Raw genomic sequence first — 213833 nt, 5'->3', positions numbered from 1 at the left:
ATAAAACTGTGAATGAGCATCTCCATCTCAGAACGGGACACAACTGGACTCAATTTTGCAATGTTTTTTAGATGATAAAAACAAGAGCGAACGAGTGACCCGACATGGGAGTCCAGGGATAAAACCGGGTCTAAAGTTACACCCAGGTTCCTGACAGAGGGCTTGATAAAAGAAGCAAGTGAGCCGAGCTCATGGATTATCTTGGGGAGACAACTGTCAGGAGCACAAACTAGGACCTCAGTTTTGGCTTCATTGAGTTGGAGAAAGTTGTGATTCATCCAGCTCTTAACTGAATCCAGACACTTTTGCAAAGTCTGTATTTTAAAAACATCCTGGGGTTTAAAAGACACATAAAGCTGAATATCGTCAGCATAAAAGTGATAGGAAATGTCATTAAAAGAACTTAAAATATGCTGTAAAGGCAGCAGATATAAAATAAACAATAAAGGTCCCAAAACTGAGCCTTGGGGCACACCAGAAGTGAGAGGAGCAGAGGAAGACTTAAACTTGGAGAAGACAACAGAGAAAGATCTGCCAGTCAAATATGATGAAAACCAGTTTAAGGCTGATCCGGAGACCCCAACCCAGTTTTTCAGCCTGTCCAAGAGGGTGTAATGGTCCACAGTGTCAAAGGCTGCGGTCAGGTCTAATAACAGTAACACAGAGCATTTTCCTGCATCACCCTGCATCAGGATGTCATTAGTGACTCTGAGAAGGGCTGTTTCAGTGGAGTGAGCTCTGCCAAAACCTGACTGAAAATGATCAAGTATCCCATGACTGTCGAGAGCAGCTGTAAGTTGTTTGGCAACAACCTTTTCTAAAATTTTAGACATGAAAGGAAGGTTAGAAATGGGTCTAAAACTGCTCAAGAGGGAGGGGTCAAGCCCAGGTTTTTTAAGGAGAGGAAGTACAACAGCTTCCTTAAAGTGCTCAGGGACTTGACCAGACAGCAGAGACGAGTTCATTATTGACAGGACACAGGGACCAATGGACTGGAAGACATCTTTGAGCAGAGAAGTTGGCAATGTGTCGAGGGAGCAAGAGGATGACTTCATTGTGCCAACTAATCTGACTAGCTCAGGGAAGGAAACAGGCGAGAAAGTGTCTAAAATCACAGGACGAGGCGGACCAGGAAAAGAACCAGAGCCAGGACCAGCTGTGTGACACAGAGAGCTTCTCACAGATCTGACCTTTTCAATAAAAAAATGATAAAAACTTTTCACAGTCATCATTGGAATGGATGGGAACGGCAGGTGGACTGGGCATAACAATATCACTAATAGTGTTGAACAGCACTTTAGGATTACCTCTGCTTTTGGAAATGAGATTAGTGAAATATGCAGCCCTCGCATCTCTAACAGCATTGTTAAAAGAAACTAAAAGATCCTTAAGATGAAGGAGATGAACATTTAGGTGAGTTCTTTTCCATAAACGTTCAACTTTTCTGCATAATTGTTTCAGACGGCGAATACTATTGTTAATCCAAGGGGAAACCTTAGTGACAGGAGCCAGTCTAGTTTTAACAGGACAGACTTCATCCAAGATGGAAAGACAATAACGGTTAAAGTTACATAATAAAGTATTAACATCAGTACACGGAGAAAGGACCAGGTTAAAAGCATTAGAAAAGACCTCAGCTGTGGAGGAGTTAAGGATGCGAGAGCTGACTTCTCTGCGTACAGGCGAAAGTGATACAGAAAAAGATAAGTTAAAAAAAATGCAATGATGGTCAGAAATAAAAATGTCCTCAGAAAAAATAAAATCAATATGCACACCCAAGCTAAAAACAAGATCGAGTGTGCCACCTTTAACATGTGTGGGCCCAGACACATGCTGAGTAAAGTTAAAAGAGTCCATTAGGCTGATAAAACCACTGGCAAATAGATCAGAGTCATCATTAATATGCATGTTAAAATCACCAACTATGATCAGGTTAGACAGCTTCATAGTGGAAGAAAGAAAGTCGCTGAACTCCTGTAAAAACACACCATTTGATCCAGGTGGACGGTAGACAACGGCACAGTGAAGAGGGTACTTATTCCCGACTTTGATCACCTGGAGCTCGAATGAAGAAAATTGAACAGCGCTCACCGAGCGGCATAGGAGGCGATTCCGAAAGACCGCGGCGACTCCCCCTCCACGACCCGATGGCCGAGGCCGTCCGATGAAGGAGTAACCGGCCGGGCAGTTCAATGAGGGACGAATGGTCGGAATTCCGCTGCCAAGTTTCAGTCAGAAACATAAGATCCACGTTCCTGGAGTCGATAAGATCGTTTAGCAGAAACGATTTGTTAGCCACGGATCGGGCGTTGAGGAGCGCCATGCTCAGAGGGGAGGGAGCCCGGCGCAAGTTGTCAGCGACCCGCGTCAGGGGCCGCAGGAGCTGAGGGTTAGAACAATGACAGCACTGTGTGGATGTGGAGACAGAAACTAAGCACTTTTGGTAAAGTCTGAGCTTCTTATCTGCTGGGTTTCAAATAATACTATGTCTGATAAAAAAAAAAAGGTCTGCAGCCACTTAGTTTGCTAAGGTGACAGAATTCAGACCATCTTTGTTTTGCCATTCAATTAGTTTAATCTGCTCAACATGTGTGAATGCAAATATTGTTGTGAGTAAATAGAATATTCTTAAATAAAACTCTAAAAGCTGAAGATAAAATCAGTTTCTGTGTCTGTGTGAAAACAAAAATGTTTAAAAGTTTTGCATCTTCGTGGTGGATTGTTCTGGTGGGTCAACTCTTTTGTTCCTCAGAGGATCATGCTGTAACCCTTGTGTTATCCTAGGCACTTTATCATTGGGAGTTGGGTCATCTAGACCCACTAGACAGTGCACTGAACCTTTTTTCTTCAATGATTTGTGCTCTTCACTGGTGTCCATGGATGACATGAAATCTTTCCACCTTTATTCACCTTTGACATGGTAGGGAGAACACGTCCATGTAAGGGTGGGGTCATCTAAGATAGCACAAGGGTTAAAAAAAAAGTTTGCTTTTTCTCAAAAAATATTTAGTCAGCCACCAACTGTGCAAGTTCTCCCACTTAAAAAGACGAGAGAGGCCTGTAATTTTCTTCATAGGTATAACTCAACTATGAGACAAAATGAGAAGAAAGAAATCCCCAAAAATGTTGTTCACCACAAAAAAGCAAGATTTTTAGTTCTCACAGACCTGGATCTTCTTCTGTAAGAGGATCCTCTGTCCTCCACTTGTTACCTGTATTAATGCCACCTGTTTGAACTGCTTATTAATATGAAAGACACCTGTCCACAACCTCAAACAGTCACACTCCAAACTCCACTATGGCCAAGACCAAAGATCTAAGGCTGACTAAATACTTTTCGTCCCACTGTAAAAGTTCCAGATCTTGAGTGAAAATCGAAAACCTGCTTTTCAGTACTCTGTAGAGTGTGCCTTTGGGTAGAGTTAAATAAAAATAACAGCTTTATAAGATTAGAGTTAAACAAACTTGCAAAGAATTAAAAATAACAGGCCATTTGGAAAATGTTCAAAGTGTTTAGAAACGTTGTAGAATAAATTTAAAACAGTACAACGTCTCTGTTGCATTAGTGAGCGTGTGTTTCCCCTAAAGGGGTCTGCTGCACTGCAAAAGCATATTCTAAATTTTACAGTAAAAAATTAGATCTGGGTTTGACAGAATTTCACCGTAACAAATAAGGTGTAACTTTTAATGATGCTTCAGAAAATACATATTTTTTCCAGCTCTTCTCTAGCACACTTTCTAAACTTTACTGAAAAATAAACTTATTTGCCCTTAAAAATACAATCTAACACTATGAAATCAGCAGAGATACAAAATTAATTTTACTGATCCTGAAGGAAAGTACTGGAAAAAAAACTAAGATGTGTGGAAAAATGTCAGTTTTCAGTACACAGTGAAAAAGGGACAGTGGTTTTGGCTCACATTTCTTGTCCATGCTACAGATTCAACCCCCCACCACCATCTCTCCGGCTTTAGATCTTGTTTGTGATCACTGAAGCCACCATTTTCACTCCATCTGTCTCCAGCAAGGCTGCAGCAGTATATGCTACCCAGCAATCAGGAGGGAAGTCCAGCTGCAGCAGATGGCAGCCGTGAGGCAGGCGATGTGAGTCATATCATTATCTTCATTTATTTACCAACATCTAAAACACAAACTAAAAAAAAAAAACACAACAGTATTATGCCCTCAAACACAGCAGTAAATGTCAAATCTTGTTTCAACTAGTTGTTATGTAAAAACGTCATAGTAGTTATTAGTAGAAGCATTCCTAAATTAGTCAGGAAAATATTAAATTGTTATTAAGTTACTGAAATGATTTCGTCGTTGATTAACGTGGTCCACAGTAGGGGTCCCAACCCCCTGGGCCACAGACCGCCACCGGGCTGCAGAGAAAAAAAAATGTACACGCTGACTTTGATTATTTTCATTTTGTTTATTTTCTGATACTGAAGTAAGTTTTATTTTGAAAAACTACTGGATTCATTTCACCACATCCTTCTGTCTTGATGCAACACGTGACTTTAAGCAGCTGCTAAGTTAAAAGCCTAAAGCTAAATAGAAAAAAAAAAAAAAAACTTAACTTATTTGGAAAGTTTTTGGGGGAGAAAAGAGTCAGTGAAGAAACTGAAGAAGAGCCTTATTTACAGACAGAACCAGGAGTATTATGGATTTATTGAGACAGTTGTCCGCTCATACCAGAACAGAAGCCGTTCTCTGCTCTGCCTAATGAGCAGCGTCTGACTCCTGAATGTTTTACGTATGCAGATAATAAAGTTGCAGACATGGTGGATTCACGTTTATTATGTTTAGAAAATACCAGTTTTACGATGGTTGCGTTGTTTCATTTTGCTTTATTTATCCGTCAGACCTTATCCGGTTGTTAGAGGATCTGAGCTCAAAGTGTTATTATGGAAAATAAAATCGCGTCCTTTTTCTTTTATTGAATTTTTTACAAGTCTTCTACCAAATCTCCTACTTCAACAATCAACAACTTTGTTTCATTGAATCTTTGTCATAATTTAAAAAGAAAATGTTTTTAAACTAAATTTCTTGTACTAACATTTTCATTTGAAAAAAATTGTTAAATATTAAATGTAAACTTCAGCCCCGTTCGGACCGGTCAGTAAAAATGTTGTCTGACATTAAACCGGTAAAAGGTTGGAGACCACTGGTGTAGAGAAAAACTACGATTTGCTCTTATTTCCTCTCTGTTTTGGCTCTTGAAGGAGCCTTTGATCTTTGGGGCATGGTTGGACATTTGTGATGACTCCACCCCTGGACTTTAGTTTACCCTTTGCAGGTCTGGAGTTCTGACTCTGGAACAGCTGGTGACTGCAACAGGACCTGATCTGACGGATGCCCCGGTCTGAAAGATCCCCCCTCTCTCCTGGACCGCTGGAGAGACTGGCTAGATGCAGGGGAGAAGAGGCTCCTGGCTGATTACTGCAGCGGGACCACTCCTCTTGTCTGTGATGAACTTTATCCTGAGGTGTAGTTGAGGCCTGATGTGGGTGGTCTTGCTGGACAGCTGCTTTGTCCCTTCAGTCCCAACGGGCTGATTCTTCACTGTGCGGACTAGAGGATCTTGTACATAAACTGTTTGAAGGCTTTAAACAGGACTAAGTTGCAGAACCGCCATCCCAGTGCGTGGAGGGGAAGATGGACCACATTGGAGAGTTCTTTACAAAGCTCCCATACGGAACAGAACTGGAGACCTTCAATGGCGGATCTTACATGGTGCTGTTGCTTAGAACTCTTTTATCTCTGTTCTCAACCCCACTGTCTCTGACCACTGCCCTTTTTGTGATCCGAGGGAGACAATTTTTCATGTTTTTAGTGAGTGCGAGAGGCTTTCAGGCCTTTTCACGCTTCTAACACGTGTTTGCTGTTTTTAATGTGACTTTGTCAATTTGTTGTGTTATATATGGAACAGGGTACAAGAAGATAGACAAAGAGAAGTGACACCTGCTTAACTTCATTGTTGGTCAAGATAAACTTGCAGTTCATGTTGGCAAGAAGCACAAAATAGCAGCTGAACCTTTTGCTGATGCGGTCTCAGTCTGGCTCTGCAATGTTCTTCCTTCAGACTGTCAAACCGTTTGTCCTGTTTTAAGAAATTGTGGTGCTTTAATGATGTTCTCTGTTCTGTCTGTCGGGGAACTATGTTACGCTGCTATTTAATGTGACTGTTTGTATTCTTGTTATCTTTGATCCTTGATTACATGGGTGTTTAAAAAAATATTCTTCTTCTTCTAATAGTTTCCGGCAGGCTGTACAATAGTGTGTGCAATGCTGCCCCCCACAGGTGTTCATTAGAACTTATTTGTCATTGTCATTAAAGCATGAACAACGAAATTGCGTTTGGAGCATTGACAATCACCCTATTTGTTTTAAAGTGGGAAAAAAATCAGATTCACCACATAAATACCCAATAAATAAATAACTAAAGTGCAACTTATTCTTTCTCTTTCGGGGTCGCCACAGCGAATCATCCTTTTCCACCTCACTCTATCATGAACATCTTCTACCCTAACATTAGCCAACTTCATGTCCTCTGTTAAGACATCCATATATCTCCTCTTTGACCGTCCTCTTGCCCTCCTGCCGGGCAGCTCCATCTCCAACATCCTTCTACCAATATATCCACTATCCCTCCTCTGAACATGTCCAAACCATCTCAGTCTGGCTTCTCTGACTTTGTCGCCAACACAGGCAACATGAGCCGTCCCTCTGATGTACTCGTTCCTTATCCTGTCTAACCTGGTCACTCCTAAGGAGAACCTCAACATCTTCATCTCCGCTACCTCCATCTCAGCCTCTTGTCTCTGTCTCACTGCTACCGTCTCTAGCCCATAGAGCAGAGCTGGTCTCACCACTGTCTTGTACACCTTTCCTTTGAGTCTTGCTGACACTCTTCTGTCACACAACACTCCTGACACTTTCTTCCACCCGCTCCAACCTGCCTAAACTCGCCTCCTCACCTCTTTTCCACCCCCCCCCATCACACTGAACTGTTGACCCCAAGTACTTAAACTCCTGCACCTTCTTCACCTCAGCCCCCTGTAACCTAACGCTTCTACTTTGATCCCTCTCGTTCAGACACATGTATTCTGTCTTACTACGACTGACCTTCATACCTCTTCTTTCCAGAGCAAACCTCCACCTCTCTAGCTGTTCCTCCACCTGCTCTCTACTCTCACTGCAAATTACAATGTCATCCGCAAACATCATTGTCCAGGGAGATTCCTGTCTTACCTCGTCTGTCAGCCTGTCCATCAGCATAGCAAACAAAAAGGGACTCAAAGCTGATCCTTGGTGTAGTCCCACCTCCACCTTGAACTCCTCTGTCTGACCTACAGCACATCTCACCACTGTCATACTTCTCTCATACATGTCCTGAATTACTCTGACATACTTCTCTGCCACTCCAGACGACCTCATACAGTACCACAGCTCCTCCGTCGGCACCCTGTCATACGCCTTCTTTATATCTACGAACAGACGATGCAGCTCCTTCTGACCATCTCTGTACTTTTCAATCAACATTCTCAAATCAAAAATGGCATCAGTGGTGCTCTTACGGGGCATGAAACCATACTGCTGCTCACAAATCTCCAGCTTCTTCCTAAGCCTGGCTTCCACTACTCTTTCCCACAGCTTCATTGTGTGGCTCATCAACTTTATTCCTCTATAGTTGCTGCAGTTCTGCGTGTCACCCTTGTTCTTAAAGATCGGGACCAGAACGCTTCTCCTCCATTCCTCAGGCATCTTATCCCTCTTTAGAATCCTATTGAACAAACTCGTTAGAAATTCCACTGCTGTCTCTCCTAAGCACTTCCATACCTCCACAGGTAGGTCATCAGGACCAACGGCCTTTCCGCTCTTCATCCTTTTCAGAGCCTTCCTAACCTCATCCTTCCAATCTCTGCTACTTCCTGCTCCACAACAACCACAACAGCGCTTCCTTGTACTCCTGTCTACCTTCCTCAGTCCTTTCTACATCCCACTTCCTTTTAGCCAACCTCTTCCTCTGGATGCATTCCTGTACTTCCTCATTCCACCACCAAATGTCTTTACCGTCTTTCCTCTTTCCAGATGACACATCTAGCACCTTCCTACCTGTTTCCCTGATAATCTCTGCTGTAGTTTCCCAGTCATCTGGAAGCTCATCCTGACCACCCAGGACCTGTCTCAACTTCTGCCTAAATTCCTCACAAGTTTCTTCATTCTGTAGCTTCCACCACTTGGTATTCTTTTCTGTTTTCCCTCTCTTCTTCTTCCTGACCTCCAGAGTCATCTTACACACCACCATGCGGTGCTGTCTGGCTACACTCTCTTCTACCACCACTTTGCAGTCATTAACCTCTCTCAAATGACCTCGTCTACATAGGATGTAGTCCACCTGAGTACTCCTACCTCCACTTCTGTATGTCACTCTATGTTCCTCTCTCTTCTGGAAGTAAGTGTTGACTACAGCCATTTCCATCCTCTTCGCAAAGTCCAACACCATCTGTCCCTCCAGATTCCTTTCTTTCACACCAAACCTGCCCATCACCTCCTCATCACCTCTGTTGCCCTCACCAACATGCCCATTAAAGTCTGCTCCAATAACAACTCTCTCTCCTCTGGGGATACTCTCTATGACCTCATCCAACTCACTCCAGAATCTCTCCTTCACTTCTAACTCACAGCCAACCTGTGGCGCATACCCACTGACTACATTCACCATCACCCCTTCAATTTCTAACTTTAGGCTCATCATTCTGTCTGAGACTCTTTTCACCTCTAGAACACTGTTTACAAACTCCCCCTTCAGAATCACTCCTACCCCGTTTCTCTTCCTATCAACACCATGATGGAACAATTTTTATCCTCCTCCAATACTACGTGCCTTGCTGCCCTTCCACCTTGTCTCCTGCACACACAGTACATCTACCTTCCTTCTCTCCATCATGTCTGCCAGCTCTCTGCCTTTCCCTGTCATTGTGCCAACGTTAAGAGTCCCTATTCTCAAACCTATGTTCCTGCCTTTTCCCTTCTCTCTCTAGCAACGGACCATTCGGCCTCCCCTCTTTCTTCGACCAACAGTAGTCAAATTTCCACCGACACCCTGTAGGTTAACAGCATCGGTGGCGGTCGTTGTTAACCCGGGCCTCGACCCCTCGACCGATCCGGTATTTCTAAAGTGTTGTGCATGGTTATTCTGGCAATTTTTACACCGGATGCCCTTCCTGACGCAACCCTCTCTATTTATCCGGGCTTGGGACCGGCACAGAAGTAACTGGCTTGCAACCCCTGTGGCTAGATTAACTAAAATAACTAAAAAATGACTAAAGTGAAACATCAGTACAAAAAACCACAACAAGCACTAAACAAAAATAAGACATTCAGTGTACACAGGTGTTGAGTCAATAGCAGCTTGATGTTAACGTGCAGCAAAGCAAAGTCCAGTTCACAGTTATTTCGAGGTGGATATAGTTATGGTGGAGAAGTTGTGGGGTACAGTATATACAGTCTGTTGGGATATGAAGCGGGGCATATGTTCATAGTGTACTCAGATGAGAAGGTTGGAGAGGGGTGAGGGCGGTTGGTACCCACTGTTCAGCAGCCGTACAGCCTGTGGAAAAATGCCGTTACTCAGTCTGGTTGTTCTGGTCTGGATGGACCTTTACCTCCTTCCTGAGGGCAGCATGTGGAAGAGATGGTGGGCTGGATGGTGCTCGTCACACAGGATGTTGTGGACTCTCTTTAGACAGCGGGTAGTGCAGATGCTACTCATCTCTGGGAGAGTGGTCACAATGATTTCCATCAAATAATATGATACAGACCAGTTTGACGGGGAAAACGAATGACTGCTGGTCTCACTGTTTCATTAGAAACACATACTGATATAAATAATAATAATGGTATTAGATTTATCTGCGCCTTTCCAGACGCTCAAAGCACTTACAATGTATGTCCATTATTCGTTCTCTCCTCATTCATACTTTTTGGCATATGGACTGACATAAAAAAGTGGAAATATTCAAATCACTGAGGCATTCATACAAATGTTTCCTTTCTTCCCTATACTTATTCCAATTGAAAATGGCATGAGTAATGGACTCCTGCTCCCCACAATCACAAAGCCCACTGTCATGCTTGTTTATTGTAAACAAGCAGTCAGCCAGACCAGTGTCCCAGTCTTGTTCTGCTGATTACAACCTCATTTTTACGGCAGGAGGTTTCCGGTCGGCTCGTTTTTACAGACTTCTGACATGAATAGAACATCCTCCCCCTCTTCTCCTTGTCCTATTCCATCTGCCACTGACTGTCTAGATGTTTTTTCATATACTAAAGCATTAATGTATACCCAAAGGCATTAGCACATCAACACTATCTTTAGAAATTCTCAATCTCTTTTATCCCAACCTGTGCTGGAACCCAAATAAACATAACACTGCACACCAACCTCTTCACCTCGTAAAGACATGGCAAAATTATAAAAATCAGGTTGGGATGGGCCTCTGGTTCCCTGTGACGAATGGTCAACAATTCAAAAGATGAGACAGAGCATGCAGGGGTTTGGTCTTCCATGCAGTACAAAGCCCACAAAATAACCAGAGAACACAGACAGTTTGTCACTCTGACACACATACTATCTTGCATCCCATCAACAAACACCCAAAACTCAGTGTTTTGTGACCCACTCTCCTTTGACCCATCAATAAAAGAAATTACCGCCTCTCCTTGTTTACTAAGATACAAGCCCAACTGCTGACATCCAATCCATTTATCTATTCCAAGCAGATCCATATTCACATCCGGTTCTGGTAGGCACTACAGGGGCACTGGAGGCCACATAAACCCAATCAGAGAGTCTCTCCTTACTCCCTTAGGGTCCAATACTCGCATAATGTCTGTAATAAAATTAACTTTCTTATGGATGATCCCAAAGTCCCAGCAGTCAACAAGAAGACATTTCGCAGTCAAATCACCACTATATCCCGCCACCCTAGCCCAGTAATGTAAACCGAAGTTTCAAATGTTGCAGTTGCAATTGTGAATCTTCCATCTCAACCAACAAAGCTGGAAGTGACAGCAGATTTTTAAAGCTTTTGCTTGAATTCTTTCCAAATAAAAAAGACTGGTCTTTGCAGCAGCCCCAAAAAACTTGACAGCCATAGTCCAAGACAGACCTGACCATGGCTCTATAAAATTAACAGCAAAGTAGATCTTTCTGCTCCCCATTTGCTACCTGACTGGTTCCTCATAATATTAATGACTTTTTCACATTTAATCACAACTTTTTCAGTGTGTGTTCTCCATGTAAACCTCACAACAAACCACGGTCCAGCAAATTTGATTACTTACAGTTTCGTATTCATACATGTTAAGAGTCAAAGGAGGAACCTTTTTTGAGATTTATAAAATATGTACGTTCTTTCCAAAACTTGATTGTAATATTAAAGTTCCTATAAGGTGACTAATAGCAATCTGTTTTTTTGACAGTCAGTTAACAAGGGCTATTTCGTATTCAAAACAAAGAAAATGGTATTAAAAATACCTGGTAAACATAAAACTAAATGTTGTATTCTTATTTTTCTGCACTTAATGTAGCCCACTTAACATTCGATTTGCTCTTATTCTTCGGATTCACTTCAGGACTGCGTACAGGGGGGCGGGGCCAGGCCGAATGTTACGTTCGAGAGCAGTCTTGGATATGTAAACTGTTAAAAATCCGAACACGCGCAAAAGTGGGAAAAAATGATCTCTGCTGTATTGATTCTAATTTAATTACTAGTGAGTAACGAAATTAACATGTCGGCTGATCTAACTATCTCGCCACTTGTTTATTCAAAGAAAATATTCGCTTAATTTCTAAATAAATTCATAAATTCAAGACCCGTTTCCTCCCTTGTGGATGGACAAACGTTCCGAGGAAGTCAAATGTTAAAAGTTGACCCCCCGCCCCCCCCCCCCCCTCCATGAAGTTTTGTTAAAAATGAATGATCAGGCAAACTGAGACTGTTAAATTTGATCGTATTTTAAGGACCGAATTTCATAGTCATTTAATTGACATAACTTAAAAATGCTCGCTTCGTGTCTGTTTACACTCAAATCTTCAGATTTAATAAAATAGAGAAAATTTAAAAGAAACTCAATAAAACCAAAAAAAGAGTAATATCCTATATTTATGTATTTATTGACTTTTTAATGAATTCTTGAAGCTCAAATGTTGTAATTCTTATTTGACATGTTGTTTTAGAGACAGTTCTTCCGGATGTGACGTGGGCCAAGGCGTAACATCCGGGTGTTCCAACACACTGTTCTCGTATGTTCGTAGTGTTTTTGGAGTCTTTTCGTTCTTTTGGAGCAGTTTTCCTTCATGATAAACTCAAACGTTGCTGATTGCGCTTACTCTGCTTGGTTGGTGTCACGCATGGGTCGGTTGTTTGTTAAAGAATGCGATTCATTTGCTGATGTTAGCAGTCTGGCTAAACTAGCAAGCTAGAAGAAGCGCTTGTTGTTTTGATGAATCGTTTCGTCAAAATTATCTGTATTTACAAAAAGCCTCTGGGATCTTTTGCCAATTTTGATCAATAAGGCGCTTGTTCATGCTTCTAGAGACAACAAAACCCTAGTCGGTAATTAACTCCAAAGCGGCGTCTAGCCAAATTTGTCCTCCGACACCGGCGGTCTCGGAGCCTTCGCTGCCCCCGCGGGGATCTCCTATTGTTGTCCCGCCGCCTCGATCAACACGTTCGTGTCGAGCTGAAGAAGCTCTCTGGGAACCGGACCCAATGCGTGGAATGATGGGAGCTCAGAGCAGTCCCGTGAAGAGCTATGATTACCTCCTGAAGTTCCTTCTTGTGGGAGACAGCGATGTTGGAAAAGGGGAAATCCTGGACAGCGTTCAGGACGGATCCGCTGAGTCTCCATACGCCTACAGCAGCGGTGAATAACTGTCTACGATCACCTGAGAGCAGGTAAAAAAGCAAGGCCAAAGAAAAGTAATATGTGCGATTTTCTGTGCTTTCAGGGATTGATTACAAGACCACAACAATTCTTCTAGACGGTAGAAGAGTGAAGCTAGAGCTGTGGTAAGCTCTGATTACTGCATGGATGATAACTAAGCCAGCTGTTGGGACACTTCATTCTGTCTTTTTTTTTTAACAGGGACACATCGGGGCAGGGAAGATTTTGCACCATCTTCAGGTCGTATTCCCGTGGAGCACAGGTGATTTTTAATAACTTTTTTTTTTCTGGTTTATTGCACAAACTGGATTGCAGCAGAGCCATGTTTGAATGAAACTCTTTGTAGAAGTTTGTAAATGTGACCATCTTATAATGTATGATCTAAATTTTCTGTACAAACAGTCAATATGTTTAAAAAACAAACAAACAAACAAACAAGCTTAAAGGCTGAGTTTCTGTAAACTTAACATTGTTACCACATTGAGGATTGAAATTGTACCACCTGATCAAGTTCTCAGCCTTATTGCATGATGGGAAATGTCTGTTCTAACAGCTGATTGGTTAAAATGTTTTCTCAACTGTCAGGTAGAGGAGAAATGTAAGAGTGATTGGGAGTTTTTTTGTTTCCAGTGGTTTTTGTCTTTATGGATCACGTGTGTAAATGCATTTTCAGTAACAATGAAGGCATCATTCTGATAGATCACAAACTAATGCTCAACTTCATCAAACTGTTGCTTACACAAACCCACAGGAGATAGTTAGTCAATCAGAATGATTGTTGTTGGGACATTCACTTCTGCAGAAGTTGAACCATTGGGCCCTTTTTTATTTTAAACAACACAGCTCCGACTGCCTTCATTTCTCTGCCCTCTGTCAATAAAGGTCATTTATGTGATATTCTGATTCATAATCAGAATTGTTGTTGCAATCCTGTGACATTAGGCTACTTAAAATTGTTTTCAGATGACTACAACTACGTCTTGCAAAGTCTTCAGTTTTTAGAAAAGTTTTTGAGTGGTCAGTTTAAATATAAACAGTTTAAATATATGTTGAGTTATCTGTTTGCCAGACTCTTGGCTACTTCTGGACTAGGCCTCAGTCAGAAAGGCCAGTTTTGGGTCGTTCCATCTGTATTATCGTGTTACTGTTTCTCCGAATCTGCATTTTCGTTTTCTACGACTCGGACTGTTTGAAAAGAGCTCAAGTGAAGGTGTCTGTTTCCTCCACAGGGCATCCTGCTTGTTTATGACATCACCAACAGCTGGTCGTTTGATGGGATTGATCGTTGGATCCGGGAAATCGATGAGGTGATTCTCTATCAGCTTCTGTCAGATATTCAGGTGTGCTGATGCAGTGTGTGACAGCAGAACCTCATTTCCTCCATCAGCATGCTCCAGGTGTGCCCAAGATCCTTGTGGGGAACCGCCTCCACCTGGCCTACAAGAGGCAGGTGCCAACAGAGCAGGCTAGAGCCTACGCAGAGAAGAACAGCATGACGTTCTTCGAGGTCAGTCCTCTCTGCAACTTCAACATAGTCGAGTCCTTCACCGAGCTTTCCCGCATTGTGCTGATGAGGCACGGCATGGAGAAGTTCTGGAGGCCCAACAGAGGTGAGGCTGGTCTTTTTTTGCTCTTTTTATCAGTTCAGTTTTTACGACGGAACAAATGTGGGTTTAAAATGGATTTCTGGAAGATTAAAGGGTCTTGTGTTGAACTAAACAGAGCTGTGACAGGTATGGATTCAGCGTTTGGGCAGCAAACTCTGCTCCAGTCATAGAGGGATGAGACTGATCAGGCTCTTCTATTCATTTGAGTTGAACTGACAATTAGCAAAGATAATGAATAACCTGTGTGAAATAATCGTAAAAGAGAGACGGTCACTGCAAAGCCTCTTTAAAGAAAAGGGATCCCTTTAGTTCTTTTCTGCTGTTTTCATTACAATGTTCCAGTTTAACACAGATATCATGAATGACAGACATTCATTTTTGAGGTTTTGATTATAACATTTTACTACTTTAGTCACAGTTACAAAATGTAAAAAAAGAAAAAGAAAATGAAGACAAGAAGGAAACAAGGACCCAGATGTGCAATAGTCCCAGGGTCACAGGGGCCATTTTTGGGTAAAGGCAATTTTCAGGACCATACAGTCACACACTTCTAGAGGTGATTCCCAAGTAACCCATACAGGATGTTCTTGGACTGAGGGAGAAAAGCTGGAGCGCCCGGAGGAATCCCAGGCATCCACGGGGAGACCGTGCCAACCAGAGCATTCCCGCTGTGAGGCGAGAGCGCTAACCACTGTTAGGCCTTCCATGTGGTTGTTTTCAAAGACTCACTCCAATGGAAATTGTGTTTTGGGTGTTTTTAGCATGTTCTTGTAGCATTTATCTCAAGGTGGAGGACAATATATGATATAATTTCAGATCAACCCTAGAACACTTTCACTGTAAAAAGTTATGCCATCACTTTTGCCGGGTGATTTTTACCTGATATAATAGCAACAAAAAAGTACTTGTCATGAAAAATAGATCAAAACATGACGACACATGATCAGTTAGTGGTTTTCTTTTATTCAACTGTGGGATGTGTGACAAAATGAAAAATAAGTTCCTAAAAACATGCTCAAAAATGACTGAAAAATTAGGAATTTTGAGAACAAAAAACAAAAAATCCTAAAAAATAATGAAATAATACGAAAAACTTTGTCTTTGGTCCACCCATTCCTGGGACATGAGACTTCCCTGGTGAAGGAACAGACTCCTCGACACGCCACATTGAAATTCATGTAATGAGTTTTGCTCGAGTGAAAATCACGCAGCGATAGAGCTCAAGGGTTAAGATTTCGTCTTCAAGTTGTTTTTTTTTTTAATATGATGAATCCAGATGAAAGCAGATGGAAAAAGTGTTATTTGGAAAAGCTCTCAAGTGTGAAGTAGAAACTGCAACGGGCGAGCCAAAGTCTCCCTGCTCCTCTGCATCCATTTGTGGACGAATAGCTCCATTTGCGTCTTTGTTTTCCTCGTCTGAGCTGGAATCTGGCTCCAAACTGCGTGGCTGCATGGCCCCAATATCGCTCGCCTTTTTTTTTTGCACAGCTAATGTCAGCTGGGGGTTGTGAGGGTCGGTAAGCTATCATGAGAGAATGTAAACAAAGGGATGATGGGATATCAGCGGAGGATTAGTCCCGCCCACAGCTCAATGGAGAGTTTCTGATGAACTGCTGCACAAACAATGACCTAGAAAACGACACAAGTTTTTGAATTTTGCCTAAAAATGGCAAAATCCTATTTCAGAGACCAGTTGGACAATAGATCAAGAGATGATGGGAGTGGCTAATAACCAGCATGCTTTTCTGTTTGCTCTGCAGTTTTCAGCCTCCAGGATCTGTGCTGCCGCTCCATCGTTTCCTGCACGCCGGTTCACCTGATTGACAAGCTGCCACTACCCCACACCATCAAGTCCCACCTCAAGTCCTTCTCCATGGCCAATGGCATGAACGCCGTCATGATGCACGGACGCTCTTACTCTGTGACCAACAGCGCCACCTCTGGTGTGAACAGCGCTGGAAGCAAAGCTAACAGTCTGAAACGCTCAAAGTCCTTTCGGCCCCCCCAGAGTCCTCCCAAGTACTCGTCCTCCAAGGGGAACTGTAAGATCTCGTAGTGGAGCGTAAAGCTGGTGCTGCCCTCGTGGTCAGTATTCTGCTGTTCTTGCTGGAGGGATGGCACAGCTGGAGGAGAGCGCAGAAGACTTCCCGCCATCTTCATCAGTTACAAAGAACTTTTTTGGAAAGCTGCAGTTCCCTTGGTTCTGCGCTTGCTGGTGCCGTCCTGTGGATGTTGTTCTCCTGTACCCTTCCCTGCAGAGGCTCGCTCAGATCAAGTAGAAGTCCTTGGGATGGCAGGATTAACCCCCCCTCCAGCTCTGAAGACACTACATGTGACTCCACCCAACGTGGAGCAGGATTGTGTGTTGTAAAGTTGTGACTGTGTGTGGAGGATTGTCTGTGTGGAGGATTGTCTGTGTCCAGAATGTTCCGATGTCTCTCTATTCTGCAGCTAATATTTCCTTTGTGAGTAGACTTGGTTTGATGGGGCTTTGGGTCAGTGGGATGGGATTGTTTTGCACACAAATTCAGTTTGTAAAAACAAAAAAATGTTAGCATGTGTGTGGGGGGGCTTTGACCTTTTTCCCTCTGGGGGGGGTTCAAACCCACACGATCCGTTGTAGTTCTGGTGGAGTTCAATGTCACACTTTTGTACAGATCCATTTCAGTGTTTTAGAAGGTTCTCGATATTCTCAGGATGTTTGTCATGGTCGCGTTTTCTGAATGCGAGGCGCCTGGAGCTCCTGGACGTGAACCGCTGAGTTTTTCCTCCTGCTGCTGTCGCTCCTGCAGCTCCGGAGGTCACATCCATGGCACCTCCTTCGTGTTATGCATTGAGACCAGGACAATGGGCTACAAGTGTTTGGTGAACGTTCAAAGCACCACAGGTCTGTGAACCTTTGATCGGCTTGTCTGGCAGAGGGCCGGGAGAACCGTCCTCCATCTGAATAAAGAGCAAAACTCCAGAAATGCGTTTGTGTTCCATCTTTCCTCTTAGCGCAGACTTTGTGGGAACTGTGGGGGTGTTTGTCTTCTGCTCTTTGTCCTGCCCTGCGCTGCTTAAGTGCATTAAAGGGGGAAGGGAGCTGAATTGATTAGCTGCTCTGTCGGTATTGGCCGGTCTGGGATGGATGAATGGCGCCCGGTCAGAAGTCACGGAGGGGTTGCGGGGTCACCGCCGATGAAAGGATGGGGGGCGGGGGCTCCAGCCTGGAGACCGGCTGCTGGTGTAAGGTGACGTCACGGTGCGATCACTGCGCTTTCCCACCTGAGCGCGGCAGCGAGAGCTGCGCGTGCACGATTCCGCGCGGTAAAGTGACCCACGTCTAGACACGAAGGGCGCAAACAGCCGTGTTTTCTAGAGACGCGAAGCGACACGCCCCCTGCGACGTTTGCGCCCTCCGAACTGCTTTTCGCAGTTTCACTCTAATTGGCGCAAAGAGAAACACATGGGAGCATAAATGTGCTTAGAATAGACCCCTCAAGGGTTTGTTGAGTAGGATAATTGATAAAAAGCAACAACTCGTCAAAAAGCGCCAGTTTCTCGGAATGCCTGGCTCCGCGCGGATGTTGGAACAGCTTGCAGCCACTGCCGTGTCGTTTTCTTTGATGTTTTTACGATGTTTGTCCAGTTGCGCCTTGCATGGTGCGCCTTCATAAAGTCTCAGACACTGTTCGTCCGGGGGGGCGGTCAGAGGACCCTCTCCACCTCCTCTCACCCTGAAAGGCTGCGTCTGCATCCACCCCGCTCTTTGTGCGCCTCCGCTCGCTCATGTCTCTCCTTCGCCGCCTGTAGATTTTCTGGTTCTCCAACGGAAAATCTTTGCAATCATTTGACGTAAAACAACAACCAAACAACAAACATTTGTTTCGCTAAAAGAGCAGCGCGCGTGGACTTCCCTTGGTTGCGTGGAACTCCGCTCTGCGTAAAAGCGACTGGATTTACGCACGAGACGGCCGAAGATCCGGTTCGTCTTTTGGATTTGTCTCCTGATGACTTACAGGAAGGGATGGACTCACTTAAAGGGCACCTAGAGGAAAAACGCAACCATGTGTGAAATCCCGCTTCAGCTCCAGGATCAGAGAAACTCTGGCAGCACAACAGGATGGGGTTACGCGCACAGCCCCAGGAATCTGTGGGGATGGACACGTGCCTGCTTGTTGGTTCTCCTGGTAGGGGATTTTCTGGAATTTTCTTCGTGCTCGAGCGAGGCAGGAGCCCAAGCTGCACACGAAGGATTTTGTCCCAACAAGCTGAACTCCAACCTGTGGGTAGATGCTCAGAGCACCTGCGAGAGGGAGTGCGGCACGGATGAGGTGAGATCCTGGAGGACTTTAGAGCAGATTAAAGGCTGCATGCTTCTGGGAGCATAAAAAGATGACTAAACTCAGCTTCAGACTTTCTTAAAATCACATCTGATCAACAGCCTAATCTGCTCATTTGAGAATGGGTCATGACTTATGACCCCCCAGATCTTTAACTTGTGTTCATGGATCTTTAACTTTCATGTGTTTTCAGTAGGTTGGTAAATTTTGATCCAGTGTTTGGTGTTTCAGGACTGTACTGACTTTGAGAAATGCTGCACCAACGTGTGCGGCCTCAACAGTTGTGTTGCTGCTCGTTTCTCTGACGGCACCCCTGCTCAGCCCGACGGGAAGGATGGTGGGACGGCGGCCCCCAACTCCTCAGCCACCTGTGAGGGCTTCATTTGCAGCCAGCAGGGTGCAACCTGTGACATCTGGGATGGACAGCCCATCTGCAAGTGCCAGGACCGCTGCGAGAAGGAGCCCAACTTTACCTGCGCATCAGACGGTCTCACCTATTTCAACCGCTGCTACATGGACGCTGAGGCCTGCATCCGGGGAGTGACCCTGACCGTCATCCCCTGCCGATTCTACCTGCCCGGCCCCCACACCAGCCCACTGCCCCAGGGCACTACAGCCTACCCAACCCCAACATCCTCCCTAGAGGATCCCATGCCCCCCACGCTGTACACCAATCCCCACCACCAGTCCATCTACGTTGGAGGCACGGTCAGCTTCCACTGTGACGTGGTTGGAGTGCCCAGGCCTGACGTGACCTGGGAGAAGCAGAGTGAGCGACGTGAGCGTCTTGTCATGAGGCCTGACCAAATGTACGGCAACGTGGTCATCACCAACATCGGACAGCTGGTCATTTACAATGCCCAGGTGTGGGACACGGGCATCTACACCTGCATTGCCCGGAACTCTGTTGGAGCACTTCGTGCAGACTATCCACTGTCTGTCATCCGCCGGGCTGAGGATGATTTTTCTGAGGATCCAGAGATGCCCATGGGCCGGCCCTTTTCCCCGGCAGACTGCTTGGCTGAAGTGGACCTGAGGGTGTGCAGCGCGGAGCGTCACGTGGACTGGTACTACGATAGCAAGCTGGGCTCCTGCGTGACCTTCAGCAACGGGGGCTGCGATGACAGCCGCAACCGGTTTGAGACCTACGAAGAGTGCAAAGCGTCCTGCCAGAGGGAGGGGATGGGAATATGCTCCCTGCCCGCTGTTCAGGGTCCCTGCAAAGCCTGGGAGGCCCGGTGGGCCTGGAATTCCATGTTGAAGGAATGTCAGCCGTTTGCATTTGGTGGCTGCCAAGGGAACGCCAACAACTTCCACACCAAGAAAGAATGCGAAGCAAACTGTCCCCAGCCCAAGAGGAGACCCTGCAGGACATGTCGGATGAAGGGGAAAATTATCTCCAGCTTGTGCCGCAGCGACTTCGCCATTGTGGGCCGGCTGACAGAGCTGGTGGAGGACCTGAACTCTGGGCTGGCTCGCTTCAGCTTGGATGAAGTCCTGAAAGATGAGAAGATGGGCTTGACCTTCTTCAACACTAAAAATCTGGAGGTGACCATCACCACGATGGACTGGAGTTGTCCCTGCCCCAACATCACGGTGGAGGAGAACCCTCTGCTGGTGATGGGCCTGGTGCATGACGGCATGGCCATCATTCAGACGGACAGCTACGTCAAAGCCATAACAGAACGCAGGCTGCGACGGCTGCGCGCTGCTCTGCACAAGAAGCCATGCGAGCCTGTCCAAAGCCTGGGAAAGACCAGCGGTCCCACAGAACACTAAAATATTACATTTATTTGTTTTTGTTTAGCAAAACCCACTTGAAAGTCGATCATCTGGTACATTTATTCATCGCAATTTCAACAATAACAGTTACAAATGGCTGCACGGTGGAGCAGTGGTTAGCGCTCTTGCCTCACAGCATGAAGGCCCCGGTTCAAGTCCTGGCTGGGGGAGCTGAACCAGAACACCAATGGGGGACCTTTGTGTGTGGAGTTTGCATGTTCTCCCCGTGCATGCGTGGGTTCTCTCCGGCTTCCTCCCACGTCCAAAACATGCTTCATAGGTTAATTGGTCAACTAGGTGAGAGTGCGTGGGTGTGTGCGTGCGGACACTCTAGCCTGCGACAGACTGGCGACCTGTCCAGGGCGTCACCTGCCTTCGCCCAGAAGTGGCCAGGATAGGCTCCAGCAGCCCCGTGACCCCCAAAGAGAATAAACGGTAGAAGATGAACCGTTACAATTTTAAAACTACGTTATTTAGCCTAAAAAGTAAAGAAAAATAATGTAAAAATGCTTAAAGTCCCACTCAGATTATCTTTTGAATCTGATTGCAAAGGGTTCACAGCGGTCTTTTGATTATTACGCCAACGCCTGTGTTTTTTTGGGAGAAATGTCTGCAGAGCGGCAGGAGTTTATCAGAAGTTGTGGGGGGGACTTTTGGTGAAGAGTTCTCTTTTTCTCCCACAATTTTCCCTGGAGTGGGTCTTTAACATCTTTAGGTTAATGAGCCACAGACTAATAAATGGTAATTTAATGTTTTTAACCCTGCTTGATTAAAGAAGCCCCTCTTTTATCCACCGTCTCAAATTTAATACTTTGTAACTTCTCAATGCAGCAAGGAGTCATTTAAAATCTAATAGAAAAGTTTTTCTCACCATTAGGTTTTGAAAATTAGCAAAACCTTTCCCGCCAAAAGTGTTTTTTCATGGAAATTTTCATGGTCATTTTTAAGAGAAGCCCTTCTACTGCCCCTAGTGGAATCATGATGCAGTACAGGGCCAAGGTTAGACGATGGGTTCTTGAGAAAGGTTTTGATCTTGCTAATGAGATAGGAGTCTCCGAAATGCATTTATCAAATACAAATAGTTATATAGGATTAACAAATATAGATTATAAATCACTTTAGTCAAACTTTAATTCATTACTAACAAATTAATATGCATTTCTTTTTATTAGATACCCTGATTTAAGATACCCATCAGAATTCTCAAGTTTTTTTTTATGGAACTTTAAACAAATTATTCAGTTAAACCAAAGTATTGGCTAATAACCATTTGTCTTAAATTCTTGTAAATGTCTGAGAAAGATGGAACATTTAACAAAAAAAAAAAAAGATTTTATATCTAATCTCTGAAAGAACAAAGGAAACAAATGTTTAAAACAGAGAAATGTTATCCTTTTTTTTCAACAGAATGAGCTGTCTTCAAAAGGGAACTATTGTTGGACAGGATCATGGTTACCATGGTTATTGTGAGCCCAGATTACCACTCGTGACTTGAACATGTAGTTTTCATTTGACTTAATGGAAAAAAATAACCCCCCCCCGCCAAACTTTTCCACATTTGTTTTGTCACGTGGCTCGATTTATACCTGTGATAGAAACTGCTTTAAATGTACTTTTACATGGTGATCTAAATGTGTTTGCACTGTAAAAAGGAAAGAAGCAGCCCAGCAGTAGCTTTATGTTACATTTAGTCTTTGCTCTTCACTTAAGTTCTTGCTTTACAAAAGAGATTTTAAACGAAATTTCTTGATTTCATGCGTTTGTTTTCTAAATTCTCTCTGCAAAGCACTTCTGCCAAATAATCTACTGTAATCCATTAAACCAGACAGTGTTGTTGTGACCTTAGTTCTCTCATTGGCACAGTCAGACCAAATAACTGCAGCCTTTCTGTCCAAAGCAGGTCATCAGAGCAGAACCACACAGGCTGATGTGATAGAGGAGAAGAAGGAAGCTCCAGCAGAGACCTAAACACGCTCACACCACGCTCTCCTTCCTGAAGAGTAGACATTTGTTGTTTGCTGGCATGTCCACCTGAAGGAGAAGCATTTTTCTGTCAGGAAAATTCCACAACTTCACTCATTGATTTCATATTGGGACTGTTTCCGTCAGCTGAATGCTCACCGTCTTCTCCAGGAACAAACCGTTTTTCTGCGCCAAAGAGCGGAGCAGGGAGATGTCCCTGAGTCCCCATTCTGGATTCCTGTGGGACAAAATGATGCAAAGGACAGATCTGGTTTCTCAAAGGTGAACATGAAATCCTGGGTTTTGGCTTGGACTGACGGTCAGGAGCGCCTCACCTCTGCCGCAGACTGCGGTCAAACTCTATGTTGCTTTGGGGGCTGATCTGCCCGTTCACTGCGTACGGCTGAGAAAAGCAGCAGTGAGTTATTGTGCGAGGTCCCTGAAACGCTGTCATGTGACCATGGCGTGCTTTTGGGCCTCACCCCGTACGTCAACAGCAGACCCTGCAGCTTCAGCACGGCTCCGGCGCCTCTGAATAAACCCTGAAAGAGAGAAAGTGACTCTGGTGCTTCAGTCACTCTTTCAGACGGCGTGGTGGGGGATGGCGGTGGCGTTTTTCCACTCGATGTGGCGTGAAGAGCAGGGTCGCTCAGTGCAGAGATAGAAGGCATCTCCTGTAGCCACTCCTACTAAGGTTGTGGAAACTGCTGTCTATGCCAAGTTAAGCTTTGGTTACATGAACAAATGCTGCAGGTTCTTGGGTTGTCCAGGCTAGCGGAGGTCATAGGGAGGAGCAGCTGCATCTAATGGGGGCCACGGGTGTGTCTTGCAGTTCTCTCGAGGCTCGTGCGGCCACAGAGCGGGGCCACCAACCTTAAAAATGGAGCGTACGATTGGTAGGTGCATCGTGGAGCATTTGAAAGGCTAACGTAAGCTGCACGCAGTTATGGGTGATGCAGTCAAACAGCTAGTGATGTGGGTCCGGCAGCTCATAAAGTGAAACCGTGTCGGTGCGCGCATCACTTCACGAGAAGTCACGTGACCAATGCAGCCACTGTGTCACAGAAGAGTCACATAAAGAAGTGCATCTACCAGCAGCGCTGCCAGATCCTGCGGGTTTTTGCCCAGTTGGGTGGTTTTGGTTCTAATATTGATAATTGGGTGTGTTTCGGGTCAATCTAAAACTTTAGTTAGTTTTATTAAGAGTCTAAGCTAACTTTTATTTTGAAAAATATTCTAAAAAAAATTACCAGATTTTCTCTTGTTACATTTCTGTCACTTGGGTACTAAATCAGTCCAGCAGCGAGTTTAACAGAGTTGGACAAAAACAAACAAAAACGTTTTTCATGCCCCGGATCCGCGCCCAGCTTCCAGCTGCTGAACATTCCTCGCACTCACGCACCCCCGTTTTCCCCGCCCACCTGTGTTTGGCGTTTAGTTTTACTGAATCTTTCCTTAAAGTGTTGAATTGGGTGTTTTAATGATGTTTGTGGAATTATTTAATAGTGTTTTTGTCCCCCCGTTCATTTCCTATTTGAAATTTATCATTTTACATTTTGGAGGTTAAAAGTGGCATTTTCTTCAGCAGAACTGTCAAACTTAAAAGCCCCTTCTTAATGCCGGGGGGAGACATGGGAATGAGGAACTACAATGACAAATATTGTGTTTACACTAGTTTATTCAGTCAGTGTATCAGTGATCTTGGTTGCCTGCAATGATGTTTCGGTCCAGCAGGAGTCAGTGTGGAGTGACACAGTATCAACACAGCATCTATAAAGTTTTGCCGAAACGCTTCACGAGGCCTCATCTACCCATCACTACATGCGGCGCCCGTACAACTTTTTTTTTCTCTCTGTGGTGAAATGAAGATAAAGAATCCTTACACCACACTGTAGTCCAGGGCTGATCAATCCTGGTCCTCATGAGCCTCAACCCTGCCTGGTTTCCAGATCTCCCGGGACTGCTTGCTGCCGACTACCTAAACCAGGTGTGTTCAGTCAATTAGGATGTGGAATTACTCGAGTCAGCCAATCAGTAGAAAGATGGTGAAGGAGGGCTGGAAACCTGGCAGGATTGAGGCTCTTGTGGACCAGGGCTGGCCAGTCCTGCTCTAGTTGTTTGTAAGGTGCGAGTACTGGTCCTTCCCGACCGCCTGCGAATGCCGCACGCACAAGGTGATATGCAACTACCTGTAGGATGCCCACATGAACTACTCTTATTGTCCAATTTCCTCATTTTTAACAGTCAGGCTACTACTGAGCTCCTGTCACATGAACAGCCCCAATGGGCTGCAGGATTTGTACGTCAAGCCTGCGTCTCACCCATTTCACCCTTGAATGCTGTATAAATGTTTGCTACAACTTGTCGGCCGCAGAATCCCTGTAGAAGAAAATGTTCATGAACAGTTGGACTTTATGGGCTCACCGAACGCTCTACAACCTTGATATTTTGGGCAGGCCACGTGTGTTTGCCCATTTTTTTGCGCCACAGACGGCCCCTATAAAGCCATAGGGGCAGTTGTGACTAACGTCCAACCGCTTCACTGACGGGGGTTTGTCCGGGGGGTTTAAGGAGGAAGCTGGGATGTGGTCGACCTTCCTTCGTGGCAGGTGATTCTAATAGGCGATTAAGAGGTTAGAAAAGGCATCAATGCAGCCAAATCCGAATTGAATTAAAAATAAAAAAGATCTGAGTTTGTTGGCATTTTGGTTTAGATTCAAAATGAATTTTTAAAACTTTTACAGAAAAATTCCAAACTTTATGTAATTGGAAGAATTAACTGTGAGATGAAATATTTTTTTAAAAGTGTAACATGGGCTTCTCACGAGAGTGACAAGTTGTTTCAACCGCACAGACTTCCAAACTCACCTTCAACCTTGGAGTGAAATTCCGGTCGGATCAGAGCCGGGCCAAAGCAGACCCGTGGTCAAAAATCTCCCCAAATACTGTTTGGATTCATTTAGGGAGTTGGATGAGAAAACTGAATTTTAGGGAAAATATTATTTCTACATGTCGTCAAGGAAATAAAAGGTCTCAAAAACTGGATTTAATTCGGTGTTGGGAAAATCCAGGATTGCACGTGATGATCTTGTTTAAACCGTTTTTAGAAGGTCTGGCCTGCTGGACCCCGCTCTGTGCGAATGTTAGGAAAGTGCCAGCAGCTTGGAGAGGAAACGTTTAACCTCCATAGAAACCTCAAGCTGTGACAGGAGGAAAACTCTACGATTTACCTTTACTGAACTGAAATCTGAGAAAAACTTTAACAAACTTCTTTCTGGTGGTTCAATGTGACACATTCTTCCGTCTAATTTGGACTTCGGTAAGGTAGCAACTTACATTTATGGCTGATGCTCATCCAGGGACAAAGACGCAGTTAAGAATATTTTGCAGATTCTGTTTGAACTCTCGCAGTGATTGGTGGGTTTTGGGGGCGTGGCCTCGACATCAGTGCTTTGGTGAAACCCTCATGATCAGATGTGAAGGTCAGCAGACCCACCTCAGTACAGGCCAGGGGAGAGATGTGCATCATGTTGATGTTGAGAATCAGATCCAGGCTTTCCGGCCGGATCCCGGCCCAGCTCTGATGGGGAAGAGATGCATCCAGGAAGACGGCCGGCATCACATTGTCCAGCTGGTAGTGAGCTCTGTACGCTTCGATGCTGAGAATGGAAGGAAAAAACAGTTTTTACAGACAGAAACACAAGCCAGAGGATGAATGTGCTCCACACATTCTCCTCTGTAGCTCTGATGGCTGCAGCACCAGAGGCTCAAAGATGGAGAAGGCTGGTTCGGGTTCTGGTTCTGCTCTGGAGCCTCAGAAGCCAAAGAATGCTTTGAAAGACGAGCAGGATCATGTAAAACCTTCATCCTCTTCATCAGAATCTCTTCAGTAAGAGGCTCCTTCAGATCCACAGGTGGAACCTCAAACAAACGGCAGCTGAAGAACCTGACGGGTTCTGGTCTCGGGAATAAAACGAGTTACACCTGAATTATTGTAGAGATAAGTAACTCCCTTCTTTTCACCCCATCTATCCATGTTTGGTGGTTGTTAAGGGACGGGAGCAGCCCGCTCAGACAGTCACGCGGGCCCAGATGCGTTACCTGCTCAGGGACTCGCGCTCGTACTCGGTGGGCTGCCAGATGATGTTCCGCAAAGCTCGTGCGAAGTGGGTCACGTGCTGTCCGGTACCGGAGGAGATTTCCAGCGCGTGCAGCGGTCGGTCGGAGGGCACGCTGTGCCGCAGAACCTCCAGGATGGGCTCCTTGTTCCGGTCTGCCGCGGGGGCGCTCAACATCGCGTCCACGGACGAAGACACGCGGCTGCACGGGCCGAACAGTTTCCGGAACCTCTCCAGGTGGGTCAGGACAGGTGAGGTCCTAACACGCCAAATTTACGTCACAAAAGTTCGACTTTTCCCTGAAAATCGACTTCTTCCGCGATTCTTCACGTGACTCCTCTTTCATCCAATGAGAACAGTGGGCGGGCACAAAAGCATGAGACGTAATATCACGCAAGCGCAGTTTGAATATAATACCCCCCCCCCCCAAATTTATTTGAGAAAATACTCGTTTTTGTCACAGTTCATTCTTAGAAGAAATATAACAAAAAAATACAGTATTAAAGAAAGAACGGGAAAAAAACAACAGATTTAAACATTCAGAACACAAACACGGTGGGAGGAGAACGTCCAGAAGTGAGGAAATAAAGTTTTCTGAATTTGTACAGAATTAGAAACGACTTTTCTTAACATCAAAGCACTTTCCACCTTCTTAAATAAATAAATAAAAGTCATAATACATAAAAATCAAAGCCATAGGTTTACATTTAGGTACTCACTAAATCAAGGAGAACAGATTCAGTGTGTGACTGCAGTGATGTGAGGGAAGCTGTGATGCTACAGCTGCGCTCATGCGTCCTTCTGAGCCGCTGCATTCTCACTCTGCTGCCTCTCAGAACCAAGCAGCGTCTGTGACCCGCTTTCAGAAGACGTCTGGCTCTCAGGAGGACAAGTCTGAGTCGGGTTTGGGCTGAGGAAGATTTGATCAGCGCTGAGCCCGTCCAGGCAGTTTGTGTTCGCCACTGCATCGCTGAAGATCGTGTTTGAAAAGACAGATGTGAAAGTGAACGGAGAGCCAAGTGACTCCTGCACGGGAGCTTTGTGCTGTTCAGATGGAAGAAGAACAGCGGGATCCCTGGGTGGTTTGAGTGGAGGAACGGGTCCAGGTGGCGTCTGCGGCTCCTCTGTTGAAACCTGCTGAGGCCCGGTCCTGCATGTGCCCCTGCTGCTGAGGCTGGAGCGGCGGGACGAGCCCTCTGCTGTGGAGATGACGTTGCTGGCGCGTGGGAGACTGCCAGGGGCCCCGGGCCCCTTGAGCGGTCTTTCCTTAACCAGAGGCGCAGAGAAGCAGTTGAGGCAGCCAGACATTGAAGATGACTTTCCCTGAACATACAGCACTGTGATTGGAGAACAGGCAGAAGACTGGGCAGTTTCAGATTTTGAGCCCACCCTTTTAAGCCCAGAGTTAGTTTTGGCCCCTAAATCTGATGACCGACGTGGAAATTTCCCTCTGGATCCCCTCCGGATGGTTTTTGTGCCTCTGCTGAGCCAGAAATCCTGAGGCGGCACAGGATCCAGCTGAGTTTGAACAGACTGGTTATCTGTGTTCTGAGAGTGGTGATTGGACACAGGAGAGGCCCTTTGGCTGCAGCCCTGCAGCTTCATGTCCCATTGGTGGGTGGAGGTGTCACTGGGTGGTTGGTTGGAGGAGGAGGAGCGGCGAGAAGGAGGTTGCTGGATGGGACTGCTGCCATTCGACCACGGCTCATTTTCCAGGCTCAGGCTGAACTCACCACTGCTCTCACTTTGGGCTCGACTTTGGACTCCTGGAAGGAAACAATCACCTCATTATGAACACATAATCTAGTGTTAAAAAGAATGTCATCAGTACACAATGTGGACCAGTAGAGGGCAGCAGAACAGGATTTCCAGCAGCAGATGTTGGCTTTAGTCATCAGCTCGCAGATTAATATGAAACAAGGTCAGGCTCCGGTTTGGTGGCTTTACTCTAATTCTTGAGCTGGTTAAACATTTGCCTGCTGGCCGAGTTCTCTAAATGAGAGTCCAGAGGTTTTACCGTGATTCTGCGCCATGTCGTTGTCCTCACATCCAGATGGTAAGCTGCTGGCATTGGAATCTTTGCCTGTGGAGCAGCAAATCACAACTTTACTCTGTTTTTATACAGAAATTGACTTTCCTTCATTCTAAGATACAGCAAAGAGGAAAATGAAAGATAGCATTAACTTCTGGATGTTTCTATCTGCCTTTCCGCAGGTCAGAAACATCTGGAAGAGGGCTGAAACGGCAGGAAGGGGTGAAGGGATGATGAAGGATGTAGGAAGGATGTAATGCTCTGCAGCGGCATTCTGGCAAGCTTATGGAGCACCTTCCTGCAAGGCTGCGTCCTGGAATACTACTTCCTGCAAGGCTACTGAAACCTTAACTTTAATATCCAATGAAACCTTAGACTGAAAACACCAGATGTTACAAAGTGTGTATGTTGTATATTTTAGTTTAAATTAATTTGTTTTAAGACAACAACCCAATAGTCAACATTTCACTGAAAGAGAAACACTTGTTTGTAGAAAAAAACTAAATGCAATCCATTTTTCGCTTGGTCTGTGGACACATTTATTTGCTTATGTTGTTGTTCATTTTCAGCATATCTCTTCAGTGATCACCACATCAGTTTCACAGATTTGCTGTGGTGGTTTTGGCAGAGATTTTTTACGCCGGATGCCCTTCCTTATACAACCCTGTATTTTATCCGGGCTGGGGACAGGCACAGGGGGACCTAGACTTGGGCTCCCTTGTGGCCACAGTTAGGCTCACCCAAGGACCCATTCCTTAGCTTTGGTGTATTTTCTGAAGACAAGTCATCGTAATTTGATTTGAAATGAATCAAGCAAAGAGTAATTTTGCCACAAAGCCTTGGAGTTAGGAGGAGTGAGCCACTGACTTAAGCTCCAGTTAAAGCAGAAGCATGAGGCACACATGCAACTGAATTGCTACTGCATGATCAGAGAAGGGGAGGCGACTTCAGAACTTTCTTACACGTGGAGCGACGGAAGAGGAACTTGACTCTGTCTCTGTCCTTCAGCCTGCTCTTCAAACGGGGAAACTTTTTCAGAGGAGCTATTTTAGCATCGGGTGAGGAATGAGGGACAAACGGGAGGGGTGGGGAGGGCAAGGGAGGAAGGAGGGGAGGACGACAAGGAACAGAAGGGGAGCCAAAAGGTGAGATGTCGGTTGAAGGAGGAGCTGACACAGCTCATGCGTGAGGGAGGATGATGGTCGGCACATTTCTGAAAAAACCAGAATATTCTTTACTTCGGCTCCGGTTTAAGATTTTGGACAGGAACTGAACCCTTCACTGCAAAAACTCAAAATCTGACCCAGAAGTACACCTGTCTTCTTTCTAGTCAGATAAACCTTTGTAAAAGACCACAGCAGAAACAGGTAACATTTGACTTAAGCACAGTTTTCAATTATGGTAGGAATTATTTTTATTTTTATGGAACAAGTGACAAATTCTTAAAAACAATCTAAAAACAATTCATCCTCCTAATTAAACGTTACCTGTGGACCCTATGTCTCTTATAGATTCATAAAATAATTTACAGGAGATGAGACAAATATACGGACAGGTGGACGTGAGATGGCTCCCTTAATGAAGCTTAACCGGAACAAGTTCACATTAAAACACGTTTAGTCAAGTATTTCAGGTGTCTGAAGCCCATCCTCATCTGGGAATCTGATTGGGATGGAGCCGCTCCTGCAGGGTCTGCAGGGGTCGTACTCACTGCTGTGCTGGGGCAGGGCGGCGGAGGCGGAGCCTCCAGAGCCGTCAGAGCTGATGAAGGAGCCGCTCTCCTGAGAGCAGACGTGTGGCTCAGCCAGGCCTGCAGGTTCCAGCTCGCGGCTGCCGGATCTCATCAACTTCCTAAGCTTTAGGGTTATCCAGTTCCCCCGTCTGTGATGGAGATGTGGAGAAATGTAAAAATCTGTAAAATGTTAAGATAACTACACGTGGTGCATTATGGGATTTTTGTTGAGAGGACATATCTCCCTTTGTTTAGCTCGCCTGTCCAAGTCATGTACAGCATTTTCTGATTTTTCTCAGCTTTTGCTCTGCTGCATCTGTTTCAAATGCAACTTCTTCACTTTCTTCTTGCTGCTTTTGTTTAACTGTGAAGCTCAGATTCAAAGCTGCTGAAGTTTTAGCTTCCAGAGCTGATTCTGTGTACAGGAAAGCACATCTTCTGGCTGCCAACTGGGGATCACATTAAAAAAGAAAAGATCCAGTCATGTTTCAAGTCCAAGTGTTGACTTGCCTGCGAGGAGGTGACGGCTCGTACAACTTGTACTGGTCCATTATCTTTTCCTCCAGCTTCTCCTTCTGCCTCCGTAAATCATTCAGCTTATCTCTGAATGGAGAAAGAAAACTATTATCAGCTCCTTGGTCTGTCTGAAGATCATGAAGGAGAATCTCATCCCGTCTCTGGTGGAGTTCAGCTCATCCTGAACACACAAACAAACCAAATCCTCATTCTGTAGGATCAAGTAAACATCACAACTTCATGTCCTTCATCAGGTCGGATAGTACCTGAGGATCCCACAAAGGTATACCTTCTTTATTTTAGTTCATAGTTTGTTTCTGCATAAATAAAAAGTTATGTTTTACCTGCAGATCAATAAGCTCTTCAGGAAAACTCACTTTTTTTTTTAACTTCATGGTCACATTTGAAAGAGAAAGTAAATAAAGTTTAAGTGGAAAATCTGTATGAACACCCCCTCTCAAAGGAAAAATCACCCTTGTTTTGGACTAAACCACGTAAACCGGGCTTTTGAGTCAGATCTGATGATTGCAGTTATTTTTTACTCCTAGTAGTACTCCGGGTCGGCTGATGCTTGGACCCGAATCCCACATTTCATTCCTGAAACTAAAGCCAACCAGGAAATTCCAAATGTTGCAGTTCCTCAAATCACCACAAGAGGCAGATTTCCAAACGGAAACATTTTTCCTTCTTTTTAAATCAATTTTGATAGTAAAAAGTAGGGAGCCGGTTTAGCTCGTGCTGGTTTGCGGCGCCTTCCGTCCGTGAAACCAGGGTTCGACTCCGGGCTGCTCCCTGTTCCCTTCTCTACCCCTGTGCCGGTTCCAAGCCCGGTTTGAGAAGGTTGCGTCAGGAAGGGCATCCGGCGTAAAACATTGCCAAGTTTTCCATGCGACTTGTTCGCTGTGGTGACCCCTGATGGGAGAAGCCGAAAGAGGAAGTAAGTTTGATAGTAAAAAGTCCAAGTTTATATGGAAAATTTCACTAGTTTGATGTTTATTGCTTTATTTTCTATTCCTAACAATAATGGCCAAAAAGAACCAAAGTTCTAAAAAAATTTCTTGTAGCTCAACTTTGTAATGGGTTTGTCCGGAAAAGTTGGTGGACCAACAAAACTCTCACTTTCCTCTGCCTACTCAAATGCCTAATTTTGGAACATTATTGACATGGGCAGAGCAAATTTGGGTCAATATGAGCGATCCACTTCAGGTTTAATCGAAACCATTTAGAATCATCTAGGTGACATCAGATAGTATTTATGTATTTCTATGGTTTGGACCAGTGGGAACCTGGAAGTCCTGCTCAACCTTGACACAGATTCAGACCAGCATTCTCTCCTTTTGCAGCAGATTTTCAGAATACTTCAGAAAATTTGAGGAAACCTCCAAAGTAAAGTCTGCACTAAAGAGCTTTATTTTGAAATTGTCTTTTGGGATGATCTCTATTAGATTTCTTTACATGATAAAAGGATTTTTTGTAAAATATTTCAAGAAAATGAAGGTCGGGTGTCAAGAAAAAAGGTTTTGCATCTTTTAAAAGATTTTCTGCATTAATTTATCATAGTATTTACTCTAATATTGATTAAAAATATTAAAAATTATACATAAAAATATTAAAAATTATACATATGAAATGTGTATTATTTCAATGTATATTTTAGGAACTAAAACCTGGAAGTACCATTGGAAACCCTTCAGTTAGTGACTTAGAATCCCCTTGAGTCAAATGTTAGCTTTCTGAATATGACAGTGAACCTTTTATGTTTCTTCCACACAAAAGTAAACACAATATGCTCTGCCTGAGGCTGGAAAGACTTTCAATGGCTTTACAAATTCAATGGTTCACAGTTAGACACATGGACACTGTGGTCACTCCACCAAAAGTGCAGGCAGAAGACCTCAAGAGCACAAGGAGGACAAAATCTACCCTGGGAGGCAGGCAAGTATTTGATATTTGTAACTCTGCAGCATTTAAAGCTTTAAACAAGCAGAGTGTGTAGCAGCACGATGCAGTTTAAACCAACATTCTTGAATGTCAGAAATTCATGAAATTCATAAAATATTTGGAAAGAACATTTGGCCTAAAAATGCAATAAATATCATGATAAAACATCTTCCTAACTACAAAGCACGGTGGAGTAAAGATCATGATTTGAGCGAGCTTTTCTGATTTTTGGGCCTAAACTTGTGATCATGTAATAAAAGTAAATCAGCAGCATGGTGTTGTAAGGACATCAGCTGAAAGCCGGTGGAGACTTTGAACATCATTGGAGCAGGTCCACAGCAGAAAAAAAGCCAAGTCTAGACAAAGTGATGCTTTGAAGAAACTTCAGCGGACCCTTAAAAAAAAACATTCAATGAATTATGATAGAAATAAAAGATCTCTGTTCGGAAGAATCCATCAAATGTTCTTCACAACGTTGCAGAGGTCTGATGAACAGCTGTGAACTTCTGTTCTGTAACAGTCAGGGTTTTGAGTTTGTCTACACATGTTCTCGTTTTGTGGCAATTTCTAACTTAACTTTTTTGTCTTATCTTTTGACCTTGACTTTGTCTGTTCTCTGATCCCTAACTTCTCCATTGTGAAACTTCTTTTTTTTGTTTTAGGATTTTGATTTTTTCCATCTGCTTTCATTACTGCAGTTACTACTCTACACGTCTGACTACAGATGTTCCAGTATTTTTCTATGTTTGTCTATCTTCAGTTGTGGAGTCTGGTTCCACAGGAAGGTTTTTCCTGATTCTCCTTTTAGAGGACTTTTCCTTCTCACTGCTGCCCTTCTGTGTGCCGGTCCCTAGTCCAGAGGGTTATGTCAGGATATAAAACCACTGACTGTAAAAACAACGGACAGCCCAACCCCTCCCTTCTCGTCTTCCCAAACAGGGAGGTATCATTGATAACCAGTCGACAGGGATTGGTCTGAGTCATCGTATCTATGGCAATGGCGACAGTCGATGCCATAGATTTGATGACTCGGAGCGACTCGGACCAATCACTGTCGCGTGATTTCAACATGGCGGCACTTGTATCAGGAAGAGGGATTTTGCCTCATTTCATGAGAGACGGCCGTACGGCATTTTCTATGAGAGACATCACACTTCAATTCGTCCGTTGTTTTTACTTTCAATCCATGAAACCAAAGACAAATCAAACATGGAAATAATCAACATAGACGATTATGACTGTAGAGAGCAGGCACAGAGGAGGATAAAAAATGAAGCTTTTTGATGTTCTGCACTTTGACACAAAATCTGGTGGTTAACTTTCTACTTTTAACTCCACCTTTCTATTATTAAATAAACTGAATTGATTTCTACTGAAATCACTTTTTTTTTTACTTGTCCTGTCCAACAGCTAAGCAGACAGATGAGAGCTGAAAGCCTCTTGTGTTGGACATATTTTACTGTTACAATAGGGGTTATGAAACATTTGATACACCAGGTGTGTATTTAAATAAACCCCTTTTGTAATAAAGGCTAAACTTCATTGATCTTACTCATATCTGTAACAGTCTTTTGTTGGACCGGACGGAAAAGAAAAGAAGGGAAGAAGAGAGAGGGATGCCCGGGGGAGGGGAGGGGGGGGGGGGGGGTTAGGAGGGTGATTAAAGAGGAGGAGGGGGGGTATTTCATTTAATCACTCAAACTATTTGTGCAAAGGTGAGATAGCACATGTGCTCGAGTGGGTGTTTATGTTCTTCTAAAGTGGGTGATGGAATGGAAAAAGAAGGAGGGAGAGTGCCGAGCCTTCCCCACACCGAGACCCCCGCCGCGGCAGTCCTGAAATCACTTCTGAATTTCATTCCTTTTCTATTATTAAAATGTTGGTTTAATTCTTAAAGGTCAATTTTTGTTTTTATCAATATTTAAACACAATGTTTTTGTTTATTTTATTGAAGATCAAACCACATGTTGTAGAAAACTCTGAACAGGTGGTGTGATCCTTCACAAATCAGATCAGTTCAGAAAAAAGTCCTTTGACTGTTGGAGAAAGAATGGTTACATCCATGACAACATTAAAGAGAAAAGCCAGCAGGTGTTTGTCTCACATACATGTACTGCCGCTCCTCAACATGAAACAGATCTTTGCTCTCCATGTTCTGCTCCAACAAGGTCCGGTTCTGCAGCATCAGGGTCTTGATTTGGCTCAGCAGGTGCCGGTTCTCTTCATCGAGGTTTTCCTTTAGCTGACTCAGAAGCTAAAATGGCAAGTGGAGCAAGAGCATGGACATCTGCGACATTCATTGATGAGCATTTGGGTAGAAAAACTGCTGACTAGGACCTGTCAAATATTTCTGTCTAGCCATCAGACACAACAAAAGCGAAATGAACTACTCTGCGACCACACTGTATGGTCACATGACTTTGCTAAAGTGTTTCCGCACATTGGACTGTAATGATGGTTTGATCATTTTTTGCTGCCATCACGTGTGGGTTGTCCACTGTGATGTCACTTGTTTCTGAATGATAGTTCATTAAACCCAACGTGCCACAATCCAAATGGTATTTTCCAATATCGAATATCGATTTACTTCTCTGTGAAACGATTTTAGAATGGTATAGGTAGATTTGATAACCAACTCGCCTCAGACAGATCTATCTGGTTGGATCGCCGGAATAGAAATCGATTCATCTATTAATGGTTACCCCTCTACTCTGCGTTCATACCTCACACTGGTTGGAGAGCTTCATGGAGGTGATGTCCAGCTGCTGCAGCTCCGTCTTCAGCTTGGAGAAGTCTGCCTCCAGCCAAGTCTTCTCCAGCTTGATCTCGTTCATCTGGGTCTTAAGCTGCTTATGGTCTGCTGTCAGAGCCTCGTTGTCCTTCACGAGCTGACAGTAAACTTGGTTGAGCCTAAAAAAACAACAACACTCATTGGAATTCATGTTTGCCTCAAAGCATGCCTTCGTGCACGTCAGAGCCTCCTCACCAGTCCTTCTCATCGCGCAGCCTGCTGCACTCAGCAGCCGTGCTCTGGTGCTGCTCCTTCTCCAGACCTATCCTCATCTGCTCTTCCTTTAAGGCTCTCTCCAGGTCCTCCAGCTTTGTACGCTGCTGCAGCAGGCTATTACATCTATATGCACCCAACACATATGCAGCAGCATCAGCACATGTTGCATTCTAGGATTCAAAGGACTCTGGTTATCTTCTCTCCCCCACCTGTCCTGCAGTGTGCGATGCTCTAGCTCCAGCGTCCGATGGGTGTTCTTCAGACACTTGTGTTTGCCCATCAGGGCCTCGTACTCCATGGCCTGCCGTTCATGCAGAACCACCAGACGCTCGTGGTCCCGCAGCAGCTGCTCATGAGAGCTGCGCAGCTCGTCGCGCTCTCGCACCACACCGTCCCGCTCACTCTCAGTCCTGGACTGCTGCTGCTGGAGCTGAGCGTTTTGGGCCGTAAGGGCCGCACTCTGGGAATTTAGAGTGGACATCTCCACCTGGGGAGGGGAACCAGTTAGAATGAGTACTCACAGGGAGTGAGCAGTGGTGAAGCTCAGAGAGGGCGGGGGCACCTGTAGGCTAGCATTGTGTGTCTGCAGGGCGGTGTTGTTCTCCTGCAGGGAGGCCGCCTGCCTCTGCAGGGCTAATATCTGCACCTGCTGGATGTGACTCTGACCTTCCAGCTGCTTCAGCTGCACCTGCACAGCCTGCTGCTCCGCCTCCAGCGTTGCATTCTGCCCAGGGGACAAGGAGGACAAAGATAAGGGATGATGGACACCAACAAACTGTGGACTTTTAACCCCCAGAATCTAGAGGGATGCTGCCTTCCGGTACCAGAAGCAAACTGCTTACATTTCTCTCGACCTTTATCAGGTGGTCTTTGACCCTGAGCAGCTCCTTAGTGGCCTCCTGGCTTTCTTGCAGCCATTTGCTCACAGCTTTGCAGCTCTCAGCCTCAGAGCTGGAGCTGGACCACTCCTCTTGTGTCTGCTGCAAGGCGTCGCAGCTCAGCTTCACCTGTGTGACAAAGAAAGGTTCACACTTGGTGACTGAAAACTTGCTGGTCTCCAAATAGGAACCTGCAAAGACTGACAGTCTTCAGCTCGTGGCACAGTTGCTGATTGAAGGAGGAAGCTTCCCTCAGACGTGCTTCCAGCATCTGGTCATCTGTATCTTGCAGAGACTTCTTGAGAGAAGACTCCAGCTCCAGCATTTTGACCCTACAGCATCAGTGAAATTAAGATAAATGAATCATAAACCCTACATTAATGTGTTGTTGGTGGAGACTTCTATCTCCGAGTGTCACAAAGGTACCTGCCATCCGATGTGTGTGCTTCTGGCTGCTCTGCGCTCTCCTGGTTCAGGACTCTCATCTCCAGCTCATGTGTCCGCCTCCGCAGCTCCGCATCTCTCTGCTGGGTGCTCATCTTCTCATTCACCAGCTCCTGAGGACGAGCAGCACAGTTCAGTGTGCTTTCCCTGTCCCCGATGGTCAGATGGACCTCAATGGAGCTGTCATGTTTCTTTTTCTAATGTTTGCATCCAGTTCTCTTTTCCATGCAGAGTTTTTGTATCAAAATGATGTCACATTTAGCGTGGCGTACTCCCCAGAGGGCAGAACGCCTTTTTTGTTAAATGCTAGAGGGTTGTTGTGGCATCAGATGGAATAATCACAGATGAGACCTTTAGCCAGAGAGGGGGGCGGCTTCAGGCTAACATTATAGACCCGCTAGTGTCTCCAAGCAGAGCAGACCAACAGAACTTTGTTCAAAACACAAACAAAACATGTGTGTGTGGCCTTGGACTGCTGACTGAAACCATTAAGTGTCACTGCAGACACAGGTGAACTCACCTGCCTGAGCGTTGCCAACGTTTTCTGGTCGATGGCAGCTTGCTTGGCCAGCTGTCTGTTATCTACCTCCAGGTTTTTGACCCTCTCAGCTGTTTCCCTTAGCCCCTCCACCTCCTTCACCACACCACGCATCTCTCTCTCCAAGCTGCTCATGCACACATTGCTGTTGTCTAAGTTCGCCTCCAGAATTTCCACCTGAAAAGACGGAAGTATGTAACTGCAGGCCGTGTCAGTTTTGCGGAGAGCTCCATGTTTCCTCCTACCTGCTGCCGGAGCCGCCGGTTCTCCTTCTCCAGGTGGCGCTTGTTCTTTTCCAAGGAGGCCGTTTCCTGCTCCAGACTCTGCTTTTCAGATTCTAGCTGCTCCAGGCGTCTCACAGAGATCTGAAGTTCCTCTAAGGAAGTCTGCAGGGTCTGGTTCTCTGCTTCCAGCTCCTGAACCTCCTCCTCCAAAAGTGCAACCTTTCGATCTTAAAATGAGAGCAAAAAGCTTAACAACCTTGCAATGTTTCAGTGCACATTTTGAAGTTCTGCAGAACCCACCTGAGCTGTCCAGAGACGTCTGTAGCTGCAGATTAACTGCATCCAAAGCCCTGACCTTGGCCTCCAGCCGCTGTGTGTGCTTGTTGGCATAGGAGGAGCGAGCTGGCAGACCCGTGAAGATGCCGTCATGATGAAGCCTGCTGCCATTTGGGGTCTCTGATCCATCCAAAGCATGCAGACCATTGTGAACATTTTCCAAGGCTTCCAGATCCGACATGGTTTCTTGTAAATCCTTCCCAGCACCTGCATCCTCCAGCTGTCTGCTCTCCAGCCGACAACAGTCTGCAGTGTTAAAAGGGTGGGTCCGTGTTTCTGCATAGAGGTCCTGATGGCAGTTTGACCCTCCGTTCACGAGCAGCTCTGAGTTTTCTGTGACAGAGCAGCAGGCTTGCTTTGATCCGTTGAAGTCAGTGAAGCTGCACATCTGGTGAGAACTTTCTTTGCTTTTGGTGCTGAGCTCCTCTATGGTCCTAAGGAGACTTTGGTTCTCCTTCTCCAGCTTCAGCAGCTGACTGCGAGTCCTCTCAGTGACCTCTTCGCTGAAAGTCTGCTGCCCTTTAGAAGAACACAACAGCTGGTGACTTGTGTGATTAAATGTCTCCATTGGCTCTTACCAATGGTGGCTCTTACCCTGCGAGCTTTCCGATGTCTTGGACAGCTGCTCCAGCTCCCAGCCCAAGAGTTGAGACTCGTCCATGCTTCTCCTCTGAGCCAAACACAGAGCCAGGTTCTCCTCCTGAAGCTCCTTGATGCACTTCCTGTCTACCTCCCTCTCCTGGAGAGAACAAGGAGTTGACAGAAGATTCCGCTGGTTCCCAGACTGTTTAGTGCTGTCATTATTTCAGACATGACCCGTTTATAGTTCCATCTCCACAAATATTTATACGTTCAGTGTTTCTACTGAATACTAATGGAATGTTAAAATTGAGTGACAACAGCACTTTGATACATCTTTGCGTCTGCCGGTTTCCTTTCATGCATGTCTAAATGGCTTTGAAAGAAAAGTTTGACCTTATCAGATTTTTTGGTTGCTTATTTGTGATTAAAAATGATCTCTGTTCATTAAATAGTTTAACGTTGTCAAAGTAAAGATTTTAAACTCAATCATTTTGGGTTAATTTGTGCTGATTTTCTCCTGTAAGTCAAGGAAGCACAGAAACCTGCAAGCCTGTCGTTTCAGCCTCAAACATCCCATGGTGTGACTTTATGCGATGTTTAACCCTTGTGCTATCCTAGGCACTTTAACATTGGGAGTGGGGTCATCTAGACCCCACAAGACAGTGCGCTGAACCTTCAATGGTTTGTGATCTTCACTGGTGTCCTTGGATTACATGAAATCTTCACCTTTATCCACCTTTGTCATGGTAGGGAGAGCATGTCAATAGTCATCTTGACCTCATGGGATAGCACAAGGGTTAAGGCACTTTCTGTAAAGAACTGTCCAAATAATGAGAAAAAAAACATGAAAATCGGCCACATTGTTCTTTTGTAATAAAAAAACTAGATGGCATCAAGGAGTATTATCCCAACAGGTGGCATGATAGAAACAGGAGGCTCTCTCTTCTGGTGTCATCCAATTTTTTTTTTGAATTAAAATTAATGCAATATAAAGAAAATGAATAACAAAAATATCTGCAGGAACACACATATCTGCTGTTTCATGTTTGATAAGTTTGTATGACAGGTGGGGGTTTGTCTGATTTGAAAAACTGATGTTTTAAAAAAGAAAAAATTAGGAATGAAATGCTTTGAGTCTGTAACACCTGCCTGTCCAGAGATTGTAGGTGGAAATTTGCTTAAATCCCCAAAACAAGGTTTTGTTGTGTGCAGGAATGCAGGAGGGGACCCCCCTCTATGTGGGGGGGAGTCATAATGAGCTTTGCATCAAACCTAAATGTTGATTATTAACTAATTAACAAAGTGTGGCAGAAAGGAATCAACTGAATACGTTTCAATCCTCTGCATATGTTGGAGGTTAACATTTAAATATTTAAAAGTCAAATTAACTGCCTTTAAACACAATTAAAACTCATCATCTTAATGATCAACTATTAGTTCAGGGAGCCATCTTCCCTGAAGATTTTTGTTTTTCATACAGTCGGAGATCCAGCTGTGGTAACGATTTTTCTTCCACCTGCAAACCTGCCTTCTTGCCCGACCCGCCCCCCTACTGAGTCTGGCTCTGCGTCTGACCTGCTCCATGTCCTGGACCTGGGCCTTCAGCAGCAGGATGTGCTTCTCCAGCTGGTGGATTTTGTCTGTGCGAGCCCTCCAGCTTTCCAGCTGATCCTCCAACACGTCCTTGGTCTCCACCAGAACCCTGTTGTCCTCCTTTAGCTCCTGATTTATAAAACACACTTCAGGAGTTGAGGTAAAACATTATTCACATTACATCTGCTAAAAAAACTGAACACACGTCTTTAACTCTTAACCACGACTACAACCAAGCACTCATCAGTTTGTTGTTTTTGTCAGAAACCAGTAGCTGTATTTTGAACCCACAGCAGACAGTGTAAAGACAAATCAGGCAGAGTCTTTGAATGAGTCCCACCTCCACTTTGGCCTTGTACAGCTCCATCTTGTGCAGCTGCTCCCGGTATCTCGCCACTTCGCTCTCCAGCTTGTCCGCCTTCATGGCCCTCTCCCTCAGGGCATCCAGCTCGTCGCGGTACGTCCGGGCAGAGCGAGCGTCCACGAGCAGCCGGGAATTCTGTTCACAGACAAAAACCATACCGGTACCTGAACTCTTCCGTTTGACCATTTTAGCCAACGTGTCGCTGTTCGCCAGCAGGCTTAGACTTAAATTTACAATAATTATCTGTCATTGATTTTTCCACCAGGCTGCAGTCTGTTCAGGACCGCTGGAGACCCGCCCCATCCGCTGAGAGACCCCAGGCAGTTTTCCAAACCACCACAGAGACTCAACTAGATTCCGATGCCGACCATACAGTGTGTGCATGTGTTTGGACTTGGAGGGGCAGGATCTGTGTTCCACTGAGCGCTAAAGAACGAGCTAATTAAACCCAGAAAGACTTTAACCTGGCAAAAAACACGAAATGAACATAAATTTACTCAATGATGAGAAAAAAAAGAATCTCCTGTCACAGTTTCTGCTCCGACTTGCTGTAATATTTTTACTTTAAGATTGTTCTGCTGTAGTTCTCTGACAATTCGTTTCCAGAGGTTTTAAATTATCTAAAGAAAGAAGATTTTAGGTACAGAAGCCTTGACTCAACTTCAAGACAATGTTACCCGGATGAATGAGAACCTTTGCTGGCCTTGTGAAAAAAACATTCATCATTCATTCGTCTTCTAAACCCGTTTTGTCCCTTTCGGGGTCCCGGGGCTGCTGGAGCCTATCCTGGCCACTCGTAGGCGAAGGCAGGGGACACCCTGGACAGGTCGTCAGTCTGTTGCAGGGCCACAATCGCACACCCATACACTCTCACATTCACACCTAGGGGCAATTTAGAGTAACCAATTAACCTATGAAGCATGTTTGAAAAAAACAAACAGTGAAAATAAAAATGGACTGGACTCAGTTAGGCTTGGTACCTCCTGCTGGATCCTCTTCAGCTGGGCTTCCATGTTCTCTAGCTCATGTCTGCAGTCGAGCATCTGCTCTCTCCTCTCCTCTCTGTGGTCACAGGGTTAAGTAAGGGGTTAGGGTTTGTGCAGCCACACAGGCAGGAGATGGTCACTCTAGCCGTTTTGAAGAAAAGGTGTTCTGTCAAGCTAAAATATGTCCTGCGGTCAGACGGATTCTCTGTGTTTGGCGAGAAGCAACTATGTGTGAGAGTGAGGGCATCCTAACGACGAGCACAGAGAAGCAGCAGCAGCAGAGAAGGGCAGAGGCGAGATCGGATCAGGGCTACTGCTTGTGTGTGAGGCTGCAGCACAAATGTGGGTCAGCTGGGATCCACAGCCATACAACCTGCCAAGCAAGCAGCAATGTGGGCCAACCTCCGCAGGGCGTTTCTTATCCTGAACCTCGTCTGCCGCCGCTCTCCACATGACTACAATGTATTCATATTTCATCTTAGATTTAAAAAAAATGAATTTTTAGGATTTCTTTTTGGTGAAACTTAAAAAATTAAGTTCAGTGAAAGACAATGTGTAGCAGTTAGAATGAGTCAGGTTTGTTTCTGTCATGACTTTAAATCACACAATGATATTTAGTCTCATATCAAGTACATAACTAAATCTCAGCAGAGTTTCATTTTGCTTACAGTTCTTGTCTAAGTCGTCTGATCTTTGCCTTTGAGTCTGCCAGATCCACCACCAGGTGCTGCTGGGTTCCAACCTGCTGCTGTTGCATGCTGGGAGAGTAGCCGGCAGGCAGGGGCCTGGAGGGGCCGCAGAGCGAACCTCCAGCCGCCTCCTTTTCCTGCATGAGCTCTGCTATAGCCTGCGGAGAAGAAGGGAGCGAAAATATTCTCTCAAAGTTTTTAACGTTTTTATTTGAAAGCAAAGCTGAAACGTAAAAAGGGGCTGAACATGCAAAGTTGATCATGGACCTCCAGATGAGCATCCCTCTGCTCCAGCAAATGTCGGAGACATGTGGCCACGGTCCTCACTGCTGCCTCCATCTCCTCTGGGTGCATGTCACCAGACTCCAGCTGCTGCAGGTCCAGCACATTGTCCTGACTGTGAGTCAACTGGAAAACAATTTTGGAAAAAGACTGTTACACCATGAAACCGGCATGGACACTGAAGCCTAGAAGCTCATTTCATTCTGCCCATACCTCTTGAATATGTGCAGCAATTGCAGCTTTCGTATCAAAATCAAGCGTCTGAATCTTCTCTATGTATTCCTCTTTTTCGTCACACTGAAATTCGAAAAAAAACAAACCAAAACAAAAAGAAATACGACAAGAAATCCTTTAAAAAAATAACCAAACATGAGAGTGGAGAAACTGGAGGACACTGATCACCTGGACGGCACATCCCAGCAACAGCAGCAGAAGCTTCTTCATTTCATCCAGACTTTGTTCTAGAGGAAGACAGAGTAGAACATGTGGGTTCTCCTTCACACACATGCCATGAGCGAAGAAGAGCCGCTCTGGGAGATTTTTCTGCTGACCTCTTTCAAAACCAAAGTAGTTTTTTTTCAGTCTGATGCTTTTATCTAAAAACTGTTTCAAAATATTGTAATCTCATTTCCTTTAATCAAACAAGACAAGGCAGCAGAACTGTCTTAATGCCAGCTGGACTTCCAGCAGTAAACACGTTGAAGTCCTGAAAGATGATGAAGATGAAGAGCGTACCACAGTATGGCGTCCTGCCGAGCAGCAGCACGTCCGGCAGAGGGATTGCGATTAACTGTCTCAGATTGTCCTACAGAAAGCAGACAGAGGAGGGGATGAGTCACAGAATGCCGCCTTTTTGTGTCGAACTGAAACAGAAGAATAAAACACCCATTGAGGCGCAGACAAAGTGCTTGGAAGGCCGCGGATTCATAGATGCGTCGCGCTTTGATAAAACTCCTGCACGGAAGCGCATCCGGATAAAGTGCGGCTGCTCTGAAAGGGTAGATGAGGGCGCCGGTTTCCCTGGAGCAGAGCTGTACCCCTCCAAAACTGCGTGCTCTGGCCTTATGTGCTGTTACAGCTCAGACACAGGAGTGTGTGCAAAGCATGCGTGAGTGCTGGTGAGCATGCACGGCTGACAACAACACAGCAAACACCAAAAAAAAAAGAAAAAATGATCAAAAGACACCAGATCCAGCTTGGACGTACATTCAGTTTTAGGAGCATTGTCCTGGTTGCGTATCAGTCTGAAAACAGTTGAGTGTTTTGCAGAAAGAAGCAGTTTTCCCAAGTGACATGAAAATGCACAGATGATCTGAAGCAGCTGTTTAGAAAGATCTTCTGTATCATGTGACCACAACCACAATTAATGCTTCATCAAACCAAATTGGAGCAAATCAGAACACTTCTGGAACAAGGTTCAGAGGTCAGATGAGAAGACATGTTTGTCAAAACCCAAATGCAGCTATCCAGGTAAAAGACCCCATGAATCTCTGTGATGGAACCTTAAGAGGTAAACCTCAAAGAAATAAGACTCAGGACTCCTCCTTAACAAGCATGGATCTGCACTCTGCTCTTCTTAAAGATTTATTAACTTGTTTAAAAAAGATGCCTGTTGCTGTCGGCAACAACAACCTCCATCATTAGTAGATTTATATTTCCTCTGATGACTTTGGTGGTGGTGGCATCTCCAACAGATCCTCAACTATCAATGGGCCACGATGTCATCAGCAACAGCCGCTCTTTGTGAAGTTCCTATGTTGACATGCAGCTTTTTTAAATGTGGAAATCTGTGACCCCCCAAGTGCTGGGGGGCCTCCGTCAAATCAACAACTGTTTCCATTCCACATCACAAAGCTGAGATTGAATGTATGATCAGTATCAAAGATGTTTCCAGTTTTTGGCCGAACTCAGTTTTGGTTTGCTATGAAAAAGAATTTTCACAGAACTGTTTGCGTAGACTTATATAAAAACCAACAGGACGGTTGCTGTGAGGCACAGGTAAAGAAACGGCATTAAAGAAAATCTAAGGACCTGATATGGTTCCAGCCCTGCACACCACGCTGCAGTTCTCGAGCCAACCCCCTCTCCCCCCAGCCTGACACAATCGATACATCCGTCATGAACGCTGCTGCGAACCTGCAGCCAAAGTGCACTTTTCACTGAAGTCCCAGACCGGAGCCCCAACACAAGCAGACTCAGATCATCGAAATGTCTTTTTGTTGTTTTTCGGGCAGCAGAAGAGCGAAAGGATCAGTAAAACCTGAACTCCATGTTGGTTTCTGGCCCACTTGCAGAATGTAGGGCAGCGGTGACCAATCATTTCAAAGCAGGCTAAAGCTCACAGACACAGATTCTGAGGAACCTAGAACAAATGCTTCAAGGTAGCATTACATACTGGAATGAAAACCTATAATGAGAACATTTCAAATAAAGGTCAGGAAGTTCAGAACCTGTGTGTTCTGTCGTAGCTGCTGGTCTGGATCAATAAAGCCTATGGATTTTGACTGAAAATGCCCCCTGGAAGTGTTTTTAATTTCTTTGACAGACAGTTCTGGACTTCAGCATCTCTGGCACAAGCTCAGCCGGGTTATGTGTTTGTGTGGTTGCACTGCTCTGGCCTCTGGCTGCGCTGCCACCCGGCATCTGTGCCGATTACACAGATGTTCACACGGCTCATATTTAGGACAAACATCATGAGGAGAACAAGTTAATCTGTTGCTGCACAACAGCATGCACATCTGAACAATCCCAACTGGATCATAATCAGATTTAAAGTGCGATGGAAAGCTCCGATGCCTAATATAAAACAGGAGCACTGACTCAGAGAAGCATAGCGGAGCCTCCCAACACTTACCAGATAATACGTCTTGATTTGCTGCACAAGGAAGTTCAGGTTCTGAATCCTTTGACTCGGATCCCTGCAGACTTTGCTCACAACTCGAGGTGCAGCAGGAGGATTTCTGGGACAGGGAAAAAAGAAATGATTTCAGGCAAACTTTTAAAAACGAAAAAAAAAAAACGTAGCTTTTTGTCGTTACTGTAAAATATATTTGTTTTAATTTAATTTCTGAACCAGCAGAAAACGGCTTGTGAATTAAAAAAGAGAGTGAGCTAATCTCTTGCTTTATCATCAATTTTTTTTCAGAGTTGCCGGACCTTCCCAGCTGGGAAACATGGGGTGGCAGTATCATGCTGTGGGAGCAGCTAATGCACTTGACAAATGTACATAACTGTGATCAGATAAAATCATAGGGATGAACGAAAGACGTCCCTGAGAAGTGAAAAGATGGACTTAGATGAGAGAAATTCCAAAAACAGGATCCCAAACATGGCCCCATGCAGCTCTGTCCGATAAATCAAAGGGACCCAAAGAGTTTCAGTCGAACTCGTCTGTAAATTTACAGACGAGTTTGAGAAATTAAGAAATGTGGGGGACAGACTTGACTACAAATCCTGAGGCTTAACTTTAGCCAGCATGACACCCCTCCTCCCAACCTGCAGCTCCAGGGCCAAATGTTCACCAGGATCTGGAGTCAAGTCCTGCTGTACACATCAGAGTTTTTTGCCTGGAACCTGTACAAATATTTATGTGGAAAAATGCAGGCAGAGTGATTTAGATGTTCTGATGCAATCTAGGACCCCCCCCCCCCCCTTTCCATCTGTGTCCCACAGGCACTAAAGGCCCTAATCTCAGAGGGTCTCCCAATCCAGGAGATTATCCCGCCTCTTCCCCTCCCTTCACTGCAGCATTGTTAAAGCACTTGGACATGCTCATGATGGGGTGATGGGGTAAGTGGGATGACTGACGCCTGTCTGGGCTGCATTTTTGACATGTGTGCTGACGTGTCATCACTTTTTACTCCTAACCTTCAGATGGAACTCGGCTGCTCCGGTGTGTGTTCCCGTGTACCAGATGACAGTCACAGCATCACACCGTCAATCATAATCTCTTTAGCAGCATCCTGATGGCTATGATGCCGCTCTGCTTCCCCTGAGCCTCTGCAGCCAGTGCAGCCTCTAACCTTTCCTGTTTATTCTGGGATGTCTACCCTGTAAGGTTTTTTGTAGCTGCTGTTGTTAAACGTCTGCAGCTGACTACAGAGATTCCCTGCAGCAGCAGCAGCATGTGGCTGCAGCAGTGGAGGGACTTACAGCTGAGCCATGATGTTGTTCAGGAAGACTCCATCCAGCAGGTCCGAGAAGTCCAAATGCTCGCCCCCATCATCAGGCGCAAGTGTCTTCACCTGGACAAAAAGGTGCACCAATGAGGATGACATCCTATTCCCTGTCAGCCCACAAAGCCCTGCAGCACTCACCCAAGTGACAAGTGGACTGAGCATGAACTGATCCAGACAGTTCAGGAAAACTCCGCTCTCCATTCTCTCTATCATGCAGGAGTCCAGAGCATCCGATCCGCAGCAGGGAGGAGCGCAGCTCTCACGCCATCTCACGCTGCCAAACACCCGCGTTCGGTCCCGCAGCAGCAGCTCACCCGCATCCTCTCCGCCGGTCCTCTGCGGCAGCGGCAGCCGCCGCCAATCCCAACAACCCGGCCTCTTTCTGCTCCTCCTCTGGCTCCTCCCCCTCCTCGTCACAGATCCCGTTTCCGCCAACAAATCAATACATGTTGGTCCAAGTGCGGTCAAAATAACGTCAAAGATTTTACAGCAAATTATTCTGTTTCCATGATGATGACGGCATCATTATCGTCCTTAAAACTAAAGAAAATAAAACGTTAAAATTTCCCGGTGTGAACACGTCCACCTGTCGTCTGTCTTTTCCCCCCAATAAACTTTATTGCACATTTTTCAATTTACAGGAATTCACATTTAGTTGCACAATTAAACAATTGTTAATATCAAACACACATATAAGACCACCTGCCGTCTCAGCTGAGTCACGTGGAGCTTTGCCACGTGGGGTTTAGGTAAGATGAAGGGGTCTGACGTCTTGACAGAAAATCTACAAACTCTCTAAATTAAATCATGAGAAACAAACAAACAAACAAAGGACGAATTAAATACTCAAGCAAGCTCACGAGAACAGCAGAAAAGTCTTTTAGCCAGGGAAGACACAACAAAACCATTTCTGCCAATCAACGATGGGATTGAAGTCATGTGATCATTTTTGTGGTTTCCTGATTTTCACCTGTGGCACGCGGGAATATTCATGTCTTTAAAACCATTTTTTTCTCTTTTTCCAGAGGGGGGAAAAAAAGTTTTGAGGTAAGAAACTAAACTTGTACTTCAATCATCTGGAAAATTTTAAACTTAGGTTTTTGGGCAAAATGTGAAACTTTTTCCACCTTATCAATTCAACCCTCTTAGCTTATGCAACTGGCTGAACAGTAACTGACATTAACGGGTGACGTTTGATTTATTTTTATGATTATTTTAAGTGTCTTAAATGCATTTTAAACAAAAGAAACTACTGTAATTTATCAAAATATTTCACAACTATTTTTTATTTTAAGCAGTCAAAATCTGTGCTCCACTTTTCTGTTTTAGAAATGGCAGAATTAAGATCCTTCTGCTAATCTGATCCAATTTTTAAAATCATGTACATTTTCAAATGAAAAGAGATGCTTTTGGCCACATTTCAAACATTTAATCTTCTTATATCAGCAGTTGCTTCTGCTGGAATCTGAAGGACCTCCACATTGATGTTGGGTCCTATGTTGCAAATTGATTCAAGTTAAAGTAGAAACTAAACAGTCACCCATCTCAGTTTAAACTAAAAACGAAACTATGTCCTTGACTTATAAAAGACGAGTTTGTTATAATTGCATTATGGTTTATGTTCTGGGGTGTGCTAATCTTAAAATGGACAGACACAGCAGGCAGGGAATTAAAAAAGATTTAAAGAAAAGAAATTTTTTTAAATAAATAGGTTTGTCAGTTTTAACCAGTGTTTTCTCTGTAGATAAAGACTGATTTATTTTTGAAATCATTGTACTTGCAGGACCGTGTCTCTGAATCTGCAACGATGAATGAGCCTCAGAACAAATACGTTTAAAGCTGCAGTTTCTGGTGTGAAGCTGCTCAAATCAGCATGACCAAACAGAATTGGTTCATGTTCATTACTCATCTTGGCAACCCCATTTCCTTTCATTTGTAGACAGTAAGTTTGAGAGAAAGATGGTGCCAAACAGAGACTCTGGGATCCAATGGAGGCCAAAGCAGGAGTCCAGGTGAAAGCATGGCAGGAAGGGAAACAGGGAGGAGAATGGGGTCATAGGGACTTTGTGGGAGTGGACTGTCAGAGTGAAACATTAGGGAGCATAGACTGGTAGGAGGAGGTTGAGGGAAAGATGACCTGGTCTTTAAACTGGATAGCAGGGCTTCACCACACCCACCTCTTTATTCAGGCACTTTATGTGCTCCCTGCATGCATGGGGCATTTCCAGTCCCCTTTATGTTGAAGGTTAGGAACCTTTGACCACATCTTCAGCAGCTGCTCTGTGGTGCTTGGTGAAAGATGGAGGCACAATTGTTTTTTTTACATAAACTCTGAAGCTGTCGGCAGAACACAAAAATGTCCTCAAAAAAAGATCACCCTCGTAAGATCAACTCCTGCTGTCAGGTGAACATCTCCGGGCATCCTGACCATTGCAAGAGACTGACAGCTGGGGGTGGACGCGAGCTGCAGCTGAAAGTCTCAGCTCACACTGCTGCTACCATCCTGGATCTAGACGTCGTGCTTGTGTCTGAGACCTGAGCACTAAAGCAGACGTGGTGCTGAAGCTGACAACCGCATTGGAAGAACAGATGATTGATCTTTAATAACTGAAACTTTTGACATACGCAGGACAGTTTTGCAGCTGTCATCTTACTGAATGGCGATTGTGGTGTTTCCAGTGGAGGGGTGGTGCAGAGGTTTTGTGGCTTGATTTTTAAGTTTTGCCTTCCAGAGATTTGATCATAGAGGAAGAGAGGAGACATTCTAGAGTTTATCAAAACAGCAGGAAGGGCCTCCAGATGAAGGTACCTCAGAAGAGGAGATCCTTGAAGTCATGTCAGTAACTGTAATCCACCTAGAAAAAAGCAAGATCTGATGATTCCTGACTGGATCTTCCAGAGGAGGATGTACGATGATGAAAGACCCCAAACACCAGGAACATCCCCGACAAAGTATCCAGAGACATCTCTTGATGGAGATATAAGATATCTCTAATAAGACTTGACTGACACCATGTGGCCGAACACAGTTATGATCAAATGCTCCAAGCTTCAAACTAATGCTCACTGTCACCAGAAATGCTGCTCCATCTGCCTAACAGTAAACATCTTGTTGAACACCTAATACAGACAATCAGACAATTAATGTTTTAAAAACTCACACCGGTAACTTTTTGACCTAAATTATTAATTAATTTTATCTGGTAAAAAGAAATTGACATAAATTCAAGAAATGTTTAAACACAGAAGAGAGAGACTCAGGCTTCAAGTATCCATCCATCCATCCATTGCAGTGCAATTCCATTCAATTCAATTCATATAGCCCAATATTACTACACAGTTGTCTCAACGGGCTTCACACCGGTAATTGTACAACACATAAAATCAGTAATAAAATACAATGGCTGATTACTAAACGAAACAGACTAAGCTAAACTGGGCATTCTTGCCCTTAGACCCTCCTTCTCGGTAAGAGGATTCGGGGGAAAAAAAGAAGAAACCTCAGGGATGTCCACATGATGGAGGGATCCTCTTCCAGGATGGACAGGCGATGTATCAGAACTGTGAAAAAAGAATTAGCTTATCTAACATCTACAACTACATGTTTGAATAGTGTATGTAGCAGATGGGCATCATCCAGATAGAACTGGGGAACGACTGGGAACTGCAAGATGAGCCAGAGCCGCGGTCCACGGCCAATGACAGGAGCTGAGACGAGCCAACTGGAATCTTGAATCTCTCCAAAGAGGAACAACACATGAATCGCACAGTGCCAAACACAGGCATGGAGAACTAAATGATAAATAAGTGATCAAGGACAGAGGAGAAGTAAATGAGAATTTAGGACAGAAGCAATATGGATCCTACTTTCCTCAGCTTTTAAATTCTAGCAGTCTACTAGTAACTAATTGTTGTTGTTATTGAAATTTCATTCAAACATGTTAATAGTAAGTTGCATGCACTATGGTATGGAAGCGATTGTGTAGCATAAATAAAATACTAGAAAACGACAAAGGTTTTATATTGACTTGGGACGGGACCTTGAGATTTTGAAAAATCTTGCTCACAATTTTAGTGACAAAGCCCTTTATTTTAAACTTATGATGCAAACCAACTGCTCTGACCTCTATTTCCTCCTAAACTTCTCTGGCGTTCATGTCTATCTGATGTGAGGAGCAAATGGACTCCCTCCATCCAAAATCCTCCTGACTGAACAGAAATTTCTCACTCAGCGTTAATGTGGGATTAAATCAAGAACAGCCTTCAGAGGTCCCACTTTGCATGTCCGGTAGAAGCTAAGTTCTTGTCCAGGCTTGTAAGTGTTCATGTTGGTAACCTTACAAAAAATAATGCAATCAAAACATCCTTTAGGGAACAGCTTGTTGTAGACGAATGAAAAACGAATCTAACAAGTGCAGGTTAGATACCACAGAATTCAAAATACAGAGTTTACACAACCAACTGACAGCATTCATATTATCAGTTGTATATTGGTTGTAACAGAAGATTGATGTCAGTGTTCATGCAGCAGAACATGCTCTTACCATTAAGGTGATTAAGGTGCAATCACTGAAACCTGAAGCTGTCAAGCCTTTGACAAACTGAATGACTCAAATTAAGGCACAAATCACGTCTACTAGTGTAAGTTTACATTCTCTTTGTGCGTGTACATGTTTGTAAGATCTACTCAGGCATATGAGGCTTTGACATAAACATTCAAAAAGGTTCGTTCCACTTCTTTTCTTCCTGTCCTTCCCAGAAACCCTTTGGTGTCTGAAGGTGTCTGCGTTTCTCCTGTTGACTGCTGCCCCCTTGAAGGTTTTTTGCATATTTTGACCTCCAGTCCCGTTCAAATGCAGCTTTAATGTGTTCTAGGACTGTAACTCCCTTAGGATTTTCTGCCATCTTCACCACCAGCCCAACTCCTGCATTGATTGCAAAGTCACTCCCGACCCAGTTGTGGTTTCCTGTGGATAAAAGAACACCAGGTCCAGTAAGCAAATCAGCGTAAATGATTTAGATCATATTAATGAAACATTACAGGAATCAAATGTTTCAACAGTTTGACTGTATCTAAAAAAGAAGTTTCCCCTGGATATAAATGACTCCCACTGAGCATCTGTGGAGTATCTGTGCTCATGGTGGCTTTGCATTGGTTTTGCTGTTCAAAACAGAAAAACGTTGGGACCCCCTGAAGTCAGGAAAACCCAGACTTCCAAAGCGTGACTCGTTATCAGTCACTTTACATCCAAAGGCTAGTACAAAGGCTAGATACATGTTACGTATCCCATCACGCATCACGACCAGCCTATCATTTGTCTTGTTGTTACACTACAGTTATAGGGAGACAGTGCATTATGTCGAGATGCACGATGGGACACGTAGCATGTAGCCTTCTAGCCTTCGGATGTAAAGTGACTGCTAACGAGTATGATGCTTTTGTAGACCTTTTTAAAACAAATAAATCTGATCTCTAAACATCCTCCGTGTCTTCAATGCAATGTAATGAGACACACACAGACAGGAATGTGAAGGTATCCGCGGTAAATTCAATTATTGTTCACATCCGTGTTTATGAAGTAGCAGGGATAACAACATAAAGTGATATTTATTCCACCACGTTGCAAACAAAACTTTAGTAGCAAATAGGAATATTAAATATTTGCTTTCAAAAGCTTTTTTTTTTGTTTTCAACTTTTTTTTTTTGCATATGTTGTGTCTCATCTTGCTTTTTCCCCCATCTATGATTTTGCGTTCATAAGGTTGAGTTTAGCGTGACATATCTGCCATCAAACATCCTGCTGATTGGTCTAGATCAGGGGTCACCAACACGGTGCCCGCGGGCACCAGGTCGCCCCCAAGGGCCACACAAGTCGCCCACAGGCCTGTTCTAAAAATAGCACAACTCACAAGTGAGCTCCGTCTAAAGTTTACTTGCTTATGCTTATTTGCATTTCAATATTTGTAGTTTCACATCCACTGATTGAGGTGCTGCACAAATTTCTGAGGAAGGGGTGAGGAGATGAAGAGCACGCCGGCCTGTCAGCTTCCAACAGCTGGTTCCATCGGTTCCTGAAATGCTATAAGTGAAGTTGTCCCTGCATGGAGAAATTGCATCCACTGACTCAGAAGCGCCCAGAAAATATCCTGATACGATGAAGAAGAAAATCGCGCAGAATAATTATCATCCGGATGAATGAATGATGAATGAAACTGGCCTTTTCTGGAAGAAGCGAAGCTCAGAACACGCTGCTGCTGCTGGACTGACGCGCCGTTGCAGGTACCATAACCATCCGGCTTGCAACGACCGTTCGGGGTCCTTCGACTAGTGCTGACCTCACATTATGTGAATGGCTGTCCGTTGGTCAGATGATGTGTCAGATAGTGATTGGTCTGGACAAATTATGATACTACCATAGAAGAAGATATTATGCAGTCCGTTGTAAACAAACAGAGCTCCGACATAGAGCGAGAATATCTCCTAAATATATATCTCCTGCTTTTATTATTATGATTAAGTGCATTGCAGCCGAACGGACTACCCTAGCAGCAGGTTCTTTCTAACAGCCACAGATCTTTTTACAAAGTGGGTTGTGGCAAAATCTCTCTATAAACACTACAAAGAATGTCAGACACAACTTATCAAGGAAAGGAACTTTAGATTACAAAAGGAAACGTGAAATGAAAATGTGTAGAGCCCGAGCAGATCTCCACGCTACCTAATTTGTCCAAGTGGGGTTACCGTAGTGTGACGTTATCCTCAGTCGAAAAGACCCCGAACAGTTATTGCAGGCCGAATGGTTATGGTACCTACACCATGCCCAACGCTTAAATAGCGCTGCAGGACCTCTGGTTCTCAAGTGATGAAAGAGGAAACATGGGCTCCTGGTTTTCAGGTACAGAGTGACACTCCTACTACTGTTAAATCAATTGCACTGAACTTTTGATAAGGATGGATGACGGACATTCTTCAGCGGCGGGGTGGTTCTCTGTGTTCTGCGTATTTGTTGGAGGCTTTGGTCCCTAATCCCTGCGAATAAGGGGAACTTGGATGCTGGACAGGCTGAAATTGAAATAATAACATTGCAAAATGACCTCCAGCTCAAAGCCTACCAGGCTGCACCAAACTTTTGGTGCCTTGTTGACACCAACAAGTATAGTGTTGTATGCACAGCAGCTATGAAGATTGTCAGCCTGTTTGGTTCAACCTACCGCTGTGAATCAGTGTTTTCTAACATGAACTTAATCAAAATCAGACACCGAACACGCCTCACCGATGCACATCTGAAAGACTTACAGTTGCAATATCAGGTTACACACTTGATTACAACACACTGGTGAAAAGCATGCAATGTCAGTCCTCCCCCTAACAAAGAAAATAATACCAGCCGTCGTCAGTGGAAACATGGCAGTGACATGGCAAAGTTAAATTGAAATGTTGAACAATTGTGATCAAAAGTATGTTCATGACATGTAATAGTCATAATTTTGTTAAAAACGCTGCAGATTTGGTAATTAGTTAAAAATATGACAAGATTTAAGAAAATATGTAAGTTGGCTTTGCTGCTCCTTGTGGGTTTTACTCTGAGAGAAATGGGCCAGAATGGTTGAATACTTCAGAATCCCATTCTAACAGAACCAATACAAAGTCCATGTCTGCCTCCAATCACTGGCAATACAAGACAGAGACACCTGATTGGTTAGAATCTTGACCCACCTGCAGATATGATGGCAGATATGTCACGCTAAATTGAAACTTATGAACGCAAAATCAAAGATGGGGAGAGAGCGGGATGAGACACAATGTCTGGGCAAACATTTGTGTTGCAAATGCAAAAATTATTTTCAAAGCAAAAAAAAAAAGTTTTTAAAAGCCAAAAAAAAAAAATTGAAAGCAAAGAAAAAGTATTTGAAGGCAAACCTTTAATATTTTCATGTGCAACTTAGAACGTTTTTTTTGCAATGTGCTGGCGTAAATATCGCTTCATATACCAATGGCTTCATCAGCGGGCTGCAGAGATCCTGCAAGCCTCCCATTAATGGATAAAACGTGACTGCTGTCCTAATTTCGTACATTTATGAGATTTGACGTCGTAAATCTTCAAGTTTTTTGTCAAACTTTTTTTTTCAGTGGCTCAAATCTTAAAAATGCGTCATGATTCATCAAAACAGCTAAATGGAAAAAGATCAACTCACCGAGGTAGACAGCGTTGTCTGTCACTACATACTTGTTGTGGTTGAGTCTAAGTTGAAAGTCGTCCTTATGTTCCTTGTGACTGAAAAACCTCTGGAAAAAAACCCATCCCAGCAGTTCAGTTTAACAGCTCAAATGCAGAAAATGTGAAGTTTCTGGTACGCACCACCTCCAGGGAGCAGTTGAGAAGCTGCAGACACAGAGACTTGAGCGAGGTCACAAAATTAAATGTAAGGGGGTGAGTTTTCTTCCAGAAGCTTATGAGCAGGCGAACTCTGACTCCCCTCAGCACCACAGCTTCTCTGATCACCTCATCAATTGTTGACCAGTACCTGTGGATGCAGCCATCACTCAGAGGAAGATCCTGTGCAGCGTGAAGGGAGTCAGCTAACACAGGCTTCCCGTTATTCCAAACTTCTTGAAGCAAATTTCTTTAAAACGTTTCTTTTCTGAACCTACCACAAAACTCTTGCAGGCACTTACCTGGTAATTGAAGCTCCTCTGAAACTTTTGTTGACCAGGGGAAGGTAGTCGGTCACAGATATGAAGACAAATGTCTTTGCACTCTGGATCACCTGATAGATGGCATCAACATCTCTGGTTCGATCTTTAGAACAGAAGATCTCAGGGGAAGTCTGCAGAGAGGACAAGCTTCATCATGCTACTGTCTCAGAAGATTGTCTTTAGCTTTAGCATGTCAGTTGCACCCTAACACTACTCCTTTAATGGCCTTGAAATCAAATATCAACCCTCCCAGAACTCTCTCAACTACAGGAGGGGAGGAGGCTTTAGGAGCCGCCAGCAGCCTGCACCAGCATGGCGCTGTCACCTCCTGGGTGATGATTGATGCTGGAGCAGAGCTTCAGAGGTCCTGTTGTTTTAGGTCAGTCTGAAGATGCTAGTTTGTGGAATTAATGACTTAGAAAAATTCCAAACTGAAAAACCTAAAAAAGGTGCTAAAAGAGCAAAATGATCTGCAGACTATAGACAGAGGTTTGTGACTTTTTTTTTTTAAACACTGAACTACGAAGATCATGCATTATCTTCCTGAAGCAGCACAAACTCACAGAGACGTAGGCCGAGGCTGGCGTGGCGTTCAGCTTCAGGTCCAGAGCCTCATGCTTCCCATAGAGGGCTGTTACTCTCTTCGACCAGATGGAGGGAATGTAGTCTCGATCATGGAGCTGCCAGTAAAAGGAGAAGACCCTGTGGAGATCCAGGGCCAGGCAGCTGCAGTTATACACCACCACACCCAGCTCCTTCCTCTGCAGGGGGGGGGGTCACAAAGGAGACAACAGGGTTCGGCAGGATTCCTTGACATCTTCAGCATTGTATTACATTCACCTCATGATGATTGCCAGAAAATGTTAATAAAATGCTCCCAAAGGTATTTAAGTCACCTACTTGCAGGAAAGTCTCAACCATTCAATACCTTCTGAACGTGAACAAGTGTTAGCTTAGTATGCACATTCCCTCACTTCACTAGTGATTGTAGCCTGATAACAAAAGCAACCTTTGTCTGCATTCACAAAGGAGTCTGACAGCAGATGTTTTTTCATATTAGAGAGAAAGATAGAGGCATTGTTAGATCTGGCCGTGGACCTCGCCTCTGGCTCGTCTCCATTACTGCTCCTGTATTTAGCTGTCGATCCTGCCTCTGGCTCATCCCCCCCCAGCCATCCCCTAATTCCATCTGGAAGAAGACTATCCGCTACACTATTCAAACGTGTAGTTGTAGAGCTAGATAGGCGAAATCTTCTCTAGGAGTTCTGGTACGTCGCCTGTCCATCCTGGGAGAGGATGCCTCCTTCATGTGGACATCCCTGAGGTTTCTTCCTTTTTCCCGGAGTTTTTCCTTACCAAGAAGGAGGGTCTAAAGACAGGGATACCCAGTTTAGCCTTGTCTGTTCAGTTTAGCTTAGCAATTACTTATTGTATTTTATAACTGATTTCTTGTTTTTATGCAATTACCGATATGAAGCCCATTGAGACAACTACTGTTGTAATATTGGGCTATATAAATAAAATTACATTTAATTGAATCTGGATCATTTAAACATTTTCCGAAACAAAGACTTATAAGTAGGAAAAAGTAGGAATTAAAGAATATTTTTGTTTAGAACTCAAGGTCCAAACTCAAGATTTAGTTTTAAAAGTGATGTGACAGAATAGAGGTGTGCATTTTTACAGACTTTGTTTATTTTATTGTTTCTAAGTTGGAATAAACAAAAAAGTCTAAGAAACAAACATCAAAAGTCTCTTAGGACCAAACACAATAAGGCTACTTTCACACTGCAGGGCTTAATGCTCAATCTCGACTTTTTGAAAAAATTAGATTTTTTTGCAAGGCCGTTCACATTTCCAATTGAATGCGAACTTTTGTGATCTCCTTTGTGAACGTGAAATGATCCAGAAGTGACCCACATGCGCAGAAGAGTACTCAATGGTGAACGTCACTCGTTGTTCGCGGAAGTAGCTAACGTTAACAATGGTTGTCAACCACGCCGGGCTTATCCCCCAAAATGCGGTCCAGCTCTTCGTAAAATGGACAAGAGATGCGTTGACGGCCACTTCGTTTGTTCCAGTCTTTAACCTCTTTGTATTTGACTCTGAGGCTTTTTATTTTCGCTGGCATTGGAGCCAGGATCGTCTGTACCTACGCTCTGCCATTTCGCTGGAAATTTTTTCAAAAACCACCCGGTTGCGATAAGAGCCCTTGAGTTTGGCCTGAATAGAGCTGTCATCCCAAATATTAATCAAATCGGTGACATCCCTTCCCTTCCAGTGACTGGTCTCAGCAGCATCATCTGCCATGGTTGATGTGCTCGTTCCCGCCTACTTCAACGCAGAATTATGTAGTTTGTAGCGTATCAATGACGTACAGGTCGGATAAATGTGGCCTGGCCGTTCAGACGGAGGTCGCCTTTCAAAAGATCGGATACGTATCGGATTCAGGACCACATACCCTAATGGCCAGGGTTGCATTTGAAAGGATCAGATCTGTGTCGTTCAGACTGTAAAGAAAAGATCCGATACAGGTCGCAAAGGGGCAAAAAAATCAGAATTGGGTTATTTCAGCCTGCAGTGTGAACGTAGCCTTAGATAAAAAAAAAAAGACAGCGGTTCTAAATATATTCCTGCATGGTCATTAGCCGCACAGCTTATCTTTGTTCTGCATTGCTTCTATTTCTGAGTTCATCACAGCAGGAACAACAGAAGCTTCGGTCTGTCACAAGAAAAGAAGGAATTTAGATTTTCCTTCTTCTGAGGACATACAAAAAACAGAACCGGTGGATCTTTGTGCTGTAAAAGCCTCTTTAGATTCTAGAGGTCACATTCAGATGAACAGGCAACTACAATTAACAGTACAATTCATACATACATACATACATACATTAACATTTTTCCAAAACGTCCAGGTTGTTCTTTTGGGAGTTGTAGGCTGCCTCATGATATTCCAGTTATGGTTCTGGGGCCAAAACCATCACTTCCTTTTATTTCTTTCAAATTAGTTATGAAGACCAGGTGGTTGTCACCACCTGAATGTGGTGGCATGATGTCCCAGTCAACGATTTTGGATCCAGTTGTGCAATTGAACCAAAACTCCTCAAAAGTGTTGCCCTTCTGGGCCACAGAACATATAGGATCTGTGTCAGAGACCCAACACAGATGATAGGAACATTAACCTAGACATATTAAAAAAAAACTAAACATAATCTAAACAATGACTAACTACATAAACCTACTCATAGTGTGACCAAAGGGTGAGGACAAGAAGATCTGGCTTTGAGCACCAGAAACCAAATAGGTTTATTGACATGTTTACACTCAAGAGTGTTTACAGGTCATGAATAATTGATGCAGTCAATCCCAAACTCAAAGAATCTTTGTCCCAAAGCAGCAATGATATAGGTATATCTGGAATCTATAGACCATTGTTTTGTAAATTGAACGTGATCTAGTTTACTACCTTGATGTTTCAACATGTAAAGAAGCACCGAAGCATGTTCTCTGTTTACTCTGTTTGTGTACACGTCTACTTATTGCTAGGGATTTAAAAATGATTCTGTTTGGGTGGCTTGGACTCTTAAAGCTCAGTTTTGCTACATCATTTTGGAGTCTGGGATAACAGGGTTAGATTAAGATAACCTGCATAAAGTCATTTTAAAGTAACTAGACTAAAGCACAAAGGGGGCCCTTGTGAAGAAGAGGATGATTTACAAACAGAAAGCTGCTTAGTTCATAAAGAACTGAAACCCAGTGTGAGTGAGGAGGCAAAAGACAAGCCACTATACTACTCACAGTGAGGGATGTTACTTACACAGGTGTTTTTGCTATTTGGTCTGAATTTTAATACAATTTGTAAAAGTTTCCTTTGATATTGCCAATAATGAATAAGAAAAACCCTATTTAATTAGTTTTTTTATCACCCCAAAAAATCAAGACAATAGTAAAGATAGCCCCAAATAACAAAAACTGACCATGTCTAAAGTGGACATTTCCACAATTTGCTGCAATGACAGCTTGACATCAATGTTTTATGCTCCTCACTAAACTCATGATGTTGTTCTGAGGCATCCAGTCTCTGTTTGAACTGCCCAGACGTGCTCTGTGGGGTTCAGGTCAGTGGACATTGCTGGCAATATGAGGCACTCCCAAATCCTGAACTTGAGCTGCGACAATTCTGTTGTGAAACATTATCATTCATGAACAGAAAGTTGGAGGTGTGCTGATGGAATTTGGAGGAGATGATGGGTTCTATGATGTCTCTGGGGTAAGAATGTGCTGTAACTGGGCCGTACACATTAACCAAATCAGATTTGCGCTGACTGGTGATACCTGCCCAGACTGGTCAAAGCAAGCCATATTGACCCGAGGGCATGTCTCACCTAGTCTTCTCTGACGATCACCTGACACTCATCAGTGAACAGGACAGTAGGCCTTTGCTGAATTATTCAGGTCACAGGGTCTTGTGCCCATTGCAAAGGTTCATGGCGGTGTCTTGGTGTCATTGGAGTTATCTGCAGCTGTCGTTTGTTATTCAAGTCAAAGCGGTGGAGTTCGTTGTGAATGCTTTGTCTGGTAACCCATAGCGCCTCTCACATCTGGTTAACATGCGTGCAGCTGTGCGGCATTTGATAAACCACATCTGAGTGCAGAGGTATTTGGGTAGTCTACTGGTTGTTGGGGTCTGTCACTAGTGGGGCTCCCCACCTGGGTCTGTCACAAACTCAGCCAGTAGTTTTGTGTCTTGATGAGAGCCTGCTGATGATACTTTGAGACTCACCAAGTTCACCTTCTTCATGTGACTGCCTACTACCAACCCAAAGTTGCACTATGGCCAGGTGGTGCTGTTCATCCGTTAACCAACATTGTGTGTTCTTGGCTGTTCCAATGATCAACTTTGAATGACTTACTGGCAAAACCAACAGAATGTTGAAATTGATGGTACGTTAAAAAGGTTTTTCTTTAATTTTGGAATTTTGGGCCCAATAAGTAAGACACATTGTACACAGAGAGACCTTTATGTGGTAAACACAGGATGTGGCTTTTCTATCACCCCAAACCTCCATATCTCCACAGTGATGTCCACTGAGTTTTCATAATATCCCTTACTTATTGTAAGGAGTGTAAGATTGATTAAGAAAAGCACCAATCCTCATGAACTGGAGCTTTGTGTTCTGACTTTCCTTTTTCTTTTCTATTGCTGCAGAATTAAGCTTGGCCTAATCTTCATCACATTAACAGAAATTCTGCTTTAAACATGCAGGAACCTCCACTGTGCTTCACTGCTGTTCTCACACTTACGGAATTGTTTAGACCCGTTGGTGAACAAACTGCAGTGGAATATTTCACATTTGACTCATCAGTCTGGAGCTGCTGTTGACTGAAAGGTCACAAGCTGAGCTGAATTTTGCTTAAACAAAAAGCTCATTGCAAGTTTTTTTGCTTAGGTAACCCAATGCAACCTACGATCATCAGAGTTTTTGGTGCTTCTTTAAAATGTTTGAAGAAATTATGTCAAAACACCACAGAAGTCTATCACAGCTTTTACACAACCCAAACATGAAACCTCCACAAATAAGTTGATGTTTGATTTTGACTGCAGATTAAATTTGGCGTCTAATTGCTTTGATTAGTTTATCTTCAAATATATTGAGCTCCAACTGAAAAAGGCAACGAGTGTAGAGGATCACTTTTTTAACGTCTGCTTTGACTTGGATTTTCTGTTGTTCTGTTTAATTAAAAGAAAGCATTCATTCTTAAAAGTATTTGTGTTTCGTAGCATTTTATCAAACTCAGAAGTCTCTGCTGAGTTCTGAGCATAAAGAGCCCCCCCCCCCCCCCCCTCTCCTCCTCCCTTCACCTGTGCTGGTGATTTGTATTGTTACCTTGGAGAGTGACCTCCAGTCCATATCAGCACTGCCGATGTAAATATGCTGCCGGTCCACGATCCAGAAGGATGAATGCAGCCCACCCCGGGTGAAAGCGGTCATGTTCACAAAATGAACCTCTGCTTCTAGATGTGTGAAATAAAGACAGAAATCTCTGAGAGATGGAAAAAATCTGCCAGAGCAGAAAGCACTAGCAGGAATCCCACATTTATCGTTAACCTTGGTTGTGAAGTTGCATGCATGAGCAGTTTGACATGTGGTTTTATATGCAGGATGCTGCATGTGTATATGCATTCATCTTCTCTGGTGTAAACCAAAGCTCTTGAATGCAACATGGAGCACAGGAAAAGAGTTAAAGGAGACCGAGTCTCTGGAGTCTTCTTTTTTTCTGTATGTACAGTGAGACAAAATCTATGAAGTAGAAAACATGACCTCCACTCACGGTGAGCTGCCAGAGCTCTCAGCTCTGAGGAGTTTGTCAAACTGCTGGCAATCTTCAGTTTGACTCTGCGAGACTTCAGGTTGAGCAGTCGCTGGAACAACAGTTGTCCCTGAAGCAGAGAATCCTCAGTGAAACTGCAGCGGAGCATTGGTACAGCCTGTCCAGTGGTTCCCCACAGCTTTCTGCAGCAGCTCCAGCAGACCACATGCGGAATGCGGTGCATTTACATGCGCTGCAGGCAGGAGCATCACCTGTTTGGCAGTGTTGGGAGGGGGCTCCATGTCCCAGGAGGTTAGGTCCCACACAGAGGACACTACCTCAATGGAGTATTTTGCTTGGTCCAGCAGAGAGTGAAAGGCGACAGAGAGAGGGAGGTGCAGCCTGCCGTCCGAGTGGAGAGAGAGGTCATCTGGAATATTCTCCACGAGCACGATGCTGAAAGTCAGAGTCGTTTTAGTTCATAGTACCTAAAAAATAACTTTTTTGTGTTTTTTTATGTGTAAGTTTTTTAAAAGTTCCCTTAAACAGAATGAGATAAAAAACACATTCTGAGTATCCTTAAGGACATTAAGATGAAGTACATGGGGATGAATTGTTTTAATCATCACAGAGTCAGCATCAAAGATCCCCTATAATAGAGTTGTGTCATGTGTCCTAAGTCAACCTCTTCTTTGTTTTCTCAAAAGCTTAACCTTATGTTCTGACCCACTTCACAATAAAGATTTTATTGTTGTTGTTGGTTTTTGTCGGTGTTGTCGGTTTGTTGTTGTCAGTATCGATAGCTTGACAAATGTTCTTGGCTATTATCTTACTACAAGACCAAAACCACAAAGCTGGAGTTCCATTATTTGGCAAATGGTGTACAGTGCCCAAGGACGCTTGAACACAAGATCCTCCGCTCAGTTTGTTATCATTTGTTGACTTTTAGTAAGAGTATTATTATAGTTGTAGTTTGTGTTTCTTTTTTGCTCTTCTTCTTCTTTTTTGCATTTACAAGTATGTATTACATTAATAAACCATTAAAAAAGATCTAAACTGGCTTTGTTGCAGACAATAAAGTAATCTCATTTTGTAGTCATCAAATTACTAAACCAACATGCTGTTGCAGCAGAAACACTTGATTCCTGTTGAAAAATTGTGAAAAATCCATGGATGAGCAAATCTTTAGTGATAATGTGATGTTCAGCAACATGTAATAAGTTACTCTTGTTAGGATACAAACAAAGTCACCTTCCCAGTGCTCAGTGGAATAATACAGGTGTCAATGTTTTTACAAGGAGTTGTTTGGTTTTTTTTTTAATACATTTCATTTAGCATGGAAAACATGATTTTTCTTATTCATATGAACATCTTTTTAAAAACAACTAAAACTAAAAAACAGGGGTTTATTAGACTCTGCACTTTCTCAACTAACAAACACTCCAACTTCCCAAAAGCTCCAGTAGAGACGGCAGTTTACACTTTATTTGTGATTTTTAAGATGTTCACATGAATAGAAAATAATCATGTTTTTCATGCCTAGTGAAATGTTACTATGCACAAAAAAAATTAACTGGGAGTGGAACCCCAGCAACTCCGACAGCGAAGAACTCTAATGCAAATATGTGACAACAAAATGGAGCTCTAGGTGCCCGGTTTTGAACGCGCTAGAATGGCGTTTTGAAGGTGCTGTTTGTACATGATAAAACGTCGCATTTAACACCCGTCTTTGGGTACACAAAATGGCATAAATTACGTGTTACTTTTAGAATTGGGGTAAAAGCTGCATTTTTGATGGCCAGAACACAGTTTTTTTCACTGCTTTAATGACCATTTTTGCTTGCCCTACACATGGGACGTTCATGTGATTCCAACGAGGCTGTGAAATGACCATGGGATGTCCAAACAACCACACTCTGATTTTCATATTTTCTCATTTCTAACAGCCAGCCAACACAAACAGAGAACATGCAAACTACACACAGAGGGTTCTTAGCTGGGGGCTTGAACCAGGGCCTTCTTAGTGTGAGGCAAGAGTGTTAACCACTGGGCCACTGTGCCATGTATGTTAGAACTAAGTCATGCAATTTACCCATGACACTCTTATGTCGTGACTGTACTATCGACTGCTCCCCCACTAACTCCCCCATCTTTAACATCCCATTCTCTCCCTCACTTCTTTTTTTCCCGCCCCTCTAAAAAATAATGCATATAAACATAATTATTATAGGTAAATCTTAGCCTCAAATACAGAAGGACTTTATAAAAATATACACTTCATTTGTCTGAAGATCCATAAACCCTAAACAGTAAAATCTGTCCGACACAAGAGGCCTTCAGCTCTTATCTGCTTGCTGAGGTGTTGGACAGGAGAATATTCATAGTCAGCTAAACCAGTTATGATTACTAAAATACACAGATTAAAAAGAATAATTGAAAAAAGTGTCCTGGACAGTTGGTCTTGCGACAGGTTTTGATTCCCTCCCTCTGAGTACTGAGGCAGAGTGTGGATCTATATTGTGTGTCAGCTGTGGTTTTACTGTTTATGTTTAACAGGTTTGTTTGCAGTTTGTGACTTAATAAAAAGTGCAATTTAAAGGCAGCGCCTCTGTGAACTTATGATTGTAAAAAGGACAAACATGCAACATTTTTTATTGAAAGAAACCAAAAGTTTTGGTGGAATACTGACAGCATTGAGTTTTAAGTTCATAAAGCCATGAAGTCAATCAGTCCAGTGAGTTCTTTTGAAAGACTGGATCTAAATGTGATCAGACTTAAATATTTAGCCTAAACAGTAACAGAAGTCTGTTTGCACGACAGATATTTTTGTGGCCACAAGGGGCCCAAGTCCAGATAAAATAGATAATTGTGTTAGGAAGGGCATCTCTGCCAAACCATCTGTGTGATTCAGTGCAAGCTGATTTGCTGTGGCGTCCCCTGACGGGGTATTCCGAAAGGTGAACAGCAACAAATTAATAAACTTACCTCAGACTTTGTTTCTACAGCCTGAACAATCATGGTTTCCATGAAGGAGAAGCTTTTCCTCTCACTGCTATTGTTAACTTAAGAATCAAACATGTTGATTATAGTTTGGCTGAAAATGCTTCACCTTTTTCCCAGAACACTAAATGCATCAAAAATCTATTTTATCATAAAAATATTGACTTTTAGTAAAACATGAATACACTAAAAGGTTCCATTGAAGAATATTTGAGCTGTGATTTAATGTAATTTCGGTGATGTTTACCTCTAACAGGACTGTGTCTGCTGTTCTGGTACAAGACCATTAAGGTCTAGTTGGGGTTTCAATATTGAGATAAACTGCAGCTTATCCCCTTATTTTTTACTCGCAAACTGCTTTTAAAATAACAATTTTGCATTCAAATATGTTCAAATACTGATCTGCTTTCTGCATAAATGGAAAAAGTGTGTTTTCAGGTCCTACTGGCAGTTTCGACTGCAGTTTTCCTCTGTGATTCCATCCTCATCGTCCCCCCAGATGTCCACCGAGGAGAAGATCAGCACCAGCAGCACAGCAAAGCAGCAGAGAAGCGCAAAGATGGCAACACACTTCTGCTGCGTCTGGAAGACAATGGCAGACAACAAAAGTCAGAGCAGACAGTAGTTTTGGGATGGAGAGCGAATGAAAATGAGTGCTGCTTAAATGCTTCTGCTCTCAGTCAATGACATCGATTGGAGGTTAGGATTCATGATCAATACAACTGCTGTGCCACAGAAGAGGGGTCTGAGCTGAGGACCGGCCCGCTGCAGGGTTCAGTGCTCTATAGTGCAAATAAACTCCCCCACATCTTGTAGTCATGTGAACTGCGCTTCCACACAGAAGGTTCTGCAGAACTGAGCCTTCTGCTGCTCTGTTTTCAGCCTCACGCTGACAGGCAGCTCCCAGCTGACAGGGTTTTTATGAGCTCTGCGTCAGAGTAGGAACAACCACTGTGGCTTAAATGAAAAGACATATTATAGACCATATTTGTGGACATGCTGTGTGTGTGCACAGTCTATGCCATACAGAGTCGATGCTAATAATGCTGCCCTGCCCGAGGACTCTAATTCTTAGTTTTAAAAGTGCAGAGAAGCACTTCTGTTTTGCTTACGGCTGCAGATCCAGCTCCTTTGCTGTTGGGCTTTGTGGCCTGGGGAGCTGTCAACTTCACATTAAATATTCTCTTTTGTGTGTTTGATCAATCAAGCCAATTGCATCCGAGTGATGAGTTTACTGCTTAAGATGGATTTTCTCCAAAGAAGTGGCTTCCAGCGACAGCTTCTGTTAGTGCTGAAATAAAATGAAAAAGAATATTGAGCATCGGGTCAATTAGGTGTGACGCTCTGGGCTGTCTGTGGACCCTGCCTTCTCCCCTGTCCTCTCTGTACTGTCTCGCTTAGGCGGAGGCTGTCTGCTGGACATTGCTTCATTATGGGTAGCAGAGTTCAAGGACCGGACTCAACTGCGCGAACACGACTGCGAGGAAATAAAGCAGCCTGACAGAGAAGGAGCCTGACTGGTTTAGACAGGGCAATCCATCAGGGAGCTGCCTAAATCCTCAGGAGCACCGGCTGCAGCCACATTCATCTAACTAAGTCACTCGTTCACAGAAAGCTCCTAATCCGTAACTCTTTAACACAGTCCCAATCTTTTTAGGTTACTGTCCGATTTTTCTAAGAAATAATTTTTTTGTAGTTTTCAATCTTTAAAGGTTACGAACAGAGTAATTTAAACACTTTTTGGAATAAATATGTGACTAAAAACTGATTCCCGAGTCTTTTATTGTGAACTTCGAATGCACTGCACTACTTTTTGGGTTGAGATTAGAAAATATAGTGAGTCAGCTAGGATTTCTGCAGTTAATTTATGTATTAGTGAATAAACTAAAGCATCTGAAAAATGGAATCCCCTTTGCAAATGTACGCTCCTGCTGCAGTCACAATAAATGGTGATTCCATTCACAAGCCTGAAGAGAAAATGGATTTTACATAAAGCCTGTGAAGATAATGGAGCCCAGGCTGAACTGTTGCAAAAAAGGGAATTCAGTTAAGATTTTTTCCTTTAAAAATACATAAAAATCTCTATTCAGAGTGAGACTCTGGATGAAATATGAACACACCTTCAGAGGCTCCTGCACAGCCGGTCCTGCCATGACGGCAACACTTGCTCAAACTTCTGATGGGAATCAGTCACGAGTTGTCCACCTGCCTTCAGTCTGTCTGCTGTTTGCTCTTCATCTCTGCCTGCATCAGGCTAGTTTCTCGTCCTCACACGTTTCTAACCTCAGCTCCTGTTCTCTGATGCCTCCTGACATGCTTCGCTTACACTTGAGCGCCGCTCACTCTGCATCTCAGTGGAGGTGGGGAGAAACACAGAGCCTAAAATACCAGCCCCCTTGTTCAGACAGCCAATGCGGGGCTGTGGCTCTGATCTTCATCCCTCCTCTTCCTTCTCACTGGGGATCTGGCTCTTTATTCACCTTGTGTGAACAAAACTTGTGGCGCAGAGAGCAGCTGGTTTCCGCTAAGAGAGGAAAGACACAAAGACCTGTCTTTAGTGCTTAAGACAGCCTCATCATTAGATCAGAAGGACCTGTGTAAAGTTTCTGAACCAGTCAGTTTCCACTAATTCCATAGGATCCACAAAGCTCCAAAAAGAAAATGCAGGGCAGTCAGTGTCAGAAATGCTCAAATTTTCCAAAAATGTTCCAGCTTGTAAGGCTTTCCTTTTAGAGTGGTTTGTGAAGCAAACAGGAACTTTGAAAGCAGTAAAATGAAAAAAAAAAAACTCTCAAAGGCTGTCCCAACCTTTTTTCGCAGATGAATGCACCTTACTCCAGCTCTGTCAGTACAGAGGTGGAAATCACAGCAGGTGAGACTTCCTAGACTCCTTTCCCGAGTCAAACAGACTCCTTAAACAGGTTCAACTTACTTCCGACTGCAATAAATAAGCTCCTTGTCCAAGTTGGCCAATCGAGTGATACAGTCCCCAACTGCCACACATTGCTGTAGAGATGTGCTAGGCGAGACAGTCTCACAGCTTTTAGAGATTTTAGGTATTTGGGGTGGACTTTATTCACAACTAGACACAAAAGAGGTGGAGAACATGTCCTGAGCCTCCCTCCGTACCCGTTTTAAGTGATTCCAGATATGAGTGCGGACGACTTCCCTGAGGGCTCAGCCAAACATCCCCACCACGCTCACATGTGTTTGTTTCTGCCAAGTCCTTCTGGTTTCCCCATCGCCAGAGGATTGAACTTACCACCAGGTTGTTCAAGACACGTGGCTGAGGGTTACCTGACACAACTACAATATTTTTCCTCAACCTCCTGCCTTGGGTGTCTTGGTGCCACAAGCATTAATGGAAACCCTTGTGTTCAAACATGGTGTTTTCTAGGGACAAACTGTCATGAGAAACAAACTGTCGTAAACAGAACATCGCTCAGGTTCAGATCAGGGAGGCCATTCCTTCCAACCATGCCCTTCCAAGTGTCACTGTTACTGCTCTGGATGTTGAAGCCCTCCAGGAGGACAATGGAGTACCCCGTCGGGGTGCTTTCCTGTACCATTCTGAAAGACACCACGATGGCCAAGTACTTTGTACTGCTGTTTGGCCCATTGGCCAAAACCGCTGTCACAGACCTTTTGGTTGCACAACCTTATTGTGCACTTGGGTGATCTCCAACACATGGAGACCAAGCTGCGGGCTTACGAGTAAGTCCACACAAGCCCCCTGTCTCTCACCATGAGCTGCTCCACTGTTGGCAGAGAATCCAACCCCTTTCAAGGGATTTAGTTCCATAACCCAGGCCAAGCATGGAAGTAAGCCCAACTATATCTAGCCAATACACCTGAATATTTCTTGGTGGACATAGAATGTTTTGTGCTGCATGCCATGTCAGCCTTTGTGATGGACAGTTTCCACAGTGGCTGGTTTGACTATGAGGGGCTAAAGTGTTTGAGCCACTTTCCAACTGAACTCAAAGTTCCTAACACTGCAGACTCGGGGCAGAACAAAAACAAAGACAGAAAGAGAGAGAAATGATTTGCCTCCAATCTGAACAGACTGTTAGGAACACTTCAACATCCATTGCATCAGGTCACAGCCCAGACTGATGAGACTGGCACACTCTTGACAAGGAAAAAGACACTGCAATGACACATGAATACCATCAGATGTTCTTTTCAGATCCAGCTGCAGAGCATAGAAGCTGCTCAGTTCAGAGATCACAGCTTGGATGATTCCTGCACAGCATTTCCGACAGGAAAGATGAATTTAAGGTCCTCCTTAGAATGTTAACCTCCCAACTTAAAGCAAAATAAGTCTTTGCCATTTCTGTGCTGATATATATTAATGATTGCATCCTAGTGTGCAGCTCCATCCTTCCTTCAAGCTGAGAAACAGATCAGACAAACAATCTCCTGTATGTTCTTTAGAGTTTTAACCAGGGCATTAGGTTATGCTTTTTACTCAGTTTTAGTTTACAAAGAGCTCTGATAAAGCACACAATTCAAAGCTATAACTAAACCTCCTCAGTCAGAGCGGTCTTCTATGTTTCCCGTGCCTCCTAAAATATCTCTCTAATACTGTTTTTATTAGTTGAGCACATGAGCTTTAAATAACTTGCAGGTCTGCCTCCCTCTGCTGACACGCCTACATTTGATGCTCAGAATTAGATTTTCTGTTTGGTTCTTCTAGTGCCCAGCCAAGCTCCCATGAAGGTTCACCTTCACACCAAAGGTGAATTTCCGCATGTGGTTGGGGTGTGACATTCCCATGACGCCATAGTCAGGGTCATGTGAGTGAAAGGTGATGGGAAAGGAGCTGAGCAACAAATGGTAAATGGTAAATGGCGTATACTTATATAGCGCCTTTCTTCCTACAAGGACAAAGCGCTTTACAGTCACAGACCCATTCACCCAGTCACACACACATTCACTCACACATTCACACACTGGTGGTCGCTCCGCTGCCAAACACAGGCGCCCGCCTACCACCAGAGGCAAGGTGGGGTTCAGTGTCTTGCCCAAGGACACTTCGACTCATGGGCGTGCAAGGCGGGAATCGAACCTGCAACCTTACGATCATGGGACGACCGCCCTACCGCTGCACCACGGCCGCCCCACGAACAAGCCAGAGAGGCTGAGGTGGGAGATCCAGCTGTTGGGTGATCCTAAGCCTCAGTAAGCCTCAGTAAATAAGAAAAAGTACTTTCCATTTACAACATTGAAGAAGAAATAGGACAAAGTGGATGTGCAGGATTCTTTGCTCTGAGTGTGATGGAGGTGAATGCATCCATGAGTCTCTGCTCGCAGAAGCAGTTTTACTGTTGGTTCAATTTATCAAGTCTTAATCGGTGTGTAGGATCTATTCTTTCTGTTTCATTTAAAACATTGTCATAAACTGCCCATCGACAGTATATTCATGGTCATTTCTTTTGGGTTTGCAGATGCATGTCGGAGCAGCGAGTTCTGCAGGAAGGTCAGACTCTATCTGCTTTTTCTTTTTTTCACCACACAACACCCAGTTCAGCTCTTTTACAGCACCAGATGAAAAGTTGTAAAATATATGAATTATACAGCTCATTCCATGTTTACTGACAGTATGAAAATTAAATAATGCATTCAGAAAAAAACCCAAACTCCAGTTTCTCCTGCTTTTGAAGATTGATCATTTTTACCAATATTTTGGCATCATTATCCTGGATTGTTGAGTAATTTTTATGTTTTTTATGAATAACTACGCTGTTTTCAGTAGTGTCCAAATGTTGGTAATTAGCAGGAGGTAATTTTTTCTGAAAGCAGTTTCTAAGCGTACAGATGCCATTAAGAATATTATCTTAAATTATTAAACGGTTAATAAAGATCATAACTAATGTTGTAAATCTTCAGCAGGGGAGAGCAGGGAGGGTTTTTGTCAAGAGTAGAGTTGGAACTCCATTTTCTTCATGTAGGATATGGTTAAATGATTTGCTGGTAATTATTTAAGTAATTAAAAACTAAATAAAATCTTTAAAAAATGACAAATGATTACTTATTATCTGTTCTCTTCATGCTGTATTACACTTGCTTCAGCTGCTACAAGTGTTGTTTATGGTGGAGAAGTTCTTATCCAATCACATTTCAGCCAGCTTGTGTTGTCAGGGTATATGAAAGTCTGCTCAAGGCCTTCAGAATCCCTCTCTGTAAACCACCACCTGGTTGGACTCACCACCTGGAGGAGAGTTCAAAAGGTCCTGGTGCAATGTGGTTGGGTGGCGGTGCCTCGTTGGCTCAATCCCCGGTCAATGAATCTAGCTTTGTGAACTTAGAACATCATCTCTCTGGAAGGCTCAGGCTCAGGCTCTAGGCCTAGGCTTTGAAACTATTACTTAAGAGGTTTGACTCTTTACCATTCTGGATTTGATGCCACCAAATGTTGAACTTTACACCGGTGGATGAGAGAGTCGTGTCGCTGCACCTTTCAATGCATCTGATGGCAGTTTTGGCCTACAGGCAGTTTGGAGTACCCGCTCTTCAGCGTTCTTTACATTAAAACTCCCACCAAGTTGAACCAGAAGAACCAAAATAGCTAGCAGAAATAGCTTAGGAACACCACACTCTGTGCCTTCTCCTTTTAAAGTGTCAGTTGTCCTAATGTTTTTGTACTTTGGTTTGTAAGGCAGGCTGAGTAGCTGATGCTGGTGTAAGATGGTACAGCCCTACACAAAACCCACAAACGCACTCTATTCTGACGTCTGCACACGTTCCTGAACACCCCCAATAGGGGGTTTCATCAGCTGTTGGTCTCAGTGCAATCAGGAAACAAAACCACAGTACCCCAGAGATGTTGGAGTGACTTTTGAAAAGAGCCCAACATTTCAGAAGCAGAGAAGCCAGAGAACATTGACCTGGAGAAAGCTATTCATGCTTTCAGCTCCTATCACTGTGACAGCTTTTATGACAAAACCACTTCAGCCTCCATTGTCTCCAACTTGTTTAGAAATACTGCTGCTGGGTTAGACGCATTTGAATGAACACATTCCTCCTGATGGCTCCACAAACATTTCTGGAAGGGCTTCAACTAATTTGTTTTATTGAAATATTTGGCCTTGGTTCTTCTCACCCTAAATGAGCTTTTAGGTGGAAACCAACCTGGCTGAACTCTGTGTTCTGCTGCGGTTCTTGGTCCAATCAGTGGATTGACCTATCTTACACGGAGGCTGGTCCAAAATATTAGAGAACTATGACTGTTGATTTTTGACACATCACTGTTCTGCTCTGTTATTGGCCAAAGCTAGAACAGTTTTAAAATGAGTATTGTGTTCAAGTGGAAACTTTAATTTTTTAATTACTGTTTTCCATGTTATTAGTCTTGGTTAGTATAGGCTCTGCCAAAGTGCTATGAAATAGTCTTTGATTAACTGATCATGATGCTTGAGGTCCCATTGTGAAGAAAATAGTTTCTACACTCTCAGACAAAGAAACTTTTACCCAAAAATTAGTAACTGCTTCATCAGTCATGTTACAAAGAAAGTGCCAGCATCTGAATGCATCCTACTCTTGTTTGTACCAAATATACTTGGAACAGACGGACTCATTGTTTTAATAGCTGTATATAATCTATCACTAATGGCTTCTGAGGATGCTGCTTGGTTTTTCTTTGTTTGCAGTGCAGGACAAGGCAAACAAAATGAGAAAACAAGCATTGTCTGCATGGCTTTGGGTCAGGGAGGAAACCGAGGGAGAACTACAGACTGGAGCTCCAGACAGAGGTCATCCTATTGCAGGATGAAAACTTTGGAAATTGCTGCACTTTTAAGTTTCTGGCTGACAGATGGCTGGTACAAATGGATGACCCCCAACAAATCTAATTTAAGCAATAGTTTTTAAAGAGCTGCAGGTAATAACAAAAAGTGTCCCCTATTTTTTCTGCACTCTCACAGCATAAGGATTAACACAAAAATCCCTACATGAAGCAGCTTCAGCATCAGTTTCACAAGAGTAAAAAATAAACAGCTTTGTCTTTTTAGTGTTTACTTGTGTGAGATTCCAGGTGTTTTGTTGCATCTCCTGGTGTTTGTATAAATGAACTTAGTGGGAGTCAGCAGTGATGAAGCGGTCATCAGTTCTCATTGGAGGCAGCAGTGCTCAGCTGTGCAGCAGCAACTGTCTGGAGTTAATGCTGAGATACAGCAAGCTCACACAAGAAATGGATTCCTGGAGGCTGAAACTACTGTGGACTCAAAACAAGCCCACATGCATGATGCTTTACTTTGTCTTTTTAGGTATGGCTTTGAATTTGCACAAGCAAATGTCTGTATTTTCTTGCACATAAATGTAGGATCAAACTACATCTTTACAGCCATACCACAGTAAACTTTCTAGATTAGCATCAGGGCTTAACAGCTTCACTTGTATATGCTCCACAGGGACAGTAAAGTTGCTGAGGAGGCTCACAATCTGATGAAGATGCCTGACAGTTGGCTCACCCGCTCCAGCTTGTCTTTGCGTCGCAGGAAGATGGATGCAGAGTAACCCTGCTGCTGGACGGTGCTGTAGCTGCTGCCGCTGCTTTTCATCTGAGACGGGAAGGCAGACGGAGCTGGGGGAGCCTCATCCTGCTCCTCAAACCGTGGATTAGCTGACAGTTCCATTGACAGCCCGAGTACTGATGCAGTCCCCTGGGATGAAGACGCACTGTCAGTCCTGTATCCCCTCTTTACTTTTTACATTTCTCTCTCTGAAGCTGAATCAGCTGCTGTCGGTCTCTGTGCTGTCTGAGCTACATTCAGCCTGCACTCTGCCGTTTGTGGCCAGAGCAACACAACCTCTTCACGCTCTCTCTGGGGAGGATGAGTGTGGGTGTAGCTGGTAAAGTACGGTCTCCTGTGGGAGGGGGATGGGAAGAGTGGGCTTTAGTTGGTCTCTGGACAGGATGAGGATGCAACAGGAGCTGCTACGAGCTGACACTGGCGGTGTTGCTGGGGCGATATGATAAAAGAAATTGTAGACAATCTGGCAAAAAGACTGGCTGTCTCAAACTTCCAGTCTGATTTCCCGCTTGGTGTCTGCAGCACTAACACCTGCAGAGGCAGATGATCCCAATGCAGCCAATAGGACACGTTCTCTGCGTGCAAGAAACAAAGTCAACCTTTACTATTGTTGTTTACTCAGCCTCATTTTTTACTGGATCCAAAAACACACATCAATTGTACTACCAGAAAAAAAGAATTTTATTTAGGCAAAGTTACACTAAATAGTCAGAAATTTGTAGATCAATGCAGGCTTTAAGTAAAATAATAAGAGTAAAAGTCTGCCTTATAGTCGGTTGAAAGATGTGAAATAAATTTGCTAAAAGTTTGTGCCTTCACACATAAAGGAAAGAGGTTTCCACGTTCCTGAACAGGTACCATTTCTTCATTTTGAAGCTTGTTCAGATAGCTTTTACACCACGATGCACCAGAATTTCCTGTGTGGGACGGTACCTCATCAACTAAAGTTAGCACCAAAACGCTTTGGCGGCTTTTGGTTCAGGACAGCCGTAATAAATGAGGATCAGGGGTTACACTGCGATAAGACTACTATCAGACCAAGAAAACCCTACAGTGGACAGCTATGAGAAAATTACATTTGTTTACCTTCTTTCCCATTAGCTTACAGCCCCTCACCTATTTGTCTTGGCATCTCATGATCATTTAACCCCCAAGTGGAGAGATATTTGTAAGAGACTTACTAGTGGTCCTGTACTTGTAAAATTATGTTTATTTTAATGTTTAAAAGGAGGTCAATTTATAACTTTAAAATGTTTTTGTCAGAGGACAAACAGTGAATCAGATCACTGAAATCTAGTTGCAGAAATCTCTGTAGAAACTTGTTTTTTCTTTCAAAAGTCCCAGAAAGATCTAAATTGTTTTTTAAAAAAAGTCAAGCTACAGGTGTTGTTTAAAAAAAAAATCTTTCTAATGTTTAGGGAGTTCATGCTTTTCAAAGAGTTTGCTTTTTTTTTGCAAATGCAGCAGTGCAAATGCTTCTTATCATACTTTAGATGTAAAAGAAAACCCGCTGGAGAAACAGTTTCTGATTGAAAAATAGGTGAGAAAATGAGAAGAAACACTAACAGTGGCACTAATGCCCACCTGCAGAAAGTGGTTCGACGGGAATAAAAACTCTGACACAGCTTTGATGGATTAAGGAAGTGGAGCAGAATATCCGGAGACATACAATTAGCAGTGTGCTACCTCTGGCTGCCTGGCCTCTAAAATCTAATTTGCTGTGTGTACTTGCTGTGCAAAAGGTGGGAGGTAAGCCATTTGGGTTGTTTGTGGTGGAGAGATGGAGACCCAGGCGGAGGGAGAAGGAGGAACTTAACCATTGTAATTAGCTTTTCTCTAAACCTGCACAAAGACAGTTTGACCTTAAATCTGACATCATTACGCACTATATAATTAGAATCGAAATTAAGACATGATAAAAGTATTTAAAGACTTTTTGGCTTTAAAAGCCTCTCAAAATGGAGTTGCTGTCCTTGTAGATCAGTGATGTTGGGAGGAGCTTCAGGAATCTGTTCTGAAACATCTTAGTTACTCTGAAAAAAGACAAATTTAAGAGGTTTTGAAGGGAAATTCTTTGGAAGATGATCTGATGGTGACTTTGGCACATGTGCGCCTCTTGAGGTTCCTTAAGCACCAAACTATACATCTTGATGAATGTCTATTTCACTGTGTGTGACAAAGCAGCTGCTGCTGGAAGAACCCAGACTGCAGGGAATCAGGAGGCGGATGGATGGAGAATCAGCTGAACAGATGGTGCTGCAACTCTGAAACTCAAACTACTTAAATTTGATCTAAAGTTACACAAAAATATTTTAGTGATCAGCAAATAAGATTGACTTCAACAAACTAGAAGTAACAAACCTTGAATTTTTTGTCAACTTGTGAGAAAATGAAAGCTGGTTGCAGATGGTTGCTCTGTTGTCACCAAAGTCAGTGCTGGGGGAAAATAGAGTAAAAATGGTTTGACTTTATTTTATTTTATTTTTTTCTAACTCAGAGTGGTCATTGCTAAACCAATCGTTTGTCAGCAGCAGTTTTGCTGTGGTGCTCTACTCCGTGCTATGTTCTCCTCTGTCAGTTGGTTGTAGAATTATGCTTTAAGCGGACGCTGTCTTTACACATTCAGATCTGCATTTCTCCTATCTATTTGGTGCGCTGCTCGCTGCCCCATGTATTCAAACTTCATCAAACTTTTTAATACTGATCTGTTCTGGGGTTTTTTCCACCAGGGAAATCCATTTTCCAGGAAATGTTGAGTCATTTACCTTGTTTTGTGCTCTGATCATCTACAGATACACCTAGTTTAGCGGAGCCCCATAGCAAATAAATAATGTTGATCAGTACATGCATCTTTAGAGCCAGTGGATGCTGTGGTGTCTTCTGAGTGATGTTGGAAACCTGCCGCTGACACATCTGTGGAGAAGTGATGGTGGTGATGGGGGGGGGGGGTGACAGACGATAAAGCAAGAACAGAAAAGTGTTTCACAGCACCCATCCATGAAAAATACAAGACAAGCTGAACTCGTCTTGAAAAAAAGGGATTTTTGTCTTTGGTGGATGTCTGTTACATCTAAGTCTAACCTTGATTTGGTTTAAAACAGAATGATTGACATACTGGTAAGAGCACAGTTTTTACAAAGTTTCTAGATGAAGCAGAAAAAGAATATAATACCAGAAGAAACTGCTAAATTACTGGGATTTTCACCCACAACTATCTCTAGAATTGACAGAGAATGCTCTGAAAAAAGAGAAAATATCCAGTGAGTGGCAGGTCTTTGAGCATGGATCCATCCTGCCTAGTATCAACAGTTCATACCGGTGGTGGTGTGATGGTTCAGGGGATATTTTCTTGGCATATTTTGGCCCCTTTAGTAACAACTGAGCATGGATACAATGCCATAGCCTACCTGAGTCTTGTTGCTGATCATGTCCATCCCTTTATGACCACGGTGTACCATCTGCTGTTAGCTACTTCCAGTAGGATAAGGCACCATGCCATAAAGCTGGATCCGGTGCATTTTTTTTAAGTAAAAAACTAATTAATAATGAATGAATAATGAATGAGAAAATGAAAACACAATAGCATTACTCAAACATAATAATTAAAAAGGCCAGCCTGGTGCATTAAGATGTTTTAGCTGCCTACACTGAAAAAAAAAAACTTAAGCAAGAGAGCAGAGAAGCAGGAAATCTCTAGTAAGTCAACCAACCTCAGAGGTCAAGGAGCAGCAGATGTTCAGCAGCTCTCAAGGATTCTCGCATCAGTCACCTTTAGAGTTCTGACAGTGCAAGTGAAAGTGACAGCACTGAAACCTGAGGAAACATTAGGAACGTCTTTTCTACAAAGGTCACTTTATGTGGCTCTAAGTACACTAAGCACAATGTCCAAAGAACTGACATGGAGATGCCGAAAGTCTTATTCTAAAACAAAACTACAATCTGAGAAGCCACAGAGTTTGTTGGCTGATGCTGGCATTGTTTCTTAGAATAACTATGGCTGCAACATGTGCATTTTAGCATTAGTATGCGCGTTTATTTGTCTTGGCAAACAGACAGTTTGAGGTCTGTGACTACACCACCCTCACAGCTGACTTTTTCTTCTGTTTGTGATACTTTCAGAAGTGAATCTTCTGCTGTGTTTAGATCGTTGTTCTGCTGCAAAGCCCAGGGCTCTTGAGCTGGTGGTCTCTCGAGAACAATCTCCTTCAGGAGGACATGCACTAATTGTTCAATTATTTATATGATGTTAAATGAGGAAATATTAATTCTTTTTTTGAGTTATTGAAAATATAGTTCGACCAACTATATTTTGAATATCGACAAACTGAAAAATATATGTAGGTGATGCTTTTTAATATGAAAGCAGCAGCAAACACAGCTCATCATGCATTTTATTGAAAATGAGACAAACAAGGACATATTGCAAGGTCAACATTTAACCCAACAACAATTAAAAAAGAGTTATACAAAACAAACCGATCCCCATATGCCGACACAAAGTACAGTTCCAGTCATATTAAAGCTCTTTTTGGTGAAAATGTTGTCAGCAGTTCTGGTTACATTCGAGTGTAAACTCCAACTGGAGGAACTCTGCCGATCACAAATGATCTGTTGCATTTGAATGGAACACATGCAGCGGAGGGCGTGAGGTCCCCGTCTGACACTGCTGCAACACGACGTCTGTCATCAGAAGCACTTTTCTGAAGCATTTGTGTTGGAACAGCTGCTCTCAAACTCTGCTTTTGTGTAAAGAAAGTGTTGAGCTCTGCGTCAGAAATGGGGAGATTCCTCTGTGAAAGTGCAAACACTAGAATTGATCCTTTTTCTTCCACTCTCTGTGATTGTTTGGGTCAGGCCACTTGTGACAGTCTATATATGGGAAAAAAAATACTTTTCTGAGGCTACACTTGGGTTTCTGTCTGAAGCATTGGATTTCATCTCACATTTACATTTACGTTTTTAAAGGGTTGTTTCTGAAAGAATTGTAAGGATAAAAATATATGTATGCTTTTAATATTATGTGGCAGCGCACACAGACATTTCTTTAGACTTTTTCTAATGCAAGTTTCTGACTTTTGTCACAAACAAGGATTCAAAGGTGCACATCAGCATTTAAAATAGATTTAAAACATTTGAGGATGACATATATTCTAAACGTGACAATTTAACTTTATCAAATATTTGTGGGAAAATGGATATTAAGAATGAGCTGCAGTACAAAAACACCAAAGGCTTGATAAAAGCCGCTCCTTTCAAAGCTCAGCAGTTGACACTATAAGCGGACTTTCAGCAATCTGTGAATCCAAAAAGGATCTTCCTGCTTTCATGAAGTCCAGCTGGAGAAAGGGCATTGCTGACCTTTCAGTCTCAAACTTACTATGAAAAAACAGACCCTTTTGACTTCACATCACAAAATGGTTCAGAGGTTTCAGAACCGTTCTTACATGCAGGGGTGGTTTCCTTCCCTCTGTTTGTAGGATCAAGAGATGACTGTGGCTGTGTGTCTCGGTCTGTCGCCTCTGATGATCTCTGGGCTTTAAACAGTCCTTTGAGCGCTGTGTTGGAGGACGCTGCTTCAGGCTCCAATGTCGACGCCCCCATCTGAGCTCCTGGGCCGGCCCTCTGGTCAGCAAGGGGACTGGTCAGCCCCAGATTTGATAAGGCATCCAGTGTTCCATCGGGGTCCACCATCATGTCAATTACTGCCAGTTTGAAGCGAAAACAAACAAGTAAAGTGAATGTTAGTATAGTTTGATGTCACTGCTGGCGGTTGGCTGTCACAGTTGCAAAATGCAGTCATTGCAAGTACATTAAGTCCCCCAAGCCATGTTAAAAATGTATTAATAAATAAAATTGGCAGCAGAGATAAACTCTTCATTAAGGCATAAAGAAATCAAAATGGTTGGAATGTCGAATAGAAATCTGTGGCGCACTTGCTGTGAAAAGGCTCTGGTGTGTTTTTATCACGCTGCAGTGGATGCTTCAGCTGTTTTTAAAACCAGATTTTCTCTGCGAATTACTGTAGTACTGCCAACTGTATAGGCCGTACCCCAGCTTCAGCCTAAAGTATCCGGGATTGGCTCCAGCAACCCCAGTGACCCCTGTGACAGTACAAGAATGTTTAAAATAATGTGGAGCACTGTGTCAGAACAATGAAAATGGAATATAGTTTCCATTATTGCCATTATTAGAAACAAATTTATGGGCATTTTAATAAGGAACAACAGTTCAGTTAGGTTTCTAGATGGACCTTGAAGAATGGAGTCCCCCCCCCCCCCCCCCCCACCAAGCTTTAGAAAAAGTTTACCACAGTGAAAAAAATACTGACGTGACTCCAGCATCCCACAGGGATCATCACTGTTTGTTTTTGAGGAACAGTTGTGGGTGTATTTGTATTGTTGTACTCTTGCATCTTAGATTTCAAAGTATTTCATTCTATAAAACCAGTTTGATTGATTTCTGTTCATCACCTGCAACGGCCAAACAGATGTGACAACCTTCTAAGGTTTTGTTGCATAAACACTGGCAAAGATGGTGACTCATTGTGTTTTTCACTTTAGGCGTCAGTCTTATTGGCTGATCTTCAGTTTGGCTGAGCTCTGTCATTCAGATTGTTCTCCAGTTGTTGTTTTTTCCAGTTGTGTTTTTGGTTTTAAAGTTTGAAAAGTGGACACATTATTGAGGTGTTGAACTTTGTTTTTATTTGTTCAAACGACCTTAAGAAGCCTGGATCACTTATTTTTGTTATTTTACTTGATAACAGAAGGATGTCAAGACTGTGGCTTGGGCCCACAGAAACCCCCCTGTTAGCAGCTGATCTGATCTGGAAGGATCCATACCTGCCAGCTGTGTCTCCACCCTCCGCAGGTCTTCAACAATGGATGAAACTTCCTGTTAGGAACATCAATAAAAAGTTTGGTCTCATGGGGCAAAGTTCACTCTGACATTAAATCGGTTTGATTAAATCTGTCCTGGCAGTAAAGAAGTGCAGTTCACCCTCAAATAAGGTTTATGAGCTCTGCAGTCGCTGCCAGAGCAAGGCACACTTCCACGGGGTTCACTTAAGGACAGCCTGGTTCAAGGAAGGATTTATGTGTTTGCATGGAAGCGACTTTATTAAACAATTTTTCTTTCTTCATAAAAAACGTCTCATCTCGTTGTTTTTCTTGAGCAGCAGTCTGCTGTTTGCTCTCATACAGTGTATTTCTCTGTTCCTAACAGCTGTCATGCATCACCTTGCTGGAGCTCTTGAGCAGCAGGGATTCATGTTCTTCCTGAAGCTTCGACTCAATGTCCTCCCATTTGCGGTCTTTGTCTTTAAAGAGGATCCTTAAGGACAGGTTGTGGAAAAATTGCACAAATCATGATTATTTTAGTTAACAGTCTGCACTAGTCTGTCACAGTAAAACACAGATGAAAATCTTGATGCTTTACATCTTAGTCTCCAGCTGTGAGTTTTTTTTAATAATAGAAAATCCAAACATGCTAAAAATGAGGAATTTGGTTAAAAATGCTGAGTACAGGAGCACTCACCTGATTTTGCATGTAGTTTTGTCCACAGACTGACGTATTCTGGAGGAGAGCTGAGTCACAGAAGCCAGCAGAAGGCCATCGAGGAGAGCCTGAAAAAACGCATGAAAACCTTTTGCACTGATTTGTACTCAAGGGATTCCTACATTGTCCAGAATAAAGACAGTCTATGAAAAAAATAGGAAAAACGTTCAAACTCTAGGCCCGCTCTGATGCTGTTGACATATTTCTGCAGGTTTTAAAAGGCAAAGTTAAAAGCAGCCTGATGCTGCCAAGCAGAACACCTCATTCAACATCTGTGCATTTGAAAAGTAACCGCCTCAACAAAAATGAAAGTCATCAAAATTACCTGAAGTGACGTATCTACGGTGGCCGAGAAGTGCAAGATTCGTTCGCATTTAAGATACAACAACAACAAATCCCAGTACAAATGAACAAAAACTGAAACAAAACACCAAATCACGGAACAAATTACAGAGTCCTGAAACCAAAAGCAAATCCGGGAGCAAATGACCAAATACTGAATCACAAAACGCAACCCAGTTACAAGTGACCAGTGGAGACACAGAAAAGGGATTATAAATACATGTAAAAGCATTTTTTTTTAAAAACCACTACAGTAAAAATTACAACAATGTATAACAAAGTAATGTTTTTGCGTCACTTCCGGTAATAAGGGTTTCCCTTACTGTTAAACGGCTGACCGGCAAGTGCAAAATACGACAGCAGAAGATGGAGAAAAATTATCAAATGTGAGCAGCTGCTGGGGAAGGGAATACCCCTAATACCAGAAGTGACGAAAAACTTTACCTTGCTAAACATTGTTGTAAATTGCATTGTAGTAATACAATTAAAAAAATGCTGTTGGACAATTTTGTGTATTTATAATGTCCACATGAAGAAAACAGTAATAAATAATTTTTAACCCATGACAAAGGTGGACAAAAGTGGAAAGATTTCATGTAATCCATGGACACCTGTAAAGATCACAAATCATTGAAGAAAAAAGGTTTAGCGCACTGTCTAGTGGGTCTAGATGACCCACCTCCCAATGTTAAAGTGTCTAGGATAGCATAAGGGTTAAAGACTACACACAATTGGTTTTATATCACGTCCCTTTCTGTTAGAAGCCATGTCTTCGCTTTCGTGTTGTGTTTCTGGATTTGGTCATTTGTAACGGGGTTTCTTTTTGTGGTTCGGCATTTGGTAATTTGCACCTGGATTTGCTGTGGTGTTACAGGACTCGGTAATTTGTTCTGTGATTTGCTGTAGTGTTTCAGTATTTGTTCATTTGTCCAGGGCTTTGTGGTTGTATCTTAAATGTAAACTTTTGTTGCACCTTTCGGCCACCGTACATATCAAATGAGTTTCAATCAGATGCAGATGCATCCCCTGATTCATTTTCATGCTTTGAATCCAAATAACAATTTGGAGACAGCTTCATTACCACTTCCTTTTAGTGGTAGACTTTTGTAAATGCTTAAGCTAAAATGAAGCTTTTTTTTTGACACAACTCCTTCAGTGTCGACTTACATCATCTCTGTTCCACGTTTGTCTGCGGATGGAGCGGGAGCGTGGCGCGCCCAAGCCTCGCTGGCGAAGCTCCACAGACTGACCGTTGGTTCCCATGATGCCACAGGATTCCGTCAAGACACCACCCCCATCCAAGCTGTCTTCAAATAAAGCCTCTTCCACCTTAAAATGCACAAAAAAGATGAGTCAGTCAACAAAGTAATGAAGCATTCACAACAAACATAATAATTCAGGGTCAGGCAGAATGATTAAAGATTCTGCAGCAAACAGGAAAGCTGTGCAAGGATTTACCCGAGCTGCAGGGTCAGTGGCTGCAGGGCTGACCGAGTCGATCTCTCCGGCTACGTCATGGATTTCTCGGGCCAACATGGCCAAGTCTTTGGCTAAATCTTGACTAATCCTAATGATGAAACACAAATTCCTCTGTGACACGTGCAAGCGGCATTTTCTGCTGTTGACTAGGTGATCTTCAAACTTTAAACACAACGTTAGAGCACAAACCACAGCATCAAGAACATCCCACACCCAGAATCTGATGGATGGGATCAGCATCTGATCCAGTCTGCTAATTATACCTCAAAGAACTGTGGGGTGTTTTAAATATGCTGCATGTCTAGGAAAACATTAATAGGGCTGCAGTAACTGGTGCAACCCTGCACTGTACTCTGCACTGCAGCAGCTTTCAGGTGTAGGTCTTTTTTTTTTTAACCATTTCTCACTGCCATTCCTGTGACTCAGTGGTTTTTGTTGCCTCCAGCAGGAATTCTTGATAATAATTAAACATCTGAGCAATCAGACATGTCACTCACTCCTCATAAAAAGGAGAAAATGGAAAAGTTCCCTGCATATAAAAAACTGTTTTTGAGGTGGAAATACTACAGGCAGATAAGGCTGACAACTACCACAGGTGGTGGGGAGAGCCTGCTTGTGCTAAAAGCTACCAAAAGGCAGCAGATTTATGTATTCTTGTTCTCTGGATCACAGTTTAACATCTCCTTTATTTTCTCAACATCTGAGCGATCATGTACAGTACGTCCTAAAGAAATGCCACCTGTGGCCCACCTTACCTGGCAATTTCCTCGCTGTGTGTGGTCCAGTCTCTCATGTACTCATCCTGATCTCTGGAATTTTGCCTTAAGGCAGCCATGCCTGCAGGGTTTGGGGTTGCTGGCGCAGACCCGCTTGACTGGGCCACCCTGGTGGAAGGGATTGGCCCCTGCTTGGATGTGTGGCGGTTGGATCCATACTCATCCTCAGAAGTTGAGGCGTAATCCATGGGAAGACGGCGCCATCGGGTTCCAGCTGAGGACAAAGGTTTGAGATGCAGAATGATACAGGGTGCTGACACAAATTTTGAAAGTGGAAGTTTGGATGTTAATACTGGGATTTTTTCACTTACATGGATGTGTGACGGGTGCAAAAGAGGAGCCTCCTTTGCTTTTATCTGGAAGCTTGGAGACGCTGTTGGCTCTGGCTCTGGGTCCAGACACTGAGCTCAAACTGGACCCCCTCGGCCCATGTTTGAAGGCATATTCACTAGCTAAGCCGCGGGTCCCCAAACCCCGGCCCCTCGTCACTGTGGCCTCAGAGTCGCTCTGAGCAGATGGGGAGCCCACTCTTGGCCTTCTCGGCTGTGCTAGAGCCTCGATTCTGGACATGCCTCTTTTAGCCATCCCTGTCCTGGAGGTGGAGCTGGCCGTGGACGCCTCAGAGGCCACTGACATTCGGTCCAGATCAGCTGGCTCAGTGTCTGAGGAGTCCCCTAACCGGTTTCGTCTTAACAGGGACGTCCTGGTGGGCCTGGGCTTGGGGGCATTGGTGGCTTTGTTGGTTCCAGAAGAAGGTGGGGGCTGCATCATCTTAGCCCGGCTGGACTTGGTGCTGGCTGTTGAGGTCCCAGTTTGGGCTCGAGGAACCAAACCTCTAGGCTGCTGTGTGGAGGTGGGCTGTGGATCTGACAGCAGAGAGTTTGAGTTCACGTCATCATCAGTGAGGTCCAGGGATGTCCATGGGCGACCTGCCTGTTGGGGGGCAGGAGCTTTGCTCTTGATCTTGCGGTCTTGAGCCTCCCTGCCCCCAGAAGAACCCTTGTTAGATGAGCAGACAACTGTCCTCTCTTTCTGCTGTCCTGTCAGTGGGCGCCGTTTCTGGACCACCTTCCTGGCTCCCTCAGCCTGGCTGACTGTGCTCGTGGTGTCCACATCAGACTCTGGTGACATGGAGCCCTCAATGGACTGACTTGGGGGGTCGCCCTGGTCTGACACGATGGTCTCCAAAAAGGCTGCCACAGCCTCCGAGTCTTTCTGCAGCGCAGTGCAGTCGATGCCCGGCTCTTTGCTCTGAGTTCTGTAGGCCGAGGAGCCATCGATGCGCGGTATGAGCTCAATGGGAATGTTGGAGGTCTGTCTCTCCACAGTAAAACTCTCCTGCCTCAGTAAAGACTTCCCACTGCTTTCCCTCGCCTTGTCTTCTTCCTTTCTCCTTCTCAGAGCTTCTTCCATTCTCTTCTCCCCGCTGGTCAGAGGGCGAGGGGGCAGATTGGCCAACATGCCTGAATGAGCAGATCTGCCCCCCCCACTATCCTGAGATTTTGCCGGCGAGGATCGACTGGGGCTGCTGCTGTGACTTCCCACGGCGCCACTGCCACGGCCAGGCTGGCCCTTCCCTCTGGCCACCCGCTCCTCCTGGCTCTCCTTTTCCTGCAGCTCTGTGTCCTGTTTCTCTCCCAACTCTGTAAGCGGACCCCCTCCCAGGGTCCTCCTTCCCAGCAGGAGATGCTCACCAGGTGGCTGAGGTAAGGTTCTTCTCTTACGCTCTGCATGCCCAGAGGATGAGCGGCTGGATTCACCAATTTCAGCTGAAAGAGAAAATATTCACAGTGAAACATTGTTTTTGGAAGCTTGGACATTTGACCAATCATGGCCAAACCAAGACAGAGTACAACAGCGTAGAGAAGAAGCTCAGGAGCAAAAATCTGCACTTCATGCGAGAGGTTTTGTCATGTTGCCTAAAATGTTTTTCACATGTGAAGCCAGCAAGCTGAACCAAGTGAAGCACATGTTCAAGAGCTGAAGAGCAGCTTTTCTTATGGCAAACCCTAACTGGGCTCCACAAATGAGGAGAAATGACGTTCAATTGCATGGAAACAGCAACTTCCACCTTTGAAGTCAACTTGAGTTTCAATATTTCACTGGTGTTGCCAGATAAAAAAGGCAGAAATAAAGCAGAGTCACATGTTTGTCAAGATATGAACGCTCAGATTGAAAATTCATTTGAACATTTTGAAAGTGTGTAACTCCACTCTAGATTGAGTTAAAACAACACTTTTGAAAGTGTTACATATAAAACACAAGGATAGAGTTGGAACAACACTCTTTGTAGTTGCATTTTAAAACACAGAGTATTGGATGTTTATAGCACAAGTGTTAAGTTTCTAAATTTGACACTAAAAGAGATTTTTTAACACTGAATAAAGTTTAAAAATCCCCCCATAGGGTGGTTAAGTTTAGGAATACTGGTTAAAGTTAAGTTGCGTTCACACCGAATGCGAGTCGTGGCAGAAGCGGCCGGTTTTAATGTTAAGTCAATGATACAAATTGTGGATCTGAGGACCTGTGGCGCGATTTGAGCGACAGGTGTGGCAAGGAGGTCTGGCAGCTGCGCGATTTCAGCGGTGCAGCACAATTTGGTACCTGTCTGTACCGTCTGAACCAAATCGCCAGTACGGGTACACCCTGGACAGTCTGTCACAGGGCCGATGGAACTGCAGCGATCTTGATCCCTATGTAGGCTCCCGGGGGGCGAGCTGGCGGCCAGACAGAAAACCGCTGCAGGATGGGGAGCCAGCCTGCTCAGGCCTCCAGAACTTTCTGATGTTTTTCTTATTTTCATTGAGGCCATCCATCCATCCATCTTCCTCTGCTTATCCGGAGCCGGGTCGCAGGGGCAGCAGACTGAGCAGAGATGCCCAGACTTCCCTCGTCCCAGCCACTTCCTCCTGCTCCTCTGGGGAGACCCCAAGGCGTTCCCAGGCCAGCCGAGAGATGTAGTCTCTCCAGCATGTCCTGGGTCTTCCCCGGGGCCTCCGCCCAGTGGGACATGCCCGGAACACCTCTCCAGGGAGGCGTCCAGGAGGCATCCAGACTAGATGCCCGAGCCACTTCAACTGGCGTCTTTCGATGTGGAGGAGAAGCGGTTCTACTCCGAGCTCTCCGCGGGTGGCCAAGCTTCTCACCCTATCTCTAAGGGAGGGCCCCGCCACCCTACGGAGGAAGCTCATTTCAGCCGCTTGTATTCGGGACCTCGTTCTTTCGGTCATGACCCATAGCTCATGACCATAGGTGAGTATTGGAACGAAGATCGACCGGTAAATTGAGAGCTTTGCTTTTCGGCTCAGCTCTCTCTTCACCACAACGGACCGATACAGCGACCGCATAACTACGGACGCCGCTCCGATCCGCCTGTCGATCTCGCGCTCCGATCTTCCCTCACTCGTGAACAAGACCCCCAGATAGTTAAACTCCTCCACCTGGGGCAGGGAGACTCCACCCACCGAGAGATGGCAGACTACCCTTCTCCGGTCAAGAACCATGGCCTCAGATTTAGCGGTGCTGACCCTCATCCCAGCCGCTTCACACTCGGCTGCAAACCGCCCCAATGCACGCTGGAGGTCCTGGCTCGATTAAGCCAACAGGACAACCTCATCTGCAAAAAGCAGAGAGGAAATCCTGTGGTCCCCAAACCAGATCCCCTCCGGCCCCTGGCTGCGCCTAGAAATTCTGTCCATAAAAACTGTGAACAGAACTGGTGATAAAGGGCAGCCCTGCCGGAGTCCAACGTGGACCGGGAACAGGTCTGACTTACTGCCGGCTATGCAAACCAAACTCTTACTCCGGTCATACAGAGACCGGACAGCCCTCAGTAAGGCTCCCCGGACCCCATACTCCCAGAGCACCCTCCACAGGATACCACGGGGGACGTGGTCAAACGCCTTCTCCAAATCCACAAAACACATATGGACTGGGTAAGCGTTCTCCCACAATCCCCCCAGCACCCTAGATAGGGTATAGAGCTGGTCCACTGTTCCACGACCAGGACGGAAACCGGACTGTTGTTCCTGAATCCGAGGTTCAACTATCGGACGGACTCTCCTCTCCAGTACCCTGGCATAGACTTTCCCACCTAGGCTGAGGAGTATAATTCACTGTAGTTGGAACACACCCTCCGGTGCCCCTTCTTAAAGAGGGGAACCACCACCCCGTCTGCCAGTCCAGTGGTACAGTTCTCGACTGCCACGCGACGCTGCAGAGACATGTCAGCCGAGACACTCCGACAGCATCCAGAGAGACTTGAGGTACTCAGGGCGGACTTCATCCACTCCTGGGGCCTTGCAACAGAGGAGCTTGTTGACTACCGTAATGCACCCGATGACAAGCCGCACCCACCCATTTCCAGATGTTTAAGTTCTTTTGTACATACACAAACCGCATCAGTGTACAAGCCGCATGCATGGTCAGCCTGACAAATCTCGTCCTGACTCCCAGACCAAGTGCAATTCATTAGCACACTGTGGGAGGAGACAGCCTTGCCTCAGGCTCATGTATTTGAATACACCCACATCTGCCAAACAGCATGCACCTCTATTCTGTTCACAAGTTCCTCAGTTATGGTTTTTTTTATTTTCATTTTTTTATCTTTTTTTACTTATTGACAATCTAGGTATCATACATAAAATTACAAACAGTAACCATATAATCAACATTACATTCCTCAGTTATGATGAGGAAATTTACATCCGCGATACCCCATTTCCAATGAGTCTTGGGGGCTAAAGGCGGGTCTAACCTGGCTCGCCACACTGTTGTACATGTTTATGAATGAGCAAGGAACAGCAGTGGATGGAGGGGCGAACGGAAGAACAGCTCTCCTTCCGCTTGTGTCGCGGCAGCATTATGGGAGTAACAGAGCTGGTTAAAAAAACACACCAGTAAAATAAAGCAGCGGCGACTGAAAAGCGCGCTCCTCAGCACGATACGCGCGCCTCAGCGCGGCGCGTGCGTCAGAAGTTTCCTTCCACAACAAACGCCTCTGCGCTCCGCGCTCGCCAAGCGGGCTCTTTGTCTCCCATTCCTATGTTCTCCGACACCCCTGGCCAGGGCGGCTCCAAGGAGGAGCGCTTCGTCCCCATTGCGCCGGTGGACGGAGCAAATCGTGTCTGTGCAGAGCAATCGGACTTAATACTGAACGTTTTGTGAATGAGGGGCTGATGCGTTGTTACGTGTGGGAGCCATCAGACTGCCATCGGCAGTGTCTCCAGCTCACACGGAGGCTGTGAGCTTTTCAAAGCAAAATTCCGCTCAGTCCTTAGAAACAGTTAAAACGACCACGTCAATTTGTGTTTTCAGTCGTGTCCCGACAAAATAAAGGCTGTTGTTATTCCCACATATTTACGTGCAGCCCAGCTGCAGATTGCAGCTTTTCCGTCAGCAGCTGACCGGCTTTTCCAAACCCGTTGGTGATGGTGGATTTTTTCACGCTGCTTTTAACGATTGCTTTTAACTTGAAAGCTGCATCATATTATAGCGGTGATCACGTGCATGTTGGGTCTAATGGCACCAAAGGATACTGGGATGCGGCTGGGCATGCGTGTTTCTTTTTGTTGAACCATGACTGAAATGTCTAAGACCTGAAGTGAGCTGCATGCTGTTTGGCTGCTAAGCGGTGTGTTGAAAAATAAATGACTTGTTGCTTGGAGTTGGATAGAGAATTCAAACCATACACTGAGTCCAGAAGTACGTACATGGCGGCCGCCAATTAAATCCATAAATTAGCCGCGTCACTGAATAAGCCGCAGGACTGTAAGCACAGGAAAAAAGTAGCGGCTTATAGTCCGGATATTACGGTACCTCAGAGATTCAGCCCGGGTAATAGACAGCCCCACCCCAAAGTCCTCGCTCTCTGCTTCTTCAAAAGAAGGCGTGTCATTGAGGCAATAATAAAAAAAGTCCCCTGATTTCTTTCTTGTTTTAATTTTTTTTACCCTCTCCGGTTAATGCAGGACAGTAAGCCTTCAAACTCGGTCAGAGAGGTAACACAAATGCGGAGAACATATTGGGGGCTTTAATTTTAAGATTAATTTCAAAATATGTGTGGCCAACAACAAAATCCAGCCTTAGACACACATAAAATGCGTGCGGTAAAGGAACAATGTGCCATCTTCTCTTCTCCCACACCTGAGCTTGTGCACAATGGAAGGTGCAGATCAGGGAGCTTGTCTAATATGTAATGCGCATGTGCTTCTGGGTTGTTGTGACATCACAACGGATGTTTAAAAGGAGAAATACTTCTAGTTTTAGTTTATAATTCTCCTGCTATTTTCCTGTCTGCGTGTCTTGCATCAAAGTACATGCTTGAGCTGTGATTAAACACAGTCCTGAAACCTCCAAAGTGCATGAGGGTGGATTCGCAAAAAAGCATTATGTGACAGAAGTTCAAGCCTTACCTCTATCATCTGTGAGCAGGACTTGGTTCTCCCCCCCTGATCCCTCCGGGTCAGTCCTGACATGACTGGCAGCCAGAGTCGCCCACTGAGACACCCAGCGAGGACCACCCACCACCAACTCTTCAGACAAGGCCTGAACTCACAAAGACAAAGAAAACAGTCATTAGTTGGATAAAACAACCAGCAAAAGCTGACCTCAAAAGGAGTTGTTCATTGTCTCAATTTGAATTTGTTTTCAATCAAATAATGCAATTAAATGAAAAAAATAATGTCACATAATGTGTAGGAAAACTGACACAAAACACTGGAACACCCGAGATCAGACATCATCTTGTTTGTTGCTGTTTGTTCAACTCAAGATGAAACAAAGAGGTCAGAAAGGGAAAGTATCAAGTCCATGAGGAGATATAGGGGGTAGATGTGCAACTGTTCGATAATGGTAGTCAATGCTGGCCCAATGTACCGTACATAGACCTACAAACTAACAATATCCCTTTCCACCACACACTAGACAAGTGTTTGTGCTAAAAAAAGAAAACTCAGCAATTGCATTAAATGGTCAGGGGTGTCAAAGTAAAACACACAGGGGGCCAAAATAAAAATAAAAACTGTGGTTTAGTGTAATATTAATAGGCAAAATTGGAACCATGGCAACCACCACAAAGAGGTTTATGGTAATCACGGCCATCTTGAACAAACTTTTTGTCTTTAAAAAACACAACAAGCTTTGTTCATCCTGAAAGTAAAAAGAAGGTTTCTATGTTTTCTGCTCCCCAAAAGCCAACAGAACCAAGCTGAACAGTTGGAAAGGGTGTCACTGAAAACGCCATCTTTCTAGCACCAAAAACACAATCAAAAAGCCTATCAGAAAACTTTCAACCCCTCCATCCAAAAGAAGAAAGTTACCGTAATTTTGAGTGACACTTCACCTTAAAATTCAGTCTAGCTTCATTCCACAAACCACAAACGGAAGGAGAAAAAGTAATGGGAGGGAGTGAAAACCCAAAATGTTTGGAGAAGAAGTCAAGTGTGCTCAAGAGAGGGACTAATCTCTCGTCCCAGGATTATTGCTGCCTGGCGCTAAAACGTCCATACATGGAGGAAGATCCCGAAACCAATCTCCTTAGCCTCAGATTTGGCCAAACATCAAAAACCATGTCTTTTTTTTTTTGGCCTCGATTACAAAAGGGGTTTATTCAGACATACCTCTGGTTTGTCAGAAGATTTATAACCCCTGTTGTTAAAGTAAAATATGTCCAACACAAGAGGCCTTCAGCTCTCATCTGTCTGCCATGCTGTTGGACAGGACAAGTTAAAAAACAAACAAAAGAAAAACATGTCTTTGTGCGTTTAAAAATGGCTCTCCGTAGTGTTGATGTCATTTTGTAGTGTTGTCTGGACACAGTTGGATGTTACCTAATTGGATCAGGTAACATCCCTCAAGAAAAGACAAAATCGGAGTTTGCTGAGGAAATCCATGTAGGGACCATTGGAGCAAAGAGCTGGACAGAGAATACTTTTGGTTGTTTTTCACTTCAGAGTAAACATGTGCACCTCAGTCTTCAAGGATGCAGGCTGTCCTCTGTTCTTGGCAGCAGATCTGTGGGAGGAGGGTCTCTCTTTTTGGACGTTGCTCGCTAACCTGGAAACACTGTGATCGTCCACACCAAACACCTGAAACACACACGTGTGTGTAAAAACTGACAGTCATTAGCAAAAGACAAGTTTGTTCTACACAAATCTTTACTTTGTCAATGAGTCTCCTAGCCTCGTCGTCTTCACGGTCTCCATTCTCCAGCTCAACCGTGTACGTTCCTCTGTCGCTGTAATCGTCTCTGCGGTTCTGCTGAACAGGAGCCGAGCCTCGCCGCCTCTCCACCAACTCTTTGGCCACTTTGGAAGAGGAAGGTTTGCGACGGCGAGCGGGACTGTCCTCCTCTGCAAAGAGGCCCTCTGGTACGTTTGCGCGCCCCTCTCTTATTTTCGTCCTGGCGTCACCCCAGAGCCCCCATGAGCGCTCATCCAGAGCTGCAGCTCTGCGCTGCTCCCCAAGAGCATTTTCAGAATCACTCTGAGTGCCGTCCTCATGTTTGCTTCCTGTCAGCAAAACGGAAAACGTCATGCGTATTTAGAGAACATTTTCACTTTTTCATTAGTTATGTTGTATGTCAGATACCTTTAAGGCTTCTCAGCTGCACAGGAACATCGCTCTTCACACTTTCCCCATCATCCTCTGCAGATGCCTCTTTTAGGGTTAACGGCAGCTCATTCTGGGCCAGCCAGTCCGCCACTTTAACTTCTGCTGCTACCATGGCGGTCTGAAGTGGACTCAGCTCTTCGCCAACTGACCTCTTGGGCCGTGGCCGAGTCTCTGTTCCTGCTTTTGCCACTCGATCTTTAACAGTCACTTTGCCTGAAGCTCCAGGGTCAAACTCAATGGTAAAGGAGGCGTGGCCGTGCAAAGGCTCTGCGGCTGCACAAGGCCCATCATCTTGGTCTCGAGAAGAAGGTTCTCCACACACTTTTGGTGCTGAAGAAGAGTCCTTAGATGGGATTTCAAAGTAACTGGCCTCTTGGTTGGTATTGTGTTTTGTGATTTCTGTTCTTTTCTTGGTGTCTGTAAAAATAAATGCAAAGAAATTATTGTAGGTGTCCTGCTTACAAACACTGGATTGGAGCATGTTTGCAGAACTTTGGACTTTGAAACAGTCAGATGTGGTTAAAACAAATGTGGGGACTTTGAAGTAAGACTCAGACTTTAGGCAGGTACTTGAAACTTGAGACCTGAGTTATGAGGAGAACTCTTAATACAAGACTAGACAGTCTTTCACATGAGCGCTGGATTGCAAAATAATGAACACTAAAACAAAATGAGTCTTTCTCAGGATGGCTGGAGTTTCCTGAAGAGATATATGGCTCACCCACCCAGCAGAAACTCAAAGTGGAGCTGCTCTTTACAGCATCTCAGGCTAAAAATAAAAGACGAAAGTCATATTTTTTCCGGAAGAAAAAACACTGCCAAAAGGTTAGACCAGTGTTGCAAATTGTAAAGTTTAAAGAAAACATTGGAGTCATGATCACATTGTTTACATGCTGTCTTCCTCATACCAGCTTCAGCTTTTTCTCTCTTCCGTTCTGAGTTTTTCTCTTCGGATCTTCCCTGCTGCTGCTGCTGCTGCTGCTGCTGCCCCTCGGCTTCTTCGTCTCCCCACCAGGCGGGCTGACCATACAGAGGTGTTCCTCTGTGCAAAACCGCAGTGTCTCCTAGCAGAACCTCTCAGTTAGTCACAATCCATGCCTGCAGGTCACTTTAGAGCACAGATTCTTGAGAGCTGGGACAATCACCTCACAGAATAACTCTAAAAAACATTTTCACTGTATTGATTAGGGTTACATAATTATGCATTTTAGGCTGTGTGTTTATTTTGTTTATTTTTTGACAACTCTGTGAGACAAAATATGAAATTACGTATCTAAAATTGCCCAACAAGAATCTTAAACTCAGATTTATGTTGTAAAAGCCTTTAGATACTCTGACATGAAATAAAATGTAATATATTTAAGGCTTCATTCACCTCTTTATTGAAAACAGAATTAAAATAATGGTGGTTTCAATTTTTATGTTTTATTGCGCCACCGTAGAAAAAACTCCTAAATGAATTAAACAAAAAATGCCTTGGATCTGATGGTCCTTTATTGCGTAAACAACAAAAACAGAAAAAACATTTTTATAAACCTCCCAAAAAACCAAAGTCATTCATCCAACAGTGCTGATAATGATCTGGCGGAGCTGAAGGGAAACTGATAGATTTGACAAAATGGTATTTGCATTTCTAATTTATGAAAAAATGTATTTTTTTAAACAAATGCAGAACCAATAGATTGAAAAATAACTTTTTTGTCTTATTTTTAACACATACTGTTATTTATCTGCATTAAACCTAAAAAGTACAACTTCACAAACCTTCTCTTCTTCCTGGGTCCTCTCTGGTCCTCTCTCCAACACCTGTGTTTCTCTGTGCCCTTTCTCCCATTTCATCTATCTGTATTATTTTATTTTAATCTTGAACTCTCCTCTTCCACCTCTGTCTTTCCTCACCTTGCAAAGCATACGTCTTGTCTGGAATCACTATTTATACTCTCTCGTTCGTCTCCTTTGCTCCCAAACTGACAGTTTCTTCCTAGACATGCTTTCCTTTAATACAAACCTGTAAAGTAATTTTAATTGCATAAGACATTTGGGCACAGTCTCTGCAGGTTTGACTTATGGATCTTACAAGTGTTTTTCGAGCCTCTACAGATTCGTAAAAAATAAAAAAAATCAACAGGAAAAAAGTAACTGTAAGAGCATTTTGGTATGAGAAATGAAGTGTGGTATGAGAGCATGAGAACTCAATCGCATTTTAGAAGCTGATTTCGATGGTAAACAGGTTTTTTTTCACCATAGCATTGACGTTTTTCAATGCTGGTGACTATTGTGACCTCTTGACGAGGACAAGAGAAACAATTTGGGGCTTCTAATAGCTGGTCACACATTTAATCAAAAATACCGCCAAAAAATAATTATCAGCACAAGTCCTCACAATTCCTTAAGATCTCACTTAGTGAGTATCTTAATCATTTTAAATCTATTTATTTTTAATATAAATAAGACTTTTTTTGTAGGACATGTTTTGTCCCGACTCCCAAAAATCCAAAGACCCAAAACCGCATGTTCACTGAAAGTGGTCTGCACACCTTTAGCAGAGTGGCCCCCAGGCCCCATGTCATGATGACATTTAGCATTTTGGATTCATTTCAGAAGCTGGAAAACTGCTCAATAAGTTAAGTGATTTGTCTGGTTTAAGGTTTTCTGACTGACATTTAAATAATCTACATCTTAAACCAACAAACCTTCAAAGAGTCTCAATCTTTGGGACAAAATTCACAGCGGCTGCTCTATAAAATAGCTGTGAATACACTCATGAACCCTAATGTTTTAGACTTCTGTATTATTTTTGAATGGACTTTAAACTTAAATCAATATTGTTTGCCATTCAATATTTATGTTTCTAAATTAACTTTAGGAGTTGGAGCTTCTTGAAGGTTTCTTTTCTTCTTTAACAGTTTCTTTTTATTTTTAACATAATTAATCGTACAGTTAAGGATGATAGCTTTAGGTGTGTCTTTGGAAAGCACTCAAACATCTTCACCTTATAGTATCTGTCACACCTCTCAAAGAGTTTGGAATCCCCTGAACTAAACAAAAAGCTGAAAACTTTTAGAAATATATAAACTAAGAAAAAAGTCAATTCTTCTGAATGATCAGAATTCTTTTGTTGACTTTTGAGCACCTGTCTACTATTTCTCACCTTTATTGTATCAATACTATTTAATACAGATTTTTTGATTCACTATTTATTTAATTAAACAATAACTATCACATGTACAGTGGGGGGAATAAGTATAAAATCAGCCACCAATTGTGCATGTTCTCTCATTTAAAAAGATGAGAGGCCAGTAATTTTATTCATGGTTAAACCTCAACTATGAGAGACAAAATGAGAAAAATAAATTGCGTGGAGCACATTGTCTGATTTAATTGTATGTAAAAATCAAACATGAGTATTTGAGCCTACATCTTACTGGGTTTTAAGCTTACCCAGAGTCTTCTCGTCGGACCTGCTGGACTCAGACGGTTTGGCCGTGGCTGCATCACATGTCGATGCTGCTGCCGTTTGACTCGGCCTCGCCTCAGGTCTGCAGGATTCAGCCTCTGTGGTTTTCTTCTGGTTCAGCTGAAGCTGGCTGCTCAACTTTTCGTGCTGGAGTTAGACAGAGACCCAGAGAAGAGAAGAGGAGAACAGGTTTCATTAAGTGTTTGAACAGATGAATGAGTTTGCCAGGATGTGCACTTGTGACCACAGAGATTTTCCTGCATGGTTCATAACATGGAAGATGAAAAGTTGAACAGCCTCAGCAGCAGCCTGATCTGGCAAAAAATTTTTTTTTTTCAAAAAAAAGGAATCTAAGCCAACTTCAGTACTAAGGATTCTTCCATCCATTCAGCTACAAAGTCTTGAGAATGTTGTGGTGTTTTAAGAACTGAAGGATGAGCTGGAACCTTTCATTTCCCTCCACTGGGCCGCAGACATCTCACCTTGAGGGCCTCCTCAGGAATGAGCAGCTCTCCTCGAACCACCGTAAACAGGTTGGTATGTGAGGCAGGTTAAGGTAAAAGCAGGAAACGTGACTGAAAACCTCTTCTATTATGCATCAGGGGAGAATACAATAAACAGACGTTCCAGCTTGGATTGTGCTACAGTACAGACCACATGCACCTCTGGGTTCAGACTGGAAGGATATCGTATCCAAACCTCAGCTTGTCTTCTATTTTCAGCGTGACGTAGACTTGTTCCTGAATTCTGATGTCGTTGACAAATGTCTACAAAGAATCCAAAGAAGTTTGAATTGAAAAGCATCATGAAAAATGATTGAAACATGTGAGAATCATGCAGATGCCAAGAGGCCACCAGAGAGATGGCCTGAACATATGCTGGTAAAAACATCAGATTTATTTCTTCCCCCAAGGCTTTTTCTTATTTCAACCCAAGTCCCAGAAAAGTTTGGATGCTTTTTTTTTTATTTGAATAAAATGTAAACAAACTTGGCTACCAATCGCCCAGCGGTAGCTTGGATAGGCTTCACTAACCCCATGACCACGAGGGGGATTAACCCATGGCTATCCTATGACCCCACCCTTACATTGACGTGTTATCCCTACCATGACAAAGGTGGATAATGGTGAAGAGGATTTCATGTAATCCATGGACACATGAAGATCATGAAGATCACAAATCATTGAAAAAAAAAAACTGCGCACTGTCTAGTGGGGTCTAGATGACCCCACTCTCAATGTTAAAGTGCCTAGGATAGCACTAGGGTTACAAGGGTTCAGAAGATGGGTTTAAGAATGGATGGATGGAAAGATGGACAACTCAAACTTACAAACAGTAAGAAACATGAGCCAATGTTTCATTTGCATCCAAACACTCATGACATACATATTTAATCTGACAAATTGACATTTATTTTCCTCTAGGGGATGTCATTTCAAACATAGTCCTACTGCAGGTCTCAGAATACTTAAGACCAATACAGAATCTCTTCATCTCCTAAAACAGTCTGAAGATAGCTTCATGGTTCTGACTTTCAGAAGTGTGATTGTTGATTTGGTTCCATTCTTGCCTTTTTTTTAAATTTGTGGCCATTTTTGATGTATTTTTCTTTGAATGAAGCTCCAGATGTTCTCTGTAGGACAGCTGGAAGATCTGGACTGTAGCAATTGTCAGTTCAGACTCTTCCAGGATGAAGCCATGCTGTTGTAACTCTACAGTTGTGGTTCTTCATCATCCTGCAGAAACTCACAAGGCTTCCCTGAAACAGACATCGTCTGGAGGGGGGCAAGTGTCCCTCTGAGATCTTTAAAGATCTGTCAGCATTTATAGTTCTTTCCAAAGCTGGTGTGGTGTATGTACTGATGCCCCTTGCCCTAACACCAGAGATGCTGCTTTGAGCTCTTAAGCCTGGAGAAAAACAATGCCTCCATAACAACCAATAAAAATGTCACATTCAAACTCATCTGACACAGAACAATGTCCAACTTTAGACAGTTCATCATAAAGGAGTCTGGTTCCACAGGACACCACAGCTCTTCAAGAGCATGTTCACAGATGGCTTCCTCTCTAACGATGGAGCTTTAGCTAAAACTACAGAGGGCGAGGGCGGAGTCGACCCACACAAGTTTTTTAAATCATTTAGTAATGTCACTGATATGATTGTGTCCCTGAGGGATGGAGAGTCTCTGAAGGACAAAAGATTATGGCCTTGTTCCTTATCCACAGAGATTTTTAAAAATAATTTACTTTGTAGATAACAAGATTGCCAAAAACTTTGATGCTTTGTGTTTCTTTTTCACTCTTTCCGGGATTGGAGACCCTTTGTTAATTACTGCCTCTAAAAGATTCCACCTCACCACATCCTTCTACGATTAACCAGATTACAGACTTGAAGTCAGTACTCACAAAAATTTGTATCATACTGGCAGCTAAATCTTTTTTTTTTTTGTATATTTGTCTTTTCTTCCCCCTGTTTAACTATTTCAGACATTCAGTAGCAGCCTCAGAGTCAAAATTTGATGCATTAAAGTGTCATGGTTCTCGGTTTTAACATCCATCTATTTAACCTGCTTTACCCCTTTCAGGGTCACTGGATTGTCGGAGCCTGTCCCAATGACTGCTGGGCAAAGGCGGGTTACATCCTGGACAGGTAGCCAGTCTGTCAAACAATCACACCTAAGGACACTTAAAGTATATAATCAACCTATGAAGCATGTTTTTGGACTGCAACCAGTTTTAACATTTTACATTTTTCACATTCAACTGTAAATAAAATACTGGCTTTTAGGATCTCTGATCCTTTTTTTCCTCCCTAGCTTTACTGAAATTTAGGTTGTATTTTTTTTAACAGCAATTAATCATCTGCATATGTGATTATGCCAGCAAGTGAGATAATGTGTGTGTGTGTGTTTATGAACATGTGTGTTTGTGAGTTGAAAACATCATTTTATAAATGATCTTGTAGTTTTTCATCTTGGAAATTAGGCCTGCGCGACATGAGAAAAAACTCGCAATTTGTGAAACTAGTGATCGATATTGCGATTACAATATAACTGGCAATACATGAACAAATAGCAAAACAACCAAAAAACACAATTTCTTTTTCACGGCCAACAGCTTAATTTAAATAAGAGTCAACATACAGTACAGACCAAAAGTTTGGACACACCTTCTCATTCAAATGAATGAGAAGGTGTGTTGGTGTAAACAAACAAGCCAATTATGGTCAATTATTAGAAAATTAGAGTCTTATAGTGCACGTGCGAGTGACACCTCATGCAGTTCAGTGACTTTAGAAGACTATCCAGAGGACCACTGAGAAAATGAATCAAATAGCGCAAATGAATAAAACCCATGTTGTGGATTCAAGTCCCTGTGATGATCATATGTGGAAGGTCCAAGTTCAATATGATTTTTAAATTGATCTTCATTGTATGTTTGCAACCAAGGGGAGGGTCCAAAGCTGACGCAGGGGACAAACAACTCGCTTGGGTTTGCCAATGTAACTGTAGGAAGAACTGGAAGAGGAGGTCAGTGGGAGGGAGGTCTGGACATCTTTACTGAGACTGCTGCCCCCCACCATCTGAACTCCAGACAATCCGGAATGTCATGAATGAACGGGGACCACAAACTGCCACTGTGGATGTTCAGGAGAGTGAAGCAAGCAGGTGTAAAAGAACCAAAGTCTCAGAAGGGCTTTGAAGCTCAAAGGCTGATCACCTGAAAAGCTGTAGTGTGACTTTAAGAGGCCTTTTATTGTAGCAGGGACAGGCTTCATTCAGCACCCCATATGAATTTGAAGGGGACTCAGCGGGTTCCGAAGATGGATGGATCAATGGATGATGGACTATAAGAAAGCTGTGATAAGTGAATGACGAACAACAATGAACTGAAATAAAATCCTGAAGGAAGAGTCTGAATTTCTCAATGAGGTGAAACACTGCTAATGACAACTGCTGCCAAAAGTGCATACAAGTTCCTGAAGCTCAGGAGTACAAAACAACATCTCTGTGTGTGCTCTATACATTGTTGCTTCACAATCTACAGGACAAACAGGGATGCATATTGTTGGTTAGATGTTGTGTTTACCTCAAAGAAAGTTTCACAATGAGACACATTTGTACATGGGGTTTGAGAGGTGGGCTTAAATTTCAAACCCAAGTTTCAAACAGTATGAGTGACTTTCGAAATAGGAGTTTGTGTTAAAAACACCGTAAATCAGTGACAAACTCACTCCATTCAGGCTGCCAAGGTCCTTCACTTTATGCTCATCTGTGTTTGGCTCATAGTTGATGACGGCATGCTGTTTGTCCACACTGCGAGACTGGATCAGACAAAGCCACCGTAAACTCCTCTGTGTCCATACTGGCAGCACGACAGCAAAGTTTACAGAAAAACATTTACCTGCAGCATCAGCTCACAGTCGTCCCTCCCCACAAAGATCATCTCCCTGGGAAGGCGGTGACGTGTCCCCCCGCTGCTCACCAGGAACCAGGAAGTCAGACTCATTTCTGCCTAACTAGTTCACCTCGGACCCTTAACACATCATGCTGACAAAGTAGACATAGACACAGTTATCCGTGAGTCTTTTTACGGGACTTTGGTCAACAAGGACTTTCTCTCCAAAGTGGAAAAAGAGCATAAAAAGAACATTTCAGCATCCTAACTTCTGTTCAGGATAACATGTGACACCTGCTGTTTTGGAATAATATATTTGTCCTCATCTTGTAAAAATTTGGAAATAAACAAGGTATGTAAAGCTGTCTTTGTTGATGCTAAAATAGTATATATTTGCAGTATATATATATATAAGTATATATGTGCAGTGCTACTGAAAAATACAAGTTTTAAGAAAACTTGAAGAAAATTGCTTTAGTCTAAACTTTCAGCTGCTCAGCAGAGTCACACAGAGGAGCTGCCTGAGGAAGAGGAGGAGAGGATGATGTGGGTCATCATGTGAGACACATCCAGAGGAGAAACTGCTAATTTAATCACCCCCCACCCACCACCACCACCACCATTTCTCCCATGATTCTCTCTGTCCGTGCTCACACAACAGCTCGTTTCACGCTACCCCCCCGCAGAGGGCAGTCCAGGCTGTGCTGACTCACGCTCTCAGGTGGGATTTAATTACAGTCAGCTCCAGTGGGGGCAGACTGCTGGCTCCCAGGAGGAGAGCGCCGGGGCCCCCAGCCGCCCAGATGTGACGCGCGGGCAGGCGGCTGGAAGCTCTCAGAAGTCTACGCTGACGGCAGCGCCCCCCTCCCCCCACGCGCTCAGGATGCAGCTGATGCTCGAATCGACCAATGGCAGCGCCCGAAAATTAGCCCGTTAGGCCGAATCCCGGCCCAGCAGCAGCGCGGAGCCCCGCGCACCGGACGGAGGACTCGGGCTGAATCATCACATCGCCGATCACGCACACTGACGTCTCTGTCTGTGCAGCTCAGATGGAGAGCAGGGACCCTTCACAGCCCCCCCGCAGGCGCCTCTCAGCAGGTTGTAAGCCGATCCGGACCGACCGAGCCCAGAGATCCGGACCAGATTCCCGATCGGATCTCTGCTGTTTTCAAAGCGAACAAATAACAGTGCGGCTGTCTGCTGACGAACAACATCCCATGATCTCTATCGTGCTGATGATCGTCGCGCAGCTCCGGTACACAGCAGAGCCGCTCTCCATCCTTAAAACGAGGAGGCAGCACAGTGTTCGAACCCCCACACGCCCCCCGCAGAAAACCACACAAACACGCAGAGGTATCTCACCGGAGCGCAGCCTGCATCCGACACCGAGCGCCGCGGCCGCTCTGCCAGCCCGCTGCCCAGCCCCGCTGCAGTACCGAGTCTTGGCCTGACGGTGGCGCTGCGCTCCTAATTAGGAAGGTTATGTCATATAAAACGTCAATTTGACTGTTCTAGTAAGTATATATTTGGTTTGTTATGCATTGGATTATTAACACCAAATCAGTTTCTCTTTTATTGCGTCTTAACATGACCATACATTCAAACTCAAATATTAAAACAGAGATTAAGAGGGTAAAAGAAGTAACAGTAGACCTCGGTATCTGCAGGAGAAACTGATCAGATGACCTTAGGCACGGGTTGGGGTGTAGGGAGAGAGACACTGAGAGAGGGGAAGATCATTTAAAGATCTAAAAACAAGTCAAAGAGTGACGAAGCCACTTGGATAAGTGGTAAAACATTTCAAGAAAGAAGACTTTAAAGTCCTAACCCATGACTCAACATCAAGACAAATAGAACTCATAAATCCATCAGCAGCCTATAAAGAGTAGCCAGGATTGGGGTGATCTGGTCCCTCTTTCATGCACTGATCAAATCCCAAGCAGCAGCGCTCTGGACCAGCTGGAAACACAAGAGGGACGACTGACTAACTTTGGAAAAAGGACTGCGATGAAAGCATGGATTACTGTTTTGGAAAAACAGCTTCACCTTCATTAACTGCCTCCAATAAAAGAAGCTAAACTTTAACACACAGCTCATTCTGCATTCAAGTTTAAAATCACAGTCCGTTTTAAAGCCCAGGTTTGAAACAGAGAGTTTTAAATGTGGAGCAAGGGGATCCAGAAGTACTGTGGAGGGGTCTCAGGAGCTGCTCAGCCCAAACACCATCACTTCTGTTTTTGTGTCATTAAACTTAAAACGCTCAGTGGTGTGACGCAGCAACCTTTCTTAACTGGTAGGCAGTGTTGGAAAAAAGTAAATTAGTTATAGTTACTAGATACAACGCCCAAAAAAGAACTGAGTAAGTTACTGCCTCTTAAAAGTAATTAGTTACTTAGCACGGTAACTACAGTTACTTTTCCAGTTAAAATACAGCAATACATTTCATAATCTTCCTCTGCTGCCCAGAAAAATAACAAATATCTTAAGTGCAATTATTAAATAAAAGGGACAGTTTAGTATTCTGTTAAAGTTCTACCAATGACATTTTGTTGTTTAATAATAATAGAGAGAAACTGAAGTGTAGACATTTTAATATTTGTTTATCAGAATTATCACACTGCAATAAGAGATACATAAATGTTTATATTAACTTCACATAAAAATAAACTTTCCATATAAGTTAACATAAAGGTTTCAAATATCAACATATTTCAAGTACCCTCATTTTAGTGTAAATTTAACTGCAAAACCACAAGCAAGAATAATTAGAAATAATAAAGTAACACTATGTCTCTGCTGCACTCAAATACTTCAATCTTCTATTGCGCTTGAACCTGAACTTTAACATTGTCATTCAGAATTGCCTCACTACAAAACTGCAACAGGAACCATAGAAATATAAATATAATATGAACTTTAAATACAAAACAAAAACAAACTTTAATAATAAATAAAAGTAAAAGATTTTAGGTATCAACACATTTCAAGGATCCTATACAATAATGTATACAACATCTCATCAATTATGTGTACACCAGTATACAATAATAGCTGTGCATTCCTTTTTGTCCTCTCGTCATCAACGTACTTGGTGAAAGTTTTACTTCATGGAGGGAAAAATCCAGCTTTGCTGGATCTTTGATTGACTCACTACACAGTTTAGGAAAATTGTCTTCAGCTCTGTATGAGTTACACGTTTCTGAACTGTAAAACCGAGTTGTGCTTGTTTTAATGTTGTTCCCTTGTCACAGGAGCAAGCTAGCTGCAGCAGTTTCAGGACTTGGGTGGCTCGTGAAGTATTGAGGCTCTGTGCCGCATTAGATTTGAATAGCTTCAGACAGACCTCAGTAAAGCCTTTGTACCAGGACACAACGTGAATTTGAGGTAAACATTTTTTGGTTTCAGTTGAAGAAAAATAGTGTCGATGTTTCCATTCTGAACATGCTATTTGCATGATTCCCCGTTTCTGCTATGTCCTGTTGTTTTGATCCAGCATGGAGCAAGCGTCAGCATTTACCCACCTACTTGACTCCATAACTAATCATGATCTTGTGTTTGACTGTTTGTCTCCATTAGTCACTCTATTATACTGTAACAGCATTAGTCCATGCACTATTGGTAAGCATAGCTGACTATCATCTGCAAAGCAATGCTAGAAATCCCCTGTGTTTTCTCAGGATGGAAGCCAGAGAAATGATGTACAAGGAGGGCAAGAGAGGTCCTAAAATGGAGCCCTGCTGAACCTCAAACAACTTTAAGCTGCTGGAGAATAAGATCCAGAAATGCCCACATCTACTAGTAACCAAATGAGAACCAGTTGAGTGCTGCCAGGGAAAGTGAGATTTTCATCTACACTATCAATGAAAGCAGTAATTTAGCAGAATAAGGACAACATTGTCAGTCACACACACTATTTTGTTATAAGCCTCAACAGAGCAGAGTCTGTACTTTACAGGGTTTTAAAGGTGGACCGAATCATCTCAAACATCTTCAAGAAAATGTTCCTCTCCAGAATGGATTTGAACTGCAGGCAGACCACTTTCTTCGAAATGTGGGCTTAAAATTAGCCAATTTAAACATTTCAGGATTTGGTCTTTTAGTCTGGGGTTTAACAACATCATCTTTAAAACTTATAGCTGTTGTTCCAGAGGACAGACTTGTGCTGATAATAGCAAGAATTAACCCTATGCTGGAACAGATCTGTTAGAAAGCAAAGGGTGGCAGCATCCATTGGAGATCTTGATGGCTTCGTGTGTTTGACAATGTCATGGGCTCAAACATGTGGAACAAAGATAGAGGAGTGACAGATGCAGGCACCTCATAGACTATTACTAAGATATCTGCTCTTCAGACTAAAGGAATTAAGAGGTCATCATATATTTCTAAAGATGTTTCCTGAAAGAATGTGGGACAATTGGAACAGAGTTGTTAGTTTTAAAAAAACGAGTACAAAATACAAAAATTCACCCTGGTTATCCGAAGATCCATAACCTCTTTTTGTAACAGTTATTTAATTTTAATTTAATTACATTTTTTAATTTTTAATTTAATTTAATTTTAATTTAATTTTTAAACTTTATTTTATTTATAAAACACCTTTCAGGTCAAACAGACAGCTCAAGGTGCTTCCCATAAAAAAACAAAACAAAAATACAATAAAACCAATCCCCACACGTGTAATAAAATAATTATATAAGCCCTTCATAATAAAATACACAAAAACAAGCACAAATAAAAGAGCAATGACAGAGCTAAAGAAAAGAGAACCCAGAAGGCGCCGTCCCCCCTGTCCTCCTGTTGGCCGGGGTGTCAGCATCTATGCAGCACAAGCACAACTCATCCCCAGCACCTCCCGCCCCAGAGACCCCCAACCCCCAGGCCCAGTGCACCCAACATGGGCACACCAGGCCCGGCAGCCTGGAGGAGCCGGAACAGTAGCTGCCAGAGGACAAGCAGGGCCAAAATCTCTTGGAGCCCGAACACTAACACCCCGGCCAAGGGTGAGAAAACACTCGTAAACAGTCTAAAATGTAAAAGTAATAAAATAAGAAAGTTAAAATATAAATACAGGTAAAATATGAAAATATTAATTAAAATAAAATAAGACAAGATGAGTTAGTGCAAAAAAAAGTCTAAAATATAAACTACAATAAGTTAAAACACAAAAGGACGAAAAGGCATTAAACAAATAAATATGTGAAAAAATAGCATATAGAATATAAGAGTAAAGATACCACATATGAGATCTAATTAAAAGCTGAGTTAAATAGATGAGTCTTTAGTTTCTTTTTAAAAAGCTCAACAGTGGATGAGGTCCTCACATCCTCAGTCAGGCTGTTCCACAGACGAGGTCCGTAGTGTCTGAAGTGGCCTCGCCGTGGATTTTCGTCTTGACTCTAGGGACCCTCAGCAGGCCGAGCCTGAGGATCTAAGGGCTCTGGGAGGTTCATAAGCTAAAAGCAAGTCTGATATGAAAGAAGGACCAAGGCCATGGACACTCTTAAAAACTATTAAAAGAATCTTAAAATCAATCGTGAAGCTGATGGAGCCAGTGCAGAGATTTTAAGATCGGTGTAATGTGCTCCGTCTTCCTAGTCAAATCTGATCAGCACAAAAGAGCTTCAGCTCTCATCAGTTTGCTCAGTTGTTGGACAGAACAAGTTAAAAAACCAAAACATGTATGGATTATATGAGTTTGTCCCGATAATACCTCTCAGACACTTCAAGATTATTAAACTATGATCTGGTACTGATGACAACAGTCCTTCAGAATCTGCAGGAAAGCTGGAGTTTGTTCTTCTTTCACCTGGGTTCTGCTCTGGGACACTCCCTTTTTGCTGCTTGGGCTCTCTCATTAAACCAGAGATCAGGTGTGATCCTAGGTTGCATTGTTTCAGAAGGAGCCACAGAGTCTAGTCTGTTCAGTCACAAGGAGTGAAACCAAAAGCTGAGCTTATCCATCAGGATCCATCAGTCAGAAATGAGGAAAAGACCTCACAGAGATGGCTGTGGAGTTAAACATCTGACAGCATGGAGCTTCGGGTTTAACAGGAGTGCAGGTAAAACCAGCATCAAATAATATAAAAATTATCTGAAATCACACTACCACAGATCACCATATTAAAAACAGACAACCCATGAAAAAGAACCATGTCTAATATATGTCCCTGTTCATATAAGTCAAATCTGTGCCACTAAAAAGAAAAGAAAAGTTACGCAAAGCTGAAAAAGACACTATTTAATTCAGACACCATTTAATTTGCACTTATTTTTTACCATTATGGGTCCTGGGTTCAGTTATTTATCTTCAAAAGAAATACAAACCCTTAAAAACACTAGCCAAGGCAATGGGAGGTGCCGTCTGCCCAATGTTTTCAGGGGATGAACAACAGACTGATTTTAATCATGTTTATCTACTTTGGTTCTGTTGGGTTTTCATGCATTTGTGTTAATTATATTTATGCACATTTTTCTTTCCATTAAAAAATTAAGTCTTGCGTTTAATCTTATCTGTTGTCTTTTATTAAATGTTTTTTAGTTACCTCCATGTTTGCAGTGGTTGATCAACCACATATGTTTTCTTCCTGGTGGATATTCTTGGCAGTTTAGTTAATTTCTGTTGGTCTGTCTAATCCGTTGTTTGGGTAAAGTTTAGTTTATTGCCTGAGTTGCTTCAGTTGGCCTGTTTGAGGGATTAATTTGCATATTTTCTGCTTCTTTTGTCAAGAGCAGTGTCCTTTCAGCTTCCCAACTGCACTGTTACCTTCTTTTCCACAGTTTTTCTTATAAAAGCCTGCTTTTTCCTCCCAGAAAGATATGCAGAAACAGCAGCTAAGAAATAGTTAATACAGAAGAACACTTAATCTGGTTCCATCAGTGAAGATTCAGCTAATGAGAAAAACCTTTCCTCCTGTTCTGAGCTAACAAGTTAGGATGTACACTGTTTCTGAATTAACAACAAAAACACACACAAAAAAATATTTGCAATAAAAGTTCCCCTTTTGCAACTGCTGCCGACCATCTGCTGGTCTTTGTACTGAAAATGTTTTACTATTTTTGATTGATAATTCAAATTTCATGTATAGAAATAAGTTTGATTTAAAACTAGGACAATCAAAGACGTAAAATAGAGACCTGAGGACGATCATCTAAAAACAATGAGGTGAACTTTAATTGTGTCCTCCATTTGCAGGTTTAGGTTCCATAAGTCGCCAAAGGAGGGCGACAAAGTTCTGTAATGACTATGAACAGGTAACACAGATAATCTGAGGAATCTTCTTTTTTCTTTCATTGAATGATACAAACTGATGAAACGGAGAATTTTGTAGATTAGAATTTATTTGACAGTAAGCAAAAACCCTTAAAAGATGGTTTAATACAGTAACTGAAGTATTTCAAACTTGTTTCTCCAACCAGGAACATGGAGCATCTTCCACCTGACTGTTTAATCCCTGGAGCAGGCCACGGAAAATGTGCCCCATGTCTTTGTGGCAGATGACATCTTCCCCCTGAGAAACGGAGGCTGACACTTCCTGGGAGCATCCGTCCTTTAGAGAGACATTTCTTCAATAATCGTTTCTCCTGAGCCTGGCTGGTTTTGGCCAATGCCTTTACACAGTGGTTCTGTATCTGTGCCCATCCTGCAGATGCAGAGCAGTGTGTGAAGAAAACATGCTTCTCCAAAACTTTAGCAGGTCTTCTACACGACAAACACCTGCAGGGAAGGAGGTTGTGGGCACTGTAGAGGATTCGCTGCATGGACTGGAATGGGTTTCAGAGAAAGCCTTGAGCTGAGAGACTCCTTTGTGATCCTCTTTTCTGCAGAGGGAGCAAAGCCATGGCAGCTTCAGAATAATGTTCTCTGTCCTCCAAGGACCAACCCACAACGGCTCTTAAGAGCTTGATACTCTCTATTTCAGAGTTTTTAGTTTTTAAGGTTTTTCATCAGTTAAGTAGTTGATAAGGTAAGTGATCAAAAAATGTTAAATTGTTTTTTTTTTAAATTAAAGTCAGAACTAACCACACTTGACTGAGGAATGGTGGAAGAGTGAGGGACGCAGATGAAGTTCAGGAGAAGGCAGAAAAGGTCTGCTTCATTCCCTGCTTCATTTGGTTAAAAAAGACCATTATTCTGTGTTTTCCAAATGTTCTAGATGAAGCAAAGCAGTGCTGCTTTCATTAATTCATGAAATTTGACTAATTCTTCTTTTGTCTGAAGAGGCTACTTGTGCAGAGACGGAAGCAGGCTGAGGGGAAAATGCTCGGCCTCGGAGCAGCGAGGACGTGGAGGCCGGGACTGGAGCTCCACCAGCAGCTGCTTCACGGGGTTTGAAGACTTCTCCCGGGCTCTTCTCCTCTCACCCCTTGTTGGAGAAACACGTTTTTTATCAGGATTGTTAACTTTTGTCAATTATGGTTTTTGGTCAAGTTCTGCTGTGAATCGTCCCTCAGTCACACCATTTTCAGGTTTGTCATGATCCACAGCCGTCTTTATTTCACTCAATTACCCTCAGTCTGTCTATAAAGACTCTTTTATCCAGGTTGATTCCATCATAGGTTTAGGGGCTGTCATCAGGACTTTAAAAACTAAGTCCAGATGACAGCCCCTAAAGATACTGCTATGATACCCTCAGTCTATTTCAGTGTCTGGTTTTTCGGTTGTTCCTTGTCACGTCATCTGCTCTTCTCTGCTATCTTTTTATTTCTCCATGGGTTTTTGTCATGTTTCAGTTTGCTTATTAAATGTTTTAAGTTTCTGTCACTAAGCCTGGTCCTCCACCTCTTGTTCCTGACAATTTGAAACCCCTCAGTTACTGTATTAAATCAGCTTTTAAGTCTATAAATTATTGCTATCAAATAAATTCATTTTAATAAAATATCAAACAAATCAATGTTTCTCCTTCATTTACATCGATCAATAAAAAGAGGTTCCTTAGATTTTTTTTAATGTTACGTGTTGGTCATAGATCGAGATGTCACCCTCTTATGGTGATTTATAGAACCTAAGCTTACAAATGGAGGACATGATTAAAGTTCCATTCATTGTTTTTAGATAATTATGTTCGGGTCTCTATGTAATGCTTTTGGTTATCCTCTTTTTAAATTATAATTGTTGTTTTTAGGTTTTTTTTTTACCTCAAATTTAAATTACCAACCACAAATATTGGTGTATATAATATGAATTTCCCCATTGTGGGATAAATAAATTATCAACGATTATTTATCATTATTACTATTGTTACTATTATGTCCAGATCATTGATTCCACCTGATGTGGGAGAAATAAAAGTTTACAACAGACCCGTAAACAAAAAACAAGAAAAATGATGTTTATGTTTTTTGACTGAAAATGTTAACAGTTTAATTCTAATATTTGTCAGTTTGGAGTATTTAATCCTGATTGAACCAAAACACAACATAAAAAGAAAATCAGAGTTTTGTTCAAAACGGTCATTCCTGATTTCTTTGATGTTTTTCGTTTTCATCCACTTTCAGGAAATTGGATCAAAGTTTAATATAAAAACGTCAATTTATGTTTTCAAACCTTCAAGTTTTCTTTGTTTTGTTTTTGAAGCCAGAAGAACCCATGGTGACATCAGTGTAACAGAAAAATAACATAAATGGATTCTGTGATCCACTTGGTTTGTGGTCAAATATACATAACTTCATTTTTAAGAAAAGAATGGGTCTGAGTTCTTATGGGTTAAACTTGTAAAAACTACTTCTGATTTTTTGTAAAGATGTTTAATTAGATTTTCTTGACAAAGTTATCAATTTTTTTCAAACTTTAGGACGTTATAAAACATACTGTACTTTGGAGCAAATTATACCTCGGAGTATCACATTTAAAGAGTTTGTTTCTTCCCTTTTGTAGTCATTTTTTTCATCTTCTTTCTTCCCTTTTGGGGTCAGGGGGCTGCCAGAGCCCATCCCAGCCACTGGCAGGCAAAGGCAGGGAACACCCTGGACAGGGTCGCCAGTCTGTCACAGGGCCACACCTAGGGACACTTTAGAGTAACTAATTAACCTATGAAGCATGCTTTTGGACAGTGGGAGGAGAAAACCCATGCAAGCACGTGGAGAACCGGGACTTGAACCAGGGGCCTTATTGCTGTAAGGCAAGAGCGCTAACCACTGCCCCACCATGCATATGAATCACTCTTTTTAATCACCTATTTGGTAAACTGCAGGACAAAGTTCCACAGAAAACCTCAGAGTAGAGCTCTAGATAACATGTGTAAAAGTTAAATAAGCAAAACTATGCTCTAAAAATTGTAAGAATGAAAGTTTCAAATGAGAACGATCAGCCACAACAAGCTTTTGAAGTGTTGCTGAGTGTGGAAAGGGTTTTTACATGCAGCATTTTTGAAAATGCACATAATCTTTGAAGGCTGCTGGACGGCTGTAAGCAGGACTGGTGCACGGGAAACCAGGGTTCAATTCCCAGGGGGTGTGATGAGCTTCATCCAGTGAGGCTCTTGAGTCAAGACCCTTTGCACTACTGGTCCCCCTGTGTCAGGAAAGGCATCCGGCATAAAAAACTGTGCGCCAAACCAAGTGTGTGAATTGGTGAAAGCAGAATCGCTGTGGCGACCCTGGATGGGATGTGCTGAAAGATGAACAACAATAACGCATAATCTTTGACGGTCTTTATCATAATAAATGATGTCCATGAGCCTCAGATTCTGGAGAAGAGTTTCCCAAACTTTAAAAAAACGAGGAGGAACTTCCCAGTTCATGTAATCCTGGGGAAGAACAAGGAGAGGCCGGTTCCCATGGAAACAGCCAGATGAGATGTCTGCAAGTCTGACCTAAAAAATAAATGTTGTCGACTGCCTTTGATTTAAATGACACAGCAGATTCGAGTTATTCAAATTAATTTTAGTAGTTTAGGAAATTATTTATGGATTGAAGCACAGCTTTTCTATGCTGATGAAACTCACATTTGCAGCCTAAAAGAGACAGAAGACAATGTCCAGAAAAACCATTCGTTCATGAAGGCAGAGTGGCACAAACAATACGCCACACTGAGCTGAGTTCGGTGCAGTATGCTGTGGTTGATTGAATAAACTAGAGTCAGGTGTGCAGCACCCAGGAAGTGTGTTAGAATTCTGGAGATGGTTCCCACTGGTGACCAAAGGGGGAGACAGAGTTCTGACTTCTGACAGGACCAATGACGCATTCACATTTAATGACATAACAGTTTTTCCCTGAACATTTTCTGTATTTTTTTTTAAGTGAAGCTTTGTCTTTATTGAAAGTCTGTGTGTTAACATCCTTGGTGTTTGGAACAATACTGAACTGCTATACATGTGGCATCCCCTAAAATGACCCTGCCATGTGTTTGGAAAAAATGCAGTCTAGAGCAACAGTGTGTGGGAAAGAGGTGTGTCCGAGCAGGTTTGAGCATGGTGGAGGAAGGTTTCAGGTGTGATGTGTGACTAAAGAGTGTCAGTAAGTGTCAGTAGTTACTCTACTCATGAAAAGATTACATTTCTTTTTCTTTTACTTCTATTTACAGTGCAATATGAAAAGAGAAAGTTGTTTTCTTATTTTAGGATGATATATAATCTTTATATTGTTACAATCCTGAGCCTTGTGGGTGTGTTCCTGCTGCCTGCCCTCTTTTCTTCTCCTCCTGCACAGGTGTTTAGAAATCAGAGGACGGAAATCAAAAATCCACCTTGGGAGCTCTTTTGTTGCGTCCAAATTCCCACCCTAACCACTAAAAAACTTTATAGTGTGGGACTATCTAGTGCCCTGAATTTTAAAAGCAATTAGGACACCATGCTCACTACTTTATTATTTTTATATGTGACGTCATCGATTTAACGAAGTTAAAATCTAATTGATATGAGCGTTTTGTGATGATTATTTATCAGTCCACTGTTTTCTGAAGATAAAAACGTTGATGGTTTATTTAAAAAATACTTTAAAAAAAGATTTTGGGAAAAAATTGTTCGGATGCAATGCATTGTGGTCTATATTCGCCGATTTAGAGAGCATTTATGCACCCTGTTTTTTCGCAGAGACTTCTGGGAAATTTCTAGGGCACTTGATTTTGGAATTGTCGATTCGGACAGCACAACAAAATGGCAAATGCACTATATAGGGGTTACGGTGGGAAATCGGACATAGCTTTTCCTGTTTCCTCTCCCTCTGGTTATTCCTGTCATGCTCAGATCTATCGCTGCAGCTCTGCGTCTTGTCTACTCTCCAGCAAGCACATATCTGTTTGGGTTCTGTTCGCTTTGCTCCATTTACAAATACACATGTACGTCCCCAGACACTCATGCAAAAACACACATTAATGCTTTCTGTTATTTGGGTTGTTTATTTTTCTTTATACATTTTAAAAGTACTTTGAGTGCTAACACCAGCTTCGTCTCCCCTCTTAATTGTTAAGGTCCAGAGCCCATTGTAACAATATTTATGCTTATAACTTTAGTAGTGGTTTATTATTAGTTTAGGGCAGGGGTGTCAAACATACATGCCAGGTGGTTAAGTCTGGCCCACACATGAAGAGCAAAAAGCATAAGGATGTTTAAAAAAGGAAGCAAGTTTCTAGTCCATTCCTGTGGCGAGTTATGATTTTTTAAAGAAATAAACAAAATGCGCAATTCCGCCATTAGGGGGAGCAAAGGAAAGGCAAAACAGGTGAAACAGCATATCTCTGCATGTGGTTCCCTATGAGCCTTACCGCTGTTATATTGTTATAAGGATGATCAGTAGTGACACACTAATGACCAAAATGTTGTCAAAGTGAAGTGGAGTGAAGAGCTTTCCAGGAAAAATGGACAGTTTTTTTCCTTTCACGGAGCTGAATGCAAACCCCCATGCTTGGTACGTCATCAACAGGTTGCAGTGTTCAAAGAATATAACGTTCAACACCACTAAGAGACTTACCATAAAGAAAAGTTTCTGGATTGCTTCAGTGTCAGATGTAAAATATTCAGTCTGTATAAAATTAAATAGACCAACTCTTTTTTTATTGAAATTAATTTTATTCAAGATCCATTGGCCCCAAGTGATTAGGCTACTATGTTGGTTGAGGCATTTTTTCAAATTGAGTAAAAAAACTAAAACAAAGCTGTTATTTTGCTTTTACGTTACTGGTCCGGCCCACTTGAGATCAGACGGGCTGAATGTGGCCCCCGAACCAAAATGAGTTTGACACCCTAAACTTTAAGGTATCATGGTTTAGTAAACAATACAAATTAACAATTTGAATGATTACGGTATTCCATTTATTATGTTTATTATTAGGTATCACTTTTTTTAAACAATGATATGCAGTCAAATTCTTTAAACATATTTCAAGATCTAAGCTCTGTTCTTGCTGACGGCCTTTTGTTTCTTCCCTTGGGTCACTAGGGGGCGCTAAAGCATCACATTATAAACATCCATCCCGCCTTTCTCCATGTTTAGCCTGGTGAACGTTGACGTGTATTGGACATTTTCAGCAGTCTCCAGGTGTTTCTCCCAAGTGCAGTTCGGGTTATCAGGCTCTGTGAGGACCCTCAACTTAGAGAAGACGCTTTCTCTCCTCGTTTTTCCCTCAAACTTCATCTGTTCTCACAGTTTCCCCTCCAGCCTGATGCAGCAGAATGCACACCACAGCTCAGTGTGTGCCCTTGAGCAAAGCTCTGGGGATCTAATGGTAGCCGAGGGTGGCATGGTGTGGGTGTGAAGATGGCATCCTAAAAACCCCAAAATAAGTGAATTCTGACTCCGAACTTTCAAACTTTTGCTGCTGTGCTCACCAGTAAATTGGAGTTTTGGCATCAGACTGTGAATCCTGTCGATGACAGGTTTCAAACAGAACCCTGAGTGAAACTTCCTGGCTGCCATACATTAAGTTATGGTAAGAAAGAAGGAGCTGTACTTAAAACATAACTTACATACTTTAACATAACTTAAAACATATAAACATAAACTCAGGAAATAACGAAAAACGTGATAAAAACAGCCTGAGAGTAAAACATCAGGTTTGTTGTTAAGAAAACATTTAATCAGGTTAGCAAAACTGATAGTGAACATTAATAAATAAAATGATATTTGCTTTCTGGTGTCTGGAGGGTCATCCAGGAATAAAAGAAAGAAAAGAAAAAGTCCAGCCTGTTTGAGTCCGTGACCACAAATGAAAATCTAAAAGTATAAATTTAAGAGAGTACTTTCTTTGATGGCACTATTGGAAAAGTATCTCGTGTTTCCTCCTCTCATTGGAAGCATCAGTTTTTCATTCTGTATTGTTTTTTTCTTGTTCTCCAAGACTCGCTTTCATGATGTACACACAGAACATCCTTCATACGGAAGAACCTTCTAAATGGATCCATCAGATGATGGTTTTTTCTCCATGGTGCCTCCATCCATCGTAGATCTCCTGCTGCTGTCTTCACTGGTTCCAGCTTGTAAGTGGAGCCTTAGGAGTATGACCAACCTTCACCATGCGACTCTGACAGCTCATCTTCTTCAACCCAAACCAGCGTTAAGAGTTTGAACTCCGCAAATGTCAAACAATCACTTTTTTCCCCTTTCACTACATCATCAGCTCATGTTGCAGAATCTTTCTAATTTAAAGCATTGTGTGAATATTCAAACGTGAGCTACATGAGCGTTGCACATTTACATACACGCTGCATATTTACATGAGCTCTCTCTCTCTCTCTCTCTCTCGTGGGCCAGCCCCCCCGCTTCCCTTCGTCCATTGGTGTCTTCGGGGCGTCTCTCTCTGGCCCCAGCCCACCCCCTACCAGTCCATAGGTAGTCCGTAATGAGTGTCCATTGGTTTTTATTAGGACTTGCCCCCCTCCCACTGGCCAGCTCGCCCTGCCCATGTTTTGTGTCTCGGAGCGTCCACAGCCTGTCGTTCAAGTTCGCAGGGACGTCACGTCCGCACTTGAACTTGCAGATCAGGGGGGCTCCACTGTACCCCCATCAGTCCCTCTTTGCGAAAGTCATGAAGCCGGCAGCGCGTTACGCATCCCGCTCGGCGTGATCCTCCGTCTCTCCTCTCTGGATGACAGAGATCATATCAATGAAGAGATTTCCTCTGGACTCTACCTTTTAGGGACGGATTTCCCGATGTGAAGCCGGCCGCGCCGCCGCCACCAAGACGACCAGCATGTCTCGCCGCAAGCAAGGCAAACCCCAGCACCTGAGCAAACGGGAGTTTTCGCGTAAGTGGACTTCAATCTCCCCTCCGGTAACTGCTCTGGTTTCCCCCTCTCCGTCCTTCTGCCCTCCCCACCCACCCCCTGCGCCCTCGCTTGGGAATGCTGATCCACGGAGTGCGGACGGAGCCTCCAGTGAAACCCGAAACGCCGGAGCTGCCAAGCGGCGACGCTCTTTTAAACGGACGCGGGATCTCCCGGTGGAGTTTCCAACGGGCTGGCGGCGCTTCGCCGCGGCCCGTGTTGTATAACGCAGCCTTGGAGGTTCCTTTCGCCATTAAAGGGCATGCATGAGCTTTATGATCAGAGACCTTTGCCTACATGTGAAGGCAGCACAGCCGCGGCCGTTCACCTCCAACTTTCCTTCTGTTGCCGTGGACCCCCCCCCTTAATTTATTAAGCCTCGTTTGAAACTAGTGTTCACAAAGACGCGCGCCCGTTAGGACTCAAGAGTTTTCACGTGCCTGAAACCTTCACTATATGCCAAGTTTTTAGTTCATGTTTGGTGCGTGTATCTAAACACCAGAAGCGGCGGCACTCTCGTATATGTCCACCTTTTACGAGACTTCAGAGGAAGAGGAAACATGTTTTACGCACGAGACCAAAACAAACCCAGCGACTGTGCCCTTTACGCACGACGGAGACCCGTTTGTTTACGCAGCCGAGAATTCCTGCAACACTGTGGGTGACAACAGCAGAGCGAGCTTTATCAATTATAAATGGCCCGTCCGCGCGGCGGTCGGCGCGCGCGTCCTCATGCGCTGTTTTTGCGTCAGAAGCTGGAGAACAGCGCCACTGCTAGGCTCCTCCTGCAGAGCGCGTCTCAGCGGCTGTTTAGATTTCGGTTAAATGATGATGATCAGGCCCGCCGGAGGCTCCCTTGAAGGGTACAGCTGCCAGTGGGGGGCGCGCCGTGATTGTAGTCCACGGATGAACTTGATCAATTCATCCTGGATGCTGCTTCTCCAGAATCAGCTTAACTGTCAATGTTGGCAGTCATGCGCTTTTGCTCCTTGTCTTCCTTGGAGAGGAAGACAAAAGTTGATCAAAATCAATGTTTCAGGTGAATTTAAGGCTTATTTAGCAAATATATTTTGTTATGCCACAATTACATCACTAATTTGAAAAAGAAAAACCTTAGGGACTCTTTGCTTTATTATGTTTAAGTGAAGTAATGCACTCTAGTTTTCAGTAATTTGTGCTGAGAGATGGCTTGATCGAGGGACCGTTTTTCAACTATTTATTGGACAAACGAAGTCCCCGTGGCAGTCCTCAGGTAAAGAGCAGTATGAATTCATCAACCTTCTGTTCTCCCAGAGACTAGCTCTATTCAAAAATGGCAAATGAAGAGGAAGATTTACTGATGGTAAGGCAGGTGTGCCTGCTGGGACCTGCTGGCCTAAACTGCTTTGAATTCTGCCAGAGCCAGGCGCCAAAAAAGGAACCATACTTGCAAAGTTCTTTATGTCACTTTTCTCTGCTCCAGATGAGATTATTTTGTCTGAAGAGATTCCTTAAAACTGACCCAGTGTTCCGTGAGCTGCTTAACAATTCTTCATCTTGGATGCAGCTGAACATACAGGTAACAAGGTCTGTCTTGCATAGTCCCTCACCACCTTCTCAATTGACCTTATGGAGAATTAAAGGCCAAAGCGGCGAGAAGAATTCATCAAATCTTATCTCAGCGTCCCAGTCGGGCGCCCACTGTCGTTTACTGTGTGGCTAGATTACTTCTTTCAATGCTGCCTTTCTCTCCCAGCTCTCTTCTCCCCTTCTCTCACTCTGCCGGCACGTCAGGGACCTACTCCACATCCAACCCTCACTGTCTAACCTTGGTTCACAAGATCCCAGCACTTTTAACGAAATGGGGTGCAATCATCTTGAACTCAAATTAGAATCTATTTTTTGATTCTCAGAGGTGTTAGGTTCATTAAAAAAGTGAGATTGGCAGCACAATAAAGAGGGTCAAGCAACTTAATCGTCTGACTGGCGCCTGCCAGCTTCACATGTCAGTCCTTATCGAAGTCTGTCCTTAAAGTGTTTGTAATCTGACCTTGTTGTCACAGACATCTGTTGGAACACCTTTGTTTACAGCATCCACACAGGCCCCCAGCAGTCTCTCATGTCCCTGTTCTCTCTCTTGTCTGCTCGTCCAGCTGAGCCGCTCTCCGGTGTTTTACCAGACGAAGACTCCCAAGACTCCCTGAGGCTGGGAGCGGGCGAGCCCCTGAAGGGAGACCAGGACCTGCTCACCTGCGGCCAGTGCCACTCCCGCTTCCCTCTGTCGGACATCCTGCTGTTCATCGAGCACAAGAGGAGGCAGTGCCATGGCGGCCCCTGTGTGGACAAGGCTCTGGACAGACCGCCGTCCCCCTCGCTGGCCTCGCCCCTCTCCACGTCCTCTTCGCACTCTCAAATCCAGCACCCACGGAGGCCGCGTCAGCCCGTGGAGGTGGCTGTTCAGGTGTCACCGCAGGATGAGGATTGTTTATCTGCACCCTTGCAAGGAATAATCCCCAAGCAGGAGAATATCTCAGGTAAAAGCAGAGGAAGAAGAACACGTGACAAAAGCAGGGAGGTGGCTGTTCTAAAGTTCGCAGAGTTTATTTGGGCTGTCGCGGTGTAAAATATCTGCCGCAGCAGTCAGGAGCTGTTAACATTTGAGTTCTGAACTCAGATGAAGAGCAGCAACCTTGAAGGAGATAGTGAGAAGAGGAAACATTTGCGTGAAAAGCGTGAAATTTGTTCTGCATCCCAGATGCGCTCAGATCCACAGATTCCCTCTCATGTGGCGCAGAGAGCTGCATCGCTGTCCCTTTACTGCCTTATTACACTGTCATACTGCGTCTGTCCTGCCCTCAAATATGCGCCTGTGAGGGTTTGCTCTGATGCTAAAATTAAAAAGCGATACAGAGGAAAGTAATTATCTGTCAACAAAGAAGTGTTTATTTGAGGATCTCTGCAGCCACTAATTGTCAGTGTTTTCCCTGATTTGAGTAATTAGGGACTCCTTAAGTTGGCTAGTTGGCTTGTTGCTCGTCCACCAGGACTAAAACAAGGCTGCTGTGCGAACGGGCATGGCTCGCTCACAGCTGCTGGATTCTGACCAGCCCCTTTAAAAGTTTGCCCCTCTCCTTGCGCCAGATTGCGCTTGTTGTCTGGGCCGTGGCGGTTTCTTCCGAAGCCAGTTCGGGTCTAATGCGCTCATAGCGCCCGCCCTCTCCTCTACAGAGGGCATCATGCCGTACTGCCTTTTTTTTCTCGTTAGCCTCCCGTGGTACAGAATGGCTGCCGTTCATTAGTGTACAGTTTGTTCAGCATCTGTGTACACACATGAACTTGTACACACCCCCATCTCACGCACACATCTGACATGCCTCTTGGCCTTGTCAGCTGTTCAAACATGCTTTTCTTTGCTCATTTAGACCATCATGCAGTGGAGTTCACATGATATCATAAGGTCAGTGGCATTGTGAGCTGAGCTTTATTTATAGGCCCGTGTCTCTGGACTTTCTGGAACAGTGAGGATCTGCCTGAGCTGCAGCACCTCATCTGCTTCTGTTTTAGCTCCATTAAAACATCTGAGGTCAACAGTTTGGCGAGCGGCACATAAACAAGCCTGCAAGAGATTGTAGGCTCACATCAGGGGCGAGTCGTGTGAGCATGACAGCCTACACTTCTACTGTAAACCTGCCGCTCAGAGCCACTCAGGTAAGGGGAGACACCGCCACACATGCTCATGCCCATTCCAAGGATTCACCCCCCCCCCCCAATAAAAAAAAGCATCATTTTCCAAATGAACGGCTGAGACAGAAGCTGACACTCAGGATGGTTGAACTTGACAGTGGAGGGGGAGGGGGGAGATTCCATCTGTAGGGGACCCTGGTCTGAACCAGAGGCCGTTCCTTTCTGTCTAGGGGACAGCTGAGGCCGTCTGGGAGTCTCCCGACTGCAGCTGGGGTCAGGGTCTGCTGTCTGGGGCGTTGGGCCGTTAGGGGAGAGAGGGCAGCGCAGCCGAGCGCCGTCATTTGCATGATAAACAATTTAAGATATGCAAAGGGATCCAAGCTTGTCTACAGATTAAGGGCAGCCCAGAAAGACAGCAGATGATGGTTTCTCAACCCATCAGTGACAGGATCATATGCAGTCAATGTTAAAAACGCTAAGTGTTTTTTATTTTGTCAACTAGACATTTTTGTCGTTGGTGTTTGAAACGATCGTTTGACTCCTCGGGCACAACTTCCATGTGTTTGTTCCTGTTTTTTTGTGCTGTAGCATTCATAGAACTGGTTTGTTGTGTGGTGCCACATTTTCCCGTTTTGTCTCTGTACTCGGGCCAGCATTAGCACCTCTCACATTCCCGCAAGCAGAACCACATGTGTTAATGAGGCCATTGTTGCTGTGCAAATCCACCACCATCTCACACTTCTGGCCTATTTCCTAGTCGCCGCCTGCGCTCTAACCCCATGTCTGAATCGATACTGAGTCAATCATGGTGGGCACCTTTCCCCTTTTTTCTCTGGGAGGAGAAAAACATCCTAACAGCTCCGTATTTCTTTGTAGCGCTTCTCTGCGGCTGTGGCATGCGTTCCAGCAGGAGCTTGCCTGTCCTGCACTCTCCTCCCCCTCGTGTGCGTTGTGGAGACAAAGGTGTTTAGCAGGCTTTGTGTTGGCACTTTGCCACCTTTCTCCACCCAGTCCCCTGCTGAGAGAGAGGGGGGAGGGGGGGCTGGGGGGCTCCTTGGTGGTGATATCTTGCCTCATGTCCAGTGTATGCGTGTTCGAGTGCAGGCATATGGGCCATTGTGCAAGTTTTTGTCCAGCGCCTTTGTTGCCGTGATCACTTTAATTTATACTGAAAAGACACAGATGCACGCTGCTGTAATTATTTGACACCAGTTATTTCTAATTCTTTGACATAAGCACTCCATTGTCTGAGAAAACTGACTCTAATTTGATGGTACAGTCGCTCCGGGCTTTGATAAAACCACTCTTATTTTAATAGGCAGGGAACTGCACTAAGTTTTAATGAACGGAAATGGGGTTTAAGGAGGAATTTTTCACATTCAGAAGCTTCAAACACCCACAAATGTTGTCGGTGGAGATTTGTCACCCTTTGTTGTTGCATTTAATGCTTCGACTCTATTCAAGAGCTAAATAATGTTTACATCTGCTGTGTGGATGTGGTGTTAATGCATGTGCACGTGCGTGTACACTTATGTGTGCAAGTCAGTGTGGTTTCCACCGCTAAAATCGTTTACAGCTTTTTTTTTCCCCGTGGTGTAAGTGTGTGGGAGCCAGAGAAGTGTGTGCACGTTGCTGTTTGTTAAAGCTTTACTACCCTGGGTGTGCAGGCTGAACATGAAAGAGTCTTTGACTTGGCAAGCCTCGCCCGAGGACACCCCTCTGTGGACCATGCCAGGCCAGACTTGGCGCGGAGCAGGGCTTGAAAGGCAGACGTGTGTTTATATGTGTGTGTGTGTGCGTGTGCAGCAGCGAGTGTGTGTGACGAGGCAAACGGAAAGGTGGCAGCTCGTGCGTGAGGCTGACAGCGGTGGTGTGTGTGCGTGGCGTCCTCGGGGGCTCAGCTTCCTGTGTCTGTGTTTGTCTTCTAACAACCTCAACACCACAGCCTCAGGCCATCCAGGTGGAGGCTGGTTGGAACATGCACACAAACCTGCATGCTGCTGCACAAAAAGAGGTTCACATAAACGCTCTCGCAAAAGACACAAAGCGTTTATTGTGACCCCACCCCCCACAAACCCCGTTAAGGGTGTAAACTCCTTCCTCTGTGGCTATGCAGGGTCTGGAATAAACATGTTGTGGTTGAGGCTCCATGATGTGTTGTTAGTTGATGAGATCTGTCAGGAACATATGATCCTTACCCCCCCCCCCTCCTCTATCTCTGGCTGCTTTTCTCCTCCTCCAGCATGGCTGCAGTGGTGTGCCTCAAGGCTCATTCCAGCTCTTATAGATCAGGCTGCAGAAAGCTGGCGCCTTTTCCGGCAAAGCGTGCATCAGATGAAACAGCCTCGTCGAAAAATGAACACGTCCTGCTGATGTCCCGTCACAAGCTTGGCAGGTAGTTCAGTCCCTGGGTCAGGGGTCGTTTGACAGCGTCAGCACCTGTCACGCCAGCCGCCAGCCCCACCGCCTGCAGGTTAATGACTTTATTTTTAGACAGAACAGAAACAGAGAAAAAAATGTGGCTTTGATGCAGCTGTAGTTCAGGAAGTGACAGATCAGAGCAAAAACTAAAGATGCGGTGTTTCAGAAAGCTGCTGTGTTTGGTCTGGAGTGAGTGTGATCAGAATTTAACAAGGTAATTTCCCTTTGATGCCGTCTTTAACCAACCTACTTTATTTGGCTCAGTTTGAGAGTGAGTGTTGATTCAGGACAGTGAAACCAGACCAGCACAGCTTGCCTCCTCACCTCTCCTGTTTCTGTTGTGACTGTTTTGTTGCCGTCTGCTGTGCTGCGGGGCAGTTGCTTTGTCTTTCCCACATGTACGGTGATAGTGCTGGGGCCATGCCAGAGTGACAAGGGCCCCGTGTTGGTCTGAACCTGCATATTATCGGATTCTCCGCGTCAGACAGGTGGTGGATATCTGCAGTGACAACTTTTACACTTCAGTCTGCTGCACTGTTTTATGGCTTAACATGCAGACGGCTGCTCCGCCTGCTGACACTGCACTTGTGGAAATAACTTTTTTTTTTCTTTGCAAAATTCAAAACTGAATTTAACCAAGCGGGGTATTTGCTTCCAAATTCAGATGCCATCAGATTTCTACTGTCATGCTTTACAATAGGCAAGATAAAGCAGAAAGAATTAAAACAATCTGTGTTTGGACTGCTTGCCTTGTCTGAGGTCAGACTCTATTTTTACTTTCTGCGTTGAGAGGACGTTTCTCCAAAAGGGCTGCTCTTCATGTGGCCTCTGGCTAATTACGGCTGAAAGCATGTGAAATTTGTTACCAGGTGAACTTGACCCCAACTAGAAGTTTTGTTATGTGAACGCCACGTCCATCAGGCTACATTTAAAGCCGTCTTTGAAACAGCCTTTTGACGACTGAACGTATAAATCTGACGGAAATAACTGAGTCATTAGTATAAGTGATGTCACTGAAAGCTGAAGTACTCGGGCATGTTCTGTCAGTTGGACCCATTCTAGCCTATAGACTTTTAAACAGGCTGTGCAGTTCCTCTGCAGTTGGAGGGAACCAGAAAAACCGAACAACCCTAAGGAACAGCATGCACCCACCTTCTGTTCCTCCTTCACAGGGAGCTGTGGCTAAAGGACTGATGTCTGAGCTCCTCTCATCTAACCCCAGTGACAGCTGGAATAGGCTCCAGCACCCAGTGACCCTGAACGGAATGAAGTGTGGGCACCAAATGGGTGTGAATGTTGTGTGTGAATGTGTTTCACCAGCTTAAGGTGCTTCTTCGGCTTTTAATAGGCGTGCACTAACATAGAGCTTTATTCCTCAAGGGTGTTACCAAACATCATTGCATCCTAATAGCTGAAGCTGAGAGCATATTTGATCTTTTATTCAAACCCCTCCTCCTTAAATGTTGATCAGAAAATAACTGTTTTCCTCTCTTCATGTTTTAAAGATCATAAACGTTATAATGTTTGCATGCATTTAGCAGCTGGCCCAGCTAAGCTGGCATGTGCAGTGGCAAATGCACACACCAAACTGACCCTCAGCCCTCATTCCACGCAGACACACATGTCTGAATGCACACTCCTGTCCCAGGCACCCTTTACTTTTGCAGGCTGAATCTCACTGATAACATGCTGGCACCCTCATTTAAATTTGAAGCGCTTCTTTAATCTTCAAAGGCCTGATTGCTTTATGAATATGCATGGACTGAGCTGACTCTCAGTTCATTACCTTGTTGTAAATTCTAATGACCATTAGGGCCCCGTGCGGTAATTGCCAATTGTTTTGCATTTTTGATTAGTCCATTACCGGAGCACATTCCAAACATGTCTGCCCAGCCAGGCCTGGGCAGGAAGCGACAGAGAACTAGAACGCTGCACAGGAAGTGTTCGCTTTAAGGATATACTTTTGAGGGGGGGGGTGATTCATCCAAATATAGTTGAGCTGCATAAACAAGCAGTTTTTCTTTTTACTGCTCTCAGAGTGCAGGAGCATGTACCTGGCTGCATTCATGTCAGCATGTATAACTGTTGACGGCACACAGGGACTGACTGCGGGTACATGTCCAGGTTTACGTACACTTCTGTTTGCTGGATGGGCTCGGCGGCGTTCCGGCAGTACAGAGATTCTGGCAGTGCATCCCAATGAATGCTGCGTCTTGGACCCATGAAAGATTGATGATTCCTAGCAGAATGGCATTACCCTGCTACAACTTGATAACATCTAATGGATAATTTAGTGCTCTAAAACCTGCTGGCCAGTGCCCCTCTCGGCAGCCTGGAGAGGACAGCAGCTGCAAAGCTTTAGGGAGGCACGGCGTGGCTGCCTGTCCGAGGGACATAGGAGGACAGGAGGAGGACTAAAAGCTGGAGGGACTGTAAATAGAAAACTTGTTAGTGTTGTATGAGTTCCAACCTTTAGATCTGGAAAGCAGAGATTTAAAGGCATCGTGGCAACAAGAAATGAGTTTATTTTTTGCTGCAGTTCATGGCAAAAATGAATTACAAAAATAACCTTTCATTATTCACCTTGTTTTATTCTGTGCACTTGTTTGTTTGCTGCACTTCTCTTATTACCTGCTGCTTTATTGACTCTCACAGGAAAGAACGTTTAAATAAAGTCGAATTTTTGAGACTAAATTCAGTTCATTCAGATTCGTTGGAATAAATATTTTCTTTTGGTTCGAACATGAATTAATCCGTTCTGAGCTCCAACAGACAAAAACAAGTGTTATTGATTCTTTCAATGATGGCATGAATGAGTGTGAAAACCTTATGCAGATTAAGCCAGATTTATCATATTGGTCTTTATTTTAATTATCATGCTGAACTATTAAAATCTCCACAGCTCCAAGATTTTTAAAGTATCACTTCTCTTAATTAATTTATCAAAATAAAAGCAGATTTGGTAGCTCTAAAGGTTAATCTTAGACTGGTGGTGATAAGAGTAATAAATAATTAATAACTTTGCTTTTAGTTATAACTTTTGTTACTACTTAATTTTAATTACAGTTACCTTAAGGAAACCATGTAAACAAGCACCAAGCAGCTAACCAGCATCCAAATGGTCTGCTTAATGGGTTTGCATGCATCTTAATTTGACTTTCTGTCCCCAAAACAATAACAACAGGTTCTTAAAGGTAAATTAATTCCTTTGCCGTCGATCAGTTTTTGAAGGTCATATGGATTCATATCGACATTGAAGTCTATGTCAAAACACCGCTTTGTTTTTTTTATTTTTGCAGCCTCCTACATCCATTTCCCCTCATCAGCCATCAATCCAGAAACCACCCTGTTGATTTGATAAATGAACTAAAAATGGTTTAGTTTAACTGGAGGACAGTTTCCCCGTCACTGGGCTCCCTTCCAGAATCAGGGGAATTGGTTTCTTTCTGTGATTCACGCAAGCTGAAGGTGATTCTGTCAACACTTTTGCACATCTTCATGTTAAACTTTAGTGCAACAGCTTTAATTAGTTGGGTTTCCTACAACATGTTTCTGCCGTCTCTGCTTAAAGCTGTGAAGTCTAAAAGGCTGCATGATTTACTAATGATTTCCAAACTCTTGTAGATAAATTTGGAGGGAAAGAGTTTCTGAGCAGCTGTGATGTTTCAGGTTATCGGGCTCTGACTCTCTCAACAGGTAAAAACAAAGAACCAAAGTTAAGCTGTGGGTGTTAACAGCAGGATGCTGCAGCTCCAGCTACAGCGAAAGGAAACAAGCTGCCATGTAGCGTTTAGCAGTGCTGTTAGAGAGGCCGTCAGTACTGCACTCACATAAATGTCATAAATGCGCTGGCGGAGGTCTGGCTCAAAGCAGAACCAAGAAACTGTTAAGCCCCTTACAGTTTTGTTCCACAGATGGACTGCAGGGGACTCAGTGGGGGCTTTTTTGATGAACAAGTTGGAGAAAATTGTACTGCTTGAGTCAGACATCACTGTCCAGCCCTGGCGGTGGGGCGGTGGGGCGAGGGTGGCGGCGATGGCGGTGTTGGCGGCGGTGGTGGGGCATTCAGACAAGCGGCAAACTCGGATCCATTGGAAGCAGAGTCCAAAGGAGTCTCAGGCAGGGAGCATGATAGATGGTTTGGTTAAAGGGTCCCTGGGTGTCCCCTGAACTTGAAGCCCAGTGTTTATCTTGAATAGAAGAAGCTGGGGGCGCTATGGGGGCCCGAGGGGGGAGGAGAAGATGGTGAGGAGGAAGGGAATGATATAGCTTTCAAGGGACAAGAGGGACGGGGTGTGGAGGAAGAGGGGGAGTGCTAGCCTGTGTTTAGGCAGGCCAGGGTGGGGGTTGGGGAGGTTAAGGGGGGGTCGTGATCAGGCACGGCTGCCAGAGAGACGGCGACCAGGGGAAGAGGGGGATGGGACCGCTCTGCTAGTAGCTGTCCATTAACAGATGAACTTGGCAATGATCCAGGCCTCAAAGGTCTTGGGACACACACACCCATGTGCACATGCCCCCCCCCCCCCCCCCCCACACACACACACACACACATGCATCTCTGGTACCTGCTGCCTGTGGCTGGAATGCCGTCTTGGCTCCATTTTGCCCACACATGAAAGAGGATGTGTCAGTGGATCACCTGCGTCAGAGCCAGTTCAGACCAGTTATCCAGGCCGGCCGGAGGAGGCTGGCCTCGCTGTCTCCTTTGGCTCTCTGCCTCTCCTCGTCCTCCTTGTTTTCCAGGCTTTAGTGGAGGAAACAGAGAGAACCCCTAACCTGAGGGCACAAGACAATGCAAAGGAGAGCAAGGAGAAGCAAAGGAGCGTGGGAAGAAAAGTGAGAGAGCAATGAGGTCTGGTTGTAAGCAGGGTGGAAACGTTTAGTTGTTGTTGGCGCTCAACTCTTGATGGGGCAACATGGGCTTAACAGCACAGTAGCTTTTGTGTACTGAAAACATCTCAGCTAACATGAGATTTGTGAAATTTGGATGAAAGAATTTGATGTACATATAGGGCTGCTGCCACATGCACAGGAAAGGCTTGATTTGGTGTCAGTTCTTTGAGCAACCACCAGGCTGAAACTGTATTCTTGGTGTTTCAGAGGTGGAAGTGACGGCTCACCAGCTTTTGCACTAATGTCTGGTTTATGGTTTTACGTTAAGTTCATGTAGCGCTTTTTGTACCGCCACCACTGTGGACGTTCATGCTTTGGCATCACTCTATAATGACACCACCAGTGGTGTCACAATCCAAGCCTCGAGGGCCGGTGTCTTACAGGTTTTCCAACTAACCTGCCATTGAAGCTCCTTATTGGCTTAAGACACCTGATCCAGGTAATTAGCAGCAGATAGGCAGGATTTCTGGAAAACCTGCAGGAGGCCCTCAAGGCTTGGAGTTGGACACCCCTGCACTAAATGGTTGATCTTATGCATCAGTTTACTTATTGTGATTTTTGTGGTTTTCCTCAGCAGCTTTGTCTTTCTACTTCGGCATCAGGTTTTTGGGAATTGTTGGTCCTATTTTGAACTGTCTAAAGAACAAGGGGTTCCTGCAGGTACATGTCACTGAAGCATAAATGTAAATTTGATGTGAGTTTGATCTGATAACTTGCAGATTAACTTTAATGGGACACACTTTACTTTCCAGAAAAAGAGAGAGGAAGATAACCAGAGAGGACATTTTCTGTGTGCCACACGTTAAAACAGTTAAAAATAGAGCTAAATGAGAGGTAAATGTCTTGTTGGTGGAGGGACGGGGGCTTTTGTTAATCAGAGGACTAACGTTACTCTTTTTTTTTTTTTGCCTCATGCCTTTTTACCTGTTCTTGTCTAACATCATTTAAGGCAACAGCGCCCCCTAAATGAGCAGCTGTTGGAACCGCATGTGTTGTCCAGCCTAACTTTTTTAATCTGGAACCGTTTTGGGTTCACACATAGTCAACAGGCAATAATATTGTAAACTTTGACCAGCTCCAAAAAAGAACCAAAAGATCAGAGTCACACTTAAAGCACCAATATAGCTGAACAATGGACTAAGAAAGCATGTTTAAACTCCAGCATTCCTTCGTACTACAGTTTATATCGTTAGAGAAAAATAAAAACAAATATATTACCAACAAAACTGTGGCCATAGTGTTAGCAGATGGGACTGTGCTGCCCAACCTCCCCGTTGATCTCTTGTTCAGCCTGGCTGTGCTTAAATCTAGCAAAAGCACACCAGTGTCAAAGGTTCAAGTTCAGCCAAACATGGTTGGATTTATGCTTTTGTTACTTTATGAAAAATAACAAAACAGATGAAGAAACCTGTAAAAGATTCTTTTGTTATATTAAAACTATCAAAATGAAAACATTAGCTGTTTAACCCGAGGAGAGTACACAGATGTTATGACATCTTGCGCGAGTGGATAAATAGAGTCCTAATATAGAAATCATATGCATGCTGCAGGGCGAACATGGATAATGCATGTTTGCTTGTGTGTGTGTGTTTGTGTGCATGTTTGTGTGTGTGTCTTTGTGAAAATGCAAGTGATCCCATTTGCATGTATTTCACACAAGTTTATTTTCTGGAGAAGGTCCTTCTTCTCATCTTCCCACACCTCTCTCAGCCTTTCAGCGCTCTGCTGTTTCTCAGAAATCTTTTTCACATTGGTGCGGCTGCTTTACTCAGTCAGAGAGTATCATTGCTGTGTGCATGTACGTGTGCATGTGCGTGAGATGATGGCTGTTTTTACAATACCCCCCGCTAATTTGCATATGTATATGTGCAGATTGTATGAAGAGAGCTCTCACACTTAGAGAAGTGAGATGGGGAGGGTGAGGAGGACTGTTGTAAGATTTGTGTGTATGGTTTATGTGTGTGTATTAAATAGGGGGGTCCACGTTTAAGCCCCCCCCACCCCAAGAACCCCAGACAAAGCCGGCCACTGCTCCCAGATGGTAGTCTGCTCTCTCCGGCCATGTGTCTGCAGTGTTTGCCTGTGACACGGACTGTGCCACACAAAGACAGCCTGTGGGATTCATGGAGTGTGAAAGTCGGAGACGGAGGACTTCCACGTCATCCTGTTGGTGCATTTTTGGACTAAACACAGTCCAGTTGTCCCTTTATTTGTCCTTCACAAAGCATTAGAATAAGAAACAGCTAATCACAGACAGACTGATGTATTCAGCAGAAAAGTGGATGCAGGTAGTGGATAGAGGAGGCGAACAAAGATTCATATTTTGGCGACGATGACCCAGAGATGGCTGTGGATGTCTGGTTATTGGGCTCAGCCATTCAGAGCAGACATTAGGATTATTTTCTCCAACTGCCTGCTGGACGGTGAACAGAAAAACTCGGACTGAGTGATGGGAGCACGGAACGACGTTCTGCTTTATAACACTGGCATTTATTCTGCTCTTTACTACTGCAGTTTGGGTCAGATTTCTGTCCATCCTCACTGCGCTGCCGGCCTTTGGATATCTGTCAGCGCAGTGAGGTTTTGGACTTGATGGGTTTTAATGGTAACAATGAAATCAATCCTGCCCCCACTCCTCCTCCACAAGGTTTTTTTGCTAAGACAGGTCTGCGGCGTGTTGAGAAAAGGCTATCTACGCTTTAGACAAACTATAGCTCCCCTGACCTTGGTGTTTGTTTTCCTTTATATCTCCAGACATAAATATGACTCTTGCAGGAGGACAGACAGACAGGCAGGCAGGCAGACAGGTCTCCTCCAATGATTTTAGCTGAATTTAAACAGTCTGTGGACTCAGGCAGGTTTCGGGCCTGAAACCGTCACAAGTATAAACTTAGGTTAGTTGCAATAATGTGTGAATTTTTCGGTGACACCCCCACCCCCCACGCCGCAGTACCTGTCAGACAGGTTCTGTCTCTCTTTCACTAAAGCTGAGCTCTTGTTCTTCTTCATGCCCAGATGGTATTGTGTTATGGTGTTAGAAACCCGATTCCCAGATGAGAGCCTTTTGCCCCTCAGTTCGAAGTTCAGAGATATGTCAGACCTTGATTGAGGCGGGGCTGTTTCTGCCGGGGAGCGGCCTGGCAGGGGCTGCTTGCCATGCTGGACATGCCCTGCTCTCCCTAGGCTCTGGTACTGGAGCGCTCTGCCAAGTTGTGGGGCCAGATTGCCTGTAATAAGCCTGCCATTTCGCTCTCATCATCTGTCAGCGCTCTGGATCCAACTGCACAGTCCAAAGAGGGCTACCACCCCTCAATTAAAAAGGTTAATTTGTCCCCTCACAGCCCCCCCACACCTCCCATCCTCCTGCCTTCCATGTCTTCATTAGTCTGTTCCACTTTTCTCTGATTTTTGGCATCTTTTCTTTTTCTCACTGGTTTTATATGTGACATGTTTTATTTGGCCGGAGGTGGAAAGAAGAAGCAGGTTGAATTTGGTTTGACATTAGAATGTTTTTAATTTGTGTATGTTTGGCATTGACCCATTCAGGCATCAACAAATATAAGAAGAACATGAAAAAATAAAAGTGGGCCCTATTATCACACCGTAAACTGACACGGTCAAAAACCATGGACTTATCTTATTTAGTCTGACTGAAACTTCCCAATCAGACCTGTAGACTCATTCAGATGAATAACATTTGAACTGGATTTTGCAGCTCGAGGGCTGGAGCTGGAGAATGTTGACTGTGTGCCTGTTTGAGTTTGTGAGTGTGGCCACAAACTTGTGACCTGTGTCATTTTCCAGACTGATCAGATGAAAAATTAGGAAAAATTAGTTATGCTTGTTTTTTAAAATGTCTAAATAAGTTCAAACTCTAACTTAAATCCTAGCCAGGTAAACTAGTAATGAATACACTGATCTGACTGGTTTTATCAAGCTGTTTCCCTGGTCTTTGAAAGGATGGTAAAAAGTGGAAAAGTTGAGAACAATGCAGGGAAGTGTCCTTTTTAGCCTTTGTGCATTTAAGCACCAGGCAAACCTTTTTAAAGATACACAGCAGCTCTTTAAACAAGCTATTGTTTTTTTGTTTTTTTTTTTACATGTAACACATTTCTCATGAAATGTGCAGAGGTGTAGGGGAGTTTTCTGGTTGAATCATTAACAGCTATTGTTGGATGGACTGGCTAGCCGCACTATAGCACTGTATTTTCAAAGGTTGATCCGTTTTTTGTTCTGAAACTTAAAAGTCCAGAAAATATGTACCAAAAAGTCATAGCTGTGGCTTTTGGACCCTTCCGCCTCAAAACATCTGTAAAACTGCACCAGTTTACTCTGTGAACACCAGACCCAGCAGCTACTTTTCACATATTCATTGCTTAATGTTTTAAGCAGTTATGCTTGAATAACATTAGGGCTTATGTTCCTAGAATGTTTTTTTTTTACATTAGGGGGGAAACCTACAGTCTTTCTGGTAAAACTGTGTGTAATGTTTTCTGGCTATTCACATCGTTTAGGTTGTTGGACGCTACCATCATACATCACGCAGTTGTGAAGATTTGATTCATGAATTATCTTTTGTTTTGTTTAAATCATTGGATTTTGGAGATGAAAGCAACAAACTGTGGTGCCTGTGATGAAACATGCACATTATTTTAATATTTGAATTTTTCGGCTTTCTGAAAACCAGCTTTTCCAGGTGCTGGGGCAAAACTCAACAACTCTAAATTGCACTGCAGACTAGCAATGGCTCTGACGGACTGCAGAAACAGCTCAGGCACATATAACCCATTATTTGTGTCATTTATGTGAATTTGATGGTGAGAAGAAACTTGACTTTCAGGACTCAGAGGCAGAACGGGTCATTCCTCGGGGACAGCAACCAAACTTGCGCCGTCCTCACTCGCTGGATCCCGCCTCCACTCCGCTAGCCGTGTGCCTATAAGTTCCATCATCTCCAGCGAGTCTGCAAATCTCCTCGTCTGTGATCCACATCATTCTAGCAGATGGAGCGGGGATCTGGTACACACGAGCCGCTATCACCCCACTCCCTGGGTTTCTCTGCTGGGGGTGTGAGGCTTTGACCTTGTCCTGTAACCCCCCCCCCATCTTAAGAGGTTGGAGAAAATGGGCCACTTGAACCTGCATCTCATCCTTTCCGGTATAAGCGGTATAAGTCCCCCTCCCAAGTTTATCTGAGTCAGAGGATCGTGGATGCATCGTGAAGCCACATAGAGCATGATGGAGGAGGCCTGTACAGCTCCGTCAGAGCTTCATCCATACGTCAGGTTAACGTCGCTCTGTGTTCTGACATTTCCTAAATGTTTCTAAATTGCCTGCTTGGTCTCTTTTTAAGTCCAAAAGAAGTCTGGTTATTTGAGTTTTTGCTGAAACTCTTTGGAAGGCCTTTGTCAGAAATGTTATCAGGAAAAAAAAAAGTTTGTCAAAAACACATTTAATCAGGGCTCAGACCGACGGGAGAAAAACAAATTCAGGTCTGTGAGAGCGCATGCTGGACCTGAAGAGACTGATTCATTAGCACATCCTGTCCGTCTCTAATTCAAATGTTTGAAGCCAACATTTATGTCAATAAAACAAAGGTTTAAAGATGAAAATAAAAAAGTATTTTTGCACACAGAATTTGACTCTGCAAGACTGTGAAACAAGAATTGTTGTTTGTTTAGTGAAAATATTCAGGACATGTAACCATGACATAGAATGACTTGTCTTAAGAAATCAGATTGTGATTATAACAATAAATACAATAATTGATCAAAAGAAGGAGAAAAAGGTTGGATTATGAAGTGTTAAAATACTTGATAAAATTCAGTGTTTTTTGTACTGAAACAGCTGTGTCAGCTCATCTGACACATTCTCAACGTAATAAGAGGTTCTTTTTGGTGTTTTGGTAAGCATTTACATAGCTAATGACTTGAACGGATGGACAGGAGGTGATTATGGGGGTGGGGGGGTTATCTGGCTCCCTCACAGACCATTAAGGACTCGTCCTGGACTGGAGAGGATGCTCGGATCCCTCATGCGACACCCACAAACCCCCTCTGGTTTTCACAAAATGCTGCTGTGTGGCTTCAGGGATGGATATTATTAGCATTCTTTTTGCTTCGGCAACAGCAGCGTAGAGCTTTTAGTTCTGGTCTGAGTGGCTGACAGACTCTTGAGTTTGTGCGGCAGATTAAATGACATTTCAGCAGCCTTTTCTCGGGGCCAGCCCATAAAAGTGCACAAAGGAAGCAGCTGCCACTAATGTAATGTAGAAATGGCTGCAGCAGAGTAGAGATGTCCACTACTCTTTTGTTTTGCTTTCTTCACAGCTTTTAAAGCCATTCTTGACACTCGTTGGCACCATCTCACACTTCTCACATAATGTCCTTGTTCTTTCACTTCCATTAAATTCCCATTTCATCATCTGTCCCACTCCAAATTGTACGGACGACGAACAGGTTTGCAGAAACCTCTCTGGCCTGTCTCCAGAGTCTTTGGAGCTCTCCTGTTTTTTTTTTTGAGGCCTGCTCCATATCAGTTGGATATGTATGGAACTAGCTCACAAGAGCTCTGCAGTTTGACCTTGCACAAACAGAGTTCACTTCTCGGAATGCAACACAAGCAGTCCGTTGGGATTGCTGCTCCCGCGACCCCGCTGTCAGCCGAAGGGTTGTCAGCCAATCTTCAGATGACAGGGTGAATCCTGAGAAGACGAGTTCATATTTGCAGGGAGTGGGTGTACATTCCTGTCAGAAGAGCAATTATTGAAGGGACAATAAAGACAAAAGGAGACAGAGACGGGCGACTGCACGAGCGGAGCAAAAATTACTCCTGCTTTAACCTATGTTAAATAACTTTTAGTCATCTCCTCCATCTTCTAATAAACCAACCAGCCATGCTTTCACACAAGTGGCTGATAATGTCATTGTGGGTATTGAAGAGGGATTTAGTTTAAACACATTTCAGTTGACTTTGTGTGCATTTGTGTGAATCTGAGGTTTGACGGCGTGGATCACGCTGTGTACACGTTTGCCTGTGAATAAACCTCTGTCACCAAAGACGCTCAGAACAACCTCTTGTCACTCACATCAGATCGAGAAGCTCGTTTCTTTAAGGTGTTACTTGGTCTGACAGGTGAGGCTCGACGGAGGGATTGCTGCTCTTTGGTTTCATTTGCTCTGCTTTAAAACATTTTAACAGTCCTCTTGTTGCTGAAAATCCCGAAGCTCAAACTAATTTCTACTTATCCTGTGGTTTTTCACAGCTTTCTCTTTATGTTGACTTATTTAAAAAAGATTTATTTTATGTATTCACTATTCTTTATTCAAGCCTTCGTAACGCTCCTTGGTGTTGGTACTGAGATGGTGGCTTATCTGACTCCTTGTTTCCCTTTGTTTTTGTCATGTTTTTACACTGTGGAGCCATTCAGTATCTAAAAACACCAAAGTGAATCTAACAGACAGTCTTGAAAAAAGACACAGCACAAGCAGGTGAACACACAAAAATTGTGTACTGGTCTAACCTTAATGTCCATACACCTCAACCTCAAGACTTTAGCGTAAAAGTCCTCTTTATTTTAATTATATAACATATTCTATGTTTGCTTTGAGTCAGGGCAGAACATAAAACTACAATTAAACTTTATTAGCAACCATCGATGAACAAACGCGTGCTAACGTGCACCCTCATCACTGAGGCTGAGCTACTGCCTGTAGAACCACGGATAGATGCTGGCTTTATGAGCTTCTCGCCTGTCTGCTATTGTCCACCAATTTACTGAGCATTCCCTCAGCGCCACAGACATGGATCACATGAGCTTAGTTAGAAGCAGGGCATCTGCTACAAGAGGAGCTCAGTGCCGTGGTGGCTTGGTTTTTGCTTGGTTCCATCCCAGAACAGAGAAGTGCTGAAGAAACAGCATATGTAGGTCATTTTGGCCCTTTGACCACTTGCTGTGCCATGGCCCTTCCTTTTTCTGTCAAAATGTCTGGAAGGGGCCTAAAACAGGGCCGAACAGGAGGCCATTTTTGCAATTTTTATCAAGTTTTGGCCGAGCGCAGTTTTCTTCTCGATGAATTAGTGATGGGCTGGGACCTGGAGGGTTGGATGAATGGGTGGTGGTGGGTAGTGACAGGGAGGTCTCATATTTTCTGGCTGCATTCTCTGGTTCTTTCTCTTCATACAGGAAGCTGAGCAGAATGAACAGGACATTTCAAAAAAATTGAGACTAAGTTTGTGGCAGAGAAAAACATATTTTTTCGTTTTCAAGCTCCATCTGACCCAGAGAAAGCCCTGGATCTACAGAGTGATTCTTGCTCCTTTCTTAACCACTCGACCACCGTGCGCACAGTCACACACACCAGATGGGACGCGTGTTAAACCCTCAGCTCCGGGCCTCGGGACACTCTTAACACTGCTCCTCTTGTTTGAAAGTGCCATGTCCCCTCACAATGCCTTGGGGCTCCTGTGCATAACGAGCTGCTATGGTTGGCCTGAGCTCACATGCCCTGGTCCTCTCACCCTGAGGTGGTGGGACAGCCTGAAAAATAACTGCGCGTTTAAAACAAGCCTTGTTTGTTGGTTTCTAAATGATAGCCGGGCTTGAGAGCTTCTGAGGCCACTGTGAGCTCGCTTGAACAACAAACAACTTTTTTCCACTTTAGCGCCACAACAGACAGGCAAGCATGCAACTAGAAGGAGGGCAATTCCTATAAATAAATCAAAATATTCTGAAATAAAGAAAAACTGTCTCTAATTTAGATTTTTCTTAAACATGTCCTGTCTGGCAGCTATGAGTCTTTTTTGCAAAAACACATTTTGAGTCACTTCACAACCACTATGGCTTTGGTTGAAGCTATTGTCTAAACTCAGTAAGTCCTGTATATTTTCCTACAGTTGAGCTACCAAGAAGGAAAACTTTGTTCTTTCAAAGAGAGTTTATTGAAGCTTTTGTGACATAATGATGCTTTTCACTCTGTTTGGCTGAGAAACTTAAGTTATTCTTGTCTGTTTGGGTGAAACAGTTTGATCTTCCGAGTGCAGGCAGCATGCCTCTGTCCTTCTTTTATAATATATTATTGTTTAATATAAAAACAATGCAACCAGAAGGGCTTTAGTCTTTTTATTGGAGCGTTTTTGTATCTTATAAAGACTAAATGCCCTCCTTTCATTCAGCGCTTTCATGTTGATTAAGCTGAAATATTGGTGAGTTTCATCATTTATTCCACTCAGAATCAAATGTATTTTAAGCAAATATCTCTGGCACATCTTTACATTCTATATTTATTTTTGCTATTGCACAACTCTTTAGATGCAACAGTTTTTTCTTTGCAAGACAGAAATTAAGATTTCTTTTTTGAAAACAGTATTTATTTTTTTATGGAGGTCACCCCGTATCCATTGGTGTCTGTCAGTGGGACAACAGTGAGCAAACTCTAGAAGAACAGGCAGGCCATGAAAAAGCTTGTCTACTGTATACCCCCTAAAAATGTTAACATATTCTGACCCAAACTTGGTTTGTTTCGTGTGTTTTCTGTGCCTATTTATTTCAAAACAGAATCTGTCTACCAATTGTCCAATTCTTTCTCAACAATATTACCAAAGAAAAGGATCATTGTGGTGAATTTCTTTACCAAAGGGGAAAACATCACATATTACTCACTAAACTTTGCTTAAAATTTACCTTTGGATTTTTGCATGTTTGGACAAAGATGTTTCTGTCACTATAAAGACTTTATTTTTATGGAATACAAATAGAGTCCTAGTCTTTAATGGTTTTATTGTAATGTTCAGTTTTTCAGAAAATTCTTTAAACATTTTTTAAAATAAATTCATAATTTTCTGTAATATTTTTCTGTAATATATGTAAAATATATGTAATATTTATGATCCCGTGATCATAAATCCTGTGATCCTGTGATTTTAACTAACGTTGTTGAGGTTAGTTGTAAATCCGGTCATGAACATCTGCACAGCTCCACAGTAATAAAAGCAGACGGGAATACCTGTTTTCAAGCCTTTGACTAGGGAAAATTTCTGCTCACCTGTGAGTCTGAGGAACATAGAGGAGGAAGAGGAGGAACAGTACGAGATGAGGAGCGCAGAGACTGCCGAGAGCAGTGTGAATGTCCAAGCTGTTAGCGGCTCACAGATGCTTTAAATACAGGTCTGAGATTGCAGATCATTCTCTCACCTTTTGCTCTTCTGTTGTGCACCTTCACTCCAGGCTTTGTCCATAACTCTGTTCCTCCTGGAGTGTAACCTTTTTCTTTGTCAGTTCTGCAGTTTTGCATGAAGTCAGAATCTTTATCGGGATTAACAAGAGTGCAGACGACGAAAATAAATTGATAAACAGTCTTAAAGCTGTGCAGCTGATCACATAAATCCGGTCTTACTTTTAGGACAAAAGGATACTATGGTAAGAGAAATATGAATTACGCATACGAAATGTTTATTGTTTTTTTTAAAGGTGTCAAGTGCAGCTGCTATACATCATTTTAAAGTCTTGAGTGGAAACTGTTGTTAAGTCTGTACATGTTCATATTTTTCTTAATGTCCTAAATCTTGTGTTTATTTTCTCTTTGTGTCTGGCATTGGACCCATTTTTTTTGTTTATTGACTGTCTAATATCTGCTTTTGTGAAGCTGTCAGTTAATGTTTTGCTAAATCCCAGGGTTTCTACGTCACGTTGCTGTCAGTGCCTCAGTCCACCTCCCTCTGATCTTCCTCCTTCCTGTGGCGTTTGTGATGTTCTGTCCATCTCTCTGCATGTCAAGGCGAAGTAAAGAGGAGAGGTCGGACGCGGGGCTTGTGTGCTCCGTTGAAGCCGAATCGCATCTTGGCAAATGGTATGCAGGCTTATAATGCGCTCCACTCGTCCAATGGCTGAGGACGAAGCAGTTCTGACAGTGCTGAATGCCCTGCCCCGGGGGTCTTATCATCCTTCGCCGCTTGCCGGCCTCCCTCCCCTGCTTCTCCTCTCCTGATGCTATCTATCTAGAGATTTATGCAGAAATGTGCAGCTAGTCGACCTCCCAGATCCTCCTTCATCGTTTCTGCAGAGATGCCAGCTTGTCATAAGCTGAGCGGTGCGGAGATGGGGAAGCTGCTTGCCTCATGTCATACGAAGGCAATCTTGTCACAGCCAGTCAAACGCAGATGACGCATTCGGCTCACTGTAAGCTTCATTTAAACAACAGAAGCTATCACACATGTTCTGCTGTTTCCACTCATTTCAATAACAACTTATTGTACGCTTTATTTGCATATTTCACCACGTCCCCACCTCCGTCCGCTGCAGGTTATTGAGACGTATCTTTCTCTGACAGAACCCTTTGACATTTCCCCTCTGGAGTGCTCAGACTCCTCGCCCATCTGGGATATTGCACCTGCTTGATTAAGACATCTTATGTACCTGGACATATGTGCTTACAGAGACACTGGCCTTTTCTGTGATTCCCCTCCTTCATTTAATTCCTCTTCCACTGAGCATTGGCTTTTTTTGATGTCGTTTTGATCTTGTGAGTCAGATCCCAACTCAACAAACAAACTCTGCGGAGGCTTGCATAAGCAATGGTGCGTTTAATTAGACTGCTTAAGCTTAGAGACCCGGAGGTGCTTTCTCTGTACCATTAGAGCCAGCAGGAAAAACAATGGTGCGGCCTCCCACCGTCGCTGGTGAGCAGACAGCAAATTACGATCTCCATCAGAGACACGGCTGGCCCAGCTTACAAGAGAGCCCTCCACAAACAAAACCAAGCGAGCCAGCTTAGTCCAAATGTTGGAGCGGAGGATGAAATGATAGATGTAGAACGGGAGCTGGACGGATTGGTGGGTGGGTGGGTGGGGCACGTCCGGTGCAAACACAGTTCAACCGAGAAAAGCTCAAAGGCAGGATGGTCAGGTATGAAAGCAGGCAGTGCGGCGCATCTAAAGTCAAAATGTTTGCACTTTTTTAAGAAAACAGATCCATTTATCAACCAAGTAATAATTGAGGCTTAATAAGACAACGGAAGTCTCTGCTCCATCACCATCAGTCCAAAAATGCTTTTGGTGACTCAGGATGAGGAAACACCAAGCTGTGAGAGTAACAGCTTCCGTTAATCTCCTGCATGTTCACGTCATCTCGACTTTTTCTCCGTCTTTTCAGCCTCTCTGTCCTGGCTTCATTTCTGCTTGGCAAACTCTACTTCTTGCACCTGGCTTTGTCCCAGAAACAAGTGTTGGTCAAACAAGCCCTTTGTCTTTCTCCAGTCGCTCAACTCACCAAAACAAGCCTGGCCCCGAACAAAGAACCGACTGTATGAGGCTGACTGTGTGGCAGAGGAACACAGATAAACACATCGGAGAAGGGAAAAAGGTCAAGGCCGGTGCGAGGTGTTACTTTTAAATACATGGTTGCAGACAAATACAGCAGATGTATTTCTCCTCAAAGCTTCAGCTGTAACCTAAAATGTGTGTCCAATTCATTTCAACAGCATTAATAGAACGATGATTTAAAAATAAATGTAGGACACTTAAAAAGAACTCTGATGGGAGCAACTGCAGATTCTTCTTCTTCCTCTCCTTAGCTTCTCCTCTCCTCCTGCTTCACCCTTCACCCATGTCCAATCCCTGACTGTGAATACCCTAATGACATAAACAGAGCGGTAATCACATTAACGGCAGTTACAGCTCCTTAAGAGGCACTGTATTGACAACCCTTCATCTTCCCAAAGCGCTCACTCCAACACCTATAAACACTTATGAATATTGGCAACGATCTGCTATTAGCATAATCACTTTCCAGGTGTGCGAGAGTGCTCTCTCCAACCACAGCGACTCCGGAGTTTGGAAAATTGGCCATGACATGCCGTGTCCCCGACTTCTGCTTCTGTGCCTCATCCTCTTCCTTCTCCTCCTAGAGGACCTGTCAGCTAATCCTGTTAGCTCGTTCCTCCATTAGCTAAATGACCAATATGAGTGAAAGCTGCGGGGTCTCACTCAGCAGGCCTGAGCCCAAGACAGGAAATGATCAAGGACGAAACAAAGACAGAAAGTCAAATTAAGTCATCCAACTTCCTAAGGTGTTTAGAAAGTTTGAGCATCTCTGATGTTCTTCAAAGCACATCTCAGTTTTTTAGCTGTTGGTTTATTCATTTTTTGAAGACTGATTGAGAGGTAATGCAGAACTTTTGCTGAGGACAGTCAAAGAGACTCATCACCTTCATCCTGCATCATACCCTCTCTGTAGTTTAATTTGGGTGGGGCCATTATTACCACATTGGACCGGTGCTGACAACGGTGGTGTGAACTCAAACTTCACGTCCTGTTTTTTGACAAGGGGCTGTTTATGACAATTTAATCATACTAGTTCTTGCAGCAGATCAGCAGAATGCAGCTCCTAAATGTGGTCTTCTTGGGAAAAAGGGGGACAAGGAAGTGGGGCGACATGGATGGGTTTCCAGTGTTTGACCATGGAAACAATAAAGGCCATATGTAGCTGAACTTCTTAGTGGAGACGTGCCTGAAGAGACCAGGTCTGGTGCTGCTTCCCTAACAATAGAACAAACTGAGCACATCAATCTGCAGGCTGTGTATACCTGTGTCAAGTTAGTACAGTTGTCTGGGAAGCTGGTATTTATCTGTTGCTCTGAGTGCCGTAATTTCTCTTCTTCCTGGCCTGGGGCTTTGTACATGTGGCCTAGATCATGTTCTCTGCCTGATGGCCATGCAGTGTCCGTTACCATCGTCATAATTGCCTGCTTTGTGCTGCCGTGCGTTGCTTCTCAGGACTTAATAAACCCCGTGTTCTTGTCCTTTAGCTATTTTGTGCTTTGGCTCTTAACATCTTCATATTTCTAAATTGCTCAATTGCTTTTCTGGCAATTGCATGTCTTCCACTCTCTTTCTTTCCTATCCCCTGCAAAGTCCCCGTCTTCAACCCCTGCCATGAAATGGCAGCTAAGAGGTTGTCAGTGTGGTTTCTGCTCTCCGCTGATCCTATTTCAAAGAGACCCGAGGATCCAGCATTAGGCCTGGCTCTCCTGCTCTGCAGCCCTAACTCGCCACAGACTTCAAGTTACTGGAAGGAGGGGAACAGACAGAGAGAGTGGGAGCTTTCTTTTATTCCATTAGACGACAGACTCGTTTGAAAGATCATCCCTCGCACAGTGCTGTGCTCCTCCATACTGAAAAGAAAGAAAAAAACAATACATCAAACGCCTTGTCAAAATGTCTTTCATCCTTTGAATAACTGTCCTTCCATCCCTTTGAGGACGGCTATTAAGGACAATGGCGTGCATATTTGGATTTCTTCTGTGGCGTTGTTGTGAATCTGAGCGTGTTGGACATCAGCACGTTCTCTTCTTGGATGCGAATAACAATTATTATCAGCTTTTGCAGTACCAACACACTTTGTCAAACGTCTGTAGATGGACAAGTGATTGCATTGTTCAAGACTCCAGTCTTTGAAGTGTTGTGCTGCGGCTTTGGCGTCCTACACAAATGTAGTACGTTGTCATTAGGAATGTCCCCTTCACGCTACACTTCTCTCCCTCCTTCGTTCACTTCCCCTTTCTCTTGTCAAGATTTCTTTTTTGTGCTTCGGACGGACACAATGCTCTACCACCCCCCTCGCCATCTTCCTGTCTTGTCCTTCACTATAGCCAAAAAATCCATCTCTGTTCTCCCTCATGCGTATGCACTCTGTGCTCGTGCATTAGGCTGGCGAGAGGAGCGTCCAGGCAGCAAATCAAAGAAAAAGTGTACAGGAGAGTTCAGGTTGTTGCTACCATTTTATGAGTGACGTGGGGCTTTCTACTTCAAGCCGTAAAAACACACACATAATCAGGAAGCGCACATGGAGCCAAAACCAATGTAACGGGCACATTTTATTTGCTCTTATGAGAGAGGGAGCAAAAATGCATGTGGGCAAATGGCTTTTTTATGATGGAAAAATTCCATAGTGGGTCAGAGCCCCTTGCAGGTGGCAGCAATTAACTGTAATTTTTGCAGATTGTAATGATCCATAATTTACCATTATACCCCCTTCCAACTCGTTTCAGTCCAAAAAAAAAAGGATTTGCATGGAGGTCTGATTAGGTGCACATTCTGGGATTTAAGTGAGATTGCTCGGAGGGGGCCACAGCGGCTACGGACACACCAGGTCCAAACTCTTTGCACCACAGCCTCTATTCTCTTCAAAGCATCCGTCTTCTTTTTCCATCCCCTCCATCACCCCACGGTCTCTCTCTGGCGCTGCGGGCGTAAAACATACAGCACTGTCCGTCCACCATCTTAGACCCCCCACCCTCCCCTGTTGCAGCGTGGCAATGGTTCTACACTGTAAGTGTGCAAATGACTTCAATAATGTCACTCAGTGAAAACAAAAAAAGACAAAAAGGGGAGGATGAAAGAGGCAGCCCATTTGAAAGTGGTGGATGCTTCTGATTTTGCATAACTCACTTCTGCTTTCCCCTTCTTCTCCTTTTCACCTGAGAGGATTTAAATAAATCCATAAAGCATGAAATATCAGAAACAGACAAGTAATGCATGCAACGCATTTTCAAAGGATCCTCCCTACCCACCCACACACACACACACACACACACAATTTCCCCCTTTTCAACACCTCTTTTTCTTTGAACGCGTCTTGTAGTTACAAACAGGAGAGGCTATTTATTAGCACGTGACCTTGCATATGTGTTCATCGTTAACGTACAGCTTTGGATGCATGTCCTACTTTAGTCACGATAATTCTGTAAATACGGTCTTGGGGGAGGTTGAGTGTATCTAACGAGATTAGCCCCGTATTTTCAGGCAAATCTCAGGTCAGCGTAGGAGAGCCATTGAAAGTCAATTACTGTTGGCGTCACTCCTCTGCTTCTCAAATGGTTCAGTTTTGCATTGGTGCGATCTCCACATGAAGCAGACTTTCCTGAATAGATTTGTTGAAATTAGAGACCAATTTGATCCTTTTTTACATCTCGGTCCTGATTTATTCTTTCAACTGTTTTTTCAGACAGTCGAGCTAGTTACCTCCTGGGATGCTCTAGTAATAATAAAAATGTAGGTTAAAAAAATTGAAGGATATATATAGTCTTTTATTGTCATGTTTTATCCCCAGAGACTTGCTGTGTTGCCTACAATTATAGTCGGGTAATTCAATCATTTCTTGTTGTGACTGGTTGTAATAAATTGTTTTCTCCGTGTTTCTTTTCTCTTCAGATAAAGAAGAGCCGAGCAGCTACACCTGCACCACGTGCAAGCAGCCCTTCACCAGTGCCTGGTTCCTGCTCCAGCATGCCCAGAACACCCATGGCTTCCGCATCTACCTGGAAAGCGAGCCTGGCAGCCCTCTCACCCCCCGCATGGCTGCAGCTCCAGGCATGGGGGGTGACTGTGCATCATCCCAGCCTCCCCTCCATGCTGTCCAGTTGGCTGATGGCAGCCCTTACAGCCTCCTGAGGATGCCGGGATCTGGGTCTGGCCGCGATTCAGCGTCCACACCTCGTGAGGGCCGCTACCCCAGAACGCCCCCTTTGTTCAGCCCGCCTCCACGGCACCACCTGAGCCCGGATGACCTGGCCTTGGCAACACACCATCCGAGCGCCTTTGACAGGGTGATGAGGCTAAACTCAGTGCCCTTGGACCCCCCCCAGAGCATGGACTTCTCCAGACGTCTGCGCGAGCTGGCTGGAAATGCCTCAGTAGGTTCCCCGCCTCTGTCCCCCAACAAACCCAGCCCTATGCAACGGCTACTGCAGCCATTCCAGCCAGGTTCCAAACCGCCTTTCACAGCTACGCCCCCCCTCTCCACCTCCCAGTCTCCATCTGGCTCTCGCTCCACCCCTAATCCTGCATCCACTTTAGTCCAGCCCGGCACCCCTCTAAAGGCAAAATCTTGTGAGTTCTGCGGGAAGACCTTCAAGTTCCAGAGCAACCTTATTGTGCATCGGCGCAGCCACACTGGGGAAAAGCCGTTTAAGTGCCACCTCTGCAACCACGCCTGCACTCAGGCAAGCAAACTGAAACGCCACATGAAGACGCACTGCCAGAACAAGTCGTCTGCGCTGAATGCCAAGTCAGACGACGGGCTCTCGGCTGCGAGCTCCCCTGAACCTGGAACCAGTGAGCTGCTTGCTAGTGCCACGGACGCTCTGAAGTCTGTGGTGTCCAAGTTTAAGAGTGAAAACAATGGCCTTATGCCTGAAAATGGAGAAGACGATGAAGAGGAGGAGGATGAAGATGAAGAGGAAGAGGAGGAAGAAGAAGAAGAGGAGGAGGAAGAAGATGAGAAAGAAGATATAGAAAATAAGCCAGCAGCTGAGAAAGGAGGAAAGAACGATTACCGCTTCAGCCTGCAGTTAGAAGGAGCACGCCACCACCAGAACAATGAGGCGCTCCACCCCCACCGTCGGACCACGTCCCAGGGGCCCAGTGACGAGGGCTTGGGAGAGGCAGACCAGGCAGATGACGGAGCCCTCACTGCCGTCAACGGACTTGGATCTTTGTCGAATGACAACCTTCCCAGGAAGCTGATGGGTGGGCGAGTAAGTCCAGACCCCCTCAGCCCCCTATCTAAACGCATTAAGGTAGAAAAGGACCTCGACCCCCCCATTACCACCATCCCAAACTCAGAGAATGTCTACTCTCAGTGGTTGGCTTGCTACGCTGCTTCGCGCCAACTCAAGGACCCCTTCGTCCACTTTACAGGTGCGGACTCTCGACAATCGCCCTTCGCCTCCTCGTCTGAGCACTCGTCAGAAAATGGCAGCTTGCGCTTCTCCACTCCACCCGGTGAGCTGGACGGGGAACGGACTGCTTCAGGGCGCAGTGGCACCGGCAGTGGGGCCAGCACTCCCCATGGCGGCAGCGGTAACGGCCGACCCAGCTCGAAGGACGGTCGCCGCAGTGACACCTGCGAGTTTTGCGGCAAAGTGTTTAAGAACTGCAGCAACTTGACGGTGCACCGGCGCAGCCACACCGGAGAGCGGCCGTACAAATGCGAGCTGTGCAGCTATGCATGCGCCCAGAGCTCCAAGCTCACCCGCCATATGAAGACCCACGGACAGATGGGCAAGGACGTGTACAAATGTGAAATCTGCCACATGCCTTTTAGTGTGTACAGCACTCTAGAGAAACACATGAAGAAGTGGCACAGTGAGCGGCCGCTGGCTAATGACATTAAAAGCGAGTAGACACAGAGCAGCTCTCCCTCAGCTGGGAGAGAGAAGACGTCCAGGTCACGGGTGTCAGAACTCAGTGCAGGCCCGCTCTCGTCCCCTTCTGGAGAAAGCTGGATGCATGATCCTTCAACGGGGCAATACTCCTGCATCAGAACTTTTTGAGCCTTTCTATTGTGCAATAATTTACACGTTTTGTATTTTTTGTAACTGGACAGCATGCTCAGCGTGTTTTGGCTACTTTGAGAAAAAAAAAAAGTCCTCATCTGGTGGAGTTGGTTCTGTTGCTGTTCACACATCCAGTTGATGAAAGAAAAAGATTAGCTATGAAATGGAAAGCTGCATACAGGACACACGGTTCCACATATCATGTACAGTTTGTGTTCAAACATAGCTGACAGTGTCATAAACTTCAGAACAAGCAGGGTGAAACGGAAAACTGATCTTTGTAAAAGAGTTTCCATGCAACTGATATATAAAATTTGATTTATCGGACTGCCTATGAAAAATACTTGTTTTTATAAAAAGGAGTACAAAAATGAACAATATGGTGTGAAGTGACAACAAAGAGTGCCTTGGATGTTTTCCCTACATTAGTTAACCCTCTTTTCCTGCTATAAGCTCTGAGTTCCTGCTTAAGTGGATGACGGGACATTTTTGTGCACAACTGAAGTGAGCAGGTCCTTGCATCAAGCACCTGCACCAGGCACGCTGTGGTTTTTTGACTCTTGTCTTTGTGCCCATCTGCCCAACTCATAGGTATTTTTTTTCTTCATGATCACATTATGTTTACTGGCATGCTTCATGCTGAAAAAAGAGGGGCTGGCTTGTGGGATTCAGGTTAGGTGTATTTGGTACAACAAAGGGGTACACTGACAAGTTTTTTTAAACCAACACAAAGCTCTTAATGATCCAGAGTGTTTATTTTCTTTAAAATGTAAAATTTTGCAGATATTCTTTTGTAAGTAGCACAGAATTCTTTATTTCTTTCTGCCAAGTAGGCAGTGAAACCAGCAGTCACTTGAAGACCAGCGCATGGGATTTTCCTGCTGGGTGGAGGGTCAATACTCCTTAAATTCAAGCCTGACAAATAGATGGGTGATGGATTCTGAACTTGCTCTAGACCTGGTTTGGGTAGCTGTATTTTCACTTCTTTTTTTTAAAATCTCCATCCCCTGTAATTGTTGATGATATAGCACTTGTCACTCTGCCTTGGAGTCTGTATCTGTCTCTCTAATCGGAGGTACAGTTGGTTGAGTATAAATTTAGGTCCAGATTTCAGATCTGGAACTACCTACGTGCACTGTTCAATTTTCCCAGTTTACAGTCCAACGCTCAAGGGAAAACTTCTGCTGACAGACAGCGTGGTGATATTGCTTGCAATTAAAAAAACTACAAAAAAAAAAAAGTAAAACTCAAAAATAATAATAAAAAGGAGGAGTTGAAGCAGAAAATAGTTGCCAGCCATGTCTCCTTAGTTTGACTCTTGAAGGTTTAAATGCAGGAACTGCCATAGAAATATCCTGTTTCCAACTATGGAATTACAATACAGAAAATAAAACTTTTACAAATTTCATTTTTAAAAGATAAGTCTTTTATTTTATAAAACTTCAATATTTTTAGGGGAGAAGCTTATTTAAATGGTGTTTTCCTTTTGCTTGGTTGTTTTTCTCTGTCCAGGATCTCTCTGTAAAGAACTGTAATGAACATGTCTCATCCTTTGCCTTTACACAGGTCTTCAGGTTGATCAAATTTTTTGCATCGGGGAGAGATTTATGAGATTTAAATATATAGAAAGAACATAAAACACATAGGAAAATGCACAATCTTGTAAGTTCCTATGGTCAAAACACATTTATGGTCTACTTTTTTCCTGTATTTAGAATGGTATTTGAAATTAATGTTCACTTAGTGTAGGCATTTATAGTATTTATGTTGGAGCCTGTATTTTCAACTGTTTTGCCTGTACTCTTTAAAGGTTTTAATGTACTCATTTTCCGTAGTGAAAAAAATCCCAACAAGCTGCCACCGTATATTTTCTTAATTTGGCAGGATAATATAGTGTGAATAATTTGTCTGTTTCTGGAGATGAAAACGCTGTGGCGTTCCTTGAGGCTGGAAGGTCATGTGATGGCCTCTTTAGGCAGGAGAGACCACACTGAGGTAAAAAGGAGTGGCTGTACATATCTCTTTGATTTTGGTTTTCTAGATTTTTCCCTCCTGCCATTTTATATGCAGTAATACAAGCTATTGTTGGGTTTTTCTCGGTAGCCAACTTTTTACTGTCGTCTATCATGTACCACCTGATAACATTCCGGCTGTTGATTTCTTTGGAAAAAAGGTGTTTGTTTTTTATATGCAATCAGCCCAACATCCACTTTTCTCTGTTTTCCATTGCCAATGAACCATGGTGCTTTATCCTTGGTACATCTCGTATGCCAGGCACATTCTGACCAGAAGAGATGATCACAGCAGATGTCTGGTACATGTTTTCACGCTGAGGTACGCTAAGGTTTTCGCCCCGATCTCCTCCTGTGTTCTGTATTTGCTCTTAAGCTGAACTTGAAGTTGACCTGTTTCACAGGTCCACGTTATTTATTATGCCTACACACACACTCTCTCACACACACACCTGCTCTGTTCAAAACAGAGTGGCAGAAAAAGAAATCGGTTGGGTTTCTTCCCCCCTGATAAATTGTGACGGCTTAATTTCTTTGTTTTATGACCAAAGGTCACCGACCAACGTTTATGAGGTTGACTTAAAGGCCTGTTGTTTCAGTTATGGAGATGCCACTCTATTTTCAACTCTTGTCTGCATTATTCTCTTCACTCAGCAATTTTGTCTTGGAAAAAATAAAAAGTATTGCATACAAATTTGAATCTCTGGCTTCTTTTCTTGCTTTATTACTTTAACTTATCAGTTCCCTGATCTTTAATAGAACAAAAATACTGAAATCTTACACTACAACTTAAGAATATATTTGTCTTACTTTTGTTTGTCCGTTGGATGTAGATTTGACTATTTAATATTATTTTTGCACTATACTATGTAAGTGTGTGACCATTTTCTTCATTTCATCTTTCAGCAGCAGAGGAGTTGGATTTGTTTGTGGTCAAAATAGCTGGTAACTCATGATAAAAATAGAAATATGTTGTAAATATTTTATAATTTTATATTTAGTATTGAGCAGCAATATTTACAATGGAACAATATAAAAAAACCTTGATCGGAAAATAGAAGAAGTCATTCTACTAACAGTAATATGTTCTCATTGGGTTTCACAGCAACTTCTGAAAGGTAATTTAGTTGGAAACAAAATTTGTAAAATTGGAAAATTTGGCATTTTAGACAATAAATCAGATGTTATGAAACTACAAAGTTGGTTTAAGTGCTTACTTTTGCCCTCACTTGATACATTCAATGGTATTGATCACCACTTGTAAGAACAGTTTTTGGCTGCTTTATCCACCAATCATATGGGTCTAAAAGTGCAAATGCTAAAAAGATCTTTGGTAGTGGAAAACCGATATGTTCCATAATGTGCTCATTGTTTGTCAGTCATGCGGGTGGAAGTTCACCTTGATATCTTAGCTTTTGCATCTGCAGTAAACCCCCATCTCTTGTCTGCCTCCCTGTCCTCCCCCCTTCTCTCACCCTCACTCTGGTCTGTTTGTGTGTTTTTTTTTGTTTTTACCACCGCCCTTTATCTCACTTCACGTGTGTCCTCCAGCATTTTTTCGACCGCTCCCTTCCACCCCCCCTACCATCTTTGTTCAGGTACGGGACGCGACGGACCAATTGCTCTGCTTGTCCGAGTCGGCGGCTGTTTGCCTTGCAGGGCCAGATTAAAGTTCACAGATTGAGACGGGTTCTTGCTCCGGCCAGGTGTTGACAGTTGAGATAAAGCAGAGTCAAAGGAAGTGGAGCTGGTTGGAAGGGAGGTAGAGGGGGGGGGAGCTGTTAGTCTGTGTGTGTCCTCGCTCATATACACTCTGCTCTCTTTTGGAGGGGCTGCCCCCACTTACATGTTGAACATTGCTCAAGTTCAATGTCGGTGAAAAAACAATGCCTTGGCCCACAAATGGCACCAATCAACCCTTGCATAGCAGACATACTTTTCCCAAAGCAGACTTGCAGTCCTTGCCTACAGTCTTCCCCTCTTTAGTAGACGTGCGTCCCTCAAGTGAAGAAAGTCACCGCTTTTTAACTGAGAGAGCAGTTTCCAGGAAGTTCTCCTTCTCTGATAGTCTGACTTATGGAGCTGTGCTTTTCTTTGGAGCTGAATTTGTTGAAAGAGTTCCAGCCGGATTTTGCTTCTCAGCTTCCCTGCTTCTGTGTTCTGGAGTTTGCTAAAACTCCAAGGAGGTCTTGTCCTGGAGGGGTCGTCTGCTCTCAAATCCTCCCAAAGCTTCACTCGGCCCTCTGTTCCTTCTGCTTGATGCTTTTGCTGAGTTACTGACAGTTTTTCCTTCCTTGTTTTTCCCAACTTACCTTGGTCCATTCCTCCATTTCTGGCAAACTTTTTCTTGGGATGGAGTCGCACTTACGGGGAAGACTGAAGGGCAGACTGCAGCTCTGCTGCTCTGCAATGAAACTGGAGCCTCGCTTAGGCAGCTATACGAAAGCAGGAATCAGCCAAGCCAGCTGACATCCCACGTCTCACACATATTCTCACTGTATTTCACACACAAGGATCTGAGGATTTCTATTATGGGGTGGAAGGAGGAGAGCTTTGCCTGGACAAGACTTGCAGGTCTGCCCCGGCTAGAAAACAAAGTCTGTGTTTTGTCTGTAGGCAACAGAGCTTCAGGGCAAGGAGAGCTTTCTCACAAACACACAAATGGGTGCCAGGGTATCACTACTGTACAACACACATTCCCTGGACGTGTACACACTCACACTTTAAAAGGCAGTTAGGCACCGGCGTACATGCCCACAGAAAAATTTCACCTCATGCGTATTTGTATGAATTCACAGAATCAAATGCACATGCTTGTCCTGGAACACAAACAGACCAAGTGCATGCACACACGCATCAGCTCTCAAACACACACGTGCATACACAAAAGTGTCTTTGGGAATTTGACCTTTTCCCAAAAGCCTCCCTTTCCTGCTCCAGCTTCCCTCCCCCTCTGGCTGTGTGAAGACTGAAGGGGTCAGGGGTCGGGTTTTGGGGGGCTGAAGATTAGGTTTCACATGACTGAGCACCTTTGTTGGGGCAGGCCGGCAGAAAGGAAACGTCCAGGAGGGTAGCTGTGTCTGTCTGTGGGAGAGAGGGAGAGCTGGGCGGGGGGAGGGAAGGATGGATGGACAGAGGCTTTGGTTGAGGTTTGGCCGGGGCAGACGGCTGGAGATGAAGTGCAAGATCAAGGAGGAAGTGTGAGAGGAGGGGGAGGACAAAAAGAATGGAAGAGCCAGATCTTCGACCCATGTCTTTCCTTCGGCCTCGGTGTGGAGCTCCAGGCGACCACTGTCCCCCATGACCACACAGAGAGAAGAAAACCAGGAATCAGACCTTCTCTTTCCTTCCTGACGTCTGAGTGGTCATCAGCTGCAAAACAATGTGCAACTGGCAGGGAAGTCTTGGATTGCCAATTATGAAGAAGTGGTTGAATTGTCTGTGTTTGTAATTTTTGGGGGTTTCTTAAGACCTTGCAGAAAAATGTTAACAACGTGCAGCAGCCAAATGACTCAAAGAGGTGGGGCTGGCAGTGCTGATGGCTTCCAGATAAGGTGAGAACTTTGACCTCAGAGTGAAAGAGGGACAGGGGGCATGGGGGACTGCGGGAGGAATGTGCTGAACATCCCGATGAAGGCCGGAATTTAGAAAAACCGTTTGAGTTTCATGCTGCAAAAATCCACCTTAAGGAGTTCTGAAAAACAATGGCATATTCCTCATTTTCCTGAATGTGTTTATGCTGCTTTTCACACAAGGTAATGCAACACAAACAGAGATTTTTGCAGTGGGCAATTCCATTTTTTTTTAAAAACTAGTTCGCAAAAGTGGACTGAAAGATTCTAAATACAGCGGCATCACATCCATGCATGTGTCAGGGTAAGTCTGTATGCACTTGTGTAGAGGTGTGTGCTCTTCAGGTGTGCTGCTGGCAGGGTTTATGTGGCCAGTAAAACAGGGTCATATCATCAGCACCCTCTGGCTTTTCATTGCACCTGCATATCTATGTGTGTGCGTGCGTGTGTGCGTGTGTGCATGCGTGGCAGGAGACACCAGGGCGCCTGGTTACTGTCCTGTGAGTGGAGAGGCAAAGTTCACCCTCTGGCCTCTTTATGCTTCTATATTTCAGAGTCGTTAAGGCTGGACATTCAGCAAATCCATATCTCACAGCTTGTAAAGTGTCACCCAAGACAAAGATGTTGTGAGTTATGGTTGATGTATAACCTTTGTGTTTGTCCAGGAGCCGTGTTTTTGTCAACCAGCGTCTCTCTTCCTCGTATATGCAGTATACAGACACTGCAGGTTTGGGACAGAGAACCACAGAGAAAACCATTGTTCACAAATGGAGATGAGTGGGAACCCTAACTGTCCAAAAAGACTATGACTCTTGAACACATCCGCGTTGGTGATGTTTGGTCATGAAATGGCATCACGAAAGGAGCAAAACAAGATGGAAAGAAGCGCAGGACACACTTGGCTCAGGTAGGGTCAGTGTTCAAGACTCACAGGCAAAAGAGGCTGTTGGACAAACATGGATCCATAGGAGAGTTTAAGGAAAAAAGATTACTCACGTTCAACAACAAGAACACAAAGTAACATCTGGATCTTCCCCAAAACTATTGAAAAAATACGCTGTAGACTTTTCAAGCTGTGGAGGCGTTCTCATTTACTGCAGTGTCTGTTTCTACAGTTTGAAGGTCTCCATCAGATAGGAGGAACAGATTTCTTACATCGCTTTGCATTCATAAACAAAAAGTTTGTCCTTTACCTTCTCTTCAAAAACCATCACAGGTGTGTCAAAAGTTTTCACCTTTGAACTTGAATTTCAAAAGGCAGTATTCAAAGAAACTCAGAAAAAAAAATTATAAACTAAAATATAATTTCACGTCACGGCAGTCAGTCTGATAAATTAAAAGAAAACATAGAAGAACCGTAGAATTAAAAGGTTACTGCTGTATTTGAACTATATTCCCTTAAAGCATAATTTAATTTTGTTTTTTTTGTTCCTGGAGATGATCTATGATCATTTTCCCAAAGAAAGAGCTAAAGTTTCAGCTTAAATGCTGAGAAGCCATGAGTCCGTCAAGGTCACAGTTCATTTTAGATGACAGACAAGTGATCTGGTACTGTATTCTGAATCTGCATTCACACCAATTCAAGCTGAACCTGAATGACACCTGAAACATATTTGTATCTAAAACTAAAACATATTGTACATTAAGACATACATGATGAGTGATGTTTGATCCCTGCTCCATGCCATGAAATTAAGACAAGTTAGTTTGAGGTTTTGAAATGGATTTTATTCCCCCAAAATACTTTTTTTTTGTTCTATTTGTTTTGCTGCCTATCAATCAGTTCCCCACACAAGCTGTGGGCTCATTTAGGATACATACAGATCCAACATTTTGGGTTCCTGGGAGAACAAAACACACGTGTGATCTGTATGACTGAGATCTATATCAACATTAAGCTGTCAGTGGTTTGCATTTAGCATATCTTAATTTCTTAAAAAGACTCACTTATCCAGAATGTGGCTCTTTGCCTGATAGCAGAAACGTGTGTATAACATAAAAACAAACACCCGGAAAATAGTTTATAAAAATGTTTCACTTAATCAGAGACGAAAGCTGGGCCGGTTGCTCTGGCAACAGACACATGGTCCTGCCTCACCCCCTGTGAAACAACAGAGGGGAGTTACGCAGGGGGGCTGATGTCAAAAGGCAAGGCCTGCTAAAGCTTGAAGACCCTGGCCAAAAGAAGGGCCCCTGAGGGCTGACAAAACTTTTTATCACCATGGATCAATTTGAAACACAAGTTTTGTACTTTGGGTGGAGACAGTATGGTGGTTCACTTAGCACAGTTGGCTCACACCTAGATACCTTTTGTTTGGACTGCTCAGGCTCTCTCCTCATTCGTTACCCCACACAAAGGGGTATAAAGTGGGGTTATTGATAATGAATGGATGGACATACTTTGAGGATAAAAATGGAAACAAACAAGACAATTTGCTTTGTTCTTTGGGTATTTATCTCATTTTCTGGCTTTCCAGCTTTTGTTATTGTTGTGCAGCTATTTTTTTATTTAATTGATATAATTATAACATAATTATGATTTTATTGTAATAAGATATTGAAATGTGATTTTTAACAGTTTGATTGGTGAGTGCCAGCCTATATCCAGTACATATAGAAGCTGGGTGTAGGGCCCCCCTATGAATTAAAGCTTGGACCCCCAGAAAAACTGACAACAGCCCTTCACTCTTGTGTGTACAGAGAAAGTTTGACAGAGGAGTGTCTGTGCGTTTTGTTCTTCATGTAAACATAAACACACTTTTTTCCAGCATGTCATAGGTGAACTCTGAACAGTGTGTTCTCTGCCACCCACCACACATATACATTGACAATGTACACATTGCAAGAATGTAAATAAATATCTGAGAGTTATGTTGACCCTGCATGTGGGTCAGGGAGAACCCTCTGATCCCTCCAGCTGCTCCAGGGCCCACAGAGGTCAAGACTGCAGGGGTGATGGGGTTAAAGGGCTTTGGGAATTTCTGGAAGTTTCTGCGAATTGTTGCTCTGCACTCGGTTCACTCCCGGTTCATTCTTAGGGCCTGAGAGGTGCAAGGGGGATGTAAAAGGGAGAGCATGCTTGACCTGCCACAACTTCATCTTACTGCATTCTCATCATATTTATGCACATCTGAGTGACGCTGGAAGTCACGACTAGAATTTTCATGATTTGGTATTGGACTGAACTTTTTTGTTGTTGTTTTTTCTTCTCACTGCAAAAATTCCCATTGGGTAAATTTGTGTAATTTCGACTTAAAACTATCTTCGCATCAGACAAAACAATTAGGAACAAGTCATGTTTCAACAAGATGTGATGGTTTGTTATATAAAAAAGTCAATCTGAACGTAGCTCATCCTCACTTGGGACCAGACAAAAATGTTGCCAACTAAGAAAAAAAACCTTTCCTCCTTTAAATCATGCTCTTCATGACTTGTGGAGCATTTGCAGAGAGAGCAGCCCGCTGCAGTCTGCAGCAGAGTCGCTGCAGACTGACGCTTAGGCCTTTATGAGGCCAACCAGCAGCCTTTAGTGTGGATGCATTCACAGAGGCCTCCTCTCCTACAAAGCGCTTGTCAGTCATTGTGTTGAACTTGTGTTTCTTTGCAGCACTCGGCTGCACAGCTGTCGTCAAAGACTTAAGGCTACTTCAACGCCGCTGAAAGAAACAAACAAACAAAGCAGTAAAACAAGAACATGAGAGACAAAAAAAGGTCACAAATAATAAGTGCACAAAAACATCTTGTCCAAACGCACCTTTGGGAGTCCGTCTTCAGGATGGGGATGAGAAGGCGCTGTGGAGACCGGGGGCACAAAGGGACTCGGCCCCTCCTGTGTTACTGTTAGCCAGGCCCTTTGCATGAACTTGTCTCCTTTCAGCGGGCGCTCTTGTGCCCAGGTGTGTCCTTGTGTGTGCGTGTGTGTAGCCACAGCACTGACATCTCTTTGGCCCCAAGTGCTCTATTGAAAATAAGATGGAGTGCAGAGCAAATGAAAAGAGATAAAGTGCAAAACAAGGATGAGATGAGGAATAAAAGGAGAGTGGCTTCCTTGCTTTTCAGGCCACGGACAATGTTGAGGTCTTTCTCCCACGCTCTGTACATCACCTTCTCTGCCCCTGTCATCTGGCAAGTGTCAAAACCATCAGTTCATCTATACATTTATGAAAGCCATCCAGTAGCTTCATATTCATTGAGCAGCTTTCAAAGCATTCCTTCAAGGAGACACACGTTTTAGTAAGGTTCGAGGGTCTGAGACCATTCGGAAGATGGTGTTTTCTCTGGGTGGGGATGTTTCTCTGTATTCAGAACTAATATTGTGTCCATGCTTTCCCAATATTGCAATCACCTTGCAGATCTCTTGGGTCTGATCGGCAGCCAGCCGGCCGAGCAGCCATCCAGACAGGCCATGAGTGGCTCCATGCCAAGGCCAATTGAGAGGTGGTGCTGTGGTGGAGAGCCAGAGGGGAGATGGTCATCCATTATTCATTACTAAGCTAAATAATCCCCAGCAGAATTGGTCTCGTCTTGTCTGGCCCAACGGTTGGGGAATGGATGGGATGGTCCGGGGGGCAAGAGAGGAGGGCTTTCAGGGTGGGGGATGGCGGATCTGATGTTTTTTTTTTTTTTTTTTTTACTTTAGTAAGATCTTTTTGGGGGGCTGAAAGGGTGAAGCGAACTCTCTGTGAGAGGTGGGAGGGGGTTCTTTGAGGATTAGATGCAAATATGTCTTTGATAGCTTTCACAGTCTGGGAGTCCCATTCTGCTTATATTCATATTGAGTCCAGTCTTTGCAAACAATCCCCAGCACTGCTGGGATGAGGGTGGGGCACAGAGGCGGCAGGGGGTTCCTCAGCCCTAAATGGGACGTCCCTTGACCCAGATCAGGAGCAGGACCGGCACAAACCCTCACAGAGTGTGAGACAGAGGGCTGAGCGGGTGATGACCTCCACCGCGCCCTTTTCCATAAAAGTACTGACCCGTCATCATTCGAACACAAATTCCTGCACTGGAGCAGACAAAGCAGCAGTGCATCATTCAGACGCAACACAACCTTCACTTTCCCGTCCACTGTTTGGGGCTTATCGTGGGGGGGCTGTTGTGTCTCCACCCACACACCCAAGGCCAAAATCTCCTCCAGCATCAAGTCCGCTAACTCCTCAACAAACGACTCACTTTTACTTACTTACACTTCTTTGGATTGTTTTGAAAAAAATTGTCATCAAAGATTATATTTTTTACTTGAGTAAATTGGTGATGAAGAACCACTGATGTTTCTCAGCGGCATTAAAACACACTCAGCTCTTGACTTCTTCTTCTTCTTAACTTTAAAAATCATACAGAAAACACCAAAAAAGAATACAAAGGAATGAGGATAAGTGGATTTAGATGTGACAAAACTGGGAGATGCACTGACAGTGATTAACTAATTAGGATTTTAAACAGGAGCAGAAAACCGAATAGCTGAAGAATAAATAATTGACCAAAATAAACATAAAAAAAACAAGAATATCAAATAAATTCACTTACAACAACAAATTCACATACATTATGTTTACTATAAATTGTCTCATTTATCAACACTAGATTTTTTATTTCTTTATTGTCTCATCACAAGTTGGCTTCCAACTTTTTTTTAAACATTTTCTTTAGTACCGGTAGTATTAATGTAACCCTTGTGCTATCCTAGGCACTTTAACAGTTGGGTCATCTAGACCCACTAGACATGTCAAAGTAAGGGTGGGGTCATTCAAGATAGCACAAAGGATAAAAAGAGAGATTTCTTGAGTTTCATTTCAGCTTCTGCTCCACCTAAACTGCAAAACATCAAGATTTGTGCCCCTGCTCATGCTCTGACTTTTGTCCCAAAAGCACAATCACAACACTATCATGGAAAAGTGTATGTTTATTTCCATAATTACATTAATGCATCAAAACTTTCAGAGTATAGTATTAGTATTTAATTAAATTCAAGAATTTATTTGTTTATTTTTGCATAAATTGTGATTCCTGTTTAAAACCCACATACACTTAATTTCAAAAAGTGAATACTGTAGAGAAATCTGCCCAAATTTAGGAGAGCATGAATGGTTTAAACTGAGTTTCTCCAAATAACTAAACTCAAAGAACCTGCACACGTTCCCTAGATGTAATCAAATTGGTTCAGTTTGGTTCAATTGTCTCAATTCCGTCCTATATGGGGAATACTTTGGACTTGTCCAGAAGACCATCATTGATACCCTCTACAGTCTGGGCAAGCCACAAATGTCCCCAGCTAAGGGGGGTGACTGTTCACAGAGTGCTGTGTCCAAACAGATCAACGGAAGGTCTAATGGAAGGGCAAAATGTGCCAGGAGAAGATGCCCCAGGAAAAGAGACAACCGTGGACTTCAGCCGATTATCAAAAGGTCAAGATTCAAGAACTTGCAGACAGAGTGGAAAGAGGTGGAGGAACAGTTTTAAAAACTGCCACATTCAGACGCATTCGAAAGATGGGCTACAACCGTCAAGTTTCTTGGGTCGAGCCACTTCGGAATCTGGACCGGCGGAGGAAATTCTCAATTGGGCCAACTGGAGTGTTGGCCAGTGGTCCAAGGTCCTGTTTTTTGATGAAAGGAAAGTGTGCCTGTCATTCGGGATTCAAGATCCAAGGGGAAGACTGGTTAGGAGAAGAACCCAAGCTACTGGAGGTTCAGTGTGAAGTCTCCACAGTCAGTCATGATTTGGGCTGTGAAATCCAGCACTGGTGTTGGTAAACTCTGCTTTCTTCAATCCAAAATCACTGCAACAGTCTACAAGATTGTTCTAGAGGACTTTGTGATTCCTTCTGTTAAGGATCTGGACGGAGATGCAGATTTACTTTTACAGCAGGACCTGGACCCTGCCCATATTATTTAAGTATTGAAGATGGACTTATCCATCCATCCATTAATTTTCTGAACCCATTTTATCCCTTACAGGGTCACAGGGCTGCCGGAGCCTGACCTGGCCACTGTTGAGCACAGGCGTGGTACGCCCTGGTTGGGTCGGTCAGTCTGTCCGTCACAGGCCAAGATGGACATATCATTTTGAAAAATACTATATTTTGATTGATTTGATGTAATCACATTGTCTGTCTTCATCTTTTTGCAAAAACTGTGATGTAAATGGTGATTTTCCACACTATTCTTACTGTTGGAAATCCTGTTTTCGTGGGTTTTACAAGCTGAAACCCCAAATTACGTAAGAATCAACAATTAATACTTGGGCCCGAATCTGCATTCAATGACAGACAAATTATGGAAATAAATGCACTTTTGCATGATATTCGACGTATCTATGGTTTGATCCAAAGCAGAGAAGCAAGTGTCCAGTTTGGACATCCTTTATAACGTCAACGAAAGTATTATTATTTATTTTGGTTCTAAACACCTTTTTGATAAGATTTTACAACTCCCAGGGGGAATGTAGAGAAGAGCCGTACCACGACAACATTCATTGAGGAGGATCACAACTCAAACTGGTGTAAAGTCTGACTGACCCGTGACTCATTCAAATGAATGAAATCCAGCATAACCCAAAGCAAAAGTAAACAGAAATACCGCTGCATTTCTGATCAGGCCAACACGACTTGTCAGTCTCACAACAGGTCAAAGAGAGCACAGCGAGGGCATGGAGAGAGGGGGAGGTTCAACGCCCCACCCCCTATGCATAGAGCTGCAGGTCACAGAGTTCATAAAGGATCCAGAGGGTTTCCCTCTAGATCCTTCATGGGGCGTGGGGCAGTGTCTAGGGGCAGTAGAGTGAAAGGAAGAGAAGCAGACAGAGTCTAACGTTAAACAAAAATACAGCAAAATGCAGATGCATGCACAGAATGAGGTGAGTGATGTCACACCCACAGCCCTTCAGTGGACCTGACTTTAACCTCTGCGAGTCCTAGGACGGTTCTAAGGAGTCTGCACAGATGATGCATCATTTCTGGGCCTATGCAGCTGCAACAAACCATGGAGCACAACGGTTTCCATTTGAGTGTGTCTACTCGTGTCTTTCATCACGGAAACAGGGGGCCGGTTGGGAGGTGGGAGCTGCTGTTTGTAAGTACGTTGTCAGCCAGACCAGGATGTATATGTATATTTCAGAGTTTCAGCTTTTTCAGACCCATTGATCTGTTTTTTAAGGTTTGGGGGCTTGAGGGTTGAGGGACCCCCTATTCCAGACATGTGCTGACCTTTCCACCCAGACAGGGATAAAGGGACAGGGAGGGAGGGTGGGGGGCACTGCATAAGCGCGGAGGCCTATTTCTCTGTGACGGCTTCATATCTGTGTTCTTGTAAAATGTTAGAGCAGATAGTTGCAGACACAGTAAACATCCCCAATTGTTCTTTTTGCTTTTTGTTTTCCTTCTGTTACCTCAGAAAACTACAAAGGCTGCACTGCTGAGAAAATTAAGGGTTTTTGCCTAACTTTAATCCAATGTAGCCTGCTTGAGATATGACAAAGAACAAAAACATTGGATATATTCCAATAGAGTCCTTTTCAACCCAATTCTGTCAGGTGGAGGCAATGAGGCGCAGCCTGACAAAACCATCAGCACAGTCTCTTACTCTGAATAATTTATTGCTCTCAATAGGAGCAATCAGTATAGATGTAATTTTGTGTCATCACAGTTTGGCATCATAAAAGTCAAAGAGAGTTTAATCCATTCTGAGCTTCTCTGCAAAGTTCACTGCATTTCATCTTTGCAACAAATATGAATATTGACATTTTTTTCGTTCCGGCTTTTTCACTGTTTGTTTACTGACATGTCCAGTTTTACTGCTGTCATTCAGAAACAAAAAAAGGGGTAAACCCAGACTGACCCAGCCGCTCCTGGAGGAGGATCAGACATTGATTGTTTCCCTCGCCCTCCTTCTCCCTGGACTCTCTAAAACACACAGACTCGAGGGGGTCTTTGCTCCACTGGAACAACATTGATCAATACCTGTCACTTCTGTCTCGTCTGACCACAGACCCAACCCCCCCCGTGTGACCTGTGCATCCCCCAAAATGACAGGCCTGCATGTGGGCATACAAGAAAACAGTAAGATGTACTGCCATGTACTGTTCGTGTTTACTTGTCAGAGTGTTTACGTGCAAACATTATCAGGAAAATGGCTCAGAAAGTGCAAAACAGGCACTCAGACAAACCCCCCCGGCCGGCCCCCGCCCTCCTGCGCACACACACATAGATCAGACAGGGCATTCAGAGTCAGACACTAGCTTCTTCTTTGGGTTCAAGTCATGAGGCCAAGGTCTGCTCCCTTGTCCCCGTGACCCTGCAGAACGGAGTCGCTCACAAACCCACTGACCATCAGAGGTGGCGGGAGTCCGGCGGGGGCTGGGAGCGGTGGAGGAGGCTGAAAGAAAGGTCCGAAGGGGGATGGTTCTAGATGAGAGAGGACAAATGTGTTCAGAGCATACTTCTAAATGGTCTGCTAGTTTTCCGATAGGAAAATATTGGGTTGGTTAGTTTTTCAAGATCAGGTTGAGAAGAGAACTGAGAGAGTCAAGCTGGAGTCCTCTCAGCTTCATGCTCCGTCATGTTCTCGAGGTCCTCCTCTTTTGCTTCTCCTGCTCTCCCATCTTCTTACTCAGAAGAACCTGTGCCCAGCCTGGAGATGAGGAGGTGGAATGGCCAAGTAGACATCCATAGTTGTAATTGCAGGGAAGCAAAAACAGAAGAAAGGAAACAAATGAAATAAGAAAAGACATAGGGGAAGCAACGTCCAGCCCAGGATCAGTCGCTGCACCCATAGTAACATCCTGATAATAAACTGCAACGGGCAACTATAGTTAACTGAGCAATCACTTCTCTGTTGCGTGACAGGCCTCGGTGTGTGCTTCTGCAAAGGCTGCTCGATAAATTTAACACAGTGTTCCCACACAAAACCAGCTGTTCCAGTTTTGTGCTGTTCGTCATAAAGAACCTCTGTGGGGCTGAGGTGAGCCGTCACCGAGCAGCACCAGCAATCGTGTTTATCACGCTCCCCTGCTGCAACGTCTGGGTGAACCTCCACCTAACCCGGCTGAACAAAGAAATGCAGCAAGAGGTGAAAATGCAGAATGCACTTGACCCGGCTGAACAAAAGCACTCTCGGGTAGTGTTTTTCTGTAAGTGGGTGTGGATTTATTTATCTTTTGAGATAAATTAATACAGTTTTTCATGCATCCATCTTTCTTATTCCAAATCAAATCTTCTTCTATTACCTCCCCTCCACCCAATGATTAAAAACGACAGCCCTCGGGTTTATGGCACATAGTAAAGTAAACATATGAGGCCAGACAGGCTTTCAAAGTAAACTACCTATGTGTCGGAGACAATAGACTAACATGCTTTAGAACCCCCTAGTGGTTACTAGATGGTTACATAAACACATATGATGATTTGATGATCAACTCAGGCATGCTGGGACTTAATCTGAAACCTCTTCCTGTCCTTTCACAGCTTCTTCATCAGGAATATTTGAATTTCAGTGCTCATTTTGAGTTGCAGTACTGATTATGACCACTGAGTGTCAAAAACAATTTTTGTCATTTTTCTTTTTTTTTTTTTTTTTTTTTTTTTTTTTACCTTGTCCTGTCCAACAGCTGGGCAAACAGATGAGAGCTGAGGGCCTCTTGTGTTGGACATATTTTACTTTAACAAGAGGGGTTATTAATCTTCAGACAAACCAAAGGTATGTCTGAATAAACCCCTTTTGTAATTGAGGCCAAACTTTATTAATTTCAAACATGTTTGAAGATCTTTGGTGTTGGACCGGACGGAAAAGGAAAGAGGGGAAGAAGAGAGAGGGACGTTAGAAAGAGGGGGGGAAGGAGGGTGATAGTAGGAGGGGAAGGGGGATAAGACCATGAAGCAGCATAGAGCAACAAGTTTACTGGTTGTTAATCACCATGGTAAGGCTCAAATGCAGTACAAAAAGGGCGGAGCCTGTCCACACACACACCCAAGTGTCAAACACACCTGCTAGTTGCAAAAATGTCCATCTGTCGACATGTACACAAAACAGATAGTGCTCACACGCATACTTATGCCTTAAAACCAACTAGTGTGAAACATTTCAGTCATTCAGTCACGCAAACCGCCAGTGCAAAGGTGAGCCAACACCCGTGCTCAGGTGAGTGCTCATGTTCTTCTAATATGGATGGTGGAATGTGTAAAGAAAGAAGGAGAGCGCCCAGCCATCCCCACCCCAAGACCCCCACCGCAGCAGCAGCGGCAGCCGGAATCCCCCCCACGCCACACGGAAACCGGCAGGGAACAACCGCCGCCCGGGCGACCAAGCCCGCCACCCAGGCCAGGGCCAGCAGGACCGCCGCAAGGCCCCCCAGAGCCAGAGAGCAGGGAGGCACAGAGGGAAAGAGAGGGCCGCCCCAGCCCAACCAGGAGAACAGCCCCCCCGCCGCGCCGGGAGAGCCCAACGCAGGGCCCCACCGGAGAGGGACGCCCACAGCCCCAGATGAGCACCCCACCACCACCCAGGAGTTCCGGGCATCCCCCCGCCCCAACCCCAGGTACGAGCCAGGACCCCCCAAGGGAGACCCGCCCTGTCATTTTTCTATTGCTTTAAAAGACTTACAAGACCCAGTCTGTGGCTGCTGCCAATTTAAAATATCCCAGAGGCGACACAGCTGAAAACTTTACATCAGCAAATGAATCGCAACACAATCAAATATGTTTTATTTCTACAAACCACACACTTCCTCACTCAGAAAGATGATCTGATCAGAAACACTTTCAAGAACATAGAAATATTATAAATAAACCTCTAATGTTTCCTGAGTGACTCCAGTTCCAAGTAAAATGTACCGTAACTGAAAGGAGCTTTGCTAATGGTGAAGTTTGATTACCAACATCAAAATAAAAACTCTTTTCTGTATTTTAAGCATGAAGTGTTTCACCAACTTCCACTTTTGTTAAGGTCACAGAAGGTCACAGTCACTTTGTCTGCTTTTGAAACCCAAAGTAGTTCTGCAGTAAATATACAGGTATTTTTGTTATTCAAAGCTAAGCTAAGTTTTATTTTCAAACCACTGGCAGTTTTTTCTGTCAAATAAAGAGACGTTTTCTGAAATAATCCATTTAGACCTATTTTATATTTTATTTGCAATGTCAGAAAAACGGAAGAAGTTGTGAAGTATAATCCCACTAAACAGGTATGTTTGCACTATGAATAAGGCATCTGTCATTGCTGGTCTTAAAGTTTCAATCATACAAAAAAATTTATTTGATCAATCCAGACTTTTAAAACTTTATGTTGATTTTTACACCACACAACTTATATTCAGAGTTAGTGGGAAAACGTTCTTAGAAAATGAAGGAGGCTACAAACTGAGGGGATGTAGGAACTTCAGGATCAAATTGATGAGAACCACAAAGAAAAGTTTCTGTGTGTGGTACTAAACTTTAAGATCATTACTTAACCCGCTCCAAACAATGTTCAAATATCCAAATATTCAAGAAAATGTATGAAGAAACTCTGATTTCATGATATGATGATAAGAGGAGTTAAGGATCAACAGGTCTTTGAATAATTCCAAATGTGAACTTGGTTGTGGTGAAATAATCAAAGAGCTTTTTTATTACAATCAATGAATTTCAAATTGTAATGTGCAAAAATGATTACTGACATGTTTTCAATTACAATCTATAAACTGTTCATTTTCTTTACTTGATCTGCAATGTGTAGCAATAAATACAGGTTTAATGTGTTCTAATGGTCATTGATCATTACATATTGATTACCGTTACTGTTTACTGAAATCGTGAATGAATGTTTTCTGAAGATGATCAATCATTAATAAGCACTGCATTTTGTTACTTGAAAATAATCTATCTGATCAGAACCGGAGTGCAAAAACGTATCCAAACTACTATACGTCAGTATAGGGTGGGACTATATAAGCTCGCTTTATCTCACTCCTTTTCAAGCAAGAAATCAACTTGACTTTACTGAATGATCACTATTTTTAATTAAGCAAATGTGATTTAAGTGTCTTTTCTGTTTTATTTTCCTTTTTTCCCCCCATGCATTTAATCATAACTGTACTCTGTTTGAAAAATCTGAGTACATTATTCATTGCTTTGACTACAATGTCTGAAATCAATCAATCAATCAATCAATCAATCAATCAATCAATCAATCAATCAATCAATCAATCAATCAATCAATCAATCAATCAATCAATCAATCAATCAATCAATCAATCAATCAGTAATGATCTGTACTAATGAATCTAATGTCATTACAGTTACTTTAGTCACAGAAATCCAGCATTTCCAGTTGTGGTCGTAGATGTGATGATTCATGGCTTTCATTATAAGATGTTTACTGAAGAAATCAACCAGAACCGACCCGCACGACGGAAACGTGCTGCACCGGAGTTCCACATGAGCGCCCTACAAACGACTACCAATACTGGAGTCACATGGGAGTTCTGCATCTGGGGTGGAGGAGCGAAATTCGTACAATCACTCTTACCATGGATCAGAGTGGCAGAAGTATCAACAGGTACGCATTGCTGAGACTCCTTAACACCACTTATATGTTTTCCAATGCATCAGTAGAAGAAATGTCAGCCATAAGACCCATGGTTCTGCAAAATCGACTCGTGCTCGACCTCCTGACTGCATCATCGGGAGGTTTGTGCAAAATGGTTGGAGACACCTTGCTACACATTTACCAAAAAACTTTTTGAAAATGAAATGTAAAATACCATTTTCATTATTATTTTAATTAAGTGACAGAATAAGCAGTGTTGAAGAAGAAAAGGAAAAAGCATTTTGGTGGATTGCTTTTTCATTTTAATTTTGAGTCAAAAAATGCAGCTTCATTTTGAAAATGAAAAAGCATTTCTGGTTTTGACTTTTATTTTTAATTATGCTATAGAATCGCTTTCATAGTTCGGTCTTTATACAACATCTGCTTTGCCTTGTGTCATGTCAATGATCACAAAGGCCACCACGCAGGCTTTCATCTGTTACCAGCTTGTCCAACAAGCTGAAGAGGACCCCTCCCAGTGTGAATACTCCTACGTCAGAGGCATCGTATGAATCTCTCACTGAAAGTGCCAAAAGCAAGTGGTGAAATGATGATTTTTTGATGCCCTGTTCTTATGATAAAAAAAAAACAAAAAAACAATTTTTTTCACGTTTGTACCTTCCATTTATCTGTGTTTACTTATGATGTGCTTGAAATGATAAAAAGGGAGGGATGTTAGAGTTATGTAATTATCATTTGCTTACACGCTATAATCTCTGTAATGATTGTCTCATTTCCATCTTTCAGTGAGAAAACAATGACTTGAAAAGTTTTGATCATACAAGAATATGATGTTCCTGTTGTTTCTGATTAAATGACCCACATTCATATCTGCAACCTTCAGTTTTCAATAAAAAGAGGCTCCATGCACCAGGAAGGCAGAACTCCTTAGTGACAGTTCGCGCTGTGACAGACCGATTCTCTTTCTGCAGAAGTCTAGCAGAAATTCTCATCTCCTGTGTGGTTCTTCTCTTTATTACGGAAAAAGTCATAACCCTGACAACGTCTTCATTTTCAACCAGCTGCCAACCGCTGTTTTGACAATGATGGGAATGATGTGATGAAGACATAAGGTCCTTGGGTTTCCTCCACAGCAGAAGTGAAACAGTCTTTGCAGGTGCAGACGTTTTTTTGCATGTTTTTAAGTTGGACACTGCCCCATAAAGACAAGAGAGAACAGCCACCCATTGAAACAGTACGTCTCTCACAGTTTTATTGAGATGGCTGGTCAAAGGCCACTTTTTATTGTTTCACCTTCAGTGATAAAACAACTTGATCAGCTCTTTAGATTGTATTTACTGTCACTTCACCTTATTCATTGTTTCCTGTCTGGTCGGCAGGTTTTACTGAACTTTTTCAGAACAAAACAGTCAAACAAAGCTGCAGAATTCTTGAGAAAACAATTTAGTCTCTTCTTACATCTACATTTGCACATATGAGTGAAGGAGGCAACAGCTGGAGAGCATGTGACAGGCAGGCTTACCGTTGGCGCTTTGTGACCACCAGCCCTTACTTCCTTCCCTTCTGCTGGCCCGAGGAAGAGTGTGTGTCCTGTTCCTCCGGGGCTTTTGCATGCGAGCGTGTTAGCGTGTGTTTGTGCCTGCATGCATGTTTTCGGTCACAGTCCACAGCTCACAAGAGGTCAGGTGAGGTTGGGTTTGGTTCCTGATTCCTGGAAGAGTGGACAGCTGCAGTGCCTCACACAAATGCCAAGACAAAAAAAGGCATAAATATTAAAATTCATTTGCTCTTTTTTTAAACTTGTCCCGTTATGCATGACAGTCAAATAAATATGCTTTGAAGGTGCAGTTCATCTCTGCTGCACTTCATTCATTAAAACAATGATTTTGAAGAAAATGCCAGTTTCACATGGAGCTCAAAACTTCTCTGCTCCTGACTACAATACACAACCTGTTCTGGTCACCTCCTTTAATCTAATTATACGTTATCTTCTCACCTGTCTCCTCTGTACATGGACTTATCTGTTGGGCCATGAAAGCACCTTCTCCATGGGCTGCTATCTTCACCGTTAGTGATAAGATACCAAGGAGGGAGCAGAAAATATCCATCACACACACACCGTCACACACACGTACACACATGTGGAAGACCTTAAACAGGTTGTCTGCTCAGCATCAGAGAGACGGCTTTGCTGTGATGCAGCGGACAAGCCGCAGCCTCCTGCTCTCTTGGCTTTGTATAAATACACCACTCATTGTTTATACAGTGCTCCAAGGCTTCGGGTTCCAGGGACCATCACTCTGGGCCGGGGTCAGATCGCCACACACACAAGCACACACTGAGCTGCAAAAGTACGGCCGCACATGTGGCTGCGCACACATTCACGCTAATGCAAACCAGACTCCCCGTGTCCCTGCTTTCGTAGAGAGAAGGAACGATGGTGGGGAGGCCGCACAGAGCTGGAGCCCGGCCAAATGGACCAGCGGAGCTTGTTTGGAAAGCTTTCAGTCAGAAAGCCACTTTTTGGCAGGGACCCTGAGAGTGCTGCTGAGCCCTCTGAAGCGGGCTGGAGCTGCTAAAATAAATAATGGTTAGAGCTGAGGAGTTAAGAGTAGCATTGGCGGGTGGGGGGAAACAGGCCAGCAGGAGGAAAGAGGGGGAGATGCGGGGTGGAGGGTGGGCTCCTGTAATTATATATGTCAGTCGACACAGAGGCATTCGGCCCGCCGGCGATCATGTTTCCCCTCAACTGCTCAATGCCACCAGATAGACGGAGACAACCTCAGTGCGTTTGTGTGTCAGAATTTGTGAGCATCAGCATGTGTGTGAACTGGCCCACTCACTCCATGGGTATGTGTGTGTGTGTGTGTGTGAATGCCTCTGATCTGTGTGTGCGTCTGTGCTGGTAACCTGCAGGGGAAGAAACCTGGTCACACTGGAAGAGGCAGATAAGGAAGTGTTTCACGCCACTGTGTGTTGGTCCTTCAGCAGGGAGCAAAGGAGGGTGGGGGGTGGGGGGCCTTTGTACACTTGCTTATGACAAAAAAGCAAAGTACAGCTTTTTGCATTTTAGCTGACTTTGGTCTGAGAAATGTGCACAAGTGCACTGTCTGTTAGTTGTTTATTTGGTATCCAACGATCCTCTGCTGACAATCGGTTGTTGTTTTTTAACCCAGGAAGCTGCACTCATGATGTGCAGTACACACTGTCTTCCCGAGAATATTTGTCAAATGTAATCAATAGATTTCAGAGATTAAAGGGATTTAGAATTTTTTAAATTAACACAATTTTCCCAGATCAGAAATCTATGTTAAAACTTGTGAAAGAAATTTTTGGAAAGCTGCGATGCAACAGTTGTTTTGTGTACAATGCTGTGTTAAAATGTTCAAATGATGTGTTCATGCATTGTGCACTGGTTTATACAACATTCAGAGTGAGTTCCCTGAAGTCTACAAAGGCGGAAGTGGAAAAAAGCAGTATTTAGAAACGCTGACATTTGAACATGTATTGGCTGCTCAAATGCTAATATGCTTTACCAAAAAAAAAAAAAAAAAGCTTTGTTGCCGCCCGATAACGTGAAATGTTCTTTAAAACATTAAAAATTAAGGTTTTCTTTAGCTGTTTTGTCATTCCTGCTTTGAACCTCTGCCTTAGACTTCCCCACAGTCGACAGTGCAGGACGTTCGGATTTGCAGAGTTTTTTATTTTTATTTTTTTATTTTTATTTGAAATGGTTTATTTCAAGCAATCAAATAAAAATGATACACAAAAACAATCATCAGTTATACATTCATACTATGACCTATCAAACTGAGGAAAATTAGACATATTAATAAATATTGCTTGAAAGGAGTGGATGGAAGCGAATTTATATAATCCCACCCCGTCACAGGAAAGTGGTTTCATGTGGCCTTTGTTAGCCAGTGCCAGAGAGGGCCCTTTCCCATCATCCTCTGCAGGAGGAGGGGTATGTGTGGAACAGAAAAAAATTACATGAGCAGCTCCATCCTCAGATCCAAAAGATTTTAGTTTTCCACAATCCCGATGCAGCAGCTTTAATGTGATTTGCAGCATGTCCAAATGAAAATGCTGGATGCCAGATAAAACTATGAAAAATGGTTGATCTTAAACTACTAATGGAGAAGTAGAGCTAGTCTGAAAGGACAGAGACACAGGGGACCCCATGGGGAAGCTCCATGAGCATCAGTCCTCATCCACGTGGGTCTGTTAACGGGCAAGAAAAAAGAGAGTTTTTTGTGAATGAAGTCATGTCAAAAACTGCTGAATCAAACATGTCAGATGATCAGATTCCTAAGAGACCTGGCTGTTTTTATTCCCCCAAACTCTTAAATCAGAAAGAAACAACATTAAACACATTAGACACTGAAAGCTATTTGTCTGAAAGATGAAATTGAGAACAATAGTTGCACAGGACAAAGCATCTGCTGCTTTCACTCCATTTTAAGAGCATTAGAAGCCAGTTGAAAAATAAGAAATCCCCAATTACTTCAATTTTTAAGTATTTTTCCACGCTTACCAGCTCCAAATAACAGCATTTAGGAAGCTAAAACTACAAACTTTGCTGTTACATATTTGTAGTGGGTGGGGGGCTTTAAACGAGACAAACCAAATCCAAAAACATCTTAGGGAATCTTCCAGACAATGGCAATCTAGTTAACAAAGCTTACAAATAAGCTTACACCTGTGGTTAATGTTTCCAAAACACATTCTCTCTGATTCATTTGGTTTCACACAGCGACTTAAAATGGGATAGAAGGATCGGAACAGAAGCAGATGCATGGAGTGTTTTGGTAATCCACTTTATAATAGGAAGAAATAACATGGAATCTGGATGGAAACACTTGGATTGAAAATTAAAATATATATATTTAAAACTAATTTTTTAGAACGTTTTTTAATTTTCTTTCAAAACTGTGGCTTTTGTTCGTATTTTAGAGCCAACTGTACCGATGGCTCAATACACCGTGTAAAACGCAAACACAAAGAAAAACTGCATTCATGTGGTGTTTGAACCATCGGGAAAAAAAACAAATCTTCCAACATCACATGGATGCTGGAGCAGAGCTCTCCAAATATTTTCTTGTGAGGCCACATAACGCTATTTTTTTATTTTTATTTTTATTTTTTACTTTTGAACCTGTACAGTGTCTTTGGGTGTTTTGAAAGGTGATGTGTCTGATTTAAAACTTCTTTTGTCTTTCTTTTGTTGTGAAGCCCTTTGCTACCCTGAAGGAGTTTAAAATGCTTTATGAATAAAGTATCATTCATTTATTCATTCATGATCCTTTTAACAAAATAAACAACACTATTTATAAATGAAAAAACAAACAAATGACTAAAAAAAAAAACTGCAACAGAAGAACTGCAGTATAGAAAGTGAACACTGTCTTCTTTTTTTGTTGAAATGTATTTTTTAGAGGGTTTCAGATCAGACTGCAGAAAGGTGCATGAAAATGTTACGTTGTATTTGGCCAGATTGAAAAGTAAATCATACTGTATTGTTAAGGTGCCGGACCAAACATCAAGGCGGGTTAGAACTCGTATTTGCCCTGGTTTGCCCCTGCTCTAATGATTACAGCATTTCTATTACCGGTATCTTTTTTGCAGAACTGACAACAAATAAATGTGCCACATGTGCGAATTAAAAGCATGCTGATTTAAATGCAAAATGTATAAGTGAATGTTATATTAATGCTAAATCTATGTGAACATTTTACATTTCAATTTAAATCCAAATCTTATGCAGCTGTATTTTGCAGCATTAGCTGTGGTTTTATCATGGAAGCTTTGGTTTAAGATTGGCATTGTGGAGTGTGGAGGGCGAGGCCTCTGCCAGTGCTGACATTTATTCATCTGTGAAAAACGAAAAAGTTTTTTTTTTCTGGAACTTGTGACACTAACTCCATAATAAAAAAAAAAAAATCCTCTGGGAACCTTCAAGTTCAGAAATAGCTGAAAATTATTAATAAAAATGAGCCAAAGTTTGAATTTCAACGGATTAGTTAGGTAGTTGTACAATAAAAACTCAGCAGCGACCGCCTGTAAATCATAAATATTAAAGTCGTCGAAAACAAAACAAAATAAACGTATTCCACCCTCCACAAAAGCCTGCGCTCCGACACTTTTATGGTCTAAATTCTGAACAATCATCTCATTTTTTCCTCTGCTTTGCAGCATTGAGCCTCGCTCTCTGATCTCACACAGGATCTGGTCCAAGAATCTCACCCCAGAGACATAATTACCACAGCAGGCTGAAGAAGCCACCCACAAGCTGCAGAGCTCATCAAAGGCGCCCTCTTCCTCTGATGCTTTTAGTCTTTCTTTCTCCATTAGACGTACATCTCCCTCACACTCTGCCTGCCTCCTCCCTCAGTCCATCACCATTCTTAAGGTGATCACAGACCGGAGCTCTTGTTTTTGCATCATTTTCAGTGACGTGTGGAAATTACATGTCTCTGTCAGACGTGGTTATGCTCGGGTCCAAACGGTCAGACAGTGAGAGGCGGTGGTCCGGACCGGCTTGGAGGGTGCCAGAAGTTTTGATTTAGCTGTAGGGAGGAGGATTACATGGCTCATTCACTGGGTGAGGAGGGGGGGGGGGGGGTGTGAAGCGATCCTCCCTCCCTCCCTGTCCCCCTGTCAGCCAGCAGAGAAGGCTGTTGGGGCTGAACAAACAAATCACATGGCCATCAAACAGCACTCACCACTGCTGCTCTGGGACTTCATTCAGACTGCATTTTACTGGTCTCTGCCTTACGCTCTCACACACACACACCTACACACACACATTCATTTAAAGACAAGCGTGCAAGCACACACACTTCTGAGCCTCCCTGTCAACATGACAGTGGTTTTACAAGTCCCCATAGTGTGAGGTCCCTTTTTCCCAGAGTGGCACTAGAACAACATCAGCGGCAGGAGCGTGTTTGGTGGTGCTGGGGGGTTCAACCACTGAGCTTCAGTTGTGCGGCGCTGCTGGGAGGGTTGTCAATAAAGCTTGTAAAAAAGGTTGTGAAAGTTGTAACTGTGCTTTGTAAAAGGAAGTTGGTGTCAACTCCCTTTAAAGTTATGGCCCGTTTAAAGAGAAGTGTACTTAAAAGCAGCAAGGATGCACCTTGCAGGACATTTAAGATTGATGGGAAAAACTGAAAACGGTCGTTATACTTGAAACTGAGGATGTGTGTGAGTGCAGCACGTGCACACACGTGCGGTTTGGGTGGGTGTGTGCACACCACAACAACCTGCCTTTCAACAGAAACCTAAGGCCGGTGTTTTCTCTTTAAAAATGAAACTTTAACTTTCATCTCTGCTCCCTTGCCCCATGGTTAGCCACTAAATGTCACCCTCCTCTGTTTTAAACAAACAAAGCTGGTGGAGTCCAGCATTAGCTGATATTTGAAATGGCTTTGGGCCCTTGCACAGAGCCTCTAAAAACCTTTAAAGAGTAGATCATTCGCTAAACACACAGAAACACCCCATTCGTTTTGAAAATCTAACGGAAAAAAGTCAGGCTTGACAGAATAATCACAGCCGCTGGATATTAAAGGGCTGGTGTGGCATATACCGTACATATATATATATATATATATATATATATATATATATATATATATATATATATATATATATATATATATATATATATATATTCCGACAAAAAGGTATTGCTCAGGTTTTAGAAATACTGCCAGAGTGAAGGTTTTTTTTTTTTAATTTTTTTTTTTTTTTTTAACCATCAGAATAGGCCATTTGATGATTGTAATCCTTTTTACCCCACATTAAATGTTCAGATTTTTGCAAAAATGACTCCTGGCCAATAAGGACTGTTGCTCACTCAATCTTCACAGTTCTATGCAAATTGAGGCAATAAAAAATATGTTAATCCAAAGTATTTGTTTTTTTAGTCATGTGATGATGAATATTAATTTTAGAAATATTACGGAAATCTTGTGAATCTTGTGAGGTTATTACAGAGTCATTTTCTTTAGATGTTGCTTTGTCTTTAATTATACCTTCTTGTGTAGTCATCAAACTACAAGGATTGAAAATCTGTGGAGAACATTTTTAGGATTTGTCGCATAATTATTGAAAGCAGCTGTGACACTTATGTTTTAATTACTGCTGCAGCATCCAGGACGTTGACAGAAAAATATTTGAGTGTGACATTGTTAAAAGTGATAAATACCATTTGTATCTTTGAGAATTCTTATGTTTTTATCTGTTACAGTTGTGCTCATAGGTTGACATTTTCTAAAAAAAAAAAGTGATTTCTTGTTAATTTCTTTGATTGGAATATGAAAAATAACACAAAAACTACTTATATTTCGTTTTGTTTGTATATGTACACACTCACTGGCCAATATAGGCATACTGCTCCTTAAAGCAAATTTCTATTCAGCCAATCACATGGCAGCAATTCAGTCCGTTTAGACAGGGGATGCTTTGATCCCTTAGTACCAATTGAGCTTGGAAACTTGCTGTCCTGCATTAATGCATGGAGGGAAAAAATCGAAAGAAGAACAAAATTAGAGGACCTTTATATTATTGTCTTGATGCAAATAAAAAGAATGTACTAAAGTTCAGGTGGAAAACAATTGGATTCTCACTATGTTGGATTTTAACTTCCAATATTTACTTGTTATAGTATAATTAAATAAATACTGAGTCATTCCATGAGAATTTGACAATTTGTGCCCCTCTCTTACTTCAAGCTGTATTTAATATAGAAAAGATTATTGAAAGATTATTGAAAGAAGCAAAACAAAATTCAAGCAACTTGGACCAGGAATGGGAAAAGTTTACATCAGACCCAACGGAGTGGAATCTACACGCTCAATAATGATAAGAAACATGAATGAACTGGACCGCTTCAAATGACTGAAATAAGAAGGTATGCTGGAAACGGGTTTGGGACTGTTCAAACTGGACTGGATGCCTGATAATTATGACAGACAATACAATGAAAAATAAAACAAGTTACAAAGTTAACTCAGCTGCAAAGGATCACTTAATACTGTGTACAGAAAAGCAGTCCGTTTCATACATCCATGATAAATCTGAAAACACGAAGCATGAGACTCAAACTATTATAATGATTTTGAAAGTAGTTGTAATTATTATACTTTGGAACAGTTTAACATCAATGTGGACACTCAAGAAGGCTTATCAGTTATTCACTTCAACAGTAGAAGTTTATATAAGAATTTTTCTTCTATAGAACTGTTTCTTAAATCTTTAAAAAGATTTAATGTGATTGCTGTATCAGAAACTTGGTTTTTTGATAATAAGATGGTGGAAGTCAACCTTGAGGGGTACGAGCTTTATACTACCAATAGAAATAAAAGAAAAGCTGGAGGAGTGGCTTTATACATTGAACAAACAGTAAATAGTAAAATTGTCGACGAATTATCTTACACTATTGATGATGTTCTGGAATGTATCACAATAGAAATAGAAGATGATCTTTCAAAAAAGATATTGATTATTTGTGTATAGAACACCAGGAACAAATATGGCCAACTTCAATGAAAAAATGTCTGACTTTTTAAATACTGTGGGCACAAATAAAATAAAAATAGTATGTGGTGACTTTAAGATTGATTTAATCAATCCAACTGGATTAAATCAAACAAGGGAGTTTATCAACACAATGTATGGTAACTGTCTATGCCCAATAATTAATAAGCCAATGCGTATAACCACAGAATCAGCAACGGTGCTAGATAACATATTCACAAATAGAACTGATAAAGAAATGTTGGGAGGCCTTTTGTTTTGTGATATAATTTGCTGTGTTGAAATATGTGTCTTCAAAGAAAATCTATACACAGACCCAGGAAAAATTTATAAGGTGTTGCAATCGTGATAACATTGATTCATTTAGGAGGGCTCTACGTAATCAAACGTGGAATGAAATCTATGCTTCTACCAATGTGAATGAAGCTTATGATGCCTTTCTGCATCGATACATAGAGCTTTACAATTTAAACCGTCCAAAGATTAAAATTAGTCATAAAAAAATTATAAAAAACCTTGGATAACCAAAGGTATTGAAAAGGCTTGTAAAAAGAAAAATGCATTATACAGACAGTTTGTAAAAGTAAAAAGAAAAGAAGCAGAAAATAGATATAAAAATTACAAAAATAAATTGGTGAGTATGATAAGAAATTCTAAAAAACAGTATTATCTTAAGTTAATTGAGCAACACAAATTACACATGCAAGAGACTTGGAAAATAATAAACAAATTAACCAAAAAAAAACCAATAAGAAACAAGAGTATCCAAGTTATTTAAAAAAAGATGATATTCATATTAGAAACCCAATACTTATTGCAAATGAATTAAATGAATACTTTGCTAGTGTTGGAAATAAACTTGCAATGGAAATAAAAGAGCCAATAAAGAAGTTGAAAGAACTTAGTATCCAACCAAACAAGTTTTCAATGTTTCTGTCTGAGGTTAGTACAACTGAAGTACTAGAAATTGTAAGAAAATTTCAAAATAAAAGATCCAAAGATTTGAATGACATTGATATGTCATTAATTAAGAACACAGTTGAGTTCATTGTTGAACCACTAACTCATATATTTAACATGTCTTTTAGGGGAGGGCATTTTTCCAAATAACGTGAAAATAGCAAAAATTATTCCAATTTTTAAAAATGGAGATCGCCATATATTTACAAATTACAGACCAATTTCACTACTATTTCAATTCTCCAAGATATTACAAAAACTTCTTGTTAAAAGAATGAATAATTTTATTGGAAAGTTTAATTTATTGCATGAAGATCAATATGGTTTTAGGGCTGGCAGATCTACTTCAATGGCGATAATGCAGCTGGTTGATCATATTTCTTCCTCGACAGAGAAGAAGAAATTTACGGTAGTAGTTTTTGTTGATCTTCAAAAAGTGTTTGATACATTAAATCACACTATGTTACTCAGTAGGCTACAGAAATATGGTTTTAGAGGAATAGCATATTCCTGGTTAGAAAGTTATCTTACTAACAGATGTCAATATGTTTATTTCAATAACGAAAAATCTGATATGTGTCCTGTAACATGTGGAGTACCTCAGGGGTCCCTATTGGGTCCTATATTATTTATTTTAAACGACCTTTGTAAAGTTTCTGATTTGTTAAATTGTGTTTTATATGCTGACGACACTACTTTATATTTATCAGGAGATAATCTGGAAAAGCTTCTTGCAGACATAACAATAGAATTATCCACAATCAAACAATGGTTTGATTCAAACAAACTGTCTTTAAATAAAAATAAAACCAAGTGCATTATATTTGGATATAGAAAAAAAAAGTTAAAAATTGAGGATGTTGTTCTTGAAACAGTATATGAAATAAAATTTCTTGGAGTCATTTTGAATCGTACATTATCATGGAAACCATACATAGCGCATGTTCTCTCTAAATTTTCCAAATCATTAGCCATTCTACATAAAGTCACACAGCTACATTGTATATTCTATGTTGTTCCCTCATAATTCCTTATTTGACCTATTGTTTAGAAATCTGGGGGCATGGTTACAAGTCAAACTCAAAACCTGTTTTTATTCTGCAAAAAAAAGCAATTAGAATTGTTAACCACTCTTCATCCAATCAATCCACAGAAAAAATATTTCCAAAATTAAGGGCAATTAAATTTTTGGGTTTAGTTGATCTTAGAACTGGAATTTTTATGTTTAAAGTGAAAAAACAATTTGTACCTGCCAAAATACTGAGTTTGTTTGAAATAATAATGATTAATTATGATAATTATGATTTTCGGGGTAAAGATATGTTTAAAAAGAAAGTCGTCAGAGCTAATGCATTAAGGAATAGTATTTTTGTTCAGGGGGTCAACATGTGGAATTCATTATCCTACGATCTGAAATATGCAAACTCCATATTTCAGTTTAAGAAAATGTATAAATTTAAAATCTATCAAAAATACCTTCTGGACTGAGACTCTGGTGGTTGTGAGGTAATTTTGAGAAGTGTTTGTGTTTGTTTTGTTTTTTGTTTTTCTCCTCTTCCTTTTTCTTTTCTTATTTAAGGTTCTAACAATTTGTAGGTAGATGTGATGTTTGTATTCAGGGTTGGGGAAATAAGCCTTGGCTTCACCCAACACCTTTTTCGGTTAATTTTGTTCAATGTCTATGGTTTTTTTTTTCAATGTTTATGTTGACATTGTTCAGTGTCATTGCTTATGTTGATGTTTTTTTTGAGTTTGTTTGTTTAACTTAACCGAAATAAATATCTCTTAAAAAATAAAAAAAAATAAAAATATCTGTAATATAATTGGTCAACAGGCGTTATATTCAAACAGCTTAATATATACAATGAAATGCAAATTTTAATACTTCCTTAAAAAAAAATAATGAAATTATGTGTTTTAATTATAAATAATATTTGTTTTCCAACATACACCTTCAATTTTGTCATGTCCCTCATTACCTAAATGACCAACCTTTTTCGTATTTTTTGTCATTTCTTTTGGTGAAGTTGATGTGGTTAAGTGCAGCGACTTCAGTTTTAAATGGTTACATTAGAACAGGAGACATGTGAATCATTTAAAAATATTGACATTTTAACTAAACCATTTTTTTTATAATATTCATGGAGATTCCATAGTGTACGTAACAGGGTTGAAAATGTACTTCAACCACACCTAGAAATAAGGAATGCCTGAGATGGGAAATGGTATTTTGTGAAAGTTAAACACATTCCCAATAACTTAGAACATATTGAAAAAGGACACATTTTGGTAAAAAATTTACAAATTTTTCATGTTCAAATGGGCAAATTTTCATGGAATGACCCTACTACAAAGTGGGCTGCACGGTGGGACAGTGGTTATCGCTCTTGCCTCACAGCAAGAAGGCCACTGGTTCAAGTTCCGGCTGGGGGACCTGAAACAGAACACCAATGGGGGACCTTTCTGTGTGGAGTTTGCATGTTCTCGCCGTGCATGCGTGGGTTTTCTCCGGGGACTCCGGCTTTCTCCCACTATCCAAAAAACAGGTTGCCAGTCTCCTGCAGGGCCATACCTTCACTCACACTTACATGGCCCCTTAAGGTAATTCAGAAATACCAATTAACTTACAAAGTGTGTTGTTTTTGGACTTTGGGATGAAGCTAGGGTGCCTGGGGAAAAAATTCACCACGCTTGGGGAGAATACGCAAACTCTACAAAGAAATGTCCTAACCGAGATTCAAACCAGGGCCTTTTCACTGCGAGGTGAGATTTCTAACCACAATGCCACCTTGCTGGATTTGAGGGACATTTCTCAGACACGTTTCATTCCTAACTACCCACATACTTGGTTTGTCATAGTTTGACTTTCAACTTCCCTGAGTCCTTGCTGCCTTAGTAAAAATCCAAACCTATGCTAAACTGTGCACATTGTCGGAGGATCATTACAGTGTGAACAATGTGGGTCTAATACCAGTGAATGTGGAGCCATGCTGTAAGTTTTTATACTGAAAGCTCTTTGGCTTATCATGCTTTATCATTAGCCTAAGGAAATTAGGCAGAATCTTTTGCAACGTTGCATGGAGAAATCCATGTTCAGTCTAACTCACTCTGTTCCATGTGAGACTTAGATAAACATTACTTCCAGTGTTTCATTAAAAATAAGACATTTTTCTTTACCTGCACTTTACTTAACAATTGCTGTGTTTCAATTGAATATTAAACTGTGCAAATTGGATTTGGGATAATAAATTCGCCTAACGGAATCACGGCAATTTCGAAAAACCTCGCATTTATCTAAGCTAACGTTTTTGTGCTTGGAGGAGGGTTTTTTTGAGGTGCACCTCAAAAAAACATTTCACAAAACTGCAATGGAATGACTCTTTTTTTAATTAAATGAGTGACGTGAGCACAGATAGCCAGTTTGTGGATAGGGATGGCAGTGTGGTTCTTGGTAGAAACTGGCTACGTTGGGCACTGCACAGCGGGGGCCACAAGAGGTCCCACAGCATCCCATAGCATCCTACAGCTCATCAAACATTGAGCGTATGGGGGAGGGACTGTCCCTAAATCGTTGCATCCACAGCTCGTCTGTAAAATCACCAACCACGATTTCCCAAAATTGCTTCATCCGTAGACGCTCCCACGTGTAAGAAGTTTCGTTGCTTCATATAAGATGCTGATGTCTCCTTTGATCGATGTTGAGGAGCGCTAGAGTCGTGGCAAAGATTTGAATGTATCTGCTGTAAATGATTGTTTACATCCGTCGCCATGTTCTTAAATGGCTCATCCCATTAGTTGGTTGGTTTTTAATCCCTTAATAACGATTTAATGTGTATATCTGGAAATTGTGTTTTTTCCACATTTCTAGAATTTTGATAAAGTTTTGGACATACAGTACAGACCAAAAGTTTGGACACACCTTCCCATTCATTTGAATGAGACGGTGTGTGCAAACTTTTGGTCTGTACTAATTGTGCAGTGGAAACGCTGCCAATGTAACCACGCATGCAAATATTTGGATAGAAAAACAAAACTACTGCACAATGCATGTTCCTTATTATTTTCCTTCCACATCATGCTTCATGTCAACAAACAGCTACTCTGTCTTATGCAGAATAACAACTCGATGATTAAGATGAATTTCTTCGTGTGTAATGTGCAAAACATCAGCAGCAGGGCTCATATGGTGGTGACAGCAAGATCTGCTCCCAACGTAACACAAAATAAATGCTGCACTGTTGTTCTCTAGAAGTTCAAGGTGTTTGTCAAATCTCTGTCTCTGCAGGGACACCAGCTGACATTTGTAATGCATTTTCGGTTCTTTTTGCATGATTAAGCAAACCTGGCACGCAGGTGTTACCCAGTGGACTGGACCAGTACAATAAAATTCCCAGAACAAATTAAAGCAGCTGTCGTATGGATCACTCTGGCTTTCTCCGCACGCAAACGCAGACTCGATCGAGCATGCACCTCAGTGCACACGTGAGGCGCAAAATCAACCCAGGAACCAGAGAACAGCAGCAGGTCATTGAATGATGGCTCTCAAAGAACAACACGCTGAGAGTGAAGTGCAGCTCTGGAGATTTCTGCTTGCAGGAAAACTGAAGCTCCCCCAACTGGAATCCATGGCCTCTTGCTCCGAGGCTAACGAGGAAGGGACTCATGTGACATCACTAATGCGCTAGCTAGTTTGAGTCCTCTACAGACTCGTGGCTTATTTAGATGGACCCAGTGACGGAGGTGACAAGCAGTTCACACTCTCAATTACACAAAGGAGCTCATCACTTGGCAATCTGTCCCAGTCCCTTTAATTGGTTGAATGCTGTAAAGCATTCAACCCTTTGTTTTCCTGTTTCTCTTTATTTATTATTCTTTACGCCTATCTTCCGCCGTTTTTCGCCGCTTAACTCCTTCTACAATTTTTAACCGATTGTAACCATTCAACTTTTAAAATGTTCAGCTCTTTCTGCTTATTTGTGCTATGACTTTTGGTTTTTCAAATCCTTTTACTTTTTAAGATATTCCCGGTTTTCCGGGAATTTTTGCTCCATTGAAATACATGGAGAATTTTTCGTGCAGAAGTTCACAGTTAAACTCCTTCTACAATTTTTCACCTATTTTAACCGTTCGACTATGAAAATGTTCAGCTCTTTCATCTTATTCTAGCTATGACATTTTGGTCCTTCAAATCTTTGAACTTTTCCAGATATTCCCGGATATTCCCAGATTTTCCAATCTTTTTGCTCCATTGGCCACACCTTTGCATCTTTAAACAATTGTAACTTTAACATTCTTTTGGCTAGAGACACCGTTCAAATATTGAAATGTTCACAAGGTTTTGGACTTCAACATAAGGTTCAAAATTATTATGGGATGGCAACACCACCTACAGTTTGGCGGCCATTTTGTGCCAAAATGTGAGGCAATTTTAAACTTCTTCAAACTTTGACCTATTTTTACCATTCTACTATTACAATGTTCAACCCTTTTCAGCTTATTCCTTTCAGCTATGACTTTTGGTCCTTCAAATCCTTGAACTTTTCCAGATATTCCCGGATATTCCCAGATTTTCCAATGTTTTTGCTCCATTGGCCACACCTTTGCTTCTTTAAACAATTGTAACTTTAACATTCTTTTGGCTAGAGACACCGTTCAAATATTGAAATGTTCACAAGGTTTTGGACTTCAACATAAGGTTCAAAATTATTATGGGATGGCAACACCACCTACAGTTTGGCGGCCATTTTGTGCCAAAATGTGAGGCAATTTTAAACTTCTTCAAACTTTCACGTATTTTAATCCTTCTACTATTACAATGTTCAACCCTTTCAGCTTATTCCTTTCAGCTACGACTTTTAGTCTTTCAAATCTTTGAACTTTTCAAGATATTCCAAGATTTTCCAGGATATTCCAAGATTTTTGCTTCATTTAAATACATGGAGAATCCTTGAAAACCTTTGTTGCTTTCAAGCATTATAACTTTAACATGCTTTCAGCTAGAGGCACCGTTCAAACATTGAAATGCTCACAAGGCTTTGGACTTCAACATACGTTTTGAAATTATTATGGGATGGCGACACAACCTACTGTTTGCTGGGCATTTTTTGACAAAATCTGAAGCAAATATTGCAATAAACTTCATCCATGGCTGGAACTGAACATATTGAAATTCACTGGATCTGGACATATAAGGAATGTGGGCGTGGTTAGCAAACAAAGCTCGTTGCTAAGGACGTCCAAAAGTTTACTTTTTCCGATTCATCTGAAACCGACGTTGATTTGTTCCTCATCTCCAGGCGACCCAAACATAAAATGGTTGCTATGGAGATAAAATCAATAGAAAAGCCGCCATTTTGAAAAGAGTGGATTTTCTATCAACTTAGAACATGTAGCTTTTACCAATATAATACTCTCAAACAACGTGTTTTTTGGAGTCAGTTGATGATGCTGATTCCAATGCTAGTACTTTTAGCCATTTTAGCAACATCTTCAAATTTTCAACAGTTCAGCCATTTTTTCAACAATTTCAGCTTGCATGCTTAAGTCCTACAAATTTTGACCTATTTCAGCCATTCTACTATTACAATGGTCAACTTTTTCAGCTTATTCCCGCTACGACTTTTGCACCTTTAACTTTTCATGGTTCTTCCAGTACAGTTCAGCCATTTTTTCAGCTAATTCAGCTTTCATTCAGCAGTACAGCATTCAACCCTGCATTTTCTTCTGGAAATGCAGCTCCTTCTAGTTGGCTTGTAAAATTGCCTCTGATCTTGTCGCCCAATTAACAAACCTGTCTGGCAGTGGTGGTGGGAACCCGGAGAGCGCGTGACAAACAGAAGTATACGGAGGAAAGCCAATCCCACAATCAGGCTGACCTGGGTAAGAGTGAATGTTTGATCCTGATGATTCGGTAATATATCTAGATTTATTACCAAATGTGGGATTTTTTGTACTTTGGGAATTTTAAGCAGCATTTCTTTCACATTCACTCATATTTCTTGGTGTTTCTGGTCAAAATGAACATTAAAAAATGTATCAGATTTACCAACCCCAAACAAAAAAATACTATAATCGACTGCTTAAGCACCTGTGAGGGTCCTGTACGGGTGCTGCAGGGTTTTTATTTTTGTCCAGGTGGTGGCACAGTTTAAAGGGAACACAGGTCTGCGTGTGGTAAATGTGTTGTGAAGTATTTGTAAGGATCATGTAAGTTGCATCCACTCATGATATATTGGTTATGCTCTCGTACAGTGCCCTTACCCAACATTTTAGTTGTTAGTAAGGTGTGTGTGTGTTATGGCCTCTTATTTATTGGACGCAAATGCTGTGCAGGTTATACATCAGTGCCCGCAGAATGCTCATAGGATGCCCACACAAACTACACTGGTTGTCTAATTTCAACATCTCTAAAAACTAAGCTGCAAGGGACGAACAAGGAGGGTTTCCTATCCTGAACAGCACTTACAGGCTCTTTGAGTTGTACACAGGAATTGTAGGTGTTAAAAATTTACTAAATGAAGCAACAGCATCTTACCCACTTAACCATTACTTCCTTCCGTATAGTATAAATTTTGATTTGATTTGATTTGAAATGGTTTATTTCAAGCAATTAAGTAGAAATAATACACAAAAGCAATATAATCATCAGTTATACATTCATACAGTAACTAATCAAACTTAGGATAATTAGACATATTAATAAATATTGCTTGAAAGGGAGTGGAAGGAAGCGAACTTATATAGTCCCACCCCGTTATACTGTAACCATTTTATTACATGATTTATCAATATCCGGTTGCCAAAGATGAATTACTTAAGTATTACGCCAAAAATAACTATTTTAGAAATCAACATGGCAAATGCAGATCAGTCATCTAAAATATATGCAGATTATGTTACTTATAAAAGTCATTCATATGATTAAAACATAATACTATATCAGTAAAATAGACACAACACTGTTTCAGGAATTTTCATAGCACAATTTCATCAAGTATCAAAAGTTAAAAACAAGTGCAAAATTATGCTACATTAGGAAAGATTTTTGAATCAATTTATCAATTTTTGGAGCAAGTGAAGTAATATCATTAAAAGTCAATCAATTTAACAATTTTCAATAAGTGATTAATCATTTGTTTTACTTTTTTTAATATTTTTTTTGTATTTTTATATTTATTTATTTTTTATAAGAAAGTAATTCTGTAAGGAAAAAATAAAAAGGGTCCATAATCTGTCGATTGTCCAAGGTTGGTATGTCTTCTTCTGCTGATTGACAGCTGATCTTCTGGGTTCAAAACAGTTAATAGTTCTCTTCGATGTTATGTCTGCAGACATTAGATTCAGGTCCATATCCTTCTTCAGCTGATATCAGCTGCAATGAAAGTTGAGGTCAAGTTGTCTGCAGGTCAGAGCTCTGCTGTTATTCAGGTGACGTTAGACGATGGAGAAAGTGATGAATCCACGTGTCATATTTCTTGAAATTATTTGGCTCTTTGGTTTATTACTCCATGTTGTTTCAGACGACCGTGATTAAACACTTTTCAAAGTCTTTCATGGTGTTCACAACCAGAACCTTGGCCCGGTCCGGTGGACCGATCGGTTTGACGTAAATCCTGCAGCCTTTAACCCAAGTGTTCTCAATCTGCTTACACTTCCTGAGAAGCCGTGCATGTTTTGAGATTTCAGCATTCCTTCTGGTCAGATGGTCGTTCAGATAAGCAGCCGAACCTTTCAGGTGTTTCCTTTGGGTCATCAAAGCTAGCTTGTGTTTTTGATTCACAAACCTGATGAGGATCGCTGGTTTATCCGTTTCCTTCCTCCTGGGGAGCAGGTGGCAGGTCTCGATGGTATTGAGATCCAGGGAAATCCCTTTAGATGTGAGAAATGTTTCCATTTGGTGTACCAGAGACTCTCCACCGATCTCCGTATTAGCACTGCTAGCTACGCTGGCACTAGTATTAGCAGTGCTAGCTCCTGCTGTTTGCTTCGCTCGAGGCTTGATTGGTACTCCAGTGAGAATGACATTATTCATCCTTACTTGCTGTTCCACATCGTCAAGTCTTTTCTCCAGAATCTCGACCCGGTTTTCTCGCTGCTCGTTTTGAGCCCGAAATCTTCAGAACTCTTCCATCATTTCCCAAAGTGGCGTTAGCTTAGCGGACACTATGTCCATAAAACTTTTCAGCGTTTCTTGAATAATGTCAAGAGACTTTTTGAGGTCTTCGTATTCCTGGGTTTTCTTCGGGGGCATGGTCAGCTCTCTTTTTTGGAGAAAATCAACTTTTTAAGTAATTTGAAGATAGTTGTATTCACAGAGAGGCACGCCACGCGTCCTGCTGTGTAACCCGGAACCGGAAAAAAAATGATCTCGGCAACCTGACAGCATGCTTGTTAAATAAATAAGCATGAACATTTCAGCTTTATAGCCATCTGCAACCTCAATATTTCCTGCGGGCCACCTGCATGCCCCGTCCAGTTTTGCCCATTTTTCGACAGGCAGGAAGCCTGTATCCACCTGTAGGGCAAACCTGTACACATGTAGGCTGCAGGAAATATCAAGCTCACAGACTGCTCTGTGGGCATGCATTTTCTCATAGAGAACACTTAAAGATGTAAAAATAAATGCTGGAGACAATCATGTCACTTGAAAAGTATAAATTCTACTCAGAACTATTGCGGACACTTACAAGCAAAACCAGCCAACCTTAGTATGAACTAGACCACAGGATTGTGGACACGATCGATGTGATGGCTGATTACTGTAAGTATAAACCGAGATTGACGCTTTTGGTGATGGTGTTACCATACCATGGTCTGGGTGAATACTTGATTCTGATCAGCTGCTAGGTGTGGATTAAGTAAGGGTTAATGGGCGACGAAGTGTGCATTATCACTTTTTAACGTCGGATGGTTGCTTCCACGAAGTGCATTAAAAAGTGATAATGCATACTTTGAAGGCCATTAACCCGATTATACTATGGTCATTTACAAAAGAAATAAATATTAATCAGTATTTAGTCCTTAATTCTTGTTTTTTTTTAATTGGATTGCTTTTTTACAAAAAGCGGACTATTTGTTACGTGGTGCAACGCCTTCTCATGTGACGCACCACTGCTGCAGTCAATATTCGGCGATATACTGTTTATATGCTGATCGTCCCGATGGGTTAAATAAAGCATCAGTTCAGAGAGAAAGTTCACCTCTTACTGGTTGTTTTTGTCCAGATGATGATGCTAAACGTTGTTTTAACCCTTGTGCTATCTTTGATGACCCCACCCATTGACGTGTTCTCCCTACCATGACAAAGGTGGATAAAGGTGGAAAGATTTCATGTAATCCATGGAGACCAGTGAAGATCACAAATCATTGAAGAAAAAAGGTTCAATGCACTGTCTGGTGGGTCTAAATGACCCCACTCCCAACGTTAAATTGCCTAGGATAGCACAAGGGTTAAAAAAGCCGGCACAGTGATACAGAAGATTTAAGATGGGTGACCGGAACTTCTTTCTGGGGCGTGCGGTTATCACTTTTTAATGCACACCCAGCAGCTAGTATTCATCCAGACCATTGTATAAAAAGTGATAATGAACAGTGGTAATGTACATTTAAAAAATGAGTTCTGGTCACATAGCCTAAATGCTTTTTTAAAACAAACTTTTGCTTCATCATCTGGACAAAAAAAAGCGGTAAGAGGAGAACTTTCACTCTGAACTGATGCTTTATTCAACCCATCGTGACAATCAGCATATACATCGCTTTCATTTGCTGCTGCTGTTGAGGTCGGTGTCGGCTCAGCTGTAACAATGACAAGGCGCCGCACCACGTATCAAATAGTCCAATTTTTGTGAAAAAGCAATTTTACAAAAAAAACAACAAGGATAAAGTACTAAAAACTTATTTAATTTCTGATAATGGACACCTCGAAGGCCATTATTCCTTACATGAAGGCTACTGGTTTCCATTTAACTTCTGTGCAAAACCAGAGAAGGTTTCTGGATTTCTCACCCAATGAGTCTCTCTTTTTTTCATTCTATTTTTTTAACTAATCTTTTCATGTGGGAAGGAATACTTTGTTTTTTAAAGACAAAAGGCCAAATTTATGACTTATGGCTACAGTTTCTTTTTCAGATTTTTTTTTTGTTTAACAAATGTGATTATAAACAATTCTGTGTTGTTGTAATAAATACCATTTGATACATGTGACTTCATCTGCAAAAAGAGGGTTTTAACTGTACTAACTTTTCATTTAAACTTTTGGAACAGAAAAAAATGGTCAGGATTTGTTTTGCTTTTCCTTAGTTGCATACCAAACATAAAAATCTGTATTTTTCCTTTTAGCTTACTGTGCATACAGAAAAGCACACAGATATAAAAAAATGGCCTCATAACAAAACTCTTACCATTAATGTATATTTCAATATATTATATGACTACAGTATGAAATTGAAGAGCCCTTGATCAGAACTGGAAGCCTCAGGTTAGTTCACTAGAGTAACACTTGGTAATAGAAACACTTTCCAAATCAGCTTTTAAAATTTTACAACAAATCCCAGCTGTAAAGCATCCCTTCAGCCACAGGTTGATATTCTACAAAAAAGTTCAACATTAGAGGGGTAACAATTGACTTGGCATGCTTTTGCTGTTGTGGTTCTGTTGAGCATGCCTCCTCCTTGGAGCCCAACACCTGCTGCTCATCTCTACAATCAGCACCTCCCCACCTGCAGGCCATCACAGACTCTATTTATTCCTGAGGAGGATCTCCAGCCAGCGCCAGATTATTGTTCACCCTGTGGTAACAAGTCCTTGGCTTTGAACAATCCTTCACACTCAAGAGCAACTAAAATAACTTTTGCATCTCTTTCCAGTCTGCCTGCCTGCCTGCCTGCCTGCCTGCCTGCCTGCCTGCCTGCCTGCCTGCCTTCCAGTCTGCCTGCCTGCCTGCCTTCCAGTCTGCCTGCCTGCCTGCCTTCCAGTCTGCCTGCCTGCCTTCCAGTCTGCCTGCCTGCCTGCCTTCCAGTCTGCCTGCCTGCCTGCCTGCCTGCCTGCCTGCCTTCCAGTCTGCCTGCCTTCCAGCCTGCCTTCCAGTCTGCCTGCCTGCCTGCCTTCCAGTCTGCCTGCCTGCCTGCCTTCCAGTCTGCCTGCCTGCCTGCCTTCCAGTCTGCCTGCATGCCTTCCAGTCTGCCTGCCTGCCTGCCTTCCAGTCTGCCTGCCAGCCCATCAGTCTGCCTGCCAAGTCAAATTAAATAACCTAACTTCTATCAGTTTGCGTCTGCACTTGGATTCAGTTATCCACTCCCCTCTCCCAACAGAATAATCTGGCCATTTAATATGGATCCAGCGGACATGTCTGCTTCCCAGGACCCTGCTCAGCATCCCCTTCCTCACTCTGATGTGAACTTTCTACGCCACGAACAGATGATCCTTAACCTGGATCACAAGTTCAATGCAGTTCTGGCTCAGTTGGATCGACTCACTCAGTCTTTGTCCACTCACACCGCCCCTGCAGCACAACCTACACCAGCTCCGCTTCAATCTGTTTTTCCAGGAAACCCGCCCGCAGCTGTGAGAGAGACCCACATCCCGGATCCCAAACCATATTCCGGAGACCTGGGTAAGTGCAGGGGTTTTCTGTTACAGTGTTCTTTAATTTTTGAACAGAAGCCTCTCTCTTACGCCAGTGACCAAGCAAAGGTGTCATATGTTGTTGGTCTCCTGGATGGCAAGGCATTGCAGTGGGCAGAAGCCTCTTTCGACCGGCATGGCTTTGGGCAGCTGTCCTACTCTGACTTTGTAGAGAACTTAAAACGTGTTTTTGACCACCCAGTGAGAGGAGGGGATTCCACAAGGCAGTTGATCTCCATGAGACAAGGAGCCCGGAGCGCTGCAGAGTATTCTGTGGATTTCCAGACTGTGGCTGCAGATGTGGGCTTTAATGACGAGGCACTGCAGGCATTGTTCACAAATGGTCTCAACGGGCAGCTGAAAGATGAGTTGGCCTCAAGAGATCCACCCTCAACCTTAGGTGACCTCATCTCCCTGACAATCAGGCTGGACAACAGGCGGCGGGATCGAGCAAGGGAACAGGGACCTAGTCCACGTTCATTAATCTCCTCATGTCCACCTTCTCACCCGCTCCATGCTGCAAGCCCTCCACCTGAGGAACCTTTGCAACTGGGTCGAGCCCGCCTCTCCACTGAGGAACGCCAGCGACGAATATCTAGTGGGGCCTGTCTGTACTGTGGAACTCCTGGACATGTTGTCATTTCCTGTCCGATCCGGCCAAAAGACAGTGGTCGTCAGTAGCAGTGGGGGTATTGACGACCACGACTACCTCCACTAACATCACCCACACAAAGACCCTGCTCTCGGCTACGCTGTGCATTAATCAGTCGTCCCATCCAGTTCTGGCATTGGTGGACTCAGGAGCAGAGGCTAACTTCCTTGACCAGACCTTGGCGTCCCAGATCAGTCTTCCTCTAGAGAACCTCCCTTCACCCACTGTTGCACGAGCTTTAGATGGCCGGGAGCTTTACCGGATCACTCAACGCTCAGCCCCAATTAAGCTTATTACCTCTGGTAATCACCACGAACAGCTCCAATTTCTCATAGTTGCCTCTCCAGAAAACCCAGTGGTCCTTGGACATCCTTGGTTGGTCTCACACAATCCTCATGTGGATTGGAGGACGGGGACCATCCTGAACTGGAGTGACACATGTCACACATCCTGTCTTCTCTCTGCTGTGCCTTCAGGTCCCTCCACTACATCCCCACCTGACCTGTCCACCATTCCAGAAGTCTATCATGACCTTAAGGAAGTTTTCTGCAAGGATCGTGCCCTTGTCCTTCCACCACACCGTCCTTATGATTGTGCTCGTAATAAGGCCTCGCATCAACCCCCTGCTGGTCTCCTCCGTCCTCTACCCGTTCCTGGCCGCCCTTGGTCTCATATAGCTTTGGATTTTGTCACCGGTTTGCCCTTGTCTCGAGGTAACACCACCATACTTACCATTGTGGATCGTTTCTCCAAAGCTGTCCATTATGTGGCCCTTCCCAAACTACCCTCTGCTACTGACACTGCCAACCTCTTTGTCCATCACGTTTTCCGTCTTCACGGGCTTCCTGCTGACATTGTGTCGGATAGAGGCCCTCAATTCACGTCCCAAGTTTGGAAGGCTTTTTGTCGGGCCATCGGTGCTACCGTCAGTTTGTCCTCAGGTTTTCACCCTCAGACCAACGGACAGGCCGAACGCGCCAACCAGGATCTGGAGACAGCCCTGCGGTTTGTGACTGAGGCAAACCCCTCCTCCTGGAGCGATTACTTGGACTGGGTTGAGTATGCCCATAATTCCCTCACCTGCTCTGCTACAGGTCTGTCACCATTTGAATGCTCTGTGGGGTTTCAGCCACCCCTGTTTCCAGCCCAGGAGGAGGAGGTTTCTGTGCCATCTGTCCAGCTGCACATCCGCAGGTGCCGTCGAGTGTGGAGATTGTCTCATCGGGCACTCCTGCGTGCTCAGGAACGTAGCTGCCGCGTGGCTGATGCCCGGAGGTCTTCTGCTCCCTGCTATAGCCCTGGTCAGAAGGTGTGGCTGTCTTCCAAGAATATCCAACTCCGTACTGACTCAAGGAAGCTATCTCCCCGTTACTTGGGCCCCTTTGAAGTTTTGGCTGTCATCAACCCGTCTGCGGTCAAGCTCCGGCTCCCTGCCTCCATGAAGGTTCATCCCGTTTTCCATGTCTCACACCTCAAGCCGGTCTGTTCCAGTGCCTTGGTCCCTCCTTCCAAGCCCCCTCCTCCCGCCCGGTTGGTTGGTGGCCGGCCCGCCTACTCTGTCCGACGTCTTCTGGATGTTCGTCGACGTGGTCGAGGGTTCCAGTACCTCGTTGACTGGGTGGGGTATGGCCCGGAAGAGCGTGCCTGGGTTCCTCGGTCCTTTATCCTGGATGACTCCCTGATCCGGGATCTTCGCAGGCGTCGTCCAGACCGTTTTCCATCGCCTGGTGGCTCCCGTTGAGGGGGGGGGTACTGTTGTGGTTCTGTTGAGCATGCCTCCTCCTTGGAGCCCAACACCTGCTGCTAATCTCTACAATCAGCACCTCCCCACCTGCAGGCCATCACAGACTCTATTTATTCCTGAGGAGGATCTCCAGCCAGCGCCAGATTATTGTTCACCCTGTGGTAACAAGTCCTTGGCTTTGAACAATCCTTCACACTCAAGAGCAACTAAAATAACTTTTGCATCTCTTTCCAGTCTGCCTGCCTGCCTGCCTGCCTTCCAGTCTGCCTGCCTGCCTGCCTTCCAGTCTGCCTGCCTTCCAGCCTTCCAGTCTGCCTGCCTGCCTGCCTTCCAGTCTGCCTGCCTGCCTGCCTTCCAGTCTGCCTGCCTGCCTGCCTTCCAGTCTGCCTGCCTGCCTGCCTTCCAGTCTGCCTGCCTGCCTGCCTTCCAGTCTGCCTGCCTGCCTGCCTTCCAGTCTGCCTGCCTGCCTGCCTTCCAGTCTGCCTGCCTGCCTGCCTTCCAGTCTGCCTGCCTGCCTGCCTTCCAGTCTGCCTGCCTGCCTGCCTTCCAGTCTGCCTGCCTGCCTGCCTTCCAGTCTGCCTGCCTGCCTGCCTTCCAGTCTGCCTGCCTGCCTGCCTTCCAGTCTGCCTGCCTGCCTGCCTTCCAGTCTGCCTGCCTGCCTGCCTTCCAGTCTGCCTGCCTGCCTGCCTTCCAGTCTGCCTGCCTGCCTGCCTTCCAGTCTGCCTGCCTGCCTGCCTTCCAGTCTGCCTGCCTGCCTGCCTTCCAGTCTGCCTGCCTGCCTGCCTTCCAGTCTGCCTGCCTGCCTGCCTTCCAGTCTGCCTGCCTGCCTGCCTTCCAGTCTGCCTGCCTGCCTGCCTTCCAGTCTGCCTGCCTGCCTGCCTTCCAGTCTGCCTGCCTGCCTGCCTTCCAGTCTGCCTGCCTGCCTGCCTTCCAGTCTGCCTGCCTGCCTGCCTTCCAGTCTGCCTGCCTGCCTGCCTTCCAGTCTGCCTGCCTGCCTGCCTTCCAGTCTGCCTGCCTGCCTGCCTTCCAGTCTGCCTGCCTGCCTGCCTTCCAGTCTGCCTGCCTGCCTGCCTTCCAGTCTGCCTGCCTGCCTGCCTTCCAGTCTGCCTGCCTGCCTGCCTTCCAGTCTGCCTGCCTGCCTGCCTTCCAGTCTGCCTGCCTGCCTGCCTTCCAGTCTGCCTGCCTGCCTGCCTTCCAGTCTGCCTGCCTGCCTGCCTGCCAGTCTGCCTTCCAGCCTGCCTGCCTGCCAGCCTTCCAGCCTGCCTTCCAGCCTGCCAGCCTGCCTTCCAGTCTGCCTGCCAGCCTGCCTTCCAGTCTGCCTGCCAGCCTGCCTTCCAGTCTGCCTGCCAGCCTGCCTTCCAGTCTGCCTGCCAGCCTGCCTTCCAGTCTGCCTGCCAGCCTGCCTTCCAGTCTGCCTGCCAAGTCAAATTAAATAACCTAACTTCTATCAGTTTGTGTCTGCACTTGGATTCAGTTATCCACTCCCCTCTCCCAACATTTGCAGCTACCAGATGAACATTATGTGTTCAAAATAAATGTTTCAAGTTACAAAACCCAGACACAAAGTTAAAATTTTGAAGGTATGCGTGATGTTTTACTCATTGTCCCCACATACGAGAGTTTGTAATCGTTGATGTGTCGTTGATGTAAGAGAATATGTCTGAGTGTAAAGCACTGGACATCATGTGCTCTTTTGTACTGGATAAGGATGAAACATTAGGATACTCTCTTCGATCTCCTTTCCTGCAAAAACATAATGCACAAACCTGCAATCGCACCCAGCATCAGGCCCACAAGATAACCACAGAACTGGCTCAGTTATGTCTGAGCTGACCAAGTGTATTTTATATCAGTTCTCTGCGTCATCCTCTATGTGCGTGATCAGAGCGGTACATATGTATATTATACATGTTGATTTCCACTCTGCTCTTCAGACAGGGAGCATTTCCATTGTGTTGGGGAACAGATTTTTACTGGTTTGTTCCAGAATTTCTTTATTCATCAGTTCTGTTTAGATCTTAGTTCAGTTCCATGTTTAATTGGGGTTGCATTTCACTAGAACACTGTCTGTATGCAGAGGTTTTTTCTAAGGTTGACTTCAGTTTAAATAATGATGAGGTTTTGTGGCTACAAAACAATTGCACATTATCATCCTTCTACCACTGTGCATGAGAATGGGTTAAAAGAGTGTCTGCTAAAAAATGCCTTGGTTGCGTTTCTCTGATTTTTCTCAACTTCCTGTCGATGACTTTAATTGTGACCATGCTTAGTCACGTTTACATAATCTGATATGGAGATTTGGGGATTTAGTTTTCCTCAGAATATTGCATGGTCTTAGTTTTGAGCAACCTGCTTGTACGTTCATGCTTGGAAAGACTGATAACTCACTTGTAGGATATATTTCTTATCTTCTATTGATGGACTCCAGTGCAACAATTTGAAAGCTTCTGCTGTCATAAAGGTCTGCAATATTGCTGAGCATGAAATGATAATCAGCTACAGCTGACAGTCTACCCTGTGAATTGTCAAGGAAGCAGTTGGGGAGAACTTTGTATTGCTCACATTGGCTGAATTCTTTAAAGAAGTGCCAGTGAAAAAAGCTTATTTGTTGTTGCTTGTTTCAGGATAAAAACTCCTGTGGATGTGGTGGAATAGAAGATCAATATTATTAAAAACATATTACATGGTGTTTTATTATAAATAAAAAGGCCAGCTTTTGTGTTGTGTTGAGAAACACAGGAAGCTACGTAATCTACACACACTGAGAAGTCACTTTTTCTAAAGCTAATATTGATCTCTTTCATATTTTAACTAAAAGTACTGTCTGTGCTCTGTAACTGTACAGCAGGATGACAGTGTCTCACAGTCTACAGCCTGTTTCATCTGTCTTTTTTTAAAGGTCCTGGTAATATAATGATCCTCAAAGATCATGCAGGCCAAATCATTGGAATGCCTTTGATTTCACAGTCCAAAGTGTTTAGGTTTCAACTGTAATGCCAGCAGACCAGAGTACAATCTACAGAAGCTTGGCACTGGTATCAGGCAAGTATCCCAGGATGCCTGGCTCCTGGCAAGGACCCACTCCACAGTTCATGACGAAAAACCCGGCCCGGTTTCACAAAGCTTCGTTGATGAAAAGGCCACGAGGTGGGGGATGGGGTACAAGAGGAAGAGGAAGAGGAAGTGTGTAAGTGGGAAGAAAAGGAAAGCGACCAGGAAAAAAAAAAAGAGTTGGCTTGTCTGGCCTTGTCTTTGTGTGCGCTGCTGCTCTTTCCCCATTAACAGGCCCCCACATCTGTTTCTCTCATTGCTGCCGCACTTTAAAGTCCCTGAAGGTGCAGTTAAATTAGAGCCAGCACAGGTTTATAAATGTAAAATCCTCCAATAATCTGAGCTGCCATGACCCCTAATCATCCTGCTTCAGTCGTGCAAAGATGAAGAGTGCTAACGAAGGATCTGACAGCGTCAACATGGCCACAATGCTTTCAGGAAACCCACAGCGGCTGTTCATTCCAGACGCTGAAAGCATCCATGCACCTGCTACTTTTTTCAAAACTGAACATTCATTGTGACAATTACACTTTTTATCTGAAGATAGTGTGTGTTCCTGTTTTTTGACAAAAAAAAAGACTTGAAATGAAAAAAAAAGAACATTTCCAGCTCTGTTTTTTATTTACAAGAAATCATAGTATCAGAAAGAGTTTCATAAAATCTTTCAAGATTCTCACTATACCCAGAGGGTGTGTGGGCAGCACATTAAGGACAGATAGAGGAAACTAAGAAAGAAGAACCAAGTCTCTCAGCTCCAGAGGAGTGGGGTTTCACTGAACTAGCCTGTCTAATGCAATTAATCCAATTGGAGCTGGCCTAAAGTGACAAATTACTACCTTCCACTCTTGAGACTAAAAGGGAACCTTGAGAGATGATTGGAGGAAAGCATACCTGGATGCTTAATGTAATCCCACTTTGATTCCATCCAGAGTCGGTTACCAAAGACACTAGAAAAAAAGGTCTATTAGGTAAAAACTGTTTTCCCATTATTGTGATGATTTGATCATAACCGATTGAGAAACATGGATTCATTTTGAAGGCTATTCCACCTGCTATGCTGCAATTCTGAGCTTTAATTTGATTCAAAAATATTCTTAACAACAAGTGATCTATAAGAGGCTTTGTATGATGCTTTGTAGTTATTTGCATTTCTCCGACTGATGGTTGAATACATTTGAAACACCCCACTGATTCTCAGTTACAGCATTCGTGTCGGAAGCGTGCGCTGTTTACTTGGATCTGCATGCATTTCCACTTGACATTTGAGTTTCTGATTAAATCTCAGCACATATGCATGTGAACTGTACATTTTTCTGTGGAATGTCTGTGTTAATGCATGCCCTTTCCTTTAACCTTGATTACTTGCTGTGGTATCAGAAAACCTTTTGTGGGCATTGATTTCTGCCGGAGGCCGGGCTACTGAGCCTTGTGCAGCGGATATAATGAACTTACAAAAAGCTGGCTATCACTGGCACCTATGACATTTTGACATTATCAAAGGCCTTGCTTAAAATGCACATATGGAAGGAAAATTCATGTTATTTGCTGTCGGCTTTCAAAATTGGAAGTTGCATGTCATCATTTGTGGTTGAAGGTGTCAATCTGCAAACCTCTGAAAGTTTTCACTGCTGGATTTGTGGCTGCAAGTGTCACGTCCGCCTTAACAGTGCATTAGTCCAGGTGTGGAGTGGTCCACCAGGAATTCCCCTTTAATTTTCTCACTCATTGCTTTTCCTTTCATCTTTTCTCTTTATCTTTTTACCGCTCTCATCAGCCATCTCCTCTTTCCCTGTCAAGGTCCAACCCCCTCTGCCACCATCATGCAAACCTCCATAGCCCTCCCCTTCTTTCTCTCTCTGTCTGGATAGGAAACGTTGGCCATTAAACATGTCTACTGGGGTCTGGGGGTCTGGAGAACAACCGACACATTGTGTGACCCCGCCTTGGACCCCAGACTGACTAATGAATAAGAGTAACCCCCACATCCAGCCCCAGCCCTTTCTCCATCTTCACCCCCTCCAACCCAATCTCCCTTCATGCCAGACCCCTGGTAAGTAATTCCCCCTCTTCTTTCACAGGGTCCCAGACATCTCCCGCGGCCTTTGACTGGGAGCTTATCTTTTCAGAGGGAAATGTGTGTCATTTGGGGTTTAAGGGAAAAGCTAAACAAAACATTGTCACTGCCATACAGTTCCAAGCCCTCCCCAAACTCCCATTCGTTCACCTCTTTCCCTCCGATTTGGTGGACTTGCCCGGGTTTGGATGCAGGCTTAAGGAAATGCTGTGAAGCATCAACAGTGTCTCCAATTATCTTCAGGAATATGTAAATAAGAGAAGAGACAGTGGTGGGATTATATGTGCCTGGCAGCAGCTCCTGACATGAAGTGGACAAAAGACTTGGTGGAAAACAGGATTATTCCTACACTGTGAGAGCACTATATTACTGCTGTGATGGTTTTGGAGCTTGGTTAGACTGTAAAAGTTCTCAGCTAACCCGAAAACACACTCCGAATAAATGCTGCTAGTATTTGTCCTCATCAACAACCCTCTGTGATCACTGAAAAAAGTTCCTTTAAGGAAACCTATACCCTCGCTGACAAAAAGACAAAACAGAACACGGGTTCCCTGCTGAAAGGCTGGGTCTCTTGGACATTAAACAATCGGTGACATGTGTAAACTCATTGCATACCAAATATCTCTGCTCCATGCCGTTCTCGCATTCGGATTTGTCTTCTGTCGTGTTTGTCGTTCGTGGTTGTTGCCGCCCGAAGCACATCTGAGCATCATTTCAAACACTCAGCAGTTCTGACTGATCTTAATGTGAGTATTTTTCTTCTGTGGTACTTGTAGCACTCATGGATAATGTATTCTGCACACACCAAGACGGACTGCTGCTATCAAAGGACTTGCCTGAACCGCAGTAATAACTGGAAAATTATTTCTGATAGCCTGAAACAATCTTCCAAATCATCACAGAACTTTATTAAAATAATATCAAATCAAATTAGCCAGCGTCCTCCTGTAATGAATTAAGTAAAGGGCTATGCCAGCATTAATCCCATCATGCTGGAAGGCATGGGGGCGGCGGGAGCGTTTAATAAACCAGTCAGTCCCCTCCTAGCAGTGGGGCTAGCTCTGGATCTAGTATCCACCCTGATGCCCTCTCAGAGGAGAAAAACAGATCAAACGACTTCTCCACTTTTTCTCAATCCTTCATCCCCTCCTCCTTCCTTTATTCTGTCCTTCCTGCATCTCTTTTTCTTTCCCTCTTGCCTGCTTCTTTTCTTTCCTTTTCACTTTCCCTCAAACTATCCCCAGCCCTCCCTGAGTCTTTCTAAATAATCTGTCGCTCTTTACCCCCCTTCTCTCTCTCCTCGCATGCTCCGTTGTGCCTGTGGGTAAGATTATTCATATGGGGTTCAATCTTGGTGGAATCTCAGAAGACTGGTGATAAGTGGTGGGGCCCTCTGGGACGGCTTGGCCTGTCTTCCCATTGCTGTGATTTCTCCTGAGCCGCCAGACAGAGGAGTGAAACAAAACCAAATAGGTCACTCTTCGGGCGTAAAAAAATAGGTGTTTTGGACTTAATTATGGGCAAACTATATCAATGCTTTAAAGAAAATGCAGTCATCTTTCAATTGATGTACATCTTTTTATGTCAGATGTAACTGTAAGACTGAGGGTGTTTTGAAAGACTATCTGCAGCACCTAACTGCATACACCTGCTGACAGCAGTAAGAGCCCTATTTCAGTTACAGCTTTGGTAATAGAAAGGGGACCAATGAGGGATGGAACATTAAGGTTCACGAATTCATGCACAGTTTCAAAAATGATTTAAATATTTTCTGGTGTTTCAAAGTTTTTAGTTAAAGCTACAATAATCAGTTCAATTGAATTTGGAGTGGAGGTCAATAGTTAATAGTGTACTGCACGGTGGAGTTGTGATTAGCGTTTTTGCCTGACAGCAAGAAAGCCGTGTTTCAAATCCAAGATAGCACCATGTGTAGAGTTAGCATATTTTTCCTATGGGGGCACGAATTTTCTCCAGTCACTCCGGCTTCCTCGTTTATTGGCTCCTAGGTTTATTGGTATTTCTGAATCGGTGTGACTTTGTGACTAGGTGTGACTTTGTGTGAATGTTCTGCCCTGCAATAGACTGGTGACCTGTTCAGGGTGGACCTTGCCTTTGCCTAACAATGGCTGCGTTGGCTCCAGCAGCCTATGGCCCTAAAAGGGGTTGTGTGGGTTTTGAAGATGGATGAGTGGTCAACAAAAACATACATTCTCATTCACTCTGTTGTACTCTGAAACTTTGAGAACTATCAGTGTCAATAAACGTCACCTGAAACCATCTTTTTTTTCTCCTTAGCCAAGGCCTTACCTAAAAATTTAAAACTAACAAGAAAATACCAAATGTTGCAGTTGACCACCGGAGTTTTGTTTAAGAGGGAATAAACATCCAATGAACTTTCTCAGCCTGCTGGACTTGCTGTGGTGCAGAAGTAGCGTGGTCAACCTCTAATCGTAAGATTGCAGGTTTGGTTCCCTTCCTTGCTCGCCCATGTGTGAAAGTGTCCTTGGGCAAGACACTGAACCCCATGTTCCCCTTGGTGGTTACACGTTGGCACCAGTGTGAGGCAGCAGAGCCATCATCAGTGTCTGAATGTGTGTGCATTGGTGAATGGGACTGTGACTGTAAAGAACTTTGGATGCGCAATTCACTCACTGGCCACTTTATTAGGCAGTGAGTGTGTACAACTGCTTGTTAACGCAAATTTCTAAACAGTCAATAACATGGCTGGGTGCATTTACGTATGGAGACTTGATCAAGACAATCTGCTGCAGTTCAAACGGAGCTTTAGAATGGGGAAGAAAGGAGATTTAAGTGACTTTGAACGTGGCATGGTAGGTGGTGCCATACGAGATGGTCTGAATATTTCAGAAACTGCTGATTTACTGGAATTTTCACCCCAAAACATCTCTAAGGTTTACAGAGACTGGTCCAAAGAAGAGAAAATATACAGTTTATAAATAGTGTCAGATATAGTGTTCGACCGTGGTCCTTAGTTTGTCTCCCAGGTTTGGAAAGCAGTCTGTTCCGCCTTGAGAGCCACGGTCAGCCTCACTTCTGGTTACCACCCCCAGTCTAATGGCCAAGCAGAGAGGACCAACCAGGAATTGGAAGCGGCCCTCCATTGCGTGGCGGCACAGAACAATAAGGACTGGTCCCAGTTTCTGGTCTGGATCGAGTATGCCCATAATACTCATCCGTCTTCCGCTACTGGGGTGTCTCAGTTGGAGGCCGCCCTCGGGTACTCACCACCTCTGTTTCCTTCCCAGAAATTCGATTTGGCGGTGCCCTCAGTCCAACATCACCTTCAGCCCTGTCAACGAGTCTGGCACCAGACCAGGGCTGCTCTCCTCCGCACCAAGGAGAGCAACTGCCGCATCGCCAATCAACACAGGGTGGTGGGACCCACTTACCAGCCTGGACAGAGGGTCTGGCTCTCCACATGGAACATACCCATCCAAGCCACTTCCCGGAAACTGGCTCCCCGATACATCAGACCCCACGTTATCGAAAAAATCATCAATCTTTCCTGTGTCTCCCTCCGATTACCGGCAGCCCTCAAGGTACACCCTTCATTCCATGTTTCACAGATCAAACCAGTTCTGGACAGTCCTCTGTGCCCGGCGTCCGCTTCTCCTTCACCTGCCCGTGTCATCAACGGTCCCCCTACCTTCACGGTTTGCCGGGTTTTGGATGTACGGCTCCAGGGCCGTGGTTTCCAGTTCCTGGTCGATTGGGAGGGTTATGGTCCTGAGAAGCGGTCCTGGATCTCCTGGTTCCTCCTCCTGGACCAGTTCCTGATCGAAGACTTCTTCCAGGCCTCCTCAGATCGGTGTCCTGGACCACCCGGAGGCAGTCATTGAGGGGGGGGGGGGTACTGTCATGGTGCCTCGGGCAGCTCTCCTCCCCCTCCCCTCTCTGCTCTGCTCCTGACTCGGTCCAGCTGTGACCACTCTACTCATCAACCTCCAGACGTACTTAAGGAGATCCAGATCCAGAATGCTTCACCAGTTCATTGCCCCTGATGGTGCAAAGTCTAGTCACTAAGTTTATTCTCAGGCCATGTATCTTTGCTCTTGCCTAACTTCGTTTTATGCCTTGTTCCCAGGACATTCTTACCACGAGTGGTCACTTGAGTCTCTAGTCTTCCTTAACAGAAGTTCTTCACGGAATCTCTGGGATCCCTCTGCCAAGCCTCAAGCCATTACTAACAACGAGCCATGCCACGAGCCACTGCTACCTCCAGCCACGCCACGAACCACGAACCAGCCATCTGCCTCTTCACCATTACAAACCACGCCGGACAAATATAAATATTTTACTTACCTCAACACTCACCTGTGTTTTCCTTCCGGGTTCCAGCGTCTGGGTCTGCTTCGCTAAGCTAACCATGACATGAGGAATGTTTTTAGTATTTTTTTGAATTTCTGCCACCAAGAATTAAGGCAGTTCTGAAGGCAAAAGGGGTAAAACCCAGTGCTAGTAAGGAGGGGGGGTGGGGGTAGACTCCTGCCAATCTGCCAGTCCTACTTAACCCTTGTGCTATCCTAGGAACTTTAATGTTGGGAGTTGGGTCATCTAGACCCACTAGACAGTGCTCTGAACCTTTTTTCTTCAATGATTTGTGATCTTCACTGGTGTCCATGGATCACATGAAATCTTTCCACCTTTGTCATGGTAAGGAGAACACGTCAATGTAAGGGCTGGGTCATCTAAGATAGCACAAGGGTTACGGGGATAATTTTCATTGAATAGAATCTTGTTGCTTCAGACATGAAGAGGCAGGAGCTCAGGTGGAAACATGGCTGACTCAGTGGAGGAATGCAGGTACCTGTAGGTTTGCTTGTTCAGAGCTCACAGGCACTAACTTGCATCTGTGGTCCAGCTGTCACGACAGAGCAGAGTGACCTGCAGTGCAAAGCAAACACAACTGTGTCTTTCTCTAGTGTCATTCTACTTACATGTCTCTGCTTGCTGCGTCATTCAGGTTTTGAACCGTCACAGAACAGTTTTACTTTTTATGCTCTATTTTTGGTTTGAAGATAGAATATCTAATATCTAATTATCCTAAGTTTATTCCTTGATTGCTTGAAATAAACAATCAAATCAAAAAGATTTAAAAAGTCCCTTAATGGCAGCTTGAACAAACTTTTGCATTCAGTTTTGTCAGCTTCTGAGCATCTTATCATTTGTTTATTTTAACCTTTGTTTAAAAAGACTCGATCCATTCAGGGGAAACTGGTGAACTTATTCTCAGTCACACAGTGCCAGGAAAACCAGGGATCCAACTGTGGCCACTAAGCAGATCCAGCTGAGGCGAAGAGCCTTGATTAGGCACACAAGAGGATAACAAGGGTGGAGAAGACTCCCACTCAGGTTGATTCCGCTGTTCCCGGAACTCAAATCAGTAACCCTTTATGCCACATGTCACCCCTTTGATTTGCTAGTTGCATAAGACCATAAGGGCACAGTTATTTTCCAAGAAACAGTTACAGTAGCTGCAGGTTAAATTTCAATGTTGGATCAATAATCAAGGTTCCCTTATCATAATGTTTTTCTTTCATTTGTTTTGTTGGGATTTCTTACATTTGTAATCCCTAAAATATTTTCAGGTCACTGAGGTCAAGGGGGACGGGAGTGCTAAAAACATCTAGACTCATCTGCAGGATAATTTCCATTTTACCGAACAAGCACATTTCTCCTTTTCCTCATCGTTTTGTTGTGTGATGGTTCATCCTTCACCTGTTGTCGCTTGCTTGCTCCTTCAATAATCACTTATTTTGAAACCTTCACAAACGTGACATGAGGGTCTCTTGAGTAACATGGCCACAACCAGCAACAACAATGTGCCTCAGATCTGGTAACTGCACCCAAATTCCTTCCTTGGTATCCTATCTCCTGCATCTGGATGTCTGTCTCTGAAGCGCTCACCCAGAACCACCACTGGAAAGGGTTTGGACAAGACTCCTGGGTCCTGTTGCTGTACAGCGACACAGGTTTGGGGGGGTCAGCTCGCTCTATGCTGGTGGAGGTACGATAGCATCTGCATGGATGGCAGACAGAGCGTGCTGGAGACATTGCAGCAGACCCACAGGTTAGTCATATTCTTGAAGGGCTACTCAAATTCCTACGTGCCTCAAATCTGTCAGGGCGTGCTTTGATATCACTTCATCTTGGGAGTTAGAGCAGGGCTTGTACGAACATTTGATAGGCATCATCAGTGACCTCAACACTGCCTCCAGACTATGTTTCCACGCGTCTACGATTGTGAGGGTTGCAGGGAAGATCTCATTCAGGAGCATTTGTCCTGTGCCACAGGCTCCCCAGAAACCTGGCCAGAAGGGCAGGAAGGGGCTTGTCTGTGTGCCTGTGCGTGCAATCTGGTGTCTTTGTACCAGCGTGTTTTGTTGCTGCTCTGTCCTCCTCATTCACAGGACCTTCCTCACCTGCTTTGCTCATGATTTTCTTCATTTCTCAGAGTCTTCTCGTCCTTTCTTTTGTGTCTCTTTCAGGCAGCACAGATGTTTTCTACTTTCCTTGAATGTGATTGGCTCTGCCAGCTGATGAGGGCTAGTTAGAGTTTGCACCCAACCTTGACACGCTGCATTCCTCATGCACATGGGGTGCAAAAGACTGGGGGCATTGAGCAATGTAAAAATAATTGCAGCGTGTTTAGTGTGGTGGGGCTCTGTTGCCCATATAAGGATGCAGAAGTAATGAATATTCACACACCCTTTTGGCAATTATGATAATTTGGCATTTTTTTTCAACCCGAACATTATCCGTCAGAGAAGATGGCAAAGGCGAGAAAAGTAGGTTGGTTTAGTTGGGAGTTTTTCACACCTCAAACTAACTCACACTTTCTTTTCTTCTTCTTTCTTCCCCTCCTAGTTGTTCTTTCTCTTCCTTCCTTTCTTCTGCATCTTGGTCTGCTCTGCGCTCAGGTCCATTGTGCTGTGTGAAGAGGAGGCTGGGATCCCAGTCTGAGCTGGGCCTTTGGGTGTTGCAGAGCTGGCAGCGGCATAAGTCTAATCTTCCGGGTCAGGCTTGCTGCTTTCATCTTCTCTCACTTGGAGCCTTTCGTGTTTGATGTGAACTTAGCCCAGGAATAACTGTTCTTTCCGTCTCTTCCAACCTGGCCCCCGAGTACAAAAAATCACTTTGTTGTTATCCTAGGAGCCAAACAATGCTGGAAGGAGCGTAAAAACCTTAATGAAAGGCTTTTGATCCACCCTGATATTAAAGGAAAAAACCTTGAGTCACAAAGAGAGTACATGAGGAGATGTTCAGAAACAGCAAAACATTTGAATGTAAATTGCACCAGAGTAGCTCGACAGACATTTTTCTTATTTCTCATTTGCTCAAAAGGAGAATTTTAATTTTTTCTGTTTTCGAGGAAAAAGAATCAAAGAAGAAGCTCATTTAACTCAGAAGGGGAGTGTGCATTAGCATGAGGCCTTGCAGGCTTTCAATGATTCATTTTCTCAGGTCTGAAGCATCCTAAAAAAATCCCTCAGCTTCACACAATAAGAGTACTGCCTGTAAGAAGACCAAAGAAATGTTTTCTGTCGACATTCCTTTTCATGTCTGAAACTCATGACTGGCTTGTTGTTCTACTCTCTTGAACCCATCTGGTGACCTTGGACCCTTAAATCTATGAGCTTTTGTTTATAACATGAAGGCCTTGTGTCCACACAGCTCAGCCAAATGACAAACTATGAAACATTCACAAAATCTACTCTTGTTTTATTCTTGTAAATGGTTTTATTCAATTATTTATTTGCTTGGCCACACTATTTTCAATGCAAAGTATTTTGAAAGATTTTTTTGTAAATATGCCACTTATGCTGTTGTGGTATCTTTTTTTCTTCTTACAATGATAAAATGGTTTTCTACCCATTTTCCTTGAAAAATTAAACTTCACCAGAAAACTGCTTCAACTGCTGAAACACAAAAATGATTTAGGGGGTTTGTAACATACAATTTTGGACCTAAACATTTTGTTCCACCCTTCCAACCTAGTTGTAATTTACTATCAGTGAAGGCATGCGTGGAAAAGGAGTTCAACACTGTGACTTCAAATGAAAGTCATAAAAATGTTTAACAGATCACCACATCAAGCAAAGAAATCCTCAGATAGGCCCATTTGACTTTTTTAAACTCATGCATTCACTGAAAGAGCAAACACAGCAAATCTATCTTCAACAGTAAATTCAGGACATACATGATCAAAAACTTTTGTTTTAGGAAAGCATCAGCCTTACTGCAGTCAGATCACAGGATGGCATGTGCTCCTGATCACTGCCTTTTCTGAAGAAACAGGATCAAATCTTTATGTTTATAAGTTTCCGTTCACATTTAAATAAAGAGGGACTTGCCCAGAATTATTGAAACATCTTGCAAACTGCCACAGTCTACAGGAAAATGTAAAGTTGTGTCTATCTATGCATTTTCCCAACCTGGGGTTGCTGGAGCCTATCCAGCTACTGTTGTGTTAAGGAGGGATTCACCCTGGATGGTTCACCAGTCCATCTCAGTGTCACACACTCACACCTAACCTATAATAACCAATTAACGAATGAAGCTGAGAAAACTCATACATACACAAGGAGAACATGCAAACTCCATAAACCCTGCTGGAAATTGAACCAGGGATTTCTCATTGTGAGGTAAGAGTGAAAATCACTACACCACCATGCAGTTCAGAAGCTTTCTTAATAATGTAGTCCATGCTATCCTTATTACCGGACTAAGTCCACTTATTTTGGTCCAGATGCGTTTGGTCAATATTTTTAGACCGCCGTCAAGGGGACTTTCCTTTTCCGGACCAAAGCTTATAAACAAAACCACGTGACTAAAGATCTCTTTAGTCATTGGCAAGGAATTACGAGGGCGGGGGAGAAAATGACTAATGGCTTTGCAATCCTTGTCGGGATAGTTCACTTGTTCAAACTTTATATTTTTCACTGACCAGTTTTAAACACCTGTATCAATGTCAGGTACAACACTTTTTACTTTGGTACGGTGGAGGCATGTAAGGCCATTGGTTACAGAGGAGACGTCAGCTAAGAAGGTACACTGATGTGTTTATGTTTATGACATATAGATTTTAGGGAAAAGTGTGTGAGAAGCAATGCGTATCACGTTAAAAGTTGTTTTACTGAGCATGTATTCATCCGACCACATTTTAATGAGTTGCTGTAGCATCGTTGCTCCACGTTTGTCCGCGCCTCTCTGTTTATATCACATAAGGACCAGCTACGTTGGCCATTTGGTCCAATTGTTCCAGGTATTCTGAATGAGGAAACTCAGAGCGAACCGTAACTTAGTCTGATTGGATAACTAACCGATTCCACCTCCAAAGGCGGGTCAGAGAGCGGTTCCTGGACCTGGACCAGGAACTTGAAGTATTCAGACTGAATATTTGTTCTTGCGGGAAACAAACTCTTGTTCATTTTAAGTGAACCAAATGTGTCCAGTCTGAATACACCTGAAGAATATAAATAAAATTACGACTCATTAGTTTGTGCACATTGCTAGTCTAGAATTAAAAAAAAGAAGAGAAAATTCAAAGAGTGTGATTTTTAAGTTTCCTATCCAAAAGAGGCATGAAATACTTAAAAAAGGAAATAAAAAGAAAACAAATGAGTTTTAGGACCGCATGTTTACTAGAGTCTTATTACTATTATTGATTCACAATTTTTCATGTACAGTGATTGTATGTTCAGCATCACAGCGCTTCTCCTGCACAATTTACCAAACCATCTTCCTGAACAGATATACTAATTTAGCTTCCCCAAACCAACATTGATATTATTTATTTATTTTTTGCCTTTTTTGACTTGATAACTTTGAGGATGTCCAACAGGGCCATGTCAGTTTGGCTAAGAATTTTTTTTTTAGTGAAGAAAAATAAATAAAGTAATAAGCTTTCTTTCCAAGCACTAATTTATTTAAACAGTAAAACAAAGGTCGCAGATTTCATGGTGAGTGTGTACCTGTACAAGACTCCAGTGTGGACTTTAGGTTGTGGGTACGTTCTGGGCCTTTATGGGTTATATTCAAAATTGAAAATGCTGGCTGCATTAAATAATAATGTGACCCATGCGAAAAGACGTGTAAGTGGAACAGGATAATGTGCTATGCTTATGAATTCCAAGACTAAAAATATCCAATATGTCCCTTAAACTGGTTCAACAGCAGTTTTGCATTTATTTAAACATCATCCTTTTAACCCCGTCTTTTTCAAGACTTGAAACTGGACGTTTTTTCTGCCAACAATTTGAAAATGAAGTTGAACCCAAAGGCCAGAAAAACAAATCATGAAACAAACCTCTATTTTGGGAGGAGGAAAACGCACCTTGGTATTCTATGTGTTCGCTGCCATGGTGATGGGCCGCACTTCTGTGCAACAGCAGCGCATTAACCCCTCTTGACCCTCTATTCTCACCTGTGATAAAAGAGGAGGAAGGAAAGGAGGAGGAGGTGCCCTCATTTTTTCCGTGCAGCACTTTCGAGTACCCGGGCACCAGCAGGCCCTTGAGAGCCCACAGTCATTAGGAAGGTTTTATTCTTGGAGAAGTACGGTAAAAAAGAGAAAAAGGAAAAAAGAGGAGGAAGAGGAGAACTGGTTCTTGAAAATAATGTATGGTCAAGGCAAAGACTTGGGCATGGCACCAAGAGAGGGTCGAGAAAGAAGTGATGCTTTCACGGAAGAACACTGAGCTAGCCAGCTGCTAAGGGGTTTTGTTTGTCCTTCATTAAAGTAGAAAAGGAAAGGGGGAAAAGCTAGGGCTAATTGGTCCGGGCACTGACTTACATATGGCGCTGTGTTCATGCTTTCAAACTCTTTGTATCTTATCCTACTAACTGATCTATCATGAAGGGGAAAAAATAGTTTTTTGAGTTGTAGCAGTAGAGCAGCATGAAGTTTGGCTGGTTTTACATAAAAGCATTATTTTGCTGTGCAATTTATTTATATTCTGAACAAGAGCTTGCTGGTCTTTGAAGACAGGGAGTGTGTGAGCTCCACATGAGAAGGAAGCGTGCAGCGACAGGCTCCTCACAAAAAGGACCAGCTTCCCTCCATTGAGAAACAGCATTGGGGTGCTAACCTTAACTTTCACTGAGAGGTAATCCCTCACTAATCAATAATAAAGACTGGCTTTCATCTCAGCTGGGTTCTTGGAAATGTTGAGGGGCCAGAAATGTCTGAATAATCAGAGTGTGTTGCTTGGAATCTTGAGAAATAATGGAATAAAAAAACAAAGGAAAACAAAAATAGCTGGTTGAAGCTTATGCACATCTGATAATATTATGAATATAAATGAATAATGCATTGGCAATCAATGAGGGTGCTGAGGATGCATTGCCTGAGGCTATGGTTAAGCCTCTATTCATAAAGCAGAGACAGAGACAAAGGCCCAAGGACTCTGGGAGTCTGTGGTCAGGAAAGGAGGAATGTGAATCCACATTTCAGGATAAAAATGTCTTTTCCCTTATTTCTTTTGACTGGTGTCCCCCATAATGATTATTTGAAAAAAGGCTGAGATTAAATAGATTTGGATTAACATTAGGAAACCTGAATTAAAACCCGAAGAACAATTTTATTGTTCTGATCTTTCATTTTGCATTTAGTTCTAAAACACAGCTACATTTCAATGAATGTTAGGAATAATTCATGAATCATTCCATTTAGTAACTTGGGGGATGTAGAGGCTCTGTTCTCTCCTTTTGAGGAGCATTTGTCTACCAGTAGAGAGTGCTGGTCTGTAGTAATTGATTGGGTTTAGCCTAAAAAGAGTTAATCCTCGTAAAAGTGCAAGGCAGGTACTCCTAACGTTTGATGACTCTTTCTTCATCTGGTCCTCCATGGTTTGTTTTAGTCATTTTTACTCTAAAGATAAGTTAAGAAGACTACTAATTTTCAGAAAAGGACTTCAGTTTCTCATATTGGAGCTCATGGTTAAGGTTATTGTTATGGTGTTGGTTTGTACTTTAATGCTGTGGATTTCATTCTTTACCTGCTTGTTGTGATGACATCGGGGTCTTGAATGAAATAATGAACTTGTGCATTAAAATGTCTGGATTTATTTATGTTTTCAGATTATTATATCTCTTTTTTTTGATATATGAAATGAAAAGGTAACTTTTGCTTTTGTATTTCCAGCAAGTTTTGAAATCAGGGGTGTCCAAAATGTTGCAAAGAAAGTCAGAATTGGTGAGGTGAAAATGAGTGAGGGCCAATTATTTGGCCTGCATACTTTAAACCCTTATGAAAACTTTACATGCAAATAACTACCGTATTTTCTGGACTATAAGTCGCACCGGAGTATAAGTCGCACCAGCCCAAAAATGCATTATAAAGTAGAAGAAAAGGTAACGCTTTCTTTTACAGTACAGTACTTACAGTGTACTTAAGTGGTATGTAAGTACAGAGTAGACACAAAAAGTACCATGTAAGTACCCAGTAAAGTCCCATAGAGGTACCATGTAAACACACTAAGTACCCAGTAAATTCCATAAAAAGTACCATGTAAGAACCCTGAAAGTACCCAGTAGTTACACAATAAGTACCATGTAAATACCACTTAAGTACACTGTAAGTACTGTACTGTAAAAGAAAGCGTTACCGAAAAAAACACAGATAAGTCGCACTGGACTATAAGTCGCATTATGACGGGAAATTTATTTGACAAAATCTGAGACCAAGAACTAATAACTTGCACAACCTCATATGGCACAATCATAGCAGACTGTTTATCTCATAATTTTACAGTAATTCTTTCTCATACTTATTTATTTATTCCTTTCATGAAGCATCATCGGCCAACTAATACTCTGTTTTCATCCTGTATTTGTAGAAACAGTTGTCATTTTTATTGCATTTCTGAATCTATGAAATCATTGGAAAATAGAATATTATGTTGTTAGCCTTCAAGATCTTACTGTAAAAAAAAGTTTGCTGATTCTCTGAGTCACTTAACATACCTCATACATCAAATTGAACCAGGAACATCATCTCTGTTCCTCACAAATGAACATAACCGGAGGGTTAACAATGTATTTATTTCAATTTATTTCTAATATAAGTCGCTGCGGAGTATAAGTCGCACCCCTTGCCAAACTATGAAAAAAAGGGCGACTTATAGTCCGGAAAATACGGTATTTAACGTTTTTTTTTGTGTGTTTGCAGTGGGAATTTTTCACATAAAACAGAAATTAATCTAAACAGATAATTTAAATCAAAATTACTATGAATTATGTGTTTGAGAACCAGAAATAAAATTAATAAAAATGTTCTCAAACCGTAACGACACCAAATCAGCTTTTACTCATCCACAAAGGTTGTTTGGATGCCCTTCCTGACACAACCCTGTATTTCATCCAGGCCAGGGACTGGCACAGGGGTACCCAGACTCGGGCCCCCTTGTTCCTACATAGTTAGGGAAGGCCCCTCACTGCACAAAGCTCAATGCACCCCCCTGGGAATCAAACCATGGTTTCCTGTGTGCCAGTCCCACCCAGCCGACTGAACCATCCACCTTTATTAAATGCTTAATGTAAACTTCTAAATTTAAATAATGTAAACAGGAAAATAACACAAAAAACTGCAGTTTTGATCAGACGAACAATTCTGTTTATTTTGTTTGACCTTTTAAAAATGAGCTAGAAATTGTCACAGAAGGGTCCCGCATCGTTGTTGCCGCAGGTTTACAATGGCTGGTAACGGAATTTAACCAATCAAAATCGAGAAATTATATACACAATATGAGACTGTTCTGGGGGCCGCATAATGTTGCAGCCGGGGGAAATTTGAACCCAGGTCGCATATTGCTCACGGGTTTGACTTTGGACATGCCTGGTTTAATTGACGTGCTATTGTGAAACCATGAATAATGCTGTAGAAAATGTTGTCTGTGTCTTTAAATATGAACTCTGTACTAAAGAAGTAGTACCAACCAGGAAGAAATTCTACCCCCCTCTATTTCAAGCCTAAATTAGAACAAAGGAAAACTCTCAATTTAACCATTAAACACCAAATCCTTCATGAAAGAATCAAATATAATACAACATAAAATATAACACAAAGTGCTTTCTGCTAAAACAAAACAAAAGAAATACTATAAAAATAAACACAAAAATTAAAATAAAGCCCCCTCCCCAGACCTACACCCAACCCCCCAACCTTTTCAGACCTCCCACCCCCTAGCTGATGGGGTTAGACGATAAACGATGGAGATAGGCAAGGAAATAGGTTGAGCACAAAAACAAAATTTTGGTTGTTTAAAACCCTAATATTTGGGACCTTCCTCTGCATAGCCAGCCAAATGCAACATCACAGGCGGGGACCAGCCTCACCACAGCTAAGTGGCGATGCAGGTCCCCATCTGAACAGCAGCCGACCCAGAGGGAGGGGCCCAACTGAGGAAGCATGCGGAAATAAAAAATGAAAAATGATAATTTAAAAGTGAACATACTGATAAAAGTAATAAACAAACACAATAAAACATTGAAATATAGAATATTAAAATAAATCGTTGATAATCTAGTTCAAAATTCATAAAACAAGATAATATAGAAAAATAAATACAAAATAAAATAAAACAATGAAAGTAGCAAAAATGACCTAAAAGCCAGGTTAAAAAGATGGGTCTTGTACTTTTTCTTAAAAGCAACTATGCTCTCTGCGGCTCTCAGGAAACACTCCACTTAATGTTCTTGTTGGCAGGATGGTTGTCCAGGTTCTAAACTTTACACCTCTTCCAGTTTAGGAAAGAGAAGCTGCTTCCACACTGAAAACTGTCATCTGTAGACGCTTTTTCAGTTTGGTTCTCCTCTGTGCACTTCTGGTTTGTGTTTTTTTTTTTTTACTTCTGGTTTGTGTTGATGCTTTGTGCTCCTCAGCATCAGCCGAGCAGGGCCGGCTTCCCTCCATTTGATTGTTCGGTACTGCATTTATTTGTCAAAAAACTCTTTTGTAAATCTCAAATTTTGTGTTTCCTTTACTTTTACACTTCCGTTGAACCAGCAGGTCACAATTATGTCGCTACAGAATTTTTGCCAATGGATAATGGAGAGACCAGCACCATCTTTTTATTGTGGTATGGCCTGTGTTTGACCTTGTATTTTACTTGGCTGAAACATTTCAAAAGTGTTTGGGAGACATTCAATTCTGAGAACTGAATGGGTGATGCAGCCAAACTCCATTGAATAAAACTTCATTTGCTTTTGCAGCCAAAATCAGCTTCTCATGAAATCTGATTACATTTACTTCACATTCAGTGTTGTAGGAATGCCTTGCTACTGGACATTTGTGTGAATATTAGGCAATAATTTTTGTCACAGAGCATTTATTTTACCTCTCCATGACTGGTATACAGGGGTCTGGGGAAAGTCTGAGCCTGTTTTGTAAAGTTTAAAAGGTCAAATTTCTAAAAATTACTCAAATGTATCTTATTTCTGATGTTGAATTAGCACAAACCAGAGTAAAAGTAAAGCTTGGTTTTGACTTTTAAGACACAAAGGGGGGAAGTGTTTTGGCCTTTAAACTTCACTGATTCTGTGAGGACTGTGAATTATCTGCATACTTGTATTTTTTTTTAAATTGTTATTAATTCCATTGAATAGTTTTTTTCATTGACTCATTTCAAATTGACATGTCTGCAGCTTCAGGACTTCAGAGAACCCCTGTGAGATCCATTATCAACACGTGGAGAAAGTCTGAGAAGAGGAAAACCTTCCCAAGAGGTCCAACTCTTGGGAAGAGAACAAACTCATCCAGGAGGCCATGGAGGAAGCACAAAACGATGGAAAGAAGTGCAGACCTCACTAGACTCAGTTAAAATCAGAGTTCAAGGTTCAACAGAGAGAAAGACTCGACTCGCATGTGACATAAACCATTCCCCCATTCATTTTCTATCCCGCTTACTCCTGTTCACTGTTATGGGGTCATTGGGGCCTTCCCAGCAACTGGACACTTCATCAATTCATCATCAAAAGGCCACTCAGACAACCGCACACACTTACATCCACGCCTGAGGGACAATCCAGAGCTACCAGTAAACCTATGAAGCATATTTTTAGACTGAGGAGGGAAACTGGAGTGCCCAGAGATGTGACAAAACCGTCTGGGTTATACAGTACAACATTTTCATACCTTAAGTGTGAAAGAGTGTCAAAACTAAAAATGAAGAGGAGAGCAAATACTTTTCACAGCTTTCCTTAGCAATGAGAGGGCTTAATGATCAAGCTATGAGGCACCACTTTAGGTTTACGGAGAATTTCATATGTTTATTTTTTTAAATATCACCAACACATACTTGATGAGAGAAAAGGCCAAAAATGAGGGCGAAAGTTTCATGAGAAAAAAGTAGCTGTGGAACCAACAAAGGAGGGTACCTAAATGCAGCTGTAAATCCTCAGGGAAAGAGAAGAACCTTTATTTGACAATGAACTAAATTCATAATAGAAAATAAATCCTCAGAAATGAATAGGCTGAAATAAATGTTTACTGACTAAACTCACATTTGTCTTCAACAGGAGCCATGGTTTGGAGAATGCTTCAGCCTTGACCATCTTTCTGTTGAACATTTTGTCTTATGAGCTGTGTTACTCCTGACTAATTTACCTATCTTAAAGGGCCTCTATCATGCTATTTTCTAGCCTTTCAGCGTAAACTATATCCATATATATGATCATATATTACCTGTGGCACACTAAAGGACGGATTTTTAAATCAAATATGAGTAAATAATTTTCACAGTTTATTTTCTTACCCGGATGTAAGACAACTCGATCTCTGAGGCTCCGCCTTTCGCTCCTTGTGAGTGCCGCCTATTTCATGATGTCAACATAGTTTGACCTCGGCAGCATGTCTGCATTTCAGCCACAAAGACAAACAACATGCAGACATTTCAAAGAGGGATGTGCTTATATTTTCAAGAAAAGCGTTTTGCCAAATTCAACTAGCTCCATGGAGAAAGAGTGAGTGTGTTTGTTTGCCTGGGGGCAGTGCTGGCAGGGCAGACTCTTCCTGGAAGGGGCTGTTCCCCCATGTTCATATGTATAAATGTGAGGACCCTGTCGTTTTTGTGGGTTGGGAGGGGCTGGTGCTCAGAGAGGAATGCTCAGAGATACTTGAATGGAGCAAAATATCGCTTTGGGGTTGTTTTTCCTGAGAAATTAAGATTATAATACATTTAAAACTCCAAAAAGTTGATTTTGCATGACATATAGGCCCTTTAAAAAGATCTTGTAGGGAGTGCAGTAGAAATGAAACGATTTTCCACTGGCTCAGAACTGCGTGCTGCTTCTCACACTGTTGCGTGTGAATCTGCTGACATGTCCTTCCTTCTGTTGTGGAACAGTAATGTGGAGGTCTCACCATAAAACATTCATGCAGAATTGGAAATGATTTTTATAAGCAGGAGGCAGTTCATGAACAAAAGGCGCTAACAAAAGTATCTGCATATGATAATGACCGCCATGTTTAATTTGTCTGAGTCATTCGTGTTGTCATGTGGGAAAAATGTCAACATTTCTGCACCACTTTAGGTTGTGTGGAGGGGTGAAGAATGCAGAGCCGCCTGAAGGCCAAGGCTCGAACCTGTGTCTGCTTCTTGTCAAGTCTCATTTCTTGGTAGGGGGGTCCGAGGTGCCATGGCATTTTCTCTTCTGAGGGGTTTTGTTTACATGGCTGAAGGACTCTGCTCCATCTCATCAGCCTACAGGCACTGAAGACATGGAGCTTCACTGCCCAGAGACACAGGACTCTTCATTGTTTTTCCCCTGCAGATGAAAGCTGCTGCTGCATTCACCACCTTAGAGATAAACATTCATTGTTCTACATGATGACGTTTCAGACCAAAACAGCCGTTCCTGTCTGGCCAGAGGTGTTTAGTCATCAGATAAATGCAATGCTAGAAATGTTTTGACATGTCATTACAGGGCTGATGGAAGGGTCATTGACATGCACTGACCATTCCACCACTGTTCCTTTGCATTATCTTACTCATGCTCCACACAAGTCACACAGACCAAAGGCACAACTCCTGCCGGGGCCACAGTGTCACATGTGTCCCAACCGCTTTGCTTCAAACCTCTCCCTGCCTCCGCCCCCTTCTGCCCTCCATGCTTTCAGCCTCTGCGCCCCTTTCAGCACCCACCCCACTTTCCCCCGCCCCCAGTTTCTTCCTGCACCCCGCGCGCCTCTATCGGTCTGCTCGCCTTTCTTATCATGTCTTGCATCAGCCCTCTTGTCTGTCTTTGCACAACTCATCTGCTCATCCCTCACTGAGCTTTGTTTTTGTGCAGCATATGCTTCGTCTGGCATCCCGTTCCATACCCTCTGCGGGTCCTGTCCCCTTCATTTCATGTGAGGATGGATATTTGAGGAGTCCCCGAGGCATGGCTCTTTGTCACCAGCACTTAGTCTCAATACTGCCTAAAAAACACAGCCAGTAAACTGGCCTTTTCTGATCTTAGCCGCTGCTGGAATGACTGAATAGTGGAATACTGACTCACACTCACAGTTAACACCTCTATGTTAACTAGATGTTAGCATTTTGCAGAAATGTACCTGTATGCTCGGGTAGGCACTCTCTGGTTCGTACCTATTCCCCACCCGTCTGTCTGACCGGGGCATGTAGGTTTCCTTCAGACACAATGGAGGTTTTGTCTTGAGGTTGTGCTCTGACAGTTGTCATGGAATGATCCCTTCTAATATGTTAATTGGGTTGACAACCGATGAAGGCGTATTGGAAATTAAGAGTCTCTTTGTCCTCTTTTGCTTAGCAGCCTTTCAGACCTGCTATATGAGGCAAATCTATCCCACAGATTAGGTGGGCATCTCTGTCAGACCACAAAAGGCCCAGAATATTTCCCACATATGTAATGCCACACGTTTGCCATGTCCACCAGTTCGTAGGGATGCATCACAAGGAAAATGATTCGAGAGTTCTGGCTGCTGGAGAGTATGCAAATTATGACTAAAGGCCATTAAATTTATTATAGTTCATTCTTCAGATCGTGCTAGGCCAATCTCCTTAAGGATTTTACTTTATTCAGCGTTCCTTTTGTTGCTGTAATCTTTTGATTCTTCAGTAAGAATCATTCGAGAGCATAACGTACTTTTATCCTTCATGTGCACATCCATTCCCTTGCTGCCTCCCTTTCTCGGCTTTGCTGCTCTTGTTCCGTCAGACTATTCTGTGGTGCAACAGACAGTGACTCTCCCTCCGTGTTTCATTTAAAAATAAAAAAAGATTTTTGGGGGCAAATCAACTTTCCTTTAAACGCTTTATCATTCAAGGATCAGCAGACATAAAGAACAAGCCATTTTTTAAGCTGGTC

At 43.2% G+C, this 213833-nt stretch overlaps 7 protein-coding genes and 4 long non-coding RNA genes across 19 annotated transcripts; 6 read left to right on the top strand and 5 right to left on the bottom strand.

Moving 5' to 3' along the window:
- Positions 1 to 12275: 12275 nt before the first annotated feature.
- On the top strand, positions 12276 to 17534 carry LOC101162345 (ras-related protein Rab-40C). 2 transcript variants are annotated; one of them, XM_020705581.3, is made up of 7 exons: positions 12276 to 12409; positions 12610 to 12937; positions 13023 to 13083; positions 13160 to 13220; positions 14188 to 14265; positions 14346 to 14568; positions 16326 to 17534. In XM_020705581.3, exons 2-7 carry the CDS (start codon positions 12784 to 12786, stop codon positions 16619 to 16621), a joined length of 873 nt encoding a protein of 290 aa, XP_020561240.1. In that variant the 5' UTR covers positions 12276 to 12409; positions 12610 to 12783; the 3' UTR covers positions 16622 to 17534. The 2 variants fall into 2 exon arrangements, with proteins under 2 accessions (XP_020561240.1, XP_020561239.1); XM_020705580.3 differs by having other exon boundaries at positions 12283 to 12426.
- Positions 17535 to 17981: 447 nt separating this feature from the next.
- Positions 17982 to 21463, top strand: wfikkn1 (WAP, follistatin/kazal, immunoglobulin, kunitz and netrin domain containing 1). Its single transcript, XM_004066245.5, has 2 exons — positions 17982 to 18881; positions 19122 to 21463. The coding sequence occupies exons 1-2, from the start codon at positions 18615 to 18617 to the stop codon at positions 20667 to 20669; spliced, it is 1815 nt and encodes a 604-aa protein (XP_004066293.2). The 5' UTR covers positions 17982 to 18614; the 3' UTR covers positions 20670 to 21463.
- mettl26 (methyltransferase like 26) lies at positions 20667 to 27112 on the bottom strand. 2 transcript variants are annotated; one of them, XM_004066192.5, is made up of 6 exons: positions 26736 to 27112; positions 26131 to 26293; positions 23117 to 23176; positions 22970 to 23037; positions 22794 to 22872; positions 20667 to 22703 (listed from the first exon to the last, which is right to left on the bottom strand). In XM_004066192.5, exons 1-6 carry the CDS (start codon positions 26927 to 26929, stop codon positions 22647 to 22649), a joined length of 621 nt encoding a protein of 206 aa, XP_004066240.1. In that variant the 5' UTR covers positions 26930 to 27112; the 3' UTR covers positions 20667 to 22646. The 2 variants fall into 2 exon arrangements, with proteins under 2 accessions (XP_004066240.1, XP_078805972.1); XM_078949846.1 differs by having other exon boundaries at positions 22814 to 22872.
- A 39-nt stretch (positions 27113 to 27151) lies between these two features.
- Positions 27152 to 47992, bottom strand: ccdc88aa (coiled-coil and HOOK domain protein 88a). 5 transcript variants are annotated; one of them, XM_078949816.1, is made up of 29 exons: positions 47777 to 47909; positions 47213 to 47483; positions 47049 to 47140; positions 45751 to 45856; positions 43632 to 43701; positions 43299 to 43357; positions 43110 to 43193; positions 42882 to 43022; positions 42594 to 42772; positions 41920 to 42001; positions 40916 to 41074; positions 40558 to 40704; positions 38995 to 39139; positions 38365 to 38919; positions 38086 to 38291; positions 37823 to 38017; positions 37285 to 37415; positions 37064 to 37190; positions 36823 to 36987; positions 36543 to 36704; positions 36190 to 36467; positions 35960 to 36103; positions 35697 to 35883; positions 35082 to 35227; positions 31027 to 31119; positions 30496 to 30665; positions 29747 to 29827; positions 28770 to 28835; positions 27152 to 28518 (listed from the first exon to the last, which is right to left on the bottom strand). In XM_078949816.1, the coding sequence occupies exons 2-29, from the start codon at positions 47285 to 47287 to the stop codon at positions 27542 to 27544; spliced, it is 5022 nt and encodes a 1673-aa protein (XP_078805942.1). In that variant the 5' UTR covers positions 47288 to 47483; positions 47777 to 47909; the 3' UTR covers positions 27152 to 27541. The 5 variants fall into 5 exon arrangements, with proteins under 5 accessions (XP_078805942.1, XP_078805939.1, XP_078805947.1 ...); XM_078949813.1 differs by having other exon boundaries at positions 47213 to 47480; XM_078949821.1 differs by lacking the exon at positions 29747 to 29827 and having other exon boundaries at positions 47213 to 47480.
- Positions 47796 to 50195, top strand: LOC144993916 (uncharacterized). The gene is made up of 2 exons (XR_013657214.1): positions 47796 to 48121; positions 48858 to 50195. It is a non-coding gene; the product is annotated as an uncharacterized LOC144993916 (long non-coding RNA).
- Positions 50196 to 51143: 948 nt separating this feature from the next.
- Positions 51144 to 73898, bottom strand: pld5 (phospholipase D family member 5). 2 transcript variants are annotated; one of them, XM_011479600.4, is made up of 10 exons: positions 73556 to 73898; positions 65530 to 65666; positions 62357 to 62540; positions 62106 to 62214; positions 61661 to 61788; positions 56336 to 56533; positions 55752 to 55903; positions 55435 to 55600; positions 55271 to 55361; positions 51144 to 52041 (listed from the first exon to the last, which is right to left on the bottom strand). In XM_011479600.4, the coding sequence occupies exons 1-10, from the start codon at positions 73718 to 73720 to the stop codon at positions 51791 to 51793; spliced, it is 1581 nt and encodes a 526-aa protein (XP_011477902.1). In that variant the 5' UTR covers positions 73721 to 73898; the 3' UTR covers positions 51144 to 51790. The 2 variants fall into 2 exon arrangements, with proteins under 2 accessions (XP_011477902.1, XP_011477907.1); XM_011479605.3 differs by lacking the exon at positions 73556 to 73898 and adding an exon at positions 67205 to 67440.
- On the top strand, positions 65556 to 73633 carry LOC110015550 (uncharacterized). The gene is made up of 3 exons (XR_002290772.2): positions 65556 to 65692; positions 70535 to 70566; positions 73496 to 73633. It is a non-coding gene; the product is annotated as an uncharacterized LOC110015550 (long non-coding RNA).
- A 4093-nt stretch (positions 73899 to 77991) lies between the features above and the next one.
- cep170ab (centrosomal protein 170Ab) lies at positions 77992 to 101679 on the bottom strand. Of its 2 annotated transcripts, none has more exons than XM_023960174.2 (19): positions 101600 to 101679; positions 100244 to 100389; positions 100074 to 100163; positions 96528 to 96606; positions 96322 to 96380; positions 95824 to 95986; positions 93291 to 93446; positions 92359 to 92799; positions 91930 to 92279; positions 91737 to 91856; positions 90183 to 90315; positions 84081 to 85538; positions 83749 to 83983; positions 82973 to 83081; positions 82682 to 82843; positions 81152 to 81240; positions 80854 to 80947; positions 80458 to 80509; positions 77992 to 79320 (listed from the first exon to the last, which is right to left on the bottom strand). In XM_023960174.2, exons 2-19 carry the CDS (start codon positions 100346 to 100348, stop codon positions 78995 to 78997), a joined length of 4221 nt encoding a protein of 1406 aa, XP_023815942.1. In that variant the 5' UTR covers positions 100349 to 100389; positions 101600 to 101679; the 3' UTR covers positions 77992 to 78994. The 2 variants fall into 2 exon arrangements, with proteins under 2 accessions (XP_023815942.1, XP_078805955.1); XM_078949829.1 differs by lacking the exon at positions 101600 to 101679 and adding an exon at positions 100951 to 101066.
- A 1811-nt stretch (positions 101680 to 103490) lies between these two features.
- LOC110015554 (uncharacterized) lies at positions 103491 to 107790 on the top strand. Its single transcript, XR_002874176.2, has 3 exons — positions 103491 to 103621; positions 107430 to 107488; positions 107654 to 107790. It is a non-coding gene; the product is annotated as an uncharacterized LOC110015554 (long non-coding RNA).
- Positions 107791 to 114986: 7196 nt separating this feature from the next.
- On the top strand, positions 114987 to 147449 carry bcl11ab (BCL11 transcription factor A b). The gene is made up of 3 exons (XM_004066248.5): positions 114987 to 115416; positions 117567 to 117947; positions 142618 to 147449. Exons 1-3 carry the CDS (start codon positions 115362 to 115364, stop codon positions 144588 to 144590), a joined length of 2409 nt encoding a protein of 802 aa, XP_004066296.2. The 5' UTR covers positions 114987 to 115361; the 3' UTR covers positions 144591 to 147449.
- A 3943-nt stretch (positions 147450 to 151392) lies between these two features.
- LOC144984048 (uncharacterized) lies at positions 151393 to 166674 on the bottom strand. Its single transcript, XR_013647665.1, has 3 exons — positions 165367 to 166674; positions 154082 to 159953; positions 151393 to 153983 (listed from the first exon to the last, which is right to left on the bottom strand). It is a non-coding gene; the product is annotated as an uncharacterized LOC144984048 (long non-coding RNA).
- Positions 166675 to 213833: the final 47159 nt, after the last annotated feature.

This window comes from Oryzias latipes, chromosome 1 (assembly GCF_053564925.1).
Source record: "Oryzias latipes strain Hd-rR chromosome 1, Olatipes_Hd-rR_3.1".
Taxonomy (NCBI): domain Eukaryota; kingdom Metazoa; phylum Chordata; class Actinopteri; order Beloniformes; family Adrianichthyidae; genus Oryzias; species Oryzias latipes.
The sequence above is the reverse complement of the archived record's forward strand: the minus strand, read 5'-3'. Positions and strand labels throughout refer to the sequence as shown.

Bases quoted from the DNA above. Each gene is read 5' to 3' on its own strand.
- LOC101162345 (XM_020705581.3), top strand. From the start codon at position 12,784: ATGCGTGGAATGATGGGAGCTCAGAGCAGTCCCGTGAAGAGCTATGAT. The intron at 12,938-13,022 runs GTGAATAACTGT...CTGTGCTTTCAG, and splicing joins TCCATACGCCTACAGCAGCG to GGATTGATTACAAGACCACA. The intron at 13,084-13,159 runs GTAAGCTCTGAT...TTTTTTTAACAG, and splicing joins AGAGTGAAGCTAGAGCTGTG to GGACACATCGGGGCAGGGAA.
- wfikkn1 (XM_004066245.5), top strand. From the start codon at position 18,615: ATGTGTGAAATCCCGCTTCAGCTCCAGGATCAGAGAAACTCTGGCAGC. The intron at 18,882-19,121 runs GTGAGATCCTGG...TTGGTGTTTCAG, and splicing joins GGGAGTGCGGCACGGATGAG to GACTGTACTGACTTTGAGAA.
- mettl26 (XM_078949846.1), bottom strand. From the start codon at position 26,929: ATGTTGAGCGCCCCCGCGGCAGACCGGAACAAGGAGCCCATCCTGGAG. The intron at 23,038-23,116 runs GTGAGGCCCAAA...TGCTTTTCTCAG, and splicing joins GTCTGCTGTTGACGTACGGG to CCGTACGCAGTGAACGGGCA. The intron at 22,873-22,969 runs GTGAGGCGCTCC...TTTGTCCCACAG, and splicing joins GACCGCAGTCTGCGGCAGAG to GAATCCAGAATGGGGACTCA.
- ccdc88aa (XM_078949816.1), bottom strand. From the start codon at position 47,287: ATGATAGAGAGAATGGAGAGCGGAGTTTTCCTGAACTGTCTGGATCAG. The intron at 47,141-47,212 runs GTGAGTGCTGCA...CTTTTTGTCCAG, and splicing joins TCAGTCCACTTGTCACTTGG to GTGAAGACACTTGCGCCTGA. The intron at 39,140-40,557 runs GTCAGACGCAGA...TGTTCTCTCCAG, and splicing joins AGGTCCAGGACATGGAGCAG to GAGAGGGAGGTAGACAGGAA.
- pld5 (XM_011479600.4), bottom strand. From the start codon at position 73,720: ATGGAACTGTCAGCTAATCCACGGTTTGAGGAGCAGGATGAGGCTCCC. The intron at 55,362-55,434 runs GTGCGTACCAGA...GTTTTTTTCCAG, and splicing joins TCAACTGCTCCCTGGAGGTG to AGGTTTTTCAGTCACAAGGA. The intron at 52,042-55,270 runs GTGAGTTGATCT...TTTTATCCACAG, and splicing joins AGACAACGCTGTCTACCTCG to GAAACCACAACTGGGTCGGG.
- cep170ab (XM_023960174.2), bottom strand. From the start codon at position 100,348: ATGAGTCTGACTTCCTGGTTCCTGGTGAGCAGCGGGGGGACACGTCAC. The intron at 100,164-100,243 runs GTAAATGTTTTT...TGTCTGATCCAG, and splicing joins ACTGTGAGCTGATGCTGCAG to TCTCGCAGTGTGGACAAACA. The intron at 95,987-96,321 runs GTGAGATGTCTG...GTCTAACTCCAG, and splicing joins TTCCTGAGGAGGCCCTCAAG to CACGAAAAGTTGAGCAGCCA.
- bcl11ab (XM_004066248.5), top strand. From the start codon at position 115,362: ATGTCTCGCCGCAAGCAAGGCAAACCCCAGCACCTGAGCAAACGGGAG. The intron at 115,417-117,566 runs GTAAGTGGACTT...CTGCTCGTCCAG, and splicing joins GAGCAAACGGGAGTTTTCGC to CTGAGCCGCTCTCCGGTGTT. The intron at 117,948-142,617 runs GTAAAAGCAGAG...TTTTCTCTTCAG, and splicing joins CAAGCAGGAGAATATCTCAG to ATAAAGAAGAGCCGAGCAGC.